Source organism: Capricornis sumatraensis, chromosome 21 (genome assembly GCF_032405125.1).
Source record: "Capricornis sumatraensis isolate serow.1 chromosome 21, serow.2, whole genome shotgun sequence".
Taxonomy (NCBI): domain Eukaryota; kingdom Metazoa; phylum Chordata; class Mammalia; order Artiodactyla; family Bovidae; genus Capricornis; species Capricornis sumatraensis.
In genome coordinates this window covers 60,167,195-60,455,552 of record NC_091089.1, presented here as the reverse complement: position 1 = coordinate 60,455,552, position 288,358 = coordinate 60,167,195, and the positions used below count along the sequence as shown (strand labels likewise).

Below are 288,358 nucleotides of genomic sequence, written 5' to 3'. Positions count from 1 at the left end.
GGTTATTCTCTCTCTTGGTTTCTGTGGGGTAGAAATTCACACAGCACACAGCAGAGATAGCTAGTCTCTGTGCCACAGTGTCGAGGCCTCAGCTGGAAGGCTTGGAAATCTATGGGCTTAAATCATTTTCTGGCTCGTCTGCCCCCATGCCTGGGAGCTCACTCCCAGGATGCTGGCCGTTGGCTAGAGGCCAAGGGATGTTGATCAGAACATCCACACACGGTCTCTCCGTGTAGCCTGGGCTTGCTCACAAAATTGCCAGGTTCCAAGGGCAAGCATTTTGAGAGAGAGGGTGCCGTGGTGGATACTGTAACTTTCTATTGCCTTGATTTTAAAGTCACACAACGTCACTTCTGCTGTGCTCCACTTACAGGGCAGCGACCACCCAGATGTAAGGGGAACCTGTCTCCTCCAGGTGGAAGGAGTGACGTCCCATTGCAGAAAGAGCACGTGCGACTGCCCTGGTGCTCCAGTCATTAAGAGTCCACCTGCCAGAAAAAAGGACCAAAAAAAAAAAGAATTTCAAGACTGGTTCTTAATGCAGGGGGACACAGGTTCGATCCCTGGTCTGGGAACATTCCACATGCCACGGGGCAACTATGCACACTCCACAGCCCAGGCGCTGCATCTACAGACGCCTGTGTGCCCAGGGCCCATGCCCTGAAACAAGGGGGCAGCCCCTGCTCCCCAAAGCTAGAGAAAAGCCCACGAGCACCAACAAAGACCCAGGGCAACCAAAAATGACAACATAGGTCAAAAAATAATAAAGCCAACCTTACTTTTTAAAAAATAAAGAGAACGCAACATGAAATAAATATGTAGGTCTTTGGAAAATTAAATCTGTCACAGATGGAACTCAACAAATACTGAGTAAATACCTGCTCTCAAAGAAGTTAAAATCTGATGAAATAAAACAGAATCATAGAACACTTTTGCTAAATCAGATCTAAGATTAACTATTATTTGCTTCTCAGCTGTTGTTTGTATATCATCAGTGGTTTCCAACGGTAATCTAGATGGATCATGAGATTTTTTTGATACATAATAAGCATTTGTAGTCTCTGAATGCTTGAGCAAAGGAGACTTAGTTTCGAGTTCCAGCTTGATTTCTGACTAGTTATGTGATCTTGGATAATTTAGTTAATTTCTCCAAACTCATCTTTCATCATAAAATGGAGTGGTTGACCTCAGTTCAATTCAGTCACTCAGTCGTGTCCGACACTTTGTGACTCCATGGATGCCAGCACACCAGGCCTCCCAGCTCTCAGAGTTTACTCAAACTCATGTCCATTGAGTCGGTGATGCCATCCAACCATCTCATCCTCTGTTGTCCCCTTCTCCTCCTGCCCTCAATCTTTCCCAACACTGGGGTCTTCTCAGATGAGTCACTTCGTATCAGGTGGTCCATGTATTGGAGCTTCAGCTTCAGCATCAGTCATTGCAATGAATATTCAGGACTGATTTCCTTTAGGATGGATTGGTTGGATCTCCTTGCAGTCCAAGGGACTCTCAAGAGTCTTCTCCAACACCACAGTTCAAAAGCATCAATTCTCTGACGCTCAGATTTCTTTATAGTCCAACTCTCACATCCATACATGACCACTGGAAAAACCATAGCCTTAACTAGATGGACCTTTGTTGGCAAAGTAATGTCTCTGCTGTTTAATATACCATCTAGGTTGGTCATAGTTTTTCTTCCAAGGATCAAGTGTCTTTTAATTTCATGGCTGCAGTCACCATCTGCAGTGATTTTAGAGCACCCCCAAAATAAAGTCAGCCACTGTTTCCCCATCTATTTGCCATGAAGTGATGGGACCGGATGCCATGGTTTTAGTTTTCTGAATGTTGAGCTTTAAGCCAACTTTTTCACTCTCCTCTTTCACTTTCATCAAGAGGCTGTTTAGTTCTTCTTTGCTTTCTGCCATAAGTTTGGTGTCATCTGCATATCTGAGATTATTGATATTTCTCTCGGCAATCTGGATTCCAGCCTGTGCTTCTTCCTGCCCAGCGTTTCTCATGATGCACTCTGCATATAAGTTAAATAAGCAGGGTGACAATAAACAGCCTTGATGTACTCCTTTCCCAATTTGGAACCAGTCTGTTGTTCCATCTCCAGTTCTAACTGTTGCTTCTTGACCTGCATACAGATTTCTCAGGAGGCAGGTAAGGTGGTCTGGTATTCCCATTTCTTTAAGAATTTTGCACAGTTTGTTTGATCCACACAGTTAAAGGCTTTGGCATCGTCAATAAAGCAGAAATAGATGTTTTTCTAGAACTCTCTTGCTTTTTCGAAGATCCAGCAGATGTTGGCAATTTGATATCTGGTTCCTCTGCCTTTTCTAAATCCAGCTTGAACATCTGGAGGTTCATGGTTCATATACCGTTGAAGCCTGGCTTGGAGAATTTTGAGCATTACTTTACTAGCTTGTGAGATGAGTGCAATTGTGCGGTAGTTTGAGCATTCTTTGGCATTAGCTTTCTTGGGATTGGAATGAAAACTGACCTTTTCCAGTCCTGTGGCCACTGCTGAGTTTTCCAAACTTGCTGGCATATTGAGTGCAGCACTTTCACAGCATCATCTTTTAGGATTTGAAAGACCTCAACTGGAATTACATCACCTCCATTAACTTTGTTCGTAGTGATGTTTCCTAAGGCCCACTTGAATTCTCATTCTAGGATGTCTGACTCTAGGTGAGTGATCTCATCATCATGATTATCTGGGTCGTGAAGATCTTTTTTGTACAGTTCTTCTGTGTATTCTTGCCACCACTTCTTAATATCTTCTGCTTCTGTTAGGTCCATACCATTTCTGTCCTTTATCGAGCCCATCTTTGCATGAAATGTTCCCTTCGTATCTCTAATTTTCTTGAAGAGATCTCTAGTCTTTCCCATTCTATTGTTTTCCTTGATTTCTTTGCACTGATCACTGAGGAAGACTTTTTTTTTTATCTTTCCTTGCTATTCTTTGAAACTGTGCATTCAAATGGGTATATATATTTTTTCTCCTTTGCTTTTCACTTCTCTTCTTTTCACAGCCATTTGTAAGGCCTTTCCCCAGACAGCCATTGTGCCTTTTTGCGTTTCTTTTCTTGGGGATGGTCTTGATCCCTGCCTCCTGTACAATGTCTCGAATCTTCATCCATAGTTCTTCAGGCACTCTGTCTATCAGATCTAACTCTTTGAATCTATTTCTCACTTCCGCTGAATAATCGTAAGGGAGTTTGACTTAAGTCATACCTGAGTGGTCTAGTGGTTTTCCCTACTTTCTTCAATTTAAGTCTGAAGTTGGCAATAAGGAGTTCATGATCTGAGCCACAGTCAGCTCCCAGTGACTGTATAGAGTGTTTCCATCTTTGGCTACAAAGAATATAATCAATCTGATTTCAGTATTGACCATCTAGTGATGTCCATGTGTAGAGACTTGTGTTATTGGAAGAGGGTGTTTGCTATGACCAGTGCGTTCTCTTGGCAAAACACTATTAGCCTTTGCCCTGCTTCATTCTGTACTCCAAGGCCAAATTCATTCTGTAATCCAACTCTATGCCCTGACTAGTAATGCTGAAGAAGGTGAAGTTGAACGATTCTATGAAGACCTACAAGATCTTCTAGAACTAACACCCAAAAAAGATGTCCTTTTCATTACAAGGGAGTGAAATGCAAAAGTGGTTGACTTATTATCAACCAAAATTATCCAAAAACTTAGGATGACTACATGTTCTTTCAAAATCATATGGGAGTGGGACTTCCCTGGTGGTCCAGCAGCTAAGATTCCATGCTCCCAATGCAAGAGGCCCTGGGACTCGATCCCTGGTCGAGGAACCAGATCCCATATGCTGCAGCTAAAGAGTTCAAACGGTGCAAGTAAGAGTTTGCATGCTGCAACTAAAGATTCCACACGCCATCGCAGAGATCCAAGATCCCACCTAAGATTCCACATGCCATTACAGAGATCCAAGATCCCGCCTGCCACAACTAAGACTCAGCACAGCCAAATACATAAATATTTTGTAAAGTCAGATTTACTAGCCCAAGGCCTACCCGAAGATCCTCCTGAATGAGTGAGTGAAGTCACTCAGTTGTGTCCAACTCTTTGTGCCCCATGGACTATACAGTCCATGGAATTCTCCAGGCCAGAATACTGGAGTGGGTAACCTTTCCCTTCTCCAGGGGATCTTCCCAACCTAGGGATCAAACCCAGGTCTCCTACATTGCAGGCGGATTATTTACCAGCTGAGTCACAAGGGAAACCCAAGAATACTGGAGTGGGTAGCCTATCCCTTCTCCAGCAGGCCTTCCCGATCCAGGAATTGAACCGAGGTCTCCTGCATTGCAGGCAGATTCTTTACCAACTGAGCTATCAAGGAAGCCCCCAAAGATCTCCCTGCTGCTGCTGCTGCTAAGTCGCTTCAGTCGTGTCTGACTCTGTGCGACCCCATAGACAGCAGCCCACCAGGCTCCCCCGTCCCTGGGATTCTCCAGGCAACAACACTGGAGTGGGTTGCCATTTCCTTCTCCAATGCATGAAAGTGAAGAGTGAAAGTGAAGTTGCTCAGTCGTGTCCGACTCTTACCGACCCCATGGACTGCAGCCTACCAGGCTCCTCCATCCATGGGATTTTCCAGGCAAGAGTACTGGAGTGGGGTGCCATTGCCTTCTCCGAAAGATCTTCCTAAGGAGCTTTAATTCCCTAGGAGATATATTTTCATTTTTCTTTCTCTTTACTCGTGACTAAGACCCATATTCTCTGAAATTACATGTTACCTCTTAGATTTACAAGACTGGTGAAGATAACTCCAAAGGTAATAGTTTTACTGCCTTATAGGACAGTGTTCTTGCCTGGAGAATCCCAGGGACGGGGGAGCCTGGTAGGCTGCCATCTTATGGGGTCGCACAGAGTCGGACACGACTGAAGCGACTTAGCAGCAGCAGAATATTAATAGTTTTGTCTGTAACTTAGAAAATTGATTTTAGGTTACCTTTCCTATCGGACTCAACAACTGTCCATTCATTTAATTCTCTTGTGAACCAGTGTTATTATTCCCCCTGGCACCCTCATTAGTTACATAAGTAATTGACATGTGTTCATTTGATAATTGTCTGAGTCAGGTGTTTTGAGTTTTTGAAAATTGTTCTTTGGTAGCCCAAAGGTCTATGCACCATGAAAAAAAAAAAAGTAATAGTGTCATAGCAATTCACTAGAGAAAGAGATCTGAAGAGGTTCAGGAAGAATTTTTGAAAACGCTTTTGAAAATGCTTTTTGTAAGAAAGACTTTCAAAAAAAGATCTTGATGGATGTGGATAGTTACAAAATGGAGGAGGGAGCAGTCTATGCAGAAGGGCCAAGAAAGTGGGGAAGTCAGCTGAAACCAGAAAGCCGCGATCTGAGAGGGTAATAAATAACATTTTGAAGCTGACCACATGAAAGGCTATTGACAATCTCAGCAGTTCACCCATTGTGAGTTATGAAGATGGAAACCAGCCGTTGTTACGCGTTTAAAGCGTATTTGTTTTTGTTTGGCATTTTCTTGTTTGTTTGTTTTGCTTTTTCAGCTACGAGGAAGTAGAAATATGATGGCTTCAGTTTGCCGTTGTCTTGCCCTGTCTGCACAAGCCTGCCTGGGTGGCCTTTCATGGGGTGAGTTTAGAAAGGAAATGAAATAGTGCTCTTGGTCATAAAGTTTTACTTTTTTTCCCAGAGCTCTGCAGAACAATCCAGTAAAGAAAGCCTGTGTCCACCCAGGAGGTTCGGATTACCAGCGAGACGTATAACGTATATAAAAAAAGAAGGTATTCACTGGTTTTGATATTTGTCTTTAGAACTCAGGATTTTTTTTTATTCTTTAAATTAAAAGAAAGATTAAGTACAACACTTGGAACCAGCCAAGCTGACCCATTGCAGAAACCATGGAAAAGGGAGCCTGTTTAAAAATGTCCTGTAACATCACCTTCTTTTTTAACCCTTTTCACTTCTGCTTTGGCATCTCTACTCTCAGACACTGCTTTTTTCTTTCTTCCAGTTGTAGTAAGCGATGCATAACATAGGGCTTCCCTGTGACTCAGACTCTAAAGAATCTGTCTGCAATGGAGGAGACCTGGGCTTGATCCCTGGGTTGGGAAGGTCCCCTGGAGGAGGAGATGGCAACCCACTTCAGTTTTCCTGTCTCAGAAACCCCATGATGGACAGAAGAGCCTGGCAGGCTACAGTCCAGTTCAGTTCAGTTCAGTTAAGTCGCTCAGTTGTGTCCGACTCTTTGTGACCCCATGAATCGCATCATGCCAGGCCTCCCTGTCCATCACCAGCTCCTGGAGTTCACTCAGACTCACATCCATCGAGTCCGTGATGCCATCCAGCCATCTCATCCTCTGTCGTCCCCTTCTCCTGCCCCCAATCCCTCCTAGCATCAGAGTCTTTTCCAATGAGTCAACTCTTCGCATGAGGTGGCCAAAGTACTGGAGCTTCAGCTTTAGCATCATTCCTTCCAAAGAAATCCCAGGGTTGATCTCCTTCAGAGTGGCCTGGTTGGATCTCCTTGCAGTCCAAGGGACTCTCAAGAGTCTTCTCCAACACCACAGTTCAAAAGCATCAATTCTTCTGCGCTCAGCGTTCTTCACAGTCTAACTCTCACATCCGTACATAACCACAGGAAAAACCATAGCCTTGACTAGACGGACCTTAGTCGGCAAAGTAATGTCTCTGTTTTGAATATACTATCTAGGTTGGTCATAACTTTCCTTCCAAGAAGTAAGCGTCTTTTAATTTCATGGCTGCAGTCACCATCTGCAGTGATTTTGGAGCCCCAAAAAAGAAATTCTGACACTGTTTCTACTGTTTCCCCATCTATTTCCCATGAAGTGATGGGACCAGATGCCATGATCTTCGTTTTCTGAATGTTGAGCTTTAAGCCAACTTTTTCACTCTCCTCTTTCACTTTCATCAAGAGACTTTTTAGCTCCTCTTCGCTTTCTGCCATAAGGGGGGTGTCATCTGCATATCTGAGGTGATTGATATTTCTCCCGGCAATCTTGATTCCAGCTTGTGCTTCTTCCAGCCCAGCGTTTCTCATGATGGACTCTGCAGAGAAGTTAAATAAGCAGGGTGACAATATACAGGCTTGACGTACTCCTTTTCCTATTTGGAACCAGTCTGTTGTTCCATGTCCAGTTCTAACTGTTGCTTCCTGACCTGCATACAGATTTCTCAGGAGGCAGGTCAGGTGGTCTGGTATTCCCAGCTCTTTCAGAATTTTCCACAGTTTATTGTGATCCACACAGTCAAAGGCTTTGGCATAGTCAATAAAGCAGAAATGGAGGTTTTTCTGGAACTCTCTTGCTTTTTCCATGATCCAGCGGATGTTGGCAATTTGATCTCTGGTTCCTCTGCCTTTTCTAAAACCAGCTTGAACATCAGGGAGTTCACGGTTCACGTATTGCTGCAGCCTGGCTTGGAGAATTTTGAGCATGACTTTACTAGCATGTGAGATGAGTGCAATTGTGCGGTAGTTTGAGCATTCTTTGGCATTGCCTTTCTTTGGAACTGGAATGAAAACTGAGCTTTTCCAGTCCTGTGGCCACTGCTGAGTTTTCCAAATTTGCTGGCATATTGAGTGCAGCACTTTCACAGCATCATCTTTCAGGATTTGAAATAGCTCAACTGGAATCCCATCACCTCCACTAGCTTTGTTCGTAGTGATGCTTTCTCCATGTGGTCGCAGAGTCAGACACGACTGTGCCGCTAACAACATACGTAGCGTAACATTGACTATCTTAATCATTTTGAACCACACAGTCAGTGGCAGTAAGCACACTGACACTGTTGTATAACCATCACCACCCTGCACCTCTAGAACTCTTTCCATCTTGCAGAACTGAAGCTCTGAAACCATTAAACAAGTCCCCGCTGCCCCTCCTCCTGGTGCCTGGCAACCATCATTCTGCTTTCTGTCCCTGTGACTCTGACTACTTAAGGTACTTCATATAAGTGGAATTGTACAATATTTGTCCTTTTGTGACTGGCTGATTTCACCTAGTGCAATACCCTCATGGTTCATCCACATTCTGCTACGTGTCAGAATTTCCTTTCTTTTAAAGCTTGTCCATTGTATGAATATGGCACATTGCGTTTATCCATTTATCCATCAATGGATGCCTGAGTTGTTTCTCGCTTTTTAGCTGTTGTGAATACTGCTGCTGTGAATATGGGTGCACCCATATGGCACGCAGCTTTTAAACGCCTACTTAAAAAAAAAAATGCTAGGCATTGTCCAGGAGACTGAAACAAGTCCAATATCCCCTCGGTCTCACAAGGGACTTTTTTGAAAACCTTTTGTCTCTTCCTAATCCTAATCAGACTTCTACCTATTTTCATGAAGAGCAAAGTCATAAGCTGTGACGGCATCTCAATGTAGCATTTCTGTTTACCCTAGATCAGATATTCATGGGCCTCAATCACTGGGTTTTGGGGGAGCTATTACAGTCCTCCTAGCCGATTTCCCATCTTCCCACACCCCTTTCTGGTGTCAGATCCAGCTGTAGAGACCACAGGAAGGGGAGCAGGTGGTGAAGCCAAACCAATCGGTGATTCTTCCTCAGAATTTGAAAAGCATCATCTGACAACAAGATCTCCAGCAGAAGCTATTAGGCGTCCCTGCTGCCGCACTTCCAGACCCGTTCTGGTTCCAATTTTCGCTTCTGTGAACTGCCCAGCATCACTCAAATGTGTGTGTGCTTAGATGCTCAGTCATGTCTGACTTTGCAACCCTGTGGACTGTAGCCCGCCAGTGTCGTCTGTCCATGGGATGCTCCAGGCAAGAACACCAGAGTGGGTTGCCAGTTCCTTCTCCAGGGGGGTCTCCCTGACCTAGGGGTAGAACCCCCATCTCTGGTGTCTCCTGCACTGCAGGCGGACTCTTCACCCACTGAACCGTGGGGGAAGCCCTATCATCCAATAACCCCGTCCTTTTTGCCTTAGGAGAGCTTGAGTCAATTTCTATTGCTTTCTCTCCAGTGATAAGCTATTCAAAGACTGATGCTTGAATTTCTTCAAGAAATATAGGAATACCATAAAACTCATTCGAGAAGAAAATGACCTCTTCTTATTATGGTCCATTTCTCTCAGCAGATCTTGAGAGCTATTATTTAAATCTGTCATAACAGAAAGAAAATCTGTCTCCGCTTCCCTCTGTAAACTCCACGTCTGTCTCTGACTCTTTCTGGGTCTGTCTGTCTTTCTCAGAGGAGAAGGAGGAGAACGTAGGAGTACAGAAGGAAGCAGAAGGGATGAGAGTTATGAAGCAGAAACTTCCACTGTGTAAAAAATGAGGAAACTTCCAGAACGGTGTCTGCTCCTTGCTCCTGGGAATGCAAGCCTTCGTACAGGAAGAGGGTGTTTCGATTCAGCGCTTGATTTGCCGTCTCCAGCTTCTGGCACCCTCAAAGTAAAGATTCCCTTCGGTTGGAAAGTTATTCCCATCGTCTCTGCATTTTCCATTATTTGCTTTTGTGTTTTTCTTTAAAGGAGAGAATTCCTCCGGAGTCAGAAATTCTCCAAGTGTTTGAAAGACTTCTCTCATCTGAGCCCTAGCTCAGTCTGCAGGCTCTTTCTTCTAAAGAAATGCTTCTGGAGGCTGTCCTACAAAGCGTTTAAAATGTGGTGTTGCTCTCTTTTTTCTGAGCCACATCAAAGAGCACATATTGTTTCCTTTCTGAGAACAGCACTCTTTAATGGCGAGAAAGAACAGGAGACAGGGCGGCCAGCCATCCCTATCAGAAGAGATACCGGTCACCCTGATTATGACACGGACTGCATCTCCAATTCCTCGTCACTTTTTGAAATGGAAGTCCAAGCACAGTAATTACGTCCTGGCATATACGTCTCTAAAATGCAATCATGCTTTTCCACTTTAAAAATGTGAAGCTGGGTTAATAATTAAGCCTCACAGAGCATTTAATAACATCTAGCAAGCATTCAGCATGAAATATTTAGCAAAACCACAAGTGTTCTTGTTCTTTGATTCAGAAACGTCACTTGCAGGACTTTATGCGTATATGGCATCTACTTTCTGTATACGCGTAGTGCCAAGTGACAGAACAGGCTGTCGCAGCACTGTTCGTTTGTATATAACGTGACAGCATTTTGGGGGTAGCATTTTTCAGAGTGAAATACAGAACCTACCTGAGGCTTATAAATGCCCTTCATGTTTCATCTATCCAGCGGAAAACGATAAGCTATATTCTCATGCGCTGGTACCGGAGGACCTTTGAGGACATAATTTAGAGACAAAAAGCAGGCTGCAGAGCCAAGCGTGTGTAGTGCTTCTTGGGTCTGGATGCTCAGTGAGATCACCCAAGGAGTTTTTAAAAATACTAATGGCTGGCTCTCTCCCCAGGAGATTCTGATTTATGTGTTCTGGAAAGTTCCCTCGAATAATTCCACAGTACAGCCAAAGTTAAGGAAAGCTGATATATGATATGCTTCTATTTGCTTGGGGACGAAAAAAAAAATATATATGGGTTTGCTTTTTATAAGCTAAAAACTATCTCTAGAAGCATATCCAAGAAGGTGAATCAGTGACTACACCAGGGGTGGGAACTGGCTATAATTTTTCATTTCTATAATTTTCAACCATTTGAATCTTATACCTATGAGTATATTACTTTTCAAAAAATATACAAATTAAGTAAAAGGTTAGACGTACTCATCCGCAATGTTACTTGGGAAAGAACGGGTAGAACTATTGAGCAAAATGATCTCTTCCTCTCTTTTCCTTCCACCCTCAGAGGCCAATGTAATTTAAGAGAAAGATGCATGAGGGAGGTAACTGTGAAAAAAGAATCAAAGAATCAGTTTTTGGGCAGGCCCATCCTTTCTGTTTGGCTTCCCTGGGGCTCAGTGGTAAAAAATCTGCCTGCTAAGCAGAAGATGTATGTTCAATCCCGGGGTAGGGAAGATTCCCTGGAGAACGAAATGGCAACCCACTCCAGCATTCTTGCCTGTGAAATCCCATGGAAAGAGGAGCCTGGTGGACTAAAGCACATGGGGGTACCAAAAACTTGGGACCGACTTATCGACTTATCGACTAAACAACAACAGCAGTCCTTTCTGTTTAGGCCAGAACTGGGGCTATGTCAACTGTTGAGGAAGTACAATACCTATCCATTCATTTGTCCATCCATCCATCCATCCATCCATCCATGCAATAATTTGATAAAACATATGTTGAGCACCTAATACATGGCAGAAACAGTGACCCTGGTGTTAAGGAATTGAATTAGGCTGGTGAGAAAGAAATTTAAACCAGTAACAACCATAATCCAAAGTGATGAGGGCTCCAACAGAGATACGCACAGAATATTTTGCTTTCTTAAATACTTGCTATTCCCTGCACCTGATGACGGTGTAAATGTGGGAAAGCTCATGGGGAGGGAGTTTTAAGTTTAATGACACTGTGTGTTTTCCTACTGGGGACAAGCACAAAGTGGGTGGTATGTGTGGGAAAGGGCATGTCCATAATAGGCAAGGAGCGTGGGTGTTTTTTCTGCCTCAAAATATCACCCCGGTTCATCAGTGAGACTTTCAGTGCTGACAGGATCTCCATGTTCACAAATGTGAATTAGCGTAAGTTTATCACTGACTCCAACTCAAGAGATATCCTCTTCTCTCCCTTTTTCTGGAACTTCCCAATTCAGGTGATTACTCTGGATTGCATTCTCAACAATTCATTTAAATTTAGCTATCAGTTACTGAGTGTCTTTTCATTGGAGACACTGTGCTGGGCACCGGGGAAGGAAACGAAATAGGACATTGTCTTGTAGCAGGAGAGACGGGCAATTAACCAGACTTCTCTGTGCTGAATACGAGACTCCCAAGTGTCCGTTCTGCCTATGTCCTCCTTCTGAACAAACAACCAGTTCTTAATGCAGAGATCGTTTAAGGTACCAACAAACATGGAGGAGGGCGTGATTAATTTAGGGTAGAGAGAGAGTTTGGGGCAGAGGTTTGTGTGGGATCAACTGAGGTGGTATTTGAATTGGGACTGAAGAGCGTGCAATTTCATAAAGATGTGCTACAAAGAGTGAAAAATATTTGTTTGGAATTATGCCTCATGGCAGAAAGTGAGGAGGAACTCAAAAGCCTCTTGATGAAAGTGAAAGAGGAGAGTGAAAAAGTTGGCTTAAAGCTCAACATTCAGAAAACGAAGATCATGGATCCGGTCCCATCACTTCATGGGAAATAGATGGGGAAACAGTGTCTGAAGGAGATCAGCCCTGGGATTTCTTTGGAAGGAATAATACTAAAGCTGAAACTCCAGTACTTTGGCCACCTCATGCGAAGATCTGACTCATTGGAAAAGAATCTGATGCTAGGAGGGATTGGGAGCAGGAGGAGAAGGGGACGACCGAGGATGAGATGGCTGGATGGCATCACTGACTTGATGGATGTGAGTCTGAGTGAACTCCGGGAGTTGGTGATGGACAGGGAGGCCTGGCGTGCTGCGATTCATGGGGTTGCAAAGAGTCGGACACGACTGAGCGACTGAACTGAACTGAACTGATGCCTGTGAACGCTAGAGTCACAATAATGCCTAGTGAATATCACATACGGGTTTGTGGGGCAGAGAGCTGGATAAAGTAAGCTGGAAAAATACGCTGGGGTCAGATTGTGAAGTAAGTTTGGACTTCTATTGCAATGAGGAGTCATCAGGGCTTCGTAGGCATCAAGTGACTCTACAGATACAGTTGCCTTCCACTGGGGACAGTTAGGAGCTGGGGGGTGTGAGTACCAGGACTGGTGGCGAATATCCAAATCTGGGGATGCTGAAGTCTCCTAGGTGGCCTTCCATGTCGGCAGTTCTGTATTCGTGGTTCTAATCCACAGATTCAGCCAACCTTGGCTCATGCGCTGCTAGGTTTACAGACCCAGGTTGGTTAAATCTGTGGATGTCAGACCCATGACTCCTGAGAGCCCACTGTATGTTTTTGAAAGAAAACTCTAGTCTCAGGATCAAGGAAGGGATATAGTTTGTAGCTGTGAGGTGCAAGGAGGCAAGGATCCTGGCGGTTCCAGCTTGGGCCACCAGGTGAGCTATTGCAGTAGTTTTGAGGGCTTGACCTGGAGTTTCAGAAACAGGGAGAGATCGAGAATCAACTAGACATGGGAGAACAGCCTTCTCTTTTGTGGCGTTGTGATGATGGAGCTGGGGAGCACTGCAGAAAAAGTAAGCTTCAGAGGGAAAGTCCTGATGCTGCTTTTGATCATGTTGAGTCTGAAACGTTTGTGAAACTCCCAGAAGGAGAGGATCGTCAGTATTTGGAGGTTCGGAGCTGCTTGGAAGGCCCCCTCCTTCTGAGGGGCATCTTACATCTCACTGGAACACACTTGCTTCTCTGCTTTCTCCACTCACAGCGGATTTCAAAAATAAAACAGCAACTTTGAAAGTAAATGCTGATCTGATGGATGCTGGAAACTACAGAGGAAAACTATAAAAACAGACAAAAGCAACAGACAGCCAAGCAGCGTGACCACATTTCATAACTTACTGAACCAATTTCGGGCTAGTAACTTTAGAGGTCTGGCTGCGTTTCATTCTAGCTGTTGACCCTCAGGAGATGTTTAGGTTATGACTTGCATGCTCTGTTTAAGAGAACAGGAGAGTGCGTCATATGTTGGAGAAATTTTCCATTAAAAACAAATATGTCCAAGGTTTGGCACTTAAAGGGATAGAGCAAAACTTTTTCATTAACTAGTTTATCATGGGAAATAAAACATAAAATTGACCATTTTTATTGTTGTAAATGTACAATTCACTGGCCCTAAGTACGGTCACAGTGTTGAATAATTGTCACCACTGTTTCCAGAACTTTTTCATCACCCCAAATAAAAACTTTGTACCTATAAACAGTAGCTTTCCATTTTCTCTCTCCCTATTCCCATTTCATTTTCTGTCTCTGTGAATTAGATTTCTCTACATAGCCCATATAAATGGAATCATACAATATTTGTCTTTTTTGTGACTGACTTATTCACTTAGCAAATGTCCTTAAGCTTCATCCATGTTCAAGAATGTATCAGAATTTCTTTCCTTAATAATAATTCTCTCTCTGTATATATATAATAATAATCCTATATAAATATATATATATATATATATCACATTTATCCATTGATGGACACTTGGGTTTCTTCCACTTTTTTGGCTATCGTGAATAATGCTGCTATGAACATGGATATACAAATAACTTTTTGAGTCTGTGCTTCCAGTTCTTTTAGATTTATAACCAAAAATTAGATCAATATATAATCAGAAGTGAAATCACTGGATATGCGATAATCCTGTCTTTAAGTCTTTGCAGCACTGCCATACTGTCTAAAATAAATCCTTTGGTATTTTTCTTTTAAAATATTTATTTATTTCTGGCTACGCTGAGTCTTCGTTCCTTCACACGGGCTTTTTCTAGTTGCCGTAAGCTGGAGTCACTCTCTAGGCATGGGGCACGGCCTTCTCATTATGGTGGCCTCTCTTGTCCTGGAGAATGGGCTCCAGGAGCTCCGGCTTCAGTAGTTCTGGCGCGTGGGATTAGTTGCTCCAAGGCACGTGGGATCTTCCTGGACCAGGGATCGAACCTGTGCCCCCTGCATCGGCAGGTGGATTCTTAACCACTGGACCACTAGGGAAGTCCCTGATCTTTCTCTTTACCTAACTGCTCCCCATCCGTCAAGGTCCTCATCGAGTTCTGTCTATTCCAGGAGCTCCTCAATGGTCTCCTCCACAATTCCTGCTTGTATATGTTGTGCCACACCATCCGGCATCTGACAAAACACTCCCCTGTGTTATCTGATCCTGCTTCCCCTGGGGTAGTTCTATATCCCAGCTTAGACTGCAAAGCCCCCATTTTCAGTCTCGTTGTGTTCAGGACTGTCTTCCTTTCCCATTACATGTAGCCCAGAGGAGAGGATATTGTAGATACTCAGGGGAAAGCACTAATGGATTGTTTAAAGCATCTTCAGAAGGAAGCATGGTACCATAAACTTTCGTCTCTCATGTTTTAGGGGATTTGTTGGATAGTAAAGCTATTTTGTAAGAGAACCCAGAGAAGCTCCCACACGAAGTAGGAGGTGTAAGTGACATGGGCTGAGACAAAGAGATTGTGGCTGGGTTGACATTAACGTTGAGTATTAATGAAACAAAGCTGAATTTTAATCTTGGCCTTAGTATGGCTTTGTGGCCTTGGACAATTTATTAACTTCTCTGAGTCTTAATTGCCCAATCAGCAAAATGAGGTTGGCATAGTATCACTTTGCAAGCTCTTGATGGAGCCGACCTGGAAAAGGTTCAGAGTAAGAAAATGTTGCCCAGCAAGGAGATCAAAAGCAGTCAGTCTAAGAGAAAAGCAACCCTGAATAATCACTGGAAGGACTGATGCTGAAGCTGAAGCTCCAATATTTTTGTCACCTGATTCGAACAGCTGACTCATTGGAAAAGACCCTGATGCTGAGAATGATTGAGGGTAGAAGGAGAAGAGGGCATCGGAGGATGAGATGGCTGCATGGCATCACCGATGCAATGGACATGAACGTGGGCAAACTCCGGGAGGTGGTGAGGGACAGGGAAGCCGGGTATGCTGCCGTCCATGGGGTCACGAAGCGCTGGACACAACTGAGCGGCTGAACAACAACAAGAAAATGTTGGCCACCTGCCCTTCTCCTTCTCAAATTCTCCTCTGTCTGTCTGTCTTCTGGGTTAAAGTGGAAGTCATGGGTTTTAGTCTTCCTTCTCTTTTTTACTTCCCAGGAGTGTGTCTGAGAGCAGTGCTAGTGTTTTTAAAAACGTGGATGTTCTTATCACTCAGGAGGTCAAAAGACGGGGAGATGACTATCATTGAAAAGATAGTCTGGGCACTTCCGTGGTGGTCAAATGGCTAAGACTCCAAGATCCCAGGGCAGGGGGCCCAGGTTTGATTCCTGGTCAGGGAATTAGATCCCACATTTCGCAACTATCATATCCCACTGGCCGCAACTAAGACCCGGCACAGCCAAATATTTTTAAAAAGAAAAGATAATTTCTTGTTCAAACGCCCTCAAAACAGAAGCAAGAACCCATGTGGGGCCACGCAGGGAAGCACTGGGACTGGTCGGGGGCAGAAGAGTGAACTGGGGGCGTGGAGGGGAGACCTCGTGGCGGCTCCCCAGGTAGGCCTGGTGGCTGCAAGGCAAGCAGAGTGGGCATGCGCAGTCTCTCACTCGTGTCCAGCTCTTTTGGACCCCATGGACGGTAACCCACCCTGTTCCTCCATCTATGGGATTTTCCAGGCAAGAATACCAGAGTACTTCCCTTCCAGGGGATCTTCCAGACCCAGAGATGGAATTCACATCTCCTGCACTGACAGGTGGATTCTTTGTCACCGAGCCACCTGGGAAGCCCTAGGGTAAGCAGGGCAGAGGGCTTTTGGACTCGCTAGTCTGAGCAATTCTGTGGGCTCTGTAACATAGGGGGTGTCTCTCTGGTACCTGGCTCTGGGATGATTAGGGCAGAGAAACATTGCCTCCTGGACTCTAAGAGCCACTTGGAGGAGGTGCTTGGATGGACAGGCTCTGGGTTGGTTAGTTTGCATATGAAAGGAGCCCTCCCAGGTGAATCGTTTGCTATCTTAGAAGTGGCTAGCCCTAGGAGGGGGCTCTCTCTCCAGTCTATCTCCCCAGATGCTGGAGCATCAGGAATAGAGACAATTAGAAAATGTAACATAAAACAATTGGTGTGTGAGGAATGCAGACTGATTCTCAAATACAGAGGTTATGATTCCTAATTTCCCAGGACCTTTGTCCCAAGCCTGCCCCTATAACTAAAGAACCACTCAATCTACTGGTTAGAGAAGAATAATCATTAGGAAAATAGCCTTTCTTTTCCTCAATTCCCCAAAGATTCTGACTTTCTTAGGCTCTCTCCGTTTTCTCTAAGCTCCCTTTACACAGAGAGGCTTTAAAGTCTTGAAGATAAATATCTCCAGGAGGTTAACAGAATGACCTCAATGAGAAGAAAACGAAATCCTCCCTGGAAAATTTCAAGGCAGGATGGCTCTCTTCCAAAGAGAAAACCTGGGGGAAAAAAATTAACAAGAATACTCATAAACATCATAGTATTTTCAAACGAGGGTTGGGACTCAGCTGCAAGACTTCACTGAAGTCTAAGCTTGAAAAAAGACTTTGAAATAATAAGCCTCGCTCCATGTTAGGAACGCCTGCAAACTGTAGTAATTTTTACCTAAGAGGCTTTGTGTCCAAACATGTCATTTGAGAGCCCAAGCGGACAAAGGAGAATGCCCTTGGAAACAAGGCCCCCATTCAGCTCGGCAGCTCCAGAGCGTTGGATTTCCTCCCTTGGCTCCAAAACGTTTTCAGCCACGTTAGGCACCAGCTTCAGACTCAGTGGGAAGCAAATTTAAGTGTCTCTTTTGGTGAAAAACAATGAGAATGCTGTATTTCACAAAAGAAGGGAACCCTATCACTCTTGGAGTGGCAGACCTGGGCTCAACGGTTCAGCTGAACAGCTTGTGCTCCCAAATGTTGAATTCTAAAACCACCTTTGGGCTGGCAAAACTTATCCCAAAGGGGAAATGCCTAGATAAGCCTCTGAGCACAGATTCTTCAACAACCCAGGAGAAGATGTTATCCTATTCGTACTTGTCTTGGTGTTTGTGAGGCAACGTGAACGGGTGGAGGACCCGAGGGCCAGAAAGCGGCCTGCGGTGCTGACACCACACAGTGATAGGAGAGTGGAAAGGCATACGCCAGCAGGCCCCAGGGACCGGTTCCGTGGAAGACGATTTTTTCATGGACTGTGGCTGGGGGTGGGGAGGATGGTTTGGGATGATGCAAGGGCATTACATTTATTGTGCATGCTATTTCTATTATTATTATATCAGCTCCACTTCGGACCATCAGGCATTCGATCCTGGGGGTTGGGGATCCATGGTGATTCACAGTCACCAGTTCATTCAGTCACGCACGCATTCAGTTATCAGGCATATACTGATTGCTACCACATGCCAGGCACCACTGGCAACAGCAACTTCTCCCAGACATGAGCGGCTTTGGCTCAGAGCAAGCTTTCTTATGGGCTTCCCAGGTGGTTCAGTTGTAAAGAATCCACCTGCCAATGCCGAAGACACCAGAGACACAGGTTCGATCCCTGGGTTGGGAAGATCCCCTGGAGAAGGAAATGGCAACCCACTGCAGTATCCTTGCCTGGAAAGTTCCATGGACAGAGGAGCCTGGAGGGCTGCAGTTAGTGGGGTTGCAAAGAGACGGACAAAACTGAGCACACACTCTCTATGGCATCGTCTGGCGGGAGAAATAGGAAACAGCATGTTGGGTGGAGAGTGGGAGACGCTCATACCTGCAGTGGAGAAGAAAAAAGGCTTTCCTCAGCTGCAGAAGAAAGGAGAAGGGCCGGACGGAGCCGCACAGATTAGAGAATTTGAGGGATATCAGATCAGATCAGGGAAAGCGGAGAGCTCTGGTCACTAAAAGGAAAGACTGAGCAACTAAGGGTTGAGAAGTGAACAGAAAAATTTCACTGTCAAGCAAGGACCCCAATCAAGTGCAGCTCCAGGCTCTAGGGGATGAGTTTAGGGGAGGAGAAATGGGCCTGTTAGCAACGCTGAACGATCATGAACCATCTTTAGTCTCAGTTTAGGAGAGCAAAGTCTCTGAGCGTGTGTCTGTGAACTTGTCAGTTATACAAGCCCTGGACTTGTTAGAAGTGATCAGCTGTGGGTGCTGGGGACATTCAGTTCCCCCGCCATGTGAGTGAGCTGCCCATGTTGGGAGAGGCCAGGCCAGAGGTCGCCATGCTTAGGATGGGGGTGGACACTGCGTGGGGTAAGACCCTACTGCCCTCTCCAGTTCCTGCTCTTGCATGCCTGCTAAGCCCTCGTGGCAGGAGGGATCTTGAAATGTGCCACCTTCCCCCACCCCCTCCACCGTCCCATCCCCCCTGTCCACCAAGGTGTCCTGACCTAATCCCAGGCTCTGGGGACATGATGCAACAGCGTGCCCTGCCCGCGTCACATTACATGGCAAAAAGGGAGTCAGCAGGTGTCATTAAGGTCACCAATCGCTTGGCTCAGGGTTGATCAACAGGCATATTATGCGGGTGGGCCTAACTGAATAACTCGAACCTCTTGAAAGCAGAGAGCTTCAGCGGGCTGAGGGCAAAAGGAGGGGTCACAGAGGCTGACAGTGTAAGGAGCTGATGCCCCTTTGCTAGCTCGAAGATGGCGAGATCCCACGCAAGGAGCGAAAGAGCAGCCTCAGCAGACAGCCAGCTAGCGAACAGGCACTGGAGTCCTCTAGCCACAGGAGGTGAGTTTGGCCAACAATCTGAATGAACTTAGAAGTGACTTCCTCCCCAGAGCCCAGCTCAGCTGACATTTTGTTTTCAGTTTTGTGATGCCCAGAGCAAAGCACTCTGTCGAACCTAACCTAAAGAACTGCGAGTTAATAACCAGGGGCTGTTCTGAGCGCCTAAGTATGTGGCATTTGTTACGCAGCAATGGAAACCAATACAACCTTGTGGGTATCGGACACAGAGCTGGATAATACAGAGACATATTTGCTGCCTTCAAAATCTTCCATCCTGTGGGGACAACACAGGCAGGCTGGTGCAAAGAAACGCGGAACTGGACTTTTCTGGTGGCCCAGAGGCGAAAAGTCTGTCTGCCAGTGAAGAGGATATGGGTTCGGTCCCCGGCAGGGAAAATTCCACGTGCGGGGGCAGGGAGGTGGGCAGGGGGCAACCAAGCCTGTGCACCACGACTACTGAGCCTGGGCTCAAGAGCCAACGGGCAGCAACTGCTGAAGCCCATGTGCTCTAGAGCCTGTATTCCACAACAACAGGAGCCCCTGCATAAACCACAATGAGAGAAAGCCCATGCACAGCCGTGAGGCCCCCGGGGAGCAGCAGAGACCCAGCACAGCCAAAAATTAAAAATTAAAGACGTGCAGGATTAAAGCGGGGCGTGGAAAAGTCTCTGAGAGATCGCTGCTGAGATGCTCTGGGAAGAGGGGACTCTGGGCTGTGATGGTAAGGCCTGGGATCAGGGATGCAGTGAGTGGCTCCAGTTATAATACAAACCCCAGCATTTAGGTGGTCCTGGCGCCCCAAGTGTGCTCTGTGGAGGGCTGGGGATGCACACGAGAGCAAATCCCCCCTCTCTTTTTGCTGTCAGAAGCAATGGGAAGAGAATCCAGAAGGACCGACTATAGAGTACATGGAACTCTGCTCCCTGTCACGTGGCAGGCTGGGTGGGAGGGGAGTTTGGGGGAGAATGGATACGCGTGTATGTATGGCTGAGTCTCTTTGCTGTTCGCCTGAAACTATCACAACGTTGTCCGCTAATCGGCTAGACCCCAATACAAAATAAAAAGTTTAAAAAAAGCAGTGAGAATTTAGTTAAGGGAAAGATATAGGGACCAAAAGGCCGTTTTTGCTAAAAATTAATGGACCTGCCCCTTATTCGTTTATCACAGATGCTATTCATAGACCGTCTCTATTTTACAGTAAAAAATGCTGCTAGTGCCCAGTTATCCAAAATTCTGCTTCTTTTCAACAGTAGTTTATAAAATGGCAGTACAGGAAAACAAAAGGAACATTCGGGAACCCAGGGGAGATTAAGCTGTCAGCCAGCTGAGGCAGGTCCTCCCTTGGGGACAGAGTCATTCCTTCTCTTTTTATCTCTGCAGACTTTTCCCCAGGACCCCATCGGATGAGCGTGTCAGTGAGGAAGATGCGCCTCCTGCAGCTCCTCCGCTCTCAGACGGGTGGGAGGCGGGGGGTCAGGAAGGGGGGGGCAGTGGCTGATGGGGAGGGGGAGGGGAACTAATGCTTACTAACTGTGGCCTGTGTGGTCCCCAGAAGAAACGCTCTTCAAGGGTGTCATTTGCATCCTGCCAATTAGCATCTCGAATGACCTTGACAAATGACTGGGAAGACATCCGCTGGCTTTTGCCACACCAGCAGCTTGCTTTGCCCATAGCTGTGTGTCTCCTACAGATTCATTGAACATTTGCCCTCTTCCTTCCCAACCTAAAAGGTGAAGAACTGGAGACTCCAGTGACGGAAAAGAGGTTCAAGTGCCCAGACCCTTCTCTCAGCTTCCACTCACTTATGTATCTGTCTTGAGTTTATATGTAGTTTTTCAGTTCTTTTCCATGATAAGTTACTATCAGATATTGAGCGTAGTTCTCTGTGGGTGCGTGCTCAGTCGTGTCCGACTCTTTGAGATCCTACGGACTCCAGGGGATCTTCCCAACCCAGGGATCAAACGTGTGTTACTTGTGTCTCCTGCATTGGCAGGTGGATTCTTTACCACTGCGCCCCCTGGGAAGCCTTAAGTATCTGTCTTCAGTATGGCTATTGGTTGAATGTTTGTGTCCCCCTCAAACTCAAATGTTGAAATCCTCACCCCCAAGGTGATGGTAGCAGGAGGTGGGGCTGGAGGGGTGATTAGACCACGAAGGTGGAGTCCTCGAAAGTGGGATTGGTGCCTTTCTAAGGAGACCCAAGATAGCTTCCTTTACGCTTTCTGCCATGTGAGGACATGAGATGAAGGTCTGTGAAGGAGTGGGCCATCACCAGACATTGCATCTTGTGGGGCTGTAAGTTTGGACTTTCCAGCCTCCAGAACTTTGAGAAATAATTGTGTGCAGGGTTTTTTTATTGTTTGTTTTTGTTCATGTTGTCTTGACCGCACTGCACAGCTTGTGGGACATGGACCTTAGTTCCTCAACCAGAGATTAAACCCGGGACCCGGGCATTGAAAGCACAGAGTCCCAACCCCTGGACCACCAGGGAATCCCCAGTGTCAGTTGGTTATAAGCCACCCAGTCGGTGGTATTTTCTATGGCATCCTGAACACACTAAGACAAGTGCCATGGAACCTGTCTAGGGGTTTGGGCACAGGAGGGAAACTGAGGATGACGTGGTGCCGATTCACTCATTGTGGCATGATTAGCTTCTTGAAGGCGCCCTTGCCCTCCTGTGATGGCAGCCTGTGAGTACTGTCATGCAGGACGTGTGCTCAGCCTTGCTGCCATGGTTTGCTCACTTGTCTCCTGCAGGGAAGTTCCTGCATCGTGGCCTGCCACGACTTGTTCCCGACCACCTGTCTGGTTTCATGTTTGGAATTCTTCCCTCCATACTGAGAGCTGCAGCCACTCTGAGCTCTTTTCTCCTTGTGCCCTTTCTTCTCCTTTGAGAAAGCATTCTCTCCAAAGAGAAGCTTCTGGACACCTCCTCCTCTCTCCTAGGCACCCCCCCTTTTTTTAATGGGGAAAGTGTTTTTTATTTATTTCCTTATTTGTTTGGGGCTGTGCTGGGTCTTCACTGCGCTGGGGGCTCTTCTCTAGTTCTGAGCAGGGACTGCCCTCGTGTAGCGGTCCTCAGGCTTGCTTCTCGGTGTGGTGGCTTCTGCTGTCGTGGAGCACGGGCTCTCGGGCATGTGGCCTTCAGTGCTTGTGGCTCAACGGCTCAGTTGATTGTGGTTCCCACTTTCTGGAACACAGGCTCAATACTTGTGGCACATGGGCTTAGCTGCTTTGAGACATGTGGGATCGATCTTCTTGGACCAGGGAACAAACCTATGTCCCCTGCATTGGCAGACAGATTCTTAACCACTGGACCACTGGGGAAGTCCCAGGCAGCTTTCTTCTTCAACTCTCAGAGCAAACTCTAGCACTATTACACTCTCTGTGATGCTCTCAAACACGCAGGAGAGGGCTTCTCCAGGCTTCCACCAAACCTGAGCATGTGTTATTGTCATCGTCCGCTTGCCTGAAAGGCCCTCCACTGGACTCAGCTGCTTTAGGTCAAGATTCTGCTTTGTTTTGCTTATTTTCGTATTTGTATCAGTAACATTATCTTACTTCCATAATACATATTTGCTGCCTGAATGACTGTAGAGATTACAGGGTGTTGTGGAGGTGATGTGTGTAAAGGGCCTGCTTTCTAGCAATGCTCATCCACTACAGGTGTTCATCCCCTGTGGAGCATCTCGTGGGAAAAGAGAGATCACACTGGGAAAAATGCAGAACCCTTTAGAGTGAAACCACCGGAAATGCCAATATCCCTGGGGGGAGGGTTTATTTGAGGTAGAAGCAGAACAATAAGTCTTTGGAAAATACTTCTGAGACTTTCAGCTTTGGGGAATTTTTGGCGGATGATACATTAGGGAAGAAAAAAATCAGATCCCAGCTTCCCGTTGGCGCTGGTGCTCACTTGCAGTCTTGCTGATTTCACATGCAGTCCGCCTTAGGCAGGGCAAGCACACCCTTGTCTCCTTCCCCAGCGTTTGCACATGAGCTAACACGTACATAGGAGCATTAGGTCCGTTTGCTCTCTAATCACGGTTCTTGTGCCCAACAATGATGAGCAAATAGTGTGATAAGCTGTCATTTAAGAAAAACTTAACAGAGGAAAGAATAGAAGATTTGGAGTCAGAAGACTCCCCAAGCTCAGCCTTGACTCTGTCACTCTCTGCTTCTGTGATCTTGTCAGGTGAGTGTATTCTCCTCGGTTCTGTCTCATCACAACAAAGATTTGGAGCGACGGACATTAAAGCCCTCGGTGCATCACATCTCTCGGGTCTCGGACAAACCATGATATAGCTCTTAGGCAAATCAGTGTTACAGCTCTATTTTATTTAGAAGATAGCAGGAGAATCCATCCTCGAAGCGTGAGGGCATGCCAGCCCAAAGACGCGAGGAGAGTGGAGAAGAGAAGACTAGCTGGGGTCTTTGAGCTCCTTGGGGGTTGTTTAATTGGCAAATGGGACAAGAAGAGACCACTTGCCTTATAGTTGTTTGGAGGCCTTTTCTTCCGAAGGACCTTTCTAGTAATTTTTGAAGGGCCTTTTGGCCTAAATGAGTGGTGGCATGTAAGGAGTTAACCAACTTCCATTGGAGGTTCCCAGGCAGAAAACGGAGAACCTCCTTTTGGAACCACCCCATATGATCTTCTTGAAAGCCCTCACTCTTAGCTTAAAGAGTCTCACCTTCAGTATATGAAGGGGTTTCTGGCAAATCAGTCTGTGGAACTAAGGTGGCAGCCCCCATTGGGTCATGGTTCTGTAACGCTGCTCTCCTAGCTGCCTGATCAGCTGCTTGGTTCCCTCGTGCCACTTCCGTGCTCTCTTTTTGGTGTCCTTTACAGTGGGAGACTGAAGCCTCAGTGGGCAGATGGACTGCCTCCAAGAGCCTAAGGATTTGATCACCGTATTTGATTGGAGACCCTTGGGTGGCCAAGTGGCCCCTTTCTTTCCAAATAGCCGCTTGTGCATTTGCACCAGAAAGGCAAACTTGGAGTCAGTGTAAATCGCTATTCTTTTTCTTTTTCCCAGCTCTAAAGTTCGAGTCAGGGCTATGAGCTCAGCCAGTTGGGCTCAAGTAACTGATGGCAGAGGCTTAGCCTCTATGGTCTCAAAATTGGAGACTACTGCATACCCGGCTCTTCTTTTTCCATCCAAGACAAAGTTGCTTCCATCAGTGTACCAGATTTCCTCACGGTTGGTCAGAGGATCTTCTGACAATCCTTCTCGGGGTTTTGTCCAGTGGTCCAAGGTTTCTAGACAAGAGTGAAAGGGGAGAGAGCCCTTGGGGGCAGGCAGGAGAGTGGCTGGGTTAAGAACTTCACAAGGGGATATAGAGAGGCCTGGATTTTCCATCAGCATTACTTGATATCTGAGGATTTTTTGATCAGACATCCATAAATGGCCTCTCCCATTTAGGAGTTGCTTTACTTGGTGGCTGGTAAAAATAGTTAGTTTGCCCCCAAAGGAGAGTTTTAAAGCATCTTCTATCATGATTGCAATAGCTGCAAGATTTCGAAGGCAGGGGGGCCAGCCTCGGGTGGTTGGATCGAGCCTCTAGGATAAGTAAGCTACAGGCTGGGGCTCAGATCCCAACCTTTGAGTTAACACTCTCACGGCTATTCCCTCTCTTTCATGGACATAAAGTTGGAATGCTTTTTCTGGGTCTGGCAACCTCAAGGCTGGTGCCTGAGTTAAGGCCTGTTTTAGTGTAGCCTCTGCCTTTTTTTGAGGAGTTCCCCACATCAGTGGGATTGAATCATCTCATCCCTTTAAGCTTTCATATAAGGGCCGGGCAATTAGACAATAGTTGGGTACCCAGAATCTATAATACCCAGTTAGCCCCAGGAAAGCTTGCAATTTTTTTTGAGTCATGGGGGAGGGCAACTGGAGGATTCCTTGTACTTGATCAGAGGACAGCCTCCTAGACCCGTGTGTTATCTGAACTCCCAGGTAAGTAACTTTTGTCTCGACCATCTGTGCCTTAGCACGGGAGACTTTATATCCCCTTTCTGCCAAAAGGTTTAGAACCTGAATTGCATGTTGTTGGGGATTTTCCTCATCTGGAGAGCAGATTAGTAGGTCATCTACGTATTCTAATATTTTCCCATTAGGTCCAATCTAGGAGATCCTGGCTAAGGGGCTGTCCTAATAGGTGGGGGTGTCTCTGAACCCCTGAGGTGCTACTGTCCAAGTCATCTGCTGGCGTTTTTCTCCTGGGGCCTCCCACTCAAAGGCAAAAAGATACTGGGATTCTTTAGCCAGTGGTATGCAAAAAAAAGGCATCTTTGAGATCCAAGACTGTAAACCACGTGGCACTGGGAGGGATTTCAGAGATTACGGAGGGATTGGGTGCTGTGGGATGGAGCGGGACTACAGCTTCACTTATGACCTGGAGATCTTGAGCCATTTGCCAGGTTCCGTCCTTTTTCTTTACTGAGAGGATTGGGGTGTTACATGGTGAACTGGTGGGGACCAATAGCCCACAAGCAAAGAATTTATTTACTAAAGGCTGTAGTCCCTCCTGGGCTTCTCTTTTGAGGGGATATTGTTTCCCATTGGGAAACTGAGTGGGATCGCGGAGGACAATGATGTCTGGTTCAGCTTGGTGGGCTCGTCCAGGAGTCCCCTGGTCCCACACCTGGGGGTTAATTTTGTCCTCCCTTAGTTTGTGGTCACTCTCTATTGGAAAAGGTGTACTGGGTTCTTCAGTTGTAACCAGGAGCTGTAGGGCCCTAGGGGCTGAAAAGCTTCCCATCACAAGGGTGGTTCCCAGTTTAGTGAGTATATCTCTTCCCAATAAGGGAGTAGGACACTCAGGGGCCACCAGAAACTGGTGGGGAAATATTTGGCCATCCCAGCAACAAAGAAGAGCTCGGGTGAATCTTCTAGTAGTTGCTTTTCCTGTAGCACCAAAATGGTACAGGTTTGGGAGGAGAAGGCTCCGGAGTAGGAGATCAAGACAGAGTAGGGAGCCCCTGTGTCGACCAAGAAATTCTTGGCCCTACCTGCCACACTCAGTTGCACCCTTGGCTCCAGCCCCGTGATGGTTATCTGTGACAGGCGGGCTGGCTGGAGCGGGCCCCTTCAGTCCTCTTGAACCATTGTGAGGGTAGGCTTGGCCCTTGACCTTGAGGCTCTTGGGTCCCCAGGGCAGAGTGCTGCCCAATATCCCAGTTGATGGCATTTGTGGCAAGCCGTTCTAGGAGACTTGTCACGGTTTGGACACTCTTTGGCCCAATGCCCCGCCTGTCTACAGATCAGGCATTTGTCTTGTGCCTTGTCCTTCAAGGACTCGGGGTTTGCCACAGGGCTTCTCTGGAGGGTGGCCAACATCTGGGCATGCCTTATCTCTTTCCTTCTCTCCCTCTCCTGGGCCTTGGCCTCCTTCTCCTGTTCTCTGTTATAAAAGGTATTGGTGGCTGTCTGGACCATCTCATCTAAAGAGGCAGCAGGTCCTGCTGCTGTAGCTGTTGTAACTTAATTCTGATGTCTGATGCACATTGGGACAGGAATTTGTCCTTTAAAATCACCTGGCCCTCATAAGAGTCTAAGTCCCGATTGGCAAACTTTTGAAGGGCCTCTTTTAGCCTTTCCAGAAAGGCAATGGGGTTCTCATTGGGCTCCTGAGTTATTGCTGAGACCTGGGCATAGCCGATTACTTTTTGTTGGGCTGCTTTCAGTCCTGCCTTCACACAGATTAGAAAATGATCCCTTTCCCAGACGTGCTCAGGGTCATTACAATTCCAATTAGGATCTGAGGAGGGGGCTGCAGTTTCGCCTACTGGGTATCTATCACTGGGCATGTGAAGCCCCGTTGCGTACCTTTGGGCTTCCTTTAAGACCCTAGTATGTTCAGGGTCAGATAAAGTTTGACTCAATATGACCATGATGTCCTTCCACGTCAAGTCAAAGGCCAAGGTAATATGTTGGAATGTATCTATATATCTGCCTGGGTCATCTGTATAGCTTCCCAGGTCTTGTTTGATCTGTCTTAGTTCTAAGAGGGAGAAGGGCTTATGGACCTGGGTTGGTCGGAATTCTCCTCCGGTTTCAACTAACGGACATACTCGAGCTGGCTTTTGTGGAGGGGGTGCTCCGGGGTATGGGGGCGTGTTTGGATACAAGGAAGCAGCACCAGACGATTCGGGAGCTATGGGAGACTCCAGCCTCTTTGGGGGCATGGGAGGTGAGCCTTTCTGGGGGGGGGGGCGTTCCTCCTCTTGGTTGCCTGTGCCTAACACCATTTGCCTAGTGGGCTCACTTTTAAGGCGTCCAACAATCCCATACTTAAGACAGAGTTCTTTCCTATCTCTTCGTCGAAAGAAAATTTGGACACAGGGGATCTCTGTCCATTCCCCTTGCCTTTTGCAGAATAACTGTAGCTGCAGGAGGGCGTTGTAATTTAAACTCCCTTCCTCAGGCCAGTGGTCCTCGTCCTCCAGTGGACATTGTGGCCACACAGCGGCACAGAAGAATTTTAAGCGACTCCTTCTCAGAGTTAGAGGATCCACCAGTTCCAGTTATCAAGGATGCATCTCAAGGGCGTCTACCGGGAAGTGGATTGGTTGTTTCCCACCTGAAAGACAGTCATGACAGGGAGGTGAAGGAAAAGAAAACACTAATAGGCCTCCTTCACTTTCCATGGGTGGACTTCCTTAGGGGAGAGTCTTTCTGAAGCTTATCTTACCCAGTACTGCTGCAACCTGAGAGCCAGGCGTCCCCGGGTCAGGGTGCAAATCCCCAGGCAGGTCAAGGCGTGACAGCCTCCTGAGAACTGGGTCTCTGGGCAGGTCAAGGCGTGACGACCTCCTGGGACCCCTGGGGCTGGTGGATCCCCGAGCAGGTTGAGGCGTGACAAACTTTCGAGGACCAGATCCCTAGGCAGGTCAAGGCAGGTTGGTCTCTTGGGACCCCCGGACTGGAGTTGGGTGTGCCCAAGGTTTCCAGTGTGACCAGTGCTGGGTAGGATTAAGGGGCTGTAATCTTAACTCATTGCTGGTTTGCCCACCGTGGATGGGAATAGACATCACTCCCTGCTTGTGTGATCTGAAGCTGTATTTTTTTTTTTTTAACTTTTCATTTTGTATTGGGGTATAGCTGATTAACAATGTTGTGAGGGACATTGTCCCAGGAGGACAGTGAAGGGACTCAGCCATACATAGACATGTGTCCATTCTCCCCCAAATTCCCCTCCCATCCAGGCTGCCACATTTATTTTTATTTGTTTTTTGGCCTGCCATTCCCTGACCAGGGATTGAACCCAGGCCTCCCCAGTGAAAGTGTCAAATCTTAACCACTAGACCACCAGGGAACTCCTTATCTTAAGCTCTTGGTTTCTCAAAGATGTCATCCTCAAAATGGTGTGTAACAAAGACAGCAGTAATGGCTCCACAGGGCTGTAGTGACTGTCAAATGAGACTCCTTTAGACATTGGGAAAAGATCTTGTCTTTCAATGGCAAAATCATCTTTCATGCAACTATGAAATAAACAAAGGTCAAATTTTATTTAAGTCATTGGTTAATGTGCAGATCAGTAAGATGTTCAAACCAGCTCAAACGAAAATTTGACCTACAGAGATTTTTATTCTCCTTGGGACATAATTCCTTTGTATTGTCATGAATAGAAAAAAAAAATGTGTTGTCAGTTTTCTGCAACTTAACTTCTATCCCTACAGAGCTGTTAAATAGCTTAGTCCAGCAAAACCCATCCAAAGTGCACAATAAATGGAGTCAGACAATCCTCGGAAGGTCCCCTAAAAACGCCCCCAGCGCTCTGCTACAAGGATGCCAGGATTCTCTTTTGCCTATTCCTGACACCCAGTAGCTGGATACTGTGGGCCCTGGACAATCCTCTCTAGCCCTCTCTTTCTCCTTGACAACCACTTCACATCTGCCCCAACCCCCTCACCCCGCCCTCTTCTGCTCTGGACCAGATCCTTAGCGAAAAGCCTGGCCCTTCTCGTCCAAGGCCACTCTCGCTTAACTAACTTTCCTCTCTTATTTTTTCCAGCGGTCTCCTTCTTCCTCCCCTGTGGTTCCTGCTCCATGGCTTAGAAACATCTTCAAATCCCTGTTCACTTTAAAAACAAACAGAAACAAAAATATGAAATTGCTCACTCGTTTGTGCAGTTATGCTCTGTAACAATAAGGAAAAAAAAAACCTTTGACATTTTGATGGCTTACAACAGAGATCAACAAACTTTTTCCTTAAAAGAGTCAGGTAGTAATTATTTTAAGCTTTGTGTACCACATGTGTTTTCTGTTCCCATTTACTTTGTTTTTCTTTACAACTCCTAAAAAATACGAAAGCCATTTTTAGCTTGTGGACAGTACAAAAAGAGGCTGCCGGCTAAATTTGGTTTAGAGAAACGTGTTTATTTTTCACTCGTGCTTCTGAGGCAGAATATATTTGCCCCTCTCCCCACTGATGCTGGGTATGGCTGCGTGCTGGTCTGGCCAGTGGAATGTTGGCAGATGTGACTTGAAAAGTACAGGCTTGAGTAGCAGCTGGTCTGAGAAAGATGAAAGACAAATGAAGCAGGCCTGGACCCAGAGCCCAGGGTGGAACCGGAACCATGCCAGGTGAGCCCAGCTTTGATCAGACAGACCGTCACTAGCCTGCGATGGGCAGAATGGATGCTGTGCTGTGCTTAATCGCTCAGTTGTGTCTGACTCTTTGCAACCCCATGGACTGTAGTCTGTCCATGGGATTCTCCAGGCAAGAACACTGGAATGGGTTGCCATACCCTCCTCCAGGGAGAATGGATGATGGACTGCTGAAGTGTGAACTGCCTAAGTAGGGGAATTCAGTAGTTGTAGTTATTTAAAATCTGTTTTACTAGTGAAACTCTTAGACCGTGTTTCTGAAAGTGTAGTCAGGGATCACCTGCAAAGTGTGATCAGAACACCTGGGTTACCTGTTAGAATTAATATCAGTTCCCCTTGGCGGGACTAATTTGGAATACCTGAGGGGAAGACTTAATAAGGTGCATTATTACTAACCTCCCTGAGGAGTTTGAGAATTGCTGTTTCAGACTCTTCATGAGTCCTTTGTTTCAAATGTAATAACTGCCTTCATTGGAAACCTCCCATGCCCCAGATGCTTTGCATATTTGCATGATCTTAGTTTTAAATCTTGCAACAACTCTTAGAGGTAGGTCTCACTATCCCCATTTTACAGCTAGGGAAAACTGAGGCTTGGAGAGGTTAGATGACTTAGGATCACATGTCGATGATTCTTCTACTATCCCGATGCCCACTGGCATAGCTTAAGTTGGTTTGCAGCTTTGGTGTTCCTTGACATACACGATTATGCAAATTGCCCTGTGCTGCCAGTTCTTCTAGCCAGAAGCAAGCTAGTGAAGCAAAGGGGAGACTAGAGCCTGGGAAGCCCATGGGGTCGCAAAGAGACACGACCGACCCACCGAACAACATCAAGAGCAAGGGGACGGGAGAGGACCTGGACATGGCAGGAAGCTCTGCCTGTGGACTGTCAAGGGAAGGGGCGGGGCCAGGGCTGCTGCCCTGGGTGGATGGGCTATTTCTGGTTCCTAGAGAAAGGAGGGGGGAGGGGGAAGGACTCACCAGGGCCAAGGGGCTGAATGGTCCCACCTGAGACGGCTCACAGTGGCGCCAGAAATTTAAAGAGAGCAAACATCCACACAGGTGGCTTCATGACCTTAGAATTGCCTGGAGAGGGTGTTTAAAATGCTGTTTTTCAGGTTACCCCCCATCCCCAGATTCTGACCTACTAGCTCTGAGCTATACCCAGGGGTCTTCCTTTTCAGCAACTTTTCTGAGTCTGATGTTGGTTTTTTGAGATCACACTTTGAAAAACTTTGAACTAAAGAAATGATTCACAAATACTAGATCTTTCCCTTTGAAAAAACCACCTAAGGAACATGTATAGTGTAAATTCTAAATGCTGAGAAATAGAAGGAAAAAAAAATCATTGGAAATCTTACCAGTCAGGGATACTACTACCACCATTTCGATACGTGAATTCTCCCACATTTTGTGTGTGTGCATCTCATAGATGGGGCCCATAGTAATACATATATTACTCTGTAGCTTGCTTTTTGCATTTAACCATATGTGTTAACAGACCCTTGAAGTCAATAAATGTAAACACACCTCATATTTATGGTAAGTTTTTAGGTATCGGTGGAGATGCTTGTTTGAGGGGATGGTCTGGGACCGTTCACGTCCGTTTCGACTTGCACTATTAAGCAAACATTACCCTTGGGTAAGGCCAGAGCCTGGAGCTCGTCTAAACCCCAGTGCCTGCCTCAGCCACACTCTACAGAGTCCTGCCTGGGCTGGGCGAGGAGGAGCCCGTGGTTGGTTCTGGGCAAGCAGCATACTTTACCAGCATGTGGGCAGACACTCAGGGCTTCCAGAAAGCAACCCAGGGAACTGTCAGCCTCTGCTGCTAATCCTGAGGGTTTTCCAGCTCCGAGGCTACCGTCAGTCTTCAAGGCTGGCAGCTCTGAGCTAAAGGAGCATCCATCCCCGCCCCACCCCTACCTCCCACCCAGGGGAGCCCCTCAGGGACGGGGTTCAAGACTGACTCAAAGATCGAAACCATGAGCCAAGTGAAGAGTTGCCTGAGCCGGCAGCTGCCTTTGAACTGGAGAGACGGCCCCCTCCCCCAGGCTCTCTCGTCCCGGGGAGCCCCACACCCCCATCCCCGCCCAGCGGCCCCAGCAACAATGCAAAGTTCAAATCTATGGCTACAACGAAGTGCATTTGGGAACAATCAGCAGGCCCCTGACCTCTGACCTGTGACCCCAGGGCCGCCCTCCCTGCTTCAGAGCCGGGCCTTGAGTCCTTGGAACCAAAGGAAAAAAAAAAAAAATGTGTGTAGAGGCCCATTTTTGAGAAGAAATGAACTTAAAATACAATCGCTAGTAAAACTTCTTTGAGAAGAAATGAACTTAAAATACAATCGCTAGTAAAACTTCTTTAAAAAAGTGATTGGGATAATAAGCTTCAGTCTGAGAGATAAACAGACAACATAGCAAATCCTTTAACCTCCTGTCCGGGCCATAAAGGGGCCTGCGTTTGTATTTTCCTGGTGCTTTTATGACCTTGTGCCCGGCCTCTCTCTGCCTCTGGGCCAGCCGGCACAAAGCCCAGCTAATCACAGAGCAGTTTCGGAAATGAGGGTCTAGGATGGAATTTCCTCCTCACGCCCTCCAGGCCGCAACCTCTTCATGGCACTTCCCTCTCTGGAAGGCTCTGCTTCCCCCGCCACCCCCACCTCGGGGAAACAAAGGGGCTGTTTCAAGCTTTCCTTGGAGCCCAGCGTGCCCTCTGGGGGTACAAAAATTCAGTGAAAGCACTTCTTTATGCTCCCTTCCCAGGGGTAGGGCTATCAGAGGAAAGAAAATAAATCAAGTACCCCACATTTGAAGGCAGGAGGAAAAGGGGACGACCGGATGAGGTGTTTGGATGGCATCACTGACTCAATGGACATGAGTCTGAGTAAGCTCCAGGACCTGGTGATGGACAGGGAAGTCTGGCATGCTGCAGTTCATGGGGTCGCAAAGTGTTGACTGAACTGAACCCCACATTTGTGGGGTGTACTATGTATAAATACCTGTGTGTGGGGGGGGATACAAAAGTGCATCTTGTAGCTAGTAGGAGCCTTGCCTTCCAAGAGCTTCCTGTTGGAATACCATTGCTTATCAGAGCACGGGGGAAAATCAGTTCACAATTCAAGACTGCAATCCAAGCGATCCTGTGACAGAGAGATGTCACAGGCCTCAAGAGTTCAGGAAATGTTAAATGTTCCTTGAGCATCTCTTCCGCCTGCCAGTCAGGAGATGCAGGAGACGGGGGCTCGATCCCTAGGTCAGGAAGATCCCCCGGAATAGGAAATGGCTACCTACTCCTGTATTTCTGCCTGGAGAATCCCATGGACAGAGGAGCCTAGTGGGCTATGGTCCATGGGGTCACAAAGAGTCAGACATAACTGAGCGTGCATACACACATATTTCCCTTGCTGACTCCCCAAGCAAGAACACTGGAGTGGGCTGCCATGCCCTCCTCCAGGGGCTCTTCCCAACCCAGGGATCGAGCCCACGTCTCTTATGTCTCCTGCACTGGTAGGCGGGTTCTTTACCACTAGCGCCACCTGGGAAGACCTGTTGGATAAGATAAGGGATGGCAAAGACCCTTCGGTGGTAACTTGTCTCAGAAGGTGGTTCCCATCTGTTCTTTCCTTCCGTCTATACTTAGGCCAGTTCCTCTTGGAGGAATGTGGTCTAGTTCTTTGCTTCCTTGAATCTGGGCTGGCCTCTCACTGCTTTGACAAATAGAAAATGGTGGAAATTATGCTCTGCCAGCTTTAGCTTAGTTCTTCAAAAATCTGCCTGCAATGCGGGAGACCCCGGTTCCATCCCTGGGTTGGGAAGATGCCCTGGAGAAGGGAAAGGATACTCTCTCCACTATTCTGGCCTAGAGAATTCCATGGAATCCATGGGGTCGCAAAGAGCTGGACACAACTGAGTGACTTTTTCAGTTTGCTCCAGGCCTAGAATTAAAGGGACTGGTGATTTCTGCTTCTTTTCTCTTAAGAACCCAGCAGACATTGGAGCCCATTAGCGCCCATGTGAAATGGAGTATTTCCCACCATATCATAAACAAGGACACCACAGCCATCAGGGACTCTGGTCCTGCACATGTGTTTCTGAGCCCAGGAAGGACGATGTCTTCTATCAGGCGGTTGCTGCCATGAGCCACCACGACTCCCTATGGTGAGTTAAGGAACTAAGAATGTGAAAAATCAAATCTCATGATACTGGCCCCAGACAGCTGAGATACAGATGAAAGGAAGGGTTTCAGCAAGCCCAGCCTCTTGCATCTTCTCACATATAGAAAAGCAATACATTTCCTTAACTTGAGATTTCTGATTTTCCTTAATTAACAATAATCTTTTGATGTTCAGACTACCTGTCATTCTCTCAGGGTTACTTGAGGTGCTGCCTACTGGGCTTGAAGTTCTAAAAATTACCACGCAGCAATGAAGACCTAGCACAGTAAAAAAAAAAAAAAGAAATATATATATATATGTGTGTGTGTGTGTGTGTGTGTGTGTGTGTGTGTGTGCGCTTAGTCACTCAGCTGTGTCTGACTCTTTGTGATCCTTTGGACTGTAGTCCGCCAGGCTCCTCTGTCCATGGAATTTCAGGCAAGAAGACTGGAGTGGGTTGCCATTTCCTTCTCCAGGGGATCTCCCATCCCAGGGATGGAACCCACATCTCTTATGTCTCTACATTGGTAGGTGGATTCTTTATCACTAGCACCACCTGGGAAGCCCATATATATATATATGGAGAAGGGCATGGCAACCCACTCCTGTATTCTTGCCTGGAGACTCCCATGGACAGAGGAGCCTGGTGGGCTACCGTCCATAGGGTCACACAGAGCAGGACATGACTAAAGTGAATTAGCACGCACACACACAAATATATTAAAAAACAATAAAAAGAACGAACTGCCAAAATGTTGGGTACTGAGAATAAACGCTGCGAACCATCAGGAAAGGGGAGATGATGGCTCTGCAGCCTCCAAAGGGGTTGCAGTAGAATGAGGGGCGGGCTCTCCCTGAAAGACTGGAAAACCAACGTAGGGGGACTGTGGGAGAGTAGGATGATCCCAGCCAGTACACATTCTTTGAAAATGTGATTTTTAATGATTACAGAATTTTCTGTCTCATGAATAACCACAATTTATTAACCTATCCCTGTAATTTTGTACATTGATGAGGTTGATAATTTTGGCTATTTTAAGTAACACTAAAATGAAAGTCTCTAAAAAAGTTTTTGCATGCATCTGATCATCCTTTGAAGACAGATGACTAGACATGGAATAGTGGGCTGAAAGGCGAACATTTAAAAATATTCTTGATAGTCATTGCCAAGCAGCCTGCTAAAAAAAAAAAATTGCCCACTCACACTTTTTCCAGCTGTGTCCAAGAAGCCCCAGCCATTCTTATTCAGGTTACAAACGAATAAAAAGAAGGCATAAAACTATGTGCTGTCTGACCTTTTTGTAAATCGGTGAAAATAGATGGAAAATAACTCAAAATGTTAACTGCATAACTGGGTGACGAGGGTTTACAGGTAATCTGAAGGAAACGGCAACCCACTCCAGGATTCTTGCCTGGGAAATCCCATGGACAGAGGAGCCCGGGGGCTACAGTCTATGAGGTTGCCAGGGGCTGGATGCCACTTAGCAACAGAATGTTTTTCTTTATTCCTTTCTATATAAATTTCCTAAATAGGATGCACATTACTTTCAAAACAAAAATTTTTAAGCAGAAAGAGGAATATGACAGAAAGAACACTGCTCAAGTCAAAGAGAATGGTGTTGTCCCAGGTGTCTGTTGGCAGGGTCAGCTCGCACAGGCCAGGCAGCCCTGCTGGGCTTTGGGCTGGCCCATCTCCACCGGCCACCAGTGGGTCTCTGCTGAGAGAACCATGAAAATCACCTGAACACTTACAAACGTCCTTCCCAGAGTCCCAGCCCAGACTCACTGAATCTGAACTTGAAAGGGCTGGTAGGATACGGTTCGGCACCTGCATGGATATTTTTAAACAGCCACTGCTGCTGCTGCTGCTGCTGAGTCGCGTCAGTCGTGTCTGACTCTGTGTGACCCCAACGGCAGCCCACCAGGCTCCCCCGTCCCTGGGATTTTCCAGGCAAGAACACTGGAGTGGGGTGCCATTGCCTTCTCCGTTAAACAGCGACTCATGTCCCCTAGTGAGCAGTTTCGGGGCGAGCACCCCGGACCGCAACCTCTGAGGCCCCGCGGATGTGGGCCGCTCCTCCCAGCGGAGCTGCAGCCCCACTGGGGGCACACTGTGCGTTCTCCCCGCGTCTCAGCTGCAGGCAGAGGTGAGACGCGTGATCCACGTGCACAGACAGCGAGTCAGAACCAAACAAAAGCGCGCGTCCACCGGGGCCGCCGGTGTCGCCTTCATGCAGGGGGTCAGAGGGGCACCTTCGCGCCCCCCGGCTCACCCCGTGTGGGGGGCCGGGGCCTGGCTTTTGGGGGGCCTGTGGCTGAGGAGAGGCCTGGTGGGGGTCGGGCGAAGGGAGCCGTGAGGACGAGGCCGTGTGCGGCCCTCTCGCCGCCGGCCAGTGGGCGCGGCCACCTCGCGCTGGCCGGGCTCCCGGCCCTCTGGAGCCTGGAGACAGGGCAGTTCCGGCCTCCGCGGGCCCCTCCGGCCGCTTCTGCGGGAAGGGGGCTGGGCCTGCCGCCGGTTCCCTCAGCAACGGGGCCCGGCGGGGAGCGGGGCGAGCGGCGGCCTCTCCGGGCCGGTCCTCCCCCGGGCACCCCGGGCGCCCGCTTCCAGCGGGCGGAGCGGCGCCTCGGCCCTTCCCTGGACGGAGGAGGCGGCAGAGCGGCCCGCGGGCGCAGCCGGGCTCGCTGTTCCCGCGCCGAAGCGCGGGCGCGGCGGGCGGCAGGGGAGGAGGCGGCCGGAGCCTGGGGTGAGCCTTCGCTCCGGGGAGGAGGCGCGGCCCCGCTGCCGGCGGCTGCCCCTGGCCTCCCGCCCCGAGCTCGCGCTGGCCATTTTCTGACCAGCCTGTCGAAAGGGCTAAGCGTCCTTCTCAGCGTTTCTGTTCCCAGGGCCTCTTAATGGCTTCTCCCACCGGAGTCCCCTCTGCCGCGGGATCCGCAGGCGCCCGCCCCGCTCCACCTCCTCTCGCGTTTTGCGTTTTGCCGCGTCCTTTCTCCCCCGCTGCCTCACTCTCTCTCCCCACGTTGCTTCTCGCCACCTCTCTTTTATTTCCTTCTCTCACGCGTGCGCGCACACGCAAACAGGCACACGCACACCCCCCGTGGCAAAGACGAAAAGCCTCCCATCCTCTTTCTCGTCTCCGTTTTCTGTCAGGAAAATAACAGTTCTGATGGCCTTGAGGGGAGTCGATAAAGCCGTCCAGGCCTAGAGACATTGGCAAACTTTGTGAACCAGTGAGGCCATCCGCTTTAGAGAGCTTGTGTCCCTACTGATGTTTGGATGTCTTGGTACTGAATGATGGGAGCTTTCAGATCTAGAAACACAGCTGCTGCAAAAGGGACCACTTTTCCTGACCACACCCGAGGAGAAAGACGCTAGTGTATTTCACACGCTTTACATTCTCAGAAAGACTGTTAACGTCTTCTGCAGGTACCCCTTGCTGTTTTAAGTGACTCCCACTGGCCATTTCCTTAGGGACCGTTGTTTCAACCTGGGAAATGTCATGATGTGAAGTGTCACGTTGAGGGGGCCTCTGTCACCCTTTCACGAGGTAGGTTTTTGCTGTTGGAACATCTCCAAGAATACTCAGGATCCGTTAGCACAGAGCATGTAAACCCACATGGAACCTACCCCCCTGGAGTGAACTGAAAGTCCCTCAGTCGTGTCTACCTCTCTGCGACCCCATGGACTATACACTCCATGGAATTCTCCAGGCCAGAATACTGGAGTGTGTAGCCCTTCCCTTCTCCAGGGGATCTTCCCAACCCAGGGATCGAACCCAAGTCTCCTACACTGTAGGCGGATTCTTTACCAACTGGGCCACCAGGGAGCCCCACACTTTCCTGACCCACACCCAGATAAAAAGATGCCGGTTCGTTTTTCACAGGGAGGAACGGGACCCCTAGACCAGCCAGCATCTTTCTTAAACCTGCCAGCACCTCGGTCCCCAGCCCTTCACTTCCAACTTCTGCAGGTAGGGTTGCTGTGAAGATCAAGAGTTTATGTGTGCTGAACTTGGAGCTCAGGGTCTGGTGCACAGTGAACAGTAGTAATAGCAATAGTAATATTGCCTTTGACCTTCTGGCCATGGGAGTAAACCTCTGTTATCTCCATGCTTGCCATAAACTAGTGCAAGGGTTATTAATCTTGATTCACAGAGATGGATGCTCAGGCAGGTTCAGGAACGGCCCGGGGTCACCCAGCTAGTTAGACGGTGCCATCCGGGTTTGAACTCAAAGTGCTCAGCATCACACAAGCTCTGTCCCAAGTGTTCGCTGTCTCTCCAGCGGTCGTGACAGTATTGTAAATGGTTTGGTTAGCCCGAGTCCCCGGAGGTTTGTTCTGTGGAGACAAGTCCATTATGTCAACGCCTTTGAAATCAGCTGGAGGCAGTCCTCCGACGCGCGGCTTTCAGTGCCTCCTGAGCAGGTGGAGAAAGAAGAGCAGTGACCTGGGGGCGCTTTGCAGCTCGAGCCGGGCTCCTTGTGCCGCCCAGGTTCTCCAGCAAGGCTGGGGTTTACGGCCTCCAAGGAGAACTGCTTCATACAAAGGCAGAGGAGATGGCTGTTTCCACGCTCTTGTGATTTTCAGGGAAAAGGAAGGCTCCCTACAGTGAATCCTCTAGATCCAGATGGTCTGATATGAAAGCATCCGAAGAGCCAACATTAAAGAATTATTCTTTGGAGGTCTTTCTTCTCTCTAGAGTCCTCTTTTCAAAGGAAGATGCCCACAAGCAGGAAAGCACCAGGGTGACCATCTCCCTGCAGGGCAGTGAAGCATCAGCATCTGGGGCTGGGGAGGAAAGAGAACGCACGACAAAGGAGAGAGGCGGCCATCTCGGTGTTCTTCCCGGGCGCCCGGGGGAGTATCTCTGATTCGATGTTGGTTTCATGATCTTGGTGGGTTTTCTTGCTGCTCTCTGCTCCTTTTTTGACCCAGAAGGGGAAAGAGGGATGACAGATGAAGGGGTGTGGGTGGAGGGTGGCGGTTAAGGGAGGTGTTGGGCTTCCCTGGTGGCTCAGAGATAAAGAGCCCGCTGCCAGTGCAGGAGATGTGGGTTCGATCCCTGGGGCCGGAAGATCCCCTCGAGAAGGAAATGGCAGCCCACGCCGGTATTCTCGCCTGGGAAATCTCATGGACAGAGGAGCCTGGCGGGCTGGAGTCCATGTAGTTGCAAAAGGGTATTGACTTAAAACAAGGGAAGGGTTGGCTGCCTGGCTGAATGGAGGTGAATGGACCCGAGGGAAGTTGTGTCTCACCCCTGGCAACCCACTCCAGTATTCTTGCCTGGAGAATCCCATGGACAGAGGAGTCTGGCAGGCTACAGTCCGTGAAGTCTCGAGAGTCGGCATGACTGAGAGACCAAACCACCAACGCACGTGTGTGCACAAATGCCACAGACACACCCCATATGCAGACTCCCGCCCTCCCCCTCCCCCCGCAGTATTTAAAGGGAATAACAGTGCCCCCTGGTGGCTATTTACAAACAAGACACCGCTAAACCTCCACTGAAGAACGCACAAGTTAGGCTGCTCTGTAGTAATTTACAAGGGGGCAGTCGAAAGTGCCCCACGGCCCTCTTGTCCTTTTCTTGGAAAATGAACCGAGCCCTAAACATCCTTCTGAGAAGAGTTTTGTAGGGGTCATCAGGGTGAGCGGAAAATACCTAGAAAACAGCTCCCAAACAATGCCATATCCTTGGTATCTTTGTGCTTACTTGGGAAAGAAGCAGCAGGCTTAAGGAACAGGGATCGGTGAAGAAAGTCTTGATTTCAGGAATTGATGCCAGCCACTGTGTATTTTATCTGTAAGCTATAGCAAGAGCAGAGAACCCTGTACTGTCAATATCATCAGTTTCTGCTTCTCTGACTTAAGCTTGATCTCTCTAGTAATGGTTTGTCTCCCCTTGATACAATTAAAAGAAATGCCATCCGTTTGCCTCTCCAAATTCCTATCCTGTAGAGGCACTGTGCCTGCGAGCTGATTACATCAGGGTGAATGCAGACATACCTGTGGGGCTTTGTTTTCCTCTTAGGAACTCAGACAGCCCAGGTCACAAGCGATCTTTGTCTTATCTTTATCTTGTCCAAAATCAATGAGATTGTGCATACTCTGAGCTTAACTCACTGCCTGTACCTCCTAATTGTTCTGTAACAGCAGCTCTGAATGTATCTGATATGTCTGGAACTCCGTATATGTATTGGAACTAAAAGTTATTTCTAAGGAGTCACGTGAATTTTTAAATGCTTTGGGATTTTAAAAGGACTCATTAAAAGGCATCGGGATTTCCAACTGTGAGATTTTTTATTTATGTAGGAGTTCAAAGAGTGCTTTTTAAATGCTAGCTTGGGAATCTTCACAAAATCTCTTGGAAGTGACTGTCCGAAAAAGGGAACATGGATGAACCGCTCATCTGAGTAATATGGCAGTAAAGTCAGGACAGGGCAGGGAACAAGCCGTTCTTAACCCGCTGACCCCGAGTCTGGAGCCCCCGAGTCTGGAGCCGTAAAACTCCCCTGTAAACAACCTGGATTTGCACTATAAGTTCTAGGTAAGGGAGACTCTTTATTTGCCCCAAGGTGGGGAAGGAATAAAGCTCTGAAAAATAATTGTAGATGGGCCAGGAGCAGGAGAATAGGGAGGAGAAGGGAGGAGGGTTCTGTTTGTACCTTCTCCTCCCCAACATTTGAGTACAGGTGAAATCAGCTGAGAGTGGGAATCGAGAGACACAGAGACGAGCGACGTAAGGGGCGCCGGGGGAGCTTGCAGGAGGGTTAGGGGAGCGTCTGTGTCCTGCCTTTTCAGCTTCTGTTGGCCGCTTAGGTTCCTTGGCTTGTTGCCCCTTCCTCCACTTTCAAGGAGTGCCCTTCCAGTCTCTGCTTCCGTCATCACGTGGCCTTTTCTTTCTCCTCTAGCTCTCCAGATTTCTCTTGAGAAATTTATATGCAGGTCAGGAAGCAACAGTTAGAACTGGACATGGAACTACAGACTGGTTCCAAATAGGAAAAGGAGTATGTCAAGGCTGTATATTGTCACCCTGCTTATTTAACTTATATGCAGAGTACATCATGAGAAACGCTGGACTGGAAGAAACACAAGCTGGAATCAAGATTGCCAGGAGAAATATCAATAACCTCAGATATGCAGATGACACCACCCTTATGGCAGAAAGTGAAGAGGAACTAAAGAGCCTCTTGATGAAAGTGAAAGAGGAGAGTGAAAAAGTTGGCTTAAAGCTCAACATTCAGAAAACGAAGATCATGGCATCTGGTCCCATCACTTCATGGGAAATAGATGGGGAAACAGTAGAAACAGTGTCAGACTTTATTTTTTTGGGCTCCAAAATCACTACAGATGGTGACTGCAGCCATGAAATTAAAAGATGCTTACTCCTTGGAAGGAAAGTTATGACCAACCTAGACAGCATATTGAAAGGCAGAGACATTACTTTGCCAACAAAGGTCCGTCTGGTCAAAGATATGGTTTTTCCAGTAGTCATGTATGGATATGAGAGTTGGACTATAAAGAAAGCTGAGCACTGAAGAATTGATGCTTTTGAACTGTGGTGTTGGAGAAGACTCTTGAGAGTCCCTTGGACTGCAAGGACATCCAACCAGTCCATCCTAAAGGAAATCAGTCCTGAATGTTCAATGGAAGGACTGATGCTGAAGCTGAAGTTCCAGTACTTTGGCCACCTGATGCAAAGAACTGACTCATTTGAAAAGACCCTGATGCTGGGAGGGATTGAAGGCAGGAAGACAAGGGGATGACAGAGGATGAGATGGTTGGATGGCATCACCGACTCTGTGGACGTGAGTCTGAGTAAACTCCAAGAATTGGTGATGGACAGGGAGGCCTGGCGTGCTGCAGTCCATGGGGTCGCAAAGAGCTGAACACGACTGAGCGACTGAACTGAACTAGCTCTCCCCACATTCCTGCTATAAGGATCCTGGTGATGGTGTCGGCTCACTGGGGTAATGCAGGATCATCTCTCCATCTCAAGGTGGTTAACCGCATTTGCAAAATCCCTCTGCCATGTGAAGCAGCATTCCCAGGTCCTGGGGACTTGGACACCTCTGGGAGCCATTGTTCTGCCTCTCACACTGAGAAATCAGGGCAGCGAGACTCAGTGACATTGCCAAGAGAAACCTCTGTCATATGGAAATCTTTCTATCACATCAGTTTCTCTAAGTCCAAGGACTGTGGACCATTTCACGTACGAGTTGCCCTTGTTCTGAAATATGAAGATGGGACCTATGCTTCTCCACATGTTCCCCACCTTGGGGGCAAGGGAGGTCACAGCTGGGGCTCTCCTGAGCTAGGGGTGGTGCGACCCTAAAGCTGTACATACGTCTTCCTCCAGAAAGCAGGGTGAGCCTTTGAAGTCCAGCCTTCCACGGAGTCTTAACCACTGGACTGCCAGGGACGTCGCAAGATAAATATTCAAAACATCAGAGGCAGACAGGGCTCCCTGGGAGAGAGCAGGCGGGGCTTTTATTGTTCCAATTATTTGTTTAGTACCCAATATCTGCTGAAACACTTCTCTCAAAGTACATTCAAATATCACCTACTTGTACCTACACATGACAGCAGGCCTCGATTACAAAAGATAATTAACAGGTAACAAAGGGAAAATGGAAACTGTGTTCACAAATGCCTCGGCTACAAACCAGTCGCTCCTGGGCACTGAAGGCTGCAGGTTTTGGTCTGTGAGTACAGCTGGGTGATGAGGGAATACACAGACGTAGGTCGTCACCAGTTAGAGTGGCGGGCAGGTCCTTCCACGCCGCCGGTGCCTGTGCCAGTGAGGTGGGTGGAGGTTGAGGGGGAAGGCCAGATAGACGGAGAGGTTAATTAAACTCATCGTTGGCTCAGCTGCCTGGCGCAGGTGAATACTTTCAAACCTTTTTTGCCCACCACCTACCACTAGTTTGAAATAAAAGAGCCAAAATGTATGAAAGCAAAACCAAATGAAGTGCAGGCGAATCGGTTCAGAAAAGCGTTCGGCATTCCTTGTTCTACTTTTTCTTTTGGCTCTTTCGGATCAAAGGATGACACGACCTCCTCGCCAGATGTTCTCAGGTTCAGATCCCTTCAAGAGCTGGCAGCAAAGGCAAGTGTGAAAGGGACGAAGGGCCAGGCCTCGGGAGGTCTTCCTGCTGGAGGGTTAAAGCATTCTGGATGTTCTGAGGTGCTTTGGGCAACTTTTTTTTTTTTTTTTTTGCACTAAGGCGGAAATGGAGGGCATGTGTTGGAAAGAGGTGGTCTGGCTGGTGAGTGTGTGCGTGAATGCCCCTGTTAACGTTTTTTATGTGCGAATTTACCAATCCAGATTAAGGGCAATTAGAACTGGTGGTGGCTCTGACCTTGTTCAAAGATGGGAAACTCACCCTTCCCCAGGCTTCTCGGCTCCCCTGAGCCACAATTCCTGCAGTTCTATCTTAGACACTGCACTTCAGCCCCCAGCAAGTCAGGCAAAGCTGAGGTCACTAGCCAGTTACCTGGAGCTGGTCTGAAGTGTCCAAATGCAGGCTCCACCATTTTCTTCCTCTGTGACCTTGAGCAACTCCAGCAGTCCTGGGGGCTCCAGTTTCCTCCTCTGTAAATCGGACACAATACCTCCATCCATTACAAAAGCCTGAATAAGAAAAGCAGCTGACATTGTGCCAGGCTCACAGGACCTGCCTAAATACTAGCTGTTGTTATTATTGGGGATTCAAGTTCTGTCTTGCTCGCTTTGGAGCTCATCAAAGGCCAAGGACCCTGAATGCATCTTATGGCTTAAAGTGTTCTGCCGTTCTGCCGTTTTAGTTGCCAAGTCGTGTCTGCGACCCCATGGACTATAGCCCGCCAGGCTCCTCTGTCCTAGGATTTTCCAGGCAAGAATATGGGACTGGGTTGCCATTTCCTTCTCCAGGGGATCTTCTCGATCCAGGGATTGAACCCTTGTCTCTTGCACTGACAGGCCGATTCTTTATCACTGAGTCACCAGGGAAGTCTAAAATGTTTTGGAGGCACAATTATCATCACTTCCCATTGACATCCCATTTACATACTGTACAGATTATTTTCAGAGTGATATTTGAGAGGATTTTGAATAACTTGTGGGCTTCCCTTGTGGCTCAGCTGGTAAAGAATCTGCTTGCAATGTGGGAGACCTGGGTTGGGAAGATCCCCTGGAGAAGGAAATGGCTACCCGCTCCAGTATTCTGGCCTGGAGAATTCCATGGACTGCATAGTCCATGGGGTCACAGAGTCAGACACAGCTGAGCAACTTTCACTTTCTTTCACTTTGAATGACCTTTGGTCCTGTTTCTGAACGTGGGCAGGGATCCCTTTGGAGGTGCTCCCTATGACTCCCAGTTGAGTTGTAGGTTTTGTCCGGCTAGTGTCTGGGGAGGGCTGGGGGCAGATGAGACTGAAGTGGACAGGAAACCCCCACCCAGCCCCTCGAGGCAGAGGGGTCCGGAAAGTTTGTAGGTGCACCACAGCCTGAGAAACCTCTGGGTCGCACCTTGGAATTCCTCCTTTCTCAACAGAAGCAATCTCCAGGTCTTGGCCTTTTCTCTGAATTTCACCATAGCTGTGCCTCAGGTTCTGTCCATGAAAAATCACAAACTCTAGAGTGGGAGCATTCTGTGCACACTGGACAGTACGGAACAGTGCCCTTGAAATGGTTTAGACGAGAATACTCAGGGTTAGGTATATTTGATCCCAGTTATGTGAGTGCTAGGTGGCTTCAGGCGTGTCTGGCTCTTTTTCGACCCCACGGACTGCAGCACCAGAGTCAAGCGGTGAGAGGTCAGGAGGGGCATGGCCACTGGCAAGGCCTCATTGTGGCTTGGCTGAGTGGCTGAGAACACCGCTGCTCCGCTGCTCCAGCAGCCCTTCCCGAGGCTCCGGCCTTCCCTGTGCTCTGGGCTGCAGCAGGAAGCAAGCTCCCAGGTTGTAAAAAACCCACGCAGAGTGAAGGACAAACGAGCCTGCGCTGCCCTCTGCTGGGCTCCCGGCGCATACCCACCACTGGAAGGACTGATGCTGGAGCTGAAGCTCCAACACTGGCCCCATGATGGGAAGAGCTGACTCACTGGAAAAGACCCCGATGCTGGGAAAGATTGAGGGCAGGAGAAGGGGACAACAGAGGATGAGGTGGTTGGATGGCATCACCGACTCGATGGACATGAGTTTGAGCAAGCTTCGGGAGTTGGTGATGGACAGGGAGGCCTGGGGTGCTGCAGTCCATGGGGTCGCAGAGTCGGACACGACTGAGCGACTGAACTGAACTGAACTGAACCCACCCAGAAGTCAACAAAACAAAGTAAGGCCTGGTCCAGAGAGCTGGGCAGGCCCCAGAGGACGGTGCAGACCCGGAGTCCTTAAAGGGGGCCCCCAACCCCTTCAGGCCCGCTTGGTCGCTGCTGCTCAGGCCCCAGAGTTTCTCACTGGGGTCCGATCCCTCCTCCGAGGGTGCAGCGGATGTCACCACCAGCGAGCCGCCCCGGCTGTCCCCTCCTGGCCGGGAGCGTCAGCTGCTCCCCTGCTGGGGAGGGTTAGTCACCAAGTCTGTCCGACTCTTCGACCTCATAGGCGGTAGCCTGTCGGCCCGTTTGCTTCTCCAGGGGGATCTTCGCCACGAGCTGTTCGTGTGTTTTGGACCCGATTAGGTTGAAGTGAGCTGACAGGAGTCTGTGATCAGCGGGGGAAGGTTTGAGTTCATTTCTGTGTGACAAGGTCGAGGGGACCCCCGGGAGGTGCGTGGCTGGGCTACCAGGAACGGTCCTCCGTCCGGGAGGAGCGGGTCAAGGAAGCGAGAGGAAAGCTGGGTCATCACGGCGGAGCTGAACGTACGGAGAAGGGGGAGAGGAGAGCGTGGGAGCGAGACACGGGATACAGAGCTGGCGGTGTTATTCAGGACGAGGGGAAAGAACGCATGGTTAAAAGTCCTCTCTTAGAAATTTTTGGGTCACGCCGTGCGGCTTGTGGGATCTCAGGTCCCCGACGAGGGGCTGAACCCAGGCCACGACGGCCAAGGCGCCAAATCCGAACCACTGGGCCACCAGGCACCTCCCTGGAGACAAGCTTCTGTTTTAAACGCTGAGATCCCCTCCGTTCTGCCGTTTCTCTAGAGACCGTGAGTGTCTGGGCCGGCGGGGGCGCGCGTCCGCCTTGGGGCCGGGAGGGGGCGCCCGAGACTGACAGCAGCGGGGGAGCGGCGGCTCGGCCGGCTCCGCCCGCACTGCTCCGGGTCCTTCCCAGGCCGCTCGGGGCTGGAGTCGGAGCTGCCATCCTGTGCGGGTTCCTAGAGCTGTCACAACCCATTTTCACCAGCTTGGCGTCATGAAACAGAAATTTATTGTCTCCCAGTTCTGGAGGCCAGAAATCCAAACTTCGTATCAACGGGCAGAAAGTGGGGTCTTGGCGGGGCCGTTCTCCCGTGGGAGGGTCTGGAGGGCACGCCTCCCCGTGCGTCTGCAGCGTGTAGGGCGCGCGCTCAGCTTGCGGCTGTGCCGCGCGTGCCCGCCTCCACCTCCACGCGGCCTCCACTGTGCCTTGTCTTCTTTCCCGCCCCTTACACGCACAGACACTTGCCACTGGGGTAGGGACCGCCTTCATCCAGGACCATCTCGCGTCCAGATCTTTTTTTTTTTTTTTTTGCCTATTTTAGTAAAAAAAATGTTTCGGCTGCACCGCGCGGCTTGCAGGATCTTAGTTCCCCACCAGGGATTGAGCACAAAGGATTGTGCTTTTCCTTAGCAGTGAAAGCACAGAGCCCTAATCGCTGGACCACCAGGGAACTCCCTCCAGATGCTTAGTTATATCTGCTAAGACAATATTTCCAAATAAGGTTGCAGTCACAGCTTCTGGGGGATTAAGAGAGACATTTGGCGGGGCAGGGCGGGGGAGGGGGCGCTATTCAGCCCACTACACCTTTCTTTTGTCTGCAGTTTAATAACCTGGTGGGTGACCTATGTTTTATTTTTACTATATGCCTGCTCATACTTTTATTGGGTGACCTTATCTAATACTTACTAATACCCCTGAGTATTCAACGGAAGGACTGATGCTGAAACTCCAATACTCTGGCCACCTGATGTGAAGAACCGACTCACTGAAAAAGACCCTGATGCTGGGAAAGATTGAAGGCAGGAGGAGAAGGGGACGGCAGAGGATGAGATGGTTGGATGGCATCACCGACTCAACGGACATGAGTTTGAGTAAACTCCAGGAGTTGGTGATGGACAGGGAGGCCTGGCGTGCTGCAGTCCATGGAGTTGCAGAGTCAGACATGACTGAACAACAAGAACAAGGAGCCCTGTGGCAGATGGTACTTAGGAGAAAAGTGAGGCTTAAGAGATGAGAGGGCTGCAGAGCCGGGCTTTGAACCCAGGGGAGCTGTCCTCTTGAGCCTAAGCCTTTTATTTTTATTTATTTATTTTTTAGGGCCTAAGCCTTTTAATTTCATGCTGCCTCTTGGTGGGATCATGTCTCTACCGGGAAGGCTGCTGCGGCTAGAAGCATCAGAATGGCTAAGGAAATCTGCAATTTTGTGGAGGAAAGTGGGACTGTATCTTCTCAGCTTAAGCCCTATAATCCCAGAGCAAGCCTTGTCACCAGCATCATCACAGAGAGGATGCAAAACACGTAGCGTGGGGAGGACACCTCTGTCCTCCCGCAGAGCCGCCTGCCCCTCGCCAGGTGCCTGGCGTCCTCGACTTCAGGCCTGTGGGCGCCAGTGTGGGAGCTGCCTCCGGGCAGGGGGCAGCCTGTCAGTGGGCAGCCGCCGGCAGCATGCCCGCAGTCACCAGCCCACGTGGGGGTGGCAGCAGGTGCCCGGGCAGCTCAGTCCATGCCCAGGTGCTATGGGCAGAGGCTGAGGGTGGCGGGCTCCAAGGAGCAACCTTTCTGTTTTTCCCATGAGCGGCACCCGCAGGGTGCACCGGGCCCTGCACTAAGGAAGCTGGCCGAGCTCAGGGAGGGCTGGGGCAGCCAGGGCCTGACGGTTTCTCCCCTAGCTCCCGGCCACTCACCCACGAGGGCAGCAGCGGCCCCAGGCAACCCTGGACGCAGACACGGGGCACGTGGCGGACTTGTCTGGGGTCAGCCGAGCCTGCTGGTGCCTGTGCCTCAGGCTCGGGGTCTCTCTGAAGCCCTCCCCCTGGGCTGATTTAGGAATCGGGGACTCTGGAGACCCCTGGTCTTTCCACCTAGGCGCCCCGGGCATCTGAGGCTGGGCTCAGCGGCGACCTCGGGAATGCTCGCATCCTCTGGACCAGATGTGAAACCTGGGAGCCTGGGGCCTGCAAGGGCCCTTCCGTCCCCTCATGGCCCCGCTGTCCTCCCTGGGGCTGCGGCTTTTGGGACGAGGTCTCAGGCTAACTGGGGCCCCGAGACTGCAGGCGCATGGTTGGAGAGCTAACTCCCAGGCAGGCGGCGCCGGCCAACCCTTCTGTTTTGGAAGCAAGCTGCCCATGGCCCAATCGCAAAGAGGCCTCTGTCCACGCATCGGTCATCAGCAGGAGGCTGGCCATGCAGCTAAAGTGGGCAGGACACCGTGACATCCTTCTCCTTCCTCACTACAGTCTTTGGGACATCCGTCTCAGTCGGCAGATAAAGCAGCGCTGAGGTCTCACCACCGTTACCGTTCTGCAGCCCCGGCTTGGGCCCTGGTCACATCTGTTGGTGACATCTGCCAACAAGGGTCTGGGGCATAACACTGAGGGGAAAGCTGGTCCTGAGGGTCACTTGAAGACACAGACACTTCATGGGTCAGGCCTGAGATGTGTGGAGTCAGCAGACAGTGGCTAGGATGGCTCTCAGACCAGCAAGGCGAGCCTCAGGCCGACTGGGGTTCCGACTGCTAAAGACACCCCGTCAGAGGGTGCTGGCAGCAGACATGGCTGCTGACGGGACTCTGGGCTTGAAGTGTCCAGCTCGCCGGCAATGCTGGTTAATGAGATGGCTGTCTGGGCCAGTTCAGCCTGGATCCTGGATTCATCAGAGTGTCTCCATCAGAGTCTCCCCTGGTCCGCTTCACTTCATCTTCCTGGTGGGAATGCCGCTGTGTGCCCCGAAATGAGGTCATTTCCTGGGACCACAACAAGGTCAAGTGACCCCAAACTGTAAAATCCAGTTTTAATTCATTGTTAATCAGCTATACCCCAATACATGATAAAAAGTTAAGCAAAATAATGTTAACTTTTCTCTTTATGAACAGGGTCCTCACTCACAGCTCTGTGTGAATTTGCCAATTTACTTATTTACAGTTTGTTTATAATCCCCAAGTCAATACTTGCAGCCCTTAGATGACCATTCATGGATGTGTGCAGACTGGTTGACGGGTTGATCTCCCCGACATGCATGTTCTCAGGTGAGGAGAAGCGAGGCTGCGCCCTGCCTTGTCTCAGCTCCCTGCAGACATGGCCAGAGGATGCAGGCAGCGCACGGCGAGCTCTGCCTCTGGGGCCTGCCCGACGGGTCTGGGTCCCGATGCTGGCCCGTTAGCCAGGGGGCCTCAGCCAAGTCACTTAATACCTCTGAATCTCATTTTTTTAATACAGCAAAACAGATCTACCAGGATAAACTGTTTTTAGGAGTTAAGGTTATAGCCTGAGATTGGGTTGCCATTTCATTCTCCAGGATTTGAGATATGTATATATGTAAAACACACACACTCCCCCGAGGAGCAATGGCTCTGTATTTGCTAACTTAGTATTCACAGTGACACTGTAGATTATTACTGTGGCGAATAACAAGATAATTTATATATGACTTGTTAAACCAATCTTGCATTCCTGGGATAAATCTCACTTGCTCATGGTGTATGACCCTTTTTATGCTGCTAGACTGTTTGCTAGGGTTTTGATTTTTTCTGTCTATAATTGCTATAATAGCTATTGCTCTAGTTTTCCTGTGATGTCTTTGATTTTGTATTACGGTATGCTTTTGAACTGATATGTTGGAGAAGACTCTTGAGAGTCCCTTGGACAGCAAGGAGATCAAACCAGTGAATCCTAAAGGAAATCAGCTTTGAACATTCTTTGGAAGGACTGATGCTGATGCTGAAGTTCCAATATGCTGGCCACCTGATGGAAGAAGAGCCGACTCACTGGAAAGGACCCTGATGCTGGGAAAGATTGAGGGCAGGAGGAGAAGGGGACGACAGAGGATAAGCTGGTTGGATGGCATCACCGACTTAATGGACATGAGTTTGAGCAAACTCTGGGAGATGGTGAAGGACAGGGAGGCCTGGCGTGCTGCAGTCCATGGGGTCACAGAGTGTTCTCTCCTCTTCTCCTTTTGGAAGAAATTTACAAAGAATTGGTGCTCTTTCTTTAAATGTCTGTAGAATAGAGCAGTGAAGACATCTAGGCCTGCGATTTTCCTTGGGGATGTCTTAAAATTACTAATTCAACCGTTTCTTAATACTGCCAGATGCTTTTTAAACTTGCTTTTTGCAGAACCAAAGGTGATTATCTCCTAAGGCCAGTAAAATTCAATGAGAAAATACATGTTATCAAGAAGTCAGGCCAGGGTTCGTAAGATTCAGGTAAACAGCTACCAAGATTATCCAGTAGCAATATTATCCTGCTGCCTGAAGCTTTACCATAGAAAAACATTTTATTACTTCTCATGTGCTTTCATGACCTTACAAATTAAGGAATAAGACATTTCAGCCCGTTCTACAAAGATTTATACACAAACGTTAACTAGTATTCGTAGCAAAGTCCTGTAATCACAAACTAAAGTTCATGTGCTTCTAGATTATACAGACATTCTTATTTACATGTCTTAGAGTCTATCTACAGAAATCATGCCTGTCTCAGAAGGTGTCAGGAAGGCAATGTGTAGTGGAATATACACTGCAGTACAAACCTGGAGGTCTCAACTCCAACTTACAGAAGATGCCTCGGTGTGTTTCTCCCACTGACAAAAATTAGGTGAAGCCTGATCACCACCAAGGTTCTTCTCCTGGTTCTAGAAATACAATGACTTATTCTATAGTAATGCCGTTCCCACTGTTCTTACTTCAGAGTGGTCAAGATGAAAACACTGTTATGTACACAAACATATACACGTCCATACTTTATACTTACAGAAGAAATTTACCCATCCACAAAATCTTAAGAGGAGGTCTGTAGTTAAATAATTCCAACATCGCAAAGTCCTGAGTTTGCCATGAAATGCCTGTTAACTAATTTTCTCTTGCTACATGTGTATCTGTTTGCTTTTCCCCTAGTATCTCACTTTATGTAAGTACTGTTGGATGAGACATCTATTAATTATGAGAACTTTTGAGAACAAAGAAGTCACTTTTCAGAAATTCTAAGCCCATCAGAGAACGTGAACGGTATTTCATCAGTTGTCTCTACTGGCACGTTGCTTCTGCCAAACTGACGCGAGTAACGGTGGGTGTGATGGCTTGAAACGAAGGTGTCCGCAGTCCGGCTGCAGCGACAGCCGTCTGACGGCATCACGCTGCTCGAGTTACTGAGGTGGGAGTGGTAAGCGCCGGAGAAGGAGTCCTGAGGTGGGCGGTAGCGGGCCGCCCCCGCCGAGCTGGCGGCAGAGCTGGGGTAAGGGCCGTTACACATGACGCAAGTCTGGAAGCACGTCTTCCTCCCTGAGCCCCGATGAATGTCGAGTTTAGCAATGAGAGGTTTTCCCACATTCACCTCCTGCTTTTCCTCTACGGTATCGTCCAGTCCTGAGTACTGATACGACAGACAGACGGTGAAGACCAGATGTTCCTGGGAAGGAGAAGAGATGAGGTTTGTCATTTCCATCAACCAGGAGAATGTCTCAGTCTCAGAACACCATCCACACACACATCCAGACAAAGCCAAACAGCAGCCAAAAAAGCCAGTCTCTTCTCTCCTTTCCCAGGTTCCAGACCCTCAAGGTACCCTTTACATTTGCCTTATACTAAGAAAGGCTAGCTAGAACCAGCTTCCACTTTCCTCATTCCATATACTGAATTAGTATAGACAGAATCACAGAGATCTTGTATTACATTCCTGATGAACAGTGAAGAGATATTTTTTCAAGCAGTGGGGCTTAGAAAACTGTCTTTCCCTATTACTGGAAATGGGGAGTGATCTTTTAACGAAACAATAATCAGCTTTATGGGACTTCCCTGGTGGTGCAGTGGATGGGCGCCTGCCTGCCTGTGCAGGGGATGCTGGTTTGATCCCTGGTTAGGGACGATCCCACGTGCTGAGTAGCACACAAGCCCATGCCCGCAACTACTGAGCCCACGCTCTCGAGCCTGCAGGGCTGCAACCACCAAGCCCGCGGGCGGCAGTCACTGAAGCTGTGAGCTGCAACTCCTGAAGCCTGTGCACCGACAGCGTGTGCTCTGGCATGAGAGATGCCAGCCTAGTGAGAAGCCCGAGCAATGCAACCAGGAGCAGCCTCACTCCCCGCGACTAGCGCAACGCCCACGTGCGGCCACCAAGACCCCCCACGACTAGCGCAACGCCCACGTGCGGCCACCAAGACCCAGCACGCCTCCGCCTCCAAAATCAGCTTAACATCAAGGTGAAAATTTTAGCTGTTTTTAAAATATTATGAAGTAATAACCCACAACCACAAGTGGAGACGTATACCTGAATCGGGGAATGGACAGAAGTTCAGAGACACAAGGCGAGTGTCGGCTGACTAGCCGTGAACAGGGCGGGCAGGTTTATGACTGCCGTCCTGGTGTGACTGTCAGTAGTACTCACTTCACGCCCCAAGGTTTGGCTAAGGCCTCCCAGGGTCATGTAGCTCCAAATAAAACTCAAGTCTGGCAAGAACATGGTTCTATTGCAAAGCTCAACCCTATAGACCACGAAAATCATGTAGTTTCTCGTGTAAGGCCAACGAGAAATGAAAAAAGATAAAAATAAACTCCCATTCTAATTTGTTATGTTTTGCAGAAAGTCATTGAGCTAGGAAATGCTTATCTGAAAATGCTAAGGTAGACTTTTACAAGTAGACTATGCTCTGTGTCTCTAACTTTTTAATAACATGGAGGGTAATGATATGCATTCTCACATACAAATCCTCGGGCCATTATTAAGGACAGAATACAAAATGCGAAAAAGGTCACGGATGAGACTCGCGGTAAAGCCGTTCTCTCTGCTTCAATGTGCAATGAAGCAGCACATCTCTGGCCCAATACACGGTTCACAGGCACAAAGGCCTGTCACTTTCAGAAAGTCTGCCTTCTGCTCAGTCGCTCTCTGCGGCCCCCTGGACTGTAGCCCGCCAGACTCCTCTGTCCATGGGATTCTCCAGGCAAGAACACTGGAGCGGGTTGCCATGCCCTCCTCCAGGGCATCTTCCCCACTCAGGGACTGAACCTGGGTCTTCTGCATTGCAGGTGGATTCTTTACCGTCTGAGCCACCAGGGCAGCCCAGTTATAAACAGGAAAAGTAGTAACCTTTAATTTCTGCAGTGAGCTGAGTCTAGTGTACAGGCAGTGCTTGGGAAGCTCCTTTGATACTAAATAGCTGCCGGTCTCTTCAGGGGTCCCTTTATTTGCATCTTTGGGGTCAATATCTAGATCCTGTGAAAACCAGAAAATGTTATTAACGAAATCAATGAAAGTCACAACATCACCTGTGACCATGAAACATCTTAACAGGTGCTGCTCTCCAATGAACTGTGATCTGAGTAGGTAAACCCTACCAGGGCTAAAGAAACAATGGAGATAACATTCTAGAATCATCACAATAATAAACGGAATTCTAAATTCCTCACCGATACACTTAAGAAGTTAGCTCTGGAAGGATAGTTCCTTTCAAACTGTTTCTGCAAGCACTTTGAAGAAGCGGCCTCAAGTTTCCTCTAAGTTTGGGCCCATGGGCGTCTGGCTCCTGGATTCCCTCCCTCCTTAGTCGTCGCTGTGGGGAAGGTGCAGGTTCATTTATGTGCCTTGTGTATCTAACAGAATAAATGGACGGGCCAAAGGTGGCTTCCCCTCCCCTCCTCTTTCTTCTTTTGCAGCCAATTGCTGTCAAGAGCAAGCGATCTGCGCTGTGACTCGAGAGCAGCCTTCAGGCTCAGCCGGCCCAGCGTCTGGGGCCCCATCCTGGGCCTGGGCTGCCAGGGCCGCAGGACGGATCCGTTTAGTTCTGGGGTCAGTGCAGGCTGCAGGCTCTCACACTGAGCACCGCCCTCCAGGAAGCCCTGATCAGAAGCGAGGGAGACGTTCTGGGGTGTGTGACTTACTCCGTGCTTACGGCTCAATTTACCGCAATGGTGCAGGAAAAGGGATTTTGTCTGGTGGCTCCTTTAGGCCAAAACAAAATGAATATCATATCTAAGTGTTTGGAAAGAGCTAGGTGTCTATTCCAATACACCACTATAGTTTGACAAATATGACTCCCGCTGTTGTAGTAACTATTTTGGGGCAAGTTTTTAAAGAAGAGATTAATTCTGGACATTATGTGTAGCATGTTTTATTCCTTCATATGTGAAATACTATTTAGGGTGAGATAAATTAAAGGCTTATTTCCTGGGTGAACTTAAGATACTCTTAAATTTAACATATTTAAGGTATTTTGGCGATTAGTTTTTAAATATTATGAGTATTATTAAGTACAAATATTTTTATATATGTAATATATGTATACATACTTTATATTTAATCATAAACTTTTAAGTTTTCAAAAATTTAGTCTTTAGTGAGGCTATACCATTATAGTTTAAATAAAAGAAAAAAGTAGAGACTTACAAGTGGAAAGTCAGTAACATAGGCATCGCACATTAATATATCGGGTGGTTTGTGGACTATACTCGTATAGATTATCATGACGTTGGAAAACTCGGCTGCAAATCCTAATTGAATCTGAACACCACACTGAAATTTAAGACACATACTTTCTGGAAGCTCTGAAAAAGAATAATAAAACTTATATAAATAACTAAAGAATTTTTGGTGAGTTTTCTGATGATAAGCAGCAAACAAATATTCTTTATGGGGCAAAATACTATTAGAGCTATTTCTGTTGCTTAAAAATGTTGCAGGGAATTCCCTGGAGGCCCAGTGGTTTGGACTCTGCTTTTACTACTGAGCACCTAGGTTCAATCCCTGGTTAGGGAACTAAGATCCCACTCACTAGCTAAAACATATTCATAGCAAAGTCTGGAAGAAAGCTGTGAATTCAGAGTGAAAGACGACTTCATGGTTTTACATGAACACATATCAGAGAGAGAGCATAAGAAGATCTCACGGTACCGTGCGCCTTGGCCCACTGGAGGTTTCGCACCAGAGACTCTGCGGAATGTGCCGCTCCCTGGATTGGGTCAGTGAGGGCTCTCTTCTCAGATAAGCTACTTCGAATCTCTAGAGCCTGCTTGCCTTTGGTAAGGTGACATTTACCCATATCTAAAAGATAAGACGTGAATATTATGTTTAAGACCACATCCTTTCATTTTGGTCAAGAACCCTCCTACAAACCAGGTTATATTCTCAACATCACTTATTCACTCCAGACACCTACCAAGCACCTATTGTGTGCCAGGCATGGTTCCAAGTGCTAAGGATATGGTGTGAGCAAACAGATAAAAATACTGGACCAGCTCACTTCTAAAGGCCCCTTTCTAGCTTTTATCTTCTAAGCCTTGAAGTTCACAAAGAAGTGAAAGTGTATTACTTTACTGTAAGAGCAGTCATGATAATTTTATGTGTACTCTGTGGAGAAATACGTTCAGTTAGTAAACAAATGACTACACAGCTAAGAGAAAGTTAAAATGTCATGGTGTCTTTATCTCAGATTTCTTTTTAGAAAAGAAATAACATGTTAAAACAAACATTGTTAAAACACCATTACTGTCTCCCCAACTCAAAGTAACCAAAGTACTGGGTATATTCTTACACATATTATAATTTTTAACTCATATAAGTATTGGTAAATAGTATATGTGAATGTTTTAGGTTTTGAACTTACTAAAAATGTTATACATATGCTTTTCTAATATATTATTTTCATGCAACATAATTTAAGACATGAATACTGACAAATCTCAATTTAAATTTATAAAACCATATTCCATTCTTTTACATGAATACATTAAATAAATTCATCCTGCTAAGTCGCATCAGACCCTGTGTGACCCCATACACGGCACCCGACAGACTCCCCCATCCCTGGGATTCTCCAAGAACACTGGAGTGGGTTGCCATTTCCTTCTCCAATGCATGAAAGTGAAAAGTGAAAGTGAAATCACTCAGTTGTGTCCGACTCTTAGCGACCCCATGGACTGCAGCCCACCAGGCTCCTCTATCCATGGGATTCTCCAGGCAAGAGTACTGGAGTGGGTTGCCATTGCCTTCTCCGAAATTCATCCTATTTCTGTAAATATTATTAATAAAAATAAATTAATAACATCTGGTCTTGGAAAGTACTTTCTTATCTGGGAAAACAGACATAAAAGTCTAAGATTTGATCCCTTTTACTCAGAAAGAGATTCCAAATGTTTGTCTTTCACGAATAACAGGAAGGTCGGAGGGAGAGGGGGTCACAAAGCAACTACGGAAAGTCAGGGCTTCCCTGGCGGCTCAGACGGTGAAGCGTCTGCCTGCAGCGCAGGAGGCCTGGGTTCCGTCCCTGGGTTGGGAAGATCCCCTAGAGGAGGGCATGGCAACCCATTCTAGTATTCTTGCCTGGAGAATCCCCATGGACAGAGGAGCCTGGCGGACCCCAGTCCATGGGATCACAAAGAATCGGACACAACTGAACAACTAAGCACACAAATTAAAATATTCCTACTTTTTGCAGACATATATAAACTCAATTAAAACTATGTTAGAAGCAAATCAAGGGAATGATAAGATTTAGAAGGATGCACACGCTAGTAAAGTAATGCTCAAAATTCTCCAAGCCAGGCTTTAACAGTACGTGAACCGTGAACTTCCAGATGTTCAAGCTGGTTTTAGAAAAGGCAGAGGAACCAGAGATCAAATTGCCAACATCCGCTGGATTATCGAAAAAGTGAGAGAGTTCCAGAAAAACATCTGGTTCTGCTTTATTGACTAAGCCAAAGCCTTTGACTGTGTGGATCATGACAAACTGTGGAAAATTCTTAAAGAGACTGGGAATACCAGACCACCCGACCTGACTATTGAGAAATCTGTATGCAGGTCAGGAAGCAACAATTAGAATGGGACATGGAATAACAGACTGGTTCCAAATAGGAAAAGGAGTATGTCAAGGCTGTATATTGTCACCCTGTTTATTTAACTTATACACAGAGTACATCATGAGAAATGCTGGGCTGGATGAAGCACAAGCTGGAATCAAGACTGCTGAGAGAAATATCAATCACCTCAGATATGCAGATGACACCACCCTTATGGCAGAAAGCGAAGAAGAATTAAAGAGCCTCTTGATGAAAGTGAAAGAAGGAGTGATATAGTTGGCTTAAAGCTCAACATTCAGAAAACGAAGAGCATGGCATCTGGTCCCATCACTTCATGGCAAATAGATAGGGAACCAGTGGAAACAGTGACAGACCTTATTTTCTTGGGCTCCAAAGTCACTGCAGATGGTGACTGCAGCCATGAAATTAAAAGACGCTTGCCCCTTGGAAGAAAAGTTATGACCAACCTAGATAGCATATTAAAAAGCAGAGACGTTACTTGCCAACAAAGGTCCATCTAGTCAAGGCAACGGTTTTTCTAGTAGTCATGTATGGATGTGAGAGTTGGACTATAAAGAAAGCTGAGCACTGAAGAATTGATGCTTTTGAACTGTGGTGTTGGAGAAGACTCTTGAGAGTCTTCTCAAGAGTCTCTGCAAGGAGATCCAACCAGTCCATTCTAAAGGAGATCAGTCCTTAGTGTTCATTGGAAGGACTGACGATGAAGCTGAAACTCCAATACTTTGGCTACCTGATGGGAAGAACTGACTCACTTAAAAAGACCCCGATGCTGGGAAAGCTTGAAGGCGGAAGGAGAAGTTGGATGGCATCGCTGACTCAATGGACATGAGTTTCAGTAAACTGTGGGAGTTGGTGATGGACAGGGAGGCCTGGCGTGCTACAGTCTATGGGGTCGCAAAGAGCTGGACATGACTGAGTGACTGAAATGAACTGAACCCCATGAAAGGGGAGTAAGGAAAGAGTTAGAGGGAACATATAATCAAATGTAGGTTACTGTCAAAGTCTGAGATTCATGCTGAACATCTAACTCTTAATAAAAACCGTCAGAAGTATGTTCCAAGGGACTTATTAAAAAGTACATCACTAATTGAATAAATATTTTTTTCTAGCAGATTGTGGAGTTTTATAGAGCAAGATGGCATTCAGGTACCTTAAATGCCATACTGCCAGAACTACATAGGAAAGAATTTATCTTGCAGTTTCAAGCAACATAATAATGCTGTTTCAAGTACAAAACCCAAAATCTGGGGTCACAGATTGATAGCAGGAACCTTATAACAGCAACCAATTTATTTCCCCTTTTGTTTAACTGGCACACAATTGAAACTGGAAAGGTGGTTTTTCTCCTCAACTGTTTGGCCTATGATCTTTGAAAACTTAAAAGTATTCAGAATAAATTATCCTGAAGAGTTCAAAGTTCAAATGTATAATAAAATATAAATAAAAATGTAATCCAGAAGTTCAAATATACTGGGATGCCATTTATTGACAGAACAACAGGTGGGTGAACTGGTGCTTTTTATTAAGTTTTAAGATAGGATAGATTAAAATTAGAATAAAACATTTTAGAGTCTTGGGAGCATGTTCACATATCTCACTTTGAAAATAACTGACACTCCAAAGACTTTTTTTTTAGGCACCGGAACTTTGTCTTCAAATGAGAACTTTAAATAGAAGCCCACACAATATGTAAAACAGATAAAAGCAGAACTTCTTTGGTTGAAGAAGGAGGGTCAGGGCCCTGGCTGTCTACATTAAAGGGGAAAGCAATGAAGTCAAATGATCCAGCTAAGGGATCTACACTGATAAAAACATGAAAATAAATGAATGTGACTAATGAGCAGGTCGTGAAACATTCAGAAGCCATCTCTGGAACATCCATGAAGCTCCATTTTCTAGGGAGCCAGTTTGCAAAATAACTGCCTTCTTTTTAATATGACTTAAGAGCTTCCCTGGTGGCTCAGATGGTAAAGACTCTGCCTGCAATGCGCGAGACCTGGGCTCGATCCCTGGGTCAGGAACATCCCCGGAGAAGGGGATGGCAACCCACTCCAGTATTCCTTCCTGGAGAACTCCATGGACAGAGGAGCTTGGAGGGCTACAGCCCACGGGGTAGCAAAGAGTTGGACACGGCTGAGCGACTAATGGTGTTAAAAAGAGACGTGTCAATCTATCGCTGTAACAGGTGCTTCTCGGGGAGCGACGTGAGCACAGCACTGCCAGGCGGCAAGGCAGAGAGCAGCAGGGACGGTGGACCCGCGTGGCGGCAGACCGCAGGGTCCCGTCCTTCAAGCAGGGCTTCAAACTCCCACATTCGCCAAAGGGAAAAAAAAGAACCCAGGCTTTTCCCACAGGGCCTCGAGATGTCCACAGAGTTTCATCTGTTTGACCCTGAAAGAAAATGCTCATTGGACAACTTTTTTTCTCCTTTTTCCAAATAAGCAGACTGGGTGGCATCAGGCACTAAGTATTAAAACAAGGTAGAGAGTTTTGAGGATTAAACTTCATTTATTTCACAATCATGTCTGGGCTCAGCCTTACAGGTCAAAGTAATGCTATGCTAATACATACAGCTAAGCCAATAAGGAAAGCAGAGTCTTATAAACATTATACAAACTATTTCATTGTTCTATGAAATAGATACTAATTCCAAACCCACACAATGACTGTAGGATTAAAATACTCAGAGAACCATAAGTAGTGTTCTCTTTAGTTTTTATTTTACCTTCTGCAACTTCATCCAGTAACACAGTAATTTTCTTTTCTTCTAATAACCTATCCTTTAAAAACTTCATGAAGATTCCATTTGCCAGCCCAGAATGCTGTATTTCAAAAGCTTCTGCTCCTTGACACCTGAAAAGACAGACATTAAAAAAAAAGCAAACACTTGCCCCATGAGGCTCCTATAAAAACTAATGAGTCTCATGTACTATCCTGCCTCTCACAGGGCATCTTAATTAAAGAATTGACCTTTAAGTAAGAATTAAGTGCTTTGGGGCTTAGAAAAAAGATGCCAAGCTCTAAAGTGCTGAGGTCAATTATTTAAAATTTTGTATTAAGAACATCGAGGCAAATTTATGCCTAGATGGCTATGGATATTTCTAGGCTTCTAATCTATAATCAAAAAGAAGTCATTGGGCTTCCCTGATGGCTCAGTGGTAAACAATTCACTTGCCGAGCCAGGAGACATGGGTTTGATCCTTGATCTGGGAAGATCCCACATGCTGTGGAGCAACTAAGTGTGTGCGCCGCAAGTCCTGAGCCCAGGCTCTGCAACAAGAAGGCACCACCATAGGAAGCCCACGCACCGCAACTAGAGTAGCCCCCACTTGCCACAACGAGGGAAGGGCCTGTGCAGCATCGAAGAGCCAGGACATTAAAAAAAAACACACACACACACACAGGAACCCTGCTGTATTAAAAAAAAAGTCATCAAAGAATGACAGAATCCCCAACATTGAAATCTCACGTGGCGTATCCAAAGACAATATTTGCGGTGACTCTCAGGGCGTCCAGGATTGGGATGGTATCGTCATAGTCATTTCTATTTAAAAGGCAGAAGACGAAAAGGACAGATACAAATACAAAAAGTTAAAATGGCATTCTTAAGAGAGCACAAATAATAATACAGTGGAAAAAATATACTATTCTGTAACACATAAAGGAACTTTGAACCTATCACTTTCAATCATCTAGTTAGCTATGTATTTACCAAATTTAATCCAGGACTCCCCAGTGACTGAGACAGCAGAGAATCACCCCTTTTTTCTTGTTAGCTTTTAAAACTGGAGTTACATTTGAACTCGGGTATTGGATTTTGATTGGTTAAAGCTGAGCAAGCAAGAAGATGCCAAGGGCCCCCACTCTTTTGAGTTTTGATTCTGCTAATTCGTGGAGGAATAGCTGCAGGGACTGTAGAAGATGTTCTAAAGGCAGTCTGAGGGGCTGTATCTCTTCTACTATGAGTTAGTACCCATGCCCTTTTGCTCGTCACTTCTAGAGCAGGCAGGAAGTTGAAAACACAGAGAAAATCTCTTCTCTAGTTTTCTTCTTAATCAGTCTCACCCCACAATCTAAAATTCAGCAGCTCTAAGTGTTTGAAGGCTTCCTGGGTTTGCCATCAGATTTAGCTAGCCGAGGCTGACGTCTAACTGCCACCAACAAGTCTCCGTGCGGAGACTGGAGCCTACCTTTTCCTGCACATGTCCAGCAGGAACACGTTGAGTCCCGTTTCCTTTTCTTGCATCAGTTTCAGTATACTCTGTACACACAGACAGTTTTCAGACCTATACGGATTTGGAGCATCCACAGGGACCATAAAGCTGTTCCCGAAGTTCTCATATCCATGTCCCGCGTAATACAACAGCCCTGAAAGCAAGAACGGAGGAACTGCAATCTGAGCAGGCAGCAGTCTTTAAAACAAAACCACGACTTACTTTCTTGACATGAATGCACACGTATTTAAGAGAGATGCAACTGTAAACACGTTCAAGTGTTAACTGAATTTGCCTTGATAGTTATCTTGGCAACAGTCTTCGTTTAAGTACTGAATTTTAAACCAACATCAGGATGCTATCCTGTGCAACTAGAGAAGCAAGTCAGAAAGAGAAATACCAGATGATATCACTTGTATGTTGAATCTAAAATGTGGCATAAATGAACCTGCCTATGAAACAGAAACGTGGATGCAGAAACTAGACTCGTGGCCAAGGGGCTGGATGTGTGAGGGGCTGGACTGGGAATCTGAGGTTAACAGATACAAACTGGCATATATGGGACAGAAAAACAGCAAGGTCCTACTCACAGCACAGAGAACTATATTCAGTAATCTGTGATAAACCATAATGGAAAAGAATATGAAAAAGAAAGCACACACACACATATATATGTATAACTGAGTCATTTTGCTGTACAGCAGTGATTATCATACGATAATTCAACCATACGTATGTAAGAAATTTTAAAAAAGATGCTCCTCTGAAGTGTATTTTAATTCATGAAAATGACGCATCTGTAACCATGGTATAATGCGGAATGCAATTTCACCTCAGGATGTTTAAAACCAAACAAGGCTGAGGACTCCTGTGACTCATCTGTGGTCCCTGAAACCAGGGCTTCTCCGGGCAGGGCAGTCTCACTTTTATCTGTGTGTTCCTGGCACACAGCAGGGGTTTAGTGGGTGTTTAACCGATGAAGGAATAAACACAATTCAGGGAGCAGCCACTGCCACGCCAGGTGTAAGAGATCCCACAGCATTTCCTTACGATATCAGGGCTTAGAAAATTACCCATGTAGCTTTTCCCAGGCAGAGAAGGGAAATCTCATTTCATGGATTGCTATTTCTTTTTGTTATGCAGGTATACATATAATTTACTTTCTATAGTCTGAATTAATTTAAAATCTGTGCTAGTTTTAGTGTTCACATATGAGTTATTATTTCTTTACTGAGAAATGGTACTATAAAAAACCACACCAAGCAGCTCTAAACACTTCCTTGGAAAGAAGTTTGGTTTTGTTCTTAAAAAACTCAGTGTGGGTGTCCTTATAAAAATGTTTGACATTCCTATTTGCTAGGAATGGCTGTGAACATAGCCCCCTAGGCCGGCACTCTGGCGCCCACTGATGCTTCTCTGGCAACGGTCTGAAGTGATGAATTCTTCATTTAGCGTTCTACAGTGAACAGTGAAAAGGCATTTAGAAGGGGAACAACAACAAAAAGCTAATTCTTTACAACTTGCTTCCTTTGGTCCCACAGGGCAGGACCCAGGTTGTAAACTTTTCCTGAATTCCTACTTAAATAAGAAAAATGGTTCTTTCATACATATCATTTTGGGTAAAAAAATGACAAAATGGACACACACTGGTTTATTCATTGTGGGTGTTCATCAGCATGTATGTGGCAAGGACGATGAAAAAGAAATGAATACAGAGCTCCTGGCCCTGAGGGTCTTGCAGCTCATTCAGGCATGCTCACCTTATCAGTTACGCACAGAAAAGCTGGCGTCTAATTAAATAGCACACATCACGGCATTAGAGCAATGCTGTACAAGATGCATAAAGTGCCGAGGGGAGCACCAGCGTGAGGGGAAGCGACGACGGATGGTCCTGAGAGGAAGGGAACAGTCTGGAAAGGCAGGGAGGAAGGAAGGTGCGTTACAGGCAGCGGGCACAGAGACCAACAAGGCCTGGCCCTGGAATGACAGCTAACAGAGAGGAGACCAACCTAGAAGGAATTAAATTATCACTGTAAATCAAAGTGTTTAGAAAATCACGAGACAGTGGGTTTAATCAGTGAATCAATGAAAATTAAGTAAGTGAAAAGATAACCCACAGAATGGAGAACATGTCCACATAGATAAGTATTTGTGAGGACAAATTATATATCTACAAGGACACTTTGTATCCAGAATGTATGAAGAACTCTTCAACAATAAAAAGACAATTTTAAAACGTGCAACAGACTTGAATAAACATTTCTCCAAAGAGAACATACAAATGGGAAACAGGCACAGGAGGAGAAGCTCAATATTATTAACCATTAGGGAAACGCAAAACAAAACAATGAGATACCACTTCACACTTATTAGGATGGCTGTAATCATAAAGGCATGAACGAAGGCTGACAGGGACGAAGAGAAAGTGGAAACCTCGTTTGCTTCTGGCAGGAATATTCAGTAGGGCAGGCCCTCTGCAATCAGGCGGCTCCTCAGCAAAACTTAGCATTCTATGACCCAGAAATGCACTCCAAGGTAAATATCCAGAACTGAAAACATGCGTCCACACAAGAATATGCACACGCAATATGTTCACAGTGGCACTAGTTCTAATATCTAAATAGTGGAGAATGGTTAAATGTTCATTTGCTGATCAATGAATAAACGAAACGTTCTCTATCCACACAATGGATGATTAGTCATAAAAATAACGCTACAACACAGAGGAAGCTTGGATGCACTGTGCCAGAAGTGACTGAAGCCAGACCCAGAGGGACTGGCAGGGAGTGACTCATTCCTAGCAGAGTCCTCGGGAGACAAACCCAGAGGCAGCAAGCGGTTTGCTGCTGTCGGGAGCCTGGGGTCAGCAGGACAGAGGAGGGACCACACGTGGATACGGGGTCTGGGGGCTGATGACAACGTTCTGGAGTTAGGTGACTGAACGGCTTTGTGTGGACACTGAAAACCACTGAACTGGGACCTGCTGTGCAGCGCGGGGCAGGGTGCTCACTCGGGGATATGCGGTGACCTGGAGCAGTGGGACCGCGGGGCCGGGGGCGTTGGGAGGGAGGTCCGGCAGGGAGGGGGTCTGTGTATACAGAGCCAATCATCACTGCACAGCAGAAACTAATGCAACGTGGGAAATAAACTATAGTTAAATAAAAATGTTTATAAAATGAGGAAAAGACCCGTGTTCTTTAAAAGTGCAAGATTTACACTGTCAAGTATTCACAATCTGACTCCTCTCCCCGTCCGTCTCTTTCCTGCTTCCAGAGCAAGACACACTTATCTGCGATCTCCATGGCCCCACTCTCTCCCATCTACCCAAATCTTCGCCAAGGCTTGGGCTGATCCCAGGTTCAGACCCTGGGCAAGTTATCACCTTGTCTCCAGCTTCCGAACACACTTCAGCCCCACCCTGCTGGGAAATCCTACAGCAGCCTTGACACTTCAAATCACACACAGGCTTTCACGGACACTTTACAGTTCTATGTAGACACTGTTTCTTTGATAAAAGTAACTGTAATAAAGACATTTTTACATCTGCATGGCATTTTCATTATTTTCAAGGCACCTTCATAAACATGATCAGATTTTAACCTGTAACAATTTTTAAATGACCTACTTTATAGGTGAGAAAATAAAATTTTAAAACATTAAGTAATTTGCTTAAAATCATGTAGCTGATAGGTATTTGTATTCCATACACAGTGTTTTCCCCGTCCCATTATATTAGGGGGCTTATAATTTCCTCAGATGGTCAAGAATCTGCCTGCAATGCAGGAGACCCAGGTTCAATCCCTGGGTTGAGAAGATGCTCTGGGGAAGTAAATGACTACCCAGTTCAGTATTCTTGCCTGGAGAATCCCGTGGACAGAGGAGGCTGGCGGGCTCCCATTGTGTCATTTAACACATCTGGCTTAAGAAAGGCTTGACTTGGGAGCAGAGACAACTTCAAGGGAGGGAGGGTTTAGCCTCCATCATGCAGGAAAAGCTAGGTGTGGTCCAGTGTTTCAGTGCTGTATGCCCAGGTCTGCAATCACTGAAATTAAGGCACTGACAACAAAATACCTTTTGTCCAACACAGAGCAATTCATGAAAAATGTAATAAGCATTTTGCATCAAAGTCTACATACAAATTATACTGCAGGAGGGTAAGCATTTTTATGTAAAATAACTAGACCAAATCACTGTATTTTAAAAGCTCCATCTCTAGTACTATTTGTACATTTAAACCACTCTTACTACTCAAGGATAGAAGGACAAAACGGATCTCTTTTAAAACGTCAAATAATTCAATGGGGTTAGAAATAAAACCTTATAAAATAGATCTTTTAGGAATTTTATTTCTTGGGAATATGTTTCCCAAGGATACAGTCTGTAAGAGATATTTATTTTTTGTCTAAAAAGAAAACAATTGCTTACATGGAAGGCTTTCCCACTTGAGTGGCACTACATGGAAGACTTTCCCACTTGAGTGGCGCTGCCATGCACTTGGCACAGGGCTTTTATTAGAACACAAGCATCGTCACCGCCAGCAACCTTCAGAGCGGTTACTATGTACACATCAGGCGCTGCTGGAAGCCAGCGCTTTACCTCAATAATCTCATAGGCTTCTCACGACATGTACCTCATAGTGAGGTAGCAAATGTTATCGTCTCCTCCTTACAGATGCAAAAGCTGAGACATGGAGGCATTCGACAGCTCACCCACTTCACAAGACTAATAAGGGGTACTCCCAGAAGTGAGCTGCCAGCTGGATCAGCTGCTGCGCTAGGTTATACTGTCTCCTTACAATCTTCTGCTGGCTTTCGCATTAACGTTACTCTCAGAAAATAAAAAAATGTTGGTATACTGGTTTTTCCATGATCTCACCATACCATATCTTTAAAAACTTTTTTCCCCCAATGAAATCTTAGGCTGAACCTTAATACATAATGAGAGATAAAAGCTGATTTCTCTATCGAGGCCTGAAGTGGAATGTTACCCAAATCCCCTATCTGTGAAGGAAAATCTGAATTCAGCAAACTACGACAACAACGGCTACAGTATTTTGAGGCTTTAGCATGTCAGACACATGGTGGTTTTTTTATCTTACTTGTCCTGTAACAACCACATTAACTTGTCTATCCATTGTATACATCCTTTCTGGCTTAGGAAAGTGAAGTAACTTGGTCACAGACACACAGCAAGTAAGCACAAAAGCCAGAGCATTGAGCCCGGGGTTGGTGACTCTTGGGTCTCCTGCTTAACCCCTGAGCTACACTGACGCAAGTGATTCCAGCATGAGTGAGGCTTTGGCCCTATTCTAGCCAGGTTCCCTGAACCCTCTTTTCTATTGAAGCACAGCTCAGCTGCAGCAAGTGATAAATGTAGAGAAGTGTTAGGTGGGGCAGACACTAAGCCAAGGAGTTATTCCATCCTAGCTTTCTATATAACTGAAACCTTTATCCTTATTTATTTTCAAAGATAGGTAACAAATAGGTCAGTTATTCCTGTTTTTAGATTGTGTTTTTAATGCTTCTATATGTTTAAACATTGAATTACATATGTTCTGTTCTGCTAATTTTTATTTCCTTCACAAACCCAAGGGCAGTATAATACAGAAGGGCATAAACTTGAGTGCCCATGCTTTCCAGGCTGACGCTGCTCTTCTGAAACTCCTGTGACTCTGGCTTTGCCTCTCCTGCCCCCCAAAGTACTCCTGGTCCCCAGGGCTGCCAGCTGGATGTGAGGGCACAGCCCAGGGGACATGCCTATGCCCTCTGGCCTCTGCCACACTTACATTGAAAGAAGATGTGTCTGGTGTTTGGGATATTCACAATACTTCAAAATATAATGCAACCACCCTGTTAAGACATGAATCAGTTGTATTTAAACGTTTTTCTAGCTTTAAAAAATATATATTTTATTTATTTTTATTTGGCTGCACTGAATCTTTGTTGTGTCATGTGGGATCTAGTTCCCTGACTTGGGATTGAACACGGGCCTCTTTACTCTATATTTCAAGTTGTTTTCATTTTGGGGCAAAGCTTCAGCATAAGGTAAATTCTTCTTGCTAGAACTTTTAATATTCTGGTTCTCAAGTTTGCAGGGGCAATTAAAAGTTTTGATTTTATTTTTTAAAGTTTTGATTTAAAAAGCTAAAAAGGATTTAAAGTCAAGGTGATAATGCTAATAGAAATGAGAGTAAATAATCAAATTCATAATTCTTCATATAATTTCCTAACTCTTAAAATACTTCACCAATCTCAAAACCCAAATTGGTAAATATTTTTTCCTTGCACCTCATTACTTCTGGGAAAGTTTTAGAAGTCTTTTCCTGTTTAAGCCATCTATGCACTTAACAACTGAGATAAGTTATGTAATATAAAATTAATCAACCACCTTACTAGAGACTAAAACTATAAACCAAGTACCACAGGGGCACATTTGTATTGTATATTCTATTGTTTTCATAAGAAAAATGGATTCTTAGAGATCACTTTATATACTCATAAATTAAGATTACATTATTAAAACATCAGAATAATGTTGAAGTCCCAAATCTGAGATATTTACTTTGCTGATTCACTTGTGTAGCAACTGTAATCGTTATTACTTAAGAAGAAACTCATTTAAAACTTACTGAGATTTTAAGATTTCCCCCCATCCTATATACAGTAATGTGCTAAATCTTGAAAGAAAATTAGTTTTTTCTTCCATTAAAAATTCTACTTTGAGTATCTTTGTTTCTTTGTTGTTAGGTGTCTAACGATGTCTATCTTCTTTGTGAATTGTACCTTTTATCATTAAAAAATATTCATCTTTGTTTATTTAATTAAAAAAAAAACCCTCTACTTTGAGAACCTTTAGCAATTCTATCAAGTTTGCCTCATCATATTAGTCTAATTAGAAGTAAAAAGGCTAAATAAAGGAATTATTGAAGTAAAGTAACTGGAAAGATAGAGAAGCCAAATCGACTTGGTTTAGCGCGGCATCCTGACAGCAGGTCTGGAAATGTTACTTTCCTGGCAGCTGGATGTTATTACTCAGCATTGCAGGGAGCACAACTCTGAAAAATACGGCTCAGAGAGTGACAGCTGGCTGTCCCATATTTGTGGCTATGCCCATTGAAAGAAAGTCACCAAAGAAACGGCTTATTACTGACAGCATACTCTCCCTTTAAAGAATCTTTACCATAAATGTAGGGTTCTTAATATATTTAAATGAAAGAATGAGAAAAAACATTTAAAAAAATTTACTGTTAGTATTTTTGTGGAGGTCCATCTTTAACCTGGGCTTCCCTGGTGGCTCAGATGGTAAACAATCTGCCTGCAATGCTGCAGACCCGGGTTTGATCCCTGGGTCGGGAAGATCCTCTGGAGAAGGAAATGGCTACCCATTCCAGTACTCTTGATTGGAGAATTCCATGGACAGAGGAGCCTGGAGGGCTATAGTCCATTGCGTCGCAAAGAGTCGGACCCAACTGAGCAATTAACACTTTCATCTTTAACTGTATCTGGGTAGAACTTTAGTTTACTGATTGTTCTCATATGTCTCACTCACCAATATTTCCGTGTTAAATTTTAGTTCCCACTAAAAGGCCAGAAAATACCATGCAACAGTTAGAAAACGGAAGCAAACATGGGGAATGTACATTCGGGTACAACTTTTTATACTCCAAATACACACATACATATTAGTACTTTACATATATGAATATACAATTTGCTATCTGGTCACTGAACTTTACTGTAGTTCTTGTAGTCAATGAAACAAAATCACGTAAGATAGGTTAAGAATTCTACTAAGAACAACATTGTTTTGAGACATGAAAGTAAAGACATCAAGTAAACTAAGGAATGAAGATCAAATCCATCTTTTATTACAAGAATAAAACTTCTCAACAGTCCATTTGCCATGCCTTTCTCTGTTTTTCAATTCTCAACCTAACTTGTACAACTAAAAGACAAGGGGATAATTACAAAAGTGAAGATGATAAGTATCTTACCATAGACTCCTTTGTCTAAAAGCAGTAAAAATTCATCCACGGCGTTACGCATCTCATATTCAGTAAGATCCAACAGTGAAACAACTTTGAAATCTAGCTGTCTTAACAAGTTGGTCAATTCATACACATCCACCAAAGGAGCTTTAAGCTTGGGATGCTCCCAATAATTCATATTTCCTATCAAAAGAGCAACCTTGTCCTTTGCTGTTGAAAAAAAAAAAGAGGAGGAGGGGGAGACATTTAAAGGAGAATATAAAATCTAAAAATAAAACTCAATAGAAAGGCTTTACAAATAAGATTTCATCATTTCATTTCATTTTAGAGCTAGGCTATCACTTTATGTAGTAGACAAATGCACTCTACTGAGGAATACAGAAACTGGCGAGTCAAACAACTGAAATTAAACTTAATTGATGCTTTGGAAAATCAGGCAAAGGATATTAGCTGTACCTGAAGCATAACATTACAGTAACTAACATTACAGTAATACTTTTACTGATTTATAACAGAAGGAAAGAATGCTCAGTATAGACTTTTAGAGCAAATTTAAAGAATGTTTGGAATTGGGTTCCTACCAAATTCAGTTCAGTTCTGCTGATAATGGAAGAGGCCAGAAACAAAAGGAATACCTAAACGAGGGACGGGAAGAGTCCCCATCAGGGCAGGTGAGGGGAAAGCAAGACAGAGAGCAGAGCTGCACACACTGCACACGTGCTGCCTTCTCTGTTTTCGTTGCTGTGCTGTCTCCTCTTCGCTCCTTTTTTAAAGAAAACTCCCATTTGGGTGAGATGTGGCTGTCTCAGGGCAGTGTGAAGAGTTTTTTTATGACTATCTTAGCAGTTCATTTTCTGAGCTTAGTGAACTGCTGCTGCTGCTAAGTCGCTTCAGTGTCCGACTCTGTGCGACCCCATAGACGGCAGCCCACCAGGCTCCCCCGTCCCTGGGATTCTCCAGGCAAGAACACTGGAGTGGGTTGCCATTTCCTTCTCCAAGGCATGAAAGTGAAAAGTGAAAGGGAAGTCACTCAGTCGTGTCCAACTCTTCGAGACCCCATGGACTGCAGCCCATCAGGCTCCTCCGTCCCTGGGATTTTCCAGGCAAGAGTACTGGAGTGGAGTGCCATTGCCTTCTCCGTTAGTGAACTGAGGGTTTGCTAAAGACATCGTCTCATACAAAGAGCTTTTCTGTCGTAAGGGGCAAAAAGATCCACGGGTTGCGTGCTCAGTCATGCCCGAATTTTTGCGACCCCATCGCCTGCAGCTGCGCCAGACTCCTCTGTCCACGGGTTTCTCCAGGCAAGAATACTAGAGTGGATTGCCATCTCCTCCTCTGGGTGATCTCCCTGACCCAGGGATCAAACCCACATCTCCTCATCGGCAGGCGATTCTTTAACTACTGAGCCACCTGGGAAGCCTGAAGAGACGCACACCTGTGCCTTCAAAAGTATCAGCTGGCTTTATTTGGTATACGGAGAAGGCAATGGCAACCCACTCCAGTACTCCTGCCTGGAAAATCCCATGGACAGGGGAGCCTGGTGGGCTGCAGTCCATGGGGTCGCTAAGAGTCGGACACGACTGAGCGACTTCCCTTCCCTATTTGGTATACAGCTTGGCTGAGCACGGTCTAGTGCTTAAGAGGTCTTCAGAACCGTACTCCTGCTAGCAGGGGAGGAGTTAGAAGTAACGACTTGAGACTGCGTGATGCCAGAAATCTGAGGTTTTCCTCGAGGGCTGGCAGCAGGGTGTGTCCAGCACACACTGGGGTCTAAATCTGTGATGGAAACAGCAGGGAGCAGCGGAGAAGGTCTAACAGGAGGGTGTGGCAGCCCCAGCTGGCCGGCTGAAGAGCCACCTCCTGACACTGGCCAGGACCTGGTGACCAACCTCCGTCACGAAGTGCTAGGGAGATCACTTATAAATTACATGAAACAGGCACAGCCACACTGCTGACTCAGTGCTACAATGCGTGATCTGATTTCAGGCCTTTAAGATGACTAATGTCACCAAAAATCTCTTTGGAATTTCTTCCTTTTCCACACTGAGGTCAAGGGTTAAACAAGGTCTGGAGAAAAATTAGCACCAACTCAGACAGTGTCTCCCTCAAAGTGGCAAAATACCCTACTTTGTGAGAAGACTCAAACACTATTTTTCTTTTTGCCTCACCGTGCAGTTTGTGCATTCTTAGTTCCCCAACCAGGGATTGAACCCCGGGCCCTGCAGTGAAAGTGTGGAGCCCTAACTATTGGACTGCCAGAGAACTCCCCTTGTCTGGGATCTTTGCTCTATATTCACATTTTCAGAGAGACCTTGCAAACTGCCTATTCTTATGAGTATACACATTTAAAAAAATTAAACAGCACTTAAGCCACATTTCTGATTCAATAAAAGTCACTTTAAGTCTGGTACAAATGATTATTTCTTCTCCTATCCCAAAGAAAAGGCCAGTTTTCAAGACTATTTTAATAGGCAAATTCAGACATTAAGCCTCTACTGTCCTTCATTTTAAAACTCAAAAAAAAAAAATGTTGAGAATACTCAGGGTGGATTTCAATTAGGAGGCAGTATAAGATTTATTATCACCTCTATTTCCTTTTTTTTTTTTTAAAAAAAAGTTTCTTCTTAAATAAACTAGAAATGTACTGTTACACTAATTTACCCATTATATACCAAGACGTTAGCTGGCTAATCCACAGAAATATTTCAGAGCATTGTTTTCTGAGCCCATTAACCCTATCAGAGTTCAGAGCCAATCTTAATATACTGATGGACTCAGACTCGGTTTAACCTGCTCCTCAGTGAGGGGACCTGGAGCCTGGGGTTCCAGCCTTCCGTCATTATAGCCCCAACCAGGGCTTCCCAGTGAGATACTCAGAGTAGAGTCTGTGCTGCACAGTGGATTTCTTGGTGGGATATTATGACAATTTAGTGTATATCCTATGCTAAGTTCTACTTGCAAAAAAAAGTTATGAGATATGTAACTGAAAAAAATCACTGGGGTCTTTAGCGGGGAGGAAACAGTTGTTAGACTAAGCATACAGGCTGCTCCTGCTGGGATCCCTACTTTTGTCATCTGTTTGGAAAGGACACTTGGTATAGTACATAGATGTAAGGGTTTAGCCACTTGAGAACCATGGGGCTTAAAATCTATGTATCAATAATTGACCATAACTCTTCAAAAACTTTTCCCCAGTGATAATGTGGGATCTTCATTCCCCAACCAGGGATCGAAGCTGCCCCTCCTGCATTGAAAGTGCAGAGTCTTATCCAACGGACCTTCAGGGAGTCCCCCAATGATAATTTTAAGGCTTAGTTCCTAAAATGTCTTGAGGCATCTTCTTGAGTTTGGGAATAAAGATGATGGGTCAGTAACTTACCTTGCCCACTCTACTTGCAAAACAGTTCCTGAACGATAGTTGAACTGGGGTGGATTTAGAACAGAGAAGTAGACTGCGGTGGCCGAAATAGGAGATGACAAAGTCTGGTTCCAGGAATTAGTAGCAGAAAGGGAAAGAAAAAGTCAGAGGCATGACAGAGAAAGAAACAGTGAAATTTGAAGTTGAGGAGATAAGAGTGAGGAATCAAAGAAAACTTCAAAATAACAACTATATAAGCAACTTATGATGGGTTTTCAAGTGATTAAAAATAAATGAAACTTTCTGTAGAAAAACATTTACTGTAAGAGCCACCCACAACTTCTTGAACACATACCATTCACTGGAAAAAGGGAACAGAGACGCCAGCTGATTAAGCAACAGAATAAAACCACTTCAGAAAGATATTTTCACTGTATGATCCTAGACCTCTTCTAAAGCATAATGAAATTCATGGTTTAAACACTGGTGCAAGTTACACCATTAATTCCACATCTGATTGTTCTAATAGCGTGCTACTCGTTTCATCCAAAAATGAGCAACTGGAGGAGGAGCTGGTAACGCTGAGCGCTCCGTCAGCATCTGTTAAATAAAGAGCCTCTGGCCTTCTGTCGGTGACAGCCCTGATGCCACGTCTGAGTGACCAGCAGTCCTTGGTGGTCCCGTGCGTCAGATCTTCGTCTTTCTACGTCCTTCAAAATAAAGCCCAAGCTCCCTAGTCTGGCGACAAAGCCATTCTATTCTAGTCCAGGCTGCCCTTCTGGCTGTGGTGAGAGACGGCCCCCGAGGGTGGCCCCTCACGGTCTCCTTAGACAGTGCGGCCCCTCACCTGCCCCCTGCCGCCGGCTCCGAGTCTCGGCTGCCCTGTGGCCCTCTCTGAGCATAATGTAGTGGGACACTCTGCCAGTTCTGGGTCAAACCTTAAGAAGTCCTGAGAGCTTCCGGTCTGGGGACTCAGCCACCGTGCAAAAGAAAGTGAATTACCTGGTGAGACCACGGGTCGGGGAGGAGAGGAGAGAGTGAAGTAGACTGAGAATATTACAGGACAGGAAAATAGAGGGCCATACGCCCTTTTAAGGGGACAGCTACTATTTAGTCACAGCCTACAGCTGTCACTCAAAAGCTACCATTTTTGAGAGAGCTTATAAACCTGAATTTGCAGCTGATCCTGTCTGAAGCCACTGTGCGGGACCCCCTCCCCCAGTTCGTGCCCTTTCTCCACAGCCTGAACAGTCCCATGGAAGCTCCCCTCCCTGCTGTGAGCCGTCACCTCCATGCTAATGATGCTCCTGACCGTGTCTCCGAGCCTGGCCTCTCCTTAGAGTTACAGACCCACGTGCGCCAGTGCCTGCTGTGTACCCCTGCCTAGACATGACACAAACACCCCAAGCTGGTTAGGCCCAGAGTAAGAGTCCGCTGCTGTTTGAATCTTGCTTGTGATCCTGTGTTCTCTAACTCAGTGGGCTGTACGACCACCTGCCTAGTGGCCCAAGCAAGAATCTGAGCAGGCAATGGTGACACCTCTGTACCCTAGAGTGAGGTGATGAAAACAGCTTACCGATTCTACCATCTCAAGGTCTCCGGAACCTGTTCTGTCTTCTTCTGCACTGACTTCGTACTAGCCTGGTTTAGAGCCTCATCATTTCTTTATCTGGACTATTGCAACAGTCTCAATTTTTCTCTTAACTTAAACAACGTCTCCCTTCCAGTTCATTTTCTCTACACTGATACAAGACTGGTCTTTCGGAGGGACAAGCTCACCCCTCTTTCAAAGCTTCCTTCCAGTGGCTTGTCTGAGAAACAGGGCTCCTCACGACCTGGTCTTAACCTGCTTCTCTAAGTTCCTGCTCTTCCCACTCTAGAGCAGGCGTCCCCAACCCCCAGGATCTAATGCCAGATGATCTGAGGCGCAGCGGATGTGATAATAATAGAAACGAAGCGCATAATACGCGTAATGTGCTTGAATCATCCCCAAACCATCCCCCCACCTCCAGTCCATGGGAAAACCGTCTTCCACGAAACAGGTCCCTGGTGCCCAAAAGGCCGAGGACCACCGCTCTGTGGGCATGGTGCATTACTTGCAACTTCCCCAATACAACAAACACCCTGTCTTCTTTCTCTACGACGTTTCTTTAGGATTTCACGTTTCCTCTGTCTGGAACGCCCTTCTCCTATCCATCCTTCAACATGCAGAACTGCTATTGCAACCTCTCAGGTGCTTTCCTAACCTCTAACCCCACCAAGATACAGTATTAGTCACTTCTGTGTGACCTACACATGCTTCTTTTTGCTTTTATGTTTATTTTTTTGCACATTGCCAAACCAGAAATCACTCCACAGAAGCTGACCTGGTCTCAGAAACTGAATTCATAATCTTTTTATCTATTTATTTTTTGAATCCACAATCTTATTTTTTATCTTATTAAAAATTTTATTTATTTATTTGCCTGTGATGGGTCTTAGTAGTGGCACGAAAATGTTCAGTTGCAGCATGTGGGATCTAGTTCCCTGACCAGGGATTGAACCCAGGCCCTCTGAATTGGAAGCATGAAGTCTTAGCCACTGGACCACCAAGGAAGTCCCTCATAATCTTTTCAAAGTCTCCTATGATTTCTTTTTTTAAAATTTTAATTAATTTATTTTAATTGGAGGCTAATTACTTTACAATGTTATATATACTTTCTTTTATAAATATCCAAACTAAAACATATTATTCAAATGTTTATACAAGTTGTCAATTTTAAAAGTCGCAAATCCCTTCATAAGCCCCATAAAAGAGTTGTGTGCTACAATTATATTTGGTTACAGGGCCTTCCTCGAGGCTTAGATGGTAAAGAATCCGTCCCTGGATCAGGAAGATCCCTTGGAGAAGGAAATGGCTACCCACTCCAGTATTCTTGCCTGGAGAATCCCATGGACAGAGGCTCCTGGAGGGTTACAGTCCATGGGTCACAAAGAGTGGGACACAACTGAGTGACACTTTCATTTTCAAGCGTTTTAAAGCTCTACTTACCCAAAGGTTGGTCAACCGTTTGCTCTTGATTATCTACAGAAAGATAAAAACAAAAAGGGTAAGCGAGCTGTTATCCGTGACGCATCTCCGGGGTTAGAGAGAAGCGGTGACAGTCCCACCGGCAGCACACCAAAACGCAGAAAGACTGCAGCTAGCTTATGGTTTTGAGGTGTTCAGGTTCCTGATTAAAAACTTGTACCCGGATGGGGGTCGGAGTCAGGGGCAGGGAATGGCTCTGGTAACTGATTACTACAGCTGAGGGTGATACTCTTTAACATTTAGGTAGAAATTACAGCCTGAAAACAGCTGGTGTGGCCATGAAGAGCAGCAGGAAAGGTTAACATTTACTGAATGCCGGCCTGGGACTGTTGCATGTGTTGTAAATATAACTGATTTAAACAGCCACACTTTGTGAGGTATATACTGTTATTACCTCCACTATATCGGTCAGGAGTCTAAGGCAGAGAAAGACTGAGTCACCTGCCCCATGTTAGCAAGCTAGGAGATCTCATCCATGGTCATGCTCTTTGCTGTCATCTGTACACAATATGAAAAACCTCCAACTCTCAGGGACCATGCAGGAAGACACGCTGGGGAAGATGGACTTCAGATGGTCATGTGTCTCTTGCTCTAGACAGGGTAAGTGTTTGCGTTTTTAATAATACATACGCTCTAAGAGTCCAGTGAAAGTACATTCAATTTTTTCTTACATGATGTGGTATTTCTAATTCTTGGGGAGCAAGGATATAATGAAAAAGGTTGGGGAAATTTCAGAAGCTTAGTGGTGCTGGTATGCAAAAGTTTTCCTAAAACAGCTTTTCATGAGGCTCACTGAAGAGCATGAAATAACAGACACATTTAGGAAAAGGGGAACTCTAACCAGGTCAAGAGAAGCAATCAGCTACAAGACGAGGATGGCTGTTCCAACATCACTTAGTTTTGAGTGTTGGAAGCAAATCTCATGGAGGTTTCCTGGAGCTCGAGGCTGGCCCAGCAGGAATAACACCCTGGTAACAGGGCCCTTCTGCTTTGTCTCATGGGCTTATAGTAATCAGCACAGCCCAACCATCGCTCACAAGAAGAGATGTTTAGTAACAAAACATAGGTGCAAAACTAAGCAAACTAGTTATGGCGCGACAACAATGAGAAATAACACATCATGAAATAAGAGGGATCGCTACAGATATTAACTGATGTAGCTCCCGTCTGATCCCACTCTCTCGAGGTTTCATTTTCAAACAGAGTCAGAGGTTCCCTCAGTGCCTTTCGGAATGCCCACAGCCTGGACGCATGCCCTCTGCCTTCACGATTACTATGCCTTTCATCTCAGGCAAGCCTGCCCTTTAGCTTCACTTGTTCAGAAATCGGTTCTCACAAAATTGGCCAAAGAATGATAAATATTCCTGCCAACTATCAGTCTCTTCATGGCCAATGACCAACCACTCATATGCAGAGCACCAACAGTCCCCACTGACAGTAGTCTTACTTCAGATACGGACACCCACCCAACTAGTTCAGACATGTTCAATGTCCGAGCAGCTCTGAACGGGGACCCAGGGGTCTGGCGAGCTCAGAAGTGTCACTTCTGTCACTTTTTCATAGGCTGGCTGCTTCGCATCTCTCAAATTAATTTCATGCATTTCTCCATATAGCTACCTTTTTTATTTATAGTCATTCACAATGATAAAGAAATACACTGATATTTTATATTGCCTCAGTATATTTATTTTTCTACACTACAGTCTTACAATTTAGAGTATTTTTAATATTTTCACTTGCATGAAATTGAACTTCATGTTAAGTACTGATTTCAACCCTAAAATATGATATGTCAATCAAGGGGAAAAAAACCCCCCACTAATACTGCTACAGCAAAAGAACACTGCTAGTGTCTTTTTAAGTTGCTGCATTCAATAACCTGGAACTCGAACATGAGTGCTTTATGTTTGCATTACTCACCAGGATGCCCGAGATTCGTCAATTCATCTAAAATAAAATAAGAGAAAACAGATGAAATAATCTTTAAATAATTTAACTGCCAATTTAGTGCATATAGGAAGACTGATCAAAGAAGTTGACTCTGTGCTATTAAATCGTGTTACAATGTTTTATCAGATTAGAATTTTTTAAATGCCTTAAATGAGAAGTCATGAACGTTGTGAGGAGGGGAGTATGCTATTGTGGACATCAGTTAGGACTCCTAAGCTATTACTATGTTCATCAAATGACAAAAAAGCTAAACAGACTCATCTTTAATTTGATAAAAGTTTTTTAGATGTTCTGGCTAATTATGGGACAAAAACAATCAAGAGACAGGTTTGTCTATGGCCTCAACTATACACTTCTTGAAACTAATTAAAAACCTCAAATGATATTTTTAAAAATAAACTTGAATTTAGAACAGTTTAAGATGTATAGAACTACTGTGAGGACAGTGCAGAGTTTCTGCATACACCCACCTACTTTCCCTATTTTTAACGTCTGACGTTAGGAAGGCATATTTGTCACAGTTAATGAACCATTAATGTTCTTTTTTTGTTCCAGGACCCTGTTCAGGACACCACGTCACATTTACTTGTGTTTTCTTGGGTTTCTCTTTGCTGTGACAGTTTCTGAGACCCTCCTTGTTTTTGATAACCTTGACCACTTTGAGGATTACTGATAAGGTATTTTGTGGAATGTCTCTAAATCAGGATATATCTGATGTTAGACGGGTAGAATGTGTTTTTAATGGTATTGTGGTTTCAGAATTGTTAACCCATAGTCCCTTGGTGGCTCAGATGGTAAAGAATCTGCCTGTGATGTGGGAGACATGGGTTCGATCGCTGGGTTGGGAAGATCCCCTGGAGGAGGGCATGGCAACCCACTCTAGTATTCTTGCCTGGAGAATTCCATGGACAGAGGAGCCTGGAGGGCTACAGTCTGTAGGGTTGCAAAGAGTCAGACAAGGCTGAGTGACTACACACAGCATACAGCCTCTGGCTAATGGAGAGACAGAATCATCTAAGCAAATACCTATGACACTACAGCTACCTATTTTTCCTTTACAAATTTTATGAAGATAAAAGTTACCATTCACAATAAATTACAAATGCTATACTACTCATAGAATGTGCAGTAATTTCTGTGATATAAAACCCACTGCACAGTGGTAATTGCTAGAATACGGGGTCATGTACAATTTCTTCCATCTTCTGTGCTCACTCCTTTCCAGGTACTCAGGCCAGCACCTGTTCTTCCATCCTGTAGTCAGTGAGGCTGCTTCACCCACTTGTAACAGGCTCAGATTCTTATTTGGCTGTGCTGTGTCTTCGTTCATTGCTACGCGAGGGCTTTCTCTGGTGTGGCTCACGGGCTCTAGAGCAAGGCTCAGCAGTCGTGGCGCACAGGCTGAGTTGCACCGAGGCATCTGGGATCTCCCTGGACCAGGGATCGAACCTGTGTCCCCTGCGTTGACAGGTGGGTTCTTAACCACAGGACCACCCAAGTCCAGGTTTAGGTTCTTCTGTCATAGTCTCACTCCATTCTGGGATTCCCCTCCTCTGACCTCCTAAATGATCTAAACCCTGCACACATGTATTCACCACTACAACTATTCACTGCCCTTAAAAAAACCCTGAATCCCACATATTGAACCCCTACCCTCTGTCCCAATCGGGGATCTATAACAAAGCACATAAAATGAAACAGATCACATCAGCTTCTACAGGTAAAAAAGATAAGGTATGCTCTAGGACATCGCTGCTGTGTGCCCATCCACCAACTATAAAATGCCTCAACATTGCAGACTTTTTAGAAAGAAAAGTTGGATCTAATTTTTCCATCTGAAATTCTGGGAGTAATTTCATAATAGATTTATTTGAAAATTATTATCTAATAGTGTGTTTGCCACTGCAAAATTATAGGGAGAATCTTGCAGGTAAAAAACCAGCTAGGTGGTAACTGACATGCATCACCCTGAAACTAGCGATGCTAGTTTACATTTTTCCTTAGAGGTCTGCAATGTTAGGAGATTTTAAAATCATGCAATTAGGTGAAAAAGAAGGAAGAGGAGTTTGCTTAGGATCTCTTTACAAAGATTCCCTCATGCAGGGCCCACAGACCATGGGATTACAGTGCACCCTTATGCTAGAGAATTCTTGTCAGCAACCTATGATTGGGACGAAGACAGTAACTTCAGAACTTCAGAGTGACACCATAGCAATCCAAAGGACAGGGAAACCAAGAAACGTAAGAGGTGACATTATTTTCTTACTTTGCCCAAGTAGAGCCAAAGATTTTTATAATAGGTTAAAGAGGCAGAAATTGAAAAAATACTTTGCTTCCACAAATCTCATTTTGCAAAACAGTGTGACACCACACTAGGGGCAAGTAACTTAAGTTTTAAAATTTATTCATTACAACTCACGTGCAAGGCTTTGGTTAGTCAAAACAAATTAGAAGTTTATGTTAAAATAACTTTCAGTTCTCTGTGTAGTGTGGTAAAGGTGACATGATACCTTAATCTACAGTCTTTTAACTTCAAAGAATGGATCTTATAAACTTATATTAAAACAGTATATTTATTATTACATAAAAAAATGGATTAAACAATAAATTTCCAGTCCTGAAACTGTTACAGAAATTATGTTTGCATTTGAGAGGCATTTCATCATGGCAAACAGATAAATAAAATGATCTAAACAGCTATCCATGACAGGATAGCCATGTATTTTTTTAAATTTTATGAAGACAAAAATGAACATTAAGAATTAATCACACTGTTTGTTCACTATTCATAAGATTGTTGGAAATTAGTTATTTTAATAACGTGTCAACTGAATAGTGTCTGGGGCAATTTATGAACCCTTGAAGACTAAGATACAGTATCCTTGCATTAAAATCTTTTCTTACAGCTAGTATTTTTTCCATCACTGACTCAGTAGGTCAGGGCACTCCACCAATCCCAAGAGGAACGAGCATGCAGGATATTTGCTTTCAAACCAAAGGATTACGCTACCTTCGGTGCATTCCACTGCCTCATCTGTTCTTCCTTGTTCCAGAGAAAACAAATGTGATACATTGTGATTCATGATCTTAGGAAGGGCGGCCATCAAGCAAACAGAGATAAATATCATAGAAATATGTTGGCAAACCAACATACATATCAATTGCATTAATATCACCTACTATTAACAACATCACTAAATGCATGAAGCTGAAATAGAACCAACTCTTAAATTATGTATTTCGTAAGTGGCACTACTGATTAATAATCATTCTGCATATATCTGTGATGTTTGTTTCTTTAATAATGTTTTATTAAAAATCTTTTTCCATTAAACCCAGGGTTTTTTTTTAGCTAAAGCTCAGAATACATTTTTTGCCATAAATGTTTAATATAAACTATAAAAAACTAAAAAGATCTAAATAAATAATCCTTTTGGGTTCTTTTCTGTTCTTTATGTGTGAATCCTCATTATGAATTTAGGATGCATTCTCTCAAATTTCTATTTAAGCAAAAATAATTCCGGATGCTTAACATACCATTAAATAGAATGGGTGAATAAAATTTCCACTGCTCAGCATCCTTCATCTTACATGGCTCCACGGGTCAGAACCCCGAGTGGTACTGCTTACCTACGATGACGTCTACTTTCTTGCTGTCTTGACTCTCTCGATCGTTATATACACGACACCAGTAGGTTCCTTGATGCTCCAAATCCACATAAGGTACCTAAATCAGTATCAGAACATGCACATATTGACAGACTCTTTAATTTTAATTTAAAATGGCTTGGAGAAAAATTGTTATTTTTTTAAGCCCTACAGAACTGAACGTTGCAGACTTTCCTCCGTTTTTTCCATTCATTACATTAGGTCAAGTATTAGCAAGCAAATAATACAGTGCATCTAACGGTAGTGAGCCTGATGCGATACCAGTTGACACCTTTCATGTAAGCACTTACATATGGGCTGGCATAGTGTTCTAGTCCTTTTGCAAATAGAAGAATCAATTAATACTGGATAATAAAGAACTTGAAAAAATACAAAAAAAACCTTGAAAACACCCCAAATATGAATCACTATTCACTGTGATTTTTCATTATACTATTTATTTCACATATTAACCACCCCAAATGTCCCCGAGACCAACTTCCTACCATGTATAGCTTTTTTGTCTCGTGTGTTAATCGTGATTCGTTTTTGAACCACTGGTACTGAGGAATGGGGCTTCCAACAGCCACACACTGTAAGATCAACGTGCTGCCAGGCATCAGCTTTTGGGACTTTGGTTCAACACAGATTTGCAACTTGGATTCAGAGATGCCGTCCCAACTGCCTTAAATTAAAAGAAAAATAGCAATGAACATAAAAGTTCTAAGTTAAAAAAAACTTTTAAAACTTTAATTAAAAAAAAAATGCTTTCAAGTTCATCCGTCATTTTTTTTTTTCCACGATCTTTAATAGAATCCCCCAAACGATTTCAGAAAACTTTGCACTTCTAGAAATATTAAGAGATGTTCTATGGATAAAAGGATGCTATGGACAAATAAGTTTAGAACATTCTGGGTTAAACAAAGTTAGACAGATTTCTTTACTGCAGAACTTCTCAAAGTATTCGCATGCACTATATATTCAAGAGGGGGAAATAGTTCACGTGGTTTCTAAATGTGCTTAGCCATATTTGGTAGAGCAAAGGACTTAACATCTTAAGTGACATTCATGTTAAAAACAGAAAGTTCTATGTTCTGCTGTTTGATTTAACTTGCCTTCTTAAAATCAGGAGTTTTGCTATTAGCACTGAATAAATAAGGATGGGTTATCCCTAGCTTTTCTTCCCAAGACAGATATCAGAAAGCATTTTTTATTGAAGGCTCATCTGTCAGTCTTTAAGAGCCTTGAGGACAGAGGGCTTGTCAATCAGATGTGGTAACAATGAAATTCTGTGTCTAGCACATTGCAGGTGATCAATAATATTTGTTGTATGAACAATATTCTATTCATAAACATGAAAGTTCATTACATGCACAGAAATATTCTAAAAAAATATAAACCACTCTCTTAATTAATCATGACTATTCCTAGAGACTTTTTTCAGTTGTGGGAAAAGCTAAACTGAGAAGAAGAATGGAAGACACAACTGGAAACAAAAGTCTGTTTCCCTCATGCTGTTTGTCCGGCAAAAATGACAAACATGGTTCTTGATTGTGTATGTGAATAAATAAAATAATACCTGATGGCTACTCTTTAGAAGACCTTGGGGTTTTTCCGTGATCAATACTGGTTATTGAACTAAAAAGCAGACGGGCCAGGAGTAGAAAACCAGCTGGATGAAAGGCTTCATTGTAGTGACTGACGCATTATACGCCCTGCCACGCTAGTACCAACTCTACAGACAGACTTTACTCCATGACACAACTTTCAGGAGTAATACAATAGTTTGGGAGAAAAAAAAACACAGTATAGAAAGGAACTCAAAAGTGAGCAAGCTAGCATTAGATTTTTTTTCTCCTCCAAAATTAGAGACCACAATATTCAGACCCATGAAAGGTGGCAAGTTTCCAGAGGTCAGCAGCAGGGCCAGATTGAGAAAGGTCATTTTTCCCCCAAACATCTGCATGTCTCTCTTTGTCTATCTAGCTGTCTATCCATCCATCCATACAGAAAAAGAATGAAAGCACATGGGATAAAATCTTAACGACTGGTGACATTATACTGGGAGAAGTACATATACATTATATTGGGTGAGTACTGGCTTTGATACTTTGAAATGATTTAAAAGCAAACATTTAAAGTAAAATTTAAAACAGGCAATTCCCATCTCAGCACTCAATTAATCACTTACTCTGGAAGCTTTCTGTTACTTCTGTGACATCGCAAACATCCAGCTGTGACCACTGGCTAAATTCAAAGGTGAAGTTATTATTAACTCGACAGACATAAAAGCCCGCGTCTCTTACGTGCACTGTGTTAAACACAAGTTCAGATGCATTTCCATTTGGAATCTGTGAAAGAACCAGCAAGAGGATAAAAGTGAATGGCTCACCAAAATACACCTTATAAACTGTGCTGTGCAAAATGTAAGATTTCCTGGGAGCTTTGAAAAGTGTATCTTTTTTCTCCCGGTTCTAAAATATCTGTTCCTTAAGGAGCAAACAATAACATATTGAGTAATTTAGGACTGAAGTCACTGAAATCCAGTCTTTTACAAACCTGTTAACCAGACAGCTAAGCTCTATCCCATATATCTTCCAAAAACTCACTAATAGTAAAGTGTCTATTCTGTCCTTTAAAATCGTTTGATCATTAGTATTTACAGGCTTGAGAACCGCAACGTTTATGAGCTCAGTAGCCAAACCATGAGGGAGTAAAGAGATCACAGAAAGTCAGGCCTGGCTGCACATCTCAGCTCTGATCAAATTAGCTGTGAGCATATGAGCAAGTTTTACCCTGAGACCCCAGTCTCTCACCTGCCGAGTTTTATCGGAGGGTAGAGGCCTTGACGGCACACTTCTCTCAAGGCCTGGGAGGTGAAGAGCTGTGGGAAGCGTGTTGGTGACAGGACTGGCCATTCATGGGTATCCCAAGCCTTCCTCCCGGGCCTGGGTCATCTCAGCTGCTCCCATCAATTTACCACCACCACCTAACTCTGCATATTGCCAAAGTTTCACCAGGTGCCTCCTTATACAGGGGACCCCTTGCAAAGGACTTTAACACACTCCCCCTCTTCAAGCCCCAACCAACTGAATTCAGCTCTCTTTCTTCTCAGAACTGGCACCAAGCAAGACTGTTTTGCTCAAGATCTGACAGGTGGGATGGAGACTGCCCTGAGCACTGCCTGCCCACCCTCCCACATGAACCCACCTAGTCTGCCTTCCTACTAGAACAGTCCTGGGTACTTCCTCTCTCCTGCAACCCCACTTCTCTCAGCCACTGACTTCAGATAGGAATCTCTCCTCTTCCAGCTGCTGCTGCTGCCAAGTTGCTTCAGTCGTGTCCAACTCTGTGCAACCCCAGAGACGGCAGCCCACCAGGCTCCCCCGTCACTGGGATTCTCCAGGCAAGAACACTGGAATGGGTTGCCATTTCCTTCTCCAATGCATGAAAGTGAAGTCACTCAGTTGTGTCCCACTCTTAGCAACCCCATGGACTGCAGCCTACCGGGCTCTTCCGCCCATGGGATTTTCCAGACAAGAGTACTGTAGTGGGGTGCCACTGCCTTCTCCACCTTTTCCAGCTACCGAACCACAAACCTGAGCCCGTGCCTATTCAGAGCTGCTCTCCTCTCTCCTGTGAAAATGGAAAAAACCTGTCTTCCTACCAAAGGCCTCTTGGGCTTGGGATGCGTGAGGATCCTAACCACTCAGAACTCCAGGGTTACTACAAAGATTAGTTCAAGCTGAAGACGTTTTGGACTCAACAGATGCAGAAAGAAGGCTTCTCAGAGCTTTCCTTTTCTGACAAAAGCAGAAACTTCTTGGGGATGAGGCCACTATAAATTCCATCTTCAGGGTGGCTTTTACTTCCAGGAAGGTGATCAAACCCACTATAAACCTCTTCTCCAGGGGAGTTTCATGGCCATGAAGAAGATGGAAAGACCACTTGCACCCGCATGAATAGATATTATCACAAACTTTCTTATCACCTGTCTGTTCTCCCAGAAACCCCTCGGTACGTATTTACTAAAGAAACCCATGTTTCTTCCTTAGAGGCTCTTTCTTTCTCATCCCGTTCCTGTAACTTTAACCCAGCATGAACTACTTCTTTTGTAAGTTCCCATATGAAAAATTTTCTCTTCTTAATCTGTATTCTGTCAGTTGATTCACTGGCTCCCAGGGACAGAACATGAGAGGGTAAAGTATTTTCCTGTCTGACAATTTGATCCCCTCTGGCCTTGCTCCTGCAATTTTCTCTCTCTACTTTAGCATCTCTTTTATTAGAGTGCTCTCAAAAACATCCTCTAGTACCTGTATATCTTAAATAAACAAACAAAAAGAATCCCAAATATCCTGCCCTGGACCCGTATACCTCTCAGCAGCACTGGAAACGCTGACCACCCTTTTCTTCCTGAAATACCTTCCCAGCCTCTCCTGGCCGTGCTCACTCTCTCTCGCGAATTCTTCCTAGTCTCTCTACCGCCGCTTCCTCTCCTATACACACTTTCAGTGTTGCCTAGGCGGGTATCCAAGCTGACTCAGATGCATTCAGACATTAACAGGCACGGCAAACATCATGTGTCTGAAACCACACTCTGGACTCTTCACCCTGAGTCTCTTCCTCTCCCAGTCTCCAATACCTCAGTATGTAAGAGGTCCCCAGAGGCTGGAGTGGAGCATCCGGAGTCGTCCTTGAGCTCTGCGCTTCTCCCCTCGGGCTCTGCATTTAGCCCGCCAGATCTGATGAGCCCTGTCTCCAAAATAAAGCACCGCACCCACGCTGCTCCGTCTGCCCTGCCCTGTCCGAGCTCACACTACTGCTGTTTCCAGTCTAGTGTGGGCATTAGGTATCTGGTCTTTTTGTTATGCTCTTGCTTCCATTTAATAGCGAAGTCGGGGGACTTGCCTGGTGGTCTAGGGGCTAAGACTCTGCTCTCCCAGTGCGGGGGGCCTGGATCCGATCCCTGGTGAGGGAACTAGGTCCCACATGCCGCAACTAAGACCCGGCGCAGAGAAATACACACAGACTGAAAAGCAGCAGCAAGCTGGTGCTTTAAGAACATGAATCCTCCCATTACTTCTTCTGTTTAAGACTTTTGAGTGTCGTCTCCCTTGGTATCACCCTGCTTATCTTCCTCACAGCTCTTAACTCACAGTTATCTCATTTACTCCCTGTCTGTCAGAGGAGGGGGCAGGGCCCTTGGACGTCAGGCTTCACCATCTGGGCCTCAGAACCCGGACAGGTGCCCAACAAGTGGTTGTGAGACGAATGCCTCCTGAAACAGACCATGAATCTAAGGGTTGAGACCGAACTTGACTGGTGAGTCTTAGAACCCCTCATAGCTCTTCAAATCCAGTGGGCACGCCTCTTCCCCTCGGTTTCTCCTCTTCTCAAAATCAGGACACAGTTCACACGTGATGTATGGGGTGGCCACACAGCTCCTTGGGGTTTTTCTGTGACACCTTATGGAAAAACCCAAACAACCTCTTTGGCCAACCCACTACTTACCATAGTAACATTTGCCCATGATTTCTTCCTCAAAGGCATTCACTGAAATGAAAGCCACTCTGAAGCTGAGAAGCTATGGTAAACGTGACTTCAGTTACCACCCCTCGAGAGCCTAGGCACGGAAAATGGCCTCTCAGTCAGGCTCTCAATGCCCAGTGATAGGAATGCGAGGGGCTCCTAACAGTCAAGCGCCCAGCACAGGCCTGTCTGCGGCCGGTGCCTGTGCAGTCCTGTTGCTGTGGTTCACGGCTGCCCTGGCTCACCCGGGTGTGAGTGAGGACATTAAAAGCTGTGCAAATCACCATGCTTCTTCTGAGGCACAGGGTGACTCCATCAGAGGAAAGAACGTCATTTTGGAACAACTCTTGAGCTTAAATTCAGATTTGCAAATGGAGTTTTAGTGTTGAGTTGAGAAGAAAGTTTGGTTATGTGACTCACAGGCTGAAAAGAATAATGGAGTTTCAAGGTGCCATCTGGAGGGCAGGCAAGGAGGTGGGTGGATGAGGGAGAAGAGAGAAGCTCGCGAGAGTGGAGCTCGACGTGGCCGGACCACTGAGAAACCCCCAGCGGCAGAGTGGCTCAAAAAACGTTTATTGACTTTTTTAATCATCATTACTTTTAAAATTGGCCTCACGGCACAGCGTGTGGGATCTTAAGTTTCCTGACCAGGGACTGAACCTGTGCCTCACGCATTGGGAATCTGTCTGGTGTCTTAACCACCGGACCACCAGGGACGTCCTCTCAAAGACTGTTTAAGAAAAGAGAATTTCAATATGCAAATTTAAATTATTTGTCCAGTGGCTCAGGGATATAACCCTTTCATGAAAGGAACAAATGTCTCTCTCTACCAACCTGAATTTTACTTCAGAAACTACCATAAAAGCCTAAATCTTTTGATACAATACAGTTATGTGGAATGCTTAAAATAATACTGTCTTTCATGCTGCTTTGAAAACCTTTTAAAGATTATGATTGGAACAATCTGTTGTAAAGAATTCTGTATATCTATGTCAGAAGGTATTGGTGATGTTTCCCGTTTGCTAACATTGTTGCCCCATGTACTCCTGATTTTCCACAATTTTCAGAATACAGAACTGATTTTATTACTGCTTAGAAAGTAATGATTATTGAATGCATCAGTAGTAACACTGACCCTTTAACAAGGACCTATCAGGTCCTTTAACAAAATTCCTATAAATATATTAAAGGCAGTAAGGCTGACTGATTTTCTCTCTCTTTTTTGTTGTTGTTCAGTCACTCAGCTGTGTGCGACCCCATGGACCGCAGCACGCCAGGCTTCCCTGTCCCTCACTATCTCCTGGAGATTGCACAAACTCAGCTCCATTGAGTTGGTGATGCCATCTAACCATCTCATCCTCTGTTGCCCTCTTCTCCTCCTGTCTTCAATCTTTCCCAGCATTAATCTCTCTTCTTTTGACAGAGGAATTAAAAAACATTTAAAAGACATGAAAATTACCTCTTTATTCATTTTGAACCATTGATATTGTACAAAAGGATGTCCAGTTGCCCGGCAACACAGCTTCACAAACTGTCCTGCCAAGACTGCCTTGGATTCGGGGTTTACAGTGATCTTTATTCCTTAAAAAAAAAAAAAAAAGTTATATAAATAGAATCAGAGAAGAGGGGCTTTCCTTGTTTATGTTTCTGAAACCAAAAAGAGAAATATTTTGGAAATAACCTGCATATTCATTCTTTTTATAAATCACTCATTCAGATCTCTTCCCCATCAGATGGTGAGTCTGTGAGTCCAGGCTCTGTAAAACCAGGAGGAAAGAAACTCACCTGCAGAAGACTTTGATTGACTACATCCCCCTCACCCCCCACGACTGGGGGAGAAAACTGTTTGCCGTATTTCTTCAGTTCTGAGAAATATTTTTTCCAGGTCCGAACACCTCTGAAATCAGGATGTGCCTTTAATAACTGTCTGAGGGAGCAGTCAGGGCGCGCTATCGGTGCCCGTTCCGGTACTACTTGATCACAAGTGTTTATACGGTCAGCACTTCAACTCAGGTAGGGGCATGGTTTTTGTAAGACAAGTGAGAGTTTAAATGCCATTGAAATGTCTTCAAAAGACATTCCCTGGAGGTCCAGGGGTTAAAGGCTTCACCCTGCAATGCAGGGGATGTGAGTTAGACCCCTGCTTGGGGAACTGAGATCCCACGTGGCTCCTGGCCAAAAAAGATGAAACAAAACGGAAGCAATGTTGTGACAGAGTCAATAAAGACTTAAAAAAAAAAAAAAAACTGGTCCACTGGGGGAAAAAAAAAGAATTCCAATGCTATGGTTTAGCATTATAACTATTCTGTAAGCAGAAAGGCAGAGAAACAGAAGAGCCCGATAAAAATTTGATACATGGGATGCAAATATTTCTCATCTGAGAAATGACTACCAGCATCAAAACCTGGAAAACTTTTTCTTTTGCTGGGGAGGGGGTGTGCCACATGGCTTGTGGGATCTTAGTTCCCTGACTTGGGGCCTCAGCAGTGGAAGTCTGGAGTTCGAACCACTGGATCGCCAGGGAATTCCCCAAACATGGAAAATTTCTGAGAGGAGCTTCTTGTCAAAAATCCTGGAGTCAATAATGGAATGCCTCCCCCTTCCTCTCTCTCAATCACTCCCTCTAGGGAAGCCCGCTGAGAGTCCCGGGGACATCTGCGCGGCTCTGCAGAGGCCTGGGAAAGCAATGCCAGCCTCCTGCCAGCAGCCATGTGCATGAACCATCTGAGGAGAGGATCACCCAGCCCCATTTGGGCCTTCAGATAGCTGCAGCCCTGGCCGACGGCTGGGCTGTCACCTCATGAGAGACCCTGAGCCAAAAAAAGCGGCTCAACACTGCTGGATTCCTGCCCTCAGAAACTCCGAGATAATCAGTGAGCGCTGATTTTAAAATTCTTGGTCTTGGAATAATTCGTTATGCAGCAGCAGATAACTGACACAAAAGGAACCAAGGCTAGGACATTTTACACTTGCCAGGGTTTTAATACATAAATCTTGGCTTTTGTGCTAAATCACTTCAGTCGTGTCCAACTCTTTGCGACCCTATGGACTGTAGCCCGCCAGGCTCCTCTGTCCCTGGGATTCTCCCGGTAAGAAAACTGGAGTGGGTTGCCATGCCCTCCTCCAGGGGATCTTCCAGACTCAGGGATCAAACCCACGTCTCATGTCTCATGTCTCCTACATTGGCAGGCGGTTTCTTTACCACTAGCACCACCTGGGAAGACCAGCTGGCTTTCAGAAAGGAGAAATAATCATTAAAACTTATAAAACATAATTTCCCACACCTATTTTTATTTTTCCTCACATATCCTGAACATGATCTCATATCTTTTTCTTCTACAACCCAGTAAAGCAAACGAACAAAACAAGACTACTACTGAAGAGGAGACAGTCCTAAAGCACAGCAGTCTTAATATACGAAAGGTACTAAACTTTCAAGGGAAAGAACAGTATATAAGACAAAGTAGGCATGTGAAATCCATGCAGGAAAGATACTGAATAAAACCAAAATCCAAAACGAGTAAACGCTTATTGCATTCCTATCATATCTGAGGGTCTGCAGAAACCCTGGAAAATCAGTTAAGTACAGCAGAGCCTCTCAAAAAAAAAAAAAAAAAATTAAAACTCCTGCCAAGGAAAAGCTTCCATATTCATTCATCCTTTATGTGGATGCCAACTGGGCACCGGATGGCTGAAGTAACAGCTTTCCTGAATTTTGTTATCCATGTTAGTAGGAAAGTATATGTTGAAGTCAGAAAATGGGATGAGCACTCTTACTTAAGCCAGAAAAGTCACACACTGTACTTTAATGCTCGCATAAACTGTTCATCTGCCAGGAGAGACTTACAACTTTAAGATGCAAGGATTCTCATTTCCAACGTTTAAGTATGATAAGAGAGGGAAGAAGAAAATTTGCAAAAACAACAAAAGGGAACGAGTATAAATTGGACTATAAGTCCAGCCGTTGTAGCTAAATTGGCTTTAAAATGTGGGTGCCTTATAGCCACCTCGGATATACTGTCCCCAAGCCCTCTGGACACAGAGTCTTCGCCCCTCCTAGACCCCCCAGGCTTCCCCATCTCTGGGAGGACAGACCAGGCCTCAGCCAGACCTGGGCTTTCAATGACTCACGACAGACCCTCCGCACACTCCCTTCCTCTCCACGTGTAATTCAGCTGCAAGTCCTGTCAGTTAGACTTTCCCTCGTCTCACCATCTCCCATGCCGTGATCTCAATCGAAGCCACCGTCCCCTCCTGACTGTTGCCACAATCTGCTAACGTTCTTTCCTTACTTCCAACCAGCAGCTCAGTATCTTTTTAAAACAAATTGATCCACAGCTCTCCTCTGATTAAAAACCCTCTTTGGACCTCCGACTGGACCTAGAATACGACCCAAGCTCCTTATGCGGCCGACAAGGCCCTCTGTGAACGGACCCCTCTGTGAACGGACCCCTCTGTGAACAGACCCCTCTGCCTTCGTCCCGCCGGCTCCTTGCCCACCACACTCCAGCCATGCAGGCTTCTTTCCTCCAGAAGACAAGCTCTTTCCTGCCTTTTTGCTTCCCAGTTCTCTGCTGGATTTCTCCCCCAACCCCCAGTGTCTCATGGCAGACAATTTTAACATCCAGGTCTTTAGCATTTCTGGGAAAGGTCTCTTCATGGGTAAGCCCCCACCCTCTTTCCTTATGATAGTCTCCCAGCTTTGTGGGCTTCACTGCACTCATCCCCTGAAGTCTCTTTTCTTACTATCTCACCAACTCAATCAGAAGTTCCTGTCTTAGTCATCGGTTCACCTGATGCCTAGAACAGTGCTTGGCACAGTGGAACAGTGGGTGTTCAACACATATTTGCTGAACAAGTGTGTATTATAATAATAAAAATGACTACAGCAGCGATTTTACTGACTGCTTTATATTTGCCCGCCACTTTGATTTCTAACCTTCAAAATAACCATGGTAATTAGATCAATGTTACAATGAGGAGAAATGAACTTAAGTCATTTGCATAAAGTCATCCGAGTTACCTTGGGTAAATTATTTAACCTCCCCAGGACTAATTTTTTTCTCACTGTAAAATGGCAGAAGCAGGATGCAACCTATGTTTTCCTAGGCTTTAAAACTCTTTCAAGCCTTTTGTTATCCCAGTGATCTTTTTCCTTCCATCTTTACTGAAGAATAACCGACAAAAACTGCATATATTTAGGGTGTACAACATGATGGTTTAATAGTTATACATTGTGAAATGCTTGCCACAATAAGTTAATGGATACATTCATCAGCTCACACATCGTTATTTTCCAGTGATTCTCTTTTTGGGGTCTTGAAGCATGGGCAATCTGGCTTCCCAGGTGGCTCGGTGGTAAAGAATCTGCCTGCCAATTCAGGAGCCACAGGAGAGGCAGGTTCCATCCCTGGTTTTGGAAAATCCCCTGGAGGAGGAAATGGCTACTTACTCCAGTATTCTTGCCTGGAAAAGTCCATGAACAGAGGAGCCTGGTGGGCTACAGTCCATAGGGTCGCAAAGAGTCAGACAGACTGAGTGCACAGCATGTGAGATCTTAGTTCCTCAACCAGGGACAAGCCCGCACTCCCTGCATTGGAGAGCAGATTCTTAACCACTGGACTGGCAGGGAAGTCCCAGTTTTCTGGAGATCCTTAATGTGTCTCCCACGCTAACCCCATCTTCTGCCAGAGCGAGTCTCTCTTACTGGAAGGAGTGTGTCTTGCACCACAACAGTGCTTCAGAATTTACCTTGGTGAAGATTCCCTGCTATTACACAAAGAGAGAAGAGAGGAGAAAATCTTTCTCTCTAGAGGGTCTTAAAAAGCAATGAATGACTTTAGTCGAAGCAGGCCATGTGACCAGGATGTTCCAGAAGCTTCCTTTGTAGGAGACAAGACTAAGTAACTTTTAACAGACATTCAAACTCACAGTGTATACACCGGTCCTGTGCCAACAGTTTTCGTTGTCTAAGTCTTCAGGAAGCAAGCAAGGACATGTCTTTATTATTTATTGCTTCAAAGACTGAGAACTGAAAGGCAAAGTGTGATTTGAAAACCACCCTGGGTGAGTAGTAAGGAGAGAAGTCACAATACCTCCCACGTTTCAACCACATATATTTCCTTCCTCCCACGTCGTATGTGAGTGCACGACAGGGAACCGTGGTCACCTCTAACCACCCTCGCGTGGTGCCCGCTGGAAGGTGCTGAAACAAAGTCGGGAGGGGAGATGGCACAGAGCTCGGTAGGGTGTTCGCAGGCACACAAATGAAAGCTCTATTTTAAAGGGCGATCGCAGTTTCCTGGCAAACAAGCCTATTTTCAGATAACATCTGCAAAGAAGTCAAAGAAGTTACTTGATTTCCTGTAAGGTGGGGACAATCTGACTGGGTCTGATGGCACATGAGGATTGTGCTTTCAACACACACACCTGGGTAGAACAACCGGTTGGTTCAAGACGTTTAACAATAAAACCCCCACTGGAATTGCTACACAGATAAACAAGGGTGATTCTTGACTTGACAGAAGGATTCCTCATCGGCTCCCTTTGCTTTATTCTCTCTTACAAAGCCCTTGACGCTGATGCAATGCACAAGTTTTCCAGGAACAGATCTGTTGTGCACATTACAGTGCATCTATTTTCAGAGGCCATGAACCAAAAAAACCATTTCCACCATCTTCCATTTAAAACCCTCCCTTTGAGGTTTTATTTTGAGCATTTGTAGGTATTACTTGGAGAAGGAAATGGCAACCCACTCCAGTATTCTTGCCTGGAGAATCCCAGGGACAGAGGAGCCTGGTGGGCTTCCATCTATGGGGTCACACAGATGCAACTGATGCGACTTAGACTCAGACACAACTGATGCGACTTAGCAGCAGCAGGCTATTACTGAAAAGCACCCCAGAGAGTCCCAGAATAAACATCATCCCTCTTCCTTTAACAATTTCCCCTCATTACACAACTAGTGTGTGTCCATGCACTTTCCTCCTACAGGTTAATTTACATTGGTATCTGCTGCAGCTGGACCTGGTCTCCCAGCTCACTCTGCTCATGCTTCCACGCCACCAGCCCCCTGCAGTGTCCTGGCACCGAAACCCACCCTCCCAGCCCGCACCAGCACTCCCCTTCTGTTTCCCCACGTTCTTCATCTTCCTTCCAGGTTTACCTCTTTTTCCTTCTTAACATCCTGCTTTCAGGAATTCCTGTTGTTCACGAAACAAGATGAGTTCCTTATAAGTAAGATCTAGTACCTGAGTACTTTTTAACTTGTCAAGAAGAAAAAAACTGAGGTTGGTGGGTCAAAGAGGGAGTTGAGTATGATAATCTGTAGTTAAGCTTCCCAAACAATCTAGAATCTTCCTAGCATTATTGGAGATGACAGTGAGTCCAGGTCAGGTTCTGATCCTACTTTTGTCAATGACCAACTGTGATTGCGGCCAAATGATAACTTCCAGTAATCTCCTTTTCCACATAACTGTGTGCTCACAGTTAAAATTTAAATGCTCGGGACAGTCCTGCTCTGGTCCTTCACAGAATTGTGAAGATAAAAACGTGAAGCAGAGCTATCTTGGAAACTGAAGAATAACAGCCATCTTTGCTCTTATCTTACAGACAATAAAAGTAATAAAAAATAAAATTGATATCAGAAACGTAACCATGAATATGTTACAGGGAATCAAAGAAGAAAAATGAATTGACATGAAAAAGGAGTGGGGAAGAATGGAAAAGACGGCAGTGAAACCACGTGACTCTGCCAGCATGGCTGAAATGTACCCGTGGCAAAGCTCCTTTTATGTCAGAATAAAATAAAATGGCAGCATCACAACACTGGAGCAGAAAGAGCCCTGGGGTCCATCTACTGCAACCATATGTAGGTCTCTTACTGCTCCGGCATCTCTAGGAAGGTTCTTTACCACTAGTGCCACCTGGGAAGCCCGAGTAACACAATAATTCTCTCTAAACGTCCCCCACCCTCCAGCCCCTGATTAGTTGATTCCAGGTCAGAGCATGGCTTCCTTGGCAACAAATCTCGTGATGAGCATGACCCTAGCTGATAGAGCCAATCAGTCTGCACTCAAACGGTTTCTCTTAAAACAGAACCCTAATGGACGGTGCTTATACCTTGGCACTCAAGACAAAAACATCTCAAATAGCACACCTAGGTTTATTTGTGTTTGCCAAGGCTACAGATGCTAATCGTGGCTGTTTTGAGACCAGGGTCTTTGACCTTTTAATTAAAAAAATAAAAAGGTCTAAAAAATCATTACAGACTTCTGGTTCAAAACAGTTTCAGTGAATTCCTTTAATGCCCTTGTCCTTCTCCAATTTCCCCTGAAACGCCGAGAGGAATAAAAATAGGAAAACAGTGAGTCAGAGCTGGACAATGCGGAAGGACACCGTCCATTCATAAAAATCATAAGTCATTTTTCTAACATAAAGTGGACTAGACCAGTCTAAGAGGCAAGCTGGCCAACCCATGTGCTGTGGAGAAGCCCAACTGGAAGGAAGGCAGAAGAGGATAAATCACAATCTTCTGCAAAATATATGAGGTATCCAAGCCCACAGAGCACAAGAATTTGGGGGTGCATAACCCTTGGCTTAGAGCTCAAATGAGCAACCACAGAAGTTAGTTCCTCATCAAGGCAACTGTTGCAGTAAGAGACGGGGGAGCCCTCCCCATCTACGTCTGGGCCACCAAAACAAAGACATCCGAGAAATCCGGTCCCATAGCCATCTCCGATGGCCATCTGTGGCTGTCTTCCCACAAACAACGGGAATCGAATATGGCAAACTCAGGCTAGAATAAACCTGAAGTCTCCCCTTCCCCTTATATTTAGGCCTGAGAGGCCTGTTTGGAGGTTTACAGCATTTTGGTCTCTCCAACCAGAGCTCTCTCTCAGGACAATCAGAGAAAAGTCATCAGATTTTTTTGTGGAACAAGAACTAATATCCTCTTATGAGATTGTATTATCAAAAAAAGAGAGAAAATATTAGAATATTCCCACTTTGTATTTTCACCAAGATTCAGGAATACACTGAAAAGGAAAAACTGGAGATATTTACTTATACTTGTTTTACGATTACACTGGATTTGATGAATTACATGTTTGTCTTCCCTCCTAGACGATGAGTTTTGAACGGACAGGAACTACTGTCCTAGTCATCTTTGAATTCACAGTACCACGCACAATGCCAGGAGTAGCAAAAGTGTTAAGAGTACAGCAAAGTTGACTGAGTGGGCAGAATCCCACATTAAGCTGATTCTATCAGGGCTTGCATTCTTAATCACAATGGTTTTTATTTTCAATGTCCCTATTGAAATATTAAAGTTTTTCTTTAATTCTTAAATGTCTATATTCTAACAAATGTAAATACAGTAAGTTTTAGATTATTCACATAAGATTCAGGAGGAAAGCTAACTATAAATTACTGAGTTTTATTAGATCCCCAACTATTTCCTCTTAAATCAATAATGAACATTCAAGTAACAACCGACTTCTAATGTATGGCTAATCCAACATAAAACCTCACAGAAACGGTGCCTCACTGGTAATGCAGAAACTGCTCTTTTTTTCCTAGTCTCCCCTCAAATGTGAAAAAGGCCCAGCGTATAACTGAAAAAGCCTATAGGCCTGAAATCTGAATGACTTGCACAAAGGAACACTGATGGCAAAGCGCTGATCTTACTACTTGGAGAGAAACACAAAGGGCAGAAACAGAGATTTTTCCAAAGAAGATGACTGAGTTTACTAGGATGGTACTGCATTGGCTGCTGGCTTATCATATCAAAATAGAAAATAGTTAAAACCTTCAGGCATATCTATATACACAAATAAATATGTGACTCCATTTTGGTCCACCCTGTTTCACACACAGAAAATCTGAAAACCTTCCATCTCAGGCCAGCGATCACAACACAAACCATGAGATGAGTGTGCAGCCTCCTAGATACAGATCAGCAAGCCTCATCTCCGCAGCTCCCCCAAGTCTGTGGGGTAAAGAACACTTACTCTAATTTTCTAGACTTGGCAAGAGTCATTAAGTACAACTGCTGAAAAACCTAAGGAGATGTTAAAGTTATATTTATACCCACAGAAGTTTCTTAAGTTTTCAGAGGCCCCTGTAAAGCAGAACTTTACAGCCGAGTGCCCCAGGCTGGTAGGTTTCAATCACCACAACGCCTGGGTACTTCTGAGACACTGGGGATATAAACACTAGTAAGGGCCACCTGAAGGAGTGGTTTACTGTTTGGTGACGGAGAGCACTCGCATCTAGATGGGACCTGCGTTAGCAGCCAGCTATTCCTAACCAGGCCTCTTCCGAGAAAAGGCCCTGAGAAACACTCATCAAGTGTTTGATATAGTGGGTAACACAAAGGAGGTGTCTATAGGAAGCTGTTTCATCATCTGCACTTGGCCTGGAAAAGCAGGGGATAACCTGAGAGCCCAAGCTTCCTGGCTTACAATCCAGGGTCCACTGGTAGTAGAGTGCTCACTTCCCCATCCTTACCCCACAGCACCCAGTTTTGTCTGGTGATCCATGAGACAAGACAATTTCTGGCAAGCTGATTAACCCACTCCCTCCTGGTTCTCTGCCAGGTGAACTCGCATATTCCATCGTGCCGGTGGTGACAGGTGCAGGGATGATGGGCACATAAGCAAAATCAGTTAACTTGCTAGAGAATCCAATGATTTTTGCTGAGACAAGGATAAATGCCAGGAACAGCTAGTAGACACCTTATGACTATGTAGAAAGTCAGTCCTGGGAGGAAGTCAATGATAAGAAAGGAAGGGCAGAGACGAAATCCACCTTCTTGGAAACAGGGCTGCCCCCTGCCTTTCCTGAAGCCGAAATTGCTGCAAGACTTTTTGATGGAACCAAAATACTCCCTTTATTATGGCAACCTGCACTGAGGTTTCTGGTACATGTACTTCACAGTACGCCACTATACCACGTGTCCCTAATTTCCCACGTCCCTGAGAAAAGTCTGCAGTGTGGCTACTGTCACGTGACCTGGATGACATGGTCCCTCCTACTGATGTCATGGTAACTGACCAACTCCACCCACAGCTGTGGAAAGGAAGGACCGTTTCCTATTCATCACATCTGACCCTGAAGTGAGCAATTTCACTCAATATTGGTTTATTCAGGGGAAAAAAAAAAATCATTTGGTTGAGTTACTCAACATTTCAAAAGGACCATGCTGGTTGGCAGAAAACTTCAACAATAAACACCTGTCATACTTTATCTCGTTCACATACATGCACATAAATACATGTATATTTGCTTTCTTGGCTGCACTATTTCAACATTAAGTTATAGAAACCTTATCCCTCAACACTTTCACATGCACCTCCTTGGAATAAAGACTTTCTTCTACAGAATGACAACACCATCATCACATAATAATTCTCTAATATCTAACATGTATGTTATATTCAAGTTGTTTCAACTGTCCCCAAAATGTCTTCTAAACTTTTTTTTTTTTTTTTTGAAAAACAATCCAACCGTTGTTTATGTATTCGCTTTTTATGCGTTCTTTAGTCTCAACCCAGGGGGATAAATGAGGCTCCATATGTGTCCATGTTTCAACAATTCTTCACACAGTTCATCTGGTCAAATGAGACACTTCCTTCTGAGTGGGCCTCCTTGACCTCCTGGAGAACGTGCTCACGGGGAAGGCCTACCTGGGGGGCTGAGAAGCTGAAGGACCTCGGTGTGCTCCATGGCCTGCAGGAAGTCGCTCAGCTCCAGGACCGTACAGCCCTTCTCAGCCAGCAGCTTCAGTAAACACAGGCTGGGGCTGCCTTCGGGCTCCAGGACCTTGAGAGAACACTGCTCCAAGTCGAGACAACTGCCAACGACAGATTTAAGTCAGGTCAGCACCTCTTCTTCAGTGCGATCTGCCTGTTATATATGTTTGGCCCCATCGTGGGTGTGGCAGGGAATAAACAGTCGAGTGGTGGAAAACGGTTTAGAGAACAAACAGCTACCGTCCCTTCAGACAGTCTCCTAATGACGCTCACCTTGTATAGCAGAAGTTGGCAAACTTTTCCTGTAACGTGCCAAAGTGTGAATATTTTAGGCTTTATATGGGCCTCAGGATCTTTGCTGCACCTTTTTGTTTTTGTTGTATAATATTTTAAATATAAAAAAATGTTCTTGGCTCATGAGCTGTACAAAAATAGACAGTGCTCTGAATATGGCCCATAGGCTGTTGGTGGCAGACCCTTGCTCTATTTGACACATTTTGCCTTAAAGCCATGAGCTTTTCTTTCATAAGCACGTCTTCTTTTTGTTGCTGTTTAGTTGCTAAGTCTCTTCTGACTCTTTGCGACCCCACGGACTGTATCCCACCAGGCTCCTTGGTCTATGGGATTTCCCAGGCAGGAATACTGGAGTGGGCTACCATGTCTTCTTTACTCAACTAGATAACATTACTACTTGCAAACAGAAACCCTAGCATACATTGGATTGGCCAAAAAGTTCATTTGGGTTGTTCTATACCCTTTTCTGGGAGGGTGGTAGACATAATTCCCTTATAATTAATACTTGCTAGAAAATGGAGTTTGACATCATGTATAACTACACCAACATTCGTCAAGGCTGAATATCACAGGTATAAGGGAGTATTATGACAATTCTTTGCAGCCAAAGTTGGAGAAACTCTATACAGTCAGCAAAAACAAGACCGGGAGCTAACTGTGGCTCAGATCATGAACTCCTTATCGCCAAATTCATCACTTAAATTGAAGAAAGTCGGGAAAACCGCTAGACCATTGACGTATGACCTAAATTAAGTCCCTTATGATTATACAGTGGAAGTGAGAAATAGATTTAAGGGACTAGATCTGATAGATAGAGTGCCTGATGAACTATGGACAGAGGTTTATGACATTGTACAGGAGACAGGGATCAAGACTATCCCCAAGAAAAAGAAATGCAAAAAAGCAAAATGGCTGTCTCAGGAGGGCTTACAAATGGCTGTGAAAAGAAGAGAAGTGAAAAGCAAAGGAGAAAAGGAAAGATGTAAGCATCTGAATGCAGAGTTCCAAAGAATAGCAAGAAGAGATAAGAAAGCCTTCCTCAGCGATCAATGCAAAGAAATAGAGGCAAACAACAAAATGGGAAAGACTAGAGATTTCTTCAAGAAAATGAGAGATACCAAAGGAATATTTCACACAAAGATGGGCTCAATAAAGGACAGAAGTGGTATGGACCTAACAGAAGCAGAAGATATTAAGAGGTGGCAAGAATACACAGAAGAACTGTACAAAAAAGATCTTCATGACCCAGATAATCATGATGATGTGATCACTCACCTAGAGCCTGACATCCTGAAATGTGAAGTCAAGTGGGCCTTAGAAAGCATCACTACGAATAAAGCTAGTGGAGGTGATGGAATTTCAGTTGAGCTATTTCAAATCCTGAAAGATGGTGCTGTGAAAATGTTGTACTCAATATGCCAGCAAATATGGAAAACTCAGCAGTGGCCACAGGACTGGAAAAGGTTAGTGTTCATTCCAATCCCAAAGAAAGACAATGCCAAAGAATGCTCAAACTACCGCACAATTGTACTCATCTCACACGCTAGTAAAGTCATGCTCAAAATTCTCCAAGCCAGGCTTCAGCAATATGTGAACTGTGAACTTTCAGATGTTCAAGCTGGTTTTAGAAAAGGCAGAGGAACCAGAGATCAAATTGCCAACATCCGCTGGATCATCAAAAACGCAAGAGAGTTCCAGAAAAATATCTGTTTCTGCTTTATTGACTATGCCAAAGCCTTTGACTGTGTGGATCACCATAAACTGTGGAAAATTCTGAGATGGGAATACCAGACCACCTGACCTGCCTCTTGAGAAACCTATATGCAGGTCTGGAAGCAACAGTTAAAACTAGACATGGAACAACAGACTGGTTTCAAATAGGAAAAGGAGTACGTCAAGGCTGTATATTGTCACCCTGATTATTTAACTTCTATGCAGAGTACATCATGAGAAACGCTGGGCTGGAAGAAGCACAAGCTGGAATCAAGATTGCCGGGAGAAATATCAATAACCTCAGATATGCAGATGACACCACCCTTATGGCAGAAAGTAAAGAGGAACTAAAAATCCTCTTGATGAAAGTGAAAGTGGAGAGTGAAAAAGTTGGCTTAAAGCTCAACATTCAGAAAACTAAGATCATGGCATCTGGTCCCATCACTTCATGGGAAATAGATGGGGAAACAGTGTCAGACTTTCTTTTTTTGGGCTCCAAAATCACTGCAGATGGTGACTGCAGCCGTGAAATTAAAAGACACTTACTCCTTGGAAGGAAAGTTATGACCAACCTAGATAGCATATTCAAAAGCAGAGATATTACTTTGCCAACAAAGGTCCATTTAGTCAAGGCTATGGTTTTTCTAGTGGTCAGTATGGATGTGAAGTTTTGGACTGTGAAGAATGCTTAGCGCCAAAGAATTGATGCTTTTAAACTGTGGTGTTGGAGAAGACTCTTGAGAGTCCCTTGGACTGCAAGGAGATCCAACCAGACCATCCTAAAGGAGATCAGTCCTGGATGTTCATTGGAAGGACTGATGCTGAAACCCCAATATTTTGGCCACCTCATGCGAACAGTTTTACTCACTGGAAAAGACCCTGAGCTGGGAGGGATTGGGGGCAGGAGGAGAAGGGGATGACAGAGGATGAGATGGCTGGATGGCATCATCGACTTGATGGTCATGAGTTTGGGTAAACTCCTGGAGCTGGTGATGGACCGGGAGGCCTGGCGTGCTGCGGATCATGGGGTCACAAAGAGTCAGACACAACTGAGCAAATGAACTGAACTGAACTGATGACCATAAGATATCTCTTCATACTTCCCAGTTTTTATCTTTCAGCTATAAAGGTCAGTTCAGTTCAGTTGCTTAGTCATGTCCGACTCTTTGCAACCCCATGAATCGCAGCACACCAGGCCTCCCTGTCCATCACCATCTCCCGGAGTTCACTCAGACTCACATCCATCGAGTCCGTGATGCCATCCAGCCATCTCATCCTCGGTCGTCCCCTTCTCCTCCTGCCCCAATCCCTCCCAGCATCAGAGTCTTTCCCAGTGAGTCAACTCTTCTCATGAGGTGGCCAAAGTACTGGAGTTTCAGCTTTAGCATCATTCAGTCCAAAGAAATCCCAGGGTTGATCTCCTTCAGAATGGACTGGTTGGATCTCCTTGCAGTCCAAGGGACTCTCAAGAGTCTTCTCCAACACCACAGTTCAAAAGCATCAATTCTTCAGCGCTCAGCCTTCTTCACAGTCCAACTCTCACATCCATACATGACCACTGGAAAAACCATAGCCTTGACTAGACGGACCTTTGTTGGCAAAGTGATGTCTCTGCTTTTCAACATGCTGTCTAGGTTGGTCATAACTTTTCTTCCAAGGAGTAAATGTCTTTTAATTTCATGGCCAGAGTCAATTGACTTGTTCTTTTTTTTTTGTTGACTTGTTCTTAACAAGTAGAATTTTTATGTCCATTCAATCAAAGAGTCTCTTACATCTTCCTGGGCCTATTCATCTGCAGACAGGAGTAGAAACTGCAGCCAAGCTCTTCATTCCACGCATTCATATGTGATGTTCAGTCTTCCTATGCTGCCCAACTTCCTTAAGATAAAACGGGTGACTCATAGCAGGGCCACACAGATGAGGAAGTTCTGTATGGAGATCACCATCCTTGATCATCTTCCGTTTCACCTCCTTGGGGTCCAACTTCTGTGCAAGGCCCTCAACCCAGAACACCTCATCTGTGCCCCAGGGCTTCCAGCAGCTGCCCTCTCTTGTAACATCTTATGGAAAAACACAAACTTTTTGGCCAACCCAAGAAGGCAATGGAAAGCCACTCCAGTACTCTTGCCTAAAAAATCTCATGGACGGAGGAGCTTGGTAGGCTGCAGTCCATGGGATCGCTACCAGTCGGACATGACTGAGTGACTTCACTTTCACTGGAGAAGGAAATGGCAACCCACTCCAGTGTTCTTGCTTGGAGAATATCAGGGACAGCGGACCCTGGTGAGCTGCCGTCTATAGGGTCGCAGAGTCAGACACGACTGAAGCAACTTAGCAGCAGCAGCAATATATGTCTTAATTCCTCAATACCTAAAATTTTGTCTGGCCCATATTAATCATTCATAACTGAAATGCTATTGAGTGAATTTTAATCATAATTGAAATGCCTGGGACCCTGGATGGACGGGGTCAAACATAAACATGGTACCCCAGCTGTGGCAGAGACAAGGTGAGCAAGCTTTCATTTGGCTAAAAATATTCTTAATCCACATTCATTTTGACCAGTTTTAGTAAAAGGCTGCCATAGCATTTTTACAATATAATGGTCACCCAAGATTTATAATTCTGTGATAAGGTTGGTTATTTCATTAAGAAAAACATGCATCCAACCAAAATAACTTCAGCACTAATACTCTACCTCATAGGATTGTTAGAATTAATTTAGGCAATCCATGTAAAAAGTACTTAGCACAGTATGTGCCAAATAATAAGCGCTCAATTGAATCGATCAGTTTTCCTCTGTGAGTTTCATTTGCTTCCTCTGTAAAGAAGGGCCCTTGGACTTAAAATCTCCAAATTCCTTTCCAGTTTAAAAACTCTGTAATTCTGGAATTACAAATTTCAGATTCCAGTTATTTGATTCTTCCTTTACATTTTAATCTCAAACTAGACAGGTGACATCCTCAACCCCTCAGTGAAACTGGGAGGCAAGTGGCAGGGGCAGCTGGTATTTCTAGAGACTGTGAGGTCTAACCTGGCAGGTCTTCTGAATCCCACCTCCAAGACTTACTGGCCTGAGAACTGCAGGTGGTTTGAAAGTCTAAGATTGCTCATTTGAAAATGATGTTCACCATAACTCAGAGTATGATTGTGGTCATTGAATCACGGGGTCTGGAACATGGTCAGTGGCCCATAATTTTTTTCTTGCTTGCTTTCCTTTTGGGTTAGACTGACGTAATATGTAGCTTGTAACTAAAAGATTAAAATGTAATAAATGACTTGCAAAACAGTAAAAAAAAAGCACTCAATAAAATTTAGCTTTTATATTAAAAAATGGGAATATTAAAAGAATACTAAGGTTAATTTCTCAGTTATGCTTATTTCTAAAACTGTTTTAGGTTTTCCTCAAAAAAAATTTTTTTTGAGTAGCTACTGTTTTGGTAACCTGGTGGTATCCTCTAAAGCTTACTATCACTAGTATTCTAGCTAAAAATTTGTATATTTAATACTCTATCCTTGTTAAGCTATTTCACATCCTAAAAGATGATGCTGTGAAAATGCTGCACTCAATATGCCAGCAAATTTGGAAAACTCAGCCAGTGGCCACAGGACTGGAAAAGGTCAGTTTTCATTCTAATCCCAAAGAAAGGCAATCCCAAAGAATGTTCAAACTACGGCACAATTGCACTCATCTCACACACTAGCAAATAATGCTCAAAGTTCTCCAAGCCAGGCTTCAACAGTTCATGAACTGTGAACTTCCAGATGTTCAAGCTAGATTTAGCAAAGGCAGAGGAACCAGAGATCAAATTGCCAATATCTGCTAGATCAAAGAAAGAGCAAGAAAGCTCCAGAAAAACATCTACTTCTGCTTTATTGACTATGCCAAAGCCTTTGACTGTGTGGATCACAATCAACTGTGGAAAATTCTGAAAGAGATGGGAATACCAAACCGCCTAACCTGCCTCCTGAAAAACTCATATGCAAGTCAGCAAGCGACAGTTAGAACTGGACATGGAACAACAAATAGGAAATGGAGTACGTCAAGGCTGTATATTGTCACCCTGCTTATTTAACTTATATGCAGAGCACATCATGCAAAATGCTGGGCTGGATGAAGCACAAGCTGGAATCAAGATTGCCAGAAGAAATATCAATAACTTCAGATACACAGATGATACCACCCTTATGATAGAAAGCAAATAAGAACTAAAGAGCCTCTTGATGAAGGTGAAAAAGGAGAGTGAAAAAGTTGGCTTAAAACTCAACATTCAGAAAACGAAGATCATGGCATCAGGTCCCATCACTTCATGGCAAATAGATGGGGAAACAATGGAAACAGTGACAGACTTTATTTTCTTGGGCTCCAAAATCACTGCAGATGGTGACTGCAGCCATGAAATTAAAAGATGCTTACTCCTTGGAAGGAAAGCTATGACCAACCTAGACAGCATATTAAAAAGTAGAGACATTACTTTGCCAACAAAGGTCTGTCCAGTCAAAGGTATGGTTTTTCCAGTAGTCATGTATGGATGTGAGAGTTGGACCATAAAGAGAGCTGAGTGCTGAAGAACTGATGCTTCTGAACTGTGGTGTTGAAGACTCTTGAGAGTCCCTTGGACAGCAAAGAGATCAAACCAGTCAATCCTAAAGGAAGTCAGTCCTGATGCTGAAGCTGAAGTTCCAATACTTTGGCCACCTGATGGGAAGAACTGACTCAATGGAAAAGATCCTGATGCTGGGAAAGATTGAAGGCAGGAGGAGAAGGGGACGAGAGGATGAGACGGTTGGATGGCATCACTGACTTGATGGACATGAGTTTGAGCAAGCTCCGGGAGTTGGTGATGGACAGGGAGGCCTGGCATGCAGCAGTGCATGGGGTCCCAAAGAGTTGGACACAACTGAGCAACTGAACTAAACTAAAAATTAATTCTTGTTAAAATGTCAACAATAATGTTCCAAGTCAACTGTTCCCAGTTCTGGAGGCATAACCTGAATTCCATGGTGAAATCATAAAAGGACAATAAGATCGTCGTTTACTCTAAGACTGTCTTTCCTATTTTTAAGTGTCAAAGTGTCCTTTCTTTTCTAAAATAATGGTAATTGTGATGATTGCAAAAACAAAAGCTGAAGATGCCTGTCGATCCTCTATCTTGTAAAGTGTTTTTGTACCAGTCCAGGTAATGCCTGAATCAAGGAACCAGTACTGGATTCAACATAAGAATTACCAATTTTTCAAATAATTTTAATATGAAATTTATAAAAACAAGGATGCTCTATGTTTAACACTTTTGATTCATAAAGGTTATCAAGATCTGATATATGAAATTAAGATGTCATCTTGTCAAATGCAGCCAAATGATGCTTTAATTAATCTTTATATTGATATGGAGAGAATTAAAAACCATTTTACTCCCCCCCACCCAAACGAAGAAAAATCACAGTGATGCAGAGGACGACTTCTCTTTCAATACAAAAGGCATTGGAGAAAAACAAGGTTCTCTATCTCTTTTCCTTTTACTGATTTTTCCACATGGGCACCAGCTACCAGTTAAGATGAGGTCTATATATACTCAATATTTCTTTCCTTCCTTTTTTTAGCTGCATTCCTGTAAGGCTGTGCTTTGAAGTGGTTTCTACCAGCCCTAATTTGAAATTTCTGATTTAATTAAAAACACTGCTTTCTTACTGAAACAAACAGACTTTGCTTAAAAAAAAAAAAATCTTTATTTTTTTTCAGGTAATTGTAGATATTTTTATTTGGTACTACCAACCCACCAAGTTGTAATTTCTTTAAGGTTAGTTGAAAGGTGGAATTGGAAACCTCTGAACTTTTTTTTTCAATGAACTTTTTATATTGTTTAATGCTGACACATTTGGTTTACCTTGTTCTTTTTAAAATAAAACTATATTTTACTTTTAAAAATATGTAATCAAATAGAACATATTCTATACCATTCAGGGTACAAACCTTGGTACTGCTTTTACAGTCATTTGTTTCTCTTCTTGATACAGTTATACTTTAGAATCCTTATTAATTAATTCAATAACTACTTATTAATCACCTAAAACAGGTCATTTTTGCCAGGGATTGAGACTACAGCAGCAAACAACATCCCCCATCCTCCCAGATTTTTCTAGAGAAGAGGGGCAGAGGTCTGTGTGTTCATCCGTCCTCTGCTCATAAGTGCTCTGGAGAAAAACAAAGCAAGGGGACAGGTAATGCTAATGCGGATGGAGGAGATGATTTTAAACAGTGTGATCTGAAGATGCCTCACTGAGGTGACCTTTTTTAGAAAAATGTAATCAATGTTATTTGTTTTTAAAATTTCCATTGAAATATAGTCGATTTACAATAAATACTAAACTAGTTTCAGATAAGTGATTCAATTATATAGAATTATACAAATATATATCTATTCCTTTTTACATTCTCCTCCATTATAGGTTATTGTAAGAGACTGAGTATATAGTAGGTCCTTGTTGGTCATCTATTTTATATATAGTAGTGTGTATATTTTTATCCCAAACTCCAAACTTACTCCTCCCTCCTTTCCCTTTCGGTAACCGGAAGTCTGTTTTCTACATCTGAGAGTCTATTTCTGTTTTGTAAATAAGTTCATTTGAATATTTAAATTAAAAACTTTTAAAAATCACTTTAAAACTTTTCATTTTATATTGGGGTATGGTCTTTTCATTTTTTGTTGTGGTTTTTTGGCCACACATGGGGCCATGTGGAATCTTAGTTCCCTGACCAGGGATTGAACCTGTGCCCCTTTCATTAGAAGCCTGGAGTCTTAACCACTGGATTACCAGGGGCATACAGTTCATTAACAATGAACTGTGTTAGTTTCAGAGGTACAGCAAAGTGATTCAATTATACATAAATATACAAATATATATTTCTTTTTTCTACATCTCCTCTAATATAGGTTAATATAAGATACTGAATATAGTTCCCTGTGCTATACATTACCTATTTTCTGTATGATAGTGTATATTTAAATCCCCTAAACCTAATTTATCCTTCCCTCCTTTCTTCTTTGGTAATCATAAGTTTATTTTGTCTGTGGGTCTATTTCTGTTTTTTGTAAATAAGTTAATCCGTATTATACTTTTTTAGATTCCACATACAAGTGATATCATATGCTATTTGTCATTCTCTGTGAGGATGTGAGTTTTAAGCAAACACTTGAATAGATAAAGGCAAACATCTCAGGCTGAGCAAAGAGCAAGTCCAAAGGCCCTACAGTCTTGAAGGAAGGGCAAGAAAGCACGTGTGACTAAAGCAGAGCCAGGGAGGGAGATGTTTTGGGGTTGGCCAAAAAATTATTGGGGTTTTTCAGCAACATCTGCCAGAAAAATGTGAACGAACTTTTTGGCCATCTCAAGAGCTAGCCGGGAGTTAAATAGTGTTTTTACTGAGACAGAGAAGCCAATGGGAAGGAAGAGAGGATGAGACCTGATTTAATGTTTTCAAAGGATTCTTCGTGCTCTGAAGAGAACAGACTGGGGTGGGGATCAAAGAAGGAGGCGGAGAAGTTAGACGGCTGCTGGAACAGTGCAGAGAGCTAACAGTGGCCTGGCCCCGTGTGGTCACAGAGAACCTTGGGTTCCAGACACACACTGGAGGGCTGGCAGAAGGCACGTGCTGACCCAGTGGATGAGGCAGGTAGAAGTAGAGTCAGGAACGATTGCAGGTTTTGGCCTGAGCACCTGGATGGTTGTAGCTGCCCTTCGCTGAGATGCAGAAGAGAAAGGTTTACGGCGGAGGGCGTGCTGAGTTTTGGATGCGCTGCATTTAAGATGCCTATCAGTCATTCAAGAGGAGTGCTATGCGTATGATCTGCACTGGGAGATCAACACTGGGAGTTCAAGGCGAAGAGGCGGGTTGGAGGTGTGAAGTGAGCGCAGTGAACCTAAATATGTATCTGTAAAGCCATGAGACTTAAGGATAACACCAAGGTGGGCAGGGACTAGGTGAAGAAGTGCGGATCAAGAGACACAATGCCTGAGCCTTCAGGCATCCCAAAACCCAGAGATGAAGAGGCAGAGACTGAGGAGATAGGCAGGAAACCTGTCATAAAGTGCTCGGGGGCAGGATTTTGTAGCTGAAAGAGCCCTTTCCATACTTACGGCAAATAAGCGGTGGCTGACTGCCTTCCCTGGTCCACGTCCCACAGCCCCATTTTTAAGCTCCCTCCTTCTTGGCAGTTTACACGGCATTAGAGCCTCCTGAGAGCTCTGCCATTTGGGGGCTGGAAGGTTCCATGTCTCCCACAGGATTCACTAGCTTGGGCAAGATGCTCAGAACCTGTGCTTATCTACACTGACAGCAGAGGGTGTTCAATATTAGGTCAATGTGGTGAGAAATGGAATATTGCCTGCTGGATTAGTAAACAGAGGATGTCACAGTCATCAGCAAATGCAGTCACCAAGGAGGGTGTGCTGGTGAGCCCTGAGGGAACTCAGGAAAGAACACTTGCCAACTAGCGACCACCAGCCTGCAGGAGAGGAAGCTCACGATGAGGAAAACACAGGACACTGGTCCCGGGCAGCTGGGGTGCATACCAAAGGGATCACTGCGCTGAATCCAGACTCCTGCATCTTCCCGTACATCTTGCTGCAGCTGTTTAGTCAAGTCATGGGTTCTTCGTGACCCCATGGACTACAGTCTGCCAGGCTCCTCTGTCCATGGGATTTCCCTGGCAAGAATACTAGAGTGGATTGCTGTTTCCTTGTCCAGAGGATCTTCCTGACCCAGGGATCAAACCTGTGTCTCCTGCATTGGCAGGCGGACTCTTTATTGCTGAGCCACCAGGGAAGCCTTCCCATAGATAGGAAAGCGCTAAATTCCATGAAGTGAAGTGAAGTCGCTCAGTCGTGTCCGACTCTTTGCGACCCGTGGACTGTAGCCCACCAAGCTCCTCCGTCCATGGGATTCTCCAGGCAAGAATACTGGAGTGGGTTGCCATTTCCTTTTCCAGGGGATCTTCCCAACCCAGGGATTGAACCCAGGTCTCCCACATTGCAGGCAGACGCTTTAACCTCCGTGCCACCTTGGGACATTTGGTTGTCTTTAATTTACAATAATCTTCATGTTCATACCGCCTGCCCTTTGTTGCAAAACTTCTATATAAGCTAGCTCCTTCCCTCGTCTCCTGGAAGCAGTTGCTCAGAGCCATCTGAAATGCTGTCTCCCGGACCAAGGTCCTCATCTTGCCCCTAAATATAACATAACTCACAATGCTCATGTTGTGCATTTCTGAAAAGTCAACACTGGACTGGAACTAGGGCTGGGTTTATATTTAGGGCATGCCCATACGTACATGGTTTTGGGAAGCTGAACTATATGCAAGGATTCATCCTGAATCACTAACAACCATCTGGGAACATTCTTCATTCCTGATGGTCAGTTGAGAGAGAACATCTGTGGCTTATTTATTAAATTCTTATCTGGTCTGAGGCAAGTTGTATAGAGGAAAAAAGGTGAAAAGAAACAGAACAGGCAACCTTTTGGGGTTCTATGTCTGTGAACCAGCGACTCTGAGGAAAGCACTGCACATCCTCGCGGGAACTGCTATTCGTTTGGACTAGACTCACTGTAGTTCCTGGGTTTAACACTAGAGAGAAATACCTTTAGGACTTTTTACTATTAAAATCATAGATGCTCTTTTGCCATTGGTATGAAAATAACTTTAAAATGGCTAAACAACAACAATGAAAATAACTGTTTCGGTCTTAAAAAGAAAAAGCATCTATTCCCCAATAGAAAAGCTGTCATTCCCCAGCTCCCCAAGTTCTCAGGGCTAACTTTTTGTTAAGTCAGGTTAATTCTTTTGATGTCAATAGGTATCTGAGCTTAATGTTCTCCAGTTTTCCAACCTTCAGGGTGGCCTCCACTTTCCCCAGCACAACTAACCTACTCTGAGCTAACCTTCACCATCCTGGAAGGCTGGTCCAACTCCATCCGTCTCCAGCAGACTTCCTACTGTGAAATCCCCAGCATCCACAAATGCATGCCCTTTGCAGCTTGTCTCCTCTGGCTGCGCAACTGTCCTCTCTCTACCCTCCCTTTACCAGATAAGTGGCCTCTGATTTTTCCATTAGTTCTCAAACAAAGTGAATACCATTATGTAGCCTGTAACAAAATTTAACTGAAGGCCTGGGCTTCCCAGGTGGCACTAGCAGTACAGAATCCATCTGCCATGCAGGAGATATAACAGACAAGGGTTTGTTTCCTGGGTCAGGAAGATCCCCTAGAGAAGGGCATGGCAACCCACTCCAGTATTCTTGCCTGGAAAATCCCATGGACACAGGAGCCTGGAAGGCTACAGTCCAGAGGGTCAGAAAGAGTTGGACACGACTGAGCAACTTAGCACGCATGTAGGCAACTGAAGGCTTGGGGAGGAAAACTGAACACCCGATGTCAGGTAAGCACCACTTTTTGATTAGATCAGTCGTTTCATCAGGGCAGGGCCTTACTGAGGTTCTTCTCTGTCCTTCATAGCCAAATAGAGGAGTACTCACTTCGGAGAACCCTCTTTATGAAAGGCTAGAGGCTTCCTTAACTAGAGTAGTAGTTAATTTCACAAATTAACCAATCACAAATGTGGTAATCTGACCCCCTGCCAGCCCCCACATCCCACATATACACAAACAAAAACAACTTTTTATCTTATTTTAAGTCTAGAAATTCAGAAACCTACAGACCTAGAGTAACTGTATATATTTTGGATTTTTTTTTTGGAACAGCCAAAAGCAGTGTTCTTCCCAGAACAGGAAAAAAAAAAAAATAGTATGCCATCTATCTGCCCCATTTTGCAAATTTACCACTTTTTGATTCCATCCTCACATCATTACTCCCCTTAAAGAGCCAAATATTCCCAAATCGTCATTATTCAGGTTTAACCCCCAACTCTTTGAAAAGCAAGGTTGTTGTGAGGGTTAAACACATCGTACAATGTCTGGTATATAATGTATACCAAGCACTTAATAAGATAAAAACCTGGTGTTATTATCACCTGCAACATAGCACTTAGCATGCTATTTGTAAATGTCTCAGAATAAACAGTCTATCACTGCATAAGCCTTTATGAAAGTGAAAGAGAAAGTCACTCAGCTGCATCTGACCCTTTGTGACCCCATGGACTATACAGTCCACCAAACTCTCCAGGCTAGAATACAGGAGTGGGCAGCTGTTCCCTTCTCAAGGGGATCTTCCCAATCCAGGGATTGAACCCAGGTCTCCTGCATTGCAGGCAGATTCTTTACTAGCTGAGCCACAAAGGAATCCTAAGAATACTGGAGTGGGTAGCCTATCTCTTCTCCAGGGCATCTTTCTGACCCAGAAATTGAACCAGGGTCTCCTGCATTGCAGGCAGATTCTTTATCAGCTCAGCTACCAGGGAAGCCCAAGCCCTTATGAGTAGGAGCTAAATGTTTGACATCTTTTTTATCTTCTGAAACTTTCTGCCAAAATTGGGCACTTAAAAAAAGTAACTTTGCATGAGTTTTTGCATGAATTTTCCTCTCTCAATTCAGATTTATAGACTGTCTAAGAGAGGTTCTATGCGTAACACATAGGATCTTACCTGATGGTTCCTGTTCTTGAGGAGTTTATAAAGACATGTACAAATAATTACAGTACAGGCAATGTTTAGTCATGAGAGAAGTTACAAAACTGCTAAGGGATTCAAAGGCAGACCCAAATCATAACAGTGATCTTCCCAAGTGTGCTCTGGGAAATCCTACTGCAGTTCCTAAGACCCTTTTCACAGGATCTCCAAGGTCAAAATTTTTCAAAATACTACTGAGATGTTATCTTTCTCACTTATTTTCTCAGAAATGCACATTGGAGTGTCCAGTGTTACCTGATCTGTGACAGACTGCATGTAGGACCTCACAAAAGATGCTGGTTGTCTGGGATTAAGATAAGACATTCAAGAGATTTTCAAAATGCCAAATAATGCCACTTTTCCTAACATTTTTCATCTTGGAAAAGTTTGTTTTTCCATAGAAACATGTCATTTCTGTTAACATGCAATAAATTCTTCTTTTTAAATATTAAAAAATTCTGAACTTTATGTTTGTATGCATGTAACATACAGAACCCACATTAAAAACTCTTTGGGGTCTTCAATAATTCTTAAGCGTGTAAAGGAGTCTTGAGAGCCTGAAGTTCAGTTCCAAGAAAACGGTCTTACTTATACTTGAATGTTCACGGTGAAATCAAATGGGTTTGGTGGAGGAAGACGGGGAGTTTAGTTTCAGGCTTTCCCACCATCCTCTCTCGACCGTAAAGCCTCACGAATGCCTTCATCTCAAACAAACCCTTCACCTCTGCCATCTCTTTACCTGCACGAACCCTACCTAACTTTCCTAGGGTCTTCATCTAGGTCTGCGCATTTGAAGTTCTCTGGAATGACCGCCCTAACGTAATGGTCCCCAGACACCGTTCCTGGTATTCTTGGTTAACCCCGCTCTCTTTCATCTCAAGAGGAGGGGAGTAGGAAAAGGGAGAGGACGACCGGAGTCCAACCTACAACCTCTGTGGGTCCAGATTCTCCGCCTGGAAGGCAACTCAAGTTCCCCCACCCCTTCCCACCGGCGGCCCCTGCACCGCCCGCGCGGCCCCGAGGCTCCCCAACCCTCCATCGCCGCGTCCGCCCCAGCCCACGGCGCCCCCCCCCGCCCCATATGACCCCGCCACCCCCCCGGGGTCCCGGGGCCGCACCTGAGCCGGAGGCGCCCCCGACTCCCCGCCACCTCGGCCAGCCTCCTCCATCCTCGGCCCTCGGGCGCTCGGTCCAAGCTCCCGCTGAGCCTCCGCAGCAGCGGCTCCGGAAGGCGGCTGAGGGTCGCGCCGGCTGCAGCGGGGAGCGGCGGCCCCGAGGGCGCGGCCGGCGGCGGAGGCGAGGTCAGGGGCGGCGGGGCCTGCAGCAGCTCCCCGCACAGCGACAGGTCCCGCGCCGGCGATCCCAAGCCGGCCGCGGCTCCCGCCGGCCGCATCGCGCGCCTTCCGCTCGCCGCAGCGCTGCGCAGGCAGGGGCGGAAGGACGAGGCGGAGGGCGCTGCGCGGAGCTCCGAGGAGGAAGCGCCGCTGCCCGCCCCGCCGAGACCGGTTTGCCTGAGGGAGCCCGACTGGCCAGCGGCGCCCGCCGCTCCGGGGGCGGGGCCTCGGCGGGGGCGGGGCCGCCCACTGCGCGCGTGCGCGCGCCGCCCCCGCCCTCCGCACCGCCCCCTCAGCGCCGTCGCCGCGGAGGCGCGCCCTTCAAACGCCGGGGAGGTGGAGTTGGGGCTGGGCGGGAAGGGCCGGGCCGTGGCAGGTGGAGGAGGAAGCGACGGAGGAACTACGCCCGGGCGGCTCTACTACGACGAGGAAGCCTGCGGCGCAGGGGCTTCCCAAGGCTACGCGAGGAGGAATGCCTCACGTCAAGGAGTGAGCGCGCGGCTTTCCGTCGCTCGGCCGGCTGCTCCTCCAGAGGCGCGCTCGGCTGACTCAGTGATACCGGCGCCCGCGTTGGGCCACCTCAGCGAAGGCGTCCTCGTTTTCGGCTTAGATGTGTATGGCAGTGCTGAGGGAGGTAGGGCTAGAGACCCAGACAGATACTTAATGGAAATTGTCTGAAATCTCTGCCTAGACTGAAAAAAAACCAAACCAAACCAAACCAAAACCCTGGGCTGTGGTGTATTTAGTTAGATCTTGGAAATGATTGTTTTTAGCAGGAATCATCTAGTTTCCTCCGAGTCAGACTGCCACCCACAAACGTCCTAAATCAAAGCAAACAACTTTGGATCCCCTTCCCTGGAAGGCTCCAGAATAGATGAAATGACAAACGTAGGCGGCACCTGCACGCGCTTTCCCTCACTTCCAGGCCATTGCCCCATTGAAAACTAGAGAGTAGTTTGGGACAAAAGCGAGCAAGCAACTTAATGAAGTGTGACTAGCCAGGTAGCTCCCAGACAGCAGGCTTCCTGGTCTAATTTCTTGTGGTATTAACTTTCGCATCACACGAGGACAGAAGGATTTCCCTTAGCAGAAATTTGGACACCCAGGTTCTCCTTTGTGAGCGTGGTTACTCCATACAGTCTCCATCATATTCTGTTGTTACTATCCAGTGATTTTTTAAAATTCAGAGTAGGTTCAGGGTTCAGAATGAGGTACAATGACTAAGCTACAACCTTTGAATCCAAGAAGACATGCTGGATTCTAGTTTTATGACTTTTAATAAGGTCCTTAATTATCTGCCTCATCTGCTAAAATGGGAATGAAAGTATAATAGTGTATGAATCACTCTTTGCCTGAACCCAGGTGTACAAGGCATGAGCAGGGAAGCTGGAAGAAAATACAAGGAGCAGTAGGAGCTGCAGGCATGTTTTATTCGCAGTGGCTGACCCGGCCAGAAGGCAGACGTGGACAGTTCCCCGGGCTGTTTCAAGTGGTGCTTATATAAGTATACAGAACAAAGGTGGCACGTGGCCAAGCACGTACACCATGATGCCAGCTACCATGCCAAGTCATGTTTATAGAACATGGGGGAAGAGCGAGAGGATGTGGGCAAGAGAGCCTGACCATCACCATCTTGGCTAATTGCTATTCCTCTACAGTATATATTGAGTTGTTACCAGAATTAAAGGAGTTGATGTATGTAAATCAGTTAACTCTGCTTAGAAGGTTGTTGTTGTTCAGTTGCTAAGTCGTGTCTGACTCTGTGACCCCATGGACTGCAGTACACCAGGCTTTCCTGTCCTTCACTATCTCCCAGAGTTGACTTAAACCTAATGTCCATTGAGTCGGTGAAGTGAAAGTGAAGTCGCTCAGTGGTGTCCGACTCTTTGCAACCCCATGGACTGTAGCCTACCAAGCTCCTCTGTCCGTGGGATTTTCCAGGCAATAGTACTGGGTTGGATTGCCATTTCCTTCAGGGGATCTTCCCGACCCACGGATCAAACCCGGGTCTCCCACATTGTAGACAGACACTTTACTGTCTGAGCCACCAGGGAAGTCCTAATTGAGTCGGTTCAGTTCAGTTCAGTCCAGTTCAGTTGCTCAGTTGTGTCCCACTCTCTGCAAACCCATGAATCCCAGCACGCCAGGTCTCCCTGTCCATCACCATCTTTTGGAGTTCACTCAAACTCACATCCATCGAGTCGGTGATGCCATCCAGCCATCTCATCCTCTGTCGTCCCCTTCTCTTCCTGCCCCCAATTCCTCCCAGCATCAGAGTCTTTTCCAATGAGTCAACTCTTCGCATGAGGTGGCCAAAGTACTGGAGTTTCACCTTTAGCATCATTCCTTCCAAGGAACTGAGTCGGTAGTACATTATAAATGCTGGCTGTTGTTCTTACAAGTGCAAATGCTTGTGTCATACTCAGTTAGACATGGTAAACCTTTTCTAATTACTTCTAGTGTCTTCTGGTTTTGTCCTCAAGCAGTGAAAAAATATTAGAGTCTGTTACTTGCAGGTACCAATTATGGAAGTCAATTCTTCTGGTCTTTATTGATCTCATCATTATTGGTTTAGTCCTCTAGGCTTTTAAACTTGAGATTCAAGGGAGCTTTTAAAAGTGTGCTACATGCAAGTGTTTGCTTGTGCACCTGCATATTCATTACCCTGTGAATAACCTCGCCAATCTGATCAAGTACATTTTATCCAATACAGCCCAGCTGGGTACTGATAATGTCTGTAACCTCCCACCCCCTCCCCTGCTTCTCCTCTCTGCCCCAAGACAAGTGCCTCCCTCGTTTCACTCTTGTCAGGGCCCTGTTTTTCACCTAACAAGTGTCCTAGGCATTCACCCCATCCATCATCCTCCAACCTGTACCTTGGACTAACATTACATTTTATAACTGATCTTTTCCACCTCCTAATCAAATGTTAATATTTTCTAATGTAATTTCACTCCTAGGGTTCTCTTATGGGGCATGGTGGTACAGTAGAAAAGACCGTGACCTTTAGAGTTAGCCCTGAATTTGAATTTTGATGCTGCCAGTCATGAACGGTGTGACTTCAGGCAAATTACTTAACCTCTCAGCTTCAGTTTCCTCATTTGTAAAGAGTAGAAGATAATAGTACTTGTTTCAAACAATTGTTATGAGAATTAAAGGAGAAATAATATATATGCTTAGAAAGTGTCTAGGAGAAGTAGATGCAGTTTTATAGTACTCTCAAAGTTGCCACGTTAATTTTGGGGAAAACACAATAAACAGTAATTCAACTGCCTTTTCTGTATCCGCCATTGTATTTCTATAAAGACAGGAGAAAAACAGAGCGGGGATCTGACTTTTCAGTGCCTCTTGGACGTTCACGCATGTTTACAGATGATGTACTTGGCAGCTCTTCCTCAGTGGTGGAAAGTGACTCAGGGCTTTGTGAATCCAGACAATTTGCAGGAAGCCTGTGCTTTCATTCTATAGAAATCCATTGATGTCATCTTCGAAACACAGATCTGGAAGATGACAAATTTTTTTCCTTTACACAATTTGACTAGGGAGTGTACTCTAGCCCAAAATGCCAGAATGCCATTATTTTATATCTGGACAGATTTTCAAAAGGTGCTGGGATCCGTATATGACAGAGGGAAAGGAGACTTAACTGGCATTCCTCGTCTCTGGCTTTATTCCATGCCCAGCACCCTTTGTGACCTCTGACTCATCCTCTGTGTTGAGTCCATGCAGTCTACCCTCTGACACAAGTTTCTCCACTTCCCTTGCAGCCCCTTCTTGCCACCATCTCCTAAAGGATTGGGGGGATTTTCCCATTTCAGTTTCACCTTTGGAATAGCAGCTAAGTACGTGTTAATATTCCATAGCCTTCCTTCATGATGAACCATCCATGCCAGAGACTACATTCACTTGTCTACATTCATTCATTCACGAATATTTGTTCGATGCCTGCCTTGTGCCATGTTCTGGCCCAAATACTGTTAAAGGATGCTTTTCATTTTGTTTTCTTTTTATTAAGCCTGCATTTTTTTTAACTAGAGCGGTATTAGATTTACAGCAAAACTGAGAGGAAGGTGCAAAGATATCTTATGTATCTTCTGTCCTCACATATACATAGCCTCCCTCATTCTCAATATGGCCCGTGAGCGTGGTACACTTGTTACAACTGAGGAACCTACACTGACGTGTAATAATCAGTCCGTAGTTTACATTAGGGTTCAGTCCTGGTGTTATATATTCTGTGGGTTTAGACAAATGTATAATGATATGTTTGCACCACTATGGTGTCATACAGAGTATTTTTTACTGTCCTAAAAATCCTCTCTGCTCTGCTTATTCATCCCATCTCCCTCCCAACCCTTTGCAATCACTGGTCTTTATACTGTCTCTATTATTTTTCCCTTTTTCAGAATAGTCCATATCGTTGGAATCACATAGCCTTTTCAGATTGGCTTCTTTCACTTAACATGTATTTAAGGTTCCTTCGTGTCTTTTCATGGCTTGGTAGCTCATTTCTTTTTAGTGCTAAATAATGTTCTGTCATCTAGATGTACCACAGTTTGTTTATTCATTCACTTACTGAAGTTCATTTTGGTTGTGTCTAAGTTTCAACAACTGTGAGTAAAACTTCTGTAAATATCTCTGTGTAGGTTTCATGTGGACGTAAGTTTTCAACTCCTCTAAGGACCAAGGAGAGTGATTGCTGGATCACTGGGTAAGAGTGTGTTTAGTTTTGTAAGAAACTCCAGACTGTTTCCCAAAGTAGCTAGATCCTTTTGCATTCCCACCCGCAATGAATGAAGAGTTCCTGTTGCTCCATAAAACCTGGCCAACACTTGGTGTTTGGGTGTTTCAGATTTTGGATAAGATGGGTTTTTTTAAAAAATAAGAAACTTAAAACCATGACTGTCAACAAATGTGCAGTGAACACAAGGCAAAGATTTTATTTAACACATTCGTGAATGGAGGAAACAATATATAAACTCAGCAGGGAGTTGAAATGTGTCAGCTTAATAGATGCAAAGCAGCTTCTTCCACAGTGGAGGAGGGAAATCCATTGAACCTTCCCAGACAGAATTTATCTATTTATAATCAAGAACTATTTGCATTACTATCAGTTTTCTGCAACTTCTATCTCTGAGTTGCAAAATACCTTCGTCAAAGGCAGAGATAACCCAGATGGATGAGCTAGTTAGGGTTCCCGTTATGATTTATATTTTTGGTAATTCTTTCTTAGGGTGGTTAGAGTACACGCGTTCGTGCTCAGTCACTAAGTCGCGTCTGACTCTGTGACCCCATGGACTGTAGCCCACCAGGCTCCTCTTGTCTATGGGATTTCCTGGGCAAAAATCCTGGAGTGGGCTGCCACTTCCTCCTCCAGTGGACCTTCTCCACCCAGGAACACTGAACCTGTGTCTCCTGCGTTTTCAGGTGGATCCCTTACCACTGTGCCACCAGGGAAGCCCGTGCTTAGAGTACCAGGTTGACTAAATACAACCTCTGCTTATGGCAAAGAAAAGGAGTGGGGAGTGAGTAGTCTGTTGGCAGCAAGAAGGAAGGCTGAAAATATGAAGGGGAAGGTACCATGTGGAGCATCAAGAGAGGGGAAAGCAGAAACAAAAACTCACACACAAAGGAATTCCTAACGGCTGTCAGCAGCTAGTTAGCGGCAACTCTCTGAGATGTAAGGCATTCCCACATACAACGCACTCCCATAGACATTGCCACTGTCTCCTTCCTAGTCAAGAAAACGTATCTGAGCAATAATACCAGGTATCAAGATAGATACGGCATTACAATAGGAAAAGTCTTGAATCGGGTCTAATTTCCCATCTCTAATGCCAGTCATCTAGCGTCTTTATAATTTTGTGTATTTTTGGCTGTGCTGGGTCTTCATTGCCGTGAGGGCTTTTTCTAGCTGCGGCGAGCAGGGGCCACCCTTCGATGCAGTGCACAGGCTTCTCACTGCAGTGGGTCCTCTACTGGCAGAGCATGCTTCTAGGGTATGTGGGTTTCGGTAGTTGCAGCACGTGGGCTCAGTTGTTGTGGTTCCCGGGCTCTAGAGCACAGGCTCAGTAATTGTGGCTTAGTTGCTCCACGGCAGGTGGGATCCTCCCGGACCAGGGGTCGAACACATGACTCCTGCATTGGCCACTGAGCCACCAGGGAAGACCAATCATTTATTATCTACAAAGCAAATCAGAAGCACTGATCTGTCAGTGATTAGCACTAGCAAATCACCAGGCATGCATTTCAACAGAAGGTAGGAACTGCCATTGAAGCCCAATCATTTATTATCTACAAAGCAAATCAGAAGCGCTGATACATCAATGATTAGCACTAGCAAATCACTGGGCATCCATTTCAATAGAAGCTAGGAACTGCAATTGATGTGACGTTTCTCATGGCCGTGAGACACTTTGTTGGCATTTTCAAAAGGGTGCTATGTTAATCCACCCAAGTCTTTTGACTTTGTGATGCTAACAATTGCATTGGACTGTGATGTAGTTTCTGAAGAAATTTATCTAATAATATTTACCAACTATTATACTAATCAGTGCTCTCTTAGGTTGTATGAGGAACACTGCTGGCCATAGCAGTGTTCCTCATGTTTGGCTGCATGTAAGAATCTCATAAGGGCATCACAGTTCCTCAAAAAGTTAAACATAGACTCATCATATGACCCAGCAATCACTCTTCTGGAACAGACCCAAAAGAATTGCAAGCAGCAACTCAAACAGATCCCTGTACACCAATGTTTGTAGCAACATTATTCACAGTGAACCAAAATGTGGATATGGCCCAAATGTTCATTAACAGATGAATGGAAAAGCAAAACGTGCCACATACGTAGAAAGCAATGTAAGGCAGCCTTAAAAAGGGAGGGATTTCTGACACATGCTCTAACGTGGAGGGACCTAGAAAGCATTATGTTAAGTGATATGTGCCAGAAAGAGGAGGACAAATATTGTATCATTCCATTTATATTCCCTTAAATAGGCAAATTCATAGAGACAGACAGTAGAATACTGTATAGGTCAGCAGAGCTGGGGAAATGAGGAGTTATTGTTGAATGAATGTCAAGTTTCTGTTCAGGATGATGAAAAAGTTCTGGAAACAGATAGCGGTGATGGTTGCAAAACGTTGTGAATGGACTTAATGCCACTGAATTGACACGTGATGAGTGAAAGTTGCTCAGTCGTGTCCGACTCTTTGTGACTCCATGAGCTATAGTCCATGGAATTCTCCAGACCAGAATACTGGAGTGGGTAGTCTTTCCCTTCTCCAGGGGATCTTCCTAACCCAGGGATCAAACCAGGTCTCCCGCATTGCAGGTGGATTCTTTACCAGCTGAGCCACAAAAGAAGCCCAAGAATACTGGAGTGGGTAGCCTCTCCCTTCTCCAGGGGATCTTCCCGACCCAGGAAGGGTCTCTTGCATTGCAGGCAGATTCTTTGCCAATTGAGCTATGAGGGAAGCCCATTGAATTATTTACTTAAAAATGGTTAAAATGGTAAACTTTATGTTGTATATGGTTTACAACATATACACTAAGGAAACTTAGAAACCTGAGGAGCTTTAAAAACATACTGATACCTGGCCACAATCCTCAGAGATCTGATTTTACTTGGTCTGAGGTCTTCTTTAGTTTTTTTTTTTTTTTTCTTAACAGTAGTTCTAAAAGTCCCTCAGGTGATTTGACTGCACAGCCAGCTTTAGTCTTCAGGGTGGTAGCATCCAGCCTCGACTACACATTAGACTCACCTGGGGAGTTTTAAAATATATCGGTCACACGCACAATTCTAATTTAATTGGCTTGGCGATGCTGCCTGGTCCCTGAGAATTTGTTCTTGAATTTCCCATCTGTTTCTAATATGCAGCCAAGGTGAGCCCCACCGCTCTGGGAGAGGCCAGGATCTCAGCCTTTCGTTCCACCTTTGGAGGACTAGCACTTCTGTTTCCAACAGTGATGAATCCAAGGGCATGGTGGGAAAGGAGCTTCTGATGAGTCAGAGGGCCAACTTCTTCAAGGCCACTTGATTCTCTCTCTTTCCCTTTACAGTCAGAATGTTAAAAGTAGGAGAACAGAGCAAACCAGCAGAGGGTCCAGAAGAAAGAGGTCCAACCATTTGGCTCATTCCTGAGGGAGAAAGGCTCTTTATTCTTCTAGGCATCTGGCTCCTCCCAGCTTCTAACATGGACACTAGCTCCCCTGCCCAGCCCTGGTCCCACTTAGATTCCTCCCTCTCCCCAAGAGAGGCTCAGAGCTGACCTATCTAGTCAGCATTCCAGAGAGCCAGGGCTGTTATGAGTATCTCGATCAAGGGACCTTTGCCCTGGAACTTTCCAGGCGGTCCATTGGGCAGGTTCAATCCCTGCTAGGGGAAGTAAGATCCCACATGCCGTGTGGCCAAGAAATCAAAACATAGAAGCAATGTTGTAACAAATTCGATAAAAACTTTAAAAATGATCCACGTCAATAGAATCTTTTAAAAATTCTATAATTTAAGCTTTTCACTGAGCAACTCATGAATTTTATTAGAAAACTTCAGTAAATATATATAGATATAGATACTATCTGTATATAGATCGGAACACTGAGGCTCCTAGAAATTTTTATGGTATCTTAGTAAAGATAGTCAATAATTATTTCATAGTAAAGGAGAAGGGGGCGGCAGAGGATGAGATGGTTGGATGGCATCACCAACTCAAGGCGCACGAGTTTGAGCAGACTTCGGGAGATGTGAAGGACAAGAAAGCCTGGCTTGCTGCAGCCCATGGGGTCGCTAACAGTCAGACACGACTTAGCGACCGAACAACAAGGCCAAGTGAGAACAGCGTGAAGAAGTGCAGATGGGGTCTTCTGATGAACACGACACTCATCAGAGTCAGCGCTAAAGAGCGCCTTAGCGGACTTTGGCCAATAGCTACAATTTCACATGAGAGCCTTGTGGCCTAAAGATGGTTTCTCTCTCTTCTTAAGCCTCTGCCATAGAAGTTCTCAAAGTGTGGGCCTGGGCCCAACAGCATCCGCTTTTTAGCTATGCAAATTCTCGGGCCCCACGCCAAACCTACTGAAGAAGACTCATGGTGTGGACCCTGTTCTGTCACCTGAGCGAGCCCTCCTGTGAATCTGATCCACACTGTCTGAGAACCAAACACCCGCACTTCAGCTTTTAAATAACTTCTTAGATCATTCTCAGCGACACAGAGAATTACTTCCTGTTTTATGTCTGAATTTATCTCTGTAAAGCTCTGCAGGGCGTGGCATGCAGTCTGCACAAGTGCAGAGGCACCTTCACGGGTAACAGCGGAGAGTGGGGTTCAGCAGAAGCGGGATATGCAGACAGGGCTGGTGGCGGGCAGGCGAGCGGGGGACAGAGCGGTGGGTCTCACCTTGGCTACATATTAGAAACAGATGGGAAATTCAAGAACAAATTCTCAGGGACCAGGCAGCATCGCGGGGGACAGCACCCCTTACCATTCCTGCTCATCGATAGCTTCCTGGACCAAGATCCGCTCCAAAGAGGAGTGCAGCACAGCTCATTTGGGATCTGGGTTTCAAAGACAAGTGACTCTGAGTCGAGGGGGTACAGAGTGTGGATAAATGTTAGGAGAAATACGGGAGAGACGCGGGTGTCTCATGGGCTGATCGACACCGTTCAGAAGTGGTCTGAATAAAGCGACCCAGAAGGGAGAAAGGTTCAGCCCTCCGGGAGCTGAGCACTGACAAGCTGAAAAAGGCTCCAGATGACTGGCTGTGGTCCAGGGCAGGATTCTGCTGCTCGCCATCCACTCCTGCCAGCCCAATGTTAGGGAAGAAGCCCAGGTCCTCAGGGATGGGGATTCAGGATGCCAAGGGAGCCCTCTAGGTGGCCTGACTGTGTTTCTGAGGTCTTCACCATGCTCTTTGGAAGGACTGCTCTGTCTGCCTGGAGTGGCACTCTTCTCTCAGAAATATTGCTTTTCAGCACATGGTTCAGTGGGAGCCCCCAGTTTCTTACCAATCTGCTTTCTTAATTTACCTAATGATTGGCTGGAGCTAGGTATGATTCCCCAATATCAGCCAGTCCTCGGGATTTTTAATTTTATTTTTTTAATTGGAGTATAGTTACTTTATGAAGAAGGAAATGGCAACCCATTCTAGTATTCCTGCCTGGAGAATTTCATGGACAGAGGAGCCTGGAGGGCTACAGTCCACGGGGTTGCAAAGAGTCAGAAATGCCTGAAGCGACAGAGCAGCCATAGTTGCTTTAAGTCCCAGGGATTTCTCTCTTTTTAAAAAAATAGTTTAATTTATTTATTTATTGGATGTGCTGAGTCTTTGCTGCCGCGAGGGCTTTTCTCTAGTTGTGGAGAGAGGGGGCTGCTCTCCAGGGCAGGGGCGAGGGCTTCTCACTGCGGCGGCCTCTCTTGCTGCGGAGCACGGGCTCCAGGGCCTGTGCGCTCAGTCGTTTTGGCTCCCGGGCTCAGTGGTCGTGGTGCTCGGGCTTAGTTGCTCCGAGGCATGTGGGATCATCCAGGACCAGGGGCGGAACCTGTGTCCCCTGCATTGGTGGGCAGATTCTTTACCACTGAGCCACCAGGGAAGCCTAGTCCTGGGGATTTCTGACCTTCGACTTGATGAAGAGGGTCTCCGGCTCTCTCGGTTGGCAAGCCTATGAGGTATGAGTCTTAGCCCTCCGACGGCCATGTCCCTGCCAGCCGTGGGGAAGAACCCGTCCACAGAGGGAGAGAGTGACCCTGAGGGAAGCAGCAATGAGAGACGGAGAAGGCGGCACTCCCACCTTGCCTGAGGTTGTCCCCGAGGCCCAGCTCACACTCATCTTTCCTGCACTGCAGTTGGCTGAGCTGACAGATTTTCCCCTTTTTGCTGTGGGGGAAGGGAGAAAGACTTTCCTTCTACCCTCTTCTGTTCTGTACCTGGGGCCTGTGAATTACACTGGTAAACAACAAATGATCAGGAGAAAAGGTTTGTTTCCAATGCAGATGGGAACCATCAAAGGAAATAGCTGGCCTCTTAAATGGTTAAAGAATTATATACCTAATTTAGTGGAAGAAAGTCTTATGGGAAGAACAAACGAACAGGCTTCTTTGGAAAGGCAAATGGGTTTTAGAAAAAGAGACGGGAGATGTGAAAGTGTGCGACAATGCTTGTTTATGCAGGTGTGAGTGGCCTTTCATGTTCTTGAGGCACACACAGTGCCACACAGGGACACAGCCATCATTATAACACTCAGTATTCTCACTGCCCTAAAAGTCTTCTGCGCTCCAGCTGGTTACCTGCTCCACCCTCATCCCTGGCAACCACTTCCTTGTTCCTCCTCTGGAGAAGGGAATTGGGTTAGGTTTTATTTGGCTTCTCCCTTGTTGGGGGTACGTCCACCCTGAAGAGGAATTTATGGGAGCCTTATTTCCCCAAAATTATTGCTTTTAGCCAGATAAGGAAAGTTCCTTATCTGAGGGCTTTTTTTTTTGCATCTGTTGAATCTCAAATGTACCACCATATACCCCTTGTACCTATATGTATATAGCTTCCCCCGTTATCAACATCACTCATTAAAATGATACATTTGGTAGAATTGATGATCCTATACTGCCACAACATCATTATCCCAAAGTTCACCGTTTACCTTAAAAAATTCACTCTGGATGTTATACATTCACTCTACAGATTTAGGCTTCCCAAGTGGTACAGTGGTTAAAAAAAAAATCTGCCTGCCAACACACGAGATGAAAGAGATGTGGGTTCAGTCCCTGGGTCGGGACGATCCCTTGGAGTAGGAAATGGCAACCCACTCCTGTCTTCTTGCCTGGAAAGTTCCTTGGACAGAGGAGCCTGGTGGGCTACAGTCCAGGGGTTCACAAGGGGTCGGACACGACAGAGCAACTAACACTGAGACACCAATGAAGGAGAGTTCCTGCTGCCCCGCAACCAGGCCGAAACCTAGTACTGCCTATGTTCCGGCTTTTGGTCATTCTAACAGGTGTGCCTGATAGGTGTGACTCACTGGAAAAGACTCTGATGCTGGGAGGGATTGGGGGCAGGAGGAGAAGGGGACGACCGAGGATGAGATGGCTGGATGGCATCACAGACTCGATGGACGTGAGTCTGAGTGAACTCCGGGAGTTGGTGATGGACAGGGAGGCCTGGCGTGCTGCAGTTCATGGGGTCGCAAGGAGTCAGACATGACTGAGCGGCTGAACTGAACTGAATAGGTGTGTAGTGACTCTTTCTAAAATTACGTCATCTGCTTTATAAATCCTTTACTAAGTATTCTTGTACCTCTTTAGAGCTTAAAGTCGATTTCAGGGGCCTCAGCTGAAAATTTCACTTTACCATCCTGTTACATTTATCTTCCTTAACTTGGTATTTCCCCAAACTCACTGATATCCATAAACTTGCAGATGTAAAAGCTCACACATCTTCATGTTATATAGCAATGACTTGGAAGGTTTATTACCTTCCTCCCTTGAGAAGCATTTCCTTTTATTCCTACCTGTCATTTACTGTCACTGAGCCAACACTTGGAGCTCTGCACACTCTTTAATATCATAATGACTAGGTGGTTCGAAAAATTCACTTGTGTAGAATTTCCCCAAGAATTTTATCACTATAAATAATTTCCATCTGCTTATTTGTACAGTATTAATCAATTATCCTTTCTTTTCTTCTGGAAAACATGGTACTCTTCACTCAATGGATAGGTTGCTCTTGCATTTATTTATTTATTTAAACGGGAAGAATGTCTTGTACAGTCGTTGTGAGGATTAGAGATGTTTGTCTATTCATTCTATTGTGGTGATGATTTTGGCTGCGGTGGGTCTTCGCTGCAGTGAGCAGATTCTCTCCAGTTGCAGCATACAGGCTCTCTGATTGCCCCGTGGCATGTGGGATCTTAGTTCTCCGATCAAGGATCAAACCTGTGTCCTCTGCATTGAAAGGTGGATTCTTAACCGCTGGATCACTAGGGAGGTCTCTGTTCTTGCATTTAGATGCTCCTGCATTTTATGGCAGATTCTTCTTAGGGTGTCCTCTGGAACAAACATATATATATTCTCCTTTTTTGCATGGAAGTAGCATTGGCAGCTTGGTAATCTAGCTCAGTGTTTATTTGTAGTATCAGTTTGACCAACATTAATACAGTTTCATCCCCAGCTGTCTTCAGAGCTCTTCAAAGGACACTGCCTAATTCTGTTAACTGAATTTTCAGGTGATCTGCCAAGTGAGGTTTAAATAGCTTCTGTTTAATCGAATGCCTTAGACCTATTTGCTTCAAAATACATTTGGAAAGAAGATTATGTCTACATGATGGCATAAAGAAAGACCAGGGCGGAGCAGGCTTACCCGTTGCAACCAGTCACATTGTTCCCAAGCGCCTACTTGCACTGCCGTGCTCTAGTACAGAACGAAGTAATAGGGACTCTAGGTTTTGACTGCAAACTTTTGGTTTCATCGAGTTCTGTTTCCTCCCTTTGTGGTTAGCCACTTGGGAGGGGATTTCCGGAGATGCAGGCAGTATAGTTTGTTTCCCAAAATATTTTGCATTGTTTTGAGTGAGAGAGTGCATTGCCTACTTTGCAAAACCTGGGTCTCTGCGAGCTAATATGACATATAGCTGTAATCACGTGGTCAGAATTTGTCTTAGTGGTGAGGGGAGGCCCCTCTGTTATGGCACATTCTTTCATAAGAAAAGGAAACTTTAAAAAAACACATATTCTTTTCTAGTTTGGTAAAATACACGCAACATAAAGTGAATCATTTTTCCTTCCAGGTTTATCGAGGTACACTTTAAGACTTTCTATTCTAAATTTATGAGTTGAAGGTGTGCAACACAATGACTTGACTTATATGCGTCATGAAATGATTATCAGTATAAGTTCAGTGAACATTCATTATCACATAGAGACACAAAATTAAAGAAACAGAAAAAAATTTTCTGCTTGATAAGAACTCAGGATTTACTCTAACTTTGGTATGTAACATGCAGCAATGTAAATTACATTAACCATGTTGTACACTATATTCCTAGTACTTATTTATCTTATAACTGGAAGTTCCTACCCTTTGATTGCTTTCCTTCCATTTCTCTTCCCTCTATTCCCCGCTACTGGTATCCACAGATCGAATCTCTTCTTTCCTATGAGTTTGTTTGCTTGTTTATTTGTTTGTAAAGTATAACTGATCTACCATATTATGTTACTTCCTGGGATTTTTTTCTATGCATTTCAAACATGGTAAAATGCACAGGACATTTTTTATCGTTTTAGCCACTTTTAATTGCCCAGTTAGGGCTCCCCAGGTGGCTCAGTTGTAAGAACCCACCTGCCAATGCAGGCGATGTAGATTCAATGCCTGGGTGGGGAAGATCCTCTAGAGAATCCTGGCCTGGAAAATCCCATGGACAGAGGAGCCTGGCGGGCTACAGTCCATGGGGTCACAAAGAGTCAGACACGACTTAACGGTGAAACGACAGCAACAAGTGTACAGTTAAGTGGCATTAAGTTGTCAACGTTGTACAATACAACCATCACCACTGCTTATTCCCTGAAGCTTTTCATCATCCCAAACAGACTCTGTATCCATTTAATAGTAAATCCCCATTTCCCCTTTCCGCCAGCTCCTTGGCAGCCTCTATTCCACTTTCTGTTTCTATGGATTTGCCTAGTCTAGGTACTTTACATAAACGGAATCCTGTCTTTGTCCGTTTGCTTCTGGCTTATTTCCCCATAGTGCTTCCTTGGACCCTCTGTGTTGTGGCATGTGTCAGCATTTCCTTCCTTTCAAAGGCTGCTTCATAGTCCATTGTATGGATTTGGTACATTTCTTTGTCCATTCATCTGATGATGGACATTTGAGCTGTTTCCAGCTTTGGGTTGTTGTGAATACCGCTGCTATGAACATGGGTATATAATGATCTCTTTGTGTTCTCATTTGTAATCTTTGGGGTATAATATACCTAGGAGTGGAGGCTTACGGTAATACCACTTTTTGAGGAACTGAAGAAAGGAAAACTTTTGAAGTATTTTTTTTCTTCACTAACCACAAGTTGCCTCTGCAGTCCCCAAATATGATGTGATGGAATGTCTCAGAATACACTATTGCCATTTAGAGCTATGTAGTTTGAGGTCATGGGTACACCCCCCCCACAGCCCATGAAATGTTCTAGAAGCCGGTTTAGCATTCCTGATACCTGATACTGGCTGGGGGAGGCAATTCACTTTGGGGCATCTTGTCTGAACCCATGATGAACTCTTTACAAAGAACTCCAAGTCTTTTCCAAAGGCACCCTGATTTTCAGGGCAACCCCAAAACTGACATTGCATCCTTGGATTGATCTGGATTGGATCTCTACAGACATGGACTAAATCCCAGGATTATCTGGGCAAGACTAGAAAACCACCTAAGCCGCCTACCTCTTCCTCAGCTATCAGATCACTCTCGTCACTAAGTCCTGCCAGTCTTACTGTTTCCGCACCACTCGAACCTATCCTCTTTCCATCTCTGCTGTCGCCCTCCTCGTCCAGGCGGCCCTCACCTCTCCTATGAACTCGTGCGATAGCATTCACACTGGTCTTCCCTCATGTACCTTGTTCTTCACACTGTAGCCAGAATCAGTTTTGAAATTCAGATCTGATAATGTCAGCAACAGCGGTTTGGTGGAAGGTGACCAGACATGATTATAGAGTTCATATGGAAAAGTAAACGGTAATAATCAGAATCTTTTTGAAAAGCAAGCATAGTGAGAAAAGACCAGCTCTAGCAAATATCAAAGTAGATTTAAAAAGCCATAAGTACTAAAATGATTTCATGTCTTTCCATGGCTACGCAGATTAGTGGAACAGAATATAGAACCATGAAGAGAGACCCCAGATAGATGAGAACTTAAATTATAATGAAGATGGCGTTTTGAATCACTGGGGACGCCAGTCCAGGTTTGATGCATGAGACAGGGTGCCCGGGGCTGGTGCACTGGGATGACCCAGAGGGAAGGGATGGGGAGGGAGGTGGAAGGGGGGTTCAGGATGAGAAACACATGTGCACCCATGCAGATGCTTGTCAGTGTATGGCAAAACAATATTGTAAAGTAATTAGCCTCCAATTAAAACAAATAAATTTATATTAAAAAGAATCACTGGGGAAAATTTGAATAAATAGGTGCTGAGACAAATGGGAAAAACTGTTTCCTTGATTCATGCATTACACCAAAACAAATTCCAAGCAGCCCATCAGGCTCCCCCATCCCTGGGATTCTCCCGGCAAGAACACTGGAATGGGTTGCCATTTCCTTCTCCAATGCATGAAAGTGAAGTTGCTCAGTCGTGTCTGACTCTTAGCGACCCCATGGACCATTGCCTACCAATCTCCTCCATTCATGGGATTTTCCAGGCAAGAGTACTGGAGTGGGGTGCCATTGCCTTCTCCCATCAAAGATTAGGTAACTTTTTTTTAAAAAAAGAAATTTTAAAACAAGAAGAGAATTCAGGAGAATGTCTTCCTGCCCAGGATTTGCTTAAAAAAAAAACTTTCACCATCACCACCAACTTCAAGAATTTGAGGGGCTTCCCTGATGGCTAACTGGTAAAGAATCCACCTGCCAATGTGGGAGACACAGGTTCGATCCCTGGTCCGGGAAGACCCCATGTGCTGCAGAGCAGCTAAGCCCGGGCACCACAACCGTTGAGCCTGGGCTCTAGAGCCCGGCAGCTGCAGCTGCTGAGCCTGAACACCCAGGAGCATGTGCTCTGCAGCAAGAGAAGCCCCTGCAGCGGGAAGCCCGCGCAGCACGAGGGGGTCGCCCCCACTCGCCGCAACGAGCGGAAAGCTGTGATGCAACGAGGACCCAGCACAGCCGAAATACAAACAAAAGAATTCCAGGAATTCAAGATTTCGAAGCAAATGAGTGACAAATCCTGAGTTCAGAGGAGGGAGAAGGAGGAAGGTTGGGAGGAGCTGGAAGGAAGGTGTCAGCAAGGCTACAGTGGGAGAGATGACAACAGGGTGTGTTTCAGGGAAAATAAAGAGATGGGCCAACGGGGGAGGAGCAGAGTTCAGGGAAGCATTTCTACCGAAGGGTCAAGGTGTTCTGGTCCCGGGAAGGAGCTCCTGGGTGGTCCAGCTTCTCAGCAGTATAAAATACATTCACCTTGGGAGGTCTCGGAACTGCTGATGATACATGCCACGGACAGTCTGTGTCATCGATTAAGCTCTGATCCATACTCATTGCCAGTTGATAAAGCTGCAGTATGGCTGAAATGGACAAAGCCGAGGAACCTGGGCAGCTGGAACTTTTGAAGATAAGGTTGGCATCCTGCCTACGCAGGAGCAGATAATTCTGAAACAAGACCTGCGTTTCCCGCAGAATTTGCTTCTAGGTCGTCTTTCATCACAGGACAAGAGAGGCCTCAGGAGCGTCAGGCTGAAAGGTTTTATTAGCTTCTCGTTAGCTTTATTCCATTAATGATGGGCAGGGATTGGGGAGGCGCGGTTTTTCTGGTGGCTCAGTGCTAAAGAAGCCGCTTGTCAATGCAGGGGACTTGGGTTTGATCCCTGGGTCGGGGAGACCCTCTGGAGAAGGAAATGGCAACCCACTCCGGTATCCTTGCCTGAAGAATCACATAGATCGAGGAGCCTTGCGGGCTACAGTCCATGGGGTCGCAAAAGCGATGGGCACGACTTAGCGAGTAAACAGCAGCAGCAAATTAATGATGGGGAATTCTAGAAGACTTGCAAGCAAGGGAGACATGAACACCAGCAACAGTGTTTCCAGAAGTTTGGTTCCATGGCTCTCTGCTGGCAGCCTCAGGGGGCAGCTGGGGTGCTGGGAAGTGGTGGTGAGGGTGGCTGACCTGGCAAGAGGCGGCTGGTACGTGTGGCCATGGTCCCATCACTAAGGGGTGGGGGGAGCTGGACAGAAACAAATGGACTCCAGTGAACACTCATGGAGTAAGTGAACGTGGAGAATGCTTGGGTAACACACACACACACACGCGCTAACTGGTTGTTTTACTGTCACGATCACGTGTAGAGACACCTGCAGGTGGAGGTGATATTTTTCACCCTGGTATGAGGTTCACTTTCTAACTTCAGGAAGATAGGTTTGTACAACTTACGAGAAAATAAAGAGAAAGAAGGGCCATGTTTTCAAGGGATGTAGGCATAAATCCTCTCATGGAGGCAGTGAAAACATGCCGGAAAACTAAGCCCGGAACTCAGCCACAGAAATCTTTTACACCAAGAGAGGAATCTCATTGCATGGAGTTTGTGTAGGACTCTGAAGTTCAAGAAAGTGAGAGAAGCAATGAGGGGTAGAGTGGGCTTCAGAAAGCTATGAGCTGGGGGGGATACTGCCTTTGTGAAGTTTTGTTCCAGGTAAGGAACCTATCTTGAAAGAAAAGTTATGACAAATCTAGACAGCATATTAAAAAGCAGAGACCTTACTTTGGTGACAAAGGTCCATATAGTCAAAGCTATGGTTCTTCCAGTAGTCATGTATGGATGTGAGAGCTGGGCCATAAGGAAGGCTGAGCACTGAAGAATTGATGTTTTTAAACTGTGGTGCTGGAGAAGACTCTTGAGAGTCACTTGAACAGCAAGGAAATCAAACCAGTCCATCCTAAAGGAAATCAGCCCTCATCGGAAGGATTGACGCTGAAGCTGAGGCTCCAATACTTTGGCCACCTGATGTGAAGAACTGACTCATTGGAAAAGACTCTTAACGCTGGGAAAGATTGAAGGCAAAAGGAGAAGCGGTTGACAGAGGATGAGATGGCTTGGTGGCATCACTGACTCATTGGACATGAGTTTGGGCAAGCTCTGGGACATAGTGAAGCACAGGGATGCCTAGTGTGCTGCAGTCCGTGGGGTGGAAAAGAGTTGGTCACGATTTAGCGACTGAACAACTGCAAGGAACTTACCCTTTTCCTGCTATTTATCAATTAGGTAGAATCGATTGGCCTCTTAATTGATGGCATAACTATAAAACTAAATGATAGGAACAAGAAACATCATATTTTGCCAAAACCCTGACTTAAGATCAGATTAGCTTTTCTGCGTTTTAGAATGAATGTTATTGGGCTTCTCAATGGCTCAGTGGTAATCCCACTGGCCAATGCAGGAGACATGGCTTCAGTGCTGATCTGGGAAGATCCCACATGCTGTGGAACAACCGAGCCCCTGCACCGCAGCTATTGAGTCTGGGCTCTAGAGACCAGGAGCTGCAGCTGCTGAGCCCACAAGCCACACCCGCTGAAGCTGGAGCGCCTAGAGCCTGTACTCTGCAACCAGAGAAGCCCCCGCACTGAGAAGCCCAGAGAAACCAGAGAAAAAGCTTGTGCAGCAGCGAAGACCTAACACAGCCAAAAACAAACAAACAAACAAATGTTATGAATGCAGAATTTGGGGCATTGAAGTCTTCAAGGCTACCTGACCAGCAGGCAACACGTGGTACAAAAGTTCAGGAGCGCTGTCCCCCTGACCTTGGCAGAGATCCTTGGGGCACACACGGTCCCCCCCGCCACCTGTACGTTCGTTGGAGGATGGTCTCGTGTGGTGTCTCGTTACGTTTGAGAGCAGCATCATGACACTCAGTTGAGCAAGTGTCACACGAGGTGGCTGGTGCTAATTCTTGTCCCAGGCCTTTGGCTCCCTGGATATCTGTCACGAGGAATATCATGTTCAGGAGGATTTACTCACCGGGTGTCTGCTTCTTGGACCCATGGGAACTGAAATCCAAGGTAACCATTCAAAGTCACAGGTTTACCAAATAGGTTCTGTGGTTTTCGTCACTATGAAGGTCAGTTAAAAGGCGTCCAAATTGGAACGGGGGAGTAAAATTATCTCTGTTTTTACCAGAGGGGAAGGATTGGGGGAAGGGACAGTTAGGGAGATGGGGACTGATGTGTACACACTGCTCTATTTAAAATGGATAGCCAGCAAGGACCTGCCATATGGCACAGGCACCCTGCTCCACGCTGAGTGACAACCTAAATGGGAAAAGAATTTGAGAAAGAATAGATACATGTTCATGTATAACCGAGTCACTTTGCTCCACACCTGAAACTATCACAACATTGCTAATCAACTGTATTCCAATATAAGATAAAAAGTTACACACACTCGCACAAATTATGTCTGTTTGCAGATGACATGATCTTATATGTAGAAAACCCTAAAGACTCCACAAAAACACTATTAGGATAAATGCATTCAATGAAGCTGCTGGCTACAAAATCAACATATAAAGGTCAGTTTTATATACCAAACAAGGTACTAGGTGAAAAGAAAATTGAGAAACAGCCCCATTTACAATAGCACCAAAGAGAATAAAATACTTAGGAATAAACCTAACTGAGGGGGTGAAAGACTTGCACCATGAGAACTATAGAACACTGATGAAATTAGAGGAGACACAAATAAATGGAAAGATATCCTGTATTCACGGATTAGAGGAATTAACATTGTTGAGATGTCCATACTTACCTAAAGCAATCTACAATTTCGATGTAACCTCTATAAAAATTGCAAAGACTTCTTTACACAAACAGAAAAAGTAATCCTAAAATTCATATGGGAATCACAGAAAACCCTGAATGGCCATAGTGAACTTGAGAAAGAACAACAAAGCTGGAGGCATTATACTGCCTGATTTCAAATTCTATTATAAAATATTAGTAATCAAAGCAGTATTGTCCTGTCATAAAAACAGAGACCAATGGAAGAAAATAGAGAGCCCAGAAGTAAAACCGCCCATATAGTGTCAACTAAATTTTTACAAGTAGGTGCCAAGATCACACAATGAGGAAAGTCTCTTCTATAAATAGTGCTTAGAAACTGGATATCCACCTGCAAAAGAATGAAACTGGACACCTAGCTTTCACCGTACACAAAAAGTAACTCAAATGGATTAAAGATTTGAATGTAAATAACATCTGAAACCATAAAACTCCTAGAAGAAAACAGGGGAAAAGCTTCTTGACATTGATCTTGACAATGATACCTTGAATATGACACCAAAATCACAAGCAACAGAAGCAGAAATACCCAAGTGAGACTAAGTCGAACTAAAAGGCTTTTGCACAGCTAAGGAAACAGTGGAAAGGCAACCTGCAGGATGCGAGAAAAGGTTTGAAAACTTTATATAAATTATACTTCAGTATTCTGGAAAGAATATAAAATTCAAATCAAAAATAATTTTAAAGGATAGACAAGGAAGCCATTAACTGTTTTCTTATACATTTTAAAAAGCTTTACTGAAATATAGACTACATAAAATAAAATTCTCCAAATGTTAGTGTATGACTCAACAATGTTTAATATATTGATAGCTGTGCAGCCATTTACCACCATCCGGTTTCAGAGCATTTCATCCTTTCCCTAAGTCCCATTGTGTCCATTTGCAGATTATCTTTCCACCTGCCCCAGGCCCGAGGTAACTGCTGACATCTTTTTCTCCGTATAACTTTGTCTCTTCTGGACATTTCATTATACAAACGGCACAATTCATTATATAGGCGTTTGCATCTAATTTTTAGATTTATTTATTTACTGATATTTGGCTGTACTGGGTCTTTGTTGCCGCTCGAGCTTTCTGTAATTTTGGTGAGTGGGGGGCCACTCCAGTTTCAGTGTGTGGGTTTCTCACTGTGGTAGCTTCTCTCGTTGCAGAGCACAGCCTCTAGAACACGGGCGCAGTCGTTCCGACCCGGGCTTAGTTGCCCGCAGGCATGTGGCATCTGTCCAGATCAGGGATCAAACCCGTGTCCCTGGCACTGGCAGGCAGATTCTTAACCACTGGTCCACCAGGGAAGCCCCTGCATCTAGTTCTTCACTTAGCATAATGGTTTTGCCTTTCTTCCAGGTTGTATCTGGGTCCTTTTGCTTTTACTGTTGAATAGTATGGATGGATGTACTATAATTGGTTTTATCCATTCACTGGTTGACTGCTACTTGGACTGTTTCCACTTTTTGGCATACAGGTTTTTCTCTGGATATGTGTTTTCTCATTTCTTATAGGTAGATTTCTAGGAGTGGAATTGCTTGGTTGTATGGTCGGGTATGATATGGTTTAAGAAACTGCCAAACTGTTTTCCAAAGTGGCTGTGCCACCGGCAGTGTATCAGCATTCCAGTTTTTTCAGATCCATGTGAATGTATTTGGTATTGTCTGTCTCTTTTATTACAGCCATCCTACCGGGTATGTAGTGGTATCTCATTATGGTCTTCATTTGTATTGCCTTAACGATTAATGGTGCTGAGCATCCTTTCATGTGCTTATTAGCCATTTGTGTATTTTATTTAGTTCAATGTCTAATCAATGCTTTTGTCTATTTTTTAGTTGGATTATTTGTCTTTCTATTGTTGAGTTTTGAGAGATTTCAATAATATATACATTTCAAGTATACATATATATAGATTAATTTAAATAATATATATAATATGTTATCATATATAAATAAATAAATATATATATATAATGGTTTGCACTTTATCCCAGTCTGTGGTGTGTAGTGATGTCCTTTAAAACAAAGGACTTTTTAATTATAATAAAACTCAATTTCCCAATTTTTTTTTATGGATTATGATATTGGTGTCAGAAAATCACCAATTTGATGCTTTTGAACTGTGATGTTGGAGAAGACTCTTGAGAGTCCCTTGGACTGCAAGGAGATCCAACCAGTCTATCCTAAAGGAAATAAGTCCTGAATATTCATTGGAAGGACTGATGTTGAAGCTGAAACTCCAATACTTTGGCCATTTGATGCAAAGAACTGACTCATTGGAAAAGACCCTGATGCTGGGAAAGATTGAAGGCGGGAGAAGGGGATGACAGAGGATGAGATGGTTGGATGGCATCACCAACTCAATGGACATGAGTTTAAGTAAACTCCAGGAGTTAGTGATGGACAGGAAGGCCTGGTGTGCTGCAGTCCATGGTGTTGCAAAGAGTCAGACATGACTTAGCAACTGAGCAACAACAACCAGTCAAGAACATCATCAGTTCAGTTCAGTTCAGTTGCTCAGATGTGTCCGACTCTTTGTGACCCCATGGACTGCAGCACGCCAGGCCTCCCTGTCCATCTTGTATGACCAACAGGAATGTCATAGAGACTTGCTATTAGTACCCAAAGTTGAGATTTTCTCAACCATAAATGCTTCTCATATTGTTACATGAGCAATCAAACGGTGATTTTAAGAGCATTAAAATGGCTGTCTACATTGTCTATCTTTATAGTTGCTTTTGAGTGAGAAGATTTTCTAGCCTCCTCATTGAGTCATAGTTCAGTTCAGTTCGGTCGCTCAGTCGAGTCCGACTCCTTGTGACCCCGTGAACTGCAGCATGCCAGGCCTCCCTATCTATCACCAACCCCCGGAGTTCACTCAGACTCACGTCCATCGAGTCCGTGAAGCCATCCAGCCATCTCATCCTCGGCCGTCCCCTTCTCCTCCTGCCCCCAAACCCTCCCAGCATTAGAGTCTTTTCCAATGAGTCAACTCTTCGCATGAGTCATAGTAGAAAGACATAACTCCCATCTCATTCTTTTTTTAATGGGTGGAAAAAAATCGAGTCTTTAAACCAAAACCCTACTATTGTACTTATACTCGTATCACTCTCTTAGCTGTGAAGGGTGGAAGCCCCTAAAGCACCAAGGATACTGAGAATCCTAGATATCTGGGTTAGGGAAAAAGGCACAAATTGATCCTATTGTTCTTCTTCAATAGCTCAGTCATGTCTGACTCTTTGTAACCCCATGAACTGTACCACACCAGGCTACCCTGTCCTTCACCATCTCCTGGAGTTTGCTCAGATTCATGTCCATGCAGTCGGTGACGCCATCCAACCACCTCATCCTCTGTCATCCCCTTCTCCTTCCGCCTTCAATCTTTCCCAGCATCAGGGTCTTTTCCAATGAGTCAGCTCTTCACATCAGGTGACCAAAGTATTGGAGCTTCAGCTTCAGCAACAGTTTTTCCAATGAATATTCGGGGTTGATTTCCTTTAGGATGGACTGGTTTGATCTTGCAGTTCAAGGGACTCTCAAGAGTCTTCTCCAGCAGCACAGTTCGAAAGCATCAATTCTTTGGTGCTAGCCTTCTTTACTGTTCAGTTTTCACATCTACACATGACCACTGGAAAAACCGTAGCTTTGACTAGACGGACCTTTGCAGGCAAAGTAACGTCTCTGCTTTTTAATATGCTGTCTAGGTTTGTCACAGCTTTTCTTCCAAAAGCACATGTCTTTTAATTTCATGGCTGCAGTCACTGTCCACAGTGATTTTGCAGCCCAAGAAAATAAAGCCTGTCACTGTTTCCATTGTTTCCCCATCTATTTGCCATGAAGTGATCCAGTACATTAGTGTACATTACTACTCTCTGTTCTGCCATGGGGTAGTGGAAAGATGCATATAGAGACAGGGCTTTATAAGCAAAGGAAGAAACCACAAGAAAAAGATTGCTTTTTAAAGATTGTGGTTAAAAAATAACATAAAAATTTTCACGTTAACCATTTTTAAGTGTGCAATGTAGTAGTGGTAAGTATATTCACACTGTTGTCAAATAACTCTTCAAAACTTTTTCATCTTGCAAAACTGAAACCCTGTACCCTTTAAAAAAAAAACAACCAACTCCCTTTTCCTCCTTCCTGCATAGCTTTTATTAAATAAAAATTCATAGCTTCTACATTTCAAGACTTCACAAATTTATAATGTCTACGTGGCAAAACCACCAATTGGAAGACAGAGCTTATTTGTAGCAAATTATATAAGAAGTGTTTTTAATATGTGCAAAAGGAAAACACTCAGTGAGCAAAGTTGACCCCAGAAATTGAAAATTCAACTCATGAAAGAAGGTCCAAAGCATTTGTAAAACACTACTTAACCTCATTGGCAATAGAAGAAATCCTGCTTCTAAGATTGGCAGAAACGTTGTCAGTGATAGCGTTCAGTGCCAAGAGAGACTACTCTCAAAGTAAGATGGGCAGGCTTACTCGTGCGGGTCGAGACAAAACGCAGTACAACTGATGGAGTTTTCTTTGGCAGTATATTTCAAAACCTTAAAATCTTTGTAACTTTTGATCCCTTGGTGCCACTTTTTTTGTTTATTTTATTAAAAATTTTATTTTTGAAGCCCATAAGTGAGCAAATTCCAAAACAGTAGCAATACAGACAATTTCACAACATTTTGACATCTACTTAGCAGTCATTTTTGCATTTTGTTTCCTATAAACAAATACACTGGATTAAAACAACAGTGCCCTTAATCCTAAATTCAGTGCCTGAGTATTTCCAATATTTATTTTGAGCACATAATAAAGCAGAGGCAACTACTTTTCCTGAACATTTTATTTCCATTCAGAGCTTAGCAATTACTTTAGCTTCACATTATTCTGTCATAAATGATAACCAAATGGCCTATCCAAGTGGCTAAAATCATAAAACTATTATAAGCCAAGTCAATTTTTTGTTTTGGATCCTACTAGAAATACGCCAAATTAACAAGTTTTAGTAAAGACTGAGGTCCTTGGGTAGAGGCGGAGGGGAAGAAGAGTCATATCATCAAAAATTATTAGGAAATCTGTAGGTAAAAAAAAAAAACCAGCCGACAGTTTAAACGAAATAAAGGAGGAAAGAAGCGTACAACGTTGGGGCGATGACAATTCAGAAAAACACATTCCCCATCCATCACAGACTTGCTCACCAACTCAAGAGCACAGCACTGGGCTCTTTAGGCATTGCTGCTGCTGCTGCTGCTGCTGCTGAGTCTCTTCAGTCGTGCCCGACTCTGTGCGACCCCATAGACGGCAGCCCACCCGGTTCCCCCATCCCTGAGATCCTCTAGGCAAGAACACTGGAGTGGGCTGCCATTGCCTTCCCCATTAGGCATTGCTACTCTCCCACGAAGTTCCTTTATGTGGAACAGAAACCCACATTTATGGTCACAACAGAATTTTATAACTGCTCTTTAATCTCACAGCAAAAAACAGGAAAAACTTGTTAGGGCCAGAGTGACCCTCAGAACATCTCAGTACCGCTGAAAATCGGGGCAAAAAGTGAATCATTAAGAAACAGTATCCAAAGAGCACTGTATTATCTGGTGTGATTTATGAAACAAGATTCAGTGCTCTTTGATGGGAAGAGCCATAGTAGCTGAAACTTAGAAATGTTTTGATGCTGATTTTTTTTTTTTTTTACTGTTGTGGTACTCCAAGCTGTTAAGCTGGAACAAATTCCAAACTCACACTGACTTGCATCACCTCAGTTTAACAATCCAGTAAATGACAAAAAAAGACGAACAGTGAGAATAGCGTCATATAGCACAGCAACTTCGCTTGGCTTCCTCTGGATAAGATCTTCAGTTTTCCCATAGTTTTACCTAGAAATCCAGTCGTAGAGTCAAACTGTGAATCCATTTCAGCTAATAATTTATTTTGATGTTAAACTTCATGCCCTATTTCAATGGAAAGAGATTTTATCGCAGTTGCTTTGTTTCTCAGACTTTCCATGAGTCTCTCATTCTCTTCACAGGCACTGTTGCCACTATTAGGATAGCCATAGTTCCCATAGTTGCCAGGGGGTACTCCTTCAGCCAGGCCTGCACGCCTCATCCTGCCAGAGGAACGGGGAAAGGCGGGCAGAGGAGTGGGTAAGAAGCGGCCAGGGACCACCTGGACCGCATCCTCAGGACCAGGGCCCGGCGAAACAGCAGCTGCTTCCTCCAACCTGCCACAACATGCCACGACATCGGTCCCTCGGTGCCAGTTCTAACATCCTATCCTTAGACTAGAGTGATGCACCGAAAGATTTATTTACAATAATGTGTATTACATCATGGGTTATAAAAGCAAAAATGTATAAGCAACCTAAACATCTAGGATTGGAACACTGGCCACATAAAGTACTATGACACAGTCATCTGCCAGAGCAGTGTGTAGGCTAAAGAATTCTTAACGACAGGCCCGTGTTAAGTGACCAAACCCGACAAACAAGAGAAAAGAAAGCACAAAGAATGCACAAAGAGAATATAAAAGAGCAGAAGGAGATACACCAAAATGGTGGTTATCTTTGGGTTGTGGGAGATTTAAAATTTTAAAAATAAAAATATTAGAAATTTTTAGTAATGAGTACATATTACGCTGATAATCAGAAGGAAAGCCTTAAAATGAAACGTTTATAAAATACTTAATATACATACCATACACAAATATTTTTAAAAATTTAAATTTCCATACACCAATCAAATAATTAATTTGACTTAGTATTTGTGAAATTGGGCCTAGGGCTCAATCTATAAATTTGTAAAAATTGATTATTTTCTCCTGTTCTGACAGTTGTAATACATTTTTTGGTGGCTGTTTTGAAGTGAAACCTAGCATAGGAATAACTGTGGTAGAATCTTATTGTAGAGGTTTGGGGGTTTTTTTGGGGGGGTACTTAGACTGTCATACACAGTGAAATTGAATTTTAACCTGGTTTTGATTCTTGCGGTTTTAGGTAGCTTTTTAGGTACTTTAGGAACAAGATGCATTAAATATTTCTTAAAAAAAATTTTTTTTTAATTTTTATATTGGAATATAGTTGATTTACTGGAGAAGGAAACGGCAACCCACTCCAGTACTCCTGCTTGGGAAATCCCATGGACAGAGGAGCCTGGTGGACTATAGTCCAGGGGGTCACAAAGAGTCGGCCACGACTGAATGACTGCACATGGTTGATTTACGTGCTCTGTTAGTTTCAGGGACACATACACATGTATCTATTCTTTTTCAGATTCTTTCCCATTTAGATTATCACAGGATATTGAGTAGAGCTCCCAGTGCTATCGAGTAGGTCCTTGTTGATTGCTTATATATGGTAGTGTGTTCAGTTCAGTACAGTTGCTCAGTCGTGTCCGACTCTTTGCGACCCCGTGAATCGCAGCACGCTAGGCCTCCCTGTCCATCCCCAACTCCCGGAGTTCACTCAGAATCACGTCCATAGAGTCAGTGATGCCATCCAGCCATCTCATCCTCTGTTGTCCCCTTTTCCTCCTGCCCTCAATCTCTCCCAGCATCCGAGTCTTTTCCAATGAGTCAACTCTTCGCATGAGGTGGCCAAAGTACTGGAGTTTCAGCTTCAGCATCATTTCTTCCAAAGAAATCCCAGGGCTGATCTCCTTCAGAATGGACTGGTTGGATCTCCTTGCAGTCCAAGGGACTCTCAAGAGTCTTCTCCAACACCACAGTTCAAAAGCATCAATTCTTCAGCGCTCAGCGTTCTTCACAGTCCAACTCTCACATCCATACATGACCACTGGAAAAACCATAGCCTTGACTAGATGGACCTTTGTTGGCAAAGTAATGTCTCTACTTTTTAATATGCTGTTTAGGTTGGTCATAACTCTCCTTCCAAGGAGTAAGTGTCTTTTAATTTCATGGCTGCAGTCACCATCTGCAGTGATTTTGGAGCCCCCAGAAATAAAGTCTGACACTGTTTCCACTGTTTCCCCATCTATTTCCCATGAAGTGATGGGACCAGATGCCATGATGTTAATTTTCTGAATGCTGAGCTTTAAGCCAACTTTTTCACTCTCCTCTTTCACTTTCATCAAGAAGCTTTTTAGTTCCTCTTCACTTTCTGCCATAAGGGTGGTGTCATTTGCATATCTGAGGTTATTGATATTGTGTACATAAATCATAAACTCCTAATATAGTAACAGTTTCCCTTTGTCTTATACATTTGCTATTATTTTATGCTATTTTTATTTATTTATGTATGTATTATTTTTGACCACGTCCCATGGCATGTGGGATCCTTGTTCCCCGACTAGGGATCAAACCTGTGCTCTCTGCATTGGAAGCATGGAGTCTTAGCTACTGAACTGCCAGGGAAGTTTGGAGTAAATGCTTCTGTAAGGAGTTCTGTGGACCTCACTAGCTCTTTCGCTTCTGTACTTGAGGGAAAGGAGTACTCATGGAGTTGACCTACTTAAGTGACTGTGTGCACTTAGTTGCTCAGTTGTGTCCGACTCTTGCAACTGCAAGACTGAAGACCACCAGGCTCCATCGTCCAAGGAATTTTCCAGACAAGAATACTGGAGAGGGTTGCCATTTCCTCCTCCAGGGGATCTTCCTGACCCAGGGATGGAACCCGCATCTCCCTCCTTGGCAGGCAAATTCTTTGCCCGCAGAGCCCCCTGGGAAGCCCAAGTGACCTGAGTGACTAGCAGCCGTTTAGTATACAGGGAACTGAATGCAGGTCAAAAAGGCCTGACTCGGGTCATGCCCACTCAACAAGGAACCGCACATACTGCAGAAGCTCTGAGAATCCCTGGACCCTGGATGGGGATGACGTGCTGCTCTCCACGGTGGGGGGACTCTTCCCACACAGCTCCCTGCAAGCTGGACTGACCTGCTCAGTTCCAGCTTGGCCCGAGGACCCTGGCAGAAAATCTGATCTGACCTGACATGTGGTTGGTACCAAAGCTCAGCCAAGAATGTGCTGTGCTGGGAAGGGCATCCGTCACTCAGACCGTTAAACGCGAGCATTCAAAGACCTCCTGTGCCAGGAGGGATAAGGTGAGCGATAAACCCCTCACGGACCAATCCAAGCCCAAGTTATGGGAGCAGAGAGCAGCTAAAGGACCCTCTGGATTTGCTTGAAATGTTCAGACACGTTGGAAACTGACTAGATCCCCTTCCCCAGCGAGCCCAGAGCGGCCGGTGCATCGCACGGCACCCATTCATTCCACATGCCAAGAAACTAAAACAGCCTCAAAAGCCTTTCAGAGAAACAATTAAATGGCATCTGATTAAAAATACACTTCCAACTCTGCTCCTTAGATGAAAAATCTCTCACGTGAAGAGAGTTTTCTTCCTTCTTCTGCAGCTTTAGATAAAGAGCTTACTTCACCGTTTTCTCTATTCCATACTACTTCACTTGATATGATGCCAAACATTCTTAGGTCTTTATTTTTAATCACAAACACGTATTTCAGATGCTATGCGAGAGACACAAACATATGCCTTCCTTTTTTTATCTTCAACATCCTTCCTTCTATTCTTTCTCCTTCTGATAATCATAAAAAATTCAGAAGAGTGACCCAGCCTGCATTTAACACCAACGTCAGAAATTCGATGGCTGCAGGCTAATGGGATGGCTAATCCATTATATGTGTGTGTGTGTGTATCCAGGCAAGAATACTACAGTGGGTAGCCATTCCCTTCTCCAGCGGATCTTCCCAACCCAAGGATCAAACCCAAGTCACCTGAGTTGCAGGGAGATTCTTTCCCATCTGAGCCACTAGGGAAGCCCCATATATATAAATTTAAATTCTCTGCTCCTTAAATTTATTTTGCTAGGAGGTGGATAATAGGAGTTGAGGGAGTGTGTCTTTCAAATTGTTTGTGAAGACCAAAATTAAATTTCATAACGAATGTCAACTTTTCCATTTAAGAATTCCCAGGCAACTCTTCTTTCAAGATCACGTCACATTTATCTGCTCTGTTGGGTTTATCCTGTCTTGCTGTGTGTGATACTTTTACTTTTTTATCATCACAACCTTTTTCTCTCTTCACCGTCACCTTAACATTATCTCCTCTTATCTCGAAATGACCTTCTGCTGTGAAGAGGATCAGGCTTTAAATAAAACCAGTGGATATCCACATTCACAAATACGTGGTGATTTCTGCATTCTGTTGCATTTCATGGAAACGTGTTGCCCAAGAGACAGTCATTATTTTAAAGTCTCTGAGTTTTCAGTATCTTTCTTCTCAAACGAAGGTACAAGTGAAATAAACAGAATACATCAACAGTACCCTTGATACCTAATAATTTAGATGATGATTTTTCATCTTGTGGGAAGTTACATTCCATCCAAGTATAGCGATTCACACACTGCGCTGTGTTAAAACAATTTGCTTTTGAGGATTATACTGCTCAGTAGGGAGTGAATATTTGCAGTTGTGTCCCTTTCAAAGTCACCCACTTGAAGCTGCTAATTTTAGCCATGAGTCTCGTAAAAGGTTTCCGTCGAAGCTGTCAGTTTCCAGGTACGGTGCATTAAAATACTTTTGCAAAGAGGCAAAGTGGTTACACAGCGATACTTCTGGATTTTTCTATGTTCTTTCTTGGAACTGGACAAAATTCAAGAAGAGAAATGCCCACGTTATAAAACCCACTTTGACAGCAAGAACGATTCTTGACAATTTGGAAAAAAAAAAAACCCAAACAAACCAGGGCTCATGGCAGTTCTTCTCTGGATATCTTCTGATCTTCCTCTCTTTTCTTCTTACTGTGGCAATCAAAGTAGACAGAGAGAGAATGTGCACATGTGTGCATGTGTGAGTGTGTGTGTTTGTGTGTATGAGAGAAAGGGGTGTTTAGGGGTGAGGAGGGGACCACCGGGGGACAGGGTGGAGCCTGCCTTCCTGTGGCTTCTGCTTTTCTCAGAGAACTTCAGAGAGTGATGGTGATGCCAATTCTAAATAAATAACATATGACTCTTATTTTTCACCTGCCCTCCTCCCTGCCCTTCCCCCGCTCTTTGGGTTTCCTATGTGTGTTTCAAGTGCCTGATCGCCTTGGTGGGAGAACTGCCGATGTGCCTGTGGCCTTAAACACCTTATCAGGCAGCGAGATCCTGCTTTTCTGAGACAGCACCTGAACCTGAGGTCTGGCATGGGCTCTGCCAAACGCGGCTGTCTCCGAGCCATCAGGGACAGCTCGTCTGCGTTTCATCAGCTCGCCCCGGGCTGCGTTTCACCAGGCCCCTCTGCCAGGGCCTCCCCGGCAGCGTCAACAAGGGTCACACCTTCTGCAGAAACAGCCCTCAAGTTTCATCACTGTGATGCTAAAAAATCTCCAGCTTCAGCAATGACCTAGTTCATTCAGGGGCAGGGAAAAAAAAAAACATGCTCTTCTTCCAGAACGTCCCTGGGCACGGAATTTTCCCTCTTAGGAAGACAGGAGCTTTCCTGGAAGCAGACCCAACTGTGCTTTGAAAAACTTGGGAAAAGACCCCGAACCCTGTCACTCCTCCGTGTTCCCCGTCCTGGGAACAGGGACACCCACTCAATGCCTGGTACACAGTCTGGGGACCCACAGCCGAGCTGGCCCTCCTGACACGCCTCCTGGACAGCAAGTATTGAAAAGTGAGTATCTCGGCTCCGGTTTTTAACCTCAGGAATGGCTGTGCTTTACATATGCCTTTGTTTACAGTTTCTGCAAAAGGGAACTAAGCCCCCTGTTTCCTTAGGAACTTGAACGGGATGGAATGAGTAGGGTCTACAGAGCATGCTTGGGTACATTGCAGGGTTTTCAAGTGGCCAAATGCTCCTTTTTTTTTTTTTTCCCATTTCGGTCCATTCTGACACTTTTGCAAATCTATTATTATCATTATTTTTTAATGACCATTTTGGCTTGACAGCCATTTTAAAAGATTCTTTCATCTCATGGCTATCTCAATAGTTAGAAAAAAAATAAACATGAAGGATTAATGAAAAGAATGATTTGTGAAGGCTTTGCAAAGAAAAATATCGTGAAAATCTGAGGCAACGACCCAGGGGATGCAGCCCCCTGTTGGTACTTCTGCCTGACCCATTTGAGTGTTTCAGTCAAAAGTCATTCCTTTTATGGGAATAACTCTGAGAAGGGACCCAGCGGTCCCTTGTCTGATGACAGGAATGAAAGGTGCTGCACAGCTATCAGGCATTTCAAAATGGCCGGTGCAAACATTCACTGAGTCTTTGAAACAGGTTTTCTTTCCTTTTTAAAAACTGGGGTAAGAATATTTGAGATCTACTGTCTTAATACATGTTTAAGTGCACAAAACCGTATTGTTTAAAAAAAAAAATTAACCAAACAAAACCAAAACGGAAGAAAAAGAAGACAGTATTGTTAACTGTTGGCATGACACTGTACTTGAGTTGCTAACTAGGATGTTTTTGAAAATCGAAGGCAAAAAGTCACCCCCAGAAAGATCGATGAAACAGCAGCACGGTCACATTCTGATGAACACATCCGAACTCGAAGCACTGGTTGAGGGTGTCAGTTACAGACATCTGGCAGGCATTTAAAAGTAGATAACAGCGGCATTTAGAGCTGCTGCTGCTGTGATTATTTCCCTTCCACAGCCTTCTCCTCAGGTTAAGGTAGCCCTCTTTTTCGAATGGCTAGTTAACCAGGAGTGGTCAGAAACGCTTTATACCAGCGATATCAGTCAAGGGTAAATCAAGCCAGTTCCTTTGCTGTTGGGCTTCTGAACCGAAAGCCCGGATGTTGTGAGCCGCCTTCTGAAAGAACGGAGGGACAAATCTGTAGCAAAAGGCACTGATGCTCAAGAAGCATGATCAGATCTTGAAATCCAGATTTAAAACAAATTTAAATGGATTTCATCTCCCAAACTCCATTGTCCTTTGAAGTTCTTTGCAAAACATGCAGTCACAATTGGGGAAGATTTTTAGGTAGGGTGGAATTCCTAATTTTCATCACTTTGAAAAGACACCTCCTCCCAATTTAATTTACTTTCCACCACCCCACACACACTTACGTGCAGCTATCAGCCTGTGGGAGGAGGATGCCATCGAGTGTCCTAATCTGAGAGAGGTGCAGGACGCAGAGTGGAGCTGAGGGATAGAGTCCAGGCTCAGAGGCAGGGTTTGGAACCAGATCCTGACTTTAGCACAGTTTCCAGCCAGTCTGAACTTCAGTGTTCTCACCTGTAAATGGCAATAACAACATCCACCTTAACAGGATTGATTGGGGGAAATCACACGAGCAAATATACCCAAAGTGTCTGTCAAATCGTAATTTCTCCACAAAGGCTAGTTCCCCCCCTTGGTTAATTAAAAAGTTTTTCTCTCTCTTTGCTTTTTTCATACTGTTAAGAAAAAAACCCAAAACTCTGGGACATGGTGAAGGACAGGGAAGCCTGGCGTGCTGCAGTCCATGGGGTTGCAAAGAGTCGGACACGACTGAGCAACTGAACAACAACTCTCTCTTTGCTAAAATTTCAGAATGCTTTCCTAACATAAACTATCACAGTAATAGAAACGACACATGTTTGACACCAGGGCAATGATAAAACAACATAGACATTTATATATTTTGAAGAAAATTCTATACTTGAAAACATTCAAGAACAAAAGAAAAAAGTTTATAATTTAGAATGCATCTGCAATAAGTAAGAAAAATTATTTTTTGCCTGGAAATGGTTGATAGGGTATGTGCCATCTAAAAAGCAAGGTCGAGATTCATCTGCATCATCTGATGGTGCTGTTTAATACATATTAGTGCCATATTGACGTCCCTGGTGGCTCAGACGGTACAGCGTCTGCCTACAATGCGGGAGACCCGGGTTCAATCCCTGGGTCGGGAAGATCTCCTGGAGAAGGGAATGGCAGCCCACTCCAGTATTCTTGCCGCCAACCCCCCTCACCCACGTGCCATATTTAAATGGGAGTTTTCATGAATCCATAGGCATGGAAGGTAAAGGTAAATCTATGTATACAAGATGATGTCTGTGATTAGTATGGAAACTTAGGCACAAACCCATCTTCCCTCAAAGGTTATAGCTGAGTCTTGCATCAGTTCCCTTTTTTGACTAGACATGGGTACTGTAGAGTAGCCGGTCATTTCAATGCAGAAATGAACATGCACTGTGGGACTCAGTGGAGACGGTAGCTGGTGGGGGTTAGGGGGCGGGGGGCGATCTCAGGAGCCATGCCTGGGATTTCAAGGCCAGTGATGAAGGTTCTCAGTGAACAGGGGGCTTCTTTATTTTGGAGTGAGGGTGGGACAGGTGCAGAGGGATAGAGCAAACAAGAATCACAAGCAGGTCTCATGGGGCAGCTCCGAAGAGCTGTACCCATGTCTTTTTAATTTTCCCCTGGTCTTTTTTTTTAGTTTTTATTATAGTTGTTTTACAGTGTTGTGTTAATTTCTGCTGAACAGCAAAGTGAATTGGCTATACCTACACACATATTCCCTCTTTTTTGGGATTTCCTTCCCATGTAGGCCTCCACAGAGCATCAAGTACACTTCCCTGTGGTACACAGCAGGTTCTTGTTGGTTATCTATTTTATACAGAGCCCTTGTGCTCTTGACTGAGATAGCCCACAGCTTTTGTCCAGGCATCTCAGGGTTTCTGGATAAATTCTTTGCTTGAGTTACCAATAGGTTTGTAAGGAACCCTGTTAATTTACACTTAATTCTGCCCCAAATTCAGAAACATAAAGAAGCTTGGAAGAAAGTGATCATGTCATCTTAGGAGGTAAAAATGAAAGGATGAATGTCCAACTGTGTGAGAGAAAGAGCATTAAAAGGTGTTTGGAGCTTTCATTGAGGTTTCCGCCCAGGTATACCCACCTGACCACCCTTCAGGAGACTTTGGACATCAGGGCAAAGAGATGGACACAGGTTGAAGAGCATCAGTTCCGGACTGTCCACTGCTGAGTACTTAGCACCTAGCCCCCCAGGGCCATTTTCTCCGTGGCTGCTACCAGCACTTCCGGGGCCACCTAGCTCACCTTGATTGCCACTTGGTCTTCAATCCTGCTCTTAGAAAACCAGGGTCATTCACTCCGCAGTCGATAGTTTAAGACCCTCCTCTAGTCCTGTGGTTCTCAAGCTTCTCAAACTCTTAGAGCCGCAGCATCCAGAGAGCTTGTACAGACACATTTTCCAGGGTCCCACTCCCAGAGTTTCTGATTCTGAAGGTCCCAAGCATTTGCACTTCTGGAAAGTTCCCAGGTGAGGCTGACAGTGGTCCAGGGACCAGCACTTTGAGAACCACTTTAGCCATTTCTTTGGCCTATAATTTCTGCCCTGGTTCTTTTCAAACACTAACCTTGCCTACTTCTCAGATGCAGAAGGCTAAGCCACAATAAGCAACAGCTGTGGAGAACACAAAAGATAAACCCATCAGGCGTCCTGCAGGCAAACAGCCTGCAGCGGAGCGTGTCTGCTGGCGAAATTGAGTGTGGGGAGGACACACCGAGCTGAGCAGTCCATTAGTTGGGAGGGGGCTGCTTTTTCCTGCTTAGGTTAGCAGTCCATTACTTACAAGTGGGCTGTTTTTTCCAGCTGAGGCTAGCGGGGTGGTTTCAAGGACAAACCAGCAGTTAAGGTGGAGTTTGAAACTGGTAGGATTTGAATATACAGAGATGGAAGGTGGTCTCATTCTATAAAGGAAACAACAACAACAAAAAACCCCAAACAAAACATGAAGGGCAGAAAGAGACAGGATGCCAATGGAAGTCAGAAATTCATTAGGTTGGTTTGGTCAGTTGTCCCTAGAACTTTCTTAGACAAGCATTCTTTGATGAAGCCATCTAATCTTAAATCCTTAACTTCTGTCTGTAATCTGGCTTGTCCACATAGATCTTGAGAATGGAGGGCTAATGGTAGGGATTTCAAACACCATGGGCCAGGGAATGGGAAGTATGGACGCATCCATGTGCTTTCTAGAACATCAAAAGTCAAAAACAATGAAAACATCAGAATTAAAAATCAGCTCTTCTTGCTCCCACAACTATAAAGTCCAAGAAGTGTGGTTGGGACCCCAGCTCTGGTCTCTGCATTTCTGGAGACTCTGCTGTTTTGTGCGCTTTGGTTTCAGCCTCAGGCTGGCTTTCCCAGTCTCCTCTGCTGTCAGCCTCCCTTGGGGTCTGCTGCTTTATTTTTCCTCGTTAGAGAACAGGGCAAAAGACCTCAGCTTTCCACTGACTGGATAACCATGGAGCTTTCCGCAGAAACCCATGTGCTGATTGGCCTAGACCTTAGCAACCAGGCACCCAGCAAGAGTACTTGATCAGTTTAGACCCATCAGAGCGTGCAGAGCAGGGAGGGGGCGGTCTAGCTCACCCTCAGCAGGTGTGAGTGATGGGAGAGGCAATGGAGTCAGGGAGACAAGCAAGTGGCCACTTCGGGAGATTTTGGACATTTTGGAGAAAGGCCTCTAAAGTCATACCATCTCCTCCCTTAGGCGTAAGTTTGGCAGTGGGCAGCATTCACGCTTCAAAGGTTTAGGATGTGCTCAGTCACTTAGTCGTGTCCGACTGTGACCCCATGGACTGGAGTCTGCCAGGCTTCTCTGTCCATGAGATTTCCCAGGCAGGAACACTGGAGTGGGTTATCATTTCCTTCTCCAGGGGACCTTCCTGACCTGCATCTCCTGCTTGGCAGGTGGATTCTTTCCCACGGAGACACCTGGAAAGCCCTTCTACAAAATGGTTCTATTCTAGAATGGAATGAACCACTGGGTATGAAGCTCCTCTCTAAGGCACACTTTACTAGGGAAAAAAAATTAGATAAAGAATAATTTAAACAATTCTTCAGAAAACAAACCAAGTAGAGGCAAAAATAGAAAGTTTTCTCCTAAGCCCCTTGAACTGGCTATGTTGAGGAGGGTGGAAGGAGGTGGCTGAGATAATACTGACAGTCTCCACAGCGCTTGCCCCCCATCTCCACACATATGGTTTTCTCCTCCCTGGCTCACTGACAGGTGGTTTGTTCAGCATAGTTAATGCAGGCTCAGCTCATTTCCCCAGAGGCAGTGTTGTTCTTGCCCATCACAGGGCAGGGAGTGGGACATCCCCCAAGTCCTCCCCGACCCTGGCTGATGCCTCAGATTCCACGGGATGGCACCTCTAGGTCCATCTATAATAAACAGTCTCCAAAGAGGGATGACTCTGGGGGTTGCTCTGGGGTTTTTGTTGCAGGGAAGGTGAGCTTGAGGACTCAGGGATCCTGGGAGAATGTGGAGGCCCAACCGGAGAGGGGCTTTCTTCACCATGCATGTTCTCCGCAGTGACCTTGATGACATAGGCCTAGATCGGATGCAGAAGTTCACCTCATTCAACTTCAAACCACAGTGGCTGTAGCCAGTTAAGCCACTGAAGTTCGTCACTTTACAACACTGTCCTGCGTGTTATGTGCTAAGTTGCCTCATTCGTGTCTGACTCTTTGCGACTCCATGGACTGCAGCCCACCTGGCTCCTCTGTCCACGGGATTCTCCAGGCAAGAATACTGGAGTGGGCTGCCATGCCCTCCTCCAGGGGAACTTCCCGACCCAGGGATTGATCTGCGTCTCTTCTCTCCTGCATTGGCAGGAGTTCTTTACCTCTAGCGCCACCTGGGAAGCCCACCCTGTGTGTTTGTGGCATTGCGATCTTTGCCCTCCTTTTACCCTGAGGGAGGAGGACAAAGATAAGAAAGAGAGGGATGTATCCTTTCAACATAATACGCTGGAAATTAGAATCTAGAAACCGCCCTAACAAGCTGCGTGACCTTGAAAAAGTCGTTTGACCCGCCTGTGTTTCAGGGGTGCTTTTCAATGATAAAATCAAAGGAGTTATTCAACTTTGTTACAGGTCTCACTAACTTTAAGCTGTTTTTTTTTTTTTTTAACCCTGCCTTAAAGGATTTCGAACTGCCACAGATTTTTAAGGAGAGGGGAGTGGGAAGACAAAGTCCATCTAAAAAACAGGTTTGGAAGAAACCCAGAGAGAGCAAACAGCAGCTACAGCCCAGTGTGTTCACGTGTCTATGTGCCAGGCACCCTGCTGGACACCTGGAGTTGCTCACTATTAATATTTAACAGCTAAGTTATATTTGTTTATTGTGTTTGTGTTAGTCGCTCAGTCGTGTCAGACTTTTTGTGACCCTATGGACTGTAGCCCGCCAGACTCCTCTGTCCATGGGAATCTCCAGGCAAAAATATTGGAGCGGGTTGCCATTCCTTTCTCCAGGGATCTTCCCGACCCAGGGATCAAACCTAGGTGTCCCACATTGCAGGCAGATTCTTTACCATCTGAGATTCCAGGGAAGCCATTATATCTGTTTATTAGGTAACATATATACATTTAAAAAGGGCTTTCCCGAGGGCTCAGTGGTAAAGAATCTGCCTGTAATGCAGGAGACACATGTTTAATCCCTCGGTTGAGAAGATCCCCTGCAGGAGGAAATGGCAGTCCACTCCAGCATTCTTGCCTGGGAAATCCCATGGACAGAGGAGCCTGTCGGGCTACAGTCCAAAGCGTTGCAAAGAGTCAGACATGACATAGCAACTGAGCATGTGTACATAAATTTAAACCATCCCAAAGGAAATGCAGAGACCAGTAGTGTTCACAATTTGCGTCCCTTCCTTTCTCCAGATACTCAGAACTCTTCGCCAGGGGCAACCAGATTACAAGTTCCTTGTAATTTCTAAAGTCACTGTGTGTATAAATAAGCATATTATAATACTTATTCTTCCTTTTTTCACTATGCAAGTGATAGAATAACACTCTCTTTTATAGTTTATCTTATTCAACAATGTATTTTGGAGATTATTCCATATTAGTACATACAGAATTGCTTCATTCTTTAAAAAAAAAGGTTTACATATTTATTTGTTTTTATTTTTTGGCTGCGCTGGGTCTTCATTGCTGCATGCAGGCTTTCTCTAGGTGTGGTTTCTGGGCCTCTCACTGCGGTGGCTGCTCTTGTTGTGGAGGGTGGGTTCCAGGGTACTCGGGCTGCAGTAGTTGTAGGATGTGGGCTCAGTTGCTGGGGTTCACAAACTTAGTTGCTCCATGGAATGTGGGATCTTCCTGGACCAGGGATCGAACCAGTGTCTCCTGCATTGCAAAGAGGATTGTTTACCCCTGACCACCAGAGAAGCCTTATTCTTTTTTTAATGCTCATTGCCCCTAGAAATTTAAATTCTATTGTGTAGATGTACTGTAACCAGGTACTATCAGTGGACATTTAGGGCACTTTCAGTCTGTTGCTATCACAAGCAATGCCACAGTGAATATTATTAGCTGCTTGTGTGTCTTCTTATCTCTATTTTTAAAATTAACTATATTGAGGGATATTTTACACATCGTGCAGTTCACTCTAAGTGTTCGATTCAGCGATGTTGTTAAATTCATCAAGTTTCAAAACCATTGTTATAGATGAGTTTTAAACCATTTTTTCTCACCTACCAAAGATTCCTCATGCAGAGCAGTTGGAGATTCCTTAAAACACTAAAGACAGAGCTACCGTATGATCCTGCAGTCCCACTCCTGGGCATATATCCAGAGAAAAACATGGTCTGAAGGGATACGTGCACCCCAGTGTTCACGGCAGCACTGTTTACAATACCCAAATGTCCACCGACAGAGGAAAGGATGAGGAAGACGTAGAGAGAGTGTGTGTGTGTGTGTATCTATACACACACACGTACACACACACGTACATAGTGCAATCTTTTAAAAGATCGTTTGATGTGGACCATTTTTTAAAGTCTTTATTGAGTTTGTGACAGTATTGCTTTGTTTTTATGTTTTGTTTTGTTTTGTTTTGTTTGGTCTCAAGGCATGTGGGATTTTATTTCCCCAACTGGGGATTAAACTCGTAACCTTTGCACTAGGAGACACTGGAAATCTTAAACACTGAAAAGTGTTTCCTTAAACACCAGGAAAGTCCCACGTGCAATAATATTAGGCCATTAGAAAGAACGGAATAGTGCCATTTGCAGCAACATGGATGGATCTAGAGATCGTCATACTGAGTGAAGTAATTAGAGAAGGACGAATATCACATGATATTGCTTATATATGGAATGTTTAAAAAAATGAACTTGTCTATTATTAACTTATTATTAACAAGTGAACTTATTTACAAAATAGAAACAGACTCAGACTTAGGGAATTAACTTATGGTTACTAAGGGGGAGTGTTGGGGGTAAAGATAGTTAGGGAGTTGGAGATGGACAGGTACACACTGCTATATTTAAAATGGATAACCAACAAGGACCTACTGTATAGCATGGAGAACTCTGCTCAATATTCTGCAACAACCTAAATGGGAAAAGAATTTGATAAAGAATTAGTTCAGTTCAGTTCAGTTGCTCAGTCGTGTCCGATTCTTTGCGACCCCATGAACCGCAGCATGCCAGGTCTCCCAGTCCATCACCAACTCCCGGAGTTCACTCAGACTCACGTCCATGGAGTCAGTGAGGCCATCCAGCCATCTCATCCTCTGTCGTCTCCTTCTCCTCCTGCCCCCAATCCCTCCCAGCATCAGAGTCTTTTCCAATAAGTCAACTCTTCGCATGAGGTGGCCAAAGTAGGACTTTCAGCTTTAGCATCATTCTTTCCAAAGAAATCCCAGGACTGATCTCCTTCAGAATGGACTGGCTGGATCTCCTTGCAGTCCAAGGGACTCTCAAGAGTCTTCTCCAATACCACAGTTCAAAAGCATCAATTCTTCGGTGCTCAGCTTTCTTCACAGTCCAGCTCTCACATCCATACATGACCACAGGAAAAACCAAAGCCTTGACTAGACGGACTTTTGTTGGCAAAGTAATGTCTCTGCTTTTGAATATGCTATCTAGGTTGGTCATACCTTTTCTTCCAAAGAATAGGTATATGTATAACTGAATCACTTTACTGTATACCTGAAACTATCATAACACTGTTAATCAACTATACTTCAGTATAAAATAAAAAATTAGAAAAGATTCCTCATGCACATTTATTGTTAAGTGGTGTTCTCCCCACTCCCCACCTCCAGCAGCCACTAATCTGCTTTTTGGTCTCAACAGCTTTCTTAGGATATTTTGTATAAATGGAACCGTACACTACGTACTGTCTTGTTTCTGGCTTCTTTCACTGAGGATAATGAGAGCGCTTTTGGGGTTCATCTGTGTTGCGCCATCCTTGTTTGCTCCTTTTTATTATCCAGAGTGTTTCATTGTGTGGCTGCACCACAATCTGTCTATCAATTCACTAGTTGTATATTTAGGTTGTTTCCATGGACATTTAGGTTATTTCCAAGTTTTGATTATTATGAGTAATCTTGCTAAGAATATTTGTGTGCAAGTCTTTGTGTGGACGTATGTTTTCACTTCTCTTGGGTAGATAGATGCCTAGGAATGGAATTTCTGGGTCTTCTGGTAAATTTATGTTTCAAGTTTTTAAGAAACTTCCAAGTTGTTTTCCAAAGCATCTGTACCATTTTGTATTCCCACTAGCCCTGTTTGAGGGTTGTTTTTTTCCACCGTCTCCACCCACATTTGACTTTCTGCTTTGTAATAGCCATCCTAGTGGGTGTGAAATGCGATCTCATTGTGGTTTTAATTTGTATTTCCCTAATGAGTAGTGCTGTCAAGCATCTTTTCATGGGTTTATTTTTTATAATTTATTGCCTCTCCTTCTCACATACAACCCAGAACATCTCGCCCAGGAAAGGGCACAATGCTTGCGCTCCAGCAAATCTGGACTCATAGCCCAGTCCTGCCACCTGCAGTCAGGGAGGAGTTAGGTTTGTTACATCAACTCTTGGACTTCCCAGGTGGTGACTCAGTGGTAAAGAATCCACTTGCCAAGCAGGAGACGCGGGTTCAATCCCTGGGTGGGGAAGATTCCTTAAAGAAGCAAGTGGCAACCCACTCCAGTATTCTTGCCTGGGAAACCCCATGGACAGAGGACCCTGGCGGGCTGCAGTCCACAGGGCTGGAAAAGAGTCAGATACAACTTAGCAACTAAACAGCAGCAAAGCTTCCAAGTCATTGTCTGTGAAAGGAGAAAGAACGCATCTGGTGGTTTAACTGTGAGGATTAAACGAGACAGTGGGTGTGAAGTGCCCAGCCTGGGGGCTGACACCCGGAAGGTATCCGAAACATGTTGTAATTGTCTCTCCCTGCCTGGTTAGCCTCCCCCTCTCCCTACCCCAAATTGCCAGAGCCCATCTCTGTGGGCTGCTTTAAGATGGTTCTTTTCTTTATCTGGCTGTGCCGGGACATAGCTGAAGCACAGCGGATGTTTGGCCTTCATTGCAGCACACACGCTGTTTCCGCTGTGGCATATGAACTCTTCTTAGTTGCGGCATCTGGGATCTAGTTCCCTGACCAGGGATTGACCCCGGGCCCCCTGCAATTGGGAGCCCAGAGCCTCAGCCACTGGGCCACCAAGAAGTCCCCAGAACCCATCTTTGGGAAGGGTGCTTTTCCCTAACAGGGGACTGGGTGACGGTGGGTGCAACATCCAAATCAGGAGTCACCGACGACGGCAGGTTCAGGAACCCAACTGCTGTTGGATTAGGCTGGGTCATCGGGACTGACGCCTCCTGTCCCAGTGAGAAAGCTCTGACAGCTGGTTTTGCTGCTCGCCCCAGAAGAACCAGGTGCCCCCTCTCTGCATGTAGGCTCAGAGCTCTTCCCCGACCCCTTCAGCCTTCCTGCTGACAGCAGCCACGCCACCGGCTGCCTGTGTGGGGGCAGACTAGCCAAAATACAGCTAGGCATCAGTCAAGGGCTTTAAACATCCAAAGAGTCCTCCTATCACCTCCTAGCTGTTCTCCAGCGATGTGAGAGGACGATGTTTATAATTTTGCTGATGTTGAACCCAAAGCTCTTGGTAGCACTTCATACTTAGTGTTTGGTATGCAGTTCAGAAGAGCTTGCACCGACTCAGTTTTCCTAAAAACTAAATGAGACAGCTACTGGTATTCTCATCATTTTACAGGGGAAAGACCTGAGAAAAAGAGAAGTTAAGCTAGGATGTGGCAGAGCTAAGATTTGAGCCCAGAAACCCGGGCCCTTCATCACCACATCCTTCTCCTGTTCTGTTAAGGGTGCTGCCTATCCTGGCCTATCTATCAAAATGGAATATGCAAATGTTCTTATCCAGCAGCTACACTTCTTGTATTGAGTCTAGAGAGCCACTTACCTGCCTGAGGAGGCATGTTGCTATTGTTGTTTAGGCGCTCAGTTGTGTCTGACTTTTTGCGACCCCATGGACTGTAGCCCACCAGGCTCATTTGTCCATGGGATTTCCCAGACAAGAATACTGGAGTGGGGTAACATTTCCTCCTCCAGGGGATCTTCCTGACCCAGGGATCAAATCTGAGTCTCCTGCCTTGCAGGCAGATTCTTTACTGGTGAACCACTGAGGGAGCCCAAGCAAGCATGTACCAGGATGTTTTCTGAGACACATTTGTAAGTCTGAAACACTCCAGCCAAGCTACTCATCATCAACACAAGAACAGACAGACTAAACATGGTATTGCTATTTTATGCGATACTGATATCATCAAGCATTAAAAAAAAAATGACGCAATCCATAGTGGATTGAATTGACCATGTAAGACTGCTGAAACTTGGTAAGTAAGGTAAGCTAACTGCATGGCAAATATGTACAATTTAATGACGTACATACAATAAGACTATATATGTATTTGTGTGTGTGTAGTGTCTAGATGACTGTATGTGTAAATGGATAGAAAAATGCCTGAAAGGAAAGCAAGTCCTTCCTCTTGGGAAAGTTCTAAGATGGAGGATAGAGTTTGTGGGAAACTATTTTTTTGGGTATATTTTACAGAATACAAGTGTCTGCATTTAGACTCTGTCTAATTAAAGGTAAACAAAAATTTTAAAACAGAAACCAACTTACTCTGGACAACACAGCTGAAATAACAGAAACGTGCAGATCTTGTGTTCATTCCAGTTGCCATCCGATCGCTCCAAGGCTGTCCGTGAACCACACCCTGGCCCCCTCTGCTAATTTCAGTAATTCATTAGTTGTCCATCTCTAGCAGAGAATGATAAATCTGTCTTCAAGGGTTCTCACCTTCAGAGAACTGAGGAAACACGACCCACAGCCTGACTTAACCGTCCTTTCCTTAACAGTCGGTGCCCCATGGCTGGGACACATGGTGACTGAACCAATTATGTGAGTCAAGTAGGGTGTTTGTCAAGTGTTGTAAGCTGTGGGACTTTGCTGTCGGGGAGCCGTCACCTGATTTAGAAATCATGTGTGGCAATAAGGTCTTTGACATCACCCCAACTCTTAACGGGCTTTCCTGTGGCTCAGACAGTAAAGAATCTGCCTGCAATGCAGGAGAGCTGGGTTCAAGCCCCGGCTCGGGAAGATTCCCTTGGAAAAGGGAATAGTTACCCATTCCAGTAATCTTGCCTTGAGAATTTCAACTCTTAATAGCCTGATCTTGTCCTTTCTTCCCTCTCCCTCCACAGCAGTGACCCCCTGGGAATGGGAATAGTCTTGTCTTGTAAATTACTATTACAGGTGAATATTATACCAGGAGAAATCTTTAGACCTTAATTGGCATATCACTTTAAAAAAATCATCATGGTAACCCACAGCAAAAAGGAAATTGATGAGTGAAGTCTCTCCTTAAAGTCTACTGATTACCATCTTGAAAACCAATTATATAACAGATTCTTCCTTAGACTATTTACATATATTATTCTGATCCATAGAGGATTAAGTGCTTTATAGGCAATAACTCATTTAATCTTCACAACAACCTCTGAAGTATATACAACAATTATGCCTCTGTTTTATAGATGAGGAAACTGAGGTAGTCATGACATGCTTATTGAGTTAGGAAGAGGTGGAGTCAGAATTTGAACCCAAGGTATCTGGCTCTAGAATTCTCACCCACCTATGCTATGTTGCCACTCAGAAGTGACAAACGGAAAGGTTAGAACTAAAACTTCTGACTCCGAGTCCACTGCTTTTCTTGGCTAACCCTAATTATATGCCATGTCCAAATCAGTATACTAGGTGGAGATCAAAAATATGTAAGTTCTCATCTTTGGAAAATTTATCACACCAGAGATAAATACACAAAATATATTTACGTGGAAGACTCTGTCTCTAAATGTCTACTGTTTGTGTAAAGCGAAATGTTATTTCCAAGCATGGGGTCCTCCACGCAGGATAGATTTGGCAGCGTGATGCTAGCACTGTGCCCAGAGGACAGAGTGGGGTGGGTTCTTGGGTGCAGACAGACTGGTGGTTTTACGGCTGCCTTGAAATGTGCACTGCACGGCTCCAGGGTCATCTCTCACACTGAAGACGTCAGCCCGTGTGGCTGTGATGGGGGTCCCAGGGGAGTGACTGCTGCAACTGTGTGATCTTGAACACATTGCTAAGCCTGAGTCTCGGATTCCTCATCTGTAAGATGGAGAAGGAAATGGCAACCCACTCCAGTAGTCTTGCCTGGAGAAGCCCATGGACAAAGGAGCCTGGCAGGCTACAGTCCATGGGGTTGCTGAGTCAGACACGACTGAGCAACTAACACACACACATAAGATGTAGGTGGTATTAATAACCTTTTATGTCACTTAAAGGAGATTAAGTGACATAACATACCTGGTGACTAACCAAGTGTTGAATGCCGACTTGTACTGATGAATCCGTGCTTGCTCAGAAATGCCAACCCACTTGCTGCCCTCCCCGGGGCACCTGCCTGCTGCTCGGAAGGAACGGTAGTTTCCCGGTTTCTCCTGGAAGAAACATGTCCCACCTGGTGATTCCTTTGTATTGAGTCAACTCCACTTTGGGGAGGCAAACATGCATGAACACTGTTTTGTTTTTTTAATTGTCATCTTTCTTGAGTTTATTTTTAAAAAAATGTATTTATCTGGCTGCACCAGGTCTTCATTTCAGCATGCAGGATCGTTAGTTGGGCATGTGAACTCTTAGTTACAGCTTCTGGGATCTAATTCCCCAAGAGGGGATTGAACCCGGGGCCCCCTGCATTGGAAGCGTGGGGTCTTAGCCACTGGACCACCAGGGAAGTCCCAGATGCACACACTTCCTGAGTCCAGTAGGAATCGACTTTGAAAGAGGTGGCACTGGCTGTAGGCTCAGTTTTCTCTCCATCTGGGCTGTAGCCGCCCTGTCATCCACCAGGAAGCAAGGTTGAAACAGCTTCTGCGCTCCCTGGGGCACTGGCAACCTCTGCAGATTTTGACTGTGACCACCTGGGGGAGCATACACCTGGCATCTTGTGAGTAGAAGCCAGGAATGCTGCTAATGCCCAGGCCTGCCCCTGCCCCCATAACATTTCTGGCCCTAATGTCACCAGTGGCCGGTGAGAGAGCCCACCCAAGGACCCCCAACCTGCCCACCAGCATGACCGCAACACCCCGTCTTCCACAGGCCAAGGGACCTCATTTCTTCTCTCCCTGAGGGCCACTCACAGGCGGTGGGACTTCTGGAATTCCTGAGAAACATCAGAGATGTCCCAGAATGGATGGTGATGTTGGGGATTGTTATTTTTCAGGCTCATGTGGCATGAAGGGATGGCAGACTCAGGAGGGCCTCAGAGGCGCGCACTTTGTTTTTTATCTACGTTGCTTTCCCAGAAAGTTCCCGAGAAGTCCGACGCCGTGCTTCGTTGTATAATATCGGGTAAGCATCTCTAGCTCTTCACCCTCTGAAATCTCCGTGCAGACCAGGTTTCTTTGGCTCACAAGGGCACTGTTAAAAACATCTCCTGGGAAGTTTAGGTCTGAGTAACTGATTGAGCAATTAAATCCTTATGACTTCTCTTTCCAGAAGATCTCTTCGAGTACATTTCCGGACACGTTTTGGTGACCCTTCTCCATGTCCTGTTGTGATTCTTGTTTAAGCAACTCCCACACTTGTCCTTTTTTTTTTTTTTTTTTCAGATAATCCACTCAAATTTCCTGTGGCGCGTGGGAAGGGTGTGAATAACTTCACTCTAGACAATGTACCTAACTCTTCTTCATCACCTTTTACTGATATCCCCACCTAGGCTAAATTCATCTCCCCACTGTCTGCCTTTCTCAGCTCTGCTGGTCAGCGGTGAAAAGGTTAAAACCAATACAAACACGCCCAGTGGAGGGAGAGTGAGATCAGGAGCTGGAATTCCCCGTCTGGAGCATAAATAACCCAGAGCTGGTCCACAACTTTCACCCTGGGAAAAGGGATCTATTACTTATTTATTTATCTTTGGGCTCCACCGCACGGCATGTGGGATCTTAGTTACCCGACCAGGGATCGAACCCATGACCACTGGCAGCATGGAGTCTTAACCACTGGACCATCAGGGAAGTCCCCAGGATTTGGTATTAAAAGAAAATAGAAGGAAAGTTGTTGGGCAGGGAAGCAGTATTTGGTACCTTGTGAGTTGTTTTCTTCTCTTTCTTGGATTATGTCTACCCTTGAAAATATGGAGGCACTGGTGGTCTTGTCTAGAGGATGAAAGAAAACTTTTCACCCCTTTATCCCTTTTTCTAGGTCCAGAGATGGGAAGAGTCAGTCTCTAAAATGGCTCTGGTTCCTTAGCAGAAGTTGCAATAAAATCTCACCTTCCAGTCTGGATCTTTGGGTATAGGACTGGGCACCTGACTCCCCAAGCCAAGAGGACAGCACCCCCTCTTTCTTGGTGTTTGTCCACAGCCATCCAGATAGAGAGACGGGCTCAGGCTCACTATTGAGCCTTCAGAATAGCCCCCTGTCTCCCTAGGAAGCCGAAGGTTTGGATGGGCCCTAACGTTGGATACTGGTCCCCATACACATAAGTCAGATACTTGTGAAATGTTCTGCAGGTGGCTCTCAATAAGCGACCTGCAGGTAGGCTTAAAAACAAGGGTATGATTTTTGGGTGAGGTTTGCAGCAAGTAGAGGGTGAAAAGAGAACTACCCACTAGGTACAAGATACCACTTCCCTGTGCAAATATCCTCTGGGGCCAATTATTCAGCTCTGTACCACATGAAGAGAAAAAAATGGTCAGTCAGTAGGAAGCCGGGGGATTCAATCAGCCCCGCTTACGCCTGAAATGAAACACTGGAGCCCGAGAAATCAGAATGAGTCACCCAGGCTCAGCTTATGCATACTTGCCATCATGGCTTCCATAAATTCAGGAACACACCAGGGAGGAGCAATTAAATGCTTCCTAAGAAGAAATTCGGTAAAACTGACCCAAAGGGGAACACAAGTCTGATAAGAACAGGCAGAAATGAAATATGATCAGCAGCTTCCTTGATGGTTTTTCAGGGAAGCTTTTTTTTTTTTTTCATGGTTTAGTCATTTGCTTGAAAGAGACTCAGCCAAGCAGCTGCTGGAGATGTCCCTGCGTGCAGGCTTGTCTGCTGCCTGCGCCAGGGACTGATACCTAGTCGGTCTGCCTGCCTGGAGGAAGAGGAGGTGGGGAGCACAGCGGGGAGACCCCAAGTTAGAGGAGACATAGAGAGGAGGGCCTCCCTGGTGAGAAGATATTGCTTCCAAATACCAGGTTTTCCTCCAGTATAGGTGGCACATCTAATATGTTTTCAATGACATGGGAGCTAGTGAGAAAGCTCTGGTACACACTGGAAACCTTCCTGCCCCATCTGTCACAAGGGGGAATAAATTCCACGAGGTGAATGGAATTCCTGAGGGGGTTTACCAGATTAGCCCATTAGCAGTCTATCCGGTTAACGATCACCAGGGGAAGGGTGAACCCCTTCTGAGGGGGAAAGCGTAGGTCCATTTCTGTGATAATATCAGTCACACGTCCTCACGGCACCAGCCTGGGAAACCTACATTCCGGACTCCTTCGTCCTCAGGAAGACATGGTTTTAGCTCATCTATTTTGTTCTTTGCTTTTTCGTACCACAATATAAATCAACTCTGAGCACCATTAAGGTATAATTTTCAAAAGGTAAAGTGATTCCCACGCAAATATGGAGTGAACGACGAAGATTTTATTCCATTCTTTTTCTTTTTTTCAGGAACTATTCTTCCATTATTTCACGTGGAACATTTTTTTAAAAGTCTTTACTGAATTTGTTACAATATTGCTTCTGTTTTATGTTTGTTTGTTTGTTTTTGTCCAAGAGGCATGTGTGATCTTAGTTCCCTGATCAGGGATCAAATCTGTACCTCCTGCTTTGGGAGGGGAACTCTGAACCACTGGACCACAGAGAAAGTCTCTCAATTCTTTGAATAAACAGAACCAGAAAATATCAAGGCCTGGTCAAAGCGCATTTGAGAAATTGGGTGTAGGCAACTTAATAAACGAATGTTAGGATAAGATTGCTGAGTTAGATAGAATGTTGGTTATTGTTCTACATGGCCATAAACTGTAGTTTGTGGGGTTATCATGTCTTCTATGTGGAGATTATTTGCATCTCTGTTGCATAAAAATTCAAAAATTTATATGTAACTTCAAGTCTGGGGATTATAATCAATAGTAATCATTGATGAAGCAGAAGGCATTTCCCCTGGATAACTCTGAGACGGACCTTTGTCCCATGTGACATTGAAGCAAGATACCATCCACATTTTCGCCTTATTTTTAAGTTGTAGATAATTTTTCTTAATAGCTTCTTTAAAAAAAAAAATAGTAGCTAAGGACACTCAGTCTTTTAGAAAGTTATTTATTTATTAGTTTATGGCTGTTCTGGGTCTTCGTCGCTGCACAGGCTTCTCTCCGGCTGCAGCAAGCAGGGGCTCCTCTCTAGCTGCCGAGCAGGCTCCTCATCGCGGTGGCCGCTCTTGTCATGGAGCACGGGCTCTAGGGTGCGCGGGCTTCGGGAGCCGTGACCTGTGGGCTCAGTAGCTGCAACTCCCAGCCTGTAGAGCACAGCGTCCATAGCTGTGGTGCATGGGCTCAGTTGCTCCGAGGCACATGGGATGTTCCTGGACCAGGGCTTGAACCCGTGTCTCCTGCGTTGACAGGCGCATGCCTTGTCCCTAGGCCACCCGGGAAGCCCTCTTAACAGCTTCTCGAGATTTGGAGCAGCACTTTCCATGTTGCGTGCTCCCCTGCCCCCACTCCGGCCCAGCATCCTCTTAGGCACGTAACATGCCCAAGAGTGCTTGTTGAAGGAAGTGTTTTTATCCATGAGAAGAAGCTTTTCTGGTTCCCCAATGACATGTCCATCATGCTTATCCTGATTATTTATCATCCATTCTTATTCATAGCTTTATGACTTTCCAAAGAGACTTCACCTAGTAAGAATATTCTTATTTCTTTATCATCAGGCCAGCCCAAGCCAGAGGTAACTTGGTATAAGAATGGTCGAACCATAGATGAGTGTGGCAGTGTCTCCAGTTACGAATTCTTCGAGAATCAGTATGTTCATGTATTACACCTCTATTGGTAAGTGGATGTGCCTAGGCGGACTGTTGACTAAGCTCCCCATGTTCTGTCGTGTGCTGGTTACTATTGGGTAAGGTCAAAAGATTGGCTCGTGTTTGTTTTTTGAGTCCCGTTAGATGCTATGGACAGTCATCAGCCACAGCCTCCAGCAATTACTGCTAAACTCTGCCTGGTAATTCATCACCCTCCTCTAATTGCTGCCATGGATGGTACATGGTGGCCCAACCATTTCCATTCATTGAATAAGCTCTTTTAAAAGTCTTGTCCTCTCTGGAAAGTTAAGAAGCACCGTGAGATTTCATTATCTGTCATCCAGCATTTCTTGTGTAAGAATGAAAGGAAGAAGTGATGGGCCCGGATCCCGCAGCAAGTTGGTGGTGGAGTTGAGGCTGGAAACCGGACCTGCTGGTCTGGTTTGAGGAAGTGGTGTGGCCCAGCACACCGGTTTCTCATTCTTTTTCGTTCCCACAAGAACTGTGTGGTTGGGGTGAAATCAGGAAACGTTGTAGGTGAAGTGGAGAAAAGGAGAACTCCTCTGGTGGAAGCTGAGTGGCTCTTGTTCCCCAGTGCAGCCAAATCGGTCTCCTGTCCCTTACAGTGGCTCTGAGGAGACCGAGGTCTGCAGGTGTGGCATGAAAATGACTGAGAGGCATGGGTGTGTGTCAGTAGCCTTGGAGCTGAAAACAGCAAAGTGAAGGCTTGGGTTTGCATTTTAGCTCTGCCATTTTCGGGCTGTGTGACCTTGGCCAGTTACTTCACCTCTCTGAAACTCAGCTTTTTCATCCTCCAAAGGGTGGCTGAATGCATGAAATGATGTAATGCTTGTAAAAGGCTTGTTATATAGCAGTTGCTCAATAACAGCTTTCTTGATCTCTGACCTTTGCTGTTGTTTCAAAGTAAGGTCAGAGGTCACTTTACCATGATTGAAATGCTTGACTCAGCTGGCCTGCAGCCCGTCTAACCTTGTGTTCAAGACATCCATTTATTTGTTCATTATTTAATTTTTTAAAAATTAATGTTTCTTTAAAATTTTTTCTAAATTATGAAAGTATGATAACACATTTATAGGAAACTTGGAAAATACAGAACAAGTTATATATAGTTTGATTGTATATTACAGGTTTTTTTAAAGTAGATAAATTAAGATTTTTACTCAGGAGTTTCAATGTCAAACTCCCCAAAATTAATAGAATAAACAGATAGAAAAATAGAAGGATATAGTAGACCTGAAAAGCACTATGAGCCAATTCAACATAGTTAAGATTTTATAGTTTTCACACAACAGCAGGATACAAATTGTATTCAGGTTCCCATAGACTGTAAACCAGGAGACACTGGAATAATATATCCAGGGACATAAAACAATGCAAATTTGTAACATGTAAAAATTTCATGGTCCAAAGATAATGAAATCATACTGAGTCTGTTTCCTTATCACTGTGAAATTAGGTTAGAAATCAACATCAAAAGATATCTGACAATAAACCACATTGTTTCAAGTGCAGCATGACATTTACCAAGAGAGACTTTAGCCCTTGAAAGCCTCAGGTTTATTATTTAATTTTAAAATGATATTCAGACTTCCCTGTAGCTCAAATGGCAAAGAATCTGCCTGTGAGGCAGGAGACCAGGGTTCGATCCCTGGGTTGGGAAGTTCCTCTGGAGAAGGGAATGGCAATCCACTCCAGTATTCTTGCCTGGAGAATTCCATGGACAGAGAAGCCTGCCTGGTGGGCTACAGTCTGTGGGGTCACAAAGAGTCGGACACGACTGAGTGACTAACACACACAGTAAATGATATCCATCATGCAGCTACTATATGGCAGGCATGTAGCTTAATGCCTGCATCGAGGGGAACAAAGTGAATATTGCTTGGAAAACCTCACGTCTGTCAAGGAAGACAAGCGGTGAACAAACCATGCCATCTCCCCCTCTCGACCCAAGTACTGGGAGGCAGCCCACCTGCCACGGACTGGGCTTCCTGCCTCTTCATTGCAACTCCGTCAAGGCTCTGCTCACCCTCCTACGCCAACTTAGAATCTACCTGTGTGCCGTGCTCTGCTGTGCCTAGTCGTTCAGTCATCTCCGACTCTTTGCAACCCCACGGACGGTAGCCCGCCAGGCTTCTCTGTTCATGGTGATTCTCCAGGCAAGAAGACTGGAGTGGGTAGCCTGTCCCTTCTCCAGAGGGTCTTCCCGACCCGGGAATCAAACCAGTGTCTCCCGCACTGCAAGCGGAGACAATTCTTTACCAGTTGAGCTATGAGGGAAGCCTGCTGCCTGTATGACTCGCGGGCAGTTCTGTTGCACATGGCTCTGTCCAGCCTCAAACATCCTCAAACATCCTCATCTCCTTTGCACAGGCCTCCCGTTGGGTGCTTATTTCCTGCTCAGGACTGATGATTGCTCAGTAGGCTGTGTTCCTTCCCGCTAATGGCAGGAACTCACTGTTTCATATTAACACATCTATGTGTCTATCTTATATATATTTGCAGTTGTGGTTATTAGTTTGTTTATATCAGCATTGGCAAACTTTATCTATAAAGGGTCAGATAGTAAATACTTCTGGCTTTGAAGCCCAGACAGTCTCTATCACAACCCTTCAACTCTGCCATCATAGTGCCAAAGCAGCCATAGACCAAAAAAATGAAACAAACAAACAGAAATCCCCCAAAGAATCATGGTTGTGTTCCAATAAAACTTTATTAGTAGAAGCAGTTGGGAGCCAGATTTGGCCCGTGGACCATAGTTTGCCAGCCCCTGGTTGAGATAGTAAGATCCTTCAGGGCCTACATAATGTACTTCGTATGTATTCCACTCCTACCTTTGAGCCTCTGAGCACTCAACACGTTTCTTGATTGATTAATTTTTGGGTCTTGCACTAAACTAAAATATTACACTCACTTTGTAACCAGAAGAGAAGCTCAATGTGTATTCTTTTACTGATGGAATACCATTTAGGAATTGAGATTTGCTAATTGCTGTTTGTAGAGGCTGAGGAATATAGACAAACCAAACATTTTGTGGGGTGTTAGAAGTTGAGGGGTAGCCAGGCTGAAACCCAGGGGCAGACGGATGGGTCACAATGGGAGAGACACAACACAGGAAAGAGAAAGTTAGCCAGGGAGCTGGTGCTATGCTACATAAAGGTCAGGGCTCTCGTTCTCTGCTCTGAAGGTCAGCAGGGCGGTGATTCGCCCTAAAACTGAAAAGTTTAATAGAACTGGACATGGAACAACAGACTGGTTCCAAATAGGAAAAGGAGTATGTCAAGGCTGTATATTGTCATCCTGCTTATTTAACTTATACACAGAGTACATAATGAGAAATGCGGGGCTGGAGCAAGCACTAGCTGGAATCAAGCTGGAATCATCAATAACCTCAGACATGCAGATGACACCACCCTTATGGCGGAAAGTGAAGAAGAACTAAAGAGCCTCTTGATGAAAGTGAAAGAAGAGAGTGAAAAAGTTGGCTTAAAGCTCAACATTCAGAAAACTAAGACCAAACTAAGACTAAGAGCATCTGGTCCCATCACTTCATGCCAAATAAATGGGGAAACAGTGGAAACAATGGCTGACTTTATTTTGGGGGGCTCCAAAATCACTGCAGATGGTGACTGCAGCTATGAAATTAAAAGACACTCCTTGGAAGGAAAGTTATGACCAACCTAGACAGCCTATTAAAAAGCAGAGACATTACTTTGCCAACAAAGGGCCGTCTAGTCAAGGTTATGGTTTTTCCAGTGGTCATATATGGATGTAAGAGTTGAACTATAAAGAAAGCTGAGCACCTAAGAATGGATACTTTTGAACTGTGATGTTGGAGAAGACCCTTGATAGTCCCTGGGACTGCAAGGAGATCCAACCAGTCCATCCTAAAGGAAATCAGTCCTGGGTGTTCACTGGAAGGACTGATGTTGAAGCTGAAGCTCCAATATTTTGGCCACCTGATGTGAAGAGCTGACTCATTTGAAAAGACCCTGATTATGGGAAAGATTGAGGGCAGGAGGAGAAGGGGATGAGATGGTTGGATGGCATCACCAACTCGATGGACATGAGTTTGGGTAGACTCTGGGAGTTGGTGATGGACAGGGAGGCCTGGCATGCTGTGGTTCATGGGGTTGCAGAGTCAGACACGACTGAGCGGCTGAACTGAACTGAATTGAACTGAATGCACTCTTTCCAAGTTCCTGCCATTTGAAAGGTAGCCCCCCTGCTGGGAATGGTATTCAATCCTAACGCAGATGAATAATAGTAGGGCAATATGATGGTGAAGGACAGGGAGGCCTGGCATGCTGCAGTCCATGGGGTCACAAGAGTCAGACCCGACTAAGTGACTGAACAACAACAATATGATAATAGATGTGGCTCCATTTTTTTTTCTGCTTGATGGTAAACATGTTGGACACTAATAATCTTTAAAAGTTCTGGTGTCCTGCACTTGGAATTCTGAGCTGTAGCTGCTCACAAGCAGGCAATAAACCCACTAACACTTGTCCTTCACTCTTGACAAAGTCAGTCCCCAATCCAGGTGATTCCAGTGAGTTGTCCAAGATGCAAAATGCTTTAATCTGAAAATATTCATCTGTAAATTAGTTTGACTTCTACCCATATGTTACATGCTGGTTAGGAAAATGAATAGGATTTTGTGCAAATGCCTATCAAAGATTGTAAGTTAGTTGTTAGTAACCATATTAGTCTTAAAATTTTTTGCCATTATCAATATAACATAAATCGCCAGATTAGTGTATAGTAAACTACCTGAGTTTAGTCTTTCAGTCTAAGGAGTTGTTAGATATTTGAAAGCTCCTGTTTCTGTGTTTCCCGAGGGCTCTTCCTGGCTTAGTGTCCCATCTGCACTTCTGCCGTGAGGCTGCGAGCCCTGCTGCCGTGTTTATCCACGTTCTCGTCTTCCCTCTTTCCTCAACGCGGGAGTCCTTCTGCCCGCATTCTTCCTGCATTCTCCTCGTATCGCTCTAATCCCGTGAGACTGTGTGTTTACAGCAAACAAGGCTATCTGGAGAGACTGATTACCACAGGTCAAGTGTGCTTGGGAGACAAAGACATGGAAAGCCAAGAAAGAGTTGGGAGAGAGAGAAGTGTCAATAATAACCGTAGAGCTTGTACTGTAGCATGAAAGCATTTTTTTCCTCCTGGAGATATAGGGGTTGGGACTTCCGTGGTGGTCCCGTGGTTAAGAGTTGGCCTTCTAATGCAAGGGGTGCGGTTTTGATCCCCGATTGGGGAACGAAGATCCCACCCACATGCCTCGTGGCCAAAAAACCAAGATATGACACAGAAGCAGTATTGTAACCAATTCAATAAGGACTAAAGATGTAGCGGTTGGGAGGAGGGGAAGAAAGTGCAAATAGATGTCTTCTACCTCATCCTGAAAGCAAGTCGCAATATATATACAAACTGGGAACTGTGGTCTCTTATGAATGGAGTTTAAAGACAAGCAGTGAAGCAACAGATGACACTGTGTCTAGGAACCCACACCTAGAGAGAGACGCCGTCTCCGCAGCATGGAGGCCTCTTTGGATGGTCCCAGTCCCAGCCAGCAGTGATGAGGGCGAGTCTAGGTTAAGAGTGAAGCGGGAGGGAGGGGGGAGGCCAGGGCAGGAGCCCCGGTCAGAGGGACGGGAAGCAGCCTCGCTCGCTCTCTCGTCGGCTCAGCCCTGGCGTTGGCTGGTCTGGAGGCGGACCCTGTAGAGGACCTGGTGGCGACAGTGGCCGGGAGAACCGCAGTCACCACAAGCAGTTTGCTCGTATGTGTGTGGGTTCATGTTCACCTGGAACCTCAGAGTGTGACCTTGTTTGGAAATAGGGTCTACCCCCCGCCCCCCTCCCCCAATACCAGGCGCGCAGGGCTCTTTATTTATTCATTTATCTTCAGCTGGGCTGGGTCTTCGTTGCTGCGCTCGGGCTTCTCATTGCGGTGGCTTCTCCTGTTGCGGAGCACAGGCTCTAGCGTGCAGGCTCAGCAGTTGTGGCGCCCGGGCTCGGTTGCGCCGAGGCAAGTGGGATCTTCCTGGCCTGGGATCGAACCCATGTCTCCTGCATTGGCAGGTGGACTCATGACCACTGAGCCACTAGGGAAGCCCCAAAGTAGGGTCTTTGCAGACGTACTTATTCAAGATAAGATCATACTTAGATGAATACGGGCTCTGACTGATATCTTTATACAGAGAGAGAACAGAGACAGGGATGGAGGGAAATGGCTGGGTGAAGACAGGAGGAGATGGCGTGGTGCCGCGTGAGGAGGGAAAAGCCCAGGCCTGCTGGCGGCCCCAGGCGGGGAGGGGCGAGGAGCGATCATTCCCGAGCCTTCAGAGGGGCCTCCCTTCAGCGTGGACTTCCCGGCCGCCAGAACAGTGAAGGAACACATTTTTGTTGTTTTGTGCTGTTCTCTGTATGGTGGTTCGTTATGTCGGCTCTAGGACATTAATACGTGATATGTCTGAGTATTCTTTAAAAAACGCTGCCCTTCACCTACTTAGTATAGGACGGACCTTTTTTTTTTTCTTCTGATAACCAGAGTGCTGTTCCCAAGATACCAGCTGAGTTCATCCAGGCCACTTGGGAGGTGTCAGTGGGTCCAGGGGCAAAGAACATTTTCCAACTCTGCCCTAAGCTGGATATTGATTGCTCAAGATTTTGGAGGGAAAAAAATCCATCTGAGGGTTTCCCGAGGCACTTACGTTTTTTTGACCCCAGGGAACATCTGGCCATGTCTGGAGGCATTTTTGATTGTCATGGCTGGGAGGGGATGCTTCCGGCATCCACTGGATAGTGGCCAGGGATGCTGCTGAATGTTTGATATTGCTCAAGGCAACGCCCCGCAACGAAGTACCACCCATTCTATAATGCCAGTAGTGCTGAGGCTGAGAAACGGTGTCATCAACCACCCAAAAACAGAGTGCCCTGAAGCAGCAGCAGCTGGTTAGTTCTCCTGATTCTGTGGGCTGGCACTGGCTGATACTGCCTGGCTCACTCATGCTCACTCATGGACTTGAGTCAGTCTGAGGCTTGGCTGGGCTGGGAGGACCAAGGTGGCTTCACCAGGAGGAGCAGTTGATGCTGGCTATTGACTGGGCCTCCTCACTTCTCCTCCATGTGGACTCTGATCCTCCAGTTGGCTAGAACTGGCTTCCTATACGTGGGTCTCAGGGGAGCAATATGGAGAAAGCTCCAGGAAACGTTCTTGAGCTCCATCCCAATACCACCCCCACCACATTCTCTGGACCAAAGCAAGTCACGGGGCCAGACCAGAGTCAAGAGGCAGGAAGAGAAATGCCACTTCTTGAACAGTAGAGTAGAAATGTCACACTGCACCAGGGTGTAGATAACCGAGTGAAAGGAATTAGTGGCCACATTTTGTAGTCTACCATACCTCATGCTATGTCGCTTCAGTCGTGCCTGACTCTTTGTGACCCTGTAGACTTTAGCCCACTAGGTTCCTCTGTCCATGGGAGTCTCCAGGCAAGATTACTGGAGTGGGTTGCCATGCCCTCTTCCAGGGGATCTTCCTGACCCAGGGATCAAACCCACATCTCATTATGTCTCCTGTCTTGGCAGGCAGGAGTTTAATAATAAGCTTTGCTGCTTGTGAGTTATGTGACCTTAAGCAAGTCAATTAACTTCTATGAGCTTCAGTTTCTTCATCTGTAAAATGAGTGTTTGTGATGATGTATTGAGATGATTTATGCAAAATGATCAGTGGAGTGTACAGGTCACTGCAACAAATTTAGTTGTTTTTAGTTAGCAGTTAACACTCCCTGAAAGTCTTGTATTCCTAGAATTAATCTGAAAGAATTACTTTGTCTTAGCCAAGTGTGCTTAGAGCTGGAATAATTTTATATGCATAGTTTTGAAAGTGTTAGAATCAGTTGAGAATTTTCAAAGACAAGAAGAAAATGGATGTTTAACAAGAGAACTATAATCCAAACACAGGATTGAAGCTGTTTTTATCATATGTTGATACTACAAACTCTGTTTGGATGGTTTTTAAAAGGTGGAATCTGTGAACCTGAACCTGTGATTTCAGTGAAGTCTGGGTCTTCTCCGTTTTTCCTCACGTCTGGATGGACAGATGCTAGGAGTCTTGAGGGCACTGTTAAATTCCTGAAGCCACTCTGATTTGTAGCTGGCAGAGGGTTGTTCATAAGTGCTTGTTGTCTGAGCCCAACTTTGGCCCTTGAGGGGCCCTCAGCCTATCTCTATACCCAGGGAAACCCAAATTCTTTCTCAGACATCTCAGGAACATGAGTTGTTGGTCATGAATGAGGCTGGGCAAATGAGAAGAGGTCAGGCAGTTAAGAATACCTCCATTCTGGGGACTTCCCTGGTGACCCAGTGCTTAACAACCTGCCTTCCAATATAGAGGACATGGCTTAGATCCCTGGTTGGGGACTAAGATCCCACATGCCTCAGGCACCTGAGCCCCCACACACAACTACTACGCGCCCTAGTCTGACCACAGCTAGAGAGAAGTCTATGCTCCCCAAGGAAAGACTTTGCATGCTGGAAACTAAGACTTGAGGCAGTCAAAAATAGAAAAGTATTTAATTAAAAAATGAGAGCATCTTTATTTTTGGAAGAAACACCTCAAGGAACACATCCTGCTACAGGTAGAAGGGTCACCGTCAACTTCACTTACAAAGGACAGGAGATTGTATCCACCATTGAAAGCAAGGATTTGGATCCAAAACTGAATATGGATTTAAATCCCAGATCTGCCTCTTACAAGCCATATCATTTTGGGCAAGTTGCTTAAGCTGTCTGGGTCACCATTTCCTCACTTATAAAATAGGGGTAAAGATAGTATCTGCTTTAAATGATTGACCCAGGGATTAAATCAACACATGCCAAGAATTTAGAATACTCTTTAAATAATTGTTACTTTGTGCAATTTGAACATGTTCCCCAACACGCCAAGCCATGCTCACGCTCAATTGTGTCTGACTCTTTGCGACCCTTTGGACTGTAGCCTGCCAGATTCCTCTGTCTGTGGGATTTTTCAGGCAAAAATATTGGAGTGGGTTGCCATTTCCTTCTCCAGGGGATCTTCCTGACCCAGGGATTGAACCCGCATCTCCTGTGTCTCCTACATTGGCAGGCAGACATCGAACTATAATTTTGGAACTGATTAAAAACAGGGCAATTTAGAGGTAAGAAAGGCAGCTAAGTTTGGCAGCATTTCCCCCATCTGCTATTTCCCTCTTGGAGAAGAAAATGTAATTAACATGTTTGATAAAGGACTCATTGGGTGGAAATAAAGATGACTGCAGCTTGCTGCAATCTGGCTAAGAGGGAAAGGCATTTCATCCGAGGTTGGAAAGCATTTTGTGAACTTTGTGTTCCCGTGAGCTTAAGTAGGTGTCACAAATCTTAAAGATGAGTGCTAGTGCTTCTGGCACCGAGACGGCTCTGTGTCCGAGCATGGAGCCAGGGCGGGCTCCTGCAGCATTCTTCCTGAATGAATTCAGCCGCTGTGCTTCGTGGCTGTTCCTCCAACCACAGCCAGGAACAGTTTTTCAGTGAGTCGCAAGGGTCTGATGAGAAGCACCCATTTGGTCCCCGGAATGATAAGGCCGTGCTGATAATCTGCTGCCTGTCTTCACTTTCCGGTTTTAACTTCAGAGGTGAGTGTCTCAGCGGAGTGGATGGTGACAGGGCCACGCCACTGGATGCTCAACCTTTCTTGTGTGCCAGCTCATTCTTTCCTGGGACAGGACTTGGGTGGTTGCTCCCACCACAGTGTTGGCTCTCAGGGCAGATCCACGGCTCTGAGGTGACAGACCAGTCCAAGAGTCCCTCCCCAGATGGTGGGATAGCCAGAGAAAGGTGCACTGGAAACTGGACACACGCTGAATGGCTCTGGAAGGGCCCCTCCATTGACACTTTCTGAGAACTTGAAGAAGACCAGTAACATGAGGGAAGTTCATGGGCCAAGTGGGGTTCACTCTTCCTTTGTAATCCCAGAATCATGGGGTGAGTTTCTGAGAATTGGGAAGATGGAGAGTCCAGCTGATGCAGAAATTCCTGCACTAGTGATCACCTGACCAACGTTGACGTCCTCTTTCAAGGTGAACCTCATAGAGACATTACCTGAGGGACATCCCTGGTGGTCCAGGGGATAAGACTCTGCCTTGAAATGCAGGGGGTCCGGGTTCCCTGCCTGGTTGGGGAACCAGAACTAAAATTCCACATGCCACAACTAAAAAAAGATCCCATGTGCAGCAACTAAAGATCTTTGCATGCCTCAGTGAAGATTGAAGATCTTGTGTGCTGCAACTTAGACCCAGTACAGCCAAATAAATAAATAATATTAAAAAAAATTTTTTTTAAGTTACTTGACAGTGAGTTAGGGCAACTGGAACTGAATCAGGTCTTGTGAGTCCCAGAAAGGTTTTGCTTCAGCCCTGAGGGGAGATGCAGGGAGGGACGGGACTAAGAACATGGTTTGACTGGGAACTTATTTCTGTCCTGACCAACCTAGCCCTGTTTTCTCCTTGTCAAAGGTCTCCCCTGAAATTTACCTCCACTTTTGCTTCCTCGCCCCTGGAAGCCTCTCCTGCCCTCCCCACCATCCTCTGCCTTTCACTGTCTTCGAATTCCATGCTTGCCTTGGACCCCTGCCTCAGACTCTATCACTTCTGATTGCCTGGCTTGCCTGCTCCAAAACCCAGGCACTGGCTCCCTTTCTATGAATCCTATAAGGCTGGACCAATCCCAGCACCTTCAACCTCTCAGCTCCTGAGCTGTTAGCCCAAGCCTCAGGCTGAGTCCCACGCATGTGGATGGGGAACTGATGCTCTGGACCCTCCCAGGACCCCTTCCAAACCACACCTGAGCCACCCTTGAACCTAGGAATGAGCTTGATACATGAGAGGTGTTTGGATATGGCATTATCTCTTGACCTTGCCTGTATGAGCTCAAAAATACCACAGACTGGGAGGCTTAATCAATAGGAGTTTATTTCCCATGGTTCTAGAGGCTTGGGATCAGGGAGCCAGGAGGGTGGGGTTCTGGTGAGGACCTTCTTCTGGGCTTGCTGATAGCTGCCTTCTTGCTGTCTCCTCACATGGCAAAGGGAGAGAAAGTGGTTGGGGGAGGACAGGCTCTCTGCTCTCTCTTCTTGTGAAGGCACGAATCCTGTCATGGGGGCCCCACCCTCACCCTTACCTAAATTTAGTTCAGTTCAGTCGCTCAGTCGTGTCCGACTGTTTGCAACCCCATGAATCGCAGCACACCAGGCCTCCCTGTCCATCACCATCTCCCGGAGTTCACTCAGACTCACGTCCATCGAGTCCGTGATGCCATCCAGCCATCTCATCCTCGGTCGTCCCCTCCTCCTCCTACCCCCAATCCCTCCCAGCATCAGAGTCTTTTCCAATGAGTCAACTCTTCGCATGAGGTGGCCAAAGTACTGGAGTTTCAGCTTTAGCATCATTCCTTCCAAAGAAATCCCAGGGTTAATCTCCTTCAGAATGGACTGCTTGGATCTGCTTGCAGTCCAAGGGACTCTCAAGAGTCTTCTCCAACATCACAGTGCAAAAGCATCAATTCTTCGGTGCTAAGCATTCTTCACAGTCCAACTCTCACATCCATACATGACCACAGGAAAAACCATAGCCTTGACTAGACGGACCTTAGTCGGCAAAGTAATGTCCCTGCTTTTGAATATACTATCTAGGTTGGTCATAACTTTTCTTCCAAGGAGTAAGCGTCTTTTAATTTCATGGCTTCAGTCACCATCTGCAGTGATTTTGGAGTCCCCCAAAATAAAGTCTGACACTGTTTCCACTGTTTCCCCATCTATTTCCCATGAAGTGATGGGACCAGATGCCATGATCTTCGTTTTCTGAATGCTGAGCTTTAAGCCAACTTTTTCACTCTCCTCTTTCACTTTCATCAAGAGGCTTTTTAGTTCCTCTTCACTTTCTGCCATAAGGGGGGTGTCATCTGCATATCTGAGGTTATTGATATTTCCCCCGGCAATCTTGATTCCAGCTTGTGTTTCTTCCAGTCCAGCATTTCTCATGATGTACTCTGCATATAAGTTAAATAAGCAGGGTGACAACATACAGCCTTGACGTATTCCTTTTCCTATTTGGAACCAGTCTGTTGTTCCATGTCCAGTTCTAACTGTTGCTTCCTGACCTGCATACAGATTTCTCAAGAGGCAGGTCAGGTGGTCTGGTATTCCCATCTCTTTCAGAATTTTCCACAGTTTATTGTGATCCACACAGTCAAAGGCTTTGGCATAGTCAATAAAGCAGAAATAGATGTTTTTCAGGAACTCTCTTGCTTTTTCCATGATCCAGCAGATGTTGGCAATTTGATCTCTGGTTCCTCTGCCTTTTCTAAAACCAACTTGAACATCAGGGAGTTCACAGTTCACGTATTGCTGAAGCCTGGCTTGGAGAAATTTGAGCATGACTTTACTAGCATGTGAGATGAGTGCAATTGTGCGGTAGTTTGAGCATTCTTTGGCATTGTCTTTCTTTGGGATTGGAATGAAAACTGACCTTTTCCAGTCCTGTGACCACTGCTGAGTTTTCCAAACTTGCTGGCATATTGAGTGCAGCACTTTCACAGCATCATCTTTCAGGATTTGAAAGAGCTCAGCTGGAATTCCATCACCTCCACTAGCTTTGTTAGTAGTGATGCTTTCTAAGGCCCACTTGACTTCACATTCCAGGATGTCTGGCTCTAGATGAGTGATCACACCATCGTGATTATCTGGGTTGTGAAGATCTTTTTTGTACAGTTCTTCCATGTATTCTCTCCACCTCTTCTTAATATCTTCTGCTTCTGTTAGGTCCATACCATTTCTGTCCTTTATTGAGTCCATCTTTGCATGAAATGTTCCCTTGGTATCTCTAATTTTCTTGAAGAGATCTCTAGTCTTTCCCATTCTGTTGTTTTCCTCTATTTCTTTGCATTGATCACTGAAGAAGGCTTTCTTATCTCTTTTTGCTATTCTTTGGAACTCTGCATTCAGATGTTTATATCTTTCCTTTTCTCCTTTGCTTTTCACTTCTCTTCTTTTCACAGCTATTTGTAAGGCCTCCCCAGACAGCCATTTTGCTTTTTTGCATTTCTTTTCCATGGGGATGGTCTTGATCGCTGTCTCCTGTACAATGTCACGAACCTCAGTCCATAGTTCACCAGGCACTCTATCAGATCTAGGCCCTTAACTCTATTTCTCACTTCCACTGCATAATCATAAGGGATTTGATTTAGGTTATACCTGAATGGTCTAGTGGTTTCCCCTACTTTCTTCAATTTGAGTCTAAATTTGCTAATAAGGAGTTCATGATCTGAGCCACAGTCAGCTCCTGGTCTTGTTTTTGTTGACAGTATAGAGCTTCTCCATCCTGGCTGCAAAGAATATAATCAATCTGATTTCGGTGTTGACCATCTGGTGATGTCCATGTGTAGAGTCTTCTCTTGTGTTGTTGGAAGAGGGTGTTTGCTATGACCAGTGTGTTCTCTTGGCAAAACTCTATTAGTCTTTGCCCTGCTTCATTCCGCATACCAAGGCCAAATCTGCCTGTTACTCCAGGTGTTTCTTGACTTCCTACTTTTGCATTCCAGTCCCCTATAATGAAAAAGACATCTTTTTTGGGTGTTAGTTCTAAAAGGTCTTGTAGGTCTTCATAAAACCGTTCAACTTCAGCTTCTTCAGCGTTACTGGTTGGGGCATAAACTTGGATAATTGTGATATTGAATGGTTTGCCTTGGAGATGGACAGAGATCATTCTGTCGTTTTTGAGATCGCATCCAAGTACTGCACTTCGGACTCTTTTGTTGACCATGATGGCTACTCCATTTCTTCTGAGGGATTCCTGCCCGCAGTAGTAGATATAATGGTCATCTGAGTTAAATTCACCCATTCCAGTCCATTTTCGTTCGCTGATTCCTAGAATGTCGACGTTCACCCTTGATATCTCTTGTTTGACCACTTCCAATTTGCCTTGATTCATGGACCTGATATTCCAGGTTCCTATGCAGTACTGCTCTTTACAGCATCGATCTTGCTTCTATCACCAGTCACATCCACAGCTGGATATTGTTTTTGCTTTGGCTCCATCCCTTCATTCTTTCTGGAGTTATTTCTCCACTGATCTCCAGTACCATATTGGGCACCTAATGACCTGGGGAGTTCCTCTTTTGGTATCCTATCATTTTGCCTTTTCATACTGTTCATGGGGTTCTCAAGGCAAGAATACTGAAGTGGCTTGCCATTTCCTTCTCCAGTGGACCACATTCTGTCAGACCTCTCCACCATGACCCACCCATCTTGGGTTGCCCCGTGGGCATGGCTTGGTTTCATTGAGTTAGACAAGGCTGTGGTCCTAGTGTGATTAAATTGACTAGTTTTCTGTGAGTATGGTTTCAGTGTGTCTGCCCTCTGATGCCTTCTTGCAACACCTACCATCTTACTTGGGTTTCTCTTACCTTGGGCGTGGGGTATCTCTTCACGGCTGCTCCAGCAAAGCACAGCCGCTGCTCCTTACCTTGGACGAGGGGTATCTCCTTACCACCGCCGTTCCTGACCTTCAACATGGGACAGCTCCTCTAGGCCCTCCTGCACCTGTGCAGCCACCGCTCCTCAGGTTGCTCCTCCCGGCCGCCAGCCCTGGCCTCGGGCTCAGGGTGGCTCCTCAGGGTCACCGCCCTTGGCCTTGGGCTCGAGGTGGCTTCTCCCGGCCGCCCCTGATCTCGGACGCTGGGTGTTTCCTCCCGGCCACCACTGGCCTTGGACGCGGGGTAGCTCCTCCCAGCCGCCGCCCCGGACCTTGGATGCGGGGTGTCTCCTCCCAGCCGCCACTGACCTCGGACGCGGGGTAGCTCCTCCCGGCCGCCACCCCTGACCTCGGACGCAGGGTAGCTCCTCTCGGCTGTTCCTGCGCTGTTGCAGCCTGGCACTCTAGGCCGCGGCCCCTGACCTCGGATGTGGGGTAGCTCCTCTTGGCCACGCTCAGCTCAGTGCGCCGGCTCGCAGCCGCATGCGCCCAGTGCGCCGGCTCGCAGCCGCATGCGCTCAGTGCGCCGGCTCGCACCTAAACTTAATCACCTCTCAAAAGCCTTGTTACCAAACACCATCATATTGGGAGTTAGGGATTTAACACATAAATTTGAAGGGGATACAATTCAGTCTATAGCACTGCTCCAAATTTGGAAGGTGTCCCAACCATGCACAGGGTCAGGCCTGGACCAGGCCAGTAGGGGCATATGTGGGACCGCTGGTTAAGAATCAGAGATTTGCAGCACTCTGCAAGGCCATGAGTGGGTATTTAACAAGGGCTGGCTTCAGAGTCATAACCTCCCAGGTTCAACTGTTAGCCCTACTTCTTGATTGAGCATGTCTGTATCTATAAAGGGTAAAAGAAAGAAAGTGAAGTCTCTCAGTCGTATCCGACTCTTTGTGATCCCATGGACTGTAGTCTACCAGGTTTCTCTGTCCACGGGATTTTCTAGGCAAGAGTACTGGAGTGGGTTGCCATTTCCTTCTCTAGGGGATCTTCCTGACCCAGGGATCAAACCCAGGTCTCCTGTATTGCAGGCAGATGCTTTACCCTCTGAGCCACCAGGGAAGCCCCATAAAGGGTAAAGTGGGAATAATAATAGTATCTACCTTGCAAGGCTGGGGGAAGGTGTCCTGAGATAATACATAGAAGGTTTTTAGAACAGTGCCTGGTACTGAGCAAATGCCAGGTAAATGTTCACTTTTTTTAGGGTCTTCTGTGTTTTGTTAGATACTGTTGGTCACTCTTAGTCATGGGAGTTTGAAAGTGGGATTAGGTTACCTTCCCATTTTAGAGAAGATGGGGGCCAAACGGATCCGGAATTCTTTTTTAAAATAATTTAATATATTTATTTTTTGGCTGTGCTGGGTCTTCGTTGCTGCATGGATTTTCTCTGGCTGTGGCGAGTGGGTGCTGCTGCAGGCCTGCTCTCTCGTTGTGGTGCTCAGGCTTCTCACTGCGGTGGATTTTCCTGTTGCAGAGCACGGGCTCCAGAGCACAGGCTCAGTACTTGCTGTCATGAGCTTAGTTGCTCCTTGGCATGTGGGATCTTCCTGGATCAGGGATTGAACCTGTGTCTCCTGCATTGGCAGGCAGATTTTTTACCACTCAGCCACCAGGGAAGCCCTTAGAATTCTTGAATGAGAATCTTAGTGTGATTCCAGAGCTGGTTTAGAATGACAAGGGCTTATTATATAAGTGTTAAGAAGTGAAGTGAAAGTCACTCAGTTGTGTCCGACTCTTGGCAACCCCACAGACGGTACAGTCCATGGGATTCTCCAGGCCAGAATACTGGAGTGGGTAGCCTATTCCTTCTCCAGGGGATCTTCCTGACCCAGGAATCGAACCGGTGTCTCCTGCATTGCAGGTGGATTCTTTACCAACTGAGCTATCAGGGAATTCCTATAAGTGTTAAAAAGCCTAGCCAAAGGCATGGACTCTCCCCAGGTAGGCAGAACAGATGCAAGACTGTATGTGAAGCTTGGGGCAATGATTCGGTTCAGACCTCGATCATTAACTAGATTCTGAGCCATCCATGAGCTCCAGTGTTACTCAGGCCTAGGGTGCTCCACAAGACCCTGGCCCTTGCTCTTTCTTCTGGAATGTTCTCTCCCCAGATAACCCCGTGGCTAGTTCTCTTACTGCCTTCAGGTTTCTGCTCAAAATCACCTGAGACCTCTGACCCACCATCTAAAATAGCACCACCTGCCCCCAGCATGTCCTGTCTTCCTTATCTTGCTTCAGTCTTCACGTAGCACATGATGCAATGTATGTACATATGGGTATACACACACACACATGCACACTCAGAATTTCAGCTTTGCATAGGTGTAATAGACACAGAGTGAGCTCTTCCCATTTGAAGTGTTGAGTTTGGTGCACTTTGACACGTGCGTGCAGCCACGGAACCATCACCACCGTCAAGAGAATAGACACATTTAGTCTCCTAAAGGGCCTCTCCATGCCCCTTTGCACCCCCACTTTCTGGCTCTCTTTGCACGCCCCCAAATACAGCAAGCTTGTGGTCCCTGGAGACTCGCTTAATTTTTTCTAGAATTTTTATAATTAAATGAGATCATAGAGCATGTACTCTTTAGTATCTGGCTTCTTTCATGCCACATAATTATTCGAGAATCATCTGTGTCATTTGGTGTATCAGTGGTTCCCTCCTTTTATGGCTGAGCAATGTTTCCGAGTTTCGTGGTTTGGATCACCCAGAATTTGTTATCTCGTGCTTGGACACCTGGGGTTATTTCCAGTCCTTGATCTGCATTTATTTATATTTTTGTTTGTCATAGTTTCCCCTCAGCTTGAAGGTAGGTTCCATGGGGACAGCAGAAACTTGTCCAATGTGTTCCCTGATGCAGCCCCAGCACCCGGGACAGTGAGCTCTGTGGGATGAATTACACAATGCCTATATGGTGCATTTGTTATGTTCTTTACTGAATCTTCATCTGAGGGGAGGGGAAAGAGCTGATGGCATGTAGGATGAGCCACCCCCAAATACGATACCTTGGCATATGAAAGACCTTAAGTTGAAGGAATTTTAAAAAAATGAAAGAAGCAGAAAGATCATTCTGACCTTTCCCCATCACCATTCTTCCCGGAAAGAGGTTCTATTAATAAAACTCCCCTGTGAAAGGTGCATTCCCTGTACCCGGAGGAGAGAAGGCCTTCTTATCACCAGAGATGGGGAAACTGGGGCAAGAATTCTGTACAAACAAACCTCATGAAAGTCACGCGTGTCTTCCTGTGACCTCCTCACCATTCACTGCCCACAGCTCACACCTTCTGTCTTGTCAGTCCTTCGCGCAAATTTATCATTTCTGTGCCGACCCCACATAAAAGCCTCCTGTTCTGCTCACTTCTCTGGGTCTCCATTCTCCTGTGAAGGCTCCACGTACATGTGCGAGTTCAATAAACTCTGCAGGCGTTTCTCCTGTTCCTCTGTCTTTGTCAATTCACTTTTTTCTCCCCACAGAGCCATTCCCCGGACGGCCATCTGAGTTTCGGGGGAAGGATTTGAACCATGGTGGCTTCTTGGTGGTCAGCCTGCCGGTCCTTTAGGGGCTGTGCTGTTTAAGGGGGTGTGCAGATAGGGACTGTTAAGAGGCCTCCCACAGGACCAGGCCACCACGCCAGCGGCGCCGGTCGCCCACTAAGCTGCGGGAGCCTGAGCTTCTGGTCGCTCTGTGGCCGCCCCCTTTCTGGCCTTGTCATTCCCGGTTCCCTGCGCCACTGCCCCAGCTGTGGGACGCTTCTTCCTTGCCACTCCTGCCTACCCCTCCCCCAGCGAGGGGCTGCTCCCCCGGGCACTGTGCCGGCTCCCCACTTTCCTGTCTGCTGCCAACTGCCGGGCTGGCTCACCCAGCAGGCTCCGGGTGATATGGGAGCAAGGCAGATGGGCCGGGGAAGAGCACCAAGCGGGAGGCAGCTGGCACCAAGGCTCCGACAGCAGAGCGGCAGGCAAAGAGAAGCGTGGCACTGTGAACGGTTCCTTCCCCGACCACAGTCTCCTAGGCTGCTTTCGAGAGAGAAGTTCTCCGGTCTGTTTTTGCACTATTTCCTCCTGGCTGGGTCGAGCAACTAGTTTTTTAAAAAAGCAAAACCAACTCAGCCATAAAAAGGAATGAAATTGGGTCAATGATAGTGATGTGGATGAACCTAGAATCTGTCATACAGCGTGAAGTAAGTCAGAAAGACAAAAACAAATACTGTATATGAATGCATAATGCATGGAATCCAGAAAAATGGTCCTGATGAACCTTCCTGCGGGGTCAGAATAGAGATGCAGACGCAGAGAAGGACTTGCGGACACAGCTGGGGGACGGAGAGGGTGGGAGGAACTGGGAGATTAGGAGTGACATGTATACACTCGCGCTCAGTCAAGTCATGTCCGACTCTCTTGCAACCCCGTGGACTGTAGCCCACCAGGCTCATCTGTCCACGGGATTCTCCAGGCAGGAATACTGGAGTGGGTTGCCATTTCCTTCTCCAGGGGATCTTCCTGACCCAGGGGTAGAACCCATGCCTCCTGCAGGGGCAGTCAGGTTCTTTACCTCTGGGCCACCAGGGAAGCCCACGGGTAAAATAGCTAGCTGGTGGGAAAGCTGCTGTAAGCACAGAGAGCTCAGCCTGGTGCTCTGTGACGACCTAGAGGGGTGGGCAGGAGGCTTTAGAGAGAGAGGATGTATTTACACTTACAGCTGATTCATGTTGTACAGCAGAAGCTATCACAACATTGTAAAACAATTATACTCCAATTTTTTAAAAAAATAAAGAAATAAAAAAGGCAAAACCAATTAAAACAGCCACTGAGTTTCACAGGGGGATCTGCTCGGCATTTCCTACAAACTCAGCTCAAATGGAGGTGCCAGTCAAGTGATAACTGGTATTTTTCTGAGGATTTAATAAAGGGACATTCACTCTTCATAGACACGGTGGAGTCACAGAGCTGGAAGCGACTCCAAGGCCTTGTCATTCAAAGTTGATTTCCCCTGGAAGCTTGTTAGAATGCCAGAGTCTGGCAAATCAGATGCTGCCTTTTAACGAGATCCCAGGTGATTAAAGTGTGAGAGGCCCTGTTCTATGGATTATCTGGCTCCTGGCTATACCTTACCCCTAGGGAACTCTTGAAAAATACTGATACTTAGGTGATACTCCCAAGAAATGCTGATTTAATTGGTCAAATGCAATTGGTTCAGTCCAGTTCCTTTATAAACCTAAGACCCAGAGTGATCGTGGGACCCATCTAAGTTCCTAAGAACTGGTTAGGGCCAAAGCTAAGATTACCCAAGAATTGTGTCCTATCCCTGACTGCATCTCATTCTGCTAGGGCTGTTCTCCAAAACAAGTCTACTAACACACTTGCTAGAGTAGAACTCAAAAAGAAGTGATCGTGAGGACTTCCTTTAAAAATAAGGATTCACAGACATCCCTAAAAGTCCAGTGGTTAAGACTTCACCTTTCACTGCAGGGGTTGCAGGTTCAATCCCTGATCCAGGATCTTAAACCAAAATCATGGCCCAAAACACAAAACACTGGGGAAAAAAAGCAGAAGCAATATTGTACTAAATTCAATAAAGACAAAAATTAAAAAAAAGATTCATGGAAGGCCTATCTTATGCCGGGGATTGTCCAAATGCTGGGGCTTCCCTGGTGGCTCAGATGGTGAAGAATGTGCTACCATTGCAGGAGATCCAGGTTTGATCCCTGGGTCCAGGAAGATCTTGCTTTTCTTTGTTTAAATTTTCCTAAGCACTGTTCCAACCGGTCCATTCTGAAGATCATCCCTGGGATTTCTTTGGAAGGAATGATGCTAAAGCTGAAACTCCAGTACTTTGGCCACCTCAGGCAAAGAGTTGACTCATTGGAAAAGACTCTGATGCTGGGAGGGGTTGGGGGCAGGAGGAGAAGGGGACGACCGAGGATGAGATGGCTGGATGGCATCACAGACTTGATGGACGTGAGTCTGAGTGAACTCCTGGAGATGGTGATGGACAGGGAGGCCTGGTGTGCTGTGATTCATGGGGTTGCAAAGACTCAGACATGACTGAGTGACTGAACTGAACTGAACTGAAGCACTGTTTTTATTTGTAGAGAGTCCTAACCACTTCAGAGGCAGGAGGAGAGAGAGTTTTTTCCCCCAAACCTAGGGCCTCTGTAATGTTGTCTGCTCTGACCAAACACACATGCCGGCAGCATCACTGTAAAGGGACCACAATGTTTAATCTCTCTCTGCTAGGATAACAAGGGGACGTCAGTCTCTGCCTCTGTAAGAATCCTGAATTCAGGGTTTTTGACTACAATGTTTAATCTCTCTCTGCTAGGATAACAAGGGGACGTCAGTTTCTGCCTCTGTAAGAATCCTGAATTCAGGGTTTTTGACTGTCACTATTCCAACTTCTATTTCTGAAGGTTTGAAATTAACCGACAGCAGACAGGCATAGAATCACAGTTTCCCCTGTCTGTTCAAATGTCCCATTTATATTTTTTCTTCACTTTTTTTTCCCCAAGGAAGCTGGTTGACCCCTTTTGTTTTACTCCTGCTGCAGTGGCCTTGACCCATGGTAGCAGCAGCAAAGCCCGTGATCTCATGGAATAGGGTCAAGAGAGAGGGAGTCACACGTCAGACAGACCAACAAAACTGGTCCACGGTGGTCCTGGAGAAGAGGCAGGAAGCCACTAGCTTCTGGATCCATCTCACACAACTGGATATTTTGCTGTTGGACTGGATGCTAGGAGGGAGTGGAGGACCGACTCCAGGGTGCACGGCCCCAGTAACGGGTAGAACGGAATGGTGAGACGGAAAGCGGTTTGGATGAGAAAATCCAGGTTTGTCTTGGAGCATGTCGGGTGTTTAAATGAAATAACAGTGTTAGTCCTTCAGAATTCTAAGCTAATTGACTTCCGTGAAAGAGCACTGGGTCCTCCGAGCCAGGGTCCAGGGTTGCCTGGTTTTCTGTCCTGCTCTCAAGAGGCCATGTCTTTCATAGATGGATTTGCAATTTAACCTAGAAGTCTCGCTGTTGTCACCATGTCCTTTGAGATTTCTGGAGACGTTCTGGGACCCTGTGCCAGCTTGGTGGCCTGTCGGTGAGGCCGGTGGCGATGGTTTCCAGCTTTGGTTGAATTTTCTTTTGAGAAGAGGGGTCTGTCATGGCCTTACTCCCAACAGGCTTAGTTAACAGACGACAGACCCCTCTTCTCAAAAGAAAATTCAAGTGAAGCTGGAAACCATCGCCACCGGCCTCACTAAGCCTGTTGGGAGTAAGGCCATGAAACGGTTTCCTTTCTGAAACTAGTGTGCTCATGTCTTGTTCACAGAATATCTGGTTGGTCTGCATTTGATCCTAGAGGTTCAAAAAGCTGCCACGTGCTCAGCACTTTTGCGCCAAATGAGAGCCAGGAAGCCACCCCCTGGCATGCCCGGGCCTAGCCCTAACCCTCCTCTGCCGTCCACTGAGCGACTCCCCCACCTGCTTCACCAGGTCCCCGAGCCGATGTCCGTTTAGCTCAGCGCCTGCTGAGCCCTGACTGCCCGTCACAGTCACCTGGGAGGCTGAAAAATGCCAGCAGCACAGCCCATCACTGAGATGCTGCTTCATTGGTTTTTTTGTTTTGTTTTGTTTTGGTGGGGCCCTGGCATTGGGAATATTTTCCGCTCTTTCAAACGGGCTTAATTTTTTAGAGCATTGGACCCGAAAGCAGTTTCCATACCGCCCCCCCGTCCCCAGGGCAGACTCTCCACTATCCGCATCCCTGCCCAGAGCAGGGAGTTTGTCACAACTGGTGAGACTCTCGGACACGCCGTTACCAGCCCAAGTCCATGGTTTGTATCAGAGCTCACTCTCTCTCTCTCGGAGTTGTACATTCCATGGGTTTGGGAAAATGCCTGATGACACCTGCCCACCAATATTGCATCCTGCAGAATGGTCTCCCTGCCCTAAGACTCTTCTGGCGCTGGCAGTGTTTATCAAGCACTGTAAGAGATTCTAGGGCAGGGCTGAGAACCACTGATGTAGAGCTTCGTGTGCGCCGGGCCCTGCTTTAAGCCCTTTACAGGAATTAACTCCGTGACCTCACGTCAGCCCCGGTGCAGACCCAGTGATTGTCCACTGTCACACGGCGGGCGGACGGCGTGTGAACCCAAGCGGGCTGGCCGCCAAGTCTGTCCCCTGCCTCTCCCATCCGCTCAGGATCGCACTTGAATGAAGAGGAACAGCAGACTTGCCCCGGCAGTTCGCTCCTGAGCAGAGTTCCGTGCCTTCCAGCCCCCGACACGCATCCTCCAGGGCCTCCTCCCCACACGGCTCGGCTCTTCGCTGACCCTCACCCGTGACCCGCTGGGTCTTGCTCCTGTACATCTGCCTGGGGTGCCCCTCTCCTCCCTGTCCAGCCAAGTCTAATCCTCCCCACTGGGCTCAGGTTACCCGCTCCTGGCTCTGTTCCCTGAGATCCAAGCCACCCTGGCCTCTCCCCTCCAGTCCGGCACCAGCACGCCCTGCCTCCACGGTGCCTTTGAGAATCCAATGACTCTGAAGTTTGCAAATCGTATCTTGCTCCCTGTTTAATACCTGAAAGTCTTATCTCTTGGCCAAGTTGCTAACTCCCCCAGGGAAGGAAGCAAGTCTCATTCCATCCACGTTCCGTCTCCTGTTTTCAAGTGCCTGCCATGAGCCGGGTGTCTGTGCTTGTAGGTCGAGCAGGACTTAGGGGAGGATGGGATGTTCCCGCTTAGCTGGAGGCCTCAGGAGAGCGGGGCCTCTCAGCCTCACCCTGGTACCCTGTGCAACATGGTGAGCCTCTTACAGAATGATTTCCACTCCTCCCGAAATGGGCACTCTCATCTGCTTCCCGCGGAACTGGAGCTTGAGGTCCAAACCCCTCAGTCTGGGATGCAAAGCCATTCACGATCTGGACCCCACCTCCTGGTCAGCAACTCTTCCTGCTCCTAATTGGCCTGGGTCAGCCCCACCTTCTGCCTGCGTGTGTGCGTGTACGTGTGCGTGTATGTGTGTGTGTGTACATGTGTGCATGTGCGTGTATGTGTTGTGTGTGTGTGTACATGTTCAGTCGTGTCTGACTCTTTGCAACCCCATGGACTGTAGTCACCAGGCTCCTCTGTCCATGGGATTCTCCAGGCAAGAATGCTGAGGTGGATTGCACCCCATTTCTTCCTCTAGGGGATCTTCCCCACCTGGCAATCGAACCCGTGTCTCCCGAGTCTCCCGCTTGGAGGCGGGTTCTTTATCACCGGAGCCAGCGGGGAACCCTTTCTTTGGTGTAAAAGTTAATCGCGTCTCTCCTCACTCTCTAAAGCATCCTGCTTCCTGCTTCAACAGTAGACCGTGCGCTTGCCCTAACTTTCGGCCCAGCGCTCCCCCGGGCTCCCCCGAGCAGACCCGTGTGTTGCTCTCTCACCTCCTCTCACCTTTGGCCATTCCTTATACCCAGAGCGATCGGCCCCAACCTCAGGCCCGTACCACCTTTCCTGCCAAAATCCTACCGTGTATTTCTTAGACCTGCTTCAGCTTTCAAGTTCCAGGAAACCTTCCCTCATCATCACCTGTCACCTCCCCACCCCCAGATTTCTAGCATTGTTCTGATTTTTAACGGCACTTAGCACATCCTGTCTTGTCTTGGAGCTGCTTATATGGACACCTCGTTTCCCTCATTGGACGGGCATCTCCTGAGGGAGGACCTCAAACTTTAACACTTGTATCTTCTACACAGCAGCTAACACAGTGCCTTACATGTGGGAGATGTTTTTTATTATTTTGTTTGGCTGTGTAACTTAAGACAGTCACACCTTCCTTGGACCTCAGTTCTAAGATCTGTAAAATAAATCATCTCTGTATCAGTCAGGGTCTAACCAGGAAGATGACTGATGCTTCCCTGGTGGCTCAGACAGTACAGAATCTGCCTGCAATGTGGGAGACCTGGGTTCGATCCCTGGCTCGGGAAGATCTCCTGGAGAAGGGAAAGGTTACCCACTCCAGTATTCTATCAGTCAGGGTCTAACCAGCAAGACAAAAACCAAGCTGTATACAAGTGACTGAGCCAGACAGGGGCAGTGGGGTCCCTGGAGATAAGCGTCAGCAGGAAGCATCATCTCTTACCTGCAGGGACGAAGCGGGGTGGGGTGGGGGCGGGAGGCAGGCTGTTCATTCTGGGTGGGCTGTCCTGTGGGAACCGGAGCTGCAGGAAGGGTGGAGCCTGCTGGAAATGCCACCTGAGACTGGCTTCTCCCCTCTGCCCACCCTCCCATCTCCTGCCTAGGTGTGTGCTCTCAGTTGTGTCTGACTCTTTGTGACCCCATGGACTGTAGCCCGTCAGGCTCCTCTGTCCATGGGGTTTTCCAGGCAAGAATACTGGAGTGGGGTGCCATGCCCTATTCCAGAGGATCTTTCCAGCCCCCGCCTTACCCGTGTCTCCTGCACTGGCAGGTGGATTGTTTACCACTGTGCCACCTGGGAAGCCCCATCCCCTGCCTTCTTTGGGTCAAGTGCAGCAGAGAGCCAGTGGCCCTGGGAGCGGGGGAGATGCAGATTCCAGGGGCCAGCTCTGTAACAGTGAGCACAAGAGGGGACGGGGCAGACGGTCCCTGGAGCAGCACAAACCAAAGCCCCCTTCATCTCTCCCGAGGTCCGGTTCAGTACATCTGTTGGATAAGTAACTAGATAAATTGGTGCATGTACAAGGAATCCCTTCATCAGTTTTAAAATACATCTATCAAGAAATTCCGTGTGTTTGTAGTGTTAGAATGCTTCCGTCTCCATAATGAATGTAGCTTTGGGGCATGGAAAGGAAACGCAAGCCTTACTTATTCCTTTAGTTATTCTGATTAAGTCAGTTTATAAAATGGACAGCAGTAGTTAGGCAAGTCATAAAATACAGACACTTAGTGTCAGAAAATACTATGACCTTCACCCCGTGCTCTGACTGCGGGAAGGGCAAGGATGTCATCATGTAAGTATGCATGAGCCCAGCCTCCCCCCCGCTGCTGCACAGGCAGCCTCAGGGAGGGGCCGGGGAGACAGCTCATTCCCAGGTCTTGTTTTCTTCCCCTGGAACATGGAATGAGTAATAGAGTCAAATCTGAAATTCAGAGAGGGTTCCAAATCTTACCTCTAGCCAACACTTTCAGCTTCTTCTCCTACCAACTCTGCCTTCAGGGCACCTGGCCAGATCTCACAGTTTGAGTTTCAGCATTTTTAACGATGGTGGGAGCGTTTTGGGGGAGCGGGCGAAAGACCTCCAGGAGACAGAAGGAAGGGAGCCGCATCAGGGGCGGGGTCATCGGCTTTGCATTCCACACGGACGCAACTCATTTTATTTACGCCGCTGCAGTCATGAACGAGGGCTTCCCAGGTGGCTGAGTGGTAAAGAATCTGCCGGCAATGTAGGAGACCTGAGACCCGGGTTCGATCCCTGGGTGGGAGAGATCCCCTGGAGAGGCAAATGGCAATCCACTCCAGTATTCATGCCTGGAGAATCCCATGGACAGAGGAGCCTGGTGGGCTATAATCCGTGGGGTAGCAAAAGAGTTGAGTATGACTTAGCGACTAAACAACAATAATAACAACAACCAGGAAAAGATAAATGCATGAAATAATGCATTTGAACACACGACGCCCTTCGGGGATGATGAGAATGATGGGGAGAGAAGTGGAGGGATTTCAAAGTGCGTCCGTTTGGATAGGTCTGTGGCACCAACAGCTAAAGAAAAACATGACTCCATGCCTTTTATTGCACTTGATACATTCTGTCCCCAACTCCGTGTCTTCACATTCTTATTCTATCGCATCACCAGTCCTGTGGATCCCTTTCCTGGGTTCTTAGTTCTCACTCACATTTACGACACTTGTTCACAGGACGCAAAACCATCCCAAGTAGGTGGAATGCCAAGGAACTTCTAGGATTAGCGCTATCCCCAGCCTTCTGCTTCCTCTCACCACCCCACGCCCCCAGCATCAATGGAAACCAACCTCTTCCTTCCCAGTTCAACATATCGGTGTGCCTGTTGTTTGCCTTAGTTGTTATCCACGGCTGCAGGCAGCCTAGATGTGAAACTGTTGGCTCTGAGTGTTTTGGACAAAAATGCTCTCAGGGAAAATATTGTTCATATTGATTGAGCTCTGTCATGTAAAGAGAATCTTGTGGGTGAGGTTGTCCAGGTCAGCACCAAACGGGTCATAATACTGATTCCCGGGGAAGGGGGCTTCTGGAACAAGGGCTTCAAACCCTGTTCTTTCTCCTTTAGTGGTACTGGGCTATAGATTTTCACCGACTGTGGGCTCTTGGTTCTTGAGACTACCATGCAACTGGGGATAGGGGAGAGGGCTAGGGCGAATTAAATTGCAAAAAACTCACTCTTCTTGCTGGGAGTCAGTCATTTTTCTTGAACAAATGCTACCCACTTTGCCCTTGACTGGTGTTGAGGGTTCTGAAAAAGTTGATTCAGACAAATGCTGCCAGTGTTCTTGTTGTAAAGGAGGAAACTTCCAGGGGTCCTTTATTTCAGTTTTTGCTGATGCTTTCATCTTCTACTTCTATGCCATTTAACACAGAATTGACTCGCATCGTTATAAGTGAATATTCATATTATTTCCTTAATTTAGAAGTTTGGAAAACTTGTATCTCTTTATAAGTTTGATAGCTTCCCAATACCTCGAACCTGTTCTGACAAGGGTAAGAGTAATATTAACGAATGTAATTCTTAAAAATATTGTATATTGAACCATATTAATATTAGGAAGATCTCATGAACCAACTTTTTCCAAATGACCAATATATGATACAAAATCACGCGTGGGTTACAGATCCATGTAAAATGCAGTGCAGACCAACAGATTCTGTGTAACATGTATAAAAAATTCATTGATCGAGTTTTGGATTCCACATTGCAACTAATCTTTGTGTGGTATCAAAGAGGTTATCTGAAACCATATAAAAAAGACCATTAAAATACTGGTTCCTTTTCCAACAATGTATCTGTGTGAGGCCAGATTTTCTTCATATACTTCAACCCGAACACTGTAGTGCATCACATTGAAAACAGAAGCAGATACAAAAATCCAGCTGTCTTCTATTAAGCCACAACCTACATGAAAAAAATGTAAAGCAATACCACTTTTCCAGTGTGCAAGAGTTGGACATGACTGAAGCAACTTAGCATGTGCAATGTTACTTTGTTTTTTTAAAAAAAAAAAAAAAGTTTTTTTCCTCTCTGGTGCTGTCCTGGTATTTTTCATAAAAATATGTCATTTATGCAAACTTGTAATAAGGCAATTTTTGTTCTTTTTGAAGGAATAAAAAATGTTTTCAATTTTTCCATAACTTTAATATGGTCAACATTGGTGGATATTACCCCTATAAACAAACATCTGTTGAATCCTCAATTATTTTTGAGAGTTTAAAGGGGCCTGCTGCTAAAATGTTTGCGAACCTTTGGTTTAAACTGAATAGTTCAAGCTCAGAAGAAGCCCCATTTACTTAAGGTCTCACGCATTCCTTTGTCTCTAATATGGAAGTGATTTATTTAGAAAGAACCTAAGAGTATTCAGGCAAGATTTCACAGCAAGGTGGAGGAAGGCTGCTGTCTTCTTCAGCGAAAAGGAGAGGTATGCAGGTATGTTCAGGGAATTTCTTCCCAAATGGTTTCGCATTCCTGTCAAATCCCCATGGGGCCCACAGGCAGGCCACTCTGCCAGCATTTCGCCAAGATTCTAAACCCCAACACTGTGTTCATGCCGTTTCAACGGCTACCCCTGAGGTCCCTGCTTTGAATTCCCTTTGCCCTTCTGGAATGCACCATGCAACTTGGCACAGAACTGACTGTAAGCGCCTGTGAGAAGCTTACAACACCTCTCCTGGAGATGTTTAGTCATTTCAGGGCTGGGCATGATGTCTCCCCCATCTCCTTGACTCTTTTTTCTTTTTTTGGAAAATTTTATTTATTTATTTGGCCACACTGAGCAGCATGTGGGATCTTAGTTTCCCAACCAGGGATTGAACCTGAGTCCCCTGCGTTGGAAGCTTGGAGTCTTAACCACTGGACCCACTGGAGAAGTCCCTCCTTGAGTCCCCATCAGCTCTTACCGTTATATTGGTTCACACTCTTGTCGTCAGTTTACCCATGAAGATGCAAACTCAGAAAAGAAACCCTTTACTTGCAGCTGTGACCTTTCTCTGCCCCTGTCATTTCCCTCCTCCGAATGTGTATTTTCTAACAGGACACACAGAGCCAGGCACGAGAGTCAGAGACCCTGTCTCCTCTCTAAGCTCCGCCACTTGCCAACTCTGTCACTTTGGGGGAAATGACTCCTTTGAGCATTAGTTTTGCAGACAGGGAGCAGCCAGCATACTGTTTAATAGAGGAGGCATTTAACAAGGCTGGGTTTCTTGCCGGATTTTCTCCACCTCCTCGTTAGGATGCGGAGAGATAATTATCTAGGACGTGCCAACCGCAAGCCATAACTCTCTCAAAGGCTCTCATTAGACAGTGAGAAGTTAATTATACTTAATCCAGTTCCTCTTCCTCTTTAATATACTCAGGATGACTTGCAAAATCTTCTATCAGCTAAAACACATGTTCCATAAAATCTGATGTTACTAAATCATAACATTCTCATATCTGTTAATTTCATCATTCAGAAATTAAGTGCATGGAATCCATTGATTTTCTCTGTATTTTTCTAACATTTATTGTGTTTTCCCTTCTTGAGTTTTGCGAATCGCCTCTGTTCTCTCCTTTATTCCTTTCTTACCTGTCCTTTCTGCCTCTCAGGCTCATTTTTTTCTCTTCCTTTCTCTTCTTCCTACATAATCATAGTACCTTCAGGGTAGCTGGTTTGTTCAGCAGACGGATCATGGTCTGGATAGAAGAGGAAATCAGAATTACTTGGGATTTTCCAGAAGCCCCTGGGGGCTGTTTTATTCTCTGTTTACGCTCTCTTGCGTGCATGCTCAGTAGCTTCAGTCCTGACTCTTCGACCTTATGGACTGAAGCCCACCAGGCTCCTCTGTCCGTGGGATTCTCCAGGCAAGAATACCTAGAGTGGGTTGCCATGCCCTCCTCCAGGGGATCTTCCCGACCCAGGGATTGAACCTGAGTCTCTTGGATCTCCTGCATTGCAGGTGGATTCTTTACCACTGAATCACTGGGGAAGCCCCATTTAAGCTCTCAACTGAGGCCAAATCTCCAAGAACACACCAAAAAGAAGCATGAAGGGAATGACGTGGGCCATGTGAAAGTCACACAAAGGTCTGTTTCTCTCCATGCTCTCCTCAGCTTCAACTGAAGAGACCTCAGCCTAATTAACGATGAGGATGAGGATGTCTTTGAGGGTAGGCCAAGGACGATTTGTAGCAGAATGTGTTTGGGAACTTGAAAAGTAACTTCTTAGGCCCTCTACGCACAGATTCTTTTTTTTCACTATTTGTTCATTTATTTACTGTGCTGGGTGTCTCCGCTGTGGTGTGCAGGAGCTTGACTTGTGGAATCTAGTTCCCCGACAAGGGATCAAACCCTACCCCCTGCATGGGGGAGTGTAGAGTTTTAGCCGTTGTTCCACCAGGGAAGTCCCTAGCCACAGATTCTGATTCAAGAATTTGAATCTGATGTAAGATTTTACAAGTCATCCTGATAGTTTCTGCAGACTTCTTAAGAACCAGAGAAAACCTGGTCTTAGTGCTGCCCCATCCTTTTTTTAAAAAAAAATTTTATTTGTTTGTTTGTGGCAGATCTTAGTTGCGGCATGTGGAATCTTTGACCTTTGTTGCAGCATATGACCCTGACCAGGGATTGAACCCAGGCCCCCTATATTGAGACCACAAAGTCTTAGCCACTTGACCACCAGGGAAGTCTCCCCTCCCCTTTTTAAATTGAGTTTTGAAGGTGTACAATGTATTGATCTGACACCTTTATGTTACAATATGACTGCCTTAGCAACGTCAGCTAACACTCTTATCACATCATGTAATTATCATTTGACCACTTCTGCTTTCTTATAGAGTATACATGGCATAAAGTTTCTGCTTCACAAAGTCCTTTCACCCTGATTTTGTTATTTGAACCTCAGAATAATCTTGTGAAATAGACAGGAGCAGCTACTCATTCCCCCAGAAAGTTGCCCTAAATTTCATTCTCCCCATGCTATTGGCCACGGCAAATCCAGAGACTGGCTGTGGGTCAGGCCTGGCCAACCTCAGCCACCTCGAGTGTCTTCTACTTGAGAATCAAGTTGCCAACAAAACAAAGTATTAATGCAGTTGAAATTAGTCTGTGCTTTTTGAAGCTGAGGCCTATGTGAGTGGGTACCCAACAGTTGAAGGCTTGTGAGCACATATGAGGTCAGGAGACAAAGAGGGCCCTCTAGTAAGGAAGAGAGAGGATAAGGAAGACTGTGTCCCATGGCGGTAAACATCTAACACTGACCCTCCTGGGGGGAGACATTTGTGCATCTCTTACGCGCATGAGTCACTAACGATCTGACCATCACCTCTGAGCCTGAGCCAGACCCTCAGCTCCTGCTTTCTGAAGATGGATAGTACATAATACACCGGCAGTGTTACAATGATCAAATGAGATAAATAAAAGTGCAAATTCAAAAGCAAGTATAGGGACGTCCCTGGTGTTCCAGTGGCTAAGACTCGGTGCTCCCAGTGCAGGGGGCCCGGGTTTGATCCCCGGTGGGGGGAACTAGGTCCCATGTGTGCGCGCATGCATGTGTGCATGCCGAGTCACTTAGTCGTGCCCGACTCTCTGCGACCCTATGGACTGCAGCCCGCCATCCCACATGCTGCAAGTAAAGATCCCGCATGTTGCAGCAAAGATCAAAGATCCTATGTGCCTTAACTAAGACCTGGTGCTGCTAAGTATTAATAAACAAATAAAAATTAATATAAAAAAATAGAGCAGGTACAACACGTGTTTATTGAGACTGCAGAGCCTGGAGAAGTGTTCTAAGGGGAAAGGTCAGCAAAGCAAGTCAGGCTCCAGGCGCCATGTGGCTCCAGTCAAGAAAGGGAGGGGCCCCCAGCACCATCCTTTCTGGAGCAGGGAGAGCAGGCTTGGCGTGAGCCAGAATTCAGTTTCTTCCCTGCTGAGTCAGAGCCAAACACCAGGCGGGTACTGGTCAGGATGGCATGTGGACATTGGTTTCCAGCCAGAGGGGTTTGTGGCTGTGGTTTAGACTTTATAGTCATGTTAAATTAAAGAGGAAAGGGCACTGTTCTTCATGCACACAGTCCTAGCATGGTATTAGCTTTACAGCCTCCTGGCAAGAACCATGTTTTCTTAGCAGTCTTTAAAAGAATTAGTGCTTAGAGTAGTCCACCATAAGATCTAGAGTGCTTTAGTTTTTTGTGTTCTATGTCTTCCTTCAGCAAGTAATACTGCTTCAAGTTCCTATAACATAACATGACTTAAAAGAGAGAAGAAACTAGAAACTGTTCCCCCATTCATCTGAGTTATTTTCAGCATTTTCGATTTGGGGTAAGACTGCGGAAAGTCTTAAGGGAAAATGCTGAGCATCTCAGCCTGTTGCCTCTGACCACAAACCCCTTCTCAGGGGGACCCCAGATCTTGAGTGTGCAGGAAAACCCCGGTCATTGACTGTGTGTGCCATGATGTAAGGCATGTCAGCATGCAAACTTACGTGTCTCCTCTCTTCATCCTAGCTGTACCCAGAATGACGCTGCTGTTTATCAAGTCTCTGCTCAGAACTGTTTTGGGATGATCTGCTGCTCTGCTTCCATTGAAGTGCAGTGCCCGTCAGAGGACCGACCACTCTCTCCCAACCCGAAAGATGACGGGCACACAGGTTGGAAACACGACACGAAGACATATGAGCAGGAGAGCCCAAACCACACTGATGAGGAAAAGCATCCTTATAAGGAAGGAGAAGGTATTGCCTCGGGGCCTCCCACGTCAGCTGACGCCCCCTCCTCCGAATCCAGCGGTGCTCATTCACTCCAGGTGTCTGCCGACCATGACCCTGGTGCGTCCGGCTCTGACAACTCCTTGGCGGTTAAAGACACGAGGCAAACCGAAGAGGCTGGTGATGCTGCTAACACAGAGGGTGCTGCTGACGGGTTGCGTTTTCCTAATTCAAGTGATGCTCCTGATAAACAAGATGTGTGTAGCCACAGGACCGTGCATTCCAAACTACCAAGGTTAACAGATGGTGCCTTAAACCCTGAGGGCCCTAACGAAGAAGGCTTGAACTCTAGTCACCAAAATGCCAGAGTCCAGAAGTACCTCAGCTGCAGCCTGCCCCTGATACGGGCAGACTCATCCACTCCTCCAGGTGCCAGGCCTGTCAGCCCCCCGGCTTCCAGCACAGACTCTGACAGTGACTATGAACTTTGCCCAGAGATAACCCTAACCTGCGCCGAGGAGTTTTCAGATGATGACCTGGAGTATCTGGAATGTTCCGACGTTATGACAGATTACTCTAATGCGATCTGGCAGAGGAAACTGCAGGGGACAGAGTGTGTTTTTTTATTAGAAAGCGATGACGAAGAGATGGAATTCAGTGAGTGTAGCCTGGGTGGGTGTGAGCGTTTCTTCAGTGAATTGGGTCGCAGGCCCCCGGTGTCGGATGACACGGGGCCCATGGATGCCACCGCTGGTCATCACTCACCACCCCAAGAAGTGGGGGGAAGGAGCAGCCGGGCCTCCACGCGCAGAGCCTCATCCTTGCGAGCAGGGATGCCCCTGTCCCCAGGACCTCAGCAGGATGGACTGGCTACAGTGACAGACTTAGGCAGGTACAAACCACCCGCTGCCTCGGAGGCTGCTGAAGACAGTTATCCAGGAATTCAAGGAGAAACCAGAGACAGCCACCAGGCTGGAAAGGAATTCTCCGGTGACAACCTGCTAAACATGGATAAAGCGGTGATAGGGAGAGAGGGGAAGCACTTGTCTGGAGAGTCAGGACAGCCCGGGATGCGCCGGCATCTGGAGACCACGGCCGAGAGGAGAGTAGGGGAGAAAGACACATGGAGCTGGAGGGGCTCTGAGAACCCTGCCAGGACGCAGCGACCGGGAATTAAGGGAAAAGCCAAGAGGCTGAATTCCAGCCTGGAAGAAAGGACAGCGGAAGCCTCCCTGGATCACCTCTGTCCCAAGGGACCTGTTAAGCACCCACTAACCCTGAGTGACAAAAGAGACAGCTCCCATGCCGGAGCGGAGGGGATTGATCTGAAGTCCCAATTTCCTGCAAGAGGCCCTGCGGTTCCAGCCCAAGCAGAGCCAGAAGTGAAAACTCTGCCTACTCCACCCGGCTCGCTAGCCCGGGAAGAGACCTTGCGCTTCCTGAAAGAAGGGGTGTGGGCTACAGATGCATTTGAAACACGCAGGGTTTCAGGCTGGCGTGATCATCCACAGGTAAGACTCCGCTTTTACGATTTGTGAGCTCAAATGTATCTGTGTGTGTGTGCAGCTGTGTATTTCCTTTCCCTTCACGTTCACGATCGCTGTACCACAGTGTACATCAAACTAATTCTCTCAATACCACCAGGGGACTTGTGAATGACAGGGGCTGCTGCTGGGAAGGAAATCTGGTTTTGAAAAAAGGCCCAGATAAACCCTAAGCCATCCTAATTATAGCAAAAGACAGATAGAAGTAAGAGGCACTAATGGGATTCTGGACAGCTGGAAAAAGAAATCTGATATTTTGTCTACTGCATGGATTTTATCAGGCAATGTCACTATTCAGAAAGTTTTCAAGCAAATGTTTTGGGTGTAGTCTTTAAAAGAAACCAAAACATTCTTTTTGGTGATTTTCCAGGACACTTTTGAAACTTGGTAAGTGCTGGCTTTCATCAGAATTCATAGAATGAATGAGAGATTTTGGTGTGTCTAAACATTTGCAGAATTTGCTTAATGATGCTGGAGAAAGTAGAGAGAGTAGACTTTGCTGCACTCAAATATCTGAGTAGATTTTTTAATGAATCTCTGTTTTATTTTTCTTAGACCACATAGTGTAAAAGAGGCAAAGAAAACACTTCAGGAAGTAAAAAAAAAAAAAGTTTTACTCTATTACTGGTTTGGGGGTATATTTGAAAGAGATGGAAAAATTAATATACTAAGGATGTTATGTGATATATGAATTTAATACATTTTTAAGTGTAGAGGGTTTTAAGTGGGCTTTGAACTGATGCTGTATTATGGTCAAGATTTGATTTCTGAAAATAAATACCCAAGAAAAGTTATTTATCATTATATTTACTCAGCCTCTGCTTTTCCTTCTCCCAACTCTGTAGTAGGAACTTAGTATTGTTTTTATAGAAGACTAGATAATACTCCAAAGAAAACTAAATATTCCCAAGTGTATTCAGTTATTGAATTCACTTTGGGAAAAAGTAAAATTTTAATGCACTGATGATTTCTAAAGGCCCACTCATAAAATAGCCAATCTGAAAAAAATCTCCAGATGCGAGGTAGTTTTTCTTCCCTGAGCAGATTCTTCTGCTCCACTGGCCAAATCAGCCATGGAAGGGCCACGTTGACTCTGCTCTTTTTCAGGAGTGCCAGCTTCACCCTATGTGGTTGTTTAACACACCAGTGACCACAGACTCATGCCCAAGATAAATTTAAGGAGGTGTTTTGACCAAAGAGTAATACAAAATTAAGCTGTAGCGTTCATTTCTCCACGTCAGTAGACACAGTATGTCCTTTTCTGCTCATAAACTACTCTGCCTTGCTCAGCTGGGTGCCTTTTCACAATTGTTTAGCATCCACACTGAGCATTTCACTGGGCAAATTATTTCAGTTATTAAGCGCTGTGTGTGAAGGGGGAAGTGTTGCCAAGTGGCCCCCCCAAAGTCAGTGGAGGGGAAGGGGCTATTGACAAGGCTAGTTTTAGACCCATTGCTGTGCAAGGCAATTCCTAGCTTCCTCAGCTGCCCAGAGTTGAGAGGCACTGAAGGAAGGAGCCCCCTCTCTCATCCTCAGCCTGTGCTCTAAGCTGAATTCTGAGATGGAGAACTCTGGGGACCAGCAAGCTCTCTTGTTTCCTGGCAATGCAGAGAAATAAAACGGACCGTCTCTGGGACCCTGTCGTCTCTATTGAACTTCTTAGGGTACTCTTGCTTACACACCCACACACTCATGGATGCACACCCACCTTGCAAGCTCTCAGCTCAAGGTCCCACCAGTGTTTTCAGGCATGACCAAGGCAACGATCTCAGAACGATGAACATGACTTTTTAGATAGCTTGCACCCTGCAGGTGGAGGGACCATTCCTCCACTTTGCTGTTCTCTGTCGCAGAGCCAGTCTCTCACTCCAGGTCAACATGAGTAGAAGCTGTATATTCAAAAACAGTTTTGTGCTGTAGAAAAATTTTGACTAAAGCAGGAAAATTATGCCACAGGGATAGTGGCATAGTGAACACAGATTTCTTTTACCCATGCAAAAAGTTACTCCCTAATTGTAGATGTCTGTGCTTCTTACACATGGGCACAACATAGCCAGATTTCTATCAAATGGCTAAATATTGCAAATGTGATACAAAAGCATTAGAGGGTCATTGAAAACTTTTTATAATGTTGCTTAAAAAAAAGTCCAAGTTATGGGGGTGAATCCTCCCATAACTAAGTCAAAAGACATTTAAAATATTTATTCTCAGACATCTGAGGCTCTTGAGAACTCAAAATTTGAAATGGCTAAAAATTCTTGGTTGGGGGTAATATAAGTAAATTTGCCCACTCTTGACTCTTGCGTGATTCACTTACCTTTAAGGTGCCCAGCAGTAGAAACAGTAACCAGCATCTTATCTTTTAGGATGTTCTCTTCAACTGTATGTTGCTTTTAGCTTCTGAGAAAAATTCCATGTCTCTAATTCTATATTACAGCAGCAAGGCTGACATGTAAACTAAACCATCTCCAGGGGTCCTTATTTCCTGTCTTCCTTTCCCACTCTTACAAAGCAAGGCCATCTTGTTCTGATCTGTCTTGGAGTAGTACTTGCCCAGGCTAAGATTGGAAAGCCCCCGGTGTCTACATTTATGGAAGATTCCTAAATTAATCCCAGTTTGGGAGTGGAAAACAGAGAGGGTACCCCAGGCTAACTTGAATCATCTTCAAGGATCACACTGCCAATCCTTCACCTTGGTTCTGATCTTGCTTTCTTGATCCAACTCAGAGGCGAGGACTGCCAGTCTGCCCATCTTAAGTTTCCCTGTAGCCACACTGGGGTAAGATCATCCTTGCTTTTAAATCAGAAGTGCTGTGTCTGTTCTTCTGCAGAGTTGCCCAGCCTCACCCCAGAGAGATTTGTATTTCTCTAAAGAGATGGGATCTCAAGAATACAGTATGGAAATGCATTCTTAGGTTCTGATAATTAAGAATCTTCCTGACCAGGATATAGCACTAAACTTGGAAGGTGAGCTCCATGACAGCAGGCAGGCTGGTCACCGTTTCGTTCAGTGATACGTCCCAAGTCCTTGGGATTGTACTGGTCGTATAATATGTGCTCAATAACTGACTGAGTAAGTGGCCACATGGTACTAGGTTGCTAGGTTGAGTCCTCTATTTTTTCTTAATGAGTCTGGCTAGAGGTTTATCACTTTTGTTTGTTCTTCTCAAAGAACTAGCTTTTAATTTCACTGATCTTTGCTATTGCTGTCTCCCCCTCTGTTTCATGTATTTTGGCTCTGATCTTTATGGCTTCTTTCCTTCTACTAACTTTAGAGTTTTTTTGGTCTTCTTCCTCTAGTGGCTTTAGGTTTCAGTTTAGGTTGTTTATTTGAGATTTTTGTTTCCTGAGGTAAGATTGTATTGCTGTAAATTCTCCTCTTGGAATTGCTTTTGCTGTGAATTCCAGGTATTGTCAAGTATGGTTCTAATAATCACTGATCTCAACGCCTTTGTGGTCTTCATCGTCCCGAGTACATTCCTTGATTCCCTTCACATACCAGCCTTCCACTAGGAAAGTGCTTTCCGCTGCTCTCTGGCCCTGGGGATAGAGTCACGCCGTGCTTAGTCGTTCGGTTATGTCCAGCTCTGAGAACTTTTGTGCTGTAGCCCGCCAGCCTCCTTATCCATGGCATTTTTCAGGCAAGGATACTGGAGTGGGCTGCCATTTTCCTCCTCCAGGGGATCTTCCCCACCCAGGGATCGAATCCACACCTCCTGTGTCTCCTGCCTTGCAGGAGAATTCTTTACCCGCTGAGCCATCAGGGAAGCCCCACCATTGGGAATTGATTGGTTTATGCCAAGCCGGCCACACCTTGCACTTGGCTTGCCTTGTGAATGCCGGTGACTCAGATACAGCCTTGGCCTTATCGGTATCTTATCAGCTCTCACTCACTGCTAACTAGATCTGGGAAGATCTCACCATGTCCTCAAGCTTTCGGGGCCTTCCACGATTATGCCTCTGTCTACCTGAGAGGCGAAGCAGATGTGTGCACTGGTCTCCTCATCTGGAAAAGGAGGCAGTTTCTCATACGGGCAGTGTTTTCTTCCACCTTCTGGTCTGGAGTGCCCTCGGTTAGCTTGTTGCCAGCTCAGTTCACCAGGTCCTTCAAGGCCAAGGTGCAGGCTCCTTCAAATTGCACTTCCCTGAAGCACATGCCTCGTCTTTAACTGTGATTTCTCCTTCCAGACGAACATTCTTGTCTGCAGTCCTTGTATAGTGTAGTGAGCTCTGGACCCATGTTTGGTTCCTGACTGTGTGACCTGGGAAAAACTGGTTAAGCTCTCCCAGCCCCAGTTTCCTCATTTGAAACAAAATTATAGCAATAATAACAACAGAAATAATAACAACCACCACCTCACGGAGTGCTGTGCAAATTAAAACTTTTGTATAGGGACTTCCCTGGGAGTCTAGTAGCCTGGATGCCATGCTCACAGTGCAGGAGACTGGTTCTATCCCTGGTCAGGGAACTAGATCCCACATGCCGCAACTAAGACCTGGCAGAGCCAAATAAATAAGTAAGCAAACATTAAGAAGAAAAGATAGGGCCAAGCATGTAAAATGCTCGGCACAGTACCTGTTCTGCAGTTAACATTTAATAAATATTATCATTTTTTGTTTTGTTATTTATCTTAATACTTATGTCCTTCCTCCCCATATTAAAAACATTAAGGGCTGACTACAAGATGTTTTACGCTTTTTCTTAATTGAAATTTTTAATAATTGTCCATGCATAGATGTAAGAAATAAGACAGAGAGACCACTACATGCTGTGGCCAGCTTCCCCTGAGGCTGACATTTGGCCAAACTCTGGTATAATTTTCACAACCAAGATGCATCGGTACCATGTGCTGAACTTGTTCAGATTTCCCCTTTTTACTTATACTTGTGCGTGTATGTGTGTATTAAGATCTACAGAAATGTGTCACTTGTGTGCATGCACGCCAGGTCACTTAAGTCGTGTCCCGCTCTTTTGCAACCCTATGGATTTTAGCTCGCCAGGCTCCTCTGTCCTTGGCATTCTCCAGGCAAGAATGCTGGAGTGGGTTGCCATGCCCTCCTCCAGGGGATCTTCCCACCCCAGGGACTGAACCCCAGCCTCTTACATCTCCTGCATCCGTAGGCAGGTTCTTTACCACTAGCGCCACCTGGGAATCGCTTGTGTGGGCTCGTGTAATAAAGGTGATAAGAAACTTCACTTCATCCAAGTTCAGTCCAGTAGTTAGGCAGGCTGTGTGATTTACACAGCAACTATATGTCACGTGCATGGGCACCCAGTGACAGGGCAGGGAGTAGGTCTCCAGTGAGTTTTTTTAAAGCATAGAGAAAATATAAGCAGATCATCTAAACTTGCCTGGCATGTAGTTTTCATATCTGGGACAGAACAATCTGAGATTTGCATTCAGTTACATAATAAAATGTGTGCCCCTGCCCCCGCCCCCACCCCCGCCAAACAACAACTGTTAACTTTGACTCAGGGAGGTGGATAAGCCAGCCCTCTGCTGATGATGGGAAGGACAGAAGCTTAGAATCACTCATCTCTCAGCACATGGCCGTCACGCCTCTTGTCAGCACCACGCCATGGTTGACTCGGGGAGTCACACAAACGTTTGTTTTGTTTTTGATCACAAAGCCCACTCAGCCCCTTCTGCCAACAACCATTACCATCCCAGACCTACAAGATCATGGCTCACTGCCGGTCTTGGACTCAAGTCTTTGTTAAGTAATCCGTGGATGCTCCTAAGTACCTACAGCCTTGCTACTCACCGTGTGGTCTGCAGACCCGTTTGTCAGAATATAAATCTCAAGCCCCGCCCCAGTCTTGCTGAATCAGAATCTGCAATTTTAACCCAATTCTTGGGAATTCATAAGCACGCTAAAGTTCCAAAAGTCTTGGTCTGCAAGGAGACATCTTAAGCCCCGCCCCAGTCTTGCTGAATCAGAATCTGCAATTTTAACCCAATTCTTGGGAATTCATAAGCACGCTAAAGTTCCAAAAGTCTTGGTCTGCAAGGAGACATCTTTCCCAGGTTAGAAAAGACCCTAAGGCAATGGGTCTCAAGCCTGTGGAGCTTAAACCATCTGATGCCTGAGTACCATCCCCGGCTCCCCACCACCCCAAGATTCCGATGTGATTTGTCTGCAGTGTGGCTTGGGCTCTGAGGGTTTTGAAAGCTCCCAAGTGATTCTCTGTACCTCTGAGGTCGAGAATCTTAGCTGTAAATATCAGGTACCTTAGTCCCACCCCCAGAGATCCCAATTTTGGTTGTTGTAAGGCCCTTGGGGAGTGGAATGCCATGTCATGAAGGTGGGCTCCAGGCCCCAGACTGGCAGAATGGGGCTACCTTTCATGAGAGTTTGCACCCCTCATGAAGGCATGCCGCCCCCGCCCCCGCCCCCCACTGCCACCCTCACCAGGGATTCTGGAGCCCCTTGCCCTGATTTCCGTCCATCTTAGCTGAGGAACAAAGCCCCAGGTCAGTCAGTACTACTTTTCAAAACTGAGGCAGTGAGTGTTCTCTGGTGTATTACGTTGGACAAAAGTAAGTGTGATTTCAGACCATGAATTTTAAATCATTATAGCTAGGCTCAAACACATCTTTATTAGTCAAAATAGGAATCATTACAATCAACACATTTTTGCCCATAAGAAATAAGTTTGTTTTTTTCCAGTAGTGTAAAAATCCATGCTTCGGGATTCGACAAACGCTTTGAAAGCATTTTCTGCCTCCTGCTGGTTGTAGACGCGTTTTGCCTGCAAAACGTTGTCAACATGCTGGAAGAAGTGGTAGCTGGTTGGTGAGAGGTCAGGTGAATATGGTGGATGAGACAAAACTTCATAGTCCGATGCGTTCAACTTTTGGAGCGTTAGTTGTGCGATGTGCAGTTGGGCATGAACTGGGCCCTTTCTGCTGATCATGCCGGCTGCAGCAGGCACTGCTGTTTTCAATGCATCTCATTGATTTGCTGAGCATACTTCTCAGATGTAATGTTTCGCCAGGATTCAGAAAGCTCTAGGGGACCAGATGGGCAGCAGACCACCAAACAGTGACCAAGACCTTTTTTGGGAAGCTTTGCACGTCTGGCTTTGGGAAGTGCTTTGGGCTTCTGTGATGACTCAGATGGTAAAGGATCTGCCTGCAATGTGGGAGACCCGGGTTCAATCCCTGGGTTGGGAAGATCCCCTGGAGAAGGGAAAGGCTGCCCACTCCAGTATTCTGGCCTGGAGAATTCCATGGACTGTATAATATACAGCATAAAAGTAAAAAAAAAAAAAAAAAAAAAAAGGTCCTATATATTATTAAAAAATAGTCCCTAAGTGGGCCTTAGGAAGCGTTACTATGAACAAAGCTAGTGGAGATGATGGAATTCCAGTTGAGCTATTTCAAATCCTAAAAGATGATGCTGTGAAAGTGCTGCACTCAATATGTCAGCAAATTTGGAAAACTCAGCAGTGGCCACAGGACTGGAAAAGGTCAGTTTTCATTCCAATCCCAAAGAAAAGCAATGCCAAAGAATGCTCAAACTACTGCACAATTGCACTCACCTCACACACTAGCAAAGTAATGCTCAAAATTCTCCAAGTCAGGCTTCAACAGTATGTGAACCGTGAATTTCCAGATGTTCAGGCTGGTTTTAGAAAAGGCAGAGGAATCAGAGATCAAATTGCCAACATCCATTGGATCATCAAAAAGCAAGTCCAGAAAAACATCTACTTTAGCTTTATTGACTACACCAAAACCTTTGACTGTGTGGATCACAACGAATTATGGAAAATTCTGAAAGAGATGGGAATACCAGACCACCTAACCTGCCTCCTGAGAAACCTGTATGCAGGTCAAGAAATGATAGTTGGAACTGGACATGGAACAGCAGACTGGTTTCAAATAGGGAAAGGAGGACATCAAGGCTGTATATTGTCACCCTGCTTATTTAACTTACATGCAGAGTACATCATGCAAAATGCCAGGCTGGATGAAGCACAAGCTGGAATCAAGATTTCCAGGAGAAATATCAGTAACCTCAGATATGCAGATGGCACCACCCTTATGGCAGAAAGTGAAGAAGAAATAAAGAGTCTCTTGATGAAAGTGAAAGAGAAGAGTGAAAAAAGTTGGCTTAACGTTCAACATTCAGAAAACAAAGATCACGGCATCCAGTCCCATCACTTTATGGCAAATAGATGGGGAAACAATGGAAACAATGAGAGATTTTATTTTCTTGGGCTCCCAAATCACTGCAGATGGTGACTGTAGTCATGAAATGAGAAGACTCTTGCTGCTTGGAAGAAAAGTTATGACCAACCTAGATGGCATATTAAAAAGCAGAGACATTACTTTTCTAACAAATGTCCATCTAGTCAAGACTATGGTTTTTCCGGTAGTCATGTATGGATGTGAGAGTTGAACTATAAAGAAAGCTGAGCACCGAAGAATTGATGCTTTTGAACTGTGGTGTTGGAGAAGACTCTTGAGAGTCCCTTGGACTGCAAGGAGATCCAACCACTCCATCCTAAAGGAAATCAGTCCTGGGTGTTCATTGGAAGGACTGATGTTGAAGCTGAAGTTCCAATACTTTGGCCACCTGATGCGAAGAACTGACTCACTGGGAAAAGACCCTGATGCTGGAAAAGATTGAAGGCAGGAAGAGAAGGGGTGACAGAGGATGGGATGGTTGGATAGCATCACCGACTCAATGGATATGAGGTTGAGCAAGCTCCAGGAGTTGGTGATGGAGAGGGAGGCCTGGCATGCTACAGTCCATGGGGTTGCAAAGAGTCGGACACTTCTGAGGACTAAACTGAACTGAACTGAAGAGTAAATGCATTCCTGCAACACTTCACGTTCTAGAAAATCACATAAAATATCAGGCCTTCTGGGGAAAATAGTACTCCCTGCATTTTACTTCAGAAACAGGCCATTTGAAAACTAGAGACAAAAGCAAAAAGGGGACCCAAGAAGTTCAGGTGGACCACCCAGGGAGGTGGCTCAGGTTGGCCAATGGCAGCCACGGCAGAGATCGCACGTTCACGAGGTCACCGGGTGGACGTGCTGGAGCCCTTAGTGAGAGCAGCTGGAGGCTGAGACGGGAAGCCAGCAGTGGGTCTCTGTGAGGTTGGGTCTGGGAGGTGCCACCCGCCTCCAGATGTCCAGGCCTGGAACGTGCCTCTTAGCAGGGAGGAACACTGGGCAGATTTCTTTTTTTTCAAATTTTATTTCTTTTTTTTGAATTAAGAGTATAAGGTGGTGTTAGTGGTAAAGAACCCGCCTGTCAATACAGGAGACATAGAAGTTGCAAGTTCGACCCCTAGGTCAGCAAGACCCCCTGGAGGAGGGCATGGCAGCCCACTCCAGTGTTCTTGCCTGGAGAATCCGATAGACAGAGGAGCCTGGCGGGCTACGGTCCATGGGATCACATAGAGTTGGACGTGACTGAGGCGACTTAGCACGCATGCATAGTTGATTTGCAATGTTGTGTTAATTTCTGCTCTACAGCAAAATGATTCAGTTATATATATAGACAAATAGATAGGTAGATTCTTTATTATATTCTTTTCCATTATGGTTTATCTCAAGATACTGAATATAGTTCCCTGTGCTAGACAGCATGGCCTTGCTTATCCATTCTGTATGAAGTAGTCTGCAGCTCCCAACCCCAGCTTCTCTGTCCCCTCCTCTGTTCCCCGAGGCCACACTTTTAATTTTTTAAAAATACAACCAGAACGGGTATCTGCTGCCAAGGCAAAAGCTGAGTTATAGGCTCTTCCCTTTCCCGCTCAAGTTGGCTGTGATTTACTTCAGCTATTCAGGGGTCCTTCCTGGGCCTGCTAAGTCGCTTCAGTCGTGTCTGACTCTTTGCAAGTGGTCCGCCAGGCTCCTCTGTCTATGGGATTCTCTAGGCAAGAAGATTGGAGTGGGTTGCTGTGCCCTTAGCCTAGGCAAAATTTCCCAAGAACCAATGCACGCCCATGAATACATCAGGCTACCTCATTACAGAACACGTGTTGTAACACAGAGACACCCCCTGCACCCCACAGTGGGGGCTCTGAGTCCTCAGGGCACTGGATCCGTGTGAGGGCCTGGGTGACCTGTGCTGCTAAGGTGAGTCTGTAAGATTTTTTTTGATGTGGACCATTTTTAGAGTCTTTATTGAATTTGTTATGATATTGCCTCTGTTTTGCGTTTTGGAGTTTTGGCTCTGAGGCACGTAGGATCTTAGCTGCCCAACCAGGGATCAAACCCACGCACCTTTCATGGGAAGGCCAAGTTGTAACCACTGGACACCCAGGGAAGTGCATGTTTAAAGAGCTCTGAATTTTACCCCAGAGTTTCGGTATCCGCACCTTTAATAAGCTGTCTAGGTGACTCTCATGAGCAAAAGGTTTTAAGCCATGGGTAAATTAGACTGAGACCTCGTGTGACCGCTACAACTTGAGGCATAAAGAATCACAGGAGTTTGAAACACAGGAAGTTTAGGCCTTGTCAGCTGTAACCCCTTCACCCTAAGAGGAAAGAGCTTCACGATCTGGATTTTCTTCTGCTTTCTAGTTGGCTTGCTATAAATGCAGCTTGGGCTTCACCTGTCCAGCCACTGAAATAAATACAGATCCTGATTCATTGTAACTAAATCCCAAACAGGTGTGCCATCTACAGCTGAGTGTTATTTTGAGGCGTGGTGCTGGGACAAGAATTTGGATGGCAGCAGTGGAGCCGGGGAGAGGAGGGTCCTTTGGCTTTGGGGGTGGGTTTTAGTCCTGGCAGTAAATCTCTCATCGCGGCCTCAAGTGGGAGCTGAGTGCCTGAGACATGCGTTATTGGTCTTTTTTTTTGCAATGACTGAAAACGAACTTGCTTTACTGACACGGGTTAACCAACTATCTATCAATATGGACAGTAAAGCTAAGGTAACCAAATCAGTGCGGTAGTAGCTCCAAACCAGGGCTTCCCTGGGCTCAGTGGCAAACAGTCTGCTTGCCCATGCAGGAGACACGGATTCAATCCCGGGTCGGGAAGATCCCCTTGAGGAGGACCTGACAACCCACTCCAGTGTTCTTGCCTGGAGAATCCGATAGACAGAGGAGCCTGGCGGGCTACGGTCCATGGGGTCGCAAAAGAGTTGGACGTGACTTAGTAATTAAACAACAACAGCCCCAAATAGATAAATAAATAAACCAAATTGAGTAGAGAAAACAGAATGAGACCTAAGAATATACTGGAATTTGATTTATGATAGAAATAACCTGTCATGTTTTAGGAAGGAAGCAAAATCTTTAAAGCAGACACAATTAGCCATCTGTGTGGAGAAAAAAATAAGACCAGTGGACCTCAAATAACACTAAATGGATTCCTGAGTTAAAAATAAAAAACCCAAACTATAAACTACTGGAAAAAGTATTGGAAACTATTCTTATGACCTCGAAAGCCAGATTTGCAATGTAAAGAGCATCAACAACCATAAAAACGAAGAAAACATGATAGTTTTGATTATTTCAAATTTTATGTAACAAAAATGAAAAATTTCATATAACAAAAAATATTGTAAATCAAATTAAATGAAAGTGATACACTGGGAAATAAATGTAGAACATATATATCATAGACAAATATTAATTTTCAAGGTATATAAAAATGATAAGAAAAATACCCTTAAAAACTGAATTTAAAATAGGTAAAAGTAAATAAATATGAAGTTCATAGAAGAGGGAATATAAAAGGTTACTAGCTCAACTGGTAAAGAATCCACCTTAAACGCAGGAGACCCGGTTCAATTCCTGGGTCGGGAAGATCTGCTGGAGAAGGGATAGGCTACCCTCTCCAGTATTCTTGGGCTTCCCTGGTGGCTCAGCTGGTAAAGAATCTGCCCGCAATGCAGGAGACCTGGGTTTGATCCTTGGGTTGGGAAGATCCTCTGGAGAAGGGAAAGGCTATCCACTCCAGTATTCTGGCCTGGAGATTCCATGGATGTCCATGAGGTCACAAGGAGTCAGATACGACTGGGCAACTTTCACTCACAAACATATGAGAAGTTGTCCAACCTTGTGACTAATTAGGAAAATATAAAAATTTTAAAATATCAGCCAGATAGACAAAAATATTAAAAGATGATAACATCAAGATACTGAGGTCATGGAGAAATATGTTCATTGCCAGAAAGAATGTAATTTGAGGATATCTTTTAACTCTCGAGAAGAGCCTTCACATAGACCCAGGGAGATATGGGTGTCTCTCAGAATTGTTTGTCTAAGAAAAGGCTTATTTGGAAACAGCTAAATAAATGTGACCTGTTCAAACGATGGGCATCTCAAAACATAACATAGAGTGCCAAAGGCATAGTGTAGATTGATCCATAGCACGTGATAGCCGTCTATGCCCTCCAAACCAGCCCAGAAGAGCGTTATGCCCTTTGCACACACATATATGACAGACCGCCCTGGACTTCCCAGGGGTCCAAATGTGATCACAAAAGTCCTTCTAAGTGAACGACGGAGGGAGGAGAGTCAGAGAGAGCTTGGAGATGCTGTGCTGCCAGCTTGGAAGATGGAGGAAGTGGCCGCGAGTCAAGGAATGCAGGCAAACCTCTAAACGCTGGAGAAGGCAGAGTTTTTCCTCTGGAGCTTCCAGAAGGAATGCATCCCTGCCGACACCATGATTTTAGCCCAGCGAGATCCATGTCGGACTTTTGACTTTCAGAACTGTAAAATAATAAATTCCGTGTCATTTAAAGTGACTTAAGTTTGTGGTAGTTAAAGCAGCCGTAAGAAACTAATGCGGACACAAAGGATAATTTTAAAGTAAAGAACCTCCAAGCGAGTCAGGATATTCTTCTTCAGATTTTCACTTCAGATATCTGAGCAGGAGCCCATTTATGACACAGACTTAGCAAATCCTAGTTGTCTTTGGCTTAGAAATCTGACACGGGAGAAAAAGTGAGAAGAGACAGGCCAGCTTCATTTAAAGCAAGTAAGCTGGGACCTCCCAGGCAGTTCAGTCGTTAGGACTTGGTGCTTCCAGTGCAGGGGGCCAGGGTTTGATCTCCGGTCAAGGAACTAAGATCCTGTAAGTTGCATGGCTAAAATAATAAAAATAAAATAAAAATAAAGTATAACACTTTGGGGAGTTTCCCCAGTTATTCAGCAGTAAAGAATCTGCCTGCAATGCAGGAGACGCAGGAGACGCGGGTTTGATCCCTGGGTCGGGAAGATCCCCTAGAGGAGGAAATGGCAACCCACTCCAGTCTTCTTGCCTGGAGAATTCCATGGACAGAGGAGCCTGACGGGCTCCAGTCCATAGGGTCGCACAGAGTTGGACACAACTGAAACGACTTAGTACGCACATAACATTTTGGAATTCAGGAAGCCTCAGGGAGAAAGGATAGAGTCATGGACGCCACAACTAATCCACACGAGAATTAGGGTGCCTCAAACGTCTCTATGGTGTCCAGAGGAACTTCCAGCCTGAGAATGCCTGTGAAGTGGCTGGACTGCAGGAGAAAGCGTCCTGGGAAGAGCATGCCCAGAACATACCTTTTGACCTCAGGGCAGTCTGAGAGGCTGAGATGGTGCAAAGGAGCCTGGGAAACTCCGAGCAACTACTGGTGCAGTTTCCCAACTCGATGCTCCTGACATTTGGACTATATAACTCCTTGTCCTGGGCAGCCACACATGCATTGCAGAATGTTTTTAGCAGCATCTCTGGCCAGTAGCAATCTCTACCTGTCATCTCTACCCCAGTCAGCAACCAAGAATGTCTCTAGGCAGTGCCAAATATCCCCTAGGGGGTAGGGCAGGGCGTAACAAAACTCACTCCATGTGTTGATTAGCTCTGGGTAAATTCTGTCCCCTCACTAGTGACAGCTGGGAAAGAAGCTGTTATTTCATTTACTTTATTTTTTTTTAAGTTTTATTGGAGTATAGTTGCTTTACAATGTTAGGTTTCTACTGTACAGCAACATGAATCAGCTATATTTATACACGTATATCCCTTCTTTTGGGGGTTTCCTTCCCGTTTAGTTCACCCCAGAGCATTGTGAGGTGTTCCCTGCACTGTACAGTAGGTTCTTATTCATTATCTATTTTAAACATAGTATCAATGGTGTAAATATGCCAATCCAAGTCTTCTGATTCCTCCCAAGAAGCTGTCATTTATCTTTTAAAATTTTTACTTGTTTATTTGGCTGCACCAGATCCTTAGTTGTGGCATGTGAGCTCTAGTTTCCCGATGAGGAATCGAACTCGGGGCCCCTGCATTGGGAGTGTGGAGTCTCAGCCAGTGGACCACCAGGGAAGCCCCCAATTTCATTTAAATCAGCGCTGTCCAATAGAGATTTCTTGCAAGCCACACATGTGACAAGTATGTTCACAAACCGTGCCACCATTTCCTCTATTTAGTTCCAGAATAGATTCATGGGGTCGCAAAGAGTCGGACACGACTGAGCGACTGAACTGAACTGAACTGACTTTCATCATCCCCCAAAGAAGCCCTATACCACTTCCTATTCTCCTGTCCCCCATCCCTTTGCAAACTCTAATTTCTGTCTCTATACATTTGCCTATTCTGGACATTTCATATGCAAGTGAACCTTGTTTTATTATTGCCTCTATCGTGTTTTGCAGACACTGCATTCTATTTTGAGAACTCAAAGGTTTGTGGCAGCTCAGCATCATGCAAGTCTGTTAACATGATTTCCTCAACAGCAGTTGCTCCCTTCATGTCTCTGTGCCACATTTTGGGAATTCTTACAATGTTCCAAACGTTTTCATCATTATTATATTTTTTATGGCGATCTGTAATCAGGGATCTTTGTTGTCTCTACTATGACTCTGGAAGTCTCAGATAACAGTTGGCATTCTTTAGCAATGAAGTGTTATTTTAATGTCATATATGCATTTTTAAAAGATATAATATTTTCACACACTTAATAGTGTAAACATAACTTTCACGTGCACTGCTGCTGCTGCTGCTGCTAAGTCACTTCAGTCGTGTCCAACTCTGTGCGACCCCATAGATGGCAGCCCACCAGGCTCCCCCATCCCTGGGATTCTCCAGGCAAGAGTGCTGGAGTGGGGTGCCATTGCCTTCTCTGTCACGTGCACTAGGAAACCAAAAATTGATACGACTTGCTTTATTGTGGTGGTCTAAAACAGAACCACAACCTCTCTGATGCCTGCTGTAAATGGAATCATACAATAGGTGGGGTTTTGGTCTGCCTTTTTCACTTGGCACAATGTTCTTAAGGGTCATCCCTTGTTAGAGCATCTCTCAGTACTTTTTTTCATGGCTGAGCAATATTACATTATATGAATCTACCACACTTATTTTTGCCCATTCATCAGTTGATAGGCATTTGGGCTATTTCCACTTTGTAGTTATTATGGGTAATGCTGCTATGAACATTTGTATGGACATTTTTGTGTGGACATATGTTTTCAGTTCTTCTGGGTAAATCGCTAAAAGTAGAATTGCTGGGTAACTATGTCTAACATTTTGAGGAAACATCATACTGTTATTCAAAGCAGCTGTACCATTTTCCATTCCCACCAGCAGTGTTTGTGGGGAAGCCACAAATGTAATTAAAAAAATTTTTTTGGAAGCCAAGATTTTTTAAAGTTTAAAGACATAGGTGAACTTTAATAATATAAACTTTAATATTATATATTATTAACTTGGTATAACCAAAATATTACCTCAATGTACAAACCATATGAAAGTTGTTAATGAAATACCTTACTGTTTTTGGTAACAAGTCTTCAAAATCTGGTGTGTATTTTATACCCAGTTTGGATACTCTTCATTGGAAATACTTGATCTGTATTGAGATTTCATGATATTAACGGTTGAAGGAGTAGACTCACATAATCCAGATGGTTCTGAACCCACTTAAATTTTTTCTGAATGCAGTCATGCATCATTTAAACATTTTTACAAGTGTTAATAAATTAACTGAATAAAAATTTAAATTCAGTCCCTCAGTGGCACCACGCATGTTTCCAGCACTCACTAGTCACATAGGGCTGAAGTCCTTATTGCCGAATTCAGACTTAAATTGAAGAAAGTAGGGAAAACCACCTGACCATTCAGTTCAGCTCAGCTCAGTTCAGTCGCTCAGTCGTGTCCGACTCTTTGCAACCCCATCAATCGCAGCACGCCAGGCCTCCCTGTCCATCACCAACTCCTGGAGTTCACCCAAACTCACGTCCATGGAGTCGGTGATGCCATCCAGCCATCTCATCCTCTGTCGTCCCCTTCTCCTCCTGCCCTCAATCCCTCCCAGCATCCGAGTCTTTTCCAATGAGTCAACTCTTCACATGAGGTGGCCACAGTACCGGAGTTTCAGCTTTAGCATCATTCCTTCCAAAGAAATCCCAGAGCTGATCTCCTTCAGAATGGACTGGTTGGATCTCCTTGCAGTCCAAGGGACTCTCAAGAGTATTCTCCAATGCCACACTTCAAAAGCATCAATTCTTTGGCACTCAGCTTTCTTCACAGTCCAACTCCCACATCCATACATGACCACAGGAAAAACCATAGCCTTGACTAGACGGACCTTTGTTGGCAAAGTAATGTCTCTGCTTTTTAATATGCTATCCAGGTTGGTCATAACTTTCCAAGGAGTAAGCATCTTTTAACGCTTAAACTGAAGAAAGTAGGGAAAACCACTTGACCATTCAGGTATGTTCAGTTCAGTTCAGTCGCTCAGTCATGTCTGACTCTTTGCGACCCCATGAATCGCAGCACGCCAGGCCTCCCTGTCCATCACCAACTCCTGGAGTTCATTTAGACTCATGTCCATCGAGTCCGTGATGCCATCCAGCCATCTCACCCTCTGTCGTCCTCTTCTCCTCCTGCCCTCAATCCCTCCCAGCGTCAGAGTCTTTTCCAATGAGTCAGCTCTTCACATGAGGTGGCCTAAGTACTGGAGTTTCAGAATGCCCAAACTACCACACAATTGCACTCATCTCACATGCTAGTAAAGTAATGCTCAAAATTCTCCAAGCCAGGCTTCAACAATATATGAACCATGAACTTCCAGATGTTCAAGCTGGTTGTAGAAAAGGCAGAGGAACCAGAGATTAAATTGCCAACATCCACTGGATCATCAAAAAAGCAAGCGCATTCCAGAAAAATATCTGCTTCTGCTTTATTGACTATGCCAAAGCCTCTGACTGTGTGGATCACAACAAACTGTGGAAAATTCTGAAAGAGATGGGAATACCAGACCACCTGATCTGCCTCCTGAGAAATCTGTATGCAGGTCAGGAAGCAACAGTTTGAACTGGACATGGAACATCAGACTGGCTCCAAATCAGAAAGGAGTACGTCAAGGCTGTATATCGTCACCCTGCTTATTTAACTTCTATGCAGAGTACATCATGAGAAACGCTGGGCTGGAAGAAGCACAAGCTGGAATCAAGATTGCCGGGAGAAATATCAATCACCTCAGATATGCAGATGACACCACCCTTATGGCAGAAAGTGGAGAAGAACTAAAGAGCCTCTCGATGAAAGTGAAAGAGGAGAGTGAAAAAGTTGGCTTAAAACTGGGATGGCCCTAAGGGATGGGATGGGGAGAGAGGTGGGAGAGGGGTTCAGGATGGGGAAGACATGTACACCCATGGCTGATTCATGTCAATGTATGGCAAAAACCACTACAATATTGTAAAGTTATTAGCCTCCAATAAAATAAATAAATTAAAAAAAAAAACCCTCAACATTCAGAAAACCATGATCATAGTATCTGGTCCTATCACTTCATGGCAAATAGATGGGGAAACAATGGAAATAGTGGCTGACTTTATTTTATTGGGCTTCAAAATCACTGCAGATGGTGACTGCAGCCATGAAATTAAAAGACGCTTGCTCCTTGGAAGAAAAGCTATGATCAGTATAGACAGCATATCAAAAAACAGAGACAATACTTTGCCAACAAAGGTCTATCTAGTCAAAGCTATGTTTTTTCCAGTAGTTATGTACAGATGTGAGAGTTGGACTATAAAGAAAGCTGCTGCTGCTGCTGCTAAGTCACTTCAGTCGTATCCGACTCTGTGCGACCCCATAGACGGCAGCCCACCAGGCTCCGCCGTCCCTGGGATTCTCCAGGCAAGAACACTGGAGTGGGTTGCCATTTCCTTCTCCTAAAGAAAGCTGAGTGCTGAAGAATTGATGCTTTTGAACTATGGCATTGGAGAAGACTCTTGAGAGTCCCTTGGACATCAAGGAGATCCAACCAGTCCATCCTAAAGGAAATCAGTCCTGAATATTTCATTGGAAGGACAGATGTTGAAGCTGAAACTCCAATACTTTGGCCACCTGATGTGAAGAGCTGACTCATTTGAAAAGACTCTGATGCTGGGAAAGATAGAAGGCAGGAGGAGAAGGGGACGACAGAGGATGAGATGGCTGGATGGCATCACTGACACAACGGACATAAGTTTGAGTAAACTCCAGGAGTTGGTGATGGACAGGGAGGCCTGGCGTGCTGCAGTCCATGGGGTCACAAAGAGTCGGACATGACAGAGCGACTGAACTGAATTGAAGTCTTCTTGATTGGACAACCTAGCTCTAAGTTATTTCTGTTTTAACGATGATTTTTGAAAAACACGCTGCCCCATGCCTCAACTTTGGTTTTCTTTTCTTGTCTATAGCTGACCCAGTGACGAGTTGTATGTTCTCTTTTAGAATAGTTTTAGGTCCAGAGCAAAATTGAGAGGAAGGTACTGAGGTTTCCCTTTTGTCCCCCCCCCCGTCCCTCCCCCACTGCTAACATCCCCCACCCAGAGCGGCATGCTTGTTATAATAATGAACTTACACTGACATATTGTTAACACCCTAAGTCCATAGCTGACATTAGGGTTGACCCTTGGTGCTGTACATCCAATGGATTTTGACACATGTATAATGACACGTATCCCCCATCATCGTACGTTGTTTAGTCGCTCAGTTGTGTCTGTCACTTTTGTGACCCCAGGACTGTAGCCCACCAGTCCTCTGTCCATGGGATTCTTCAAGCAAGAATACTGGAGTGGGTTGTCATTTCCTTCTCCAGGGGGTCTTCCCAACCCAGGGATTGAACCCACACCTCCTGCATTGGCAAGCAGATTCCTTACGCTGAGCCACTAGGGAAGCTCATCAGAGTATGCAATAATATTTTAAAGGCAAGGGGTGCTTTCTGCATGTCATGTACTCTTAGCTAAGGGTCGAAACACGTGGCAGACAGCAGCGGTTGTCAGCTCCTGAGCCCCTCCAGCCTCCCATCTCTCACCCCACGCGGACCTGGCTTTTAGTGACAAGCCCTGACTAAGACAACCCCCCACTGCCAGGACCTTGGCGCCCCAGTTGGCATCCTGGCAGCCCTGCAGCTTGTTGGGCAGGCTCCACTGCGTCTCCTATATCACTTTGAAAACAACACGCCTCCCGCCCCCAGCCCCCTATCGGGTTGCTGTCAAACTGCAGGACAAAAGAGGACACGTTCCAGCCGCACTGGAGGTCACAGGTGATTGGGCCTGGGAAGTCCAACGTGGAAAAGAAAGCTGGGGAGTGGGAGGGGAAGAGGCTTTTCCCTTAAGCATGTTTTTGTCTGGCGTTTTCATCCTGAGATTTCTAAGGGGCTCCTGTCCGAAGGTGGCGAAACAGCATCTCTGGCTTCCCAGAGGTGGAGGTCACAGCCCGTTCTCTCAAGGACCCTGGGCTTGTGGAGGACAGAGCTTCTCAAACTGTCACACGTGTGCAGGTCGCCCGTGGAGCACATCTGACTGCTGCCTCTCATGGGGCAGGTCTGGGGAAGGGTGTGCGATCCTGAGTTTCTAGCAAACTCCCAGGGATTTCCGGGGACCACACTTAGGGTAACAGGGCTGAAGGATATCCCTGGAGAGTAGTCAGCGTGCCTCGCTCATCCGTTCCACGCTCCTCCACACTCAGTCGCCTATCAGCGCCTAGAATAGCCAACGCTTATAGAGTGTAAATACGTGCCGGGGGCTGTGCTAAGACTGCAGCGCTTTGCTCACTTAATTATCTTAACAATCCAAGGGGACAAATCCTGCTGGTGTCTGGGCTCTGGGTCAGGATGTGGTGCAGCCTGGCTCTGAACAGAATCTGCCTGGGTCCAGGTCCTAATTGTGACGTTACACAACTTCCTAATTCCATGTAGGGCTGAGTCCCGTCACTCTCTTTAGAACTAAAATAAACTCTGATGATAGTGGCTGCCTCTGGGGAAGGGCGACTGGGTGAAGGGCAGAAAGAAGACTTGTCTGCCACCTCACACCCTTTCACTGGATACTTTGTGCATTTTGTGCTGTGTGTATTACCTATTCAAATAAATAATTGGTTTAAAAATAGTTGTAAAAATATAATAAGCCCACAGCATTCCTATTCATAGTTAGAATATATACAGGGGCCAGTGTTAGATCCATTCTCAAGGGGATGTTGACTAAAAAACATTCACAACCCAAAAGTTGAGTTGTGTCTCATTTAAGTGTTTGTGATCAAGTGTATCTGACTCTTTGCAACCCCAGGAACTGTAGCCAGCCAGGCTCTTCTGTACACAGAATTCTCCAGGTAAGAATACTGGAGTGGGTTGCCATTTCCTCCTCCAGGGGATCTTCCTGACCCAGGGATCGAACTTGTGTCTCTTGCACCTCTTAAATTGGCAGGCAGATTCTTTACTGCTGCAGCACTTGGGTTTTATTAGGTGGGAATTTTTAGGACTTCAGACCCGGGAGGCAGCCTCTCAAGTAACCCTGAGAGAACTGCTCTGAGCTGGGGACTGAGAGGGGGGAGCTAGGATAAATAGTTTTGCAACAAAGATCAGGTAGTAGGAACAAAAGATGACTGTTTAATAGAAAACTAGGTGTCAAGTTAAGGAATTTAATGGTTTTCACACGTATCGGAAGATACTACAGTCTGGGCTCACTGACATCATGTCTTTGATTCTCACCTCAGCTCTCTGGGGCCAGCATCCTGTGTTTTCACATCCTGAGTTTGTTTCCTCTGTGCTCACAAGCTCACCACCCACTGGTGGCTGCAATTGCTGAGGACTGTGATGTCCTTTGTTTACAGATACGGCAGGAAATATTCCATGTATCAGGAATCAGATGTTTGCCTCTAACTGGGCATTCAGCATCATGATTGCGATGAAGGTTCTTTGGGATACAGCCATATCCTTCTCATCCTCCATAACTTATAGACAAGGCTGGCTTCAGCTCCCACCAGATGATAACTGATGTAACCCTTACCACTTGGCCTGTGGGGACTTCTCCACAGCTGGTAGACTCTAGGAACAATTCAATGGGTAGAAAATATTGGTAAAAATGGTGCTTTACAAACTCATAGGTGAGATTCCTTCTCTTTCGACAATTGGGCATGGGTCTGAATTCCATGGTGCTTATCTTTGTTCTTTTGTGATATCACACATTAACAGAGAGGGGAAAAAAATCATGTTAATCAGTAACTGGTTGTCCTCAGCCCTCGTGGTCCCCAGATGGGATTCAAACTTCACTGCCAGTCCACTGGCCTCTGCTCACTGTCATGCTCCTGGAAATGTGAATTTTCAAGTATATGTTAACGAAATTCAGGTGAATTACTTTAGAGTCCATATACTGAGTGAAGTGGAAGTGTTAGTCACTCAGTTGTGTCCAACTCTTTGTGATCTCATAGACTGGGGCCCGCCAGGCTCCTCTGTCCATGGGATTCTCCAGGCAAGAATACTGGAGTGAGTTGCCATTTCCTCCTCCAGGGGATCTTCCCCATCCAGGGATCAAACCAGGGTCTCCTGCCTTGCAGGCAGATTCTTTACCAACTGAGCCATTAGGGAAGCCCATAGTGAATGAATCTAATTGCTAAAAAGAGGCTCTCTGGAGAAGAGAGACGCTCTCTGGGCTACAGTCCATGGGGTTGCAAAGAGTCGGATGCAACTGAGCATGCACACAACAGAAAGAGACTGACCTAACCAGTTTTTCCTGAACACATAAACTTCCTGCGTAATTGGCCATACTTAAAGAGTGCCAATGGGAGAGGATTAACAGCTCAGAGGGACATAGGGTCCAGTCTGGCTGGAACCTGGTGTGTATAGATGAAAATATCAGGAAGCTTGGTCTGGAGACTGTGGGGCCTGGCCTGAGGAGTGGAAAGACACCCAGCCAGTGCTGGGCAAACAGCATGATGTTCCTGCTGTGCTCAAAATAGCTTTGGATACTTCCACCCACCTCCCCTCACCAAAAAAAAAAAAAGAAACACCAAAACACAACCCACTAGTTTAAAGTTCATTTGCTTCACACATATATACAATAACCACATGCACCTTCCCCATCCCTCCACCTCTCTTCACGTCACTAACAGAAGGAGAACAGCACGTGTGTGCAGCAGAAGCCAGGGGCCTCACAGGTGGGTGGCCTGAATCTGCCTGGACACGTGAGTGTAAGAAAATGCCTTGGCGTGCATGCTAAGTCGCTTCAGTCGTGTCGGACTCTTCGAGGCCCTACACACCATAGCCCACCAGGCTCCCGTGTCCAAGGGATTCTCCAGGCAAGAATCCTGGAGTGGGTTGCCAAGAAAATGACTGTAACTCAATCATTTCGACGGCACATTTGCAGATGCCAGGAGACGTCCTCCCTGGTCTGTGGAGGTGCTCCTCGCTGAGCTGCAGGGCTGTGACATCAGCCCATACGCCATCCCAGTGCTGCTGATCCGCTGAGGTCACTGCTGGCTGGGGACCATTGTCCTGGCCCACGTGGCCTCTGGTCTGGTGGCTCCTGCCCTTGCTGCGCCACACCAGGGACCAAGACCTGATGGGCCATCGGGGGAGACCCCACAAGGCCCAGTCCTGCTGCTTCCCAGGAGCCCAGCCTCTCCCCCCTGGAAGCTAACATGCTAATGCTAGCTAACATGCTAATTCCATATTCCATATACGTGAGAGCCAACTCACTGGAAAAGACCCTGATGCTGGGAAAAATTGAAGGTAGGAGGAGAAGGGGACGACAGAGGATGAGATGGTTGGATGGCATCACTGACTCCAGGAGATGGTGAAGGACAGGGAAGCCTAGCGTGCTTCAGTCCACAGGGTCGCAAAGGTTGGACACAACTGAGCAACTCAACAACAGTGCTAATTCCATATTGGCTAATGCGCTAATTCCACATTTGCTAACATGCTAATTCCATGTCTGGACCTCAGCAGAGACGCCCCAGGTACCTCTGTCCTCTCCTTTGTTCCCTGACCAGCAGCATTTCCTTCTCATTAGGGGAAGTCTGTCTCTGCTCAAAATAGTCTGTTCATCCAGCAAATATTGAATGAACCCCCACTCTCTGCTAGACCCCGTTCTGTGTGGCAGGGATGCAAAGGTGAGCAAGGCCAAGCACTCCACATTCCATCCCAGGGTGCTCACCTTCCCGTGGAGGGACAGAGAGGCAGCAGTGTGCCTGTGTCATCAGCAGCGATGGTGCTATATCGAGACAGAGACAGCAGGACAGACAGGGAGGGGTGGTGCTTTGGGAAGGGGGTTTGGCCTCTCTGGATCTTCTAACTGTTCTGAAAACGCTCTAACCCTGACATTTTAGGCATTTTATTGCCCAGGAGCTCAGAACCTAGAATACAGGCTGGTTTTGCTTTTCGCTCACCACATCCCTCCCCGAGACAGCGGGGGGTAATGTCTCCATCTGCCCAGAGGACGTTACACAAGAAGAGCAGCCGTGGAGTAAAATCCCTTCAACAGCACGGTGGGGGGACGGGGAGCGAGGGGTGTCCCACCTCCGTCAGGGGCCCGCTGTGTCCTCCGTCTCCCCATCTCAAGTTTCTGGGTGGCGGCTCTGCTCTCATGGGGACTCACGGGGTGGGAGGGTCAGCCCAGAAACTTCAGGAGGACAAGACCATTTTGAACGGCTGAACATGCTCATTCCATGTCCATCACTGTTACTGTGCGGAGCTTTTCAGAGGACCCAGAAACACTGAGGGTTGGCTTGAAAAGACACTAACGGATCTGAACTCAGAGTAAGTCAAAGCCACAAGGCAGCAGGAGGGGCCCTGAGCGCGAGCAACTTGCCTCCACCCCTTACGCACCCTCACGCCCCAGTTTCGCTTCTCAGTTTCACCATGAGGGCCAAGCGCGGGAATCCTGAAGGCAGAGAGGAAACAGGAGAAGTAGCAGCCGGCTTCTCCTAGGGCCCATCTGATGACACCTTGCTTCCTGGATTTTTAATATCTTCTCTGCAAAACTGCTCAGATCAGCTCAAACCTCCTAATTTCTGAGGGCATTTCCACGTTTCCATCCTCTTGACATGTCACCTTCTAAGACTGCACTCACAGGCCCTGCATCGTGTGTGGAGCTGGTATTCTACCAGAGCATGATGGTTTCTTAACCATCCGCCGACCCCGCCCCACCTCCCGCCCGCCCCCGCCTCCCCAGCCAGATCCTTGGAGAGTCTTCTGGGAAAAGGGAGGCAGAGAAGCTTCTTGGCCTGTGACTGATCCAAAGAACCAGCGGAGGCAGCAGGGACACGGGTCCTGAGGACCCCAGGCAGGATCCTCGAGAGGAACAGTAGGCTGCAGGGGACGGGCCCCAGAGCAGCTGGGAGGAGCAGAAGTCCGAGATGTTCTGATCAGGGCTAGAAGAGCAGAGGTCAGGGCGTGGCCTGTGGTGACACAGAGATGAAGCATGGGGTCCACCTCACCCCACTCTGCCATGATGTCCAGTGTTCCTCCCCAGGACCTGCCATCAGAGGGGCAGACATACCACCATGGTTCCAAACCTCCCGTGCTCCTCCTGGCAGCTCCGGCCACACTGCCTTCACCCTACCTCCACGCACAACTTCCACACAAATAACTAAGCTGCAAAGTGGCTCTGACAGAGCCCAGAGATGATACCTGAGTGAGCTCGTTTGTTTTTTATTGAAGCATTGTTGACTCACAATATTATTTTAGTTTTGGGTATACAATAAAGTCATTTGCTACTTTTATAGACGATATTCCACACCAAGTTATTATAAGATATTGACTATATTCCCTGTGCTGTATGTTACATCCTTGTAACTTACTTATTTTATCCCTAGTAGTTTGCACCTCTCAGTCCCCTTCGCCTGCTTTGCCCCTCCCCTTCTCGGGTTTCCCTGGTGGCTCAGCTGGTAAAGAATCCTCCTGCAATGCGGGAAACTCAGTTTGATCCCTGGGTTGGGAAGATCCCCTGGAGAAGGGAAAGGCTACCCATTCTCTGGCCTAGAGAATTCCATGGACTGTATAATCCATGGGGTCACAAAGAGTTGGATACGACTGAGTGACTTTCACACAGACTACCCCTCTTTCCCCTGGGAAGCACTAGTTTGTTCTCTCTGTAAGTCTGTTTCTGTTTTATTTGTTCATTTATTTCTTAGATTCCACAAATAAGTGAAAACATTAAGTATTTGTCTTTCTCTGTCTTGCATATTCCACTAAGAATAATACCTTCCCAGTCCGTCTATGTTGTTGCAAATGGAAATTTCATTCCTTTTTATGGCTGGTACTATTCCACTATATATATATATATATATCTTCTCTATGCATTCATATGTTGATGGACACTTAGGTTGCTTTTATATCTCAGCTATTGTAAATAATGCTACTATGAACACTGAAGTGCATGTATCTTTGTGAATTAGTGTTTTTGTTTTCTTCAGATAAATACCCAGAAATGGACTGATTGGATCTTACAGTAGTTCTATTTTTAATTTTTTTGAGGAACCTTCATACTGTTTTCCATGGTGGCTAAAACAATTTATGTTCCCACCAACAAGTGTTCTCCACATCCTTGCCCACACTTATTTAATTCATGTTTATTAAACACCTACCGAAAGAAAGGCAATACCAAAGAATGCTCAAATTACCGCACAATTGCACTCATCTCACACGCTAGTAAAGTAATGCTCAAAATTCTCCAAGCCAGGCTTCAGCAACATGTGAACTGTGAACTTCCAGATGTTCAAGCTGGTTTTAGAAAAGGCAGAGGAATCAGAGATCAAATTGCGAACATCCGCTGGATCATGGAAAAAGCAAGAGAGTTCCAGAAAAACATCTATTTCTGCTTTATTGACTATGTCAAAGCCTTTGACTGTGTGGATCACAATAAACTGTGGAAAATTCTGAAAGAGATGGGAATACCAGACCACCTGACCTGCCTCTTGAGAAATCTGTATGCAGGTCAGGAAGCAACAGTTAGAACTGGACATGGAACAACAGACTCATTCCAAATAGGAAAAGGAGTATGTCAAGGCTGTATATTGTCACCCTGCTTATTTAACTTATATGCAGAGTCCATCATGAGAAACGCTGGACTGGAAGAAACACAAGCTGGAATCAAGACTGCCGGGAGAAATATCAATCACCTCAGATACGCAGATGACACCACCCTTATGGCAGAAAGTGAAGAGGAACTAAAAAGCCTCTTGATGAAAGTGAAAGTGGAGAGTGAAAAAGTTGGCTTAAAGCTCAACATTCAGAAAATGAAGATCATGGCATCTGGTCCTATCACTTCATGGGAAATAGATGGGGAAACAGTGGAAACAGTGTCAGACTTTATTTTTTTGGGCTCCAAAATCACTACAGATGGTGATTGCAGCCATGAAATTAAAAGACGCTTACTCCTTGGAAGAAAAGTTATGAGCAACTTAGATAGCATATTCAAAAGCAGAGACATTACTTTGCCAACTAAGGTCTGTCTAGTCAAGGCTATGGTTTTTCCTGTGGTCATGTATGGATGTGAGAGCTGGACTGTGAAGAAGACTGAGCGCCGAAGAATTGATGCTTTTAAAGTGTGGTGTTGGAGAAGACTCTTGAGAGTCCCTTGGACTCCAAGGAGATCCAAGCAGTCCATTCTGAAGGAGATCAGCCCTGGGATTTCTTTGGAAGGAATGATGCTAAAGCTGAAACTCCAGTACTTTGGCCACCTCATGCGAAGAGTTGACTCATTGGAAAAGACTCTGAAGCTGGGAGGGATTGGGGGCAGGAGGAGAAGGGGACGACAGAGGATGAGATGGCTGGATGGCATCATTGACTCGATAGACATGAGTCTGAGTGAACTCCAGGAGATGGTGATGGACAGGGAGGCCTGGTGTGCTGCGATTGATGGGGTCGCAAAGAGTCGGACATGACTGAGCGACTGAACTGAACTGAACTAGTGTATCAAGCATTCCCGTAAGCAGGTGTGTCAGTCCCACAAGAGTGTAGAATGCAGCTCCTCGTGGTGGGACTCCAGGAATGCAGGAATGGTCCTGCTGCCCTCCTAACCTTCACTCCCTGCATCTGACCAGTCCCTGATTCCTGTTACTTGTCCCTCTACAGCGGCTCCTGAGTTGGAACCTTCCTCTCCCTACTGGTTTCCAAGGGCTGCCATAACAAGTTATCACCTTGCGGGGATAAAAACAACAGGTTCTTATCCTCTCATGGCTCCTGGAGGTTAGAGATCTGAAGTCAAGGTGTTGGCAAGGCTGGTCCTCCCCGGAGACGCTCTCTGAGGGGGAAGCCCCTCCCTGCCTCTCCCCAGGCTTCCGATGGCTACCAGCCGTCCTTGTAGCTGCACACTCCATCTCTGCCTATAGGGTCACGTGGTGGTTTCCCTGCGTGTCTCTGGATCCAAATGTCCCTCTTCTTATAAAGCTCCATTCTAATCCAGTATGACCTCATCTGAACTTAATCATATCCGCAAAGATTTTATTAACAAATAAGGTCAGATGTACAGGTGCCAGGGGTTAGAACTTGAACATAGCTTTCTGGAGGACACGATTCCACCCACAACACACTCCATCCTGCAGCCACCACCATAGCCCAGGCTTCATGATTTCCTCTGGGCCATTGCAACAGACCCCTCGGGCAACTCTTTCTCTTGTAAGATACTGTCCACGTTACTGCAACACCCTTCCTGAATCCTAAATCTGGGAACAATATTCCCTTGTTTAAACCAATGACAGCATCTCTTTCCTGGCTCCTGTCGACCTTGAATGGACCCTCTTGCTATAAGAGTAAATCTATGCCATGTGCTGGGGTCTCCAGAACCACACTGTGGGCTCTTTCAACCGACTCCCCGCTCCCGCCCTTCCCTTTGCCTACACCCCACATCCTGGTCATTGCAGATAAATGGACACTCGGCCACCCCAGTGCCTTTGTTTGTGCTGTTTCCTCCACCTTCTCTCCTTGTAGGACATCTGCCAGCCTCCTGGATTTTGCCTCCCTGTTGTCGTCCTGTCCCTCAGTCATGGCTGACTCTTTGCAGCCCCATCAACTGCAGCACACCAAGCTTCCCTGTCCTTCACCATCTCCCTGAGCTCGCTCAAACTCATGTCCATTGTGTCAGTGATGTCATCCAACCATCTCATCCTCTGTCGCCCCCTTCTCCTCTTGCCTCCTTGCCTTTCCCAGCATCAGGGTCTTTTCCAATGAGTCAGCTCTTTGCATCAGGTGGCCAGATATTGGAGCTTCAGCTTCAGCCCCAGCCCTTCCAATGAATATTCAAGGTTAATTTCCTTAAGGATCGACTGGTTTGATCTCCTTGCTGTCCAAGGGACTCTCAAGAGTCTTTTCCAGCATCAATGGAAAGCATCGAAAGCATCAATGCTACGGCGCTCAGCCTTCTATTATGGTCCAGCTCTCACATCCATACATATCTCCTTCCTCACACAGAATTCAGGGTCTAAATATACACAATCTTTCCCAGTGATAATCTTTCCCCAGGAGCTAGGGTGAGGCCTGGTACATAGAGAGCTCTCCACAACTCTTTGCTGAACAAAGGAATGAAGGAATTCATAAATGTAAACACACAGGCTGCAAGTTCTGGCTCTTTCCCTGCTTCACTTGTCCCTTCTCCTCTCCCTGAAGAAAAATTCGTCTCTCAAATAAAATTTCATTCCTAGTCTCTTGCTAGCTTTTACTGTAGATTTCAGCTGTTTGTTTGCCCAGCTGGGTTGTTGCTTTGTGAGGTAGGTGGAAACAGACCCTGGGTCTAATTCATCTGTAAATGCCAAGAACACACACACACAGTGCCTGCCAATATTACCTGTCGAACTGAATTAAATCTAGTTACAGAGGCAAGACAGAAACGTGAAAACTCATATTCCCCCCACCCACTTCAATGTACTGTCTCCACTGTATTTACAGAGCTGAGAGTGGGGGCGGGGCAGGAGGTTAAAATTGCAAATTCTGTAAGTTCCCCTTTCTGCTGATGCTTGAAAAATTATCTTTCTGAGTCAGCACAGGTATTTTGATACTGCCTCGAGATTTCGGGCATTTTTTTTTTTAAGTGATGGTTTAAAAACAAGTGCTTTCACATTTACCAGCAAACTGATGGTGTTGTGTGGGAAAATAACCATCATGAGATCCGCTCAGCTTCTAAGGCCCTAGTTCGGGGTCTCAATCGGACTACAAACATACAGGACTCTGCCGTCACTGCCGCTCCACCACAGGTGGATGAGCCTGCAGCTCAGACACTGAGCGGTCCCCCCTCCAAAACCAGTCTGGAGTGGTTGACGCTGGTCATGGGGTCTGGGCCCTGGGACAGCAGCCTTCAGGAGGCTGGATAAGACTCATTAACCCTCAGTCAAGCCCACTGCACCCCCCTTCACCAGTCAAGGTTGTTTTCACTGCTTCTGGAGATTTCCACGGCCTCCAAGCAGCCCTGCTGCCCAGCTGTTCTCCAGGCACTTGGAGTCAGCTGGGTCTGGTTGGAGCTGGGCTGATGGAGACTGGTTAGACGCCGCCAACACCCTGCCCCCCACACAACTGGGCATGCGCGAGTGGCCGGCTCAGTGACCTTTCGACCTTCGAATACCGAAACTCCACCCTCAGATCGCGCTAACAGCCTCCATTTTGGGACGTGGAGAGAACCATTACCTCACCTTTTTCTTATTTCCAATCAGGTTTCCCCACCCTTGCCACGCCTCAGACCGCCCTCCAGGCTTCAATCCCATAAATACCCCTAGGCCCCCTGGCTTCTTTCCCGGGTTAAGAAGATCCCCTGGAAAAGGAAATGGCGACTCACTCCAGTATTCTTGCTTGGAGAATCCCCATAGGCAGAGGAGCTTAGTGGGCTACAGTTCATGGGGTCGCAGGGAGTCGGACGCGACTGAGCAACTTCACTTTCTGGCGTCTGCGCAGGCAACTCTGTGTCTCCTCCTGTGGCTGCTTCATTTAGCTATCTCACGCAGAAACTATCTTTACTAGAAGCTTCGGGGGGTCTGGGCGTTTTGGTTGCCGGGCTTGGGGAAGAGAATTTGCCTCAGTAGCAAGAGCAGTGACAACTCTGCTATACTTTTCCCTTCCTGACAGACTTCGCTTTTACCACAGAAATAAGCGTAGCCTCCTGAAGAAAACCAGCCTCTGTCCCGTTGTTAGAGCCTCCTCCCTCTCAGCGTCTCCATTCCTCACTCTAAACCACACGTCTAGCCAAGTGAAGCTCTGCTGCTGAGTGTTGAGGTCAGGCTCCGAGGAGGGAGGGCCAGTAGGGGAGGCTGGGGAAGAAGTGGGTTGAAAAGTGTCCCCCACCCAATTTCTACACCCACCTGGAATCTGAGAATGTGAGAGCGACCAGAGTGCTTGCAGGCTTAATTAGTTGAGGTCAAAAGACAGAAGTTTCTCCCTAGAGCCCTTGGAGGGAGCTTTGCCCTGGAAACACTCTGGTTCCAGACTCCAGCTTCGGAACTAAGGGTGGGGAGGAAGTGTGTGTTCTCTTAAGTCATCCAGCCTGTGATAACTTGTTTCTGAAGTCGTAGGGAAAATCCCTAGTTGTACAGGGAGCTTGCTAGGGGAAAATATTCTCATCTATCTTTGCCTCCATCTTCTTCCCGAACAGTTCGGGACTCTAGGCAGGCCGGGCTTTGGCAGTGATGTGGGGATGGTGATTAGGGTTGTATTGAGGAAAGCAAACAGGAGAAACAGGTGTTAACTTTCGTTTAAGCAGGGCAATAATCTTTAAAGTCAGACTTTGAGAGATTTCTGAGTTCCTTTCTTCTTAGAGTCTTATTTCTGTGCAGTCAGAAATCGGGAGCATGTAAGGGTATGAATGAGGGTACTGGCCCTCAGGTGCTGGAACAAAAAGGCTGATAGTCAGGGCTCGTGGGCACATCATCCCAATTTCACGTCTCCTGACTTTCAGGATTGTTTTAGAACAAACTAAGGGAAACTGTGGACAGGGGCTGTTTTTCTGCTTCCCTTTTGGGACAAACCTAGCCGGCCACCCCCACCACCTACCAGTATGACTCAATTTTTTTTTTTTTTTGCTGCAAAAAACCTTAGTGTTTCCATTTGGTCCAAGGCTAGAAGAGAGCTCCAGGGTGTTACTAAAGCCTGCCCAGTGGCTGCAGAGCGGGGCTTCAGGCAGAAGCCCTGACATTAGGGGGGCGGTCCTCTTCAAAGGCCCCTGGGCTCCAGAGGCTCCTAGCCATGCTTGAGGGTGAGTCTTTCAAAGATACTTGCCCAGCCCAGTGTGGGGACCAGTCAGCCTGTAGAGGTGAGCAGAACCTGAAGGGTTGAAGTGACTGAGGGCCTGCTTAGTGAGGTAATTGTTCCCTAGTCATCCCCTGAACCCCACACGTGGCCAGGGAGGTGAGATCAGCGCCAGAGGGGAAGATAGTGGGAACGCGTTTACTCACACATATGAGAAGTTATGTGTGAGTCTTCAAACCACCGTGAGTGCAAATACCAGCTCAGCTTTTTTTTTTTTTTTTTTACTTTAGCTCCAAATCACTGCGTGGAGTCCCAGATGGTTTTTAAAAGTCTTTCCTCCCGTAACTTCAACTTCCAGGAGCTTCTTAGTGAATCATTCTTTTCCTTTCTATTTACAAGGAGAAAGGCAGTTTTTGACTGCTCCATCAAAAGATTCCTGAACTTCTAGTCTGCAGGACACCCCTCCCTATTCCCACTCTGCTTTTGCGTCCCTTCATCTTTAAAGTACAGGTCTTTAAACTTAACCCTCTGGCTGCATATTTGAACTTCACAGCCCTGTCAGCTGGACCCACTCCCAACTTTGGTACCTGGTTCCCCCGGGTGTAACTATGCTAACGTCCTCTGGAGGCAGAGGTTGTGTGGGGAACCTCATTTGTCGTGAATAAACAAGACGCCTCTTTCCACTCAGAACAGGTGGCTTCCATTTAGACCTAAAGATTGAGGCCAACACACCAAGTCACTAGTTGTGAAGAAGAGTGAGTTTAATGGAAAAGAGCATATTAACTATAGGGCTTCCCAGGTGACTCAGCGGTAAAGAATCCACCTGCTAATGCAGGAGACCTGGGTTCAGAAGATCGCTGCAGAAGGCAGTGTGCCCCACTCCAGTATTCTTGCCTGGGAAACCCCATGGACAGAGGAGCCTGGCGGGATTTCCATGGGGTCACAAAAAGAGTTGGATACGACTTAGAGACTAAACATTCCTGAAAGCACAGGACCCTCAGGGAGGTTATTAGGTAGATCAACTTCTTTTCAGAAGTAGAGAACCAGACTCTGAAGGGACGAACGCTCCTGCCTCTGTCAGCAAAGGGACATGGAACTAAGAACAGACTGGATGTCTAGTCCTCTGCCCTGTCTCTTGAGTGCCTGCTATGAGCCTTGCTCCATAAGACGACTAACCCTGTCCTCTCATGGATCTCACTGTCCAGGGAACTTGGCTTCTCCTGAAGAAGCATCTCTGAATCTGATGGGGTAACTTACTGCGGGCTTAGGTAATGGTTCCCTGCTAGATCTGTACTCTTTCGGGGGATAGTTCTTGTTTAGCCAGAAGCTAAACCTAAGGACATAACAGCGGTCCTGCTGCTTACCTGAAATACAAGGCCTAATAAGGGGCTCTTCAAACCCCAGTCCTGCATTTTCTCATTTTTGGTGATAGCCATCCATGACAGGCAACCTGCCTACGTGTTGACGTTAAGATTTTCCAAGTGCCAAGGGAACACCACCCGTGTACACTTTGAAGCTTCGCTGAGTAGGCAAGTAGTGTAGCAACCATGTGACAAGTATTTCCTGTTTCTAAAGTTTACAAGAACTGGCTTCGTACCACGTATTGTCAGGGCAGTACGGTAACTGCTACTACTTTGGTTTTGGTTTTGCTCACAGGTTCTAGAAACTGTAAGGAGATTGACTCGCATGCTCTCCTAGAACCTGACTAAGGTATCATTTTTCCCTCCTCATTATCCAGTCTGAGATCTGCAGAGAAGCTTCGGCCTGTGGGAAGTAAACACCACCACACCAAAAACCAACATCTGGGATTCACTCTGTGGCCTCTGGGGAGGCTGGGGGAGGGGAATCGAGGAACTCAAGTGGGTCTGGAAGCTCTTAATTCTTCGCAAAACTGAGTTGAGGGGAAAGGAGAGTTACTGGGTGAAAGAAACCAAAATTTTTCTCAAGCCCAGTGAGGACTATTCAGTTTAGAGGCTGTCAGCTGCTGGTCTTGCCTGTGTGGCTGTGATGATTTTCATTTGCATGGACCAGCTCTGTGAGCCTCCAGAACACTGCGGGACCAACTGGGGGCCCACATGCTGACACAGTGCAGCCTTCCGAAAAGATGGGGCACTTGGTACACAGAGGCAGGAGAGGCAGCCGTGAGTGAAGCCAGACACGAGCTGGGAATTGGGCTGGGGGGCATTCTCCAGCCCACTCTCTCCCCTGGTCCTCGCTGGGCGCCCTCACTGGCTCGTCCTGCCTCAGTCTATGTATGTGTCCTTCCCCCTAATCAGCTCTCCTAGTTGAGGCAGATCTTAGAAGCCTTAGGAGTCAAAGGGAAAACATGGTTTCAAGTGGAAGGTGAGGTTTAAGCCCCACTTCAACGTTTGTATTGTTTCCATGGCAGCAGGTCATGGGACACCAAGGCGAGCGGAGGCCAGGAGATACACTCAAGCCCTCTCGTTTTACAGTGGAAGAAACCGCCTCAGAGCCAGTGACTTCGCCAGAACCATTGCCCACGAGGGAGTGCTTCCAGGACAACACCTGGGTTTTCCGAGGCCTGCTTGCTCCATCACCCTGCTCCCCTTTCCTCTCACCTCAAGTGTCAGGATGTTTGGCACGTAGCGGAACACCCAAGTGTCCAGAGATGCTTGGTGGCGTGCAAGAAAAATCATTAGCCTTCCTGACTCTGCTTATGTTTGTGTGTGTTCCCCAGTGGCTCAGTGGTAAAGCATCCGCCTGCAGTGCAGGAGCTGCAGGAGACATGGGTTCAATCCCTGGGTCAGGAAAATCCCTGGGAGGTGGGCACAGCAACTCACTCCAATATTACCTGGAGAAATCCCATGGACAGAGGAGTCTGGTGTGGGCTACAGTCCATGGGGTCACAAAGTCAGATACAACTCAAGCAACTTAGCACATATGCGTGTGTATGTGAAAATCAAAGCTCTCTTCATCTCCCAACAAACTGTCAGATGCAGGAAAACAAAACTGTCCACGGGGAAGGAAGACAGTTGCTTTTCTGGGCTGTTATGCTTTGAGAAGGACTGATGCTGAAGCTGAAATTCCAATGCTTTGGCCACCTGATGCGAAGAACTGACTCATTTGAAAAGACCCTGATGCTGGGAAAGACTGAAGGTGAGAGGAGAAGGGGACGACAGAGGGGTGAGATGGTTGGATGGCATCACCGACTCAATGGACATGAGTTTGAGTGAACTCCAGGAGTTGGTGATGGACAGGGAGGCCTGGCATGCTGCAGTCCATGGGGTCACAAACTGAGCTGATGCTTGGGGAGTTTACCATGAAATGGTCTCATGTGTTAGAATAACTGGTATATTTCTCTTTAACATGACCCAGTCCTATAGGCACACATTTCTGTGTCATTTTGCAAACATTAAATGCTTTAATGTAAAAGCGCTTAGAGCAGTGCCTACTGAAGGTTAAGGGCAGCTCAAGGCTTGGTGATCATCGTTAGTGGGGTGGTGCTGTTCTTCCATCACCTGAGATGCACAAAAACGCAAGCTCCTGGCTTGTGCCCTGGCTCATACCATGTTACCAGGCAAAGATAGCTCTGTGCACAGAGCCTGTAAGCTCTAGGAAAGGGTGTATGTACATCATGGAAACCCAGTCCTCTCCCAGGAAATCAAATTGGTATTTCAAAAACCTGACTTTCCCAAGAAATCGGGTAGGGTGGCAACCACTGCTGGCTGAAGATTACCTGTCTCCAGGGAGAGTCTGAAGGCAGGAGAAGGGGACGACAGAAGGATGTGAGATGGTTGGATGGCATCACTGACTCATGGACGTGAACTTGAGCAAACTCTGGGAAGAACAGTGAAGGGGGAGAGGGAAGCCTAGTGTTCTGCAGTCCACGGGGTCAAAGAGTCGGGCGTGACTGAGCGGCTGAACCAACAGCAAGAAGGGTCCAGAATGAAAACTGGTCAAATGAAGGAGGTGTTTCAGGACTGGAGGTCTTATTTTTTGGCCACGCTGTGCAACTTGTGGAATCTTAGTTCCCCAACCGGGGAGCGAACCCTTGCCCTCAGCAGTGAAAGTGTGGAGTCCTAACCACTAAATCACCAGAGAATTCCCAGGATTGGGGATTTCAGATGTGGGACCTCCACCTTGTGTTTTCACATTCACAGCCTTAAGTGAAGCTCATTTCTGGATATCCTAGCAACTTCTAAAAATAAACTCAAGTTCTTGAAATATTCTGGTTTGCCTTTAAGCTTTCTTTGGCTAGGGGACCTGGGCTATTTTCAGTTCCACGTCCCCAGGTGGTATGGATTTGATCTATCGGATGACAAATGACGCCAGGCCCATAGTGAGGGCTCAGCAGATAACTTGGGAAAGGTTAGCCGTGGGCGAGGCTGCAGCCAGCCAGGAGGCTGGGGAGTGGGGAAGCTGCCATTTAAAGATTCCTGGAACTGCAGGGGGAAACTGGTGTGCAGACAGCTGTTGGAGGTTGTGGGGCTGTTTGTATCTAGTCCAGATAAAGAGGAAAGAACATTCAGGGAGCGTCTAAAAAGAAAGAAAATTGTTGCATGCCTGGGAGGACATGGCGGCCTATGGCAGGAACGCCCAGCTGAAGCAAAGATCTAAGGGGCTTAACTCTCCTGGCTCTGGATGGCTGAATGTGGCCTTTAGAACCATGGCCTCTCCTTTGATCCGTCTTCTCACATTTCCGTCTTCCTCCCCCACCTCTTACTTCAAGTTCACCTTGCCCCAGGCCCTATTGATCCCCTGGCACTTTGGCCAGCTCCCAAGACGTGAGGTCCAGGAGCCACACCCGATGCCCCTTTTGACACTGTCCTTCAGACTAATCCCTGCCTGAAGCTGCCCAGTGCCTGCTGAAGGGCTCCAGGTGAACCTAATGTGCCTTTTCTTTTATCCTTCAGAAATATACTTTCCTCTAGGATCAGTTAGGAAAGCTCTCAGCTGCAGTTAATAGCATAACCAATGACCAGTGGCCGTAACATGAGGACTTCTCATTACCAAGAAGTCAGTGCGTAGAAGGACTTAATATTGATCCAGTGGCTTAAGGATGGCTGCTATCTCCCAAGTCCATCCTTTTTGCTCCACCAGCTATAGTGTGACTTTTCATTCTTGTGCTGGTTACCTCATGACTACAAGGTAATTATTGCAGCACCAGGCATCACATCTTCATCACAGGAAGGAAGGGGTTAGGCAAGTTACCCATGATGTCTGTATCTTTACTTATATAAGAAAAGCAAAACTTCCTTGAAAGTTCCTTATTGGAATCCCCCTTACTACTTAGCCAGAACTGACCCCCGGGCCCCCTCTAGCTATGCAGGAAACTGGGAGGACATGTGGTTTTCCAGCTTCCTGTAGTTGTAGGTGGCAAGGGAGAAAAGGGGGTTGAGCCTGCTGTTAGTCAACCAGAAGTGTCTACCATATCTGCCCACTCTAATGAAGCAGAGAAGTCTCCTGTGATTGCGCTGGAAGTGTCCAAGAATTATCTTAAGAATTGATGTGGAAGACAGCACCCTCTGGTTTTTTGCACTGCAGGAATCTTCTCCAAGTGAAAGAAGATTCAGTGATGATTTTTCCACTCCTGGAACAGAACTGTTTAAATTCCATCCATTTGGCCACTAGCAAAACTCGTCAAGAATTGCTATTTATCTTTTCCCCTGTACATCTTGTCTCTTCAGCTGGATTATAAGCTATCTGAGAAGAGGGATCTTATCTCATACCACCTTCTATTGTTAGTTACTCAAATTAGTGTCATGCCCTTTGTGGCATCCAGGACACGCCCACTAATGAAGATAACCCTCGAACTTCATGGGGTGGGTGAAGAGACGACACACCTTCCATGGAATCAGAGACACACCTAGGAGGCAGAATTGTTTGGAAAGGCTAACAGATGGAAACAATGTGTTTATGGAACCCAGCATGTTGGCTAGAGATGGGATTGGAGGCTATTGTGCAAGCAGGGTGTAAGTTTTCAAGCTGCTTTTAAAATCAGGTTTGGGGTGTTACTAAGTTTGGTCTACCCTTCCCCCTCCTTGTATTCATTCATGTTCATTCATTCCACAGTAGGGTCCCTGCTAGGTGCTAAGGTTCTGAAAATTCAGCAAAGAATAACACATTCCTACCCTCAGAGCTGTATATTGTTACCTTGCTTATTTAACTTATATGCAGAGTACATCATGAGAAAAGCTGGCCTGGAAGAAACACTAGCTGGAATCAAGATTGCTGGGAGAAATATCAATCACCTCAGATATGCAGATGACGCCACCCTTATGGCAGAAAGTGAAGAGTGTTAGGCAGGGTGGTCGGCTCAACGAGGTGCATAACAGCGCTGGGGACCTGAGTCATGTTTCCTGTTTTCTTGAAGAACATTCCTTAACCAAATAAGGAAAGATGTCTATATGCGATAGCATAAGGAAGGCGTTGCATGAGCTCATTCTGCCTGTCCAATCAGGTATCGCCAAGTACCCTGTAACTGAGATAAAGAGCTGACCGTATATAAACCGCCATACTGTTTTGTTCGGGGCTCTCGTCTGATTCCGCTGCATCGGATGAGGCTTGAGCCCCTAGCGCGCTAGAAATAAAAAATTCCCTTCTTGCTTTTGCATTACCACGGTGGACTTGTTCGCTCTCTCGGTTGGTTTGGAGACACGGGCTCGGTGCATAACATTTGGGGGCTCGTCCGGGATCTCCGGCCTACTGGGGAGGACAACTCTCCTGGTAGAAGAGAATAATCTCATTAGGAGTTGAGAGCTCTGAGCACCAGTGCTAGCAGTGCAGAGGCCTAGATTAAGTCTGGGGCCCAGTATCGTACTGGGGAGGCATCTAGGTGTAAAGTCAAGAGGTAAGCCCAGCGTAAGGCCGGGTCCCCGGTAGCAAACCGGGAGGGCAGCTGGCACTGAGGACGTCCTGATGGTAAGACACTTGCAAGTAGAGAAGGGGTCTCCAGTGCTATCAAGGAGACTGAAAGTAATATTGAGAGTTGGAATCTGTCTGTGTCGTTTCTGTGACTCTGTCGGCACTGTCCGTGTGAGTCTTGTTGTCATTGTCCGTGTTCTCTGTACCCATGGGGCAACCTACTTCTACTCCACTGTCTCTGATGACTGACCATTTTTCTGATTTTAAGTCTAGAGCTCAGAATCTTTCGTTACTGGTGAAGAAGAGCAAATTGGTGACTTTCTGTTCTGCCAAGTGGCCCACCTTTGACGTCAGATGGCCACAAGAGGGAAACTTCAAACCCCAAATTATCCAGGGAGTTAAAGACGGGGTGCTTACCCCTAGTCCTGCCGGGCACCCAGACCAGACCAGACTCCCTACATTCTGGTCTGGCAGGATCTAGTGAGAAACCCGCCGGAATGGCTGAAACCCTTTGTTCTCGCTCCTTCTAAACCTCCTAAACCTCCCCGTCCCTCTTCCCCGACTCCAACCTCGCTAAACCCACAGGTACTAGTCATGAAAGCTTCTGAAGAAAAAGAAGAAAAACAGGATGAAAAAAGACCTAAGCCGGTGTTCCAGGAATCTTCTCTGTTGACCGTATCGGGCCTTGGGTGCATTGCAACCACATACGCCCAGCCACTTCAGCAGAGCAGGAAGACGCTAAAAAAGAATGGGAAGCGTCTCTGCACCCGTCCAACCCCCGGAGGCTGAAGCTCCGGCGTCGTCGACAGGACCAAGGCAACTCGTCTGGACCGTCTTATGGATGACCATGTTACTCTGCTCCGAAGCTGCCAGCGTGAACCCGCACTAACCCGTCAAAATCACCTGGAAACTGCAAAATGGACTAACACGTGAGATGCTTAACTCCACCACCGCAATACATCCACCAAATACTTGGTGGCCAGACTTATACTTTGACCTTAAGCCGGTGGTAAATGTACCTTGGAAAAGGGGCTACCTCCGGAATCATGCATTCTGGGCATGTCCAGGTGCACCCAGGCACAACTGGAAGATCTGTTGGGGGATACAGGACTCTTATTGTAAATCTTGGGACTGCGTAACTTCTAATGATGGGTCGGAGACTCCAGGGTATAGACGGTGGGATGTAGGAAATCAGGACTTGCTTAACTTCTCATTTGTAGGACCCATACCTCCGTACTCCAATTGGGAAAAGGGTCATAACTTTGCCCAGGTAAAAATAAGGTTTAACATTGACAAAGCAAAAAAAGAAAAGGCCTGGGTCAACGGGATATCATGGGGGCTTCAGACCAGAAATGACCTGACTACTTGTAAATGGGATCATTGTTGTAAGTCAAGTTTTAGAACCAGTACAAATGTATAGTATCAGTCCAAACCCCGTTGAACAGGTCCATGCAACTCTCTACCCGACAACCTCCCTACCTACATCCCAGGGACCAACAAAAGACCCAGAGGCAGGCCCCCTTGCTAAACTTGGACAAACAGATCCACTATGGAAATTAGTAAAGGCAGCTTATGCTACCTTAAATCAAACCCATCCTGAGGCAACTAAATCCTGTTGGTTATGTTACAACTTAATTCCCCCTTATTACGAGGCAGTAGGCCTCAACGCCTCTTAGGACCCTGGCCAACGGCACCGATCCTCCCCAATGTCGATGGGGAGAACGAAAAGTAGGCCTTACAATGAGAGAAGTGTGGGGAAAGGGACTATGTATGGGCAAAGTGCCGCCAGACGGATCCTCATTGTGTGCCCTTACTGTTGAACTCATGAGTTTGCCGGTAGCCAGGTGGTCAGTTCCACAGATGGGAGGATGGTGGGTGTTCTCTCACACTGGGTTGACTCCCTGTGTACATAGCTCCATTTTTGATCCTAAAAAAGAATTTTGTGTTATGGTGGCTGTGATACCAAAGATACGGTATCGACCAGAAGAAGTTGTATATGATTATTGGGCCCACAAATTGACTCTTATTCAACAAGAAAGGGCTTATAAAGTTAAGAGAGAGCCCATTACTGCCTTAACCATAGCAACTATGTTCCGTCTGGGAATAGCCGGGGCCGGAACTGGAATAACAGCTTTGTCCATGCAAAGTCAAGGATTTAACTCTTTAAGAGCAGCCATAGATGAAGACATCACTCGTATAGAACAGTTTATTAGTCATTTAGAGTCATCTTTAACTTCCCTGTCTGAAGTAGTTTTGCAAAATAGAAGAGGGCTAGATCTGCTATTTCTGCAACGGGGGGGGACTTTGTGCCGCCCTAGGAGAAGAATGTTGTTTTTATGCAGACCGGACTGGAATAGTTAGGGAATCCATGGCCAAAGTGAGAGAGGGGCTAGCCCAGCGTAAACGAGAGCGTGAGGCTCAACAGGGATGGTTTGAGTCCTGGTTTCAACAATCCCCCTGGCTGACTACTTTAATCTCTACCCTGCTAGGACCCCTGATAATCCTTCTAATAATGCTTACGTTTGGCCCTTGTATTATCAATAGACTTGTAGCCTTTGTAAAAGAGCGCATTAATACAGTACAGCTGTTCGTGCTTCGGCAGCAATATCAAACAGTATCTCAGGACCCAGAGGAGGATTCCTCTGTATGATCTAAGAACAGGGGGGAATGTTAGGCAGAGTGGTCGGCTCAATGAGGTGCATAACAGTGCCGGGGACCTGAGTCATGTTTCCTGTTTTCCTGAAGAACATTCCTTAACCAAATAAGGAAAGATTTCTATATGCGATAGCATAAGGAAGGCGTTGCATGAGCTCATTCTGCCTGTCCAATCAGGTATCGCCAAGTACCCTGTAACTGAGATAAAGAGCTGACTGTATATAAACCGCCATACTGCTTTGTTCGGGGCTCTCGTCTGATTCCGCTGCGTCGGATGAGGCTTGAGCCCTAGCGCACTAGAAATAAAAAATTCCCTTCTTGCTTTTGCATTACCACGGTGGACTTGTTCGCTCTCTCGGTTGGTTTGGAGATACGGGCTCGGTGCATAACAAAGAGGAACTAAAAAGCCTCTTGATGAAAGTGAAAGAGGAGAGTGAAAAAGTTCACTTAAAGCTCGACATTCAGAAAACGAAGATCATGGCATCTGGTCCCATCACTTCATGGGAAATAGATGGGGAAACAGTGTCAGACTTTATTCTTTGGGGGCTCCAAAATCACTGCAGATGGTGATTGCAGCCATGAAATTAAAAGACGCTTACTCCTTGAAAGAAAAGTTATGAGCAACCTAGTATATTCAAAAGCAGAGACATTGCTTTGCCGACTAAGGGTCTGTCTAGTCAAGGCTATGGTTTTTCCTGTGGTCACGTACGGATGTGAGAGTTGGACTATGAAGAAAGTTGAGCGCTGAAGAATTGATGCTTTTGAACTGTGGTGTTGAAGACTGAGAGTCCCTTGGACTGCAAGGAGATCCAACCAGTCCATTCTGAAGGAGATGAGCCCTGGGATTTCTTTGGAAAGAATAATGCTAAAGCTGAAGCTCCAGTACTTTGGCCACCTCGTGCGAAGAGTTGACTCATTGGAAAAGACTTTGATGCTGGGAGGGATTGGGGGCAGGAGGAGAAGGGGACGACAGAGGGTGAGATGGCTGGGTGGCATCACTGACTCGATGGACGCGAGTCTGAACTCCAGGAGTTGGTGATGGATAGGGAGGCCTGGTGTGCTGCGATTCATGGAGTTGCAAAGAGTCAGACACCACTGAGCGACTGAACTGAAACTGACCGTCAGAGCTTGTGAGGAAGCTGATAAGTAAGCAGTCATAAGAAGCAGGACCACTATACTCTCCTACTCGATGTGTCTCAGCAGTTCAGAAGTTCTGGATTTAAGTTAGTAGAGGGCATTCCCAACCCTTGGGTGGGGTTTGTTTTAATTTTGGCTAGAAAACCTGAGTTGGAAGGGGCTTTAGAATCAGCTGGGGCTTCCCTGGTGGCTCAGATAGTAAGGAATCTGCCTGCAATGCGCACGACCCAAGTTCGATGTCTGGAGAAGAGAATGACCACCCACTCCAATATTCTTGCCTGGAGAATTCCATGGATAGAAGAGTCTGGCAGGCTAAAGTCCAGGAGGTTGTCAAAGAGTCAGACATGACTGAGTGTCATTTCTCTACGGTTTTTAGAATCAGTCAGTCTTGGCTTAAAATCCGAGTTCTGTCATTGACTGTGGGACCCCGGGGCAGACGTCTAAACTCTGACCTCAGTGACCTCACATGCCAGTTCTCCGTTACTGCCTCTCAGGTCTGGAAGCACCCTTCAATACACGCTTGGTGATTAGTTTCATTCTCCCACTTCTCCTTTAAAGTAAGCACCACGTGAAGCTCACAGTGGAGGTGGGGGAGGAGGAGGCTTTCATCTTTGCAGCATGGGTCAGGGGTCGGGGAGACGGCTGCATGCTCGTCCTGTAGAGCTGGCCGCAGCCACAGGACCCAGACCCTGGTCCATCTGCAGCCTCGTAGCCTTGGCCTGGATGTGACTGCCCTGCAACCCTCTCTACTCTGAAACCACACTCTGCAGGGCAACCCTCCTGCTTGCACCAGCATCCACTGTCTCCTGACGCAGGCCTCTGTCATTCCTTCTCACTGTAGCCCACCCACCCTCAGAAGGCCTCTGCCCCTGCAGGTCCCTGACTCCCTCTGACCACTGGCGCCCTGTCTACCCACGGAAGCGTGTGGTGTATGGCTCACCCAGCAATTCCAGACCAGCAAATTCTCTGCTACCTGGTGGCCTGATTACACCTTTCCCGGCTCGGTCTGTGCCCCTTGCAAGTGGTCCCTTCTCAGGGTTGTCCCTCCCTTAGGGCACCGTGGGCTTTTCCAAGGTCTCCCAGCTCTTCCTCTAATGCCGTTAACAACTCTTGCTACTCGGCTTCCATTACCTGACCTACTGCGTGGTTTCTGTTTCCTGATTGGACCCAGGGTATTGAAATCAGCGAAGAAGAGATGCTAGCGTCAGTATCTCATTTATTTTACCCCTCGAATGAGAAAGCTGGCATAAAGCCTGCAGAGCGCTGCTCCGCTCCTTAGAGGTGCTGTGTCTCTCGCTGCAACCATGACTTCTTTTCACAGAACAAGGGAAGCGAGTGTCAGTGGGTGCCAGGCACTTGGCAGGATAGTGCTGATATGCGTGTGGTTAGCCTTAGAGGAAGAGACGAGGGTCAGAGAGGCTAACGTGGTTACAAGGGGTCATGTGTGCAATGTGGGATTAAGCTGAAGCCGAGGTGGCTAGCCCTCTGAGTCCACACACCATGCTGGGCCGAAACCCTCGTCCTCACCTGAATGAGAACAAATTTCCTACGTTAACAATCGCCCAAGTCTCCCTGCTCACTCCATGATGAGAATAGCTGAGCAGCAGGAGAATCATTCGCTGGAGTTCTTTCGTAATGACTTAACTAAGAGAGTGCCTCCTGAGAGAAAGGTCTGACTCATTCGAAAGGTGTGAGCCTGTGGTTTCCCTTTCTCTGAGCTGGCCTCCGAGGAGCCTGACCTTGAAACTGATGCTGTGAGCCTCGGCAAGTATACATTGGGCTGTTAAAATGCCACTTTGAGAAAAATCCCATGGGTTACAATGTGGACTAAATGGTTCATCAGTAGTAGGACCAGTTTGTATGGCCGGTTGCTTGAACCTAACGTCCCAAAGGCCAGCGGTCCTTATTTGCTGATGCTTCTCCAGTCCCTAGAGCAGCTTGGTATATCAGTTCAGTTCAGTTGCTCAGTCGTGTCCGACTCTTTGCGACCCCATGAATCGCAGCACGCCAGGCCTCCCTGTCCATCACCAACTCCCGGAGTTCACTCAGACTCATGTCCATGGAGTCAGTGATGCCATCCAGCCATCTCATCCTCTGTCGTCCCCTTCTCCTCCTGCCCTCAATCCCTCCCAGCTTCAGAGTCTTTTTCAATGAGTCAACTCTTCGTATGAGCAGGCTAAAGTACTGGAGTTTCAGCTTTAGCATCATTCCTTCCAAAGAACACCCAGGACTGATCTCCTTTAGAATGGACTGGTTTGGCCCTCCTTGCAGTCCAAGGGACTCTCAAGAGTGTTCTCCAACACCACAGTTCCAAAGCATCGGTTCTTTGTTGCTCAGCTTTCTTCACAGTCCAACTCTCACATCCATACATGACCATAGTGCTCAGTAAATATTCCAGTGGATGAATTCTACATGGTCAAGGATTTGCCATGTTTCTCTACACATGGGGCTTCACTAGGCTATTTTGAAGTAGGGTTTTATTTTAAAAGGTAGACAGAGGGGCACGAGTGTACGGCAGTAAGTAGGAACATGACTCTTCCATAAATCAAGGCATGACACACCACGGCTGCAACATGCCAGGGACCGAACTATCCTAGTCAAAGCTTGCTTGTCCCAGGTTCATCTTTCCCAGGCGTTAGCCTCTTAGCTATTGCCCATAACTCTGATAACTAGGAAAGTATGGTAACATGCCAGGGAACAACACAGTGCCTTTTTAAACTGGAGCCCTTTGGAAAAAACTGTCCAGTGCCTGGCAGGGAATTCTACACATGGTATCTAATCCATCCATAACTGGCTGGCACTGATGTTGTGATGATGGCAAGATCTTAAAATAAAGGGCTGACATAGGTGGTGGAAACTCCGGCAGGGGAGGAAGGCTCAGAAGAGGGTCTTGGTGTTTTTAATCAGATAATCACCCTACACATCTCAAATCATGACTGGGAAGCTGCCCACACTTTCTATGCATAATCATTCAGAAGGTTTGTGCTGTAGCTCACAGAAACTGAACCAAATTAGTAAGTGAAAAGAACATTCTCTACATGTTATAGGTATTATAGAGGGAAAAACATGAACACAAACTCCTGGACACCTCAAAAAAAAACCTTGCTTGCTTACTGGAAATTTCTTTTCCCACTTCCATTTATCACAGTGGAAAATATATAGACTGTTTCTCTATAGAAACACCAGGATGTGAGCCAGCAGTGGGCCCTGCTTGTGGTTAGTCTCTTAAAACAGTTGTCCCCAGAACAGAAGCAGACAAAAGCCCAAAGTCTTTCAAACTTAGAGGTGTAACGGGGTGAAGTTGGGCAGATCTGACTCAGCTGGTGTGTGGTGTTCAATACTGGTTCCTTCACATGTTTATGGAGCCCCTGCTAGGGACAACCTGTGTCTCAATGCAGAGTGGGTGCTCCCTGCACGTGGACACTTTGCCTGTCACATGTCCCCATCACCTGGGATTCTTTCTAACACACTGGGGTGAAAGTCGCTCAGTCCAGTGCTTTGCGACCCCATGGACTACACAGTCCATGGAATTCTCCAGGCCAGAATACTGGAGTGGGTAGCCTTTCCCTTCTCCAGGGGATCTTCCTGACCTAGGAATCGAACTGGGGCCTCCTGCATTGCAGGCAGATTCTTTACCAACTGAGCTGTCAGGGAAGCCCAACCCTGGAGGTGTTTGTTAAATGTTTGTTGACTCAGCAAATGGTTCTAGCACCCATGGAGTTCATAGCATAGGAAGCCATACAGAATTTCTTGTTCAGTTAGCACTTCTACACCAGTAAAATCTGAGGTAAATGAAAATTTAACTTAAGGTAGCCTTAAGGCAAGAAAAGATGAATCACTGGTGGCTGCAAGCAGTATTTCAAGACTTTTTAACCTACCTGGGGCAGGAATGATGGGCAGTGCCAAAGACCAATCATAACGCCACTGCCTCATTAGAGGTGGGTTCAAGGGCACACCTCCTCAGTAATCAACCAGCGAGCTGGCCTCAGGGGACAAAGATTGCTCTTTGCGGCAGGGGGCATGTGTAGACCTAGAGCCGATTCATGCTGATGTTTGGTAGAAACCAAGACAATACTGTAAAGCAATTATCCTTCAATTAAAAAATTAAAAATTGCTCTTTGGTACTTTACAGGCACTGCATGTTTTATTTATGATCATGTGAAGTTTCATTCTGAAAAGATTCACATGAACTCCTGTGACTTAAAAGTTTAGCAAATAATTTACCATAAATTCCATATTTTTTCCTGGGAAGGAAAAAAAAATCGATTGTCAGGTGGCCTTTTACTTATAATGGGGAATTTGAGGATCCCTTGCAACACAAGAGTTGCATTTCTTCAAGATGTCTCACGACTAGAGAGTTCGGGAATTACTGCGTAGATCTCAATTATTCCTTCTACTCGTTGTTAACTAGAGTCATCGAGGATTAACACTCTTGGGATTGCAGTTTAGGCCCTGTTGTGGATCTCCCAGGAACAATTCTATTAATATCACTTTTCATCTTCTAGGTACAAATTCAGGAAACAGTCAGGGAGCGAATCTCTCTCGGCCACATGCCGGCTTTCTCGGAGCCTACTGGGGAGGAGCCTACTTTTCCTGGGACCACAACAGAGTCCCTCCCCAACTTAGGAGGGATCGACAAAGAAAGTGCATCATTGGCGGAACACCTGGAGGTAGACGGCTGTACCCAAGGGGCACGGCATGAAGAAAACCGAGGTGGCAACACGCTCGGACCTTCTGCAGGAGACCTGGGGCGTGCGCCGAGCATCCCAGAAGCCAGCGGTGAAGCCATGTCCCCCTGTGAGCTGTCGGGGCCTCCCCTCCAGCCCCAGGCTGCCTCTGTGTCCCCTGAGTTTGTACACACCATCCCCGCCCTGGAAACCATGTGCACTGGGCCAGGGGACGGAGTAGCCGCATGTGGCTCGGAGCGTCTTGAAGCAGGTGACCAGGGAGCATGTGATACTGTGGGCTCTCCGGTTGGAGCCCCAGTCGGTAAATATTTGCCTCAAGAAATGTGCTCCCTGGACTTAGAGCTGGCAGGTCAAAGCGAACTGCCTGATTTATGTCCTCCCGATGACAAGACTCTGGACGTTCTTTCTCAGACACGAGGTCCTGAGCCTCCCCAGGCTACGTGCGGGAGCAGTGACGAGAGAACCTCTCCCGACTCCCCTCTTTTCATCAGCACTTTCACCTGGAACATCTCACAGAAAGCCAGTAACGGTGCCACCGGGGAGCATCTAGCCAACATAGAGGGCTCCGCCTCCACGCCGGCCTCCATAGTGAAGGCTGGCCAGGAGAGGCTGAGCCCCAGCCACTCAGGGGACCTTGAGGAAAGATGGCCGCTAGCTCCAGAGAGCAACTCTTCCGTTTGGGCCAAAGAGGAGGGCGGTGACGAGAACTCTAGCTCCGGTGCCCCGGACCCAGCAGACATACCGGCAGGTCATAGTTCAGTAGCAAAGTTTCCTCAGGAGAAGCCCACAACGCTAACTGCTAATGTTGAGTGTGCTGAGGTGACGGGGGCGAATGGGGACACGTCCGCTCTTTCCGTTGCCCCGAAAGGCCACCCACCCAAATCCCTTGCTGTTTCAGCTGCTGGGGTCAGCCCTGCAGGTGGCCCTGAGGAGAGTTCACCTCGGGCACCAGATGGAAAGACTTCTCAACTTCCTTCCAATGTACAGTTGGCTCATGTTTTTAATGGCTCCACAATCAAATCTTCAAGAGAGCTAGGACACATGGGTCTCAGTGGACCCGGAATCCATGTCCAAGTTCCTCAACTCCCAGAGGGAGAGGGTTTCTGTAGCAGTTCCCCTCTTCAGACTGGTAACCTGTCTAGAAGGAAGAGCCAGACCGGGCACAGAGCACACACCAGGAGCCTTGAAGAGAATTTCCAAGAAAAAGGAAGTGAAACGGCACAGAGGGTCCAGCAGCATTCTCCTGATGATAATTTCCAGGAAACTTTGCCCACGACATCTGTCGGACAAGTGGAAACAAACTTGGTGCCCTCGGACTGCTCATCAGCCAGCTCCACAGAGAGAGGAGGGCAGAGCTCGGGCAGTCGTGTGTCTGTGGTGGCTGAATCTACAGTGAAAGATGACAGTCAGCCTCTGAGCCAAGTTCCCCCTCTCTCTAACGTCCTTCTGGACGAGTCGAAAGAGAGCAGTCCAGGATGTTGGGAAGCGGGTAAAAAGCTGAAGATCATAACTCTAGAGGCTTCTGTTCCAGAAACCTGGCCAGTGGGACAGCTGACAGATTCTGGGTTCAAGGGGATGGATGCTGGTCTCATTCCTGACAGGATCCGGGCAATTCCTGATGTTCTAAAGGCGGGTGCTGCCGTGCCTAAACCGGGCCCCTCTAAGACAGCATCAGCCTGCAGTCCTCAGGTAGAGTATAGCTCAGCAATTGCTAATAACCGAAAAGTCCATAAAAGGGAAGAACGAGCTGGCTGTAAAAGTTGGAGTTGTCTTTCCTCCCAGTATCTGACCCAACGCAGATTCCTGGAGTCATCTGTGGACCCTGTAGAGGGAAAGAAAGTCTGTGTCACAGGCTTGCTCCCAGAGGCTTTCAGAACTGGAAGGAAGGAAAATGCTAACCAGGTGAGCCAAAATCGAGATGAAAACCGACTCAAGAGGGATCGCCCCACTTTCTTTAAGCAGCTCCTGTCCTGCCCTAACATCTTGGAGTCCTCTGTGGACCCCACTGATGAAATGAGTGTGGGGTGGGCCAGGATGGAGCCACCAGAGCCTTCTGGGTCCACACTGGGGGCCACCAGAGTGGAGAATAAACCGAAGGGGGGACACTTGGACCAGAGACTGGAAATCCAGCCTGCCATTGTGCAAGTTCCATGTCCCCAGCAAAGTGGGGAAACCCCTCCAAGCGAGAATGGCACCAACCAAAGCCAAGGGGACCGTGTGGGATGGGGGGCAGGACAAAGTCGCCAGGACGGAGCAAGGGGGGACGTGCATGCTGCCATCTCGGCAGTCCCGAGCCCTGTGCAGGGTGGGGAGGTGATGCCAGGGGGACGCATCAGAAGCCGAGTACAGGAAGGCGGGGAGAGGCGCTCAGGGGGGCCTGGACCCAGTAAAAGCAACGGAGCAGCATTAGTTTCCCCCGCTCTAGCTCTCTCTCGCCGTCTTGCCAGGGTGACCCCCCCATCTGTTGGAGTCACTACTCGCAGCTTCACAGCTCAGAGTCATGACCTCCGTGAGGAGGACTTCATGGAGCCCAGAAACCACGAGCGTGCCTCTTCTGACTCAGAGGAAAGGCGAGCTATGAAGAGGGAGTGGAAGCAGGCGCCCTCTTCCAGTGGTCTCACCAGGGGGCCTTTTACGCCCCCTCCTGAAAGAGGCATCACAGACTTTTCAAGAAGCCACAGAATTGAGGAACATAAGATAGAGGAGCCCCCCGCTGGGGAAACCAAACCCACAGGCACATCTGGTTTCCTGGCGGGGCCCCTGGCATCTGTTTCCAGAGAACGTGCTTCAGCGAAAGCTCCTAAGATGCTGCTGGACCCCTACCAACAGGACTCCACCCTGGGCCACGGGAAAAAGTCGGGGGAGGAGGAGAAGGTTGGCTCCATGGCGGCCCAAGCTAGCTGTCCACCCCCGCCAGCAGTGATGAAGTCACAGGAGGTCAAGGAGAAGCAAAAAACTCCAGGAAGTGGACACTTAGCTGAGGGGGTAAAGAAGAAAATTCTGTCCAGGGTGGCCGCCCTGAGGCTGAGATTGGAAGAGAAGGAGAACGTGAGAAAGAACTCGGTCTTTGAGAGTCCTAAGCCTGAAACGTCAGTCTCGCGCACAGATGAGAAAGGAGAGCCCCAGAGGCCACCTTGCCAGAGCAAAGCGAGAGGTGAGGGCTGTGTTGCTTCTTATCGCAGTTTGCGTTTGTTGACCTTGAGGGCAAGTTCGCGCATCCTCCTGAGCCCTTGTATTTAGGGTGCATGTCCGCTGGGCAGGCACTGGATGCTGGGACCAAGTGGTCTGACGTGTAGGCTGGTGGGTCTCAAACGTGAGTGACCTTGGGCTCCCCTAGGGGGCTCTTTAGACAGATCGCTCAGTCATGTTCAACTCTTTGGGACCCCATGGACTGTAGTCCTCCAGGCTCCTCTGACCATGGGGGTTCTCCAGGCAAGAATATTGGAGTGGGTTGCCATGCCCTCCTCCAGGGGATCTTCCCAACCCAAGGATCAAACCCAGGTCTTCCACATTGAAGGCAGATTCTTTACCATCTGAGCCACCAGGGAAGCCCATGAATACTGGAGTGGGTAGCCTATCCCTTCTCCAGGGAAACTTCCCGATGCAGGAGGTCTCCTGCATTGCAGGTGGATTCTTTACCAGCTGAGCTACCTGGGAAGCCCGACCTAGAGTTTCTGGTTCAGGAGAAAGTGCATTTCTACTGAGCTCCTGCGGACCTACTGGGAGCACCACTGATACAGGCTGCCTGTAGGTAGGCTTAACTGAGGGAGCACGTGGTTAGGATGCTTCCTGTTTAATTATCCTTCAAAACACAGTAAAGAAACAAGAATTAGCCTGCAGTAATCTAGGTGAGAGATGACTTGGACCAAGATGGTAGCGATGCATAGCAGTGACTAGTGATGACATTCTGTAGAAGTTTTGTAGGTAGGAACCACGGGACCCACTAACGGATGGGAGGGGAGGCTGTGAGAGAAAGAAGGCAAGGGTGACTCCATGATGTTAGCCTGAGCTACTGTTAAGTTACGGGGTTGCTATTTACTAAAACAGGAAGACTGGAGGAGGGAGGAGCTAGTTGTTCTGTTTAAAAAAAAAAAGTCCAAAAAGAACTTTTTTTAAGTGTGCAGTGTGTCAGGGCCCAGCGCTGAGGCCGGGAAAGGACCACAGTATCAGCCATCAGGGATCCCGAGGGTGGTCCTTGGAGTGCCGTGAAATTTGGGGACTTTAGTAACTGACATTAAGCTCATGCCATCTCTAATGTAGCCTTTGGATGTCTTTGAGGCAGTGAATTTTGTAATGTCTTGTTCCTTTGTTATGAACAAATGGTTTGTACTAAGAGGTTGTATCACAGCATATAAAAGGACTGAGCTTTCAGTCCCACTCCGACCAATATGGGCGCGTGCCCTCGGGTGCATCATGGCCTTGGTGGTGGTTTAGTCACTAAGTTGGGCCTGTCTCTTTTGCAACCCCGTGGGCTGTAGCCCGCCAGGCTCCTCTGTCCATAGGAATCTCCAGGCAAGAATAATGGAGTGGGTTGCCATTTCCTACACCAGAGGATCTTCCTGACTCAAGGATCAAACCCAAATCTCTTGTGTCTCCTGCGTTGGCAGGAGCTTTCTTTACCGCTGAGCCACCAAGGAGCTCGCTGGTTCTTTTAACACTGGAGGCCCTCAGAGAGGTGAATGGGAATTCCGTGGTGCGGGAAAGTTTAAAAACGATTTCTAGGGTTAAAACAGACCCCAAAGTTTGGGAAACCAAGTTTGCTCAGAGCGCAGTGTATCTAGGAGGTCTGAATGGGAGCTGAAGATTGCTGAGATGGGCAGGGAGGAGTTTGCTAGACTGACTCACTCCCACGGAAGAAGGTGTTGCAGACACAATGAGAGAGGTGTTCAGCCTTTGTGTGGCACTTCCGCATCAGGAGCTGTTGAAAGGCAGAAGGTTGGACTTAGGTTTAGAGGAGGAGAGGGACACTGATCATCCAAGTCCAGGTCTCTAACTTAATAGTTACATCTGAACCCAGTTACAGGCGACAACACGCGCTGTAATTTTTTTCATCTATTTTTGGCTGGGCGAGGTCTCCGCTGCGAGAACTCTTCTCTAGCTCGGCTCTCGGGCTACTCGGTGCAGCGGCTTCTCGTGTTGCGGAGTGCAGGTGTCAGTAGCTGCAGCCCACGGGCTCAGCTGCTCCGTGACATCTTCCTGGACCAGGGATTGAACCTGTGTCTCCTGCACTGGCAGGCGTATAATCTTTACCACTGAGCCACCAGAGAAGCCAAACGCTGGGGTTTTGGTGAGAGGGAGGGAAAAGTTTTATTTGGAAAGGAGATTGACGAGGCCAGTTTTAAGAGATGGAACGGTTCTGGTGTAGAGTACATTCTGTATCTTGCACTTGCAGCTCTTCATTGTGCTCACTTCCAAAGGCAGGGCAGGTCAAAAGGTGGAGAAGATGGCTGGGCTGTCCGTGGCCGGGAGGCTCTGTCCTCCGGGACGGGTAGCTTGGGCGGAACCTGTCGCTGCCCTGTGAGAAGAAATCTTTAGTGCATAGCGAGTGGCTGTATACTTTCTGCCCGTTATAATGTTACTTCAAATAAGATTAAAAATTCAAAACATCAACCAGTGCAGCTAACTGGTATAATTAGACCACGTGCTAAACAAGATTTACAGAAAAACTTTTAAGTACAATCCAGGAGTCTGTAACCATTTTTTCTGTTAAAAGTGGCGTGGGTTTTCTTTCAAATTTAAGTATAACATTTCTTTTCATCTCACCCTGCCCTTTGCGTCTGAAGTCCCCGGGGTCTCTGTTTCAAGTTTCAGACTCCTGGGGGCTCAGAGTCCTGGTAACTGCAGTCAGCTTTGCTTTGCTTGGGGGAATCGCATCAACGCCAAACTGCATCCCATAACCCAAGATTGCAGCCACCTCTTTCTGAGCTCTTTCCCACAAAACCTGGTAAAAGTCAGAAGAGATGGTGGCGACGTAACACGCCAGCCCTGGACTGGGGCACAATGCTGCAGCCCTCTAACGCCAGGGAGAGGCTCCTTAGCAGAGACCTCACTCCCCATCCGCGTCAGAGAGGCCCACAGCCTCGGCTGCAGAAAGGGACCACACATGAAACGACTTCCTGAAGAGGTATCCAACCGTATTCTAGTGATATGTTTCAAAACATTTAAATAGAGTGGAACTGTGCTTTAAAGAATAGAGTGGTTTCAGCCCAGGGGCGGCGTGGGTGGGAGTCACGTTTGGAATTGTTGTCTGTCTCCGCGGGAGAGAGGACCGACCAGGTGCTGTCGGAGGGTTTGATCTGGAGCTGCTCGACCTCCCCAGGGGCGAAGGGCTGCAGCCCTGGGAAGCACAGCCTTGGGGGCAGGGAGGCGGTGTTGGGTGTGAGGGGTGACTTGGATGACGGAAAGGACACACTGAGTAAACTTTGATACTCAAAGCTTAGTGCAGCCAAAGCTTTATCGTCACCAGGGGACTTCTCAATCCTTTGCCCTCAACCCTTGGCCAGAATATACACAGAAGATAAACCCAGCTTCCCTCTTGGGCCTCATTTCAGCTCCTTCATCTGTTTTTTTTCCCCCACCCATCCCACACAAAAGGGGGCCCTCTCCCAAAGCCCCGTGGCCGCCTGATCAAGCCTCTCTCTCCGTGACCCTCATTCAGCTCAGCCAGCCACATTATGCCTTGCCCTGAATCCCCCATCCCGGTTTCTGTCTTCAGAACCCACAGCCGGCTGTGGACAGGGCTGGCAGACTTAGGAACACTTAGGTGTCAGGAAATCCACCATGAAAGGTCCTGGAGGAAATGTGTCCCAAGTGGGGCGACGGGCGTGGTCAAGACCCTGGACCAAGATCTTGACAGCGGGGGTCAGGGCACCTGCGAGATGGGTTTTGTCATCCGTAGGACTCGGTATAGCTCATCTTTCTCCCGTAATATCGTTAGTGCCTGGAGAGACTCTCTAACTGAAGAATTCATTACCTGAGCATCCCATATTCGTTCCTGGGAAGAAAAATTAGCTTTTAAATACACATTATATAGCCAAGCTAATCTGCTGCCAAGAGAGGGGAGGCACACTGAAGATTTCACAGCAGTGGAATCTGAGGCAACAGAGAGACCACCTCCGTGTGGATGGCTTCTGGCTGTGGATTATATAACACAACCACAGCTGTGTAATTGTGGAACTTGGTGCGTGATAGACCACCCCCGACATGTCCAGTAACCTCACTACCTGCCCTGTTCTGACCACTTGGTGTTAGCCATCCTCCTCTGGTCTATGCTGCTGCCCAGTGGCTACCCTGAGTAATTACACATTCACCTGGTGTGCCAAGCTCTCCTCCCTGGTTTGGTTTTCTTCAAGATCACAATTTCCTGAGAGGGATGGATATTTATTAATACACATTGTCATGGCTAAGTCGTGTACCTGATTCTGCGATCCCATGGTCTGTAACCCACCAGGCTCCTCTGTCCTTGGGATTTCCCAGGCAAGAATACTGGAATGGGTTGCCGTTTCCTTCTCCAGGGGATCTCCCCCCCCCAGGGATTAAACTCGTGTCTCCTGCATTGGCAGGTGGATTCTTTACCACTGAGCTATCAGGAAAGCCCATTAACATTCCTACTCCTGTTATAATTTCTAAAAAATAAGGATTATAAGTTCACTACTAAAAATAGTTTCAGCAAAAAAATAGAATATCAAGTCTGTCTTGAATGAATTAGATAATCTGCCTTTAGACACACATGATCATCCATGATTTTAAAAGGTGACATTCAAAGAACCCTGAATGTCACCTAACCCTTGGCAGTTGTTTCTGTATTGCTCCTATTTGATTCAGGTAGACAGTTCTGCTGCTAATTGATAGCAGACATCACTGAAATCCATTAGGATATCTTCAGCAAAGACAACTGTGATCAAAGAGCAAGATGGATGAATGTTCTTCAACAAATAACTTACTGTTTGTTTTTTTTTAATACTTATCTGGCTGTGTTGGGTCTTAGTTGCACCATGTGGACGCCTGCTTGTGTCACGCAGGGATCTTTTCGTTGTGGTACGTGACGCACTAACTGTGGCTTGAGGGCCCAGTTGCCCCTCAGCATGTGGGGTCCTCCCAGACCAGGGATCGAACCCATGTCTCCTGCACTGGTAGGCTTGAATCCTAACCACTGGACCCCCAGAGAAGACCCCAGCAAATAACTTATTGTTGAGATGCCTTTTGTGCCTGGCGCTTAGCCAGGCTGCTTGGCTGGTCCAGGTTTCATCTTCCTCCCTAATCCCCAGCCCTGACGTTGACCTGGCTGTCATCTCTCAGCATCTTAGTCTGGCCAGGTTCTGTACACTAGGTGTCGACAGCCGTCCTTCCCATCCTTATTTTTAATCTCAAGTTCTTTTTCACCTTGTGTATTGCAGAGCTCAAGGAATTTTAGGTAGCAAAAAGTGGGACTTTTTTTTTTTTTTAAGAGCTCATATCCAAATTATACTAGCTGTCTTTAATAAATTTACAAAACCAGAAACTTGACAAATTAAGAGGTTGAGGAACCTTCAAATAAAGCCAACGGTCTTTTAGCATGCATTTAGTGGTAAATAGATGCTACAATTGCTTCATCATCTTTTTCTAAGAGCAGAGAAGAAATTTTCAAATTGGAGTCTTCATTGCTTCCTTAAACATTAGGGCTTACACGATTTCTCCCAAACTAGAAACAACACTGTTTAAAAGGTGGCACACGTCAAAATTAGAAACAAAATCCTAATGATCACGGAAGAGTCACTTTCTGTTTCACATTAAAGTAGATGTATTTCAGAGAGCAGTGTTTGATAGGCAGCCATTCCACATTGCCTGACAGGATTAACTACACCAAGACCTTTTCAAAATTGAAAAGCATGCTTATCGCTCCGTAACACTTTCAAAGCAAATTCCGTGTCTGCTCTGAGCATGCCAAGGTGTTTGTGAGTGTTAGTCACTCAGTCCTGTCCGACTCTCTGCGACGCCATGGACTGTAGCCCGTCAGGCTCCTCTGTCCACGGGACTGGGAGGGCTGAAAAGGGAGTTTCCTATTAGACTGACCTGTTCATTTCCTATCTGTTTAGGAAAGCGGCATCTCCCTTCAGACACTTGGTCTCCTCATCAATTAATGGAGGACAATAATAATGATCTGTCTCTTGGCTTTGTTGAGAGAATTAAATGTGATAAAGCAGGAAAGTCTAAAAGCTCTTCTGCACTTCTCATAAGAACACCGACCTACCAGTTTTCTCCTTTCCAGCTCCGGTATTACTGAAAAAGATCCAAGCTGAGATGTCCCCTGACCACTCTGGAAATGTAAAATTGAGCTGCCAGTTTGCAGAGATTCATGAAGATTCTACCATCTCGTGGACAAAAGATTCAAGATCGATAGTCCAAGTGCAGAGAAGGTGTGTTATCCGCCCTGGCCACTTTTCAGTTTATTTCACAACGTGGTTCTAAAGGAAAACAGTAAATCATAGGAAATGAAGGAAGGTCAAAGCAGAAACTCCACACCCACAGTGTCTAAGAAGAGAGACAGGGAAGAGCAGAGGGCTCTCTCCCTGCCTCAGCCATGAACCCCTTTCATCCTCTAGAAGCAGGGAAACCTGTCAATCATCTTCTAGTCTGAGGCTCTGTGGTCCCAAGATTAAAGAACTCTCCTATTGCCCAGTGGAACTTGCTGTCCTCTTAAATTCCCATTAACCTGACAAAAAGTTCAGACGAAGCTAAGGTAAGTCAAAAGGAAAAACCAATCTGAGCTTATGGAAAAGTGGCATCTCCCAAGGGTGGAGAGCCGCCATCTCTAGGATGGAGATACCAGTTTCTATCTGGGGCCCCAGGTTTACTAGAGGAGATGGGGCAGGCGGGGGAGATGAGTGAACGCATCATTGGCGAGAATCCCCTGGGTAGAGTTACCCACCCTAAATTAGCCCCTCTCTAGCAGTAAACGCTTGCTCAAGTGAGTGGTAATCGGGAGTCATCTGTTGCACCTGAGGAGATATGGCTCCTTCTAGAAACAGATCCCCTGGTTCTATGGAAACCAGTCTAACTTAATCCTCACAAGCTTCTGCCAAGAGAGATCCCAGTTCAGTTCCCCAAGTGTTCTTAACCTCCTAGTCTTTCTATCCTTAACCTCCTAGTCTTTGTGTCCAACTCTTTGAAACCCCATGGACTGTAGCCTGCCAGGCTCCTCTGTCTACGGAATTCTCCAGGCAAGAATACTGAAGTGGGTTGCCATTTCCTTTTCCATAAAAAGTGAGGCAAATCAGTTTTCTGTATAACTGTCTGCTTGGAACACATCTTTGTAAACTGCTCCAGATGCAGCTATGAAGACTGGAACTCTAGTTTTGTTTCTATCACATCACTCCAGAAAAAATTCAGCTGGGCTATGATTGTAATAAAGCTGCTTTGCCTAAAAGTGCAGCTTCAGAGCGATGATGCTTGCCCACGTCCGTGTCCCCCACTGCAGAGCAGGAGACGACTCCGTGGTGAGCGTGGCCATCCTCCAAGCCGGCCAGAAGGACCAGGGCCTCTATCACTGCTGCATCAAGAACAGCTATGGGAAAGTGAGCACTGAGTTTAACCTCACCGCTGAAGGTAAACCTCAGCTTCGCCATTCCCAGTGAGAGCCGCTAGTCCCTCAGCTCAGGGACGCTCACTGGTGCTGAAGGCTCTCTCTCCTGTCTTCCAGTTCTCAAACAGCTCTCAAGTCACCCAGATGCTAAAGGTAAGCGAATGTGAGCTGAACGCCAGCGGAAGTGGGTGCACCCTAGACCATGAGATAGAGCTTCTAGAGACAAAGGCAGAAGCAAGTGTTCCATCAGCTCTTCTGATGAAGCAGGAGAGGGCTCAGGAACTGCCTGGGGAACCAGGGATAACTCATAAGCTGTTTCAACCTAATTGCGGGGCCTACGATTAATGGGTTAGGCTACAAGTGTCCAGCGTGTGTTGTTAAGAACCGATTGTAGCGGTGCTGTCGTTGGGACCATGTGGGGGGGGAGGGGCGGGGCGCGGGTTGGGGTTTAACTTTCTCTGTGAAGCACCGGCTATGCAACCAGCCCATCTCCATGGGATTTTTCAGCCTCTGGCTCTTTCACAGCGTATTTTGGTTCTGCTTATTTTTTTCTTTTCAATCAGTTGCACTAGCTGAGCAGATTTTCAGAGTCAGATATTTGGGAGAATAAGTCCATTCATTTGCATCTTAGTAGAAGTGAGAGGTGGACTTCTGGGCTTTCCTACGGCACTAATGCACCGCTGCTGTAGCAGCGAGCTAACGGCCGCCCCCGACACACAGGCTGCCCCGGGACTGCCCGTCATGCCCATGCGGCCTTGTGTCTCCTCTTGGGGACGGTTGCCCAATGCACTCAGCCACCTGCTGGCCAGTTTCTCACAACCTGCCTGGCGGGGAGGCCCTGATTTGTAGTTTTCTAATCTCCGTGATGCAGACACTCACCACGGCCACGGTTACTCTGTCCGTTTGTACTATGTGTACTGATTTTTTTCTTCCCCTAAGGCACCTAAAATCCTGAGATCGTTGAAAACAAGCCAGTACAGACATCAAGATGCAGTGACATCTAGTAATTAAAGACAAGGGGCTGGGATCTCGACTTAAATGGTCTATTAAACGTTGCAACTTATCCAAAACAGACTTAAATGCAAACTCACCATTCAAATGCTGCATACCTGTGTCATATGCTTGTGTAAGTTTATAATCCTCTCCCTACATCTGTCTCCATCCCCCTGAAGTCTAACTATGCAAAAGAATATCCTTTTCTCCAATCAGAAAAATGACCTTCAGAAGAAGGGGTTCTGTCTCATAAACTGCTTAGCAACAGTGGGCATTCCCCATCGCAGATTCGTGCTCTGACCTCGTTAATTTAGGTTTGCAAGAGACTCGTTTCTCAAGGCTTTTACCAGTTAGGAATGAGACCCTAGTGGGGCTGAGGTACTGGTCTCTCTGTAAGTGTAGCGCTGTGACTCCCACCACTGGGTGGGAGCCTGGACCCTGAAGACGTCACCTTCTCCATGTGACCAGGGGTCCAATTTCTATGCTGGGGAGGCCGTAACTTCCTCTGCTTCCTGCGCACCTTCCGATAAAGGAGCGTCAAGTGACTTCCCCTGGAGGAATCTCCCCTAGACACCTTCTCTAAATCTCCAGAAGAGGCACACATAATTTTAAAAGTTGACCTCTAACTAAAAATCTGATAAAACCAAGCTGGTGGGAGAGCCCAAAAGGGAATGACTCAGAGCTAGAAAAACTTAATGACGGTACACAGGGCTTCAGAGAGAAGTCCTAAGATGCATCTTTCTTATGGCTTCTCCTGGCTAAGTAGACATTCCTGGAAGTTACGGACAGGATTATTGAGGATGGTGTTCGTGCTTGTCACGTATCTTTCCTTAGGGGAAGTTGCCCATCCTCACCTTTGCTGCTGCTGCTAAGTCGCTTCAGTCGTGTCCGACTCTGTGCGACCCCATAGACTGAGCCCACCAGGCTCCCCCGTCCCTGGGATCCTCCAGGCAAGAACACTGGAGTGGGGTGCCATTTCCTTCTCCAATGCATGAAAGTGAAAAGGGAAAGTGAAGGGGCTCAGTTGTGTCCGACTGTTAGCGACCCCATGGACTGCAGCCCACCAGGCTCCTCCATCCATGGGATTCTCCAGGCAAGAGTACTGGAGTGGGGTGCCATTGTCATCTCTGAACGATACAGCTGCTAGAAAACTTTACAGAGAGATCAAGATGATTCTACTGTGTTTCAGCTTCTCTTCAGAGGGAACTCTTTTTCTCTTGTTTTGGGTTGTACCTGCCTACTTCTTTAATCTGCCACAGGCATTCTTAAGAGGCAGTAACACCCACAAGCAGACAAAATTGGGTCTTGGGGAGGCCAAAAACTTATTTTTGTTCATAAAGCACATACGTACATACAGCACATAACCAGATACACAGCACCTCTGTGGTAGTCACATCTTACGTGGAGCAACTGGGGTGGGAAGGCTAAAGAGAATCCTTGCAAAGAGGCAATAATGAAACAAGAAACCCGGGAAACGGAGCTGCCAGATCTTGTCGATTCTTGTGCCCTCTTCCACATTTTGGTCATCTTTTCCACGTGCCTTTAATCACCTGGCCTGAGCCTGTTCACACTTTCTAGACCTGTCTACAGTCCTTTTTCTGGCCTCCCCAGCTTTGCCCCCCCTCTCCTCCAGTCCCCTGGGGGCCTTGCCTTGCGCTCTATCCTCAGTGACCACCTCCCCCATCTCTCCGCCGAGCTCTGCCTCCGCTGGGAGACCAGCGTGGCTCCCGCTCCCAGCGTCGGTGGGTCCGCCTTGTCCTTCGCTGTGCCTGTGTGGGCATGCTCGTCAGCCAACGAGCAGGGCTGGGGAATGTTTCTGTGCAACGGAAGCTGTGTTGCGTTCTAGTATATGAAGAGATTGAATTCAGCCAGCTCATCTTCCGAGAGGACTTCCTCCGTGACAGCTACTTCGGGGGCCGCCTGCACGGCCAGATCGCCACGGAGGAGCTGCACTTCGGGGAAGGCGTCCACCGGAGAGCGTTCCGCAGCAAGGTGCTGCGCGGCCTCACGCCGCTCTTCAAGCCCGGCCACGCCTGCGTGCTCAAGGTGCACAACGCCGTCGCCTACGGGACCAGAAACAGCGACGAACTCGTCCAGAGGAACTACAGGCTCGCCGCGCAGGTGGGTCCGCCCGTCCTGAGGGTGCCGCTCGAGGCGGGTGACGGACCCAGATAACCCGAGATGAAAGTCCGACTCAGAACTTGATGCGAGCGTTGCCAGAAGGGTGTCTTTCTCCGAGGTTACTAGACCAAGGCTAAATGCTAGAAATCAAAACCTTGGTCTTGGCCCCGCGCCAGCCAGTTGGGACTTGCCTGTGTCTGCAGGTGTCTCGCCAGTTTCTACCTGGGCTGGGATCACTTCCAGGAAGGCTTCCTAGGAAGCCCCATCAAATCCCCGGGGTCTTGAATCTACCTGGACACAGAATTGTACGGGGAGTGGGGTGTCTAAGGTACCTTAGATGCCAGGATTCCCAAAGGACGCCTAAAGTGACCCCATAGATGGCAGCCCGCCAGGCTCCTCTGTCCATGGAATTCTCCAGGTAAGAATACTGGAGTGACGTTTGCCATTTCCTTCTCCAGGAAAGGACAGCCAAAGTCAAGTGTAATTTCTGGAGGCTTCTGGTTGGTTTTAGGGAAGAGGAAGGGGGCTGGGGTACAGTCCGAAGGGTCAGCGTTTGTCCTGGTTCCTGCCTTCCTGAGTCATGTTCAGTATCCGCCCATGAGCTATGGAGGAAGATGGAGCTGAGTCTAAGTTCCTTCCTGTGTTGCTGCGTGGTGGTACCCTTGAGGCAAGAGGGGAGCGGGAGGGGAACACGGGCTGCTTCCCTGCATCACCCCCACGCAGTCCATGAATTTCACTCAATGCCAGGGCTGGCCGAGCTTTCAGGAGAGCTGGGTGTAGCTCTTTCACAAACCAGGGGCCCTTAAGTTTTTTAACCCCTAAAATGAATAGGCCAGACTCGGGTCTCTTGGGTGCTCTCAAACATCATCCATCCGCACTTATCTCAGACATGGCGATGGTCCTGTGGGCCTGGGTGCTTGTGAAGACAGCCGTCTCCTCTGAGCACAAGATTTTGCCACACACATCCTTTCTCCTCTGAATCTTTCCTCCTCAGTTTGCTTTCAGGGAGTATTCCTTCCATCTCAAGTACTCTCTGGTCCAGTCATGGAAAATCCCCCAGCATCCAGATGCCACTTAGAAAAGCCCTACAGAGTAGGAAAGCAGAATCCCGTTTGCTTTTCCTAAGCCAACAATCTTGGCAAGGTGTTCATTACTTACAGCTTGTTATACCTTTAAAAAAAAAAAGAACCTTGAGAGAACTCATGGGAAACCCAACCATCCCCACCCACGCTTCATCTGAAACCCTGTCTGGGGACCAGTCCCCTTAGCTCAAGGTGAACTTCAGCCACGTGGGTCCTAGAAATGTCATAGTTCAGGGACACCTCGCCTGGAGACCGCGTGGTCGTCACCTGCACGGCTCCTTCAGGCCTCAGAGCTCCTGCAGCTACCAACTGTGGGCTACGTTCATTATTGCTTCTGTGCCCCCAACCACCGGATGGGATTGCAAATCCATTGAGTCGACCTCATTGGGAAATCTGAGTCTCACTGGGCAGCGCTCTGACTTTCTTCTCACCCCTGGGATTTCCTGTGTGTTTGGGTGATCTAGGAATGCTACGTGCAGAACACGGCCAGACACTACGCCCAGATCTACGCCGCGGAAGCCCAGCCTCTGGAAGGCTTCGGGGAAGTGCCTGAGTAAGTGTTTCCCCCTTGGGTTGGCCCAGCTCTGACTTGGGGACGTGGGCAGGCTGGAGGGATGAGAGGCTGGGGAGAAACAGGGAGCGTTCCAGTGGGTCTGTAAGCTCCAAGAGGGCACATGTGGCTGCCACCCTGCTCTTCACGGGGTCCCCAGAGGCTTATAGAAAAATAATCGAGAAATATTAAAGTGTATGGATATATGGAATAATTCAATAAACGTGTATACCATGTTAAATAGAAAATGTATCTACTCACGGGTATTATGTTGTCTAAAGCATAAACAGAACAGGAGATCGTGAAAAACTTAGTCCTATGATACAAGAAATAAAGACAGTGGTGAGTGCGTCAGGGAAAAACAAATTGGATAATCAGGGCCGTAGGAGCGTAGTCCCTGCTCCATGGAGCACTACACGGAGGTGCAGTGTTTACCCACTGAGGTCAGTTACACTGACAAGTATCTGTTGGCCCATGTGCATGCTGGAGTGTCTGGAGCTCGTGTTTACCTATCTCTTATCTGGCTGAAACCACGCGTGGGAAGAGAAGGGGCTGTGCCCGTGCCTGTTGGAAACTGCAGACGGAGCAGCCATTTACACATCAGTGCAAATGGGGAAGGGGGGAAAGCAGGAAGGGCCTGATTCTTATCCTCGTCATCTCTGTGAACTCGAAAAATGGAAGAGAAATCGCCTTTCTGAGCAGGTGTGTCGGGCACACCCCATACAGAGTCTCATGCCTGCTGCTCTTCAAGGTCTGCCTGTGTCCTCGGTGCACGCCTGCTGAGTCACTTCCATCGTGTCCGGACCCTTTGAGACCCCGTGGACGGTAGCCCTTCAGGCTCCTCTGTCCATGGGATTCTCCAGGCAAGAATACTGGAGGTGGGTTGCCATGCCCTCCTCCAGAGGATCTTCCCAACCCAGGGACTGAACCCGTGTCTCTTACGTCTCTTGCACTGGCAGGCTCTTTACCACTAGTGCCACCTGGGAAGCAATTCTCAGCAACTTCAAGAAAAATGAACATACTGCAAAGAAAACCACTTTCAGTTGCTTTTCTGTTCAGTGCACTGAGGTAGTCTGGACTGGGCCGTCTGTAGAGCTCGGCCCGTTCTTCTCCAGCCCCTCTTGCTGCTCTCTTCTCTTTAGTTCCTGGTTGAGGAGGAGTCCACCAGGCGTGGCACCGAAGTGCCCTCCTGCGGGGACACCCCCAAGCTTTGTGTGAACTGACTCATACAGGACTTGGGGGCTTCTCTAAGGAAAAGAACACAGTTATGAATATCAAGATACGGCCAGGGACTTGGAAAGGGTGAAGGACTCGGGCTTAACCGGCTCCCAGCAAATCTGCCACTGCTCTGGAAATGGCTGTGCATGTTTTGGAATCCAAATACCTTTCCTTATTGTGGGAGAGTTTGACCTCATTCATGGACAAGGGCAGGATATGGAGGGATAGTTCAGTTGCTCAGTCGTGTCTGACTCTTTGCGACCCCATGGACTGCAGCACACGAGGCCTCCCTGGCCATCACCAACTCCTGGAGTTTACCCAAACTCATGTCCATTGAGTCAGTGATGCCATCCAAGCATCTCATCCTCTGCCGTCCCCTTCTCCTCCTGCCCTCGATCTTTCCCAGCATCAGGGTCTTTTCCAATGAGTCAGTTCTTTGCATCAGGTGGCCAAAGCACTGGAATTTCAGCTTCAGCATCAGTCCTTCCCCAAGCGTGGGATTGGCACTCAGCATCCGTGGTGGAAGGGTTGCCCACGTGGTGTCTCAGGACTGTGTCCTGGTCTAGATCCTGCTCCTGAGAGAAGTGCTCTGCCATCTGAAACTGGGTGGGGAAGAGGGGAGGTGTGCTTCTCGTGTTTTTTTTTTTTTTTTTTTTTTTTAAGGAAATACTCATAAATGGCAGAAGGGGGTAAAATGCACCTGCCAAAGGCCGAGTTGCCTGCAGAAGGCTTTCTTTGTGTCTTTAAAACTCACCTGAGTGTTGCATCCTTCCTCCCACTTTGGTGACTCGACACCTGGGGGTAGCCTCCAGCTGGACTCTGGGAGAGGGCAGGTTGTGGGTGGAGCCCACGTGTCCTCGGTGCTCTGGGAGATCCTTCCAGCTCTGCTCTCACCGCTGGGGAAGCAGCCCCCTGCAACCCCGTGCGAGTGCAGACCTGCCCAGGGACCCCTTCCTCGTGAGAGACCGACCTGAAGTCTCACCTCACTGCGGGAGGACCTGCCCCGGGTCCCCAGGGAGGCGGGGATGATGGTGGTGCCTGTGATGGCATCTCTGGGGGGAGAAGGCCCCGCCCTGCCGCCCGCATGACTCTTCCTAAGCTTGGCTTTGGTCACGGAGTCGCACAGGATTGTTCTACGTGCTTACCTGTAGAGATTCTGGCTGAAAACCCGGGGCACTTCCAAGGCCTTCACCGTAGGGCTTGTGTGGTTTTACTAACACAGCTGACACCAGCCTCCCGCCCGGTCACCATCATTGGTGCAGGGGACTGTCACACCATCATTTTTTTATTCTGTCACTTAGACCCTTCCAGAAGCCTCCTTTCTGAGCCTTTAAACGTCTTGATAGTTGTTAGGTGTAAGTCCCTAATGCAGGTTCCTGTTTACCTGTTTGACGATCTGTACTAAACATATTCTTCATGGTAACAAACATCAAAAATTAGCATCTTACCTCTTCCTCAGGGTGGCCATCATAATTTCTGCTTTTAAGCCCTCGAAAACGGCATCTGTTGTGGTCAGACTTTAATGAGATGACCTCTCCTTGGCTGTCAGGTCATATCCTGTATCAGTCGTGACTAGGAGGGCTGCTCCGGGCCTCTGGTAGAAGCAGTCAGAGACGTTGCTAACATCCTATAATGCACAGGACAGTCGCCGCCCAAGAATTGCCTGGTCCCAGATGTCCGTGCCAAGACTCAAACTTTGTCCTGTATACATATTCTTTTCTACCCCAGTCACTGAGCATTTACTACGAGCCAGGCTTTGCTCCAAGCTAGGTGACGGGCGCTTAAAGGATAAAAAGAATGAAGTAGGTTCTTGCCCCTCACAGCCAGCAGGAGTGTGAGACATGTAGGACAAAGCCCAGTGCGTCGAGTGCAAGGAGTTATGGGGACACGGAGGAGGGGGAGGGGGGCACGGAGGAGGAGGGAAGAGGAGGAGAGGGTCTAGAAAGGCTTCCAAGAGGAGGGTGTTGAAGAATGAGTCGGAGACTTCCAGATGAAGGGCAAGGGTGGAGGCTCACAAGCAAAGGGGGCAGCATGTCCAAAGAGATGAAGAGCCATGAAAGAAGGTTTCCAAGGAGACGGGAAAAGTTCAGCAGATCTAGCGTGCTGGGAGGCAGAAAAAAAGGGGGCCAGGGTAAGAGGTGGGAAGCCAGGAGGCCAGAATGCAGAGGACTTTAAATGCTCAGCTGATGAGCTTGGAACGTGTTCTCTTGGCTTCAGGGGTGAGGAGCAGGCAGGGGTTAACCAGGAGCTTTAGCAGGGCAAACGAGCCACAGAGCAGACACGTCATTAATTTTATCTTCAGAACAGTTTTAGGTTCAAAATTGAATGGAGGGAACAGATTTCCACACCCCATCACCTCCCCCGCCATCCACACCCCTCACCAGGTCGGAACGTTTGTCACAATGAATCTCCATTGACATAACATCACTGCAGGCCCACAGCGTACATTAGGTTGTGCCTTCTGTGGGCTTGGACAACTGTCTACTGATGCGTTATATGGTACCATATAGAGTAGTTTCGTTGCCCTGAAGTCCCCTGCGTCAATGCGGCTCTTACAGCTATCTGCCTGGGGGCAATGGATGTCCAGGGACAAGGCCCAGAGGCTGGATGCGGTGAGACCTGTCTGCAAGTGGTTGCTACAGCCCCAAAAGGGGGCAGTGACAGTGGAACTAAGCCTCTGGCGTGGGGAGTTTGAGAGAACAGGCTTGCCTGACTTTCTGGGGGTAGGTGCGTTTAATCAGACTTACGGAAGGAGCCGGGCTTCCGTGATGGCTCAGCCATAGAGAGTCCGCCTGCAATACAGAAGATGTGGGTTTGATCCCCTGGGGCAGGACGATCCCCTGGAGAAGGGAATAGCAGCCCACTCCAATATCCTTGCCTGGAGAATCCCATGGACAGAGGAGCCTGGGAGCCTACAGTCCATGGGGTCACAAGAGTCAGACACAATTTAGTGACTAAACAAGGACAACAACATGGAGGAAGCAAAAAGGGAGAGGAGCCTGACGTGAACTTAGTGTGGCTCAGCTGGTAAAGAATCCGCCTGCAATGCAGGAGACCTGGCTTCAATCCCTGGGTTGGGAAGACTCCCTGGAGAAGGGAAAGGCTACCCACTCCAGTATTCTGGCCTGAAGAATTCCATGGACAGAGGGGCCTGGTGGGCTGGGATAGGCCACAGAGTCGCAAAGAGTTGGACACGACTGAGCCGCTTTCACTTAGACGGGGCAGACGAAGCGGCCCCTTGAAGACAGTGAAGGCGGGGTAGACTCGTGTAGGTGTATGGCAGATGGATCACTCTGCACAGGCACAAGCTATCCAGTTGATTTTTTTTTTGTTGAATGGAAAGAATGCAAAGATACAGTTGCCAGTAGACTCTACAGATGTTGGACTTGGGGTAAATAAGTAGTTCAGCCTTTGCCATGTTAAATTTGAGACGCCTTTGAGACATCAAGTATAGATGGAGAGTCAGTTGGCTGGAGACGTGTCAGGATTTCAAGGGAGAGGTCTGGGCTGCTGATGTAAATGCAGAAGCTGTCAACTCGTAAACTGTATTTAAAGCAAGGGAATTTAAAACTAGAGAACTCAGTGCAGAGCAAGGAGACCTGTCCCAGGCTGTGCCAGGGCGTAGAGGACGGGGGAAACGAGGAACCGGCAAAGCAGGCAGACAGGAAGTAGCTAGGCAAGCAGAAAGGAAACCGAAAGGAAGTGCGTTTCTGGAGGGCGGGGGAAGATGCCTTAGAAACAAGTGAGAGCGACTCTTCAGTGCCACTGAGAACGAGTCAGATGAGGGCAGAGAAGGGGACTGCTCCGCTGGGCAACGTGGTGCCCCAGACCGAGGTTTCTTTCAGCAGAAAGGCCGCTTTGGGTTCAGGAGAGACTGGGAGGGGGAAAGGGTTGTAGGCGGATTTGGGTTTTGATGGGAATGGCGAGTCGGGGTGGGAGTGGGCTGCGGGGTCCGCAGGCTGTGGAGTCATCACAGCGTGCCCACCGGGAAGGAGTCTGCAGGGGGACGGTGACGCAGGAGAGTGCCCCCCAGCCCCCGCCGGAGTGTCCTCGAGCCTCGGGAAGGGGCCGGGATCCAGGGCAGCGGTGGGGCGAGGGCTGGGTCGCAGACAGAAGGGCTGGTCCTCGGGGGTGGGAGCGCGTGGTGGTGGCAGCTTTTAGAAGCGTTCTCAGCGTTTCCGGTTTCCCGGTCCAACCCGGAAGCCGGGTGCTCAGAGTAGAGTGAGGCTGGGGGAGGTTGGAGGAGGAAGGATCAGGCTTGGGTGGATTCCCTTGGGCGGTGGGGCGGTGGGCGGGGCAGGGTCTGACCACCACCCCACCACCCCACCACCCCACCACCCCACCACCCCACCACCCCACCACCCCACCACGCATCGCTGCTGCCTGGCCTCCCTGCTGCCTCTCCCGCCCCGTCCAGCCTCACACATGCCACCAGGGGTGCAGAGCAGCCCCTGTCGCATGCAAGTTTGATCTCATCCTCCTCCAAGACCCTCCAACATTTCTCACCCCGGCTCAGTACAAAGGGTGGAGTCTCCCAAGTGGCCCAGGGCCCCCCAGTCCCGCCCCATTCCCTCCTGGCCTTGCTTGGCCACCACCACCCTCCAGACAAGCCGCCCTCCAGGCCCCCGCCCCCCAGGCCCCCGCCCAGAACCTCACCATTTGCTGTTCCTTCCACTTGGAATGTTCCTGCCGAGACACCCTCATGGCTCCCCCGGCAAGCCCCACCTCCTACAAGCCTGTCTGCTCAAATGCTCCTTATTTTCGAGGCCATCTCCAACCTCCCTAAATCAAATCACAGCCCACTTGGGCTGCCTCCTCCTCCCCTCTGCTCTGGTTCCTCATAGAGCACAGAGCGCGCTGCACCTGTTTGCTGCCTGGTGCCTGCATTTAAATGTAAGATCCTTGAGAGTAGAGCTTCCATTGTATTCAGTGTTTTCTAGAAGGACATCTGGGAGGGAGACTGACGCATAGAAGCCGCTGAGTGAATATTTGCTGATGGAATAAAAGGAAGGGTGGATACAAGGGTGCATATATGCTGGCTGGATGGATGCATAGTCACCTGACCCGGGGGTCAGTGATGGACTCTAACGATGGCTATAAAAAGGCATTTATTTCTACGGGAGCAATTAAACTCCATCGGAGGAAGAGTTTCTCATAAACTCTAGGAACAAATAAAAGGAACACACCGCCCTTTTTCCCCCCATTAAATTATCACTGGCAGATATTTAGTCTATATCTGATGGAACCCGGCGGTTTATCCTGCAGCCCGCTGCTCCTCCCGGTTGGGTAGAAGGTCCCCACGTCTTTATTCCCATGTGACAACACAATCCTGCCCATGTTCTGTTTCCTTCCAGGATCATTCCTATTTTCCTTATCCATCGACCTGAGAATAACATCCCGTACGCAACCGTGGAGGAAGAGCTGATTGGAGAATTCGTGAAGTATTCCATCAGGGATGGGAAGGAGATAAACTTCTTGAGAAGAGAGTCGGAGGCTGGGCAGAAGTGTTGCACCTTCCAGCACTGGGTCTACCAGAAAACAAGCGGCTGCCTGCTGGTCACAGACATGCAGGGTAAGCAGAGCAGCTTGGCTTGGGTTCCAGGGGTGCTCTGGGTCTGGAACGTTCTTGGGGACGGAGGGGAGGCAGAAGGAGCAATCTCCTGGGTGCAGACCGTCAGCATCTGCGCCAGCAGAAAGTGTTACTAATGTCTCTTGAGGAACAGTGACAAAGGAGCCTGAAATGACCCAGCCAATGGAGTAACAAAGTACACTTTAATAATTCGTTCCAATTATAATTATTCATAATGCCTTCCCATTATAAGCGGTAACCAAAAATTGATGCTCTGTGTCCTCAATAGGCACAAAATCAGGAATACATGTATATATGAAAATCCACACATACCAAAAGATTAATTAAAATGTAAGAATTCATTTGTAATAGGTGAAAGGGTCTTTCACGGGTGCTTGAGATTTCAAGCTCCCCTGGTGAATTTACAGCACGTTTTCCATTTATACCCACCTCATGGGGAATGCATTTGGTGTATGAAATGGGGATGTCATCATTAGATTTCTCACAAAGAGGGCCCTGAGACAAGTTGCAGTTTGGGGTTTCCCCTAGACCACCAGCCTGCAGTTGACTGATTTTCTGGGAGGACTCATGGAACTCAGAAAAGCATTATGTTTGTGATTACGGTTTATTACAGTGAAAGGATACAGACTCAAATCAGTAAAGGGAAGAGGCTCTTGGGGAAGGGTCCAGGGGAGACCAGGTGGGAATTTCCAGGTGTCCCCTTCTGGTGGAGCTAGGGGTCAGTGCCTCTTCCTGGCGGGGAGGGGTGTGCATGGAGCATTGCCATCCAGAAATGTTCAGCCAAGATTTGTTTAGGGACCCATCACTGCTTGCCCGTGGGATGACCTCAGTCTCTAGCCTCTTCGGACAGTTTTAAAAAAAAATTATTTGGCTGCACTAGGTCTTGGTTACGGAGTGTGGGATCTAGTTCCCTGATTAGGGATTGAACCCAGGCCCCCCTGCATTGAGATCATAGAGCCTTAGCCATCGGACCACCAGGGAAGTCTCTCTGACTCTTACCAGAGCTTAGCAGTTACCTCCAAAACGGGCAGAAACAAATCCTTTATTTAGGCCAAGTTCATCTTCTATCGCACACAGATGTTCCAGTGCAAGCATTTGGGAGGGGACCCCAGGAAATGCTGGTAGGAGATTGAGGAACTGTGGCAGCTGAAGGGAAAGAAAGTCGACAGGGCACCTGATGCCCAGTCACCGCTGTGAATTCCTGAAGCTGAAGCCCGGCGGGGAAAGTCTGGGAGGCTGAGCAGGACAAGCTTCTCAGCAAAGATCACACTCGAGGAGCAGGGGTGTTTATACCGCGAGGGGGGAGGTGAACTCCCCTGGGTTTGCTGCCGGCACGTGGGCCAGCCCTGCTGAGTGCAGCGAGGGCGTGTGACCCGAGAAAGGCTCTCAGGCCAAGAGAGGCTAGTGGAGGCATGTGGGGGGTATAGCTATGCACACGCATGCAGGGAGGGCAATGGGCTGCCGCCCCAGCAGCTTCGGGCACGGGGGCCTCCCTTTTCCTTTCCAGATGACAATGCTTTAGGAAAAACCTGACCTATAACTGGGTACCTGCTACTGTCAGACATTGTCACACGCAAGGACCCCGAGCTCTGGAGCCTGGCGGTGAGGAGAGCCCCCTGCACCTCCACGTCCCAGCCTTGAGCGGGCCACTCACCTTTGTGTCTCAGTCCTTTCCACAGCGGGTGGCTGTGAGGATTACGCGAGAGAGGAAGACATTTAGCACAGCACTGACATGGTGTTCCCTATTTTAAAAATCTTTTTGAAATAACCATAGGGATGGGAAGTTGCAAGACTGTGGAGAGGGTCTCCAGGTAGCCCTTACCCGGCTTCACATAATGATAGCACCTTGCATAGCTATAACACTGCGGAACCAGGAGGTTGACATCAGCACAATGTAACAAGTCTACAGACCTAACTTGGAGTCCATCAGTTTTTGCCTGCTTTCATTTTCCCCTGTTTTTGTTTCGTCTTAATAGCTCTGCCAAAGAGACATCATGATCCCCATTTTACAGATGGAAAAACAGAGGCTGGGAGTTAAGGATCTAATCATGGCTGTCAGTTGGCTGCTAAGAGGGGTCCCAGACTCCAACCCACTCTCTTTTTTTATTTTGAGTTCCAGACATCCCTGTTTGTTTTTTAAATCGAAGTAATTGCTTTACTATGTTGTTGGTGTCTGCTGGACAGCCACAGGAACCCGCTCTAAGCATACGTGTGTCTCCTCCCTGTCAAGCCTCCTTCCCACCCCTCTACGTCATTGCAGAGGGCAAGGCTGCGTTTCCTGTGTATAGAGCAGCTTCCCACTAACTATCTGACACGTGATGGTGTGTTTACAGCAACGCCACTCTCTCTCTCAACTTGTCCCACCCTCTCTTTTCCCCGCTGCAACATGCTATTTCTGAACCCCAAGCGCTCTCCACGAAAACTCAAACTTACAAATTTGCAAGGCTTCCCAGGTATCCCTTAATGTTGAAGGCTGCTGTGAGGGGCTCCGCTGAGGCCAGCTGGAGAGTGTGGTGTTCCGACTTGAAGGGAGGCTGACCTGCAAGCTGAAGACAGCCCTAACCACTCACTCGTGAAGAGACACTGCTGCCGTGCACTCAAAACATGGTCTTCAGACAGCTGTCTAACCCAGATTGTCCGCGCCACTCTCAGACTCGCCTGTGTTTGTCCTTCCAAGTTAAAAACTTTGTGTCAAAAATGGTTGTTACACTGGGGAAAGCAGCGCTGGGAGCCTCGTGCATGGCCAATTTTGCTTCAGTTCAGCTCAGTCGCTCAGTTGTGTCCGACTCTCTGTGACCCCATGAATCGCAGCACGCCAGGCCTCCCTGTCCATCCCCAACTCCCGGAGTTCACTCAGAGTTGCGTCCATCGAGTCAATGATGCCATCCAGCCATCTCATCCTCTGCCGTCCCCTTCTCCTCCTGCGCCCAATCCCTCCTAGCATCAGAGTCTCTTCCAATGAGTCAACTCTTTGCATGAGGTGGCCAAAGTACTGGAGTTTCAGCTTTAGCATCATTCCCTCCAAAGAAATCCCAGGGTTGATCTCCTTCAGAATGGACTGGTTGGATCTCCTTGCAGTCCAAGGGACTCTCAAGAGTCTTCTCCAACACCACAGTTCAAAAGCAGCAATTCTTCGGCGCTCAGCCTTCTTCACAGTCCAACTCTCACATCCATACACGACTACAGGAAAAACCATAGCCTTGACTAGACGGACCTTAGTCAGCAAAGTAATGTCTCTGCTTTTGAAGATGCTATCTAGGTTGCTCATAACTTTTCTTCCAGGCACCGGTAAACAGCTATAGGGGAACCTTACATCACCTTATGGTGGCATGTGTGGTTTAAAGTGTCGGCACGGTGTCTCATAAGGGTGTTTTACTCTCTGCTACTGGGGAAGATTTCCATCATCTTCGCTGTGGCCCTAGGTAACACCTATTCTCTAAGCGAGTCCCACGTTTTATCGTTTTGCTGAGACTCTGGAATTAGGATTTTAAAAATCCCAAACAAACCCAAGCTCAAATATTGCTTTTTCTGACTCTTATTTTCTCCCTGGTTGCCTTCACGTGGTGATGGGATTGTGGTGAGTCCTGCAGGTTTGTGGGGTGAAAGGTGAGCCTGCCATTTAGCCCCAAGGCCCGCAGGCACTGAAACCATTGTGATTCCTAAGAAGCTGTCAGCCCGATCATCCAGGGACTCAAATTCTGGGTTCTGGTGATACTGCCTTCTTCTGCCTTCCATCGGAAACAACCCATAGATGACTGTCATCCCCGACACGCTTTAATAACTGCACACCATAATCCAAATTAGTGTCCTATAGAGACCCTTAATAACGTTGGTTGAATTGTTGGCAAATCATTAAGCCGAGTGAGAGAGAGGTTTCTTTTTGAAAATCATATTCTGTTTTTCCAGCATCGGTGACAGCTGGTAATTGTGGGGCTCGAGGAAAAGCAATTCCCAAGCTCAAGGACCTTTTTGCCAAATGACTTTAAAATTGGACTTTTCTGCAGCTTAGAGCTGTAGTTTTTAAATACAACATTTTCTACGAGACAAAATGTCCAGAGAGGGCTTTTGCAAGTAGTGTTTTTCCTTCCCAAGTACAGTTCCTATGACAAAAACCATGGGAAGCATTTCTACATATGTTTTCGTTAACAGCTTTGAAAGCACGAGGCACATTTTAGTGGCCAGCAGTGAAAGAGGCTTTTAGAATGCTTACTGGCAGCCTCAAAGTGCTGTGTCTAACTCAGCTCCCAGGTGCCCTGCAGGAAAGCGCGGCTCTTTGCTTCTATCTGACCAGCCTGAGCAGCCACGCGGCCTGTGTCTTCACCGCGGCCCAGGCAGGTGTTGCTGGATCACAGCTCGAACCCTTTAGCTGTTGCTTTTCTGAGCCTCGGAGCAGTACTCCGAGGAACGGAGACCGTGGAACTAGGTTGCCATCCGGCCTGACCTTTCCTCTAGCCACAGCCTGGCCTGGCCGGGGCGAGTCAGGGGCCAGAGACGAGAAGGCGAGACCCAAGTGGCGTGGCACCACGGAGCCCACATGTGCATGCCAGGTCGCTTCAGTCGTGTCCGCTCTGCGACCCTGTGGACTGTGGCCCTCCAGGGTCCGTGGACCCCACGCCCTGCTGTTAAGGACCGGCCATCAGGTGGCGTGGGTGAGATTACGGCAGAGGTCTGTAGAGCTGGAGCTGTGCCCACAGCCACCACCCTACAGAGGAAGGAACAGGGTTGGTGTCTGGTCTGGAAAGGCCATAGGTCACCTACACTCTGGGCATCAGAGGACTGCCTTCCAGACAAGATGGTGCTTGAGAGAGAGGCGCTCCCCACCCCCTCTACCCCGCCACGGTGGAAGGCGGAAATCTTGCTCTTCCTCCTCGCAACACAACAGGACTGTCATTCTGTTTGATCCCCGGTTCCCGAGCCATTGTCCCAGCTGCTCCTGCTGGGGGTTGGGGGAGAGGAAGAAGGTTCCTGTGTTTAGGATTCTAACAAGGATGCCCAGAGCTCTTCACTGACCCAGGGTGGGATGCTCAGAGCTGTGGTGTTGGTTTGCTCCACCCGCCCCGCCCAACCTCCGATGCTTTAATGCAGCGGCCCCCAACCTTTTTGGCACCAGGAACCAATTTCATGGAAGACAGTTTTTCCATGGACCAGGGGTTGCGGGGGTGGGAGTTGGTTTCAGGATGATTCAAGAGCATTATATTTATCGTGCACTTTATTTCTGATCTAATGCTACCGCTGATCTGACAGCTGGTGCTGGTCCATGGCCTGGAGGTTGGGGACCCCTGGTTGAATGGATAGAAGTTAGGAAAAGCATCAAAGGGTTAGACCATGGGTGACACATGTCTGCATCTCCAGTCCAGTGGCTAAAAAGTCTACACATGACTCAAGAGGTTCTCCCTGGATCTAAAGCCGGCCCAGATAAACCTATCCTGAATCAGATGCTGTCTTTATGGAGATGGGAAGGTGTAGATCCGGAGCCTGGCCTTGAACTGAACAGATGCCTGTCTTGAACCCTCTCACTATTGAACTTGGTCCGCCCAGGCCACACCCAGCCCACTTCCTGTTGGACAAGGGCTTCCACTCTCATTGAAGAGCACGGAATAGACCTAAGCCCACAGCAGAGCGTCTCTGGGGAGAGACCTCCAGGGCCGGTGCCAGGCCCCCTGCTCCAGCAGAGATGTGGGCCAGGCAGGCAGAGGACAGCGTCCCTGGGTGTGTGCTTCGGCTGGCTGCCCCCAAAGCCCACCTTCCCTACTGTGGCCCCATAGGCTGGAGGCACACCCGCTGCTACTGAGGGAAACAAGAAGGGAAGCGTCCCTGCAGGAAGGGACAAGACGGGGCTGGGATTGCCCCTCCACCCCGTGAACGCGTGGTCCCTCTCTTCCGAGGAGCGCCGGGTAACATGTGCTGTCTCTGCTCTCTGTTCCTGTAGGTGTAGGCATGAAGTTAACCGACGTTGGCATAGCAACAGAGGCTAAAGGGTGAGTAGAAAACAAAAAAAAAATCTAGTGCCTGTCACTCAACTCTGGATTTCCAAACACCGTCTGGCAGAGGCAATTTTGTGTCCCAACCATGGATGACAGATGCTCGTGGGATGAATTTGTTCACTTCTCTCACTTACCTAAAATATTTATGGACTTCATTCTCCCAAGGAGACACATGTGGTTTCCTAACTTTGAAACAAATAACTCTGAATATATTTCAAAATTAATGATCTGCAGGAGTGCCATGGGGGGAGGGGAACGCCAGCATTATTGGGAATTTTTTTTCACTAGGAATATTCCATTTTTCTACACTTAATATTTTGACTATTAACTCCTTTTAAAAATTTGTGCAGTTGAGTGCAGTGAATTCAACTTGTATATTTTTAGTGTATTTTCCCTGCATGTGTCCTAAGTTGCTTCAGTCATGTCCGACTCTTTGCAACCCAATGGACCAAAGCCTGCCAGGCTCCTCTGTTCCCGGTATTCTCTAGGCAAGAATACTGGAGTGGGTTGCCATGCCCTTCTGCAGGGGATCTTCCCGACTCAGGGGTGGAACCCGTATCTCTTATGTCTCCTTACCACTAGTGCCACCTGGGAAACCTGTATTTTTCCCCTGTACTCTGCACCAAATACTGAGTATTTTAGGCAGCTCCCAAACTCCCATGGTGGTGACTGATTAAAGGGCAGATAACTATGGAAGGGCTGTGATTGATGACTCTGGTTGTTATCAATGGTGTTGATTTCCTAACTTCGGGTATCGCTTTGCTCACTATGGGGTGAGCAGTGCCCAGGTGGCCCTAAGATCATGTTTTACTGGGGTATCTCTTGAAAAAGCGGTCTTTCTTTTCTGCTTTGCTTGGCCACCAGTGAGGAGAAAGCTGTCTGTGCTCCTTTGTGAAAATAGAGCTCTGGGTTGGAACTGCCGGGCTTTCTCCCACTGCTGATGTCCCCGTGGAGTAGGACTGTTTGTAAGGAGGGGACACGGGGTGGGAGCAAGTGAGCTTTAGAAGGGTGGCTTGTGTTTTACGAGGCTCTTTCATGGTTCAGGCATGACGAAGCCGACAGATCAGGAGACAGTCGCCACTGAAGAGAGTTTGTTACTCAGTTCCCGAGAGGAAGGGGCTTGCCAGACCATGGCGGGGGGCCACACAGGGAGGCCCCAGGGTCAGTCAGGCAGAAGGAGGGGAGGGGAAAACCTGGGCGAGAGCTTGGACTTGGGTTGTCTGTAAACTTCCGGGAGGCTCCGGGGTGTGGGGCTGGGTGGCGTGGCCTGGTGCCTGCCCTGTGGTGACTGGGGCAGGGGGCCCAGAGTGTGAGACCCGGTAGCGCAGATGGTGGGAGTGGGCTGCAGGCTGGTTAGCTGGCCTATGCGAGGCATTCTAGAAGGCCAGTCGTTGTCTCTAGGAATTGGCTGACTCTGGCAGGGGGAGCCGTGATAGGGCCTGCAAAGCTGCAGATCTCAAAACATCAGAAACACAGATGATTAAACAGCAGAATTGACATAGCTCACTCTCCTACAGCTGGGAGCAACGCATTTACTTAAGCTTTCTGGTGATTTCAGACCATTGGCATCAGCAGTCCTTTAACAAGTACAGTTTTCAATTAGTGTATGAAGGATGGAGAGAACAAGGGATTTGAGAAAAGTAGAAAGGGGAACACTCTTCTAACCTCCAGATCAACCAGTCTGATTCATGAAGTTCTCAGCAACTACACAGAAGCTTTTAATCTGGCTTTAGAACAAAGAAGCAGCTTGACTGTGTTCCTGCTCAGGATAATAGCATTTTGCGGTAGAACGATCTCCGTGCTGCACCCCCACTGCTGACCTGTCTACGAGTCAGGCACGTGGGTCCTGGCCGTGGGGTTATCAAGAGCATATGTCGTGGGGGGTGGCTATGATGTAGTGAGAGCAGGGATTTTTTTTTTTAAAGACTTGGGTTCAGATCTTGGTCCTGCCACCTGCTTCTGATTTTCCTATTGGTAACCTTGCTTCTTGGCATCATAGACATTTGACCCCAGTGATGAAAGGGACGACAGGGCATCCTGGTTTGCCCAGGACAGCATCATTTCATGCCTGCCATCCTAGCATCCCGTCTAGTTATTTGTCCTGAGCAAGTTTCCCCGCTCAGAAAATGGACAGTGCCCCTATTTATTTATTTAGGAAGAGATTTTCCTGGACCTCAGAAGAATTTCCTGAGTTAGAGCCTTCCTTCACAGGCATCATGTCCTTTGTAGGGTATGGCAGATCCAGGCATCACACAGACCTGCTTTGAGTGCCGGGTTCTTGTCTCACTGGCTCTGTGGACGTGAACCCTGACGTTCTCAAAGCCACTGAGGCGCACAGATGGGGACCCAGGCTGGTCCTGAGAATCCCCCAGCTCATCTGCCTCCCGTCCCTGAGGCTCAGCACGTGCTTGATAAACACTGGGTCTCCTTCCTCAGCTCACGCCCCAGCCTGACCTCAGAGTAGGCGAATTCCATACCATTACTTGGAACCACTTTCCACCAACACAAAGCAGAAACCTGCCCAAGAAGTTTCAAAAACTAAGACAAGCATAAGAGGGATGATTTAAGATGTCTTTTAAAAAGCATCTTAACAACTTCCAGGAACCTGGGCCATGTTTTTTTTTTTTTTTCCTCGTAATTTAAAAAAGAAATTCAATCCCTTTGGTTTTGTTCTCAGCTTTAATGTGACTTATCTGGCCTGGGACAGCTGCCCAGCACCCATTAGAGCTGAGAGCTGGCACCCAGTGCAAAATGTTGTCTGTTAAGTGTTACTTATTGCCTCCTCCCTGAAGGGGGGGTGGTGGTGGGAGAGAAGGGAATTCTGAAATGTCTAAGAAATATTAGCTATTAGGGGTATTAGATCATCTTGTCCATTGTGTCTTTAAAAACCTTTTATTTAAACTTTTGCAGTCACTATTTTTTTTCTCTAAAGAAATGTTTCTTAGCTCAGCTTGAAAAAACTCACAAAAGAGGAATCTTCTCTGATCAGAGGACAAGGCGTGCGGTTTGGGAGATCTCTTTGGAGGTCCCTGGGGGCTGTGTCCATCCTGTCTTCTTTCTTCCCAAGGATAGAGCAGGAGGTGCAGGGAAAGGGGGCTCCCTGATCACAGGCTGCAAGGGGTCCCTAGGGCCAGGAGGCGAGATTCTGCTGAAGGAACTCGAGGAAAAGTCAGAGCTGCAGAAGGGAGCCTCGGCAGTCAACGCGAGAGATTCAGGGAAGGTTTTCAAGCACAAAGGCAGCGTAAACAGACAGAAGTCCATGTGGGACATGATCTCGAATCGGGGAGAGAAAGGCTGGGGAGCCTGGCGGGTGTCAGAGGCTCCAGAGAGCAGGTAGACATGGCCAGGCCGCAGGCTGCTGCTGCTAAGTCACTTCAGTCGTGTCCGACTCTGTGCAACCCCATAGACAGCAGCCCACCAGGCTCCCCCGTCCCTGGGATTCTCCAGGCAAGAACATTGGAGTGGGTTGCCATTTCCTTCTCCACTTTCACTTTTCACTTTCATGCATTGAAGTCACTGAGTCGTGTCCAACTCTCAGTGACCCCATGGACTGCAGCCCACCAGGCTCCTCCATCCATGGGATTTTCCAGGCAAGAGTACTAGAGTGGGGTGCCATTGGCACCTTCTCTTTATTCTTAGCAAGCCCCCAGGGCTGGTTTCCTGCATCCGTGCATCCGTGCGGCAGATGGCCAGTTTGCCTGTTCTACTGAAGCCTGGGGATGGGCACCCCCATCCTGAGAAGCAGTGCTTCGTGTGGGCATCGTTACACGTGTTCTTTTAATCACGTTGAAAAGAACCCCATACATGGGCGGGAGAAACAGTGACGAGGCAAATCTGACTTTAACAATGATCAATAATACCTTTGAACCAGAAGCTTAAAAGGTCTCCTAATTTAGGCTCCACGCTTTCTTGGCTGGTGGTCAGGATCTTTTGCAGAAAGAGAAACTACTAGCTCATTAAAAGAAAGTCCCTAGGTCTCAACCAGAACCATATATTTGGCTGTAGACACCTCACTAAATGAGACCTGACTTATTCTCTTGTTTAGTGATGCCAGGAAGTGTGAGAGTATTTTAAGATTGCTTATAATAGAAAATAGGGAACCATTATGACTTATTCCGATGCAACTCCTTAACACTGAAGCATGGAAGGTTCTCCTGGAATACTTCATACCCCCACACTCCTTCAGCAGTGTTGAGTACCAAAACTTCATCTTACAACGTGTGGCATGTCGGATTGCTTCAACATCTAATAATCCATCTTCTAGGTAGACCAAAGATACTAACCCCACTGTCGAACATATTTCTGATTTGAAAATTGCTCAGCCATTTAGAGTTCTCTGAAGGGCGAGAAGGAAAAATGCCTAATTCCATAATATAAGACTCAGAAATTTAACCTAATCGAAGTCCGTGTAAACCAACACCTGTTGGGAACAGAGCCGCAGCTGTCTCAGTGGGTCCTGCAAACGCACACCTGGCCCCAGTCCGCCCACTGTTTCTGGGGAGAAGGCAATATTGCCGTCCAGCCAGTAGAGGGCGGCAGAGCCAAGCTTTTGTCCTCTGTAATCTCTGCCCCAAAGCCCGCTTCATGTTGGTGAAAGACAAAGAAAAGAACCCTGGACAGATTTCTTCCGAGGCAGTGAGCCTTGAACTAAACTAGGGTCGCTATAAATAGGCACAGACGACCCCCTCTCTGTGGCCACCAGGCCGTCAGCCAGTGTCAGGCCTGCAGGATCATAGCGTGTGTCAGTCCCTGACCGGGGAGCCTGGGCTGGGCAGAATCACGAATGGCTTGTTCTTGCAGAGGGGCAGCCGTGGGGGGACAAGGCCCCCATATCACGGCGGACGCACGGTGAGGGGAGTTCCCTTAGGGAACCAGGCCCTCCTGGTGTCAGTGTGACGCCCCATGAGCCATGGAGCCTGAAAAATCATCACAGCCTCCCGCCTTCCAGCCAAGAGCAGCCCCTAGGGAGCTCTGCATTTGGGGGTGATGCCACCTGGGGGTGCTTAACCCAGACTCAATCCCGAGACACCCCGGTGCCCAGGGAGGAAGGGCCGAAACAAACTTGTGGGCGGAAGGGGGTGGGCTCTGACACTGGAGAAACACCCTGAGAACAAGCTTGGGGGTGTGGTCACATGGGTATGGGGTCGTGTGCTGTGTGTGTGTGTGTGTGTGTGGTGACTGGGCAGACTCTCTACTGCAACGTGTGAGTCTGCCAGGAGGGGGAGGAACAGGGGCTCAGACCAGACTCCCCTGACCTCGTTACTCTGTGCAGCAGGCCGCATTGCTGTAGATCCTGGTGGTCTTGCTGACTCCCCAGCGCCAGGCTTCAGAGGACCAGCCTCCCAGGCCTAAGGGGCCTGGTAAAGGCGCTTTCACACACCCTGGATACCAGACACCTGCCACTGGGTACTGCCACCGTGGTCTCCTTCTCTGGAAAGCAGCCTGAATCCCGTCTCAAATCCGATCAAGCCCTTATGTAGCAGAGCTAGGTGGCCAGTGTCTGACCTGTTTGGCCAGTCTTTGCCATCAAGGTGGCCTGGAGGGCCAACAGGAACACCTATTTTCACAGGTTTTTTTTTTTTTTTTTGCCAGTGTCAGCACGAGTAGTCCTAGTGTGTGTTGAGAGTCTCCTGGGCTGAGAAGTCAGCCAGGAGGACCCAGACTCCATCCACAGAGCGGGAGTAACGTTGGCAGTCCAGCAGCCTCCCCCAAAACCTTGTAAAGGACCGCGGAGTGACTGGAATTGGACCAGAGGGCTCCGCCCCCTCCCCAGCTCTGCTCACTAGTTACCCCACTGCCCGGTCCCTAGGCTCAGGACCAGAGGAGCACAGCCAGGCTCCTCGTCATTTCCAGATGCAAAGACAAGTCTGCACGGAAAGATCTAGAGAGATTGGACTCGAGATCACCCCCGCAGATCAGTGGGTGGATGCTGGAGGGGGGTGGAATGAGCCAGGAGGAGGTGATGGCTAAGAGAGCAGGGGTCACAGCGCCTGGGCCAGTGGGGCTGGGAGAAGACCGGGACTGTCTGGAAGGAACTCGCGGTGTCTCCTGGAGGGTCTAAGCAAACAGCAGTGATGCGGCTCTGGTTTCGGGGGTGGAGGAGGGAGCTGCTGCTGGAAAGAGGCGTGGGGTGTGAGTGGGTCTGAAGGCTGCGGGGAAGGCGCCTGGGGCAGGGAGGAGTGGGGCGGGGGGGCGTTGCAGAACGCAGGCCGAGCGGAGGACGCGGAGGAGAGGATCCCCACCCCGGGGGGGCTCCGGGGCCTGCCCCACAAAGCCCTTCTGAGCCCTTCCACACAGGCACCTCATGAGCGCGGCTGCTCGCCAGCCCCACCAGCAGCAGAGAACCAGATGGGGGGCGGCTGCAGCCCCCTTTCCCCTCTGAGCTTCCGCTTTTCCCCCAGCCGGGGTTGGGCGTCAGGGAAGACAGTGCCCGGGCTGGTTTCCATGGAGGCAGCGTGGCTCTTGCTCTAGCAGCGGCCGGAGGGAAGCTGTGGAGACGCCAGAAGGGCAGCGGGCAGGGCGGCCCCGAGGGCAGCAGCCGGCCTGCGTTCCCAGGGGCGCGGGGCCTTCCTGCCTGTGTGGCCATGAGCTCAGGGACAGCCGGGAGACCCCGGGCCCAGGAGAAGCAGGAATGACCCCTGGAGGCTCTGACAGGCGGGGGACGGGGTGGCTGGACGAGGTATTTGTAGGGGGTGGGTGCTGAGGTCCGGAGGGAAGAGGGCAGCTTGGAGACCAGCGCAGGATGCAACGCCTGGGAAACGGGTTCGGCTCTGTTACACGTGTGTGTGCCCTGTGCTTACTTGCTCAGTCGTGTCCGACTCTCTGCGACCCCATGGACTGTAGCCCACCAGGCTCCTCTGTCCATGGGATTCTCCAGGCAAGAATACTGGAGTGGGTTGCCATGCCCTCCTCCAGGGGATCTTCCGGACCCAGGGATGGAGCCCAGGTCTCCTGCATTGCAGGCATATTCTTTACCGTCTGAGCCACCAGGGAAGCCCAAGAAAACTGGAGTGAGTAGCCTTTCCCTTCTCCAGGGGATCTTCTTGACCCAGGGATCCTGCATTTCAGGCTGCAAACCCGTCTCCCGCATTGCAGGCTGATTCTTTACCAGCTGAGCCACCCATCCGCAACCTCAAAGAAACCAGTTTTACAGCAGCATTTTTCACAGATTGCCGTTGTCAAGTAATCCGGGGAAACCCTGACTTGGATAAATAAAGGTAGTGTCTTCAGTGTGAGACTTCTCAGGGTCTTTACAGAGCTGAGGTGTAGTGTATTCCGAGTGCCCAAGGAGGCAAGGGGAGAGATTATATGGCATTTTTCATAATATTTACACCAGATTTTTTTTTAAAGCATCTTGTGAGACCCTAGGAACATACTTTGGGAAGCACTGACTTCTCACAGGATGAACAACGCAGTGTGGCTTATGACCTTCTGCAAGTGGCCTCTGGCCTCAGATCTCCCCAGGATGCCTGCTTTTGCTCAGAACATTCTCTGAACTTTCACCCATCCCCTCGCCAGATAAAGCCAGAGCTGTTAGTCCTCCGCGACAGCCTTAGGACCCACCAGGCAGTGGGGGGAAAATCCTATCCCTGCTTTACGTAGCCCTTTATCACAGCATAATATTTTTAATTTGTTCACACTTCTGTTTCCTATGCAAAATAGCCAGCTCTCTGGAAAAGAGCCACGACCCTTTATTTAATCCTGTTTAACGCCCTGCAGTGTCTGCCAGGCAGCTGTTGCCCAGTGAAGAAGCAAAGGAACACACGGGAAGACACGGAGGGTGTTGATGGAGCGGCAGGCATCGCTAGATGGCTCCCGTGGGCGCCCCCTGGTGTCCCTCCTTTTACTCGCGGGCGACAGTCTGTTCCGCCTGTTTGTACATCCAGCCCTGGTTTCATTTCACACACAGACGCTCCCCTGCCTCCAACTAGGGGTTTATTTCAGTTCTTTCCCTACATCCTCAGCCTGCGTGTCATGTCCTCCTGCTGCTGCTAAGTCGCTTCAGTTGTGTCTGACTCTGTGCGACCTCATAGACGGCAGCCCGCCAGGCTCCTCTGTCCATGGGATTCTCCAGGCAAGAACACTGGAGCGGGTTGCCGTTTCCTTCTCCATCCTGTCCTCCTAGGTGTTCCTTAAAAAATTAAACCCTTCTTCAGAAAGGCTCTCAAACTAAAGCCTCTGTTATAAATAGCTCTGGCTGGCTTCTAAAGGGGTTACCAACCTGTGGGAATTTTCTGTAGGTTTTTCTTGTCTCGCCAAATCGTCTTTAGAAGAGTCCTTTATCAAGCCCGACAAGAACCTTAATTTCTTCCCCTCAGCCAGGGGTAGGGGTTTCTGCAGCTTGGCAGACCTCTCCCGTCTCCAGGTGTCTGGAGGCAGAAAATTGCACGGGCAAGTCCTGCTAAGTAGAAGGAGAAGCCGGCTCTGCTGTCGACTTGGTATGAGCCTGGAAGGCCGCACCATCCATAATCAACATGAGAAGAAAGAGGAATTGTTTTTAAGCAGGAAGTCAGCCTAGCATGATTCCTACACATAGGAAGTGCTGAACTAATCTGTGTAACCCTCAACAAAATGCTGGCCAAGCAAATCCCACAAGCTGTCAGGAGGATCAGGCACCACGATCAAGTTGGGGTCATTCCAGGGTCACTAGCATGGCTCAACATATGCAAACGAGTCCGTGTCAGACAGAAGACACATGATCATAGATGCAGAAAAAGCATTTGATAAAATTCGGTATCCTTCATGATTAAAAAGAAACTCTTGCCAAAGTGGGTGTGCAGGGAACACAGCTCAACACGTTGAGAGCCCTTCACGACAGACCCACGGCCGGCACAGTACCAAATGGCGAAGCGCGGGATAAGGCTGTGTGGAGTACAGGCAGGACATAGGAATAAACAGCTTCCTAGCTCCCCTGGAAGTGGATCACGACAGAGTGATGTTTATGAGGAAATGTCAGGAGTGAAAGAGATCTGTGTTCCAATTTAAAGATGTTTCTGAAGTTGAGGATGATGTGAGATCATTCGCACTTTGGTTTATCTCCTTGCTCCTCCAAAGGGGACCCTGGGCCAGTGGCATCAGTGGGAGTTCAGAGCTAGTTATTAATAGAAACACGGGATTTCCGACCCCACCCAGACCTGCTGAATCCAAACCAGCACGTGAACACGGCCCTTGAGTGATCTCTATGCCCCACTTCCATCCAAGGGGCAAGATATTTAAGAAAAGACTCTCTCGGGTGATGTTCAGCAGAATAATTGTTCCATGCCTGGAGATCACGAGAGAGAAGATGGATGAGCTAAAGTGACGGACAGAAAATTATACTGATTTGAGGATAAGGATAAAGAAGATTCAGTTAATAAAATCCAATAGGACTAAGGTGTCTAAAAGTAGAAACGTGTGAGAGAGTTCTCAAGTGCAAGGCTATTATTTTTTCCTTGTGTTGGATTCCTTGGGCTTCTGTGATGAGTCAACCACAAACCAGGGAGCTTGAAACAATAGAAATGCGTCCTTTCCTGGCTCTGAAGTCTTAAGTTCAGAATCGGGGCATCGGCTGCGCTTGTTTCTCCCGGAGCCCTGAGGGAGAAGGTCCCCTCCTCTCTCCTTGGTCCAGAGTTTCACCGTCCTCGGCATTCCTTGGCTTGTAGGCATGCGGCCCCCGTCCTGCCTGCCTTGCCCCTTGCTGCTCTCCCAGTGTGTCTCTATCTTCTCAATAGACACCAGGAATATGGGATCAAGACCCCGCTCTTCCCCGGAATGCCCTTATCTTAATGGCATCTGTGATGCCGCTGTTTCCGAATAAAGCGCTATCCTGAGGTTCTGGGGAGGACATGACCTTAGGGAGGGTACTGTTTACCCCGCTACATCCATCCCACAAGGACAACAGTGGCGAGTGTCTGCCCCGGGGACCTGACGAGGGAGGTGTGGTGATGAGAGAGGTGTGGCCTTCCCAGCGCCGAGGGGGGCGTTTGGCACACAGGGCCGCCGGCGGACCACAAGCAGGAGAGCCTGTACTTCCTACCTCTGGGGTGCACACCTGCTCGCAGTGATTGAACTCATGTCCTTTGAAAACCTTTGGGTTCAGCAGTCTAAAAACATAAAGAACGTGGCCCTATTTTTCCCCTAAGCAGCTAAGTCTTATTTTATTTTATATTTTTACTTATTTTTCTCCTAAGAAACTACATCTGAGAGAAAGAGGTCAAATAGAAGCCCAGCATCCCTGGCTGAGATAGAGGCCAAATTGTAAAAGGAGACAGGCTTTTAATCCTGCAGATGCTGCTGCTGCTAAGTCGCTTCAGTCATGTCCGACTCTGTGCGACCCCATGGACTTGCAGCCTACCAGGCTCCTCCATCCATGGGATTTTCCAGGCAAGAGTACTGGAGTGGGGTGCCATTGCCTTTTCGGCCTGCAGATGCTAGGCAGCAAAAATAGACGAACTGAGATGGCTAGGGGTGGGACATCCTGTATTACCCGGGAGGCCCAGGTGAGGGTCCAAAATTAGATGGAGAGAGAATGGGAAGTTTAGCAATGCGATCTGGAGACGCCCTGGGCTGAGGTCAGTTAGCTCTGACGATGGGGCCAGCATCCATTCATCCGTCCCCTGGACCTTTATTGGAAAGCCTCCCCCAACAGGTGTTCTGAGCATAAACTAGTGTCCTGGGAGAGATCACAGTCTGTACACAGAAGGGTGTACCCTGAATTCTGAGAACTGGTTGTAGTTCTCACGAGATAGAAGGAAAGTTTGGAGAGATGTCGTCTCATGGTGTCCGAGGGCCAGGGAGGCTCCGCAGACGTGCACTCAAGCTGGGGCTTGAAAGGAGTTGGGGACTGAGTAAGGGGCTCCTTGGTTGAGCACAGCTGCTTTCACGCTAGAGTCGTGCCCTGCCTGCGCGTGGCCTTCTGCAAATAAAATCAGCCCCAGTCTCTCCTGCCTACTCTGACTTTCCCCAAGGACTCTAAAGAAGGTTAGACATTCCTGGGAAGATAGTGGGGCTCCCGGGGGTACTCAAGAAGGCCGACAGAGCTGCGCTGCCCAGAAGTTCAGCTCCTTTGTTCAGACTCAGCCATTTCCCATTTCAGGGGTGGGAACCATTATATCGCTATGAGGGCGGGCTTATTACACAGCATCACACACTTGGCTGCCAGGTTGGGCTGAAGCGACTAGCGACTTTTCTGGGAGGTCACGGTATGAATTAGTGATTCTTCTCTGCAGAGAGTAGGTGTTGTCAGTGTTTACAAGCAAGCCTCGAGACAGCCATAGACAGATGACTGTGACTTGTTTCCAACGTGCTTAACGAGGGAAGCTGCTCTTGGCTTTGATCATTCCAGTTTGGGAAACTCAGTTTATCAGCATGAGACAAGCATCCCATCTGACAGTCACAGGTCAGGGGGACCCTGCATCCCTCCAGGGGATGGATGTTCAGGCACCATGGAAACTCAGGCCGGATGACATGGTTGGCAGTGGCATTTTTTTTTTTCCTACCCTGCTAGAGTCAGCACCTGTCTTGGGCTGACTCTTCTTCCAATAGAGGAGCTTGGCTTTTAAAAACTGAGTCATTTTTTCACAAGAAAATAGACTGTGGGCCCCCAGGGAGGCGGGGAAGAGCCAGTCCCCCCACAGGGAGGAAGAAGGGGCAGGCTGAATGGAACGACTCACTGATGCTTCAGCTTCAGAAATAAAAAGAAACCTTTCACGCCCCGAACAGCTTAAAACCCAGCTTGGATTTCCTGGGGAAGAAGACACCAGCCCAGCCCATTCATTTCAGTTTGTTGCCCTTTATGGTTTCTGCCCGCAAATGGAGGAGGCCCAGCTTCTTGAATCGTATTAGCTACAGACTCAGCATGAAGCCAGCCCTTGCAGGCTTCCTTCTGCCGATCTGTGTTCGGCCCGATTAATCAGACTCGGCCAGAACTCACTCACACCCAGCAGGACCAGTTCCCTAGACAGGCAGCCTGTGCGGTCGCCCAAGTCCCCACTCTCAGAGGGGCACTGAGCTTCGCTTAACACACGTGCGGCTGTTGTCATCTTGAAAGGCTTAATTACTGCCCAGGGAACCCGTGTTCTCAGTTTGCACTGGGCCCTGCGAATTGTCGATGGTCTCCTATGCCACCCACGCCCCTGCCTCCCTCAGCAAATCTCAGATCTTTCCATCTCAGCTCCAGCATCGCCTCCACACAAAGCCCCCACCAGCTGCACCAGTTAGAACACTGACAATTATAACACAGCCTGGCCGACATCAATGGAATAGCATCCTCTGCGTGTCATGCGCTGCCCTGGGTGGTTTGTATGGATTTTCTCCTTTCATCCTCCTCTCAGCAGCCCTTCAGCCTGCTCTTGCTGGATCTTCAGGATCTGTGGGGGCCTGGGGACTTGTCCATCCAGGAGGACACTCACCTCCCACAATCGAGTTGTGAGAGCATAGTCTTTGACGATTTGAATATGAAATGTCCCAGCTAAGAGGAAGAGCCTAAGTTGTGTCTGACTCTCGCGACCCCATGGACAGTAGCCCGCCAGGCTTCTCTGTCCATGGGATTCTGCAGGCAAGAATACTGGAGCGGGTTGCCATTTCCTTCGCCAGGGTCTAAATTCCATTTCTTCCAGCTGCAAAGTTCCAAGATGTCTTCGTTCAGAACCTCTGGGTGGGATGGAGGGGTGATTCAGGTCACCAAGAGATCTTCAGATTTTTATGGAGATGGTCCAACACTGGTCACTCCGACTAAAAAGCAAAGGGCTGTGTATGGAATCTGCAAAAATGGCGCTGATGAGCCTAGCTGCAGGGCAGGAATAGAGAGACTCCGATGTGGAGCATGGACTCGTGGGCACAGCAGGGGAGGAGAGGGTGGGACGGACTGAGAGCGGAGCGCGGACACGCATACACTGTCGCCTGTAAAAGAGCTCGTGGGAAGCCGCTGCTCAGCTCGGTCACCTCAGCTCCGTGCCCTCTGGTGACCTGGAGGGGAGGATGGGGGTGGGTGGGAGGGGGGATAAGCATATGCTCACGCCTGATTGGTGTCCAATGGCAGCAACCAGCACACCACTGAAAAGCAATTATCCTCCAATTAAAATCTTAAAGATGCTGACACAGCAGAATGGTCAGCCCCTAGGACATCCGTCTCATCACAATCTTTGGTCTTTACTTCCCGCGCCAGCGGCTCGCGATCTTTACTCCACTGCACAGCTCTTGTTTCTTCTATCAATAGTCGTGTCAACCATTGGCCGTTCTGGCCTACGGTGGGAATAAATATGGGCTTCCCAGGTGGCGCTAGTGGTAAAGAACCCGACTGCCAGTGCAGGAGACTTAAGAGCCGCAGGTTCAATCCCTGGACTGGGAAGATCCCCGGGAGGGAGGGCACAGCAACCCACTCCAGTCTGCTTGCCTGCAGACTCCCACGGACAGAGGAGCCTGGTGGGCTGCAGTCCATGGGGTTGAAGGAGTCGGATACAACTGAAGTGACTTAGTACACACACACACAGAGATAAAATATATTTTCTGCACACCAGGAGTTTCCCCATTGAAATGTTTCTTTTAATACTGGTGAAGGGTCCTGATTTTTTTTTTTTTTTAATAATTGTTCCCTTCCACCCAAACTCACAGGTACAAAGGATTTAAAGGCAACTGTTCCATGACCTTCATTGATCAGTTTAAAGCCCTCCACCAGTGTAACAAGTACTGTAAAATGCTGGGGTTGAAGTCACTTCAGGACAACAGCCAGAAGCAGAAGAAGCCGAGCATCGGGCGGAGCAAGATTCAGCCCAGCGCCCCAGCCGTGAAGAAGGCGGCCTCCAGGAGCCCGGCAGAAAAGAAGAGCTAACGTCCCCTGTTAACTAACGGTCACTGGCTGGCAGCGCACTGCCTCGTGGGGAGAAATCTAAAAACACACTGGAGGGAACGCACAGCCTGCAGAGTGATGGGACCGTCTTTTTCCCTCCCGCCTGTTCTCCGAGCTGCTTCCAAAACCATCACCTGCTGTCTTCCCTTTTATGGTTTATCACTTGCTGTCTTCCCTTTTATGGTTTCAGAGCCGGCTTGGCGACCAGACTTACAGGAGACTGGATCCACTGTCAGTCTCAAAGAATTCCCTCTTTGTAGCCTTTGCACGCCCTCACGTTATGTGTCTGTGTATCTGTATGTGAATGCCATATGGCGGACTTGCTCCCCTGCAGACTTTGTCCACAGCCCTGTCCCTCGCCAACCGCCTTCTAACCTCGAGGATTCCAGACGCATCCAACTGCCACATTGACAGAAAATGTGGATTCCGCCACTGGGCCGAGCTGTCGCACTGATGTGAACAATGCTTTTGTAGCTGGAGGGGGCTTTCGAAACGTCAGGCCATTTCCCATCAGCACTCACACATCCCATTATAACGTTCTGTTTAATTAAACTCATCTTTAGATACAAAGTGCAAGACGCATGTATTCACCCAGACACGTGTTCTTCAGAATGTGTGCTGTATTTCACCTTCCCCCAGGATTAGTAATTTAGTACTTTCCTAATATGTCTACTGGAGCACAAACTATTTTCATCTGTGTTTTCTCCGTGTTCTTATAAGCACTGCTTCCAGGTTAATGCACTTCCTACCTTGCTTTCTAAATCTAAGGGCTGCCTGCCCTATGTGGGATTTTTCTGGAAGATGCGTACAAATCCTGGCTGGGGTACACAAGCTCACAGGGTTCTAGCGCCTACGGCTCGTTCTCGGTATGGGGGCGGGGTAGCAAGTGGGCTCCTTCCTGCCAGTCTGGGTCCTGCCCAACTTGGAGCAGAGTGGCTCCCACTGACCCCACTGGGCAAGAGGAGATGCTCTGAAGACAGCTCGCTCAGCCCGGAGTGAGAACGCCTCAGGCCCCAGCAGCATGTTACTAATTACAGACTACTTTTAGAGCCGTTCTAAGTGTATGAAAATGAGTGGGAAGCATGGACACGTCCGGTATGGCCCCTTCCCCCATTCCATATTTCCCCCTATTATTAGTTTCTTACGTGAGTGTGATACCTTTGTTACAACTGAGGAACCGAT

The 288,358-nt window shown here is 46.7% G+C and overlaps 2 protein-coding genes, 1 long non-coding RNA gene and 1 pseudogene across 3 annotated transcripts; 1 reads left to right on the top strand and 3 right to left on the bottom strand.

Moving 5' to 3' along the window:
* Positions 1-50,761: 50,761 nt before the first annotated feature.
* On the bottom strand, positions 50,762-113,788 carry MALT1 (MALT1 paracaspase). Its single transcript, XM_068993671.1, has 17 exons — positions 113,514-113,788; positions 98,705-98,871; positions 88,477-88,598; positions 83,680-83,839; positions 81,995-82,173; positions 81,471-81,567; positions 80,851-80,883; positions 77,811-77,837; positions 75,852-75,884; positions 69,469-69,672; positions 61,452-61,629; positions 60,731-60,805; positions 59,987-60,114; positions 55,337-55,486; positions 54,833-54,990; positions 53,537-53,662; positions 50,762-51,859 (listed from the first exon to the last, which is right to left on the bottom strand). The coding sequence occupies exons 1-17, from the start codon at positions 113,786-113,788 to the stop codon at positions 51,419-51,421; spliced, it is 2,553 nt and encodes an 850-aa protein (XP_068849772.1). The 3' UTR covers positions 50,762-51,418.
* Positions 113,789-139,974: 26,186 nt separating this feature from the next.
* LOC138097396 (BET1 homolog pseudogene) lies at positions 139,975-140,329 on the bottom strand (annotated as a pseudogene).
* Positions 140,330-153,087: 12,758 nt separating this feature from the next.
* On the bottom strand, positions 153,088-158,370 carry LOC138097402 (uncharacterized). The gene is made up of 3 exons (XR_011146496.1): positions 158,124-158,370; positions 154,490-154,529; positions 153,088-153,320 (listed from the first exon to the last, which is right to left on the bottom strand). It is a non-coding gene; the product is annotated as an uncharacterized lncRNA (long non-coding RNA).
* Positions 158,371-164,296: 5,926 nt separating this feature from the next.
* Positions 164,297-287,158, top strand: ALPK2 (alpha kinase 2). The gene is made up of 12 exons (XM_068993670.1): positions 164,297-164,306; positions 164,476-164,593; positions 196,821-198,531; positions 245,070-248,406; positions 254,500-254,647; positions 255,709-255,836; positions 255,931-255,966; positions 258,653-258,927; positions 260,474-260,562; positions 267,132-267,349; positions 273,297-273,345; positions 286,942-287,158. Exons 1-12 carry the CDS (start codon positions 164,297-164,299, stop codon positions 287,156-287,158), a joined length of 6,336 nt encoding a protein of 2,111 aa, XP_068849771.1.
* Positions 287,159-288,358: the final 1,200 nt, after the last annotated feature.

Coding starts and splice junctions, on each gene's coding strand:
- MALT1 (XM_068993671.1), bottom strand. CDS start 113,788: ATGCGGCCGGCGGGAGCCGCGGCCGGCTTGGGATCGCCGGCGCGGGAC. Junction 54,991..55,336: donor CCAGTGGGCCAAGGCGCACG/GTACCGTGAGAT, acceptor ATTCTTTTTCAG/AGCTTCCAGAAAGTATGTGT. Junction 51,860..53,536: donor GCTCACTGCAGAAATTAAAG/GTTACTACTTTT, acceptor TCTCCTTCCCAG/GAACATCTGGTCTTCACCGT.
- ALPK2 (XM_068993670.1), top strand. Junction 248,407..254,499: donor TTGCCAGAGCAAAGCGAGAG/GTGAGGGCTGTG, acceptor TCTCCTTTCCAG/CTCCGGTATTACTGAAAAAG. Junction 255,837..255,930: donor GTTTAACCTCACCGCTGAAG/GTAAACCTCAGC, acceptor CCTGTCTTCCAG/TTCTCAAACAGCTCTCAAGT.